We start from the raw sequence: 288,358 nt of genomic DNA, 5'->3' as shown, positions 1-288,358 counted from the left end.
GGGAAGTGTTTGTTGTGAAGGAATTTTTTTAAAGAACGGCCTCTTGTCCATCTCTGGACTCTCTTCAGAGATCTCGTTTTTTTTTTCTTTACATTTTGAGACATTAAAGCGACATGTCCGTGAAGTTTCAACCAATTCCGTATGAGTTTAAGGGCATAATTATTTCATAAAGTTCTTACAGCAGCTTGACACAGACCCTGATTTGATGATAAATGTGTTGTATGAAAGCTAATTGAACCTCAAATCCTAGAAAATCCATATAAATAGAGCACTTATGGTGCAGATATTATGAGAACATAATATCCTCAGTCTCATGGTGAATTTATGCTTTCCAGCGGGGCTGCACCATATTAGAAAACCTTGGACTGGTGATAATATTAGCAAATATTGGGGTGGAAAGACCAATACACAGATTTTACTCTTTCCTCTACATTTGTGTTTCCTATGCTCTGTGTCCTTTAGCATTTTGAGCACTCTGTCCAACTGGCTAAATATTACGTTGGAATGAAAAATGCATGTTCATAACACTTGGAATATGCCAGCCAATAATTACTGTACTCCACACAGATCTTTACCTGGTTGCAGTATTGCGATACCAGTATTGCCAGTATTGCGATGTCAAGCTATACTGCCAATTTACTGTGCAGACTAACTTGCCAGTCTATCAAGTGTGACACTTACATTTCGCCACATGTATATATATATATATATATATATATATATATATATATGTATATATACACCAAGATGTCTGTTTTTAATTTCTTCACTGTGTACTTCAATAATGACATAAAAACTTACATTCAACAGGTGGTGCCAAACACACAGCAGATGTAGCAAAACCTTGAGAGAGAAAAACAGTTTTGCTTGTTTTGGAGAAACAAGTCAGTTCACCCCTTTAACAATTCCTACACATCACAATTTAGGCCTTTCCAGCTTCCATTTCCTACCTGTTAGCAAACCATTTTATAGCCATGTAGCTTAAGCATCACATATAAGTTTATTTTTGGTTCGCTCTTAAATATGACAGTTCATGCGAACCCCTCAAATCTAACATTTTACATATTTTTATTACTGTTCATCCTTTATATTAAAAATCTCCTGTTCAATGTGACTTTTAGACCTGAAATTTCAACTCGGCCCCTTGGTTTCATTAAAAGAAACTCTTAAAACGTCCGCATACCAAAGCATTTTGGACAATTTTATGCCGACCTAAATGTAATAGAACTCCTTTTCGTATAAATTTAAATGAATACAGACCACTCCTTCCATCCAGCATCAATATGTGACCTCAAAAATGCATTCCTGGTAAGATAAACAGAAGATTTCCATAAACTGATTCGTAAACCTTGTAGATCCCCAGAAGAGTCGAAGCTGTTACTTTTGGCAAAATAGTGTATATAAATGTCCACTGATAGCTATGATAAAGTTTTACTTTCTTGCTTCTAATCTGTTATTCCACAGCATTTGTTGTGTGTACACACATTTTCAGCAGGTGGTGGTTTACCGTCACAGCTATCCCAAGTATGCCCAACCTTACATTTTGATGTTCCTTCAACAGGCACGGTATGTGGACGTAGGTACTTTCGGGGGTCTATTTTAGGAGGACCGCTGACACGTCTTTTAATGTGATTTACTTGATGGATGACCTGCTGTAAATGACCTGGCTTACAAATAAGTTTAACAAGAAGGGCACACCATGAGGACAGTCATCTCTCAAGGTTGGACATTAAAAAAAATACAGGTGAGTCAAAGTCACATTAAGATTTGATCAATATGGGGTCCAATATTTGCACCAAGTGTTAAGATTTCCAGGCTCTTTATTTATATAATGATGCAGAGAATAGCAAATATAAAGACCTTCCATATCAGTTTGTTTTTGTGAATAATTTTGAATGAGGTTTATTTTGAAGGTTCATACTCCTTAACTGACAGCAATGTTTTGCTTTTTATTGATTAGGACTATAAAGAATAAATCAACATTGTCAGTAGGGAATCGAGAGTTTCACTACTTTAGCAAAGTTTCATTGTTTACCCGTATTCGTTTTTAAATTGTGTCCTGCTGTGTGACTGAAGTCCATTATAAAAAGACTAATGACGGAACCAGGTGAGTCAAAGTCTAGGTCTGTTTTTTTTTTTTTTGTATACGCTTTGAATGGCATCTACTTTGGTGTTGCAGGCAATTCACAAAATGTAAGGGAGCTCCTTCAAAGGGTGTATGAGTCAAAGACATATTGATCACATTTCACTTTCTTTAGGGCTGGGAAGTGTAACATGATGGCGATGGTGGTGTTAAAGAGGGGAGGTGGCTCCGGCCTGGAGCAATTCATCACGCTCATCTTCCTGGAATCTTCAAAGATAACAAACCATCTGCTGCAGCCATTCATCAAGCGTAAAATGGAAAGGCGTGAAGCCTGGCCAACTCATCAGACCGGAGCTGGATGGCTAACGGGTGTTGCAGGAGTGTGGAAATGCCTCAGTAATAGGAAGCAGAGAAGGTTAGATGGGACTCGGTCGATGCCAACACGCCCGCTACCATACATGAGATTCATCCTCGGGGTTGGAGTGCAGATGTTTAGAGTAAGAAAATGCAAAATCTCACGGGCACCGTCCTCACTTGAAAGGCGAATTCAAGTCCTTTCGCTCGGCTCGTTTTGGACCCACGTTTGGCACAATCGCTCTTGATTTTTTTTTTTTTCTTCGTGTCTTTAAATCTTAGATCCGATATGAACACTAAGGAGAAAAAGTAGCTGTAAAAAGTGTGAAGCAGCACATGAGAGCAGAATGAAATAACAATGCTCTTCATTTGAACTCAGGAACTCAGACTTTCCAGGTTTCTAGTTGGGGAATTCAGTATGAGGCCCATCGGGAAAAAACCTAACTCCTATCTGGGGAGGTCAGGGAAATTATACAGGTCTTAACGTTAAAATCCACCATGACGGCGGCGAGCATTCAAACCGTGATTTCTGCTGTTGTCGCAGGCTGGTTTCGAGTTTTGAGGTTTTAAAAAGTTATGCTTTCAAGACAAACGCTTACGGTCGTTTTAAACAAACAGCATGAAAACCGTCAGAGTGGTTGGCGCATTTTTTTCCATATGGAGTACAGAGTGAATCGCTGCTTACCCCTCTCCCACCTGTTGCTGCACACAGTCAGTTGCTCCTATATAGGCTTGGAAAGCTGTGGAATAAAACTAAAGGAGCTCTACCCAAGCAGCTTTAACACTTCAGTTGGTAAGTAAATAACTAAATAACCAGCTATTTCAGTTTGCTACAAAGAGCAAAAGGGTGTTGAATTCTGCTCAAGCTAAATTTAGTATTTGTACTTTAGAAGTCAAAATAATAATACAAAAACAATTTAACATGTCTGTTTTTATTATTTAGTTGTTTTTGCACCAGTAGATGCTCTTGTTTTTCCTTCTCTGTATGTTGTCCATATTTTTGTTCGTATGCTGAAACTATAAAACTGGCACTTTGCTCAGTACAATATTACTTGGGTAATCTAACACAATCCAATACTAATCCACTGTAATAAATTATTTATTGGAACTTTTCTTTCTAAATGCCACAGCACTATCCAACGTCTCTCACTGAATAAGTTGTAATAGCCTTTTTCTATTAGCAAATTACAGTGCATTACATTGTTATCAGTTGTGTAAAATGTCCAAAACGAGGTAAAGATAGAAAATTCAATCCAAGATCAGTTTGCATGACTGAGGGTGCGACTTTAGAGATGAAAAATGCAATTTATGGACTGGTGAAGTTGTGGAATATATTTTGCAAGACACAGACTCGGATTTAACAGGACTTTTCAGAGGGAGCACACCAGCTAAAGTCAGTTGGTATTAATGAAAATAAAACCAGCAGGACTGTGCATTACAAAAGGATCGGTGAGACATATTAGATGTTTGCTTTGTGACAAATATCTGCTGTTGAAAACTATTTAGAAAAAGAAAAATGAGGATTACACTTTGTTTAAACTGTCAACATGTTTCATCATGACTTTAATGTCTCCTGAAGTTGTGAAACACTTCAAGGTAAAAGCCATAAAGCCAGTCCTTATGACTTTTTCGTGACTGTTTTGCAGCCGGCAAGGAAACCAAATAATTTCACCTTCACTTGGGAAATCGATGGCAGCCATCAAATAAAATAAAATAAAAAATCTCCTACTAAATTCATTTAACCACCTAAAATCTACTAAGTAACTTGTAATTAGTATGTGAATAACACGAGCCATAGAATAATCTGATACAGTACAGACCAAAAGTTTGGACACACCTTTTAATTCAATGAGTTTCCTTTATTCTCATGACTATTGACATTGTAGATTCACACTGAAGGCATCAAAACTATGAATAACACATGTGGAAATATGCACTAAACAAAAAAGTGTAAAACAACTGAAAATAGCCCTTATATTCTAGTTTCTTCAAAGTAGCAACCTTTTGCTGTGATTACTGCTTTGCACACACTCTGCATTTTCTTGATGAGCTTCAAGAGGTCGTCACCTGAAATGGTTTTCACTTCATAGGTGAGCCCTGTCAGGTTAATAAGTGGGATTTCTTGCCTTATAAACAGTCATGAGAATAAAGAAAACCCATTGAATTAGAAAGGTGTGTCCAAACTTTTGGTCTGTACTGTATATCCCAGAGGTAGTACCATTAAAAAAAAAATAATAATAATTTAGGACTCCGTTCCAATAAAAATGGCTAACATGCGTTGTTTTTCGGTGCAACCAGGTGTCCAAACAAACAGCACTGGCTCCTGTCGTTCTCCCAGCTGTTTTTATTGCCTCTATTGCTACCGAAAGACTGCAAACATTTATTTTTTTTTCTGTTGCCGTCAATGCTTGTCAAATGAGAGGCGTGAGTCAGGGTGAGCTTCTGCCAAATTTCTGTCAGCAGGAAGGGCTCCCAGCTCGTCGGCCCAACGGCGAGCATTGACAGACGGAAACCGCGCCACCTCCCTAACCTGTTCCATCATGCGGTAGGCGTGGCCACAGGAGATCCTCCCCGCTTGCCCTCCAGCCCGTCTGCTGCGCTTACACTTCAACTCACCGTGTCAGCTGAAGCGAAGGTATGCATTGTTGAGAGCAGGACTAAAATGGCAGTTGCTTTCCACATCTTTTCAACAGGTGTTTACATTGGTCACATCCTCGCCGCCGCTGAGATAAAGATGAAGTCATAAGCTTGTTGTTTCATTTGGGTTTTGTTTTTTTTTTTAGGGTTTTTTTTTTGTGTGTGTGTGTTTGACAGACAGGGGTGGAGAAAGGGGTTGTTTTCAACAGGCCTTTGCGAAAGAATATTTTCGAATAGAAGCGGTGGCCTAGAACAAACTGTTGTTCCACCGGAGGAATGTTTGTGCTGCAATCTGGGAAAGGTGACTACTGAAGGCCAGGCAGCATTTTGTGTGTTAAGACGTTAACAATTCATTTTATTCGGGAATTTGTTTGAAGGAGTTGCAGAATGTGCTAGTTTTTGTTTTTTTTAAAATTTTATTTGCAAATAAAAATCCAAGTCAACAGCTACATCTAGTTGGGAATATGTTGCCCGACCTTAGTTGTGGAAAGCTGTTATTTAGCCAAAAACCTTGACGCTACAAATGCAGAGAAAAGTTCCACTCCAGACAGATGAAAACATAAATGCACGCCACACTTTTTTGAATTTTATTGGTTACTAATTAGAAAAAACATATACAGTATATATATATATATATATATATGTATATACAGTACAGACCAAAAGTTTGGACACATCTTCTAATTCAATGGGTTTTCTTTATTTTCATGACTATTTATAAGGCAAGAAATCCCACTTATTAACCTGACAGGGCAGGTTGACCTATGAAGTGAAAACCATTTCAGGTGACTACCTCTTGAAGCTCATCAAGAAAATGCAGAGTGTGTGCAAAGCAGTAATCACAGCAAAAGGTTGCTACTTTGAAGAAACTAGAATATAAGGGGTATTTTCAGTTGTTTTACATTTTTCTGTTTAGTGCATATTTCCACATGTGTTATTCATAGTTTTGATGCCTTCAGTGTGAATCTACAATGTCAATAGTCATGAAAATAAAGGAAACTCATTGAATTAAAAGGTGTGTCCAAACTTTTGGTCTGTACTGTATATATCTGTTAATTTCTTCTTACTTTTACAGTTATTGGTCTCATGGGTCACATAAAATCCCAATAAAATACATTCAGCTTTAATGGACTTAACATCACGTTACGAATAAAAATGAGAACATTTCCGATCTCTGATTTATTTCCGAGCCCAGGAAATTTGAATCTGTGAAACCACACGTGACCTGTCATATTTCATGAGTTATGCCACATGGGCCCGGCGCTGCGGCATCCACAGAGTGGCTGAATCGGAACGGCCCCGCCAGCTTAAATCCAATTAGGGCTTCTAACACACTCAATAAAACTGCAGGCCAGAGGTGGAAAATTTAATTTATTTGAGGTAACTGGATACCCATTTACTGGTAACCCATGTGGCTTCCCCTTGTGGTGTGTGCTGTGTATGTTTACAAGCAATTCATTCAGAATCATTACATTATCTTGAGTGTATCATTAGCTGTGGAGAAATGGCAATTACTCGGAGCATTAACCGATGCCACAAAAGACTGTGTGTGTTTGCCAACCAGTGGGGAAAAAGTAACATTTCCACCTCGAATTGGAGCCACAAAAATTAGTGACTAAGACAAAGAAAGAAAAAAAAAACACAACTCAAATCCTCCAAACTCTCTCTTTAATCATTCCAAAGTAGGTACGCACAAGGCGAATGTACTTACAAATCCCGATTCTATAGGTTAAAGAACACAAGACTGGCATTCAGCTAAAGGAGAAGATTGAACAGAAATAAATCAAACTTTTTGTTCACCTTTTCCCCCCGACCTGACCCGCTCTCTCCCAGAACTTTGCAGCCGAGCTCATTAGCGGAGGCTTTAGGAATGCCTGTATGGCTGTGTGAAGTACAAAGGGGAGAAAAGGCTGATCCCTCCTTCTTTTTTTCCCTTTCCTGCGCTCCCTTGCTCCTGACAAAGTGCAGAGCCGCCGGTGAATAGAGGAGGCCAAGGCAGAGCTGAATGGAGCCGGAGGAGCGAGGCTCACTCATGCAGAGAGCTCCCAGCCCCTGTATACCTGCCCGGGAGAAAAGAGTGGCCAGCTGCTGCCGCTGAGTCTTTCTCCCCCCCCCTGACTTCAATAGAGAGACCTTATGAAAAGGAGCTCTGGAAAAAGGGGGCAGCTGAATACTACTGAGAGAAAGAGAGAGAGAGGAATGGGGGCTAGGGAGGGAACGGAAGGAAGAAAAAGGGAAGGTGAATGGGGGTGAGCTCGGAGATTGCATGAGGCCGTCATCTTGCCCCCAGCTGTGCGCTTGGACTCAGGCCACGGCAGAGGAGAAGAGCACCTCAGCTTAATCACTCGTAATGGAAATTAGCATGTTATAATGAAGCGGTCGACGGAGTCTATTATTTGGGTAGTTCAAAGGAAAAGATTGACTCTGGAGCAGAGGTATGCAGATGCTGGCCAAATCAGGCTTGGCAGGGGCCTCTTCAAAGCTCAAAGAGAATGCCTAAAGAGCTTTCGAATCCAGTGTTTGGTACAGTATGAAACCTCCGGACGTTAGTCTCTCACGTTTTATCCAGGCTGCATGAGTAAATTGTAGATGTGGAGCAACTTTAGGAATCTCTCTGCAGCTGCAGTCTTTCACTCCATCTCTCCAAACGTCACTTGTTAGGCAAAGTTTTCATACCGCCTAACGTTTTATTCATTTCCACACATCATAAGTGCAGTTTTCCATATAATTTTGAATAGACCAACACAAAGTAGTGCATCAGTTTGACATGGATACATGTATGGATTATGTTTTTTGTGGTGAGCATTAATGTGCACCCCCTAAACCTGTAAAGCAAGAGGGTACCATCACCATGTTTAACTGTGGAGAGAGAGTGTGTTGCCTTCACATCCCACATCATGAAGGTCCTGGAGAGACTACTGTTCCCCCACCTGAGTAAGCAGACAAGCACATATCAAAACCCCCTTAAATGCCTGTCGCCATAGAGTTAAAGACACCATCGTACACCTGCTTCAACAAACCTACTGTCATCTGGACAAAGCAGGCAGCACTGTGATTTCTCCAGTGCATTTAATACAATTCAGCCTGATCTGCTTTGTCAGAAACTCCAGAAGACTCAGTTGACTCAGTTGGAGGCCTCAACAATCATCTGGATCTATGATGACCTGACAAACAGACCATAGTTTGTAAGACTGAAGAACTGTGTGTCTAACCAGGTGGTTTGCAATACAGGAGCACTGCAGGGCACTGGACTCTCACCATTTCTTTTCATTCTGTACATTTCAAACTTCTCACACAAGACCGACGTCTGTCATCGCCAGAAATACTCCGATGACTCTGCAATTGATCAGAGATGGACAAGAGGCCGAGTCCAGAGAGCTGGTGGACTGCTCTGTGTCAGGGTGTGCAAACAATCATCTCAACTTGAATGTGAACAAGATAGAGGATGGTTGTAGATTTTAGGAGAAACGGGGTTAGATCAAACCCTATTTCCACCATGAGACAAGAAGTAGAGGTGGCTGAGGAATATAAATACACCTGTGTTCGTCTGGACAACAAACTGGACTGAGTGAAGCCATCAGAGGAGACTGTATTTCATAAGGAAGCTAAGATCCTTCAAGTTTTGCACAAAGACGTTGAATATCTTCTATAAGTCTGAGAGAGTCATTTATTCAGCCATCATCTGTTGGGGCAGCAGCTTCAGATCCAGGGACCTAAAAATGCTCATCAGCCTGATAAAGAAAGCGGGTTCTGATTCTGTTCTGGGGACGACTGTGGAACCTCCGGAGATGATGGCACAAAGAAGTTTTTTACATAAAATCAAGAAAATATGGACAACCCTCACCATCCTCTTCAAGAGACTGTCAGAAAAACAGACTATCTTCAGTCAGAGGCTTCTTCAAAATTGCTGTAATACAGACTGCTATAGGAGATGCTTTCTGCCCACAGCCATCACCATCTACAATAACTCTTTGTAGAACCTTGAATTAGTATGAATATCTACTTTCCCTTTGGGATCAATAAATCCTTTTTGAATTGAATTTAATTTGAATTCAGAGGACTGTCCTCTGTTGGCCCACAAAGTCTTTTTTTGTTCTTATCTCATCTCTGGACTTTACTGATGACCAGTAAAGGCTGCTTAGAAATATGTGTATTACTTTTTATTGGTCCATCACATATAATCCCAGTTAAATACTTTAAAGTTTCTGTCATTTTTTTCTTTCATTCATTCAGTTTGGCTTTTTTCCCCTGTATCCTATGGATTGTTGCTTCTGTGGATTCTACCTCCAGTTGTTTTTTGCTTCACGCTCCTCTCACAGTCCCCCAGGCCTCTGCTGTCACTAATGGGATAATGGTTGCCATGTTATGCACACTTAAAACCCACAGAGCAGTGCTGAGGGCTGTTTGTGTGTGACTTGTGTGGGTGTGTGTGTGAATGTCTATGTGGGTGCCTGCCTGTGTTCTCTGTCAGGCTGCGAAAGTTTTTTTTTTTTTTGAGGAATTACAGAAGAGATCCGCTTGAATCTACTTTTTGTAGAACATCTTTTTTTGTTGTTGTTTCTGGCCAAGAATGATTTATGAGTTATGAAAATTCAGTAATTTTGTGTTTTCTCCATCTTTCTCTCTTTTTTTTTTTGACCAGGAGCTGTGCGGATAGCGACAGAAAGACATGCATTTACTTCTTGTAAATGCTGAAAAGATTTCGCAAGTGCTGTTAATCTTACCTTAGGCCTGTTACTAACTTCCTTAGTAGCTTTTATTGGACTGTCGCGGTGGCATCAAGGCTGCAACGGACAGAGAGTTGAATTTAAAAAAGAAAAACAGCAACAACAAGAAAGAAAGAAGCTTTCTGAAGGAAGAAGAAAAGGAAAATTCATTGGAATGGTTTTCCTTTCTTTGCCTCTCTTCAGAATGGGAAATACGAGAGAACATCCCATTTCCCCGCTTGTCTAAACACACCCAGGTACTCCCACTTTTTAATCCTCTTTTTAAGACAGTTTGTTCATTTTGACACTCAGGATCCAGCAGCAAATTAAACCAATCACCGGTCGCTCCTGTATTATCAGAGGAAGAGAGATCCTCTTCAATAATGAGATGTGGACATCTGAGCACCAGGTTGTAAACTTTTATTCCACAGCTGAGGTCATTCAGCAGGTTGCATTTATTCGTCATTAGCTCATTACAGCGATAAATTGTCTTTTAACACTCTTCTGGATCCTTGCCGCAGCGACCGAGCGCCCGCTCATCAAACTGACTGGTTGAACTCCAGGCAGGATGAGATGGGCTGGCCGGGGTCAAACGCTGCCGGATGTTCCCTGTTTCTGCTTGTGCACACACACGCACACACACACACACGAGCACCTGTGCGCACGCACCCCTGTTCTGAATTTGTTGTGCTTATTTAGCATGCCTACCTAAGAGTGTTTGAAAGCAGGAGCGTGAAAACGTTTTCAACAGTTCCACATGTTCAACGCCGACCAGGGGCTGGTTTTCAGTCCGAACTGTCTGCGGCCGAGACGACACATCCTTTATGACCATAGTTAACATCAATGGTAGCTTACATACTGGTATCTTGGAAAAGCATTCGTACTCGTCGGACATTTTGCATTTTGTCTTGTCACAAGCAAACTTCACAGTGTTTAATGGGGAATTTTACGTGACGGACCAACACAAAGCTGTCCACACGTGGTTCCACAGAGAATTGTTTACGAGAAATGTACCTGCAAAGTTTGGTTTGCTCAGACTCAGAGATCATCTGCTGTGATCCATCAAAGCCACAGATTCCCAGTGGGATTTAGGTCAGAACTTTGACTGGGACGTCCTAACACAAGGGTCGAGCTTTGATCTGAACCATTCCACAGCTGCATTCATGCTGGGAATATGTTGCACAAAACTGGACTGTATTTATTAGGTGCTATATAAATCGAATTTATATAGCACATTTTCAGCAACAAGGCAATTCAAAGTGCTTCACATGAATTAGAAGGAAATACAACAAAACAACAAACCAAAGGAAAGAGCAAAGGAAGAAAAAAGAAAACAAAAAAGTACAACCCCATGTTTAAGAATAATTAGTTTGTGATTTATAAACTAGTAAGGGTTTCTTTGGATTTTTGTTCTGATAACGTTGATCTAAGGTAATGAGTAGTTTACCTAGATAAACTAATAGGAGTTTCTCTGGATTCCAAGTTTGTTCTAAGTCACATAATAGTTGACTTCTGAATGTAAATGGTCAAAATGAACTTTATTTAGGTGCGTCAAAGTGGACAGAAACACACCCCACTTGTCATTTTATTTTTGAAAATAAATATAAAAGGTGTCATATTGCTCCCACTTCACAATTGTGCACTAGCTGGTGCTGGCTTATCACATAACACTCAAATAAGGCAATTTACAAGAGCGTAACATGATACGTGTCTGACAAATGTTACCTACATTAGCTGAACAGAGTGATTAGTCAAACCTGTGTGTAGCTTCCAACTTAAACAGTGACTTCATCTGAGACCTCGCTTTAGAAATGCCTGTTCTCCTTAAAGCGTTAAAGCGTCCTTCTAATCTTGTATAAAGTTAACACGGTTTTGTTGATAATAGGACTCCAAGGTCAGCGTACCGTATTTTTTCTTTGTTCTGTCGATCAAGTCTACATGAACAAGCATTCTTGCCATTTTTTGTTTCTCCACCCGCCCTGCCTCTTATGCGTGTGTATACGTCTATGTCAACATGCGTACGCACACACACACACACACGCTGGCATGCGAATGGGCATTTGGTCCAAGTGTTATGGGCCCATTAGCAGGTGTGATTACATGTATACCGACAGCCTCTTCCTTTATCGTGTGGTTTTCATCTTCCTCGTCTCTCTTTTCGACCGCTGCGCTGACTGGAAAGGTCTATGATTGAGAAGATTGGGGAATATTCTGTCTGTTGAGCAAGAAACCTGAGCAGATTCAAGAATGTAAGGGGAGGAACAACTCACATAACACTTTATAGGCTCTAGTAATGTCCTAAACAGACGATAACAACCGCAGCAGCTCGCAGAGCTGAGTAAAGTTTATTACATTTACTCCAGTCTATACTTAGGCAGGGTGGGGAAAATGTCATTGGTGCTTCACATATTTCCATTTAACGTCTTTTTCTTTTACTTCCCCTACTTTACATACATATTAAATCCGTTTTATAACTCTAGTTTCCTCCTAACATAAAAGTTAGGCGTTTTGCATAATACGGCGAGCTCAAATAAAAAGCCTTTTTAATAAGAAAACTTGGTAGTGTGGGGCTGTTTTTGACTGCGTGTTTTACAACATTTCGAGGAGGACTGTGAGCATTTAGCGGCAGCGAGGCGATGATCGATTTCTTCAGGGTGCGTACAGTTCACCCAAATATCAGAGATTAAAAACATAACCCCTTTACAAATGTATTATAGCGAAATGCATAAAAGGCCTTCAAATAAATCTTTCTCTTATCACAGTAGCATAATATCAAACAAAAAAATTTCTTTTGAACAATCCATTTATTTTGATGACGTTTATTCAGTTCCACATTAAGAAATAATTGTCTTGCAGCAAAAAGGTTCAAATCCCAGGGTTGGGACTTCCTGCATGGAGTTTGTATGTTTGGTTAATGTGTCTCTGTGAATTGTGCTTATGTATGTGTGTGTGTGTGTATGTGGCTGTCTGTCCTGTGTGTTTCCATGATGACCTGTGATGTGTACCCCGCCCGGTGCCCAATGACCGCTGGAGAAGTTGGCAAAATGTTAGGTCCTTCAATTCATTACTGGCAGTGTAGTCTCGTTAATAAACATGCAAAAATATTGATATACTAAAATACTTTTCCACACAATAGTGGGCGTATTTTTGTCAGTCTATGTAGCTATGGTTACGTCCAGAAAATGCCGCATCGATGATTAAACGCTCTTATTAATACACCCAGGATACTGACTGGTTGGACAACACATACAGCTCTGGAAAAATTGAAGAGCCCACTGCACTGAAGCCCACTGAAAACCTCCTGGTTATTCCACCAAATATTGATTTCCGACCTCTTCCTGAGTTAACACATCAGTATTGTTGTTTCTAAAACAATATGAACTTGTTTTCTTTGCATTTGTTGAGGTCTGAAGGTGCTGCAACTCTTTTGTTGTTCTCACCATTTCTCATTTTCTGTAAATAAATACAAAATTGTTGCTTGGAATTTCAGGGACATATTGTCTGTAGTTCATAGAATAAATTAGCAATGTTCATTTTACTCAAACATATAGCTATAAAGAGCAAAATCAGAGAAACTGATCATTTTGCAGGGGCTTCTGAATTTTTTTCCAGAGCAGTACACATCAGCACATTCAGTACTCGCTTTATGCGTACATTGCAATTACTTCAAACAAAACCAGACGTAAAAAGTAAAATGTTAGGATTCAGTTCAATTTAATAATAATAAAAAAAACTTTATTAATCCCCAAAGAAAAATTAAATGTGGTTGTAACTCACATTACACAATATTCACTAAAGAGTCGTCGTAGAGGTTGGTGGCTGTGGGCAGGAAGGATCTCCTGTAACAATCTGCATTGCAGGAGATCTAAAAAAAGCCTCTGACTGAACACAATCTATCAGAGGAGATCTCTGACAGATCCGTAATTTTCTTGATTTTACGTAAGATCACCATAACCTGCAGTGGTTCCACAGTCGTCCCCGCAATAGTACTTTTATCACCTTTTGTTAGCCTTTTTAAGTCCCTGAGTCGGATACTCTCTTTGTTGTCCAGATTGGACTTGCCACAACAGACTTATAAAATAACTTTTATAAGGGTAGTTCCTTGCAAAAATATCTACGGCTTGAAATTTGTTACATTTTGTCATGTTTCAATCACTGTAGCATGATGCCATATCTTTTAACAACAAAAAAATATGTATATTTTTATGTATAAAATATACATATTTGTATATGTATATTTGTATTTGTATATGTATATGTATATTTTATACATATACAAATATGTATATTTTTTACCATCCTCCTATTAAGGCCAGCTTTCTGCATTGCAGGACGAGTTGTCCTGTCAACAGCATATATTTCGCCGGAAATTTCCTCTTCCTCGTCTAAATGCATTCAAGTATTTCAGTGGAATAAATTTCCAGTAAGGTTGGTGGTGTGGGGGGAAGCCAGCATCACTTCAACGGAGCTGACATAGAAACTTTCAGATTGCCTCGTTTCACTCATTTTAACTTTGGAAGAGTTTGCTTAAATCGGAATCGTATGACAAAAACAAAAGATGCTTTTGAAGTGCTTTGCTCGTCTGACATCAGAACGAGCGCGAGGGTTAATAACGCACTGGAATGTGGAAATGCAATTCAGCGGAAGACATTTTATTCTGCACCTGGAAGACGTTGCTTACACAACCTTCGCACCTGCATGCCCCAGACTTGCTTGGTGTGTTTGAAAGTCCTTGCGTGCGTGTGTGTGTGGGTGTGCGTGTGTGTGTGTGTGTAAGGCAAGGAAGAAAGCTGCAACTAAGAAAAGGAAGTTAACAGAATAAAGTTTGTAGAAGATACACAGTTGAAAGTCAGACGAGATTCCCTTGAGTTTTTAGTCAAAATATCTTATCATCATGTTTACAGATCAGTAATGCAAAAATTTGCTGCTATTGAGTTGTTGTGTTTTTACATTATTAAGCATAAAATACCTACCTTCTTCCCTGATCTGTGGTGCAGTGAAATACGTCAGGTTGGTGTAAACCAGTTGCTCTTTATGTGGTGGAATTTGGTTGCCCTAATGTGATCAAGTCTTTCCCAAAGCTCAGCTGTGCCGCAGCAAAAATGGGATATAAGCCATCATTACATCATTTATCTTTAAACACGTGCAGTTAGATGTAATTATCTCTATTGCGGAGCCCATCAAGACAGGACGGCAAAGTTCATCTGTGTCAGTGTGTGGGTGTGTGTGTGTGTGTGTGTGTGTGTGTGTGTGTGCGTGTGTCCATCTGCACATGTGCTGCTGAGCATGGAGACTGCTGGAAAATTGAGATGATAATGTTCCAACTATTTTTCTTGGGCTGAAATTGCAGCATTTTTTTTTTCTTCACTCAAACACACTCAACAGATGTTATGTGTGCTGCCTGTTTTTACAGCTTTCAAACAGTCTTAGCCCCCCTCTGATGATTCATCCTCTGCCTCGTCGTGTTCAGCTCTGCTCCAGAACTTCGTGCTTGTTATTAAACCGATCAACAGAATAGATTTGACTGGGTTATCTGCTGAGGGGACGATTAAATGCCTGTTCTAAAAAGGATACTCAACCAGTTGAAGGAGTTAGCCTTTGCAAAACCTTAAAAAAGGTTTGTGATATGTAAAGACTCATAACTAGCTCCAAATTTTTATATGTTTATAATATAGTTAGTTATAATATAGTAGTTCATTATTTCTTGCGCGGCCCGGTACCAATTGGTCCGCGGCCCGGTACCGGTCCGCGGCCCGGTGGTTGGGGACCACTGTGCTAAAGGAAGGAAGAAGCTATGCGGCTGTAGGTCGCCGTTACGGGATTAATGAAGCTTCCATTCGTTCCATAAAGAAGGAGGACAATAACATAAGGACGACAACAGCAATAAGTTTTAATAAGAATGCAAAAAGGGTTGCAACTGTCCGTAACAAGACCACGGTAAGGATGGAGTCTGCATTAGCTTTGTGGATTAATGACTGCAGAAAAAAAAAAAATCATTATTCTGGATACAAACGTTATCTGCACAAAAGCTAGAACACTGTACCAAACCTTTGCTGACAGCGACAGGGACAGGGAAGAGGAGGAGGATGCAGATTCCGGGCCATTATCAAGTGCTGTTCACGCAGCAAGGGCTGGTTTGAAAAATTTAAGAAACGCTTTGGACTTAAAAGTTTAGAAGAAAAAAAACGCTACAGAACGGAGTGAGGATGCAGCGACTCAGTCAGAAGAGCAGTGAAATACACGCGAGTCAGCATTTGTCCTACTGTACTTTGTATTTTTTTTTCATAATCATTTTTAATTTTCTCCCGTTCTAATCCAATGACTCGGGTGACGGTGCTGATCTCCGCAATTTGAAGCCTTCAGTTCGTATTGATGATTAAAATGATTATTTTACAGTACAGTAGTTATTTGTTAAAAAAAAAAAAAAAAAAAAACCCCAAAAAACCTTTATACAGTACTTTTATTTGTTAAACAAATGCTTGGGCCTTTAAAAAGGTTTTGTTCTTTGGTTTCAGTGTATTATGGAGTATTTCATTGTATAGTAATTGTAAAAAAAAAATAAAGGTTACTACTTCACGGATTTCGCCTTTCGCGGGTTCTTTTTGGAACGTGACCCGAGGGATCACTGTAATATGAAAAAAATCCATGAACAGAAAATCAAATGCTTCGCTGCGAGGACCCCTCCAGTCCACTAGCTGCCTCTGTCTTTGTTGTCTTATGTTCTTTTGCAGGGAGCAAGGCAGAAAGGTAATCAGGCTGATTGAGTTGCACCTGGGCTGGCGTTGAAAAGCTTCCTTCCAGCCAGTACCGGCCGGGATTTTTGTTTCCCCTGTGGACTTGTTGGAACAGACGGCTGTGTTTATTGTTCCAACCTCATTGCAGGTGTTAATTACTGACGACTGATTTCCACGTTTCCACATTTTAAATAATTTTGCAAAATCACATTTGTTTTCATGTTTGTGAAAACTGTTATTGCAGAATCAGAGTCAGGCTGTGACAAGGCGAATAACTTGGAAGTTGTGTTGAATCTGAATCTGTGAACCTTAAAAACGTAGCAGTACAGCTAATTAAACACATTTTTCTTATAGTCATATTAAATGAATTCATTTCAGTAACTCAATTCACCAAGTGAAACGTGTTATATAGATTAATTTACACACCAACTGATGATTTCAAGCTGCTGTTTTAAGTATGTTGTAAGTATGACCGTTTTCTATTTACACTGAATGAAAATGTAGAAAAAGTGGGTTTACTGAGTTATGTTTATGACCTTTTTAAAGTTATTTTAAAAAGATACTTTTAACTTGACAGACGAGCCTCATCAGAGCAGATATTCCAATTTATGAAATATGAACGCAATTCTAAACATGAACATACGAAGCATATTTTTAATAAAATATCTAGTCCTGTCAATTCTATGAAGCATGTCTTTTAAGTTGTGCTACTTTTCATACATTTGGTGTCTACTGGGATGACTGAAATGTTCTTCTGTGTCCGGATGTGGTACGTTATTTTTACCATGTCATCTTTTATTTCAATCCAGACTTAATGATCAGCTGGCTATTTAGTCCACAAAAGCTCCAACGCAGTCAAATACCTAGTAGCTGAAAAAAAATCTGAAAATAAAATTAGCTGTCTCAGCCTCTCTGAGGATCCAGCATGCTGAGGTAAGAAAACATTCATGAGTGCAGACAGCGCTTCTGCATAGCATAGCATGGAATTAAGAGTCTTTATTGTCGTGTCATCGCAGAGATGCTTGGGTAGGTTTTGGTCTTATTCCTTAGAATTATATGCGATATATATGTCATTGATGAGTTGCATACTTTTTGTCAAGATGTCGAAAAAAATCCATGGTTGCCTAATAGGGGATCAAACTTTGTAGACCACAGTAGCAGATGTCTAGGAAGGCTGTGTTAGTATATGAAGTTTGCATGGTATTAAGCTAAAAATTACAAGGCAATAGGTCATCACAATAAATGAATAAAATCCTAATTATTATAAAATATTTTCTGTGTGTCAGTTTTTTAAGGAATAATAAAAGAAAAAAGAAAAACTTATTTTTTTTTTTTTTTATGAAGATCGGGTTTATTGGATACATTTTTAGTCAAAGACTGAGTTTAATTCAGACGATGCGGGTCCTCATTTCACATTTTCGGTTCTGTGTTATGTTTGCTAAAATATTTCTGTTTCTTTTGTTCTGCTCTTCTCCAGACAAGGCCATAACTCATAACAAGCTGGCTGTTAAAGATTAAGATTAAAATATGGAAGTGTACCAAAGGCTTTAAAGAGGAGCTGCGGTGTCGCCATAAAAAAAAAAAAAAAAAGCCACACAGGTTGTTCAATAGACTTGAAGTGTGGAGGACAAAAATCAGATTGCAACAGAGTGAGCGAATTGCACAGGCTGAGTTCTTGAACAAAGCACCTCAGTCCGGAGCCGCTGGTTGCAGAGGCCCCGCGCAGCACAGGTGTTACCTCTGTCCTGAGAGACGAAAAAGAGAAAGAAAACAAAAACGTGACCCTGTGACATACAAACAAAAACAAGCCGTGAGCCGTGCACCGATGGTGGCCGCTGTTATCCTTCCGTCTTTTCGGCTACAAAGCAAACAGGGCGGCGTTATCGCTGGATGGAGTCAGAGCGAACACGGGATGTTGTGACGTGTGTGGTGAGTGAGTGGGATGTGATGTGGACATTCCTCATCCTGAGCCGACAGGGTTGTTTTTTAACCTCGCCGGGTGAGATGTTTTGAGTAACCAGGTCCCATCCCACCCCAGGCTCACCTGTTGAGCCCTGACAACCCAACAAATAGCTTTCATTGCTGCTTGCTTTGACCTCTGACCTCAGGGGCTTTGAGCTGCCCTGTAGAGAGGGGCCGTTTCAAACGCCTTCCTGGTTCAGTTCAGTAACATCTCCCCCCCCGACTCCCCACCCCGAAGCAGCTAAAGCGCTTAGCTGTTTAACACCTGTGGAGCTCCAACCTAAATTCTCTTATTGTCAACGAATCCTCTCAACCCGCACAGACATTTGTCACGGACACCTGAATGCAACAAAAAAAATTGCATTCGGTTTTGTGAGACTGAAAGAAGATACGGTCTTGGGACAGTTTCAGCATATTCAAATGAAAACAGAAATCAAACCCATTCATGTTGTGTCAGTATTTTTCTAACCAACGTCAACGCTTTTTTCACAGCACCAAATCTTAACATTTTAACAAAACAACTCATCTGAAGGGGCTGTATCGCTAACAGCTTTATAGAGACATGTTGAATTTACCTCAACCTGCTGCCTGCCAAAAAAACCCACACTCCACAGAACTCATCTCCGACGCTTTTAGTCACACATCCATCACTTTTTTCAGTTTTCTGCTTTAATAGGAGACGGTTGGATCACATCTGTTGTCACAGCAACGATTTAGAAGAAATTCCTGTCACTCGGCTGCGTTTCCATAGCGAAGCTTTGTCAATATTGTGTTGAAAATTTTGCGGCGTTTCCATTTAATAGAAAACGTAAATAAGATTCCCACGTGAATAATTTTGTTGATGACGATAAGTCATTAAAAGACGAGCTGTGCAATCATCCTCCTGGCATCTTCTTCGTCTTTTCCTCCAGCAGGGACATCCAGCGTTTTATCACATGACTCGTGAGACGTATAAAAGTGTTTCCATTGCAAGTTTTGTGAAATACATTTTTTTTTATTTGCTCGGGACTTACAACAAATGTCTGAAAATCCTGGAACTTGACTCCTTGTGCGACCAACATCAGTTGTTTTGACCTTCTTTTTTCTCCTGACATCAACGGTTCTACCATAGTCTGCTTTTCTTCATCCTTCTCTCGCTCTTTTCACCAGCTGACTCCAATAATGAGCGCATCAACAACCGTAACCCGGATGCGCTGCAATTGGCTCACTGATGTGTCTGTCGGATCTGTCTGACTGCGCCGCAGCAACAACTCGTGCAGTCTGCCATCACACTGTGTGACAGAGGTCACCGTCACAACGGGCTTCGACAGTGTCGAACAATTTCTTTATTTTTTGCACTGCAAAACCCCTTGGGCCTTAACAGAAGAACTGTATTTATTCTGAAATCAAATTACACACAGTTAGAGTCTCCTGACTAATTTGGTGACTTCTGGAGGCAAATTCTTACAAATCAAAAACCCTTGCAAAACCCCCCCCCCCAAAAAACTCCATGATAATTTAGATTCCAGTTCACCATCTTCATTTGCTCTATCGCATAAAATTACATAAAAATACATTAAAAATGTGCGGTTGTACTGTGACAAAATGCAATGACGTCCGAGATATATGAACACTTTGGCAAAGGGCTGCAAGCCAATGAAGAAAACAATGCTCTCTCAACTCCTCAAGGGCAATAAAACATCTTTCGACTCCTCTTTTAGGTTGAGTAACTCTACAGTGGAAACGTTGGCCCTGTGAGTCAAGCTTGCAGCATACCACTTAAAGCACGTAACGGCCCGTATCAAGCAGATTCAGATGCGCCGCAACGCCGCGATCCAAGACTGTACTGCCAAAATGCTCCGACAAACAATGGCAGCACCTGCCTGAAACCTGGGACTCGGTGGAGTGTAATGCCTTGGCTGGAGTTCGGATACAAGTGGGTGTGTGTGTGTGTGTGTTGGGGTGGGTGTGTGTGTGTGTGTGTGTGTCCTTTCAGGAGTAATCATGATGAAACAGGACCAGTATTAGGTCATCAGCTCCGCTGGCGTCTTTACAGCTGCTGGGCTCGGCTGTGCAGACATGTCCACATATGGAGGTTCTTGTGCTCTAAAAATATTTCACATTAACAGCTCTTTGTTGAAAGCTGAAAATTAAATTTGTTTTTTTTTTTTCTTTTCAGTTAAGATAGGCTGGATGTTTGTTAAGCTTTCAGTACCAAAGACTTGACTGATATGTCACTGGTGCAATGTACGAAACAGAGAAATCTGAGATCTCTGTTTCCATTTAGATTTTCTTTTCTAATTCTTGCCAGACACTTACTAAGGATGATGACACCGTTTACCGATTTAACACTTTCTTGACTTTTGGGATGGGCAGAATTTACCTTCTTTTAGTTACTATTGGGGGAGCAAATTACTGAGCTGAACTGTAGGTAAGCACGAATACTGCAGTTCCCACCTAACATATTAAATGCTTGATAAATACAGATTCATAGTTCATATCTGGTGCCAGAAAGAAAAGTAAAAGTTTAAAAGTTGTTTTGAGAGGCAAGCAACACATTAAGAATCTGTTTTTCACTTTCAAGACTGTCTGTGGCTGACATTTGAAAGAAAAATAAAATCCAGATTTTATTTAGACATAATGTAAACCAACCATGCTCTTTAGCATGTAAGTAAAAGACGGTGTGCTGCAGTTTGGGTGCTACTTACTAGACCACTGGTCAGACTGAGCTCTAGGTATCACCATGGAGACAGAAGTGCAGAAATGTGTGTGTAGCAGCCTTACTGTTTATGTGCAAACACGCTGGACAAGCGCATTCTGTATTTGAGAGGGACTATTTACTATATTTGTGATTGTATGAAGTAGCCAACACCAGTTGTTGTGTGCAGAGTCCCATTTCAAATGCTGAAGCTTGCGACTCCTGGTGCCGTACAATGAGTGTCATGCAGTCACTTATTGTATGTTAAATATTTTTTTATTTAATTGCCATGACTTTTCATTTTTACATTTTTACAGTTCAAGAGGATGGATGCTTTTTACAGGGACTGTACAATCTCCTTCCCTCTTACTGTGAACCAATATGCATTTATATACTTTTACCTTATTGTAAACTTTTTATACTTTCATTTCGCTCTTGCTTTTCTTTTGTTATTTTGTTTGTATCTCCTCTAACTCGTGCAGAGCACTTTGAATTGCTTTGTTGCTGAAAATGTTCGATATAAATAAAATTACCTCACCTCACCATACAAGCACCAATTGGCCAGACCTCTGTTCAGTCATGTCAGTCACTTTACAAAGGTTGAATATTTATACAGCCACCTATTTTAGGTTAAATAGTTTTATTTAATTGTGATTATTGGATAGAACTCAATTTTCACTTTGACATTTAAGGGGTTTTCTGACACTGTTTTTATTTAGTCAAAAAAAAAAAGTCTCATTTTGTTAATCGTCACTGATTTGTAAAATAAATAAACAGGGTAAAACATCCAAGGGGGTGAATATTTTTATAGGCAGTCACTATATAACACAGGACATATAATCACGTGCTCACTCATGCACAAGAACAACTTAGAGAAACTATTTAGCCTAACAGTCATGTTTTTGACTGTGGGAGGAAGACGGAGTACCAGGAACAAACCAACACGGAGAGAACGCGCAAACTCCACGCAGAAAGACCTCAGACTGGGATTTGAACCCAGAACCTCCTTGCTGCAAGACAACAGTGCTGCCACTAGTACTACTTCTATTATGATTACTAGAAGTAGTAGTAATGGTAGTACTATTGTTTGTAGTAGCTGTACTTTTCAACCCTTGAATGCAAACTTTGGTGTTTTTGACAAAAAAAAACATGTGATTGTAGCCGGTATTATTGAACATATTTCATGACATTTCATTCTTTAAGTTGCTCCTCTTATATTCATTTTGTCTGCCACAGTTACATGTCTGTTTGTACTTCGTCTCATCTGCTGAGTGGCTCATAATCCACATGCTCCCAAGGTAAAACAACACAGAAATACCCACATAAACCCCTCTGCCTCCCACCTCCCTAGCCCAGCGATCTTCACACGTCGTCAATCGGTGTCAGTCCCGCCGAAGCTGCTGGGGTGTGACTCTGTGCTGTGTTTAGCGGGTGAGTGAGTGGGGGTGTGCATGGAGGGGTGGGGGCACTGTGTATTTTGAGAGTGTATTGGGAGTACAGCAGGTCAATAAATATTTGATGACAGTGCCACCTCTCCTCAGCTCTAGAGCCCAAGCTGATGATCTCCTGACCTTCAGACACCCAGTGCCGGATGAATTATTGAGAGCGGAGCCGTCAGTCACGGGTGTCGGGCCAGCTCCGCGTGGAATAGAGAAGGACGGCTATCTGTGCTCAAATCTCGCTCAGATGACAATCGACACAACACCACCTGCTGATTGGACACTTTGTTCAAGAGGAAATGGAGAATCTGTACGCTCACAATGAGCTAATATTCGACTGAGAGTGCTCTGAAATGAATACACAGGCCAAACTGTATCAGACATGCAGATTTGGGAAACACTTGCGGTGCTTTGCATGCTCATACTTCTTGAACATGTTTGTGTTTTATGTTGCAACCACAAGCTTTCCGTTGTTTTTCTTTTTAAATAAAACCTTGAAAGCTGTGATGCGTGTTTTGTGTTCAGTCCCGTTTTCGTCCGACACTCCTAACTTAGAGTGTTTTCACACCTGATAGTCCGGGGGTGAAAATCGCAACATTTGTTTACATTTTCAGCTGCTGCAGTTCACTTTCACTCTGCACTGTATCATAAAAATACAAACCCGGGCGTGCCGTGGTGGCGTAGGGGTTGGCGCGACCCATATTTGGAGGCCTTGAGTCCTCGACACGGCCGTCGCGGGTTCGACTCCCGGACCCGACGACATTTGCCGCATGTCTTCCCCCCTCTCCTTCCCCATTTCCTGTCAGCCTACTGTCATATAAGGGACACTAGAGCCCACAAAAGACCCCCTGGAGGGGTAAAAAAAATAATACAAACCCTTTGGAAAAACCTGTTCCCCCCTCGCCTGTGGCAGCACTGCATCATGAACTACAGACGAAAACAACACAAAAACCTCTGAAGAAGACACTGAAGAAGAAGTTTCTCCCTCATGAAATGTTAACAAAAATGGAGTAGCGATTGATTTTAGCAGTTGCAGAATTTCTCTTTTGTCTTTGGTAAAAGACCAGGAGTCATTTCTCTCTTTAGCGCTAGACACACTGGTTTGTTTTGGTTGTATTTACCCAGAAGGCCTTGTGCTGTAGTTCCCTTCAACCTAGATTTGTGGGCAGACTAGAAGTCATATTTTTGGTCTGCATCAGAGTTTGATTGCGCATTCACACCTCACCAAATTAACCAGGCTTTCTAGACAAACGGATTACAATGTGATTAAAGTAGACTAAACAGGACTGGTGTGAATGTACCCTTTAAATCCAGTCCAACCAATTGCCCTTATAGGTATTTAACTAGCAAACAGAGTCGACCTGCGTGAGGTTTGATCTCACGCAAGGTTAGGTTATACAGCAATATTCCTAGCTTTAAGCATATCACAGTTATCCACAGCTCAGGTAGTACATCCTGTTAACATGCAAGCCAGCAGTCAAGCTCTTCACAAATCTGGCTTTAGTGGAAGAGTGACAAGAAGGCAGTTTTTGAAAGAAAACACTATGTCAATATGAAAGTTTCCCATTCGCCATATAACAAGAAAACTAAAACTGATTGCGTTGGCTGACATGCAAATGCTGTGTGGGAGAAGCTAACCACCAATAATCACACCATCCACATGGTGAAACGTGCAAGTGACATCGTCATTCTGGGGAGATACAGTGACAGGAACATTAACGCAATCTGACTGAAGTGATGCCTGTTTGCAATGTGACAAAATGTGAAAAGGTCCAAGGCTTTGCTTACAGAAAACGCTATATTTTGGGAGCCATGAAGAATTTGATTTATCTCCAAGACTTTCTACCAGTTGAGGCTTAGTCTACATCTTTATACAAATCATTCATAATTGTTTTAGATCAGGCCTGTGAAGAGCACTATGATATTGAACAAATTGTGAGACATTAGGCTTAGTTTGAATTTCAACACTCGGCCGTGGAAACGGACGCTCGGCTACCGTGTTTGTGCTAGCCAGGATGGATTAATCACAGATTGTGTGTCTGTGTGTTTGCAGAAGGGGACTTTACGCTGAGAAATTGCTTTTCATGCCTGTCTTCATCTTTCAGTATCTCTGCGTCATTGTGCATGAGTGTTTCCCGGCGCGGGCCTGTGTATGTGTATCTGTCAGCATTTCCTGAGGCCTGCGGTCCAGGAGGCTGCCTCGGCCCGGGGTAACCTTCTCGCATGAAGGGAGTTGCATATGATACTTCCTCAGGCTTCGGCCAAGCACCACTCAATCCCTCACCCAACACTCCAGTCTGATTTTTTTTAAAACAATTTTTCCATCCCCTGTATTGCTTTTCTGCTGTCCCACACCCACCTCGCTCAGACCCCCTTCCTCCTCCCTGAGCTGACCCTTTAGCTGCCTTACTCCACCCAAATCGGTGCTCCTTGTCCGGCAGCCCCCGGCAACAGCTGGGTTTGACATGCAGCGGATCTCTTTTGATTTGTTTGACTCTTTTCTTTGAAGAGAAGGCTATATATGTATATATATATATATAGAAAGAGAGAGAGAGTCTAATTTGTAGCTTAGACAATACAGCCTGGGTACATACAAAGCGGTTTTCAAACGCCCCCCCCCCCAAAAAGAAATCATAAAAGCGCACGTGAGGTCAGTGCGACCTCACCAGACTGCACACAGAGTAAAAAAACTCGTGGGCTCTAAATGACCCCCGTCTCTTAAGATCGCGGGAGGATTAAAGGAAAAAAGCTACCCAAAACACAGTCGCCCTGTGTGAAAAAATAATTGCCCCCTGAACCTAACTACATCAAGCCTTCACCTTTATATCATGGCGAAGAGGTTCTGACCCACTCTTCCTTGTTGAATTGTCTTAATTCAGGCATGATGGAGCAGCCTCAGTCACGAAGGACTTGTTTGATTTCTAGGTCTCTCCGAAATCTTTACTTAACTTTTTAACAATTCAGGACCAAAATCAGTAAAGCAGCCACACGCCATTTCCCTACCACCACCTCCATGTCTGTCAGTGTGATGTTCTTTAGTTGACATGTTTTATTGGCTTCACACAGATTTTTGTTTCATCAGTCAAAGTAGTTTGGGTGTTTTGAGAACTGCGAGATGGCTCTTTGTGTTCTTCTTGGCCGCCATTCGCTTAACCTTGAAACTTTCCCTTCAATGCCATCGTTGCCCACTTTCCTTCTTATTTTTGAGTAGAGGGACCTGTGGTGCTTTTGAGAGAAGAATATTAGTTGGTACCCCTAAAGAAACTCAAAATTTTATTAGAATCATGTTTTAAACTGAGCGATTTATGACTGTAAGGAGGTACTGATAGTCTTTTTAGGGGTGCCAACAATTCTGCAGATACCACTTTGTATCTGCAGAATTGTTGCTTTGTAAATAAGCAACTATTTTTTTTCTTTTCAGAATTGCTTTTTTTTTGTCACTCTTGCAGCATGCTGCCACCAGTATATTTCACTGGGTTGTGGTTGATGTGTGTTACTAGATTTCATATACTAAAAGCATGCAGATTAACATAAAATAATAGCATTTTTTTTTTTTTATTTGTTTTCTGGAGAAACGACGCTTCATTTCACTGAGCTGCAACATCTACCTGCATTGAATCCATGAAGCTTTCAATGACTCCTCTTTTACATTGTTCAAATAAGCGTCAAATGGGAGCAACGGGAACACGGTGACTCCCATCAGTCAGTCTTGTTTCTGGCTAACGTCTACGCTTTGTTGACAGGATTTTAATCACAAAGCGCAAGGGCAAGAGGAAGGCCTTGACGTTTTCCTGAATAGTTTAATACTCTCCATCGAGTCTGACCTCTCGAGTGCCTGATCGGTGGCCGTAAGTGACAGGCGACATTGTCGTTTTTCAAAGACGCTTGTCATATGGAAAGATGGGACTTGGCGTTTTTGATACGCGACAGATTTCCATTCTTTAATTTAAAATGAAAAGCTAAGGATGTTGCACTGACAACCATCATTTGGATAAGGCATCCTGATCCTAATGGACCATTCCTGGCTTTTCATGACAGTGTCGGTCATTTGTCATTCATGGTCCGACGTTGACGTTTGGAGAAAGAGCATCGCGCTAATATGATTTGTCCCTGGGAGGAGAAGCCCCCCCTCATTCAGACGGGATTTGGAACTTGCACAGCTTAGCAACTTTTACAGGCGTACACGCTGTAAACTCACGCAATCATGCAAACTCTTGTTTTCATCATAAAGATTTCATCACGACTCTCTTGCTGCATTGAGAACAAGTGAGCGCCAGGGCTTATTACACCCAGCAGAGACAGGCCTTGTGTGGGTGTGTGGGTTTTTTTTTTTTCTTCAGAGACAGTTGCTCTATTGCTGGCTTTGCTATCTCAGCTATGGGTGTCAGGGGAGGCATTTAACTCAGGCTTGGATTCTTATGGGCTTCCTGAGTCAAAAAACAGACCTTGCCAGGATTACTCCTCCACTTTATACTGCAATGGCTTTTCCAGTGACTGGACACTTGCAAACACTGGTGTTCTTTTTTTTTTTTTTTTTCATTGGAGTGAAGCTCCGACTGTTCCTTCACTGTCAGCACTTTTTCTTTTCTTTTTTTTTTTTTTTAGTACAATACCCCCACAAAAGCTCAAGTTCAACAATCTGTCTGCTTTCTAGATCTCTGGTGGAGCATCTGGCAGCGAAGGCCAAGGCATTTTTCATGCAGCTTTGCTATTGGCTGTAACCACAGTGTAACGTTTCAGTGGACGCCCAAAGTCTTGAGCTGCGCATTACTTTATGCACAAAATCAGCAAAAAATAATCGGCCTTATCATTTTACCACCATGAACACCCAACCGGTGAAATACAATCAAGTAAAACCACAGGTGCTGAATATAAACGATAGTCAGAATCCGACGTGTGTCCAGTTTCATAACCTGTAAGGATGACATATGGTGGGTATCGGTCTCTTTGGCAAATGAGCACCCCTTCTCCATTTCTTGCCTGATTGTCATCTCGATATTCCTCACTCTCTTACTGTCTCTTTAACACTTCTTCCTATCCATCACTTTTCCACTTTTCACCTTCGCTCTTACTCATCTGCTCTTGTCACTTAGATTTATTTCTTCTTTTCCATTTCTGTCCTCCCCTGAGATCTCCTTCCTGTTGCTATGTGGCTTGAGGATGCCTCCACAACCTAACTGGGTGTGTAATTTGGATTTAATGACAATCTATGGTTAATCTAATCTGTTTATCGGTCATGTTGATGCTGGAGTTGTGGTTCAACCCTATCTCAGAAGTAAGTGACCTCAAAACAAAGGCGCATAAAGAAGAACAACCATGGACTGATATATTATATTCATACCAATGGTCATATTTATAGACAACCAAGCCAATCTAACATGCCCTGTTAGCTTCTACAATCCCAATAGAGGCTCAAGCATGTCATAATGCTTTGCTTTTAACATATAAAATGCAGTCAATGGCATTGCATGTTTGATAAGCTGGTGATTTCCAATACTTTGTTCTTTAAACAATAACATTATACAAATAAAAGCATTATTATTATTATGTTTATGATTGATGATTATTATTATTATTAGTAGTACTAGAAGTAGTTGTATTATGCAGTACCTTGCAAAAGTACAAACACCTCTTGCACTTTTCACCTTTTGCCACACTAGAAGCACTGACTGTTGTGTAATTTATTGGTATTTATTCAGCTGGCCAACACAAAGAAGTTCATAATTCAGTAACACTTCATTTGAAGGGGTGTGCATAAGACATTAAATCTGACATAACGCCGGTCAGCAACATGAAGGCGTCTTCATGAATGCTTATGACTGTTGTCATAAAGTGTCATTTGGTAAATATCATTTAATGCAAAGTTGACAATGTCAACGAAATTTTGCTTTAAGAAATTCACTACTTACTGAATAATGCAAAGTCGCCACTTTTAATGGGCTTTTAATGCAACGTTTAGTTCAACATTACACTAAAAGTGTCATTTATTTACCAAATGCCACTTCATGACAACAGTCATGAACATTCAAGAAGACTCCTTTATGTTCATGACAGGTGTGTCATGTTTATGACATTATCATGTCAGTCTTATTCACCTCCCCTTCAAATAAAGCGTTACCTATAATTCTTAAGGTAAAAGTAAACACACACACATACAATTTATTTACCTAAAATTTTAAAAGTGTGTATTTGTATCTTGCCCTCTTTACTCTGATAACTCTGAATGAAACGCAGTATGCCAGCAGTCACCAGAAACCACTTGTGTGTAATTTCATTTCTGTCATCTGAGAGCCTTATAGGCTCCTGATTAAACAAATAGCATTATAATTACTAAAAGGAGCCAGAGTAGCAAACAGTGGATCCAGACTGTAGATGGCAGCTTGAGCAGAAACAAGTCAGATTTTGTGTGGCCACCAATGAAAATATGATGCAAAACTACCAGAAACACATCATCCGAGTCCACCTGTGTCGACTAGATCCAAGTCCATATTGTATGTTCAATAAATTGCACAATTGAATTCAATAAATATATTTCTAAAAAATTATACCCAGAACTTCTCTGTTCTGTTGTCTACCTTGTTGCTATAGAGCATTTTTTTTCCAAATAGTTGCTCAATTGCTTATTACTTTAGGATTTTGGAATAATCAATGCGATGAAAATATTGTCACACTGTACCTAGTTACACCTTATGGAGGAGGATCGAGAAAAGCTAGTTGAGACAGGAGAAATAACTGACCTCGTGTCACAAGTGTGAATCATAAGCCTTTCGCATTGAAATCTGCAACTCTGTTTCAAGTGCAATCTTGTGCAAATAAACACTGACAAAGAAAAACACGCTAACTTGTTTTCCCCCTTAAAAGGAGAACTAAAAGACGAGGCGTGGAAAACTTTGGCCGCTGTGCTGGTGAACTTTTCCCCAGTTTCACCTGGTTGCCACTGAGGACTTCTCATCCATGACAGGCCTACGGGATCCGGTGCTCAGCAGAGCGAACAATCCATATGGGCTGTGCTGCTGTTTGTATGCGTTTCAGGAGAGACAGCTGTCCAGCTCATCTTCCCCTGTTGCAGCCTGCCTCATTTATAATTAACCCAAATGACCAGGTGGCTATGTCCCTCTGTTCCTGCCAAGGCATGCTTTCCTCTGACCTCTGAACTTCTATCAGACATTCCTCTGCCCGTGTTCAACACTCGTGTCCTGCTCCGAACAGCACAGGAGCTGGTGAAGCATTAAAATGATACATGGCTTGGTATGCCTCACAGTAAGTAAAGTACTGAAAGCATAGTCGAACAGAGTCTGAGGTAAAGAAACTTTTGCTTGATCAAGAAAATCTGGAGAAAAAGCCTTAAAATTAGATTATATAGGTAAAAAACAAAAATTAAGAAAGAATATTTGTATTTAAAAGAATTATATTCTTTGAACTAGAAATTATAAAATACGGTCCATATCTTATGTATGTATATATAAAACCTTGTTAATGGACATTTAGCAGTGGGGGTTAGAGACCATAATCGTACCTAAAATCCAAGAATACTTGGAAATGTACAAACCTAGTTACAAAATGAAGCTGAAGAAACTCTCTAATAAAAAGGATAAATCACTGCTTCTTTTCTTACTTCAAAATCAGTCTCAAATATACAGTAGATACAAAATAAACTCTTTCAATGACATATAAGATCCCTACTTGTCCTGCTTCTGGACAAATTCACAGCAACGTCTTTGCTTTGATGACAAAGTTCTACCTATAGATGCACCGGCGCCTGCGTTCACACAAAGTTGCACAAACCTCCTTAAATCTTCGCCTTTTTACTGTTTTTTTGTTCATTTTACTGCATTCTCCCACACATATCAGCATGGATCCACATGAAAACATTGACATTCAAAATGTTACTGTTGTAGCAAGTGTTTCCGTCCGTGCATTTTGATGCATCGGTGTTCAGTCCTGCATCCGTTGATCTCACACATTCTCTGTGCCCTTCCTTCGTCGCCCTCATAATGGTGTGAAGGGGGTATCGAGGGCAGAGACCCAAGGTTAGCGAACGAGGCATATTCAGTTTCTGTTGTGTAACAGCAATACCTCCAGGTTTCCTGTGCACATGTTTTGTGTAATGGTCATGTCCCTGTGATTGGGTGGGCCATTAGAGGACATGAGACAAATGATACTCTGCCTGATTTCTGATTCCTGCTTCCTTTCGTCGCTGCTGCTTTGACTTAGAGCCGGACTTCAAAGCCGTCTCAGAAGCGCGAGTGTGAAGAGGCGGCTGCTGTTCAAACACCGGCTCTATGTTTGACTGAAGGATTAAAGCTGACTCTGACGTTTCTCGTGTCACCTTGCACTATTTCACAGCGAACTTCTTCCCGAGGTTGTTCATTTGGGGCCTCGCTAGAAAACGGCGAGGCATGACGCGGCAGAATGTGACCCCCGTGTCCCAACGCCTCGCTGGTCACATACACCTCTGTCCGAGTCTCGTTTTAAAGGCACACTAATCTCCCCATACCCATTTTACCAGTGTGCCTGCCCTACCCTGACCTCACCTCGCCTCTTTGGCACTCGCCAGGACATCCATCACACCACCTGCCACTTCGGCCTGCAGCCCGCATTCACCCAGAGCCCCTAAAAAGCATGCTAAAGGGTGAGCCACGTGTCCACAGAACCCTCTAAATGGGTGACAATACCACTGTCCTCACCCGTCTACATTAAGCACCAGTACAATCCAGTGGCTACTCCGAAAGGAGGGGAGGGCCAGGGCAGGCATTTAAAGGGTTGAAACAGGTGTGTGTTGGTTTTTCTTAGCAGCCCCCTTTGCTTTGTCCCAGTGAAGTATTAACAAACTAAGAGGCTGACTGTATTCAAGGCAAAATGCCTGAATGTCACGGGATGACATGGATGTGCAAAAAAAAAGAATCCTTGAATGTTTCCAAAACACACCGTGCATATTTTTTTTTAAGTGAGGGGAATTTGAAAGGTATGACATGTTCGATCGTCTCAAGTTAAGACATATTATAACTTTTCATTACAAATACAGCTGAAAGTCTTTCAGGACTTTAAAGGCCAAAACTTTGTGTTCTTCTTTGCAAAATGGATGTCCCATAGACAGACCCTCCCACCTGAGCCATTGATCTCTGCAGCTCTGTCACCGTTACCACGAGCCTTTTGATAGCTTTTTTTCATTATAGCTCTCATCAGTAGGCCTACCAGTTTAGGTCTTTCTTTCCGTTTCCAGATGGTAAATTGAGAGAGCTTTGTGAGATGTTCACAGCTTAAGGTATTGTTTTGTAACACAGACTTGTCTTGAACTTCTCTACAACGTTATCTCTGATCCATCTGCTGTGTTCCTTGGTCTTCATGATGCTGTTTTTTTCTGCTAATGCTCTTCAACAAACCTTCACAGAACAGCTGGATTGACACGCAGATTAAATTACATACAGATGGAACTCCGGTTAATTAGATTACCTCTGATGACAATTAGTTGGAATTGATTCTGTTTAAGGGAATCGGAACGAAGGCGGCTGAACACAAACACACACCATGCGTTTCTTTTCAGATTCGTGAAACAAACTGAAAATAGGGCTTGCACTACTTTGTGGTGCAAATCCTGGATGATGTCTGAATTCACCCAAATCATGAAGCTGAAATGTAGAATGACCTTTCCCTCACTAAATTGCGAGAAGGACTTTTGGGGCCTCCGTTGCGTCATTCGGTCACTGAATGCAACCTGAAGCAAGGGCTCAGCTCGGCAGACAGACCAGCCAACTTGAGCGGCACCTCCTGACACCTGCATCAAGGCATCTTTGTCCGTGAACCAGATATAGGTGCATGGGGAAGTGTCTTGGCATTGAGCACAACTAGGGCAGAGTGAAAGGGAGAGAAGCTGCTTTTGTCCTTGGGGGTCTGTAATGGACTGATAGCATCATGCTGACCTCCCTCCTTTTCCACCTGCTTCTTTTTCTTCTCTTTAGTCTGCTGGCTGCTAAAGGCCCCTTTTAGGGCTGCCGTTACTCTCTGGTTTTTGATAATCGGCAATTGTGTCCAAAGGAGAGGAGCAGCAGCTTGTATGCAATAATAGGAAAGACATTAAAGCCTTGTTCTGACTTCCTTATTCTGTTACCTTGTAGTAGGACTTTCATTTTGTCTCTTTTGACACAAGATTGACCCAATGGAAATTAAACCCCAAAGCTCCCAGGAGCACAAATACATATTCCTTGCGTCAAACCAAATGTCCTTTTCGCATCACAGAAGATGGAAATCCAGATCAGCCTGGTGTTGGACCTCCCATGGAGCAGATCGGGACCCTGTAGAGCCTGACAGCCAACTTCTCATCACGAGACATTCGCTTTGTGTCAAAATCTCTGTCGCAGCAACCCTGAATGAAAGAGACTGCGTTATCCGTGCCTCACCAGGCCATCTGACAATTCGTCCTACCAGCCCAGCGGTAACGCGATATGCCCTCCTCTGAAAGGGTCCCTCTAAAACTCTCTTCACCTCACTCACTTTTCGTCTCTGCGCCTTTTCTTCTCGGGCTTTTCTCCTCATGTTGTTTGTGGCGGGGACCTGCAAAGAGCAGCGAAGGTTGGCAGGGCAGGTGTCTGATTTTCATTAGAATTGCAAATTTGGGCGAGCAGACGCCCGATCAGATAAGAGGGAGAGCCGAGAACAAAGAGAGGGTGGAAGTAAGGAGAGGACAGCGTCGGGGTTTGAGTGTGTTTCCCCTGGGGGTAAAGCCCAGGCTTATCTAACTTCCCAACAAACCCTACAGATGGGACTTCTTTACCTCGTCCTTCTCAACTCCGAAAGTCTGAGAGCAACGGGTGAAAAACTTGACTTGGTGGGAACAATAAAGGTTTCAATGAACATCAAACGTATGTAGTAGAATCAAAAATGGTTTCTGTTGTGTGGACATAAAGAGCGTAGGCCTTAGGTTGCTACATTTTCACTAAAAATCAATGGTTTATTTCCATATAAAGAGTTAAAATTACAAACACTTTGCGAAAAGACAACCATTTTCTGAGTGTCAATGATCATATCAGAATAAGGATAGGGTTAGAGGTCGGGGGTCAGGGTTTCACCTGAAATTCACTCAGGGACAAAGACCATAATTTTTTAAAACATGTCCTGTGGTTTGACTGAGCTAATATTAAAGAATATGGCGATAACAACCATTGTTACATTTAAGGGAGAAAGAGGAAAGCTTTTCAGCCTGGGATGACATTCCCGACTGTGAAGGATTATGTCGTCTGGGGGTTCTGCAGCAGAAAAGACTGGTGCACTTCAAAACATAGACGCCATCATTCGGACATAACATTATGTGGAAAAGTTTAAACAACACCTTAGGATCTTAAAGCTTGGGCACAACTCAGTTTTTAAAGTGGACAACGGTGACTCAAGCATTTTTTTTTTTGCCACAAAGAGACAAGCAAAGTCAGTGTTTTGGAGTGGCCATCCCATGCCCATCAAAATCTTTGATAATCCTGACAAACCTAAAATAGCAAACCTTTAATCTGATTTGATGCCAAACAGTGAGAAAATATTTGCTTCTTTAAACTGTGTGCAACGACTTTCAAATTTGTTTCTGTCGACTGTGTATCAAGTGCTGTCATATCTGTCACAACAAATGTCTTTCTCCAAAAGGCAACAATAAACTGTGTTAGTACTTATGTGGGACCAACACAGGACACTGAAATGTGTATCAATACTTGTTTTAATCAAGCCTCATGACGCTTAACCTTAGGCCTTGATGGTTTTCGAATCTCTTTTCAGATATGTACGATTACTTCTGTGTTATTTATTTGCCTTTGTCCTTAGACTTTGGAGTCTTTTGATTTTTCAAATGTATTTATTCATATATACTGAATATATTTCAATATGCTTTTAGTTTGCTTCAATCTATTCACAATTGCTTGATGGGTAAGAATTTTAGGCAGTCATTTCTTCATCCGTGTTTTTGGATGTAATTTTGTGTTTGGTTGTTTTAGTCTATGTCCTTGAAGAAATAAACGGAAACTGAAACCTTTCTCATGAATCATAAATCCTGCCCTGAGACGATTTCTTTCAGTGTGATAGCGCCCCCTCCATCCATAGCAGATGCTAACACCTTGGCTGTGTAGCATCCAATCAGTGCCCACTTTTTATCTTTTGACTTGAGCAAAAGCATTGAGTAACAAGCATGTGAATATTTCACGACTTTGAGGGGTTTTTTTCTTGCATTCATCTGAAGTGTTGACACTCTGGAGGCTCTGCCAGTTACCTAGCAACATTTGTTTAAAACAGGCATCCATATTTGGCATGCAATGTTTACTATTTGCCTGTCACCTGACAGAGGACGCATCTGCTATCTGAACTAACTTTTTATGTTTTTTTTTAAAGCTCTAAAACTTTTACAGATACACCTGACACTGAAGAAATAACTATAACCTAGTTTTGACGACTCCATCCCAGCCAAAACAAAAGAGGGCCACATCCTGTCCAAGCCCCAGTCCTCCTCTGAGATTTTTTACACGTCCCCTCATCGGCACAACAAACCAGACAGGGGAGATCAAAGACCGTCTGGACTCACAAGCACTGTGTGGTGTGACGCTAAAGTGTGGAGTTGTCCACTTTATTCTGCTGAGATAAAACAGAAGCAAAAAGCTTTTTTTTTTCTCTCCCCAGAAGTGATTACCGGTGTTAACGATAGGAGATCAAAGTTAAGCTGGCAATGAGTTGAGCCCAAACTGAGGAAGATGACGCTGACGGTGAGGCTGTCGCTTTCTCCTGTCATAGGCTAATCTAATCAGCTGCTTTACATTAAAGACAGGCTGGAAGTGAGGCTGCTGAAGGTGCCAGAAGCCCACGGACTGTACAGAGAGCGGCACGTTGTTTTCACTAATATTCACTGACAGTAAAAACACAGCTGGGCCGGGAACTGTGAATTTCCCCTGCAGGATGTCAGGAAATAAAAAGTATTTTCCAAAAGCGCATGAAACCCCTTCTCCCCCCCAAAAAAAACAAACAACAAAAAAGAAAAGACGCTATTTCTGCTTGCTGAATATTTGGGTCACATCACAAACTGGCATCTGTAAAGCTTATGGTGGATGAGTGATGAGTGATGCACCATGACAGATCTCACCGCAGAATTCAAAGTATTGCTTGTAAGTCACAAGGAGTCCAGCTGTGCAAGTTGGAACCAGACTTCTGTAGTTGCACTTACAACCGGGCTTCTTCTCTTTGAAGGTGGTATCTGATTAGCAAAATGACAATGGTTTAGTAAGTTTAGAGAGAGTGGGGTTAATTGGTAGAACATGTTGTAATTCTGTCTAGTGATCAAGTTGCGTCTGTGTGGAATTTTGTCATTTTCCCTGGATTTTTCTATTTTTTTAAATTGTTGCTTTTTATTATTATTATTATTATTTGAATATTTTAAATACAGCTCTGGGAAAAATTAAGAGACCACTTAAAATGATCTGTGGCTCTGATTTTACTATTTATAGGTGTATATTTGTGTGAAATGGACATTGTTCTTTTATGAACTACTGACAACATGTCTCTGAAATTCCAAGCAAAAATTTAGTTTTTATTAGCAGAAAATGAGAAATGGTCAAAATGACCAAAAAGATGCAGCGCTTTCAGACCTCAAATAATGCAAAGAAAACGAGTTCATATTGATTTAGAAACAACAATACTGATGTTTTAACTCAGGAAGATTTTCAGGAATCAATATTTGGTGGAATAACCAGGAGGTTTTCAGTGGGGTTCAGTGCAGTGGGCTCTTAGTTTTTTCCAGAGTTGCATGATGTGCAGTTCTTTGGAAAAATTAAACTGTATTTAAATGTAAATGTACATAATAATGGAATGCATTGACCAGACCATATGGTGTTTATCTCCACTCAGTTCAACATAACCAGTGAAGACCTTTGATAATAAAATCAGGACACTCCAACCTACGTTTGTCCACTTCACAAAATGCATCTATTGTTGCTAAATTAACCCAAAATCCATGCAGTTTTCCCCCAATTGACTCAAATCTTTACTGCAGCCCTTTATGATAGAAGTAAACACTTGTGAGCAGGGCCGGCTCGAGCCACTTTGGTGCCCTTGGCAAGATTTTGCGTGGCATTCCCTCCAATTTGTTTCACCAAAACACAAATCATCTGTAAGAAGAAAACATTTAAAACATTCTGACCTGATCAGTTGAAGGATATGGCCATCTATTATTAGCTATTAGTTTTAAAAAGAATCGTTTTTTTACATTTTTTTTTTCCTTGCTCCTTTTTGTGGCACCCCAAGACCGCTGGCGCCCTTAGCGTTTGCATATACTGTCTATGCTATGGGCTGGCTCTCCCCTTAATGGAGGAATTTGACAGAAAAAATGCAAATCAAGTGGAAAAAAACAAGGACGACTTTAAAACGTTACGTGAACATCTAAAAGAGAAGTCCAATCAGATACCCCTATGTGATGTACCAAAACGAAACTGCCTATCTTCCTTCTATTTGGGTACATTTTAAATTGATGTACAACAGTACAGCAAAAAAATATTTTAAACTGATCAATGCCAGTCGTTCCACAGGTGACAGACCACATCGAAAATAAGTTTGAGTGACTTGCAGAAAAGACTGGCTAGCAAATAAATTCACAGGAAAGGCGTCCTTGTGGTAAATTAACTTCACTTTAAATATTTCCTCTCTGCGTTCTTACGCACGGCGGCTGCTTTTAGGCTAACTCTAAGCCTCGCTAACGGCTTCCGAGTTGCAGCCCGGATCGCTGAAAGAGTGGTCTTGTTTTCCTCCCCAGGAATTTCTTTTCCCGCTCTGTTCGTGTTGACGCATATCTGTTTGTGGTGAAGCAAAGGAGGGCGAGGTGAGAGGCAAGGAAACCACCATACCCCCTCCAGAGATGGACAAACCCCTATTATCCCCCCTCTTGTTCAACTCTCCTCTTCCCCCCTTTTCCTTCTCCAAGTGGGTGCTCATAATTGGACCTTTGTGCTGTGCGTGAATTCTTTGCCTGCACACACTTTCCCAGACTGTGTCCGGCCACCAAACAGATGGGCTCTGTATACAGAGGACGCACACACACATGCTCCCCACACGAAAAACATCCACACACACCGCACCGGTCCACGAGACATGTCACACACTCATGCCAGGCCCTCCTCACGCTCCTTTAATAGAAAGAGTAATGCAGACCAATAACAAATGAGGCATGAGGAGCCGCCGGACCTCGCAAGGACGCTTTGTGCATCTCAATCTGTGAGCAAAAATCTTCAATGTGTCTTAAATTGGGTTGTGTTTTTTTTTTTTTTGCTCCAACGAATGCATCATTTGTGGGAAAAGGGGGCGGAGAGGGAGAGGTATTAGGGAAAGGTTTTATTGTCCTGCCTCTCCTTAGCTTTGTTCACATTTTAGAGCATCGCGGTGGGTTGGTGGAAAGCAATATATCGCCAAGGCAACCAAAGCCCGCCGATTGTCTGTTAGTGCTTTAGAGCTTGCAGCTGCAAAGGCTCTCCTCTTGAAAGAATCTTGTTTTGACCATTGCCAGCGACGTCAAGGAGAGGCTGTTTGTGGCCAGAGTGGGAGTGTTGATGGGAACCTCCGACTTAACGCCTCAATTCCCAGCAAGCCTCATTCATCGTTTTCTGATGGAGGATTTTAACCTCACACAACAAAACGTAGACATTCTGTACTGTTAAATAATGAGAAATGATGTACAAAACGTATCTGTTTGTAAATGCAGACTTTGACAAGGCTTGAATTCTTATAACCTTATTCCTACATATCAATTCCCGGTCATGTGTTCGTGGTTCTCTCTGGGTACCCTGGGTTCTCCTCAAAGTCCAAAATTATGAGTGTTAGAGAAATTGATCTCTGTAATTCTTGTATTGTGTCTATGTGTTGCCCTGCAATGAACTGATGACCTACCGCTCCATTAAGGAAGGAAAGAAGCAACCGAAGAAGGAGGGAAGGAACCAATGAACATTCAACAATGGGGGCCTTGAATAAAGTGTGCAAACGAAAATGTTTCCCTTTATTTTCTGTTCCATATATGTCCAGATCTGAAATAAACCAAATTCTCCACTTTCATAAAATCTCCTAGATCGTGATCCGACCCCGTATAAAAAGTTAAAAACTGTCACAACACAATTTTGTTTTCGTATCAGAGCTACACGTTAAACTTAACTCCAGCTTTAGCTAGCTTAGTGACGAGAGCTAATGCTAAAGTCAAACTACGGCTATCAAGCTGAGCTTCTTCACCCTTGAGGAAGCCGCTAATAACGAACAGCAGGAAAAAGAAGAAATGTTAAAGTTTTAATCCAATTTCAGTTCCTTCTGAACATATAAATGAGCTTTAGAATTAGCTAAAATTGAAGCACATCTTAAAAATGAGTTCAGACTTAGCTAATGTGTTTAAAATAAGGTGTTAGCATAATTTCTCCTCGGAAGCACTGATTAAAATCTGATCTCTAATCAAATGACTTTACTTTTTTAAAATTGTTTTATCACGGCAGGATTCCGCCGAGTCCTCAAGTTATTTTTTTTGTCTATTGTAAGAAATCTCGAACGGCTTCAGAAGTTTTAAGAGCGGCACAAACAGGAGCAGGAGGCTTTAATAACTCAAAGCAAAAAACATGATGGATTCTGGTTGGAATTTCCTCCAAATCATGCTAGACGAAACGAACGTCAGCGGAAACATCTGGCGACAGTAAATGGGTCCAACAGGTGCAACGCAGGCGCATTTATCTGGTTGGGGAATCCAGTTTTTCTTTTTTTTAAATTCAACTGATCAGAATGCAACACTCGATCCACGATGTAGAGTTTAAAACTCACACGAATGAAGAAATGTTAATTAGAGAGACTGTTCTCCTGCTGGATAATTCCTCTGAAAGCAACCACTTTTTATTAGACACGACCAATTATATGTCTCATTTCCAGTTTTAGAAGGAAATGTTGAACAGGAGCAAACACTTGCAGTGAGAGAGAGAGGAGAATAAAAAGTTCTGTCGGGCTGCACAGATTGCGTAGTGAGGGGGAAATTAACAAAAGGAAAACTATTCAAGGGGAGAAATAACTGAACCGACACTTCACCCCGAAATGTTTGTTTTTCCCATTTTGGTGCTATTGACATAGCTGCTTCTTCTTTCCAGCCTGTCCTGTCCCTTCACAAACACACCCAGGTGCATGTTGGGAATGCAGCAGCCAGACACCTCTGCCAATGCAAGCCTTGGTTAGGGCAACGAGCCCAGAGGAATCAAAGATTCTTCAAGCTTTACCTCCAGGGAGTCAGTTGACTGCTTCACACTGTCCATCATGTGGGGAAGCTACAGTCCTTAACAGTCCTAGTTAAAGTTAAAGACAGGCTTGGGTTAGAGGACTATTCAACTAATCATTAACGTTAAATATCTTGGCCTACTTGCAAAATGCTCTGCGTTGTGCAAATCTAACAATTCTCATTACCCAGACCACATAATTTCCATTAAAACATTTTGGTGGCAGTGTCATGCTTTGGCATGTTTTCTTTTCTGCCAAAGAAAACATGCCTGGACGGCCTCCATGCATGGGGTGGACGGAGCTGAACACTTCTACCGGTCAGAGACTCCAACAAAGCAAGGCTCTCGGGGTACGACTGCTTTTGCAGGGCTCTGCACATGTTTTTTTCATCCAAGCTTGTTTCGCATATTTGTACATTGTGTTTTCATGCCGAGTTAATCGCTGTTGTTAGCTTGTGTTTTTGTGCCAGAGTTGTGGCGTGATATCTCACTGAAAGTCGGGGGGTTGTTGAGTCCGGGTGCTGGGTTCTACAGCTTTGAAGCACAGCTGGCCCTCGGTCTTTGTGCACAGTGGTGTGTGTTGGTTGTGCACGTGAAAGCGTAGATTTCCTGCTAAATGTATGCATCAGATTTTGTGAAGCTGTCCGCCTCTGAGGTAATGTAGAACAGCATCCCTCAGTTCTGATGTCTATGAATTAGAACATGCTGAAATATCTTTCCATCAGTAGACGATCTTTATCTCCGTCTCCAAAATAGAGACCACCGTGTTTCGGTAAATCCAAGATTACATTGCAGGAAAAAAATCCTCCTGGAACAGGCTGTGGACACCATGCAGTTTATACGCCAATCAGAAATTCTTCTGTGTGCCAAAGCACTTCAGAGTCTACTGTGAGGCCATCTGCCGGACAGCTGAGGCTTGGTTGAAACTGCGTGGCACAAGAAGACAGAAATGTTACACATATAAACCTTCAGCAGTGATATATATCGCTGCGGTGCCAATAAATGGACCTGCAGTCTCTGAAGATGAATTAATCTAAAGTTAGCTCCATCCATAACCTGCATAAAAATATAAATAAATCCCTGAACGTTTTGCTCGTACCTGCCAGAGAGATCTTTACCATTGTTCAAACTGGAACGAGAAGTCTGCGGAGATTTTATTGTAAGTTCAAGCCTTCACACTGAATTCAATTCAGTTCACCTGTTTAAATATTGCTGTAATATATGTAAAGACCAGTGAAACATTCAATATTTGTATGTGTTTGGTTTAAATTTTTACAAATATGTGAACATCCATTTAACTGTTTTCCAAAGAAGAAAAAAAAAGAATCAAAAGCACTTTATCTTTTTGTTTGTGCAAGCTTAGTTTGTCCTAAAAAATTATTGTTGTTCTTTTTTTTTTTCTACTCAATATAAACCAACACATTCATTCTTTGCAGGTCAAGCGTGTTATGAGGAAGCAGTGTGACGGAGCGAGCATACATGTGCATGCGTGTAAAGAATGGAATGAACAAACATACATACAGCCTCTTGCCTACTGTGTGAATATATCTGTGTGTGAATGCTTATGTATGTGTGCGTCTGTGTGCATCTGACACTCGAGCGTCAGCAGCTGGCGAACTGCTCTCACACACCAGGTGCAACCTGTGACTCCGGGCTCTGTATCAGCACATAGCGGCGCAACACGACACTCTGGAGCGCACGAGCAGCGACACTCACACGTAGACACTCACACGAAGCACGCGCACCGATTGAATGCACGCGCGCACAAACGAGGGAAAAAATATGCGCGGCAGATATGAAATGCAAAACACATAATTCACTAATTGTGTGAGAGCGTTTGGTTTTGAAGTGAGGGCCTGCGGGGCTTTGGAGATGAAGAAAGAGACACCCCCCCATTCCCCACCCGTTCGTGTCACGTGGTCCCTGTAGTTTTCATGACTGATGTGATCGGGACACACAAGTGGTAGAGACAGGCAATAAAAGGCATTTGGTTGCCATCTGTCTCTGCGGCCTCAGTGTCAAACAGTTGGCTGTCATGCTCATACCACAGACGCACAACCAGGATAACCATTAGTCCGTAAGCAGGCGCCCTTCTATAGACAAATGGTTGGGGATATCTATGGTCGTGTCTGTGGTGAGATAATGGCTGTAAGACTTTGACGTATGTGCGTGTGATACATAAGCTGAATGGAGCTGCAGCCAGGGGATCTTGGTCTTCTTTCGGGTCGGGTTTGTTAACGTGTCAGAGAATAACCGGGTGACTCTGGGGGGGATCACTCAGGGTAACGTGCTCAGCCTCTCTCTTTCCACAAGGGGGTGAGTCATGATGAATCTTTTTCCTTCAACGTGTTTCATGCACTTGTTATCCAATACTAGAAACAATACTGAAGATAGTTAACAATGGCGCAACACAGGACCTTCTTGCAGCAAGAAGGTCCTCTCTTGATGGAGTTTGCATATTCTCCCCATGCGTTCATGGGCTCTCTCTAGGTACCCCGACTTACCAGGTACCACAGTCCAAAAACATGACCGCTACGGCGGACTTGTTCAGGATGTACCTCACCTCTCGCCCAATGACTTCTGGAGACAGGCACCGGCTTCAGTTCTATGCTGTGTATGTGTTCTGTTTTTATCTTTTTTATGTTTTTATTTTCTGTGTTTTGTGCTTATTTTTATTGTAAATCATTTGTGGGGTTTAGACATATGAAAGGTGTGATGTAAATAGAGTCAGCTTACTCCCCAGTGACCCGATGTGGACAAAGCGGTGTAGACAATGGATGGACAGATGGATAGTTAGTGGCCTTTTCCACATTTTGTGACATTACCACTATAAACCTAAATGAATTTGTTTGGGATTTTAAGTGGTAGATCAACACAAACAAGTGCATCGTTTTGAAGTTGAAGGGAAACTTCACAGGGTTTTGAAAATTGTGCTATGCATTTGTTGATTAACCCCCTAAAGCTGATGCTTGTAAATACAATCCAATGCAACTAATTGTCTTCAGAAGTCCACTACTTAGTAAACAGGTTCAGTCGCTATGCACCTAAACTGACAGTCTGGACAAGGAGCACGTTGCTTGGGGAAAGTAGCCAAGGAGCCAATGGCAATTGGTTGTAGTGATCTCAACTCAATAAACTGAGTTCTTCCACTTTTACGGAAAAGTAGGAGAACCATTATTTAAAATGCACCACAAAATTAGTCCCAATCCAATCCACAGCTAAGAGATGGCCTCAATCAAACTCAACTTTCTGATTTTAGAAAATTCTGTCTGGCCACACATTACCCTGAACACGTAATACCCAAGGTAAAGCAGGCTAAGGCTTTGCTCTTCTTCAGCAGGGAGGTGGGAAGTTGTTCAGATTTGATAGGAAGATGGTTGGAGGTAAATACAGAGCAATCCTGGAAGACAATCTATTAGAGACTGCAAAAGACTTGATGTTGGGACTGAGAGACATTTTCCAGCTGGACACCAACCTTACTCATACCGCTGCAGCCATGATGGAATCGTTTACATCAAACCGTTTTACAATTGAGAATCATCGACAGGACTTGAAAATTGATGATGCTCTCCATGCAAACTGATTTGGCTTGAAAAACAATGGGCAAAAATGTATAAGACTTGCAACAAGAGGCAGTTCTACAAGCCAAGTTATTGACTCATGTAAGATGAATATGAATGTCTGCTACATTTCTGAGGTCTTCATTTGCAAAACATCTCGAAAACTACGGATTCCCTTTCTTGCACTTCACAATTGTGTGCTACTTTGTGTTGGTCTTTCACATAAAATCCCCCAAAACTGGAATAAATCTGTGTGAAAACATCAAGGGACGCGTATGCTTTTGCAAACCAGTGTTCCTTCCTTTTTGAATCACTTTTCCGTCATCCTGTGACTTTCTCTCTTCAGACCTGCCTCCATGTTTACAATCTTCCGATTTACCCCTGCACACGGTACATTCTGGTGCGTCCTTAACCTTTGACCGCCCATTAATCACTTCTGGACAAGGCATCAACTTATCCCAGTTGCTAGTTAACAGTAAGTACTTTATTGAAGCCCGATAATCTGCAGAATTAATCTTTTTCTTATGAGGAAAACAGAGCGGGCGATAGTAGCGGCGCTGACAGACACACCGAGGACAGAGTCACCACCGGCTCCCGACTTCCCAATCGTCTCGGGCTTCACATAAGCCATCCGCAGGGATTTGGAGGTTATTACTTTGTGTTCTCTGCTTCTTTGACTAGGGGTTCGTCTTTCCGAGCCGAGGTGAGGCAGGGGTGAGCGTGACGAGGAACGCCGTGTTTTACACACAGCCCTCACTGGTCCTGATGAGAACAATCTTTGCTGACAAACACCGGAGTGTGTGAGTCACCTCACATTTGGTAGGGAGAAGGCAAATGATGATGAGGAGGAGGAGGGGGGGGGGGGGGGGGGGGGGTAAATGAAATGCTAAAAAGGCAGCTACACCCCTTCCTGTCACCACCCCCCACAGAGAACACCTCACTGTGGGGCTTGTAGTGTTTGAACAGTGAAGGTCATGGGTGACACCTGTTTCCCGTCTCATCTCCCAACATCAAGTCGAGTCGTTGGGAAGGGTGGGGGGTCCCGACCCCCGCCACAGTGAAGCACAAAACCTCCTGTGTTCATTTCCTGCCTGGAGCAAGAAAGGGGGGGAAAAAACGGGGGGAGGATGAAACGGCCAAGGTTGTGTGTCCGAGTGGGAAAAGAATTTCCGAGGTGAAAGCAATGGCATGCATGCCTTTAAGGAAGAAAAACAACCAAATAATAATAACAAAGGAGTTTGCACACCTTTAAAGCCGTGATTGAGCAGTGCTGTGGTCAAAACAACTGATTCATGTTCGTCACTCTTGGAAGACGAGCATGAGAATCTGCCGCTCCCAGCACTCTGGAGTCTTCCCCTCAGCAGGTTTTGGTGCAAATACTGCAGAGACAGTTTGCCCTCTGGTGGACACAACCAAATTACACTTTAATATAATTTGAACCATCCATTTAAAATATATATTTTTTAAAAAGGCTGGCAATCAATGTCCATGACAAAGAACAACTGAAGAAAAAAAGAGGTGTATTTTTTATGTTTCTTTCCGGTTCGACAGCCTGAATGTTTTCTGTAATCGCATGCTTTTACTTTTATCAGTCGTAGCTCCAGCTGCAGGAATAAAATTCAGTCGATTAATTTCTAAAAAAGACCCGCGTACGGGGACGGCTTTTCAAAAGCTCAAAAATCATCTGCCTCCAGTCTCTTTATTAGCCCGCAGTTGCCCAGTTGACTTCCCCGCAGCTGAGGCGTGAAACTCCTCCATGTTTGGGCCCGGCCTTCCATAAGCCTTCCTTCACGCAACTGTGCTTGCAGCTGTGTCCAGAGCATGAACAAACCCAGCTGGTTCTCCTCTTTTAACCCCCTACCTCCTTGCCCTTCTCCTCCTCCTACAGCTCGCTTGCTTTTTCTCCCTCTTCTCTCTGTGGCTCCTCCCTTTTTCACCGCATGCCAAGCTACTCAAGTCTCTGAAGTTCTTGCCACTAAAGTTTGATAAGTCATTTCATTCTCTCAGTAGGTTTTCCACATGTGTGAACATGTAAGATTGTCCTCAAAGGCAAATAGTAGGATTTTTTTTTTTTTTTTTAGATAAAACAATTAGTGCTTAACTGGGAAGTGGAAGGAAAAGATTACACGGTTCTCACTTTTTGTTTTCCAAATAAAACGGAGAATTAAGGCATGCGTTTGTAATTTGCCCCTTGACTACAAGCCTTGTCGAACCACATGTTGCTGCTCTTAAAGTGACTTCTAACATCTTCACACATTCAAGAAACTTAATTATTATTATTTTTTTTTCCATTCTTACTGGCGAAACAGCTCAAGCTCAGTGAGATTGGGTTGGAGATCATCTGTGTACAGCAGTTATCACAGATTTTCACTTGGATTTAGCACTTTTACAACATGAATGTGGTTTAATGTGAACCATTCAGTTGTAGCTCAGACTGCGTGTTTAGAGTCGTTGTCCTCCTGGAATGGGAAACTCCACTCTGGTATTCTGCAGACTTTAAACAAGGTTTTTTGTTTTTTCCAGGTTCAAATTCTGTTTAGCTCAATTTATCTTTTCCATCAACTCTGATCAGTTTCCCAGTTCTTGGTCATGAACAACATGCCACCACCATATTTCACTGAGACAATAACATCCTACATGACTACTGAGTAAACAAGCATTTTTTTTTTTTACAACAGATATCTTTATGTCGACATTTGTTTACTGATTAGGTAACTTGAACTTTTGATGTTGGATTTCATTTAGGAAGACGAGAGTAAAGTGTAACGCATACAAAACTGACTGAGACGTGAAAGAACAGCTGAACAACATTGCAGTTTTTCCTGAAAACTGGACAGATTCCAGCAACATGATGCTGCCACCGCCATAAAGTCGGCATGATATGGCATTTATGGTTCTGTTAATGGCTCAAACAAGACTGCCTGTGGCTTTTTTTCCTACAACAAGGACTCTTATCTTACCACTCTTCTTTTCGGAGTACTAATGTTTTCTAATTACCGTAATCTCCTAAAACAGGACTTATACTGAGGTTAAATGAGTAATTAAGTAAAGCCTTTCAGATTTTTAACAATCAATCAAGTCGATTTGTGTAGCACCTTCCAGCGAAGAGGCAGTGCCAGGTGCGTTACATCATAAAAACCCCAAAATACAGAGTCATAGCACACAGAAAAATGCTAATTTTGTTTTGCTTTTCAAATTTTAATTAGAAAATACAAAAATAATAAAACCATGCATCCCTTCACTTCCATTTCACAGTTGTGCACCAGTGGATGTTGGTCTATTACACGAACCCGCAATGTAAAACATTGAAGTCTGATGTTCAAATGTGACAAAATGCGTAAGAGCTTTTTGTGTGTGGATACTAATGCAAGACACTGTGTCTATTGGATGTGCGCAGAGCTTTTGTTGCTCAAGTTCTCTCAAAATCAGTTCTGGGGAAACGAACACCAGGTGGCATCAGTGAGCTCAGATCAGCTGCTCACACCTACAGTCTCTGCCAGAGTTGTGTTGTGCTTAGCTGGTGGTTCGGACCTAAAAACCTGTTTAAGGGAATAAGATCATTTCCATAAAAGCTGAATTTGCTTAAATAAAACATATTCTGGGACTGAAGCTGCTCTTTTCCCCCCCTCAGAGTTCTGAGTTTCATAAAGTATATTCTGGAGTCAGAGTCACGCACAGTAAATGTAATCAAAGGGATCTCTGCATAAACACTGTAATCTAACTTTTTTTTTTTTTTTTTTTTCAAAATTTCTCCTCCCAGCAAATCCAGCTGTAGTCGGGGGGGGGGGGGGGGGGGGAGCGTGATGCAGCAGGAGCCAACAGCTGTCTGAGTCTGAGGAAATTATTCAGCCAGTCTGGCAACCCCACTTTCAGAGCAGATGGGGAGGTTGGCGAAGAAGGGATCACATTTAGCAACGTCACGCACAACTCCGGATTAAGTTTCGGCCAAATTCATGTTGTAGTATCTCTTAAGAAACACGATTACCTGCACTCACTCACTGTTCTCTACTTCTCTTCGCTCATTCCTCATCCACCCTGCAGTCAGACGTGTTGCTCGGGAAATTCTCGGGGAAAGCCTGAAGCGGGGCCTTCTCTCTAGATTTGGCTCACGGGAGGAGTAATGTGGATTTTTGCCAACAAAGGCCTCGTTTGACTTCCACTTTGTGGAGTCCCGGGTGACGGAGCGCCCGCATTTTACTCCCCGCCGAGTGGCGGCCAACTTAAGACGGAGAGACAGAGTATTAATCAGGCGTCTCTCTCCTCCTCCTCCTCCTCCTCCTCCTCCTTCGCCGCCACTCAGTCAGCGTCCCCTCCCTCTGGACGGTCCCACCGGTGGGGCATCTGCGGCCAAATCCTGGAAATGAGCCTTGAAAGTGTAATTAATGAGCGCAATGATGAGATAATTACACAGTGCAAAATTATTGATCAAGCCCGGCAAACTCCTGCGTCGTAAAAAAATGTCTGACCTGAGCAGCCCCCCTTACCTCATATTGGTGAGTTTCTGCAGCGGACTGCGTGTGGGGAATCTTTACCAGTTTACAGAAATGCACGTTGAAAAGATCCTCAGCAAATATTCATTTGTCGCTTATGGATTTACAGCATTTCGATGTTTGTCCTGTTGCCTCCACAAGCTTCATTATTTAGAATGTATTTGTTTTTTTTGTTGTTTTTTGTGTCATGCATTGACAGCCAAACCATGGAGAACGTGATTGGGACTTGGAAGGAAAAGGATTTTAAAAAATCTCTACAATTAGATATTTGGAAAAATGTATGTTGTATTCAGGCTCTGTTTACGCTGATACCTCTAAAGAAACTATAATATATTCTATCCGTGTGTAATTAAATCATAGTCGCTTATCAGTCTCATGAAATATACCACCATTTATCTTATTAGTCTCATATCAGTCAGTGTTTAATGCGAAGTCATCTGATTCCATATTTTACAGAAAGGAAAGAGATTCCTATATTACAAAAAAAAATATGGTTTTTAAAAATCACAGTTTTAACACAAAAATGAATGGCCATGTTGTCACAGAATTAATGATTAATCCATTAGGAGTAATAACTTTAGTACATTTTGATGATTAAGTTGGTAAATAAACAACATGCACCATAAAATCAAAGGGGATCTACTGGAGGGAATTGAGAATGAATGTTCAGAATAGCATTGAAGAACCAAAGACTTAACTTCACCAAATCTGTCACTAGCATCTCTAAAACTCAAACATAAGATTTCAGCCACTTCTTGTCATAGTTCGAAGTACTTGAGATAGTAATAAAGGACAGGTCTGGGGAATAAAATGAGAAATGAACTTGAACTGCGACACGTTTTGTCTATTTCTGGCCACCTTTGAACTGTCAACGTAAAACCAATAACAGGCTACCTTACTGTGGTTCGAAACCAAACTAATGTCTTCTCTCTCCATCGCACATGCTTTAAATGTCTCTGTGGTTTTCTCATTTGGACTTTGAACCCAAATTCTAAACATTACTAAGATTATTCTTCTGGGATAAAACCAGAGGGTTTTAATTCATTTCTTTTCATTTACTTTACTTTTCTTTACTTTCCTTTCAAAGGGGCAGTATTGTGTAAAAGTTACGTTTCGTTTTTAGCTTCCCATCATGTTATAATGTCATCACCTCATCAGAAACATACCTGTAGTGTTGCTTTGATTCTTTTGTGCACGTTTGAGAAATTCTTTATCTCCCATGGCAACCATTCAGCTGTGGAAAAACGCCTGGGTGGCCCTAGCCCCGCCTAAGAGGTGCAGCTCCTCCTCCAGCCTCACCCTGGCTGGCTAGTCATTCAGACCAGACTGGTGGAACTGTGCATCTGCTGAGCTCATCATACCAGCTGCTTCTCATTGCTGACGGGTTAATAGAAGAGAGATGTTGTGATGACTTCCTGAAGGCAGAGTGTCAGGAAAAGAGGCAGTTTTTGAAGAGACAGCGCCCCAATTTCAAGGCGATAAAGTAGGAAGTAAAATGTATTTTTAAGTCATATTTGACATACACAGCATTTTCATTGATTATGCCATAAAATGGCACTGCATGTCCGGAAAACACATAACACTGGCCCTTTTAAAGCTAACGAGGGCTGCGGGGCGACGGGGCAGCTGTAGCATGGGCGGCGGGGCTGACGGGTTTATTTGTGGAAAAGAACGGAGCGTGGAAAATGACGTGCCAGCCTGAATAGTTAAACAGCTTCAGAGCGTCAGCGATCCACCTGCCTGCAGATCAATAGGCGGCGTTCGGATCCAGCCATATGTGACTGTCTACGTCATCATCTCTTCGCAGGAAGCCGCTCAGACGTTAGGAAATGCTGCCACAGATCGCTTGAGAAAATGGACGTGTCAAATGGACGACTGTCCTTTCTTTCATCTTTCTTTCCTTTGCAGGACTAGCAGCAGGGTGTAATCTTGTTTGACCTGCCGAAGTTATGAGTTTTTTTTCTTTTTTGATCCAAACACAGAATCACATCTGATAATAATTCCATAACGCTCTCTTGCCTCTCCTGTTCGCTCGTCGGCTAACACCTAATGAATACTTGCACAGTCGCAAGACTTCTCGGGGCTCAATTTTCTATTCCATCTCCGAGTATTGAACATCAAATGCTGTGCTGAGGTCCTTGTGTGGGATTAAAGGGCTTGTTCGTTCCTAATGGGCCCTTGACCTTCGCGCCTGCCTGACAGGGGTGTGTGTGGGGGGGGTGCTGCACCGTTCTACCCTTTCTTTTTTTTTTTTTCATCTTTTTTCGCCGTGACGTCCGTCGCCCGGGCTCCCGTGATGCAAATTTCATGTCACAACATCAAACGGCGAGCTGATCAAAGGTCAGCCCTCCTTTCTGTAGGTGTTTGATATCAAATTTTCTATTTCATCTTCAGCTGTCAAGGGCTGTTAGGGCTGAAGAGCAAAGGATGGAGGGAGAGAGGAGAGAAGAGGTAGTCAAAGCTGGGGGAAGGGACACACACACACACACATACAAAGAAATGTGGGGGCGGGTGACCAGTTTTAAAAGAGCTTGTGTGATTTTTACATGCAGATATTTGCATCTCTTCCAAATCGATTTAGCCCTTCCGATTTCTATTCTCTAGATGTAATCTGAGTGGAGGCAGCATGAAGAAATTCCTCATTTTGATATTGCCAAATACATTCCAGGTTAGTTTATCTTCTTTGATGGGGTTTGTTTTTCTCACCTAGACCTCCGTAAGTCCTTGAAAATTGCAGCGGGAAAATAAAGGAAGTTAAAATCGATGCATCATTCAATTAATTAGGGTTGTGATTTGCTGAAGTGACTCAGGAAAAAAATTAAATGTTGGAATTAAGGATGCACCATCCAGATCTGTGACATGTAAGAAAATTCATGCAGTGCTTTGGTGCCCGCTATATTTTTTTGCGCACATTCTTATGTTTGCGCACTGTTGTTGTCGCTTTCATCCCAGAAAAAGGAGGAGCCACCAGCTAGGTTGTCCAAACCACAGCCAACTTATCATCTATTATCTCTCTCACAGACGGGCGAGCCACTAGACTGATCTGTGCTCTTGTCTAAATGAACCCAGAAGAGTTGCGTTAGATGAGCACGACTCACCAACAGCAACCTGGATCATCATTCACGCCGCAGCAGCACAGTTGCATCATCAGCTAACCATCCCCATTAAAAGACAAAAGAAACCCAAAGGCAAACCTGATGATTATATTAGCGGCTGGAAGGTGGAGAGGATCGTAAACCTGTAGATCAGAGGATCAGAGAATATCAGTGGACCAAAAACACAGTGCCATGGAAAAGTGGCACAAAGTGAACGACTCCAAATTTCTCACGGTGAAGCATGGTGTTGGCACCATCATCCTGTGGGTATAGTGTTCTGCAGTAGGGACTGGAACGCTAGTGAGTTGAGCTAAATATAGAGGAATCCTAGGAGAAAACCTAAAGAGGGTCTGAAAGTGACCAGAAGCTGGGGCCGCAGCGTCACCTTCCAGCAGGTGACCCTAAACACACAGTCCGGGGTTGACTTGCTTCTTTTTCACATTAATTCTTACAGTCACTCACAAAATCTGGACTGATAAAATTGTGTTTTGTCTTTCTTTCCAGTCAGAAATGACAACCAGTGTGTTGTACAGACTGACACGCTGTCAAATTGCCCAGGTTTTTCTTTAAAAACAATATTTTCTCTTTTTTTTGCAAGCATCAAGAGAACACCTTTTTGGTGTGTGCTGCAGGTCCATTCCTCGCCGATAGATGGCAATGTTGCACTTTCATGAAAAGCAACGTCCAATTAGCACTTTGGATGGATTCAGGCATTTCCAAATGTCTGCTTGTTGCAAGCGTTTTCTCCCAGTAATTGTTCAATTTAAGCCAATCAGAAAGGCATTTTTAGCTCATTTACTGGTATGTGAGAGCACAAATGAGGGAAATTCCGGAAGTTATGAAGGCTGGAGATTGGAGTTGGTGGGAAGCGACGGTTTGTGATCAGGGAGCTGAAAACGAGAGAGCCGCAACGGAGCTGCCACAGTAAATGAAGCTGTTGCTTTTGGTCTCATGTCTGATTATTGTGGATCACAAAATCACAATCAAAATTCAGAGTTATAGGTTTAGTCATGTCGGCTGCTGTTTTAAAACAGATGTAAACAAATAATAGCCGATTTATTGCCTGTGAAAACAACCAATTCATCTTGGATCCTCCTTTCCACACCTGCCTAAACTGATGGATAACCTGAGCGGTGTTGGTTCAGAGGGTCTTCATAACTTTGGCAAAAAGCCATAAAGAAGGGCAGTGTTTTTAAATAAAAGGTTTGTAAAATCGCAAGTGTTCTCGACTTTTTCCTGTTTTTGTGCTATATTTGCCTACAGCTCCTTCTGTAAAATGGCATAAATGGTAATTTTTAAAAATGTATATTTTTTACTTTTCTTTTTGGGATTAATCTGAGAACGAACTCTTCTTCTTCTTCTCATTCTTCCTCTTCGTCTTCTTTGTTTTCCACAAATTTTGAACCTACCACTGCGATTCGGACCGTTTTTTCATTGTCTGGTTGTAAAATGTTTTAATTTCACCATAAAACATTTACAGTATGTCATCATCATCACGATCGTTAGCCTTAGCTTTAACACCAGCCACCGCTGAAACAGTGCTGCACATCAGAGGCAAATAAGATAAAAGAAAGCATAAAAATAAAGCGACAACACTATAATTAATGTTTGTTTGTTTTTAAAATCACATCAAAACATAATAAAGCAACACAGTTCTACAGATAAACAAAGAAAATCAATACCAAGTCTCGGTTGGGTTAAAGTTTTCAGACGGGTTTTCAAAATGGACAGTGAAGGGGTCCGTCAAATGTGCAAAATATACATAATTGGTGACCATAGAATTTCAAAGCATATATATAGTTTTACAGGGTTATTTGGGTTTTGCAACTCTAGACATTTTTTTATTTAGTAGGGCAAAACGGCACAGTAGGTCCTAAAGGTCACTGTCCCCTGGCTTGGTCATCAGTGAGAAGCCAAATGAAGTTCTACTTAAGGCGTCATCAAAACCGTTGGGTCGGTTCTGTTCAAGGGGAACAGGAAATAATAGGAAAAATCTTCTTGAAGTGGTTGTCATGAAGAAGTTGAACCATTGGCTGCAGAGAGAGATTGGCATCATCGGGGTGGGGGCAACTGCTCTCCGCATGACAGAAATGAAAGCACGGCCATTATCTGCCGCCTCATGAATGGTGTTTGCTTATAATAGAGGATTTTAGTCGCCAAGAGAAAGTACGTTAATTGCCCACAAAGCCAACCCTAAACTTTTTCGTTTAAAGCTGTGAGGAGAAGGGAAAAAAAAAAGCGAGCGCTGACTGCTTTCCTTTGGCTCCTTTCCTTTGGCCCCCCACTCCTTCCTGAAGTCTTCCACCTGTAGCGAGGTTGTGAAAGAGCACAAGAGTGGAGCGAACGAGGTGGAACAGAATGAGAATGAAGCTGCAAAAAAAAAAAAAAATGGCTTGGGGGGGGGGAATGCAGAAAGAACATGGAAATCTGGACTTAGTTCCAAAATGACTCCAAACGGGATGAGCGAGGAGGACAACCAAAGAGCGAAATGAGTCACACTACCAGAGGACAGAGCGAACGGAGAGGTTTCCCCCACAGGATGTTTAAATCCTCCTCCTCCACCCCACTGATTATACTTTGTATCATGTGCGAGGACTGAACAACAACTGACTTTAGAGACTACATGTCTGCTGTGGATTTAAACAAAAAAGAAATCTTATTTAAAGAGATGCGACATAAAAAGTTGCGGCTCTTTTGTATCGACCTTAGCGTAAAAACTAAACCCTGACCCTTCTCTTCCTCATCTCACCCCCCCCCCCCCCCCCCCCCCCCCCCCCAAAATACTAAAATATTAACAAACTCCTATCAGCCACACCCATAAATCGTTGGTCAAGGCCAGTGGTCATAAACAGACATGTTCAGTCTTGCTGTTTCAAACTGCACTCGACCCAGTGACTCTTCGGCCTGAGCAGAATCTTTGCACCTCGGGTCAGTAACTTTGACCCACTGAGCAGCCTCATTAGTATTCTAGAAGGCAGACATCCAGCTTCTGTGTGGGGAAACGGAGGCCGGTGGTTTACTCGTAGAGTTAGATCCCACTTACTCCAAAGTACTCTGACACGGCTGCTGCAGAGCTCAGGGCGGAAAAGGTGAGAACTGTCGACTCCTGGAAGTAAAGAAAAGAAAACAAACTGCTTTGTAAAAGTGTTTGTACTGCGTGTTACAACCTAAAACTTCAACGTACTTAACTGGGATTTGCTCTGAGAGACCGAGGTAATGTTGTGCATAATTTTGAAGTGAAACAGGGAAACAAAGCAAGACTTGGTTCATTTTGTTGAACCAACGTTTGCTGCACTTACAGCTGGAAGCGGTTTGGAGTTTTGTCTGTACTGACTTTGCACAGGTAGGGACTGAATATTCTTCTTTTGGAAACAGCTCGAGCTCGGTCAGAATGGATGGGGAGCATCTCTGAGCATCAATGTTCATGTCTTCCCAAATGTTCTCGATTGAATTATGTCTAAACTTTGACTAGGCAATTCTAAAACATGAACTAAACTGTTAATTCTCAAGTTTTTTGCAACAGGTTGTTTCAGGACTACCCTGCAGCTCCATTTTTATCTTTGGATCAACTCTGACCAGCTGAATAAAAGTGTGTATGAGCATGATGCTGCCACCACCATGTTTCCCTAACTGTAGGCCTAAACATACCGGTAAGTGCCAAATTACAAAATAAATCAGTTTTTTTCTGGATATTCCAGCTTCTTCCCTGAGTCCAAAACGATGCATGGTATGTTGATTGGTCAGCTGGAACTGCTTTTAGGTGTGTGTGTGTGTGGGTGTGGGGGTGGGCGTGTGGGTGTGCGGGTGGGTGTGTGTGTGTGTGTGTGTGTGGGGGGGTGGGTGTGTGTGTGTGTGTGTGTGGGGGCGTGGGTGGGTGTGTGTGTGTGTGTGTGTGTGCGTGTGTCTGTGTGTGGTCGTCTGTCCTCTGTGTCTCTGTGATGGACAGATGACCTGTCCAGGCTTCACCCAACAGTAGAAAGTTTTTGTTTGGGGTGATTAAAAATGGCTGTATTCCATTTAGATTAAGCTTCAGTTTTACATACATTCTTTCCTAAAAGCAGTGTAATATTTTTGTTATGTGAATGCTACTTTATGATTTTTAGACTGCCTTATTCTGATGAGAATCTCTTTATATGTACTGTAGTCAGTCACACAGGAATCATTGGTGGCGCACTGCCTCCTGTCATTTCCACTGTAAATTATAAGCAGGGGTCCATGGTGGTTTAAAGCAGGCGTGTTCAAAGTATCAAAGTACAGTATGTCCTGGAGGCCTTTGCAGCCACTGGAGTAATGTAGTGTGGTTCCAGGTTTAAGGAATGGTGCAAATTTCAGCTCGGCAGATAAACACTTTTGTTAATTTCTCTCTTTTTAACTGATAGATGTTAGCTAGAACACAAAGTAGGTATAGGTTTTGTCATTTGGGCCACAAATAATACTCGCTGATCTATTTATTAAAGATAAAGTGTGCTCGAAATGTCATCCCAGCTCAGATGCAAGCACCAGAAATGAAGAAACAAACTTTATCTTTGTTAACATAACAGTGGGTCTTTTCCTCAGTACGTGGGTTAGCGGTGCGTTTGTCGACCTGGGTGAATCCCAGCTCTGTTGAGCAGCTGCAAAATCCATGTATACCTCAGGTCGGCCCTGAAGTGACAACAAACATTTTAAACAGAACCTCACTTAGAAAATCCTAAAAATTTGACTGATGAATGATTTAAAAATGTGACAGGAATCCAGCTTGGAAAAATTAACGATGAACAGTATCCAAACATGACAGTTTTATGTTCTACATTAAAATGTAGGCATATGTCAAGAGAAAGTCTCATAATATAACCAATACAGTATGTATACTGTACATAAATATACATATTTAAAACAAACAGCTTTGGGATAATTGTCTCAGTTAAGCAAACTTGCCCCTGCGGTTTGCATCTTGTTCGCTTAATTCGCCAACTCGGCCCAGAGGTTACGGGATTAAATGAGATAAACTCTGATAAATATTCCAAGAGCAGCGGCGGAGCTCCTCTATTCATCAGCCAGTAAAACCAGTGAATAATACATGGGCTCGCCCAGTCTATTCACAGTAAAGCAAGGGCACTTGTGTTAAAAAATAAAAATAAATAAATAAAATAAAACTAAAAAGTATTGCCCTTGTCTAACCGGTTGGGCCTCCCTCAGGCTGATTCCGACAGGTCTATTTGGAACAGTCTTGTTTGACCTCTCTCTGTGTCTTCCCTTGAAGCCATGTGTTCAGACGATCAATCACTTGATAATACACACACGCACACACACACATCCCGGTTCATTTTAAATGCATGTACACACACGCGCACACACACAAATTCCTCTTTTTCTTCCCTGTATCTGCGTGTCCTCGGGCCGGCCCATTCATCCTCTATTGTATTTGTGTCCCATCAAACGTGAACTCTGCAGCCTTAAAAACATGCACCAGTAAAGTGTGGTACAAGTATGTAAGCGAGTACCAATAAAAATAAAAAAAAAAGAAAAGAAAAAAGAAAGCCTCTTCATCACTTTCTGCCTTGGCTTCGTGTGGTCTTCCTCTCCTCAGCGGTGCGGCATTGATCACACTAGAATGACTCTGATTGCAGAGCAGCTCTCGGGGAGGAGATGAGATTCATGAATCCAAATGTTTCAGCGAGCGTCAGGTGGGGTAACACTGCAACCAGCCGGGGTCTGTTTCTTTTCTTTTTTTCTAGCTGAAAGGGTTGGATTGACACACAAGCAGAGTTTCGCTCACAGATCTTTAAGTGGGAAGAGGGAGAACTGGGCAGAAAAACGCCTAACCGTGGGGGGATACACAGAAACCTGGCCACCATCAGGGGGAATGGGGTCGGGGAGCGGGGGTGGGGGATCCGGTCTCATATTGTTCTGAATACCCTTCCCATAGACTGGTGCAGCAGGTATCGGTGGGATGATTAAGTGCTAAAGTTGCATTTTCTCCACTGAGCAGGCAGCCCCGAGGCCAGAAAAGGCTGCATGATTGCCTCTGTGTGCTACATCACATTGACATGATGGAGAATACTCTCCTGGGGCTTGAAATAATGTACGAGGAAAGTGGGTGAGAGGTGGGGAGGAAAAAGGGGGACAAAAAAAAAGAAGCCCATCCCATACCCCCTTTTTTTTCAGCCAGGTCCAAAAGAATTTTCTCCATGCGATGGGATTTGCTGATAGATCTCCCCATGTCACCACTTCGATGCTGATGACAGGCAGCTTTTTTTTTTTTTTTTCGCACGCCAGGACCCAACCGGAAGGGGAGCGGGGGAGTGCCTTAATCCGATTCTGCCGTTGGAGCCCCAGAGCTTCCTGCTGGGTGCACACACAGAACTACAGGACTGTGACCACAAGAGGACGATTTAGAGAGATAAAAAAACAAAACAAAAAAAAAAAGAATAAGTAGGTTGGTCAAAGTGGACTAAAAGCAGGAGAGTGCGTAATTTTCTCCCCTAACTAATTAGCAGGAGGCTATAAAAAGCCAAATTTTATAAAACTAAATCTATCAGGCAGACAAGTGGAACGAACAAGTCAGGCTCGCAGTGGGAGGCAGTACGGCGTTGTTTGTTTGTTTTTTTACCATATGAAGGGCAGATGGGGGTACAGTCACCCAGTGGCAGCCGACTCAAACTGCCCCCATTATTTATTCTGCATCAAAAGTAAATGGTGCTTGGCTTGTTGTGCAACGGATCAGCCCAGAAACAAATCTACACCCTGTCTATGCAGGACAAAAGCTAGAATGTTTTACTGACATATAGACACTTTGCTTTTTTTTTTAATGCCTTTTATGACTTTTTATTCCCCGTCGTCATTCGGCGTTGAGTAAAGGAGGACAACGGTTCAAAACACAATGGACACAGTATCAGGTACTATGACCCAGCTGAGAGGAACAAATCCAGCGGAGCTCACAGAATCAGGGGCAACAACTCAATCTGGTTCTCAAACTGGTTCACCCATTTCAAAATCACCAACAACTTCCTCTCATACCTTAAAAAAACAAGCATCGGTAGCTTAACTTCTGGGTTTCAGGAATAAGAAATACAACAAGGAGAAAATAAACGTTAGCTTTAGCTTTAGCTCACTGTCTGTATTTCACCAGACAGTGACATGCTAACAGTTGCCAGTTTGCGCTTCAGGAGACAGGCTCGACTTGCCGTACTGTTGCGGTTCAACTGAATTACTACTGTTTGATGTGTAAAAGTGTTTTTTATTTCAGAATGCTGGCTTTCTGCTTTGAGTTTTCACTTTCTCCCCGTGCTTGTGTGGGTTCTCTCCAGGTACTCCAGCTTCCTCCCACAACCAAAAAAAAAAAAAACAACCCCCGCCCCAAACAACCTCCCCCTGATTGTTAGCTAATAAATTGTCTTTAGGTATAAGTGCATGGTTCTCTGTCTTGTGTCTTTGTGTTGCCCTGTAGTTTAGTACTTAATCTGAATCTTTAGCACCATTAGCAGCATTTACAGCCCAACAACAGAGAGAGCCAAATGCTCATGACCAATCCAAAATTGGAGTTCAGATGACAAATAACTTATTTTTGCCCTGAATGCTGCACCATAAAGCTGTAAGTAAAAACTTGTTGCCAATACTATTATCTGTTCACTGAACGAAACCAGAAGACACTCTGCAGCTGGAGTCACATAAACCAGCATCCATCAGCTTGTGCCATAATTTGAGATGTTGCAGCTGGTTTGTTTTGAAATTAAGGTGCTTTTTTGGGGGGGAACCGCAGACCATCCACTCATCGGCTCTTCAGCGGGTGTGTGAGACAAAGAAAGCTGCGACAGAAGACCAGAAAACTGACTTTTTTTTTTTTTTTCTAAAAAGGAAAAAGAGTCACTGGCTCTGTATTTACCGCAGCCTCCTATAGTGAGCTTGTTAGTCTCCTTTAGAGCGGTGGGGTGGAGGAGTCCATTGCTTGCAAACATCTGCAGGCATCCTTCCACAACCCCCCAGAGCCATATAATAACCCATTACCTCCATCTCTGACAGAAACACACATTTGAACAACAATTACACCCACCCACCCTCTCATATTCCTCTTTCCGACTTGCTTCCACGTCTTTTATCGTGTTGCAATTTAACAGATGCAAAATCGCTGACAACACCAAGTATTTACATGCAATCAGCTACAGACAAACAAATGTAATTATTTCATGGAAAATTGACCGTTTTAACACTGAACTGTGAACACTCGTCGTCTTTTCCAAAGATATAACATCAGGAGAAATATACAGGATAAAAGCAAAGAGCAGCTCTAGTGTCTGAGGGTAAGCAGCCATGGAGTATGTCATCTGTTCCTATATGTTCTCCGGATGATGCACAGGGCTAAATGGGAAAAAAAAAATCCTTCTCTAATTTATTTGTTCGTGGGCTTTCAGTTCTACGGGATGAAATATTGTAAATGCGGCCAATGATAATAGAAATAAATCTCTCGCTCAACGTTCCATGGCAAGAAAATTCTGTGCTAAGATGAGAAGGGAAAAGTAGAAAGTGGAGATATCAGGTGATGGGTTTCATTGTTTCAAAAAGGGACATCGGGGGGGAATGGATAATCAGAAACCAGAGCTATCATCAAATAACAGCAGCCCCAGGAAGGCTTTTTTTTCTTTCTCCCTTCTTTGATTCGGCTGCAGCGTAGGCCCAATTTCACAGGCCACAGTGTGGCTGAATGGGGAGAAATTGGCAAAAAAATGTGAAATCGATCGCTAAGATTGCAGCTGTACTTTTATTTGTCTCTTCTTCTGTCATTTTACAGCGCTACGCAGTGTTAGAGCACATTTCAAGCCCACACAGTACTGATGATGGAACTCCAGAAAAAAAAAAAGGGTAGTACTTTCAGGTTCGAAGCAAGCTTTTTGCTGCATGTTGAAATGGTAGATAGATAATCTGAATCTAAACCGAAAGTCGACTGTGGATGGGTTTTGACTTTATGCTTTTATATGCATTTGGATATGCATTTTGTTCAGAATTTTAGCAAAACAAAAACTTTAAAAACATTGTTACACTGCCAGAGAAAAGTTTACTGATTAGCATAAACAGCAAACCTTTAAATCAAATATTAGTTCTGTTCTTTTTCTGGGGTTCAATAGTTATATGTCACACAATTTTCCAATTGGGCATCTGCAGCTAAAAGGAAGATCCCAAATTGCTAAGGAACAATTCAGGAAGCCATCATTATTATCCTGAATAAGAAACTTCAGGAAGGCCAGAATGAACTAATAATGAAGTACTCCAAAACCAGCATCTTCCACATTGACTTAACACTGTAGCTTCTAATATAGACAAGCCATTTGCCTCTAGAGGAAAGAAACTATGCCTATTGGGTCCATTTTCAGTGAACTGCTATTACAAACGAATGGCTCAAATCATCCTAAAAAGTCCAAAATCAATATTGCCACCTTCCTAAAATAAAAGCCTATGTAATTTTTTTTTTGCCTATTTAAAAAGTACAAATATTTTTTTTTTATTTTCCATTACATTCGAAGTTGACAATATACCTCCAATTTAATGGAAATATATTGACAACTTTCATTATTTTACGAAGTTGGCAATGTATTACTCGTACCAATGATGAGTATATGTACATTTCTCACTAGAATTGTATGCATTTACTAATTAGACATAAATCCTATACTTGCATATTCTGGCAGGTGTATAAGAATTATGTGCAAACAAAAACAGTACTGTAAAATATAGGTGTTTATTTGATAGTTACTCGAGGTGATGATGAAATTAGTTTGAAACATTTCATCATTTAAAATTCACATTATTTATTCATTCCTTGATTTGTACTTTTTTGACATGTCACACACGTTTAATTGTCATTTTGTATTTATTTTAAATAATGAAAAGAAACCATATTTCTTTTGTCTCCATTTGGATCGGTCCTGTCTTCACCACCCACCAGAATGGGGACTTTCCCAAGCAGTCTGCAGAACTTTTTTCATCAGCAATGTCTTCACATCAACCTGCGTCGAGTCTCTATGGTAACCGACCACTTCAGTCGCCGCTTGGGGTTTCATTTCAAACATTCGACCCGGCATCTCAGGACTTTCGCTAAAACGTATAAGGCCAGCGCGGTGAAACTATCACTGGAGTTTGAGTGTTCCTTGTTACATAGAGCTTTAAAAACTTAATATTCAGTGGACGCAGTTGGCGATGTGTTTGAACAATGCCATTGTCAGACAGGCCTTTGTAATTCTCCTACAAACCTATTAATGAATGAATTCTAATTACAAGCAAAAAGTGATTAAATAACAGTGCCTCAGCACCCGGGGATTACAGCGCAATCAAAGTGTTCAATAAACAGCAATTAGTCCATTTCTCTTGACAGCCTGTGGTTTGCAGGTGTTGCTGCATGAATGTGAAATGACCCACTGCAGCAAAGTCCCAACTCAGACAGACAATTCAAATAGTGATGAATTATCATCTCCCTCTGCCACAAGGAGCGTAGGATTGTTCCTGCAGGCTGCGTGGGAAGGAGAGCCCGAAGTGTGCAACCTAGATAATAGCATTAATTTTTAATGCAACAATCCAGTCTAACTTTGTTTGAAGATGGAGAAACTCTGACTAAAGTTCAGGAACCATAATTATTATCCTGAATAAGAAACTTATTTCTTAAGTTCTGTCAGAATTGACAGAACTTATCTTATGTTTTGTTTTTTAGAACAAATGCTGAATTGCTGGACTGGTGACCTGCGCAGGGTGCACACCACCTCTTGTCCGGCTGTGGATAGACGACAGTCCGTTTTTGACCCCTGTGTAGAAAAGGTAGACAATGTGGATGAATGAATGAATGAATGTGTCTGTAATCAGGATTTAAACAGGTTTGGGTTGCACCAAAAACATGTTAAGCAAAAGGTTTTTTATTTACCCACAAACAGTTGTGGGAATTTGCTAGGCAGACAAATTTAGGAGGACATTGTCATGAAACGTCACATTAAATGAGCATTTAGGTGAATATATTATTATATTTTAGAGCAAGAAAAACTGAAAATCTTACTGAGGAAATATAAATGAATTACAATTTGCCTTTCTATCGTTGCAACATGCAAACATCAGCTGCAGAAACAAATATGGACGAGCTTAACAAAGATAAGCAAGCAGATAGGATGCTTGCTTATGACCCACAGGGAAAAAACCCCAACAAAGTCTCTCCACTGAACACTTTTTAAAGAAACACTTTTTCCAGTTGAATTGTGAAACAACTGGAAACTTAGAATAAAGGTAAGGGGTGATTAAAGATGACTCAACTTCCTGGTATGGTCAAGCATTGAGTAAACAGTCAGACCACCAAGGCAAACATAGCTGTTGTTTGTGAGCAGGTTAGAACATAAAAATCCTCTTTTTTTTTTTTTTTACGACAGTATTTCTTTTTTGTGTCCACTGTCGGTATGAAACAAATGATTCACTGCAATTTGTTCACGCCACAGCCATATTGGTTGAGTTTGTTATGTAAAATCCAACTTTTTAAGTCTGAAATTCAAACTGAGTGGAAGTCCAAGGGGATTTTTCTGAGAAAGTGGTCAGAAATCTTCAGACTGCCGATGCTAAAATCTGAGCCTTTGCTCCCCCTACCATGCATCAACTAGCCTTAGGCACCCTGTGACCACTTCATTTTTGATACACTGACCACTGCAGAAGAGATACACCCCCAAAGTTCTACGGCCATCATAGCTTGGCTTTTGTAAAACACCCTGTCAAATCTTTGGCCTGTCTAATCTTCCTGCTCCGGACGATGTCAGGGACAAAAAGTTTAGTTGATATTTCCCACTCCTACTCACAGATTTCAAGAGGAAGATGTATTGCATTATTCCATTTGGTGCTCATAACGTTTTATCTGACAGGTACGACACACAAACGTAAAAGTAAATAAAACCGATATATTGTTTGCATGTTTGCATCAAATCACCCTGTGAATTCCCCAAAAACCCATCATGTGACGTTGCAATTGATCATTTTTCCTTTCTAAAAGACTTAATTAATTTTTTATATCAGTCATGATAGCTTATTAAGTGCAGAACTCTCAAAATGGAGCAAACACATTTCCTCTTTTCCTGGCCCTATTTCTTTACATTTGCTCCTTTCTGGTTTTAAAGGAACACGTGTGAACAATCTATTGATTTGTGGCTATTTAATTTTAAAACTATTCCGAACCAGATTATCGATCAACTAGCAGCAATTTAAGGTGCAAAGTTTGCTCTCTTACTTTGCTCGCACCTGTTAATGAGCATCAGCTCTGATTTGTAGCCTCGTGTGTAATTCCATCCCATTGAAAAACGTAGCCACCCACCATTAACTTTCCTCCCCCTTTGTACCAGACAAGCAGAATCTGATTGGCTGTCGCACGAGAGCCCGTCTCGTGATTGGCCGCTTCTTGTTTCCGTTGGTGCTATGTAAACTCCCTGACGTTTCTCGGTTTGCTCTGAGACAGACTGGGGGAGAATGGCTGCCAGTGGAGGTTAGCAAAGTCTTCATTGTTTTCTCCTCTGACCACATTGAAATAACGCTTTTTAAAGTCACAGCGTGCGTGTTTAGCAACTGACCGAGCACGGCCTGTTGGACGAGTTAAAAGTCGTGACACGTTGCGTGCTCGTCGGAGGAAGTCATGCCTCTTTATCACTACTCCAAACAGTTGTTTGTCATTTGCTTGGCTAAGTTGCTAGCGTTAGCTGTGTGGCTAACTTTCGGCCGGTTAGCTCGCTACCCACAGCTGATTGTGTAAACACTTGTTTGTGGCAAGAGACTGACGGTAGACAAATGCCATTCATTAATGATATCAGCGCAGTCATTTGGGTGACGTCGTGTTATGTAGCTTTATGGTTTTAAACGATGTGTATGCAGCTACTAAAAACACTTTTTGCCCCTTGTAGCTCGCAATTTTGTGTCAAAGAATGCTTGCTAACATTAGCTGTCTGCCTATGTGCTGCTAAAAGTTAAGCTTGCACGTCTTCCAACCTAAATGGCAGTATAGCTAATTATTTATAATGAACATATTGCGCTACTCCGTCCCAATTTTAAGTACTTCGGTACTCTTAGGGTTTGTTCTTACTCTTTTGTTTTTCGCTACTAAAACAGACGTCGGGCATTCGACATGTTAGCAAATTAGCTACCACCTGGCGAGACAGTAGTTTCTATTCATCCATTGCCAGCCTTTGTCCTGTCAAGAAGGAGATGGTGTTGCTTAACACGAGGTATGTGTTGAAAAGTACTTCAAGTCTCTCCAAGACGGCAAAGCTGCGGTTTAGACGTCGTGAGGCCAGTCATGCAGCTCCGACACATGTAATAATAGTTCATGTTGTAATTTAAGGTTCCTATTTTAGGGGAAACACCACAGAATTAACTTGGTTATAAACTTGTATATTAAGCACACGTCCCGATTTGAACCTCGACTCGGGAGTTGGAAACAAAACCTAAAATGAGTTTTACCACCCACAATTAGCCTTTAAAACGACTCAGAATAACTTCCAGTCCACTGACACTACAGCCATCGAACTTCATTGTCTCTATTTATTAGCATCTGACTGTAACGTTGAAAGAAGCTCTGAGCCCTCATGCTTTTCAGATGATATGAAAAAAGATTAACTTTTATGTATTCCTTTGTGTCTTAGCCAGAAATTGGAAAAACATTTAGGCGTATAAATTTGAGAAGTTCTTAAGGTCAACTAGTAGGAAGGCTCCCCAAAAAAATTATTGGAAAGAAATTGTGCTGAGAGTTGCAACGTGGTGTTTTAATTATTTCCACCCAGTCATTAAGCAATTACTTATATAGTTTGTATTTTTATTGCAGTGAGATTTTAATCAGGGGTGATGAATGGTGCTTCCAATACCTTATCTGACTAAATTGTTTTTGTGAACAGAATCGTCTCAAAATAGCTGATTTTGTCTCGCTTATAAGCAAAATAATCTTCTGTAGGCCAGATGATTAGCGGGGTTTAGTACAGTGTTTCTCAATTCCAGTCTTCACACCCTCCTGCTTGTTTCAGGTGTTCCCCTTCTGCCACACACCTGGATTGAATCTATGGGTGATTAACAGGCTTCTGCAGTACTTGATGACTGCAGAAGAGGTCATGCAATCATTTGGATCAGCTGTTCTGAAATACAGACACATCTAAAACATGCAGAGCAGGGGGGCCTGAGGAATAGAATTGAGAAGCACTGGTTTAGTAAGATGTGGAGGAGGTATGATGTGTTGCTCTTTTTAACTTTCAGTGACATTTTAATAGACTATTGGAACAGTGTTTTGGTTTCAAAACTACATAGATTTTTTGTGGTATCTTTTTAATTCAAACCCGTGGTATATCTTGACGCCTACACCCGACCCTTGCTGAAACACGAGTGTACAGACTTTTGCAGCACTTTTAAGTTTTTTTTTTTGTTGTATTTTTTTTATGCATTCACATATTCTTAAATGGAGATTTTCTATTCTTGGGCATTTTAATAATAATAAAAAAAACCCAAACATTTCTCATCTCACAGTTAAATTATTCAGTTTTCTGTTTTAGGTGTAAAAGTATAAATTCGGCTGAGTTATCTCAAAGATTTTCTAAGCAAGACGTAGTGGAGTGAGGGGAAGAAAGGAGATGCTGTTGAAACAGCGTTATAAATTTCCCATTTTTTTTCATGGCACTGATTTGTTGAGAGTTGGCCTTAATTTCTAATCTGGAAACCTAATCTGAGCAGGATTGGTTTCTAGCCTAACTTGTCACAGTTCCAAGTTAATTCCCCAGGTATTTTGTTTTTTAGTTGTCATTCCAAAAGGTGAAATAACTTTCTCTTTGTATCATTCTTTAGAGGTAGGCAAGCTGTTACAAGTACAAAATGGGACACCTCCAGCCACCAACTACAACGGGGTAGATGCTGTCCACGCTTGCAACATCCTTCAGCAGCTCAAAGCTTTGTACGATGAAGCACAACTCACAGATATTGTCGTAGAAGTGGACCACGGCAAGACTTTCTCGTGCCACCGGAATGTTCTTGCAGCCATCAGCCCATACTTTAGGTTGGAAATGATTTGACATGAAAAATACTTTTCAGTTTAAACAATTCTAGACATGAATTAGTACGCTTGATTTCATGTTTTTTTATTTCATGGTTTTTTGTTTTTTTTTTGTCTCATCTTTAGGTCCATGTTCACCAGCGGCCTTACAGAGAGCAGCCAGCGTGAAGTCAGAATTGTGGGCGTGGAATCTGAATCCATGCACCTTGTCCTTGACTATGCCTACACCTCCAGAGTCGTGCTCTCAGAGTCCAACGTCCAGGCTCTGTTCACGGCAGCCAGCATTTTCCAGATCCCTGCTCTGCAGGACCAGTGTGCCCAGTTTATGATCAGCCGACTTGACCCTCAAAACTGTATAGGCGTCTTCATGTTCGCAGATGCATATGGACATCAGGAGTTGAGGGAACGCTCGCAGGACTACATCCGCAAGAAGGTCAGTTGAACAATTTAGGATAATTTAAAGGGGGCCTGTTATGCAAAGTTAACTTTTGGCATGTTTTTATACTTCCATCTGGGTCTCAACTGATGTTAAAAATAACCCAAGCGTTGGAGAAAAAAAAAAAAAAAAATCCCACCCAGCTGTTTTTTGTTATTTTGGTGTCTGGAAAATGAGCCGCTTCAAAAAACTCTTTAATTGTTGAGTCAATTGACAGTCACTGTGCCTTCACCTAGCAACCCAAGCGGAGCGCCAGCATGTTTGATCAGCTGGTTTTACTGCTTCAAAAGACAAGTATTTTGTTGATGATCTGCTTTCCAGAATCGTTTGCTGCATTCTTGTTGGTTGTGTCGGAGGCTCTACTACTGCTTTTCAAAGATGTGCAGTTGTATAATTGTGCATCTGTTGGCAGCCAGTTTTACATGTGAATGTAAACATTAACTTGACATGGAAAGCAACAGCTCATTTGGATTTAAAGTGACAAGAGGCCTTGAAGCAGCTCATTCTGAAAGTAGATCAAAATAGGCAGAGCTGGCCAGACTAAAATCTGATTATCTAAGACTGATTTTGTGCAAGAAATGCAATTAACATGTTTTGTATGTTTTATCATACAAAACGTGTATGTTTTCTTGACCTGTTCAAGGAAGCATAATAGGTCACCTTTGTCCTGTAAAAGTCCTCCTTTGCAATCAGTGTGTTTTTGTGCAGGCCTAAACTTTTCATCTTTTGTGGTAGTTCCTGTGTGTTTCAAGGGAGCAAGAATTTCTCCAGATGACCAAGGAGCAGCTGGTCAGTATTCTAAACAGCGATGACTTAAATGTGGAGAAGGAAGAGCACGTCTACGAGAGCATCGTCCGCTGGCTTGAGCATGACCGACCTGGCCGTGAAGCCAACCTCGCCGAGGTGTTTTCCCAGTGCATCCGTCTGCCCTTGCTGGATGAGGCCTTTCTCAGTCGGATACCCGCCCCTTTCGCCTGCGCTCTGTCTCTCTCTAAAGACCCCGCTGAGGCAAAAGCTCGTCTCACCGGCACAAACGGCTGTCCACAGCGTCTGGGCATGACAGCCTCCGAGATGGTGATCTGCTTCGACGCGGCCCATAAACACTCAGGTAAGAAGCAGACGGTGCCTTGCCTGGACACGGCCACAGGACGGGTGTTCAAGCTCTGCAAGCCACCCAACGATCTCAGAGAGGTCGGCATCTTGGTGTCGCCGGAGAACGACATCTACATCGCCGGCGGCTACCGACCGAGCAACAGCGAGGTTTGCATCGACCATCGAGCGGAGAGTGACTTCTGGCAGTATGAGCACGCAGGAAACCGATGGCTTCCTCGTGCTCCTCTGCTGAGGGCGAGGATAGGATGCAGACTCGTGCACTGTTGCGGGAAACTTTACGCTCTAGGAGGCCGAGTTTACGAAGGGGACGGACGAAACGCGTTGAAGTCAGTGGAGTGTTACGATGCCAGAGACAACTGTTGGATGGCAGTCGGTCCAATGCCAGTTGCCATGGAGTTTCACAGTGCGGTGGAATATAAAGACCGGATCTACGTCCTCCAAGGTGAGTTTATACTCTTAAAGAAAAGTCTTGTGTCCATCGCTTTATAATCAAAATCTTTTTAAAATCTTTTTCAGGTGAATGTTTCTTCTGCTACGACCCCCGTAAGGACTATTGGAGCCATCTAGCCCCAATGAGCGTCCCTCGGAGTCAAGGTCTGGCTGCCTTGTATAAGAACTGCATCTACTACATTGCTGGAATTTGCAGGAACCACCAGCGCACCTTTACAGTGGAGGTCTATGACATAGAGAGCAACACATGGAGCCGAAAGAGAGATCTGCCCTTTGACCAAGCCACGAGCCCGTATATCAAGGCCATGCTGCTGCAGGGAAAGCTGCACCTGTTCGTACGTGCCACGCAGGTCATGGTGGAGGAGCATGTGTTTCGCACCAGCCGCAAGAACTCCCTTTACCAGTACGACGACGAGGCAGACACGTGGACCAAAGTCTATGAAACCCCCGACCGTCTTTGGGATTTAGGTCGCCATTTTGAATGTGCGGTGGCCAAACTTTACCCACAGTGTCTACAGAAAGTGCTTTGAGCTAAACTATGAACCGGATCTTATTGGGCGGTGCAGGGGAAGTGGTGTCGGTCCTGCCTGCCTTGTGCCTGGTGTTACCTTGGGTTTTACACCATGCAGATTGTTGTTTTTTTTTTCTGTTGAGTCTTAAGTTGTTCAAACTTTGATTTAACATGATCAAAATGGGGGTGGGTTTAAAGATTGCAGTATTTTTTTTTTTCTAGACAGCACCAACTACACACACTGAAGCATGTTTAACAAAACCCTACAACAAATCATAAGTGCAATTATCCTATTTTCACTTGTTGTTGAGCCATGTTTGTCTGTTTTGTTTGAAATTAAAAGTTATTGATTATTATAATTTTTTTTAATGTTTGGCATGCTAATGAGGGTGTTTGGATGACAAAATGCCATCTGGAGCTAAGGATGCTATGTGTCACCATAAAGTGAAAATCTCTATATATAAATAACTATATAAACTCTAAATTCATACGGGTAAGGAGAGTACCATAGCTCATTACTTGGTTGCTAACGCGGAGGCTTGTTTGTGTGTGCGTGTGGTTTTGTTTTTGCATTTGTCCATGCCTCTCTTCAGCTTATTTTTAAATTGGTTTTATTGTGAAGTGTGCTTGTGATTTACGTTATCCTAGTGTTTTAAAATGCAGAGGCATGTTTGATAGTTTTAGGCATGGGCTGGTACGATAATTCTAAATTTAAAAGACAAATGACTAAGAACTTAACTATTTAAAATGGATAAAACTTTTCCAACTACTTCAAAAATTAAATTCACTATTAGTTATAGCTGTTTATACCATGTTGACAGTCAGGGGTAGATGCATTAAACAAGTGCCCATTATATTTAGCAGTGGTTCACAACTTTGTGCAAATATTTAACATTTTTGTCATTCAACTATTCTTCAAATAACACAGGTTAGTCAGGCTATCTGCTCTGGTGGCAAGTTTTAAAACCCACATTTTTAATGTCAGTTTTCTATCAAACAAAGTCAACAGCTCCCCACGATACGCTTTGAATATTTTCTATTCAATGCTTCATCTAAAACAATCCAAGACTGGAGTTCAGTAATTCTTACCTTGGTGCATTTCGGTGCAATACACCAATGTGTGTTAAAGGCGCCAGTTGACGTGCATTTTGTGTTGAAGTGCACCAAGGTGTTCCCCTTTAGAGTGCTGGGTGGTGCTCCTTCTATTTCACACGAGTGTTCTCGCTTTTTGTAATGGGAAATCTCAAATGGATCAACTTGTCTTGTGGTTAAGCAGTAGGGAAAATCAAAATCCTTGTTCCAACCAGGATTGATGGTGCAGAGCAACAGGTGGGAGAAGAGTCTATGCTACACACATCTGTATGAAACTGGAATTTGTCAGACCTCTTGTTGAAAAGGACGTCCACTTGTATGAGAAATATCCCATAAAACGTTCCAGATCCTTGAATCCTTAGTAGTTCAAAGCCTTGGCGTTCTAATAACCGACCCATGCCTAGATTATTTTATGACCCCATCTTCCTTCACAAGCATCAGCATATAAAACCACATTGTATGGAACTAGATCTTTTGTTTGTTTTTTTTGGATACCAATCGAATGCGGCTCACACTTTTTGAGTTGGCATCCGTTGTGTCATATGCAAATATATTTTAACTTAAGTGAAGTCTTAGAGTATTCACTCTCCACATTGGAGATATAAGGACGGAGTCAAATCTTTGTGCTAACACTAAGTGGCAAGTTCCGACCAACTAACAGGTTTACCTCAGATTCATCGGACGTGGAGAAAAGGGACGTCTTCAGGACGTTTTGTCTTGACAGAACAGCCGTGTAAAAAGCTCTGCTTGGCATTCAGATGTTCGATTGGCTTTCGGCCTCGCGTTGTAATTTTCTAGAAGGTTGACAAAATGCCATTAAAAAAAAAAAGCATTTGAGGTCTTGTTATAGTCGTTGTGGACATTGAAACTAATTTTGTGGTAGCAATAAATCAAGGAACTGTGATTAGGCTTTATCTTGTATTACCTTAGTGCATTAATGTTTTTGTTTGCTTGTCTATGCTTGTGGGGTGGGGGAAATGGTAGTACTAGTACCGGTAATTGTTTGGCTGTTCCATGGGTGCAGACTTGGACTGATGTGTATTTTGGTGCATATTATGTGTGATGCCAATGTGCCTGTGGCTAAAAAAAAAAAAAAAAGAGGGGGGCATCCAAATCCACATCTCCTCACGAAGAACATTTGAAATGTCAGCTCAACATTGCACTGAATTACTATTCACTTCGGTTGTCCTTAACTGCAAACTTTACGATGTACCCTCAAACAAGACCTACTACGCAAGGGTCTGGAGTTTGTTCTAACAGCCATGAATCTTTTTTTTTTTTTTTTTACCACGCCGTCACTCGGGCACAAACTGTTGGTGCTGCTTTTTTAGACAATCTTGTGTAAAAAGAAAAAAAAAAACCCACAATCGACTTGTCCTCCCTGTCAAAGTGATTTGATTTTTTTTTTCCCCTCCAGTGCTCAGTTTTCTCATGTCATCGAAGCACTGCACGCGTTTGTTGTTGTTTTTTTTTGACATTACCAGAAAAGAGTGCCCCTCTATTTTCTAAAAGGTTTCAGTAAATATATAGAGATATAGCAATCAACAAGAAGGTTTACATGGAAATGAATCTTTTAACGAGTCACATTCAGCAAGAACTTTGAGGATATATTTACTTCTCTGAGAGAAGGTCCGCTGTTCGAAAGACACTGAGCTGATTTTAATCACACTGCTTGAACAATAACCTCCAAAAGACACTCCTTCACAAGTGATCTGTGTGGTCCGAGCCCCTCTAACGCGGCTCCAACATGGCCACTCGAGAACCAGGAACGGAGAACTCTCAGGATTTCTACTGATACACAGTACTGTATTTAATTTTGTTTTGTGATGTGTAATATACTGTACTATAGGTTTGCTGTACTTGCACAGTTTTCTAAACTTACGTTCAGTTTCTTTTATAACTTGAAAAAAAAAAAATAGATGTGATTTCCTTTTTCTCGTCTCAAGTGGCTGTTTTATTTTCTTTCCTTATGTGATGATCTAATTTGTTGTTGTAGTGTAATCCTCTTACGAGAAAAAAAAAACAAAAAAAAGATTACCTGCACGAGTGCTAAATTAGATTTCTTTTTGTCCTGCCCTGTAGTACATTAGCTTTTGTAACATCTTGCTCCATCTTTTGATTATTTTTAACACCAGTCTTGCCATAACAACAAGCTAAAACAAACCGCTCTCTGTGTCATAAGACGCTTTGTTCAGATCAGCTCTTCGTATTGTTCATTGGTGCTATTCCATTGTTTTAATTTCTTGTCCTTACTTTTACTTTAAAATATCTGTTTTGTTTTTTTTTCTTTGGGTTTCAGGTTATAATGGTTGTTGAGCTCAACTGTGAACTTCACATTGCACATAAATGAAAATAATAATAATAAAAAAAAATTTATTAAGATTGAAGTTTATTTGTTTTACATTTGACATGTGAGTCATGACTGATGGGTCTAGACAAGAGAGAAAGAGAGTCAGATGTGGGCCAGCTTCCCTCGGGTCCTCCACCAACAGCGGTAAGAAGAGAAAAGCCCCCGGGGGGTCAAACGGTGCAACATGTGACCAGGCGGCCAATGAAGAAGGCTGCGGCTCAAACTCGTGTCTGTCTTTCTCCGGGGCCCTCAGACGGTCTGCAGCCGCGCTCTGTGAAAGGTAAGGCAACAATTTCGCGGGGACAAAGTGCCAGGATTCACGCCACGCTTTGTTTTGAGGGTTTCGACAAACCGGCCCACGTGCGAACAATAACCCAACTCCGCGTGTTCCGAGTTTTTTTTTTTTTTTTTTTTTTGAGCTTTTGAAACTTACTCTTAGTGCTTTTCTGTTGTTGTTTTCCCTACTGAAAATACGCACCTCTTGTATTAACCGTATTGTCGCGTGTCTGTAGCGAAGTTGTTTTTAATCCGTGGCGTGAAGATGACGTAAAAAGCTGACGTTTTCTGTTAGGCTGCAAACAAAACAAAACTGTTGCGGCGAAGCTGTAACATTTTAAGGCGAAATTATCCTACAGCTTTTAAACAGAACCCACCATTAGATGTTTCAGTGCGTGAAATGTCGACGTTTTGTGACGTTACAACAATCCAGTCAACTTTGTTGGTACCTTTTTAGATTTTTTTTTTTCTCCAAGTGCGTCTGAAAAGTGTGGTGTGCACATGTTGGCACATGTATTCAACCCGTTACAGTTGCATTCAGAAGTCGCCTAGCTGGAGTCTTAACTTTGCTTAATTTAATGTCTGTGTACATGCAGCTGTTCTGTGAGGGCCTCACAGTTAGAAAATGTATTTGTTTATATTGTTGCGCATCAATAAAAGAAGACACAACAGATCAGATTAACATCCTTTTTCACTCTCCTTCTAAATGCGGGGACAGTTGACTGCAGTGTGCCGTTAGCTTTGCAACAGTCTGTCATACTGAGCATGCATGCGGTGACAGTGGAAAGGAGAACTCCCGTTAAACATTAATAATCCTCCAGTAGAAAGCGGCTCATTTGAGCTGCCATCTGATTGACGGGGTTGAACAGACGGCCTCACAAAGACCAAGGAACAAAGTAGGCGGGTCAGGAATAAACTTTTGAAGAAGTTCAAAGCAAGGGTTCAAGCCAGCATCCTAAAATGGAGAAAGCACAGCTGAACTGCAAGCAATGATACATGGTTGTTAGCTTAAGCACATTTTCAATTGTATCCTATTCTATCCTAGTGACAGATTCTTAGTTTTCTTATTTTTAAATTATTTTCTTTTAAAGGAAGGCCTTGTTTTAGCTCTATATAAATCACACGTGTTTGTTCTTTGACAACTTATTAATGTCGTCCACTCTGAACAGAAAGATGCCGCCTGCTCCGGCAGATGTGTCGGGTCCCAAGCCCGTGGACGGAGGCTGGGGCTGGATGGTGGTGCTCGGCGCCCATATTTCCATTGGGTTCGCATATTCCACCCCCAAAGCCCTGTCCATTTTCTTCAAGCCGATCAAAGAAGACTTGGGGGCCAGCTATAGTGAAATAGCATGGATTTCCTCCATCATGCTGGCTGTAATGTATGCAGGCGGTGAGTTTTTAGTATGTTGCCCTGTTCAAACTGAGAAATAATTACAGCTATCAGAATGCTCAATGGTCAGCAAACAAGTTTAAATGACTCAATCATGGAACATGAGCTATAATGAACTCCTAATCTTCTTAAACATATTTATACTGAGGTGAGGCAGCGTTAGGGGTTTTAAATACAACAGGATGGCAATTTTATGTAACATGATATAAAGCTGATGTCTGCGTAAGCACACACACACATTTCTGCAAAATGGTTTCTCAAGTTGATACACATAACACTGTTCTATGTCTCAACGGTTTCATTCAAAAATTAAACTTGTGCAAACGTTTACCATTTTCATTGTACAATAGTATGCTTTGTTATCAGCTGACGTTTACTTACAGAGCTTCAGTGAGCCCAAAATGGACATATGTGTCCTAAAAGCTGTGATCCATCACAAGGTCTGTAGTCTGCAGCTTTAAATCAGCATCTTTTACTCAATCAAATAGTGTGGAGTGGTTTAAGCAGCCAGTGTGTATACTGACCAGCTGTATACAGTATACAGGTTGTATACAGGAAGTCAAAACTACATCTGAGAGTCCAAATGTATCATGGTCACTGTAATTTTCGTTTTTTATAAGCAAAGTGTTACAACAATAGTTAGGATTCAGAAGTTTATATATATTGGTTTTTAGAAAACAGCTTATTGATGTGGCTCTGTCATGCCAATAAGTAAACTAAGGCTTCATTTTGGCTAAACCATAGAATCCAGCTAGCTAGCTAGCTTAAGTCGGCAAAAGGGCGAAGTCTCTTTATGTGAAAAAGTTAACTTAGAAAGATGTGACACTGTTATGATTTAGATAAAAAATAAAAGGACAGAATTGCTCTTTTTAACAGTGCAATTCCTTGTTAAGGGAGTTGCAGTTAAAATGTACAAACAGAAATGCATGAATGCCTAAGAAACAGCTGAAAATATTCAACAGTCTGTGGTGTGCATTTTCTGACCTAAACTATAGAAAATAAACCCCAACATGTCACATTAAAGCTTAAATTCTTCCTTGGAAAAAAAACAAAACATTTTTCTTCACAAGGAGAGCCACCAGTGTGTGGTTGTACAGTCAACTCATTCCTACAGACAGATAATGGATAAATTGGCTTCACATGAGTGGCTTTGCTCATTGACGTAGCTTTAGGGGGGCTGATGGGAGGAGTGTTGCCAGTGTGATTTAGTCACCTGACCCAAATTCAAAACTCATTAGGAATATGCCCTTTTTCTCATTTGTCTTATTCTACATTCAGGGAGACATTAATATTTTTTTTGTTTTTTTTTTTACTTTTAAATGACTTCTCTGATCCCAGAAGTTCTTTTCCCTCCGTCTCATTATACTGGCACTTGGCAAAGAGGTGATTTTGCGAACCCTTTACTGACGTGAAACAGGGAAAGTTTAGTCTGAGTTAATGTCAGCCGTTTAAAAAAAAGGGTTTAGTGCCTTTTTATGAAGTGGCTGTAAATGTCTGGCTTCAAGTGTTGGTGCCATGAGACCATTGTAGCCAATCCTCCTTCACATTGTTGGACCACTCTGTGGCTGCTCCCGTAAATTTACTACAGATGCCCTTTTTCCTCCACTGCTGTATATAACTTGTATATAAATACAAAACTATATTCATGAAGGCAAAAGCAGTTAGCTACAATGTTTGCTAATCATGTAGCAGATATATTTTTGTTCTTTGCGATTTTCTGTTTTTATATGTTGTTTTAATCAATTCATATCTTTGATCACATAGGTATTGTGTAGTAATCGCTCTCATTATTTGGTTTTACTTCTTTGGCATTATTTGTGTCGTGTCCCTCCTCTTCCCCATTTTGTCCTTTTCCATTTGTGTTCTTATAATTGTTACGGGTCGTCCAGTCTACTGCCGGAGCCAAATATAGGCTGTCGTGTTGTTAATTTAATAACTTCAAATGTGCAAGAAAGGAAATAAATACTTTATTTATTTTTTTTCTCTTTTCCCCTGGCTATCGAACAAATCCACCTGACACTACAGAGCAACCAGACCCACCAAGCTGCCAGGGCCGGGCACAAAAAATAAATGTGCATCTCGTTTCAATCTGTGGGGATTTGGGTCATGGGTAGATGACACAAAATATGACTAAATCAAAGTCTTGTGGAGGCTTCACATGAGCTCATCGGTGGCTGCTTTCAAGGTGACAGGAAAGCGGGGCATGTAATCTACCTGTGCTCAGCTCAGGGAGGCCCAAGCGGTGAAATATACCGCTCCGCCGTGGCTCAGGCACAGGACTTTATCATATTGTCCTTGGCGAGGCTTCAGCAATGTCACCCAGTGGAGGAGAGGGACAGTGGGATATATCAGAGGAAGGTTCAGCACACTGGGGCCTAACACCGGGTCCCCATGGGAGAGACATGACAGCCTCTTCAGAAAACCTCTGACTCAAGGAGTCGGAATGATAAACCTATAATGGAAATGGAAATGGTTGCAGAAAGAGAGATGGTCTGCTGGGACGCGGCGGCTGCACTGAGAATGATGAGCTATGTTTGACCCCTACTGGGCACCTCCTTAATGGTAAAAAAAAAAAAAAAAAAAAAACACAGGATAGATATTTTTTATGTACAGTAAATAGAGTTTGGAAAGATTCGTTTTGAATATCACATAGAGAGAATTTTCTTTTCAGTCTTTACTCGCCTACGGAAATGAACGGGGTCGTTTTAGGGAGGCATCTGGAATTTATTTGAGCTGTAATTTAAACATTATCAATCGATCAATGAATGAAGCTTTGCTTGTGCAGCACTTTCCTTTTCATACATTTAAATCTAACACAATGTGCTTTACGTAGTTTAAAAAAAGAATTCAATGATTATCAATCAATTTATTCAGTGTGACCTTAGACCTTAAAGCAGCTGCAGACTGCAGAGATTTTGTGATGTTTTATTCTTAGCTTAAACATTGCCTTTCGCTTTACTTGTATTTAGAACTACCTCTGGTGTCAGTTATCAATAAACTCATCAGTAAAATAATTTCTGTATTATTAATTGGAGCGATTAATCGTATTTTGGACACATTGCAAAATTTCTCACCAGACTACTTCTCGTAGTCATAAATTATTAAAATTAGAGCACGGGAAAAAGCTACAGCTGCAGTTTTTTTGTTTGTTGTTCAATTCTACGTAACAATTTGACTCCCTGTTTCATCAATTAACACAAGTTTGTAATGTGTTAAATACAAACATGTTTTATATTTTTCAAAACTAATAATGTTTTGCCAACGTTGTGCATTTTAGGACATCCTCACATATTAGGAAAAAAACGTCCTCAGGTGTCAGAACATTGACAAAAATCAATCAGACCTTTGACTAAATGGCATAAGAATAATAAAGTCTGAGCAAAAATGGCTTCAGACGTACAGGTCTTAAAAAAATGGCATCAGAATAAAAAATAAAAACAACAACCACTACAGGAGAGAGAAATCGGAAAACTTTTATTTTGATGCGTTTTCCTTTCTGAGATCTTTTCATCTGAAGCCGATTTTTTTTGCCAAGACCTTTCTTGTGTTTGTGACAAAATATGGTCGTTGTATTTTATCACAATGTTTTGTGGCGCCATTGTGATGGCAATAAAAGTGATGATAAGAAATATATATTTGCACCTTCATTGCAATTTTTTTTAGCCAACTATTTCTGCCAGAAAGCAAATTTCTGCTCTTGTAAGAAAACAGGCGTTTTAAACAGGCATCATCAGGCACCAGTTAGACGAAAAAGTAAGATTTCTATCACAAAACTGCACAGAATAACCAACCACATTTACCGGACTACAGAGCGCGCCTGATTAAAAGCCGCATTCTCTAATTTTAGAAAGAAAATCAATTTTGTACCGTACAAGCCACACCGGATTTAAAGCCGCAGGTGTCCCACATTGCAATGTGAGATATTTCAACAGAAAGATGTTACACGCGATGATTTTTTAAAACTTTTAATTTAATCCGTACGGCAACATAAACAAATATGTATTGCAAATGCTTTTTTTCAAGCAGTGCCTGCTACCTTTAAATATACGCAGCTGGAACCGCAACGCTTTCCAGGGCACAGGCCCCTCTCCACCGCTGCACCTGACCCACAAGAGCTCAACCACATCCCCAACGCGTCACGTCCTCCTCACTGGAGGAAATTGAAAAATGAAGAAAGCATTAAAGGATTACAAAAAAACAACGAAATGCCCCTGTTTGGATCACACTTTCTGGCTGTATACAACATGAACATATCAAGAATTTAATACTGCTGTTGAGACATTAACCGCTCATAACGTCACAACCAAATCTCACTTCAGCAACATGATTCAAATGACTAAAACAACTGGAACATGAGATGATCAGCTCAAGTTATTTCAGAAATCATCAGAAGACTTATCCATTTCAAAGCTTGGTGTTTCCATTATTTTGCCTTTAATCATCAATTTGTCAGTTAATCATCAATCTCACTGGAGCCTCCACCCAATGCAGCCATCTCAGAGCATGGCACCACTGGAAGTCTTCAATACTTATTTTAACTAATGTATTTCATTGTTTTTGAAAAAAATTTAATTTGATATTTATTTATTTTTTTGCCAATGACTCTTTCATAATTTTTCTTATTTTAAGAATTTTTAACTGATTTTAATTCTTTTCAATTTAATTATTTGTATAATAATTTTCATTTTAATTACTTTCTAATTACTGGTCAGTGGTTTTTATAGTATTTGCTAAATGGCTATGTGACAACAGACGAACCTGGGACATGTGAAAACAGGGGGCATTTTATAAACCTCATTATGATTTTTATCTGGATAAATCGTGTTCAGGATGCCGCAGCCTCTCCTGTCTGTTTTTCCTCACAGCAATTGAACAGTTGGGTCTGCAGAAAAGTATTAAGAAGCCATTCAACCACAAGCTTAAATAGGTCAAGAATGTTGCAATGTCATTTCTAACAATAAAACATCTTGAAAAGTGAATGCTGTTAAACAGTCTAGTATAAGAATGTGCATCTCTATTTTAACTGTTTTTCATTGGAGAATTAATTAATAAGTTGTGAAGGCCCTCGCACCGAACGTGGACGCGAGGGCCTGTGAAGGCCAGGGATCCTTCAAGGACTTGGCCTGTGAAGGCCCTCGCACCGAACGTGGACGCGAGGGCCTGTGAAGGCCAGGGATCCTTGAATGACCTGGCCTGTGAAGGCCCTCGCACCGCCACGTGGATGCGATGGCCTGTGAAGGCCAGGGATCCTTGAATGACCTGGCCTGTGAAGGCCCTCGCACCGCCACCTGGATGCGAAGGCATGTGAAGGCCCTGGCCTGTGAAGGCCCTCGCACCAGCACCTGTATGCGAGGGCCTGTGAAGTCGTGTAAAAGTAGTAGAAAAAGTTGAGTACCTTTCTACCGTTTCTACTCTCTGCTCCTTCCATGCGTTGCTCTAGGGTGTCCCTACGCTCTTTCAGGTCTCATACTGATGTTTCCAGTTTTGTTAGAGCCAAATTATAGACAGCGTTTCACCAGGAGACCTAGAGTGAGGAGCCCCGCCCCTTTCCCCCTTGCGCCTCAGACAGAGTTTGGGGAAAAAGATGGCGGTCGTTCTTCGTTCGCTAAAGCTGTTCTTGTTGACATGTTAGTAGTGTGAAGCTGGTGGAAACTGTCCCCGCTAAAATGTAAATTGACAAGTTCATTCGGTGCTGATTTCGTAATTACTTGCTAGACGTGTTTAGACGTTCGAGGGAAAAAGAGTGATTTTGTTTCATAATTACGGTTTGTAGCTATAACGGTCGTAAAACAGCCGTTATAGAAGTTTGCTACATGTATCTAAACTTCGATACACTCTCCGACCCAACCTTATTAAGATTTCGGTGGTATCCTGACGGGTTGTGTTATCTTTTGATAGGAAGTGTTAAAGTTACTCTGTTACATGTACCGGAAATCAGTTCTCATCAGTTTCAAACATTTATGATAGACGTTACCACTTTTCCCCTACTACCCTGTAATTGATTCTACTGTACTAGCTTAAGCTAGATCTAGTCCTCTAAATATGCCCATATTAAATTATAGAACTAATAATATGATTACATTTTTCAGAGTTATTACAATTCAAAGAAATTAGTAGCCTTACAATTTCACTGAACTTGAGGAATAGTTTTCTTTTTATGTAAATCTGTAAGATTTAAATCGATTGTTGAATTGTTTTGATTTGGCCCATGGATGCTGTCACAGCTGGTGGGGGCTGATGTTGTTTATTGAAGTAGATGGAATATGGTTGTTTTGGAGCAACGGAAGGACACATGGACATGAATGCACAAAGGAATGTTCAATGTATGATTGCATGATTTCATGATTTTGACAATTTGTAATAAAACAGACAGAGTTTGGGGAAGAAAACGGCGGTCGTTCTTCGTTCGCTAAAGCTGTTCTTGTTTACAGGCTTCCCACTCGGAAGAAAGGAGAAGAAGAGACAAAACAAAACAAACATCGATTGTTACAACTGTTTCAATACAGCTGAGACATGTAACATAGGTATAAAAAATATTTTTTCTGAGGTAACAGCCTGCGATGTCATCGATGACATCACGTCCGTCCCTGACTGTCACTGATGACATCAGACCGACAAAACGAACGTGATGTCATCGATGACATCGCAGGCTGTTACCTCAGAAGTGCTTGAATAAGACGACCACGTGGTAATGTGGTAAGGCCTGTGAAGGCCTGGGATCCTTCAAGGACCTGGCCCGTGAAGGCCCTTGCACCGAACGTGGACGCGAGGGCCTGTGAAGGCCAGGGATCCTTCAAGGACCTGGCTGTGAAGGCCCTCGCACCGAACGTGGACGCGAGGGCCTGTGAAGGCCAGGGATCCTTGAATGACCTGGCCTGCGAAGGCCCTCGCACCGAACGTGGACGCGAGGGCCTGTGAAGGCCAGCGATCCTTGAATGACCTTTTATGTCAAGGCCCTGGCCTGTGAAGGCCCTCGCACCAGCACCTGTATGTGAGGGCCTGTGAAGTCGTGTAAAAGTAGTAGAAAAAGTTGAGTACCTTTCTACCGTTTCTACTCTCTGCTCCTTCCATGCGTTGCTCTAGGGTGTCCCTACGCTCTTTCAGGTCTCATACTGATGTTTCCAGTTTTGTTAGAGCCAAATTATAGACAGCGTTTCACCAGGAGACCTAGAGTGAGGAGCCCCGCCCCTTTCCCCCTTGCGCCTCAGACAGAGTTTGGGGAAAAATATGGCGGTCGTTCTTCGTTCGCTAAAGCTGTTCTTGTTGACATGTTAGTAGTGTGAAGCTGGTGGAAACTGTCCCCGCTAAAATGTAAATTGACAAGTTCATTCGGTGCTGATTTCGTAATTACTTGCTAGACGTGTTTAGACGTTCGAGGGAAAAAGAGTGATTTTGTTTCATAATTACGGTTTGTAGCTATAACGGTCGTAAAACAGCCGTTATAGAAGTTTGCTACATGTATCTAAACTTCGATACACTCTCCGACCCAACCTTATTAAGATTTCGGTGGTATCCTGACGGGTTGTGTTATCTTTTGATAGGAAGTGTTAAAGTTACTCTGTTACATGTACCGGAAATCAGTTCTCATCAGTTTCAAACATTTATGATAGACGTTACCACTTTTCCCCTACTACCTTGTAATTGATTCTACTGTACTAGCTTAAGCTAGATCTAGTCCTCTAAATATGCCCATATTAAATTATAGAACTAATAATATGATTACATTTTTCAGAGTTATTACAATTCAAAGAAATTAGTAGCCTTACAATTTCACTGAACTTGAGGAATAGTTTTCTTTTTATGTAAATCTGTAAGATTTAAATCGATTGTTGAATTGTTTTGATTTGGCCCATGGATGCTATCACAGCTGGTGGGGGCTGATGTTGTTTATTGAAGTAGATGGAATATGGTTGTTTTGGAGCAACGGAAGGACACATGGACATGAATGCACAAAGGAATGTTCAATGTATGATTGCATGATTTCATGATTTTGACAATTTGTAATAAAACAGACAGAGTTTGGGGAAGAAAACGGCGGTCGTTCTTCGTTCGCTAAAGCTGTTCTTGTTTACAGGCTTCCCACTCGGAAGAAAGGAGAAGAAGAGACAAAACAAAACAAACATCGATTGTTACAACTGTTTCAATACAGCTGAGACATGTAACATAGGTATAAAAAATATTTTTTCTGAGGTAACAGCCTGCGATGTCATCGATGACATCACGTCCGTCCCTGACTGTCACTGATGACATCAGACCGACAAAACGAACGTGATGTCATCGATGACATCGCAGGCTGTTACCTCAGAAGTGCTTGAATAAGACGACCACGTGGTAATGTGGTAAGGCCTGTGAAGGCCTGGGATCCTTCAAGGACCTGGCCCGTGAAGGCCCTTGCACCGAACGTGGACGCGAGGGCCTGTGAAGGCCAGGGATCCTTCAAGGACCTGGCTGTGAAGGCCCTCGCACCGAACGTGGACGCGAGGGCCTGTGAAGGCCAGGGATCCTTGAATGACCTGGCCTGCGAAGGCCCTCGCACCGAACGTGGACGCGAGGGCCTGTGAAGGCCAGCGATCCTTGAATGACCTTTTATGTCAAGGCCCTGGCCTGTGAAGGCCCTCGCACCAGCACCTGTATGCGAGGGCCTGTGAAGTCGTGTAAAAGTAGTAGAAAAAGTTGAGTACCTTTCTACCGTTTCTACTCTCTGCTCCTTCCATGCGTTGCTCTAGGGTGTCCCTACGCTCTTTCAGGTCTCATACTGATGTTTCCAGTTTTGTTACAGCCAAATTATAGACAGCGTTTCACCAGGAGACCTAGAGTGAGGAGTTCACGCAGGACTTCGGCTACCGTTTCATTAGCTTCGTTAGCTTTTCTTCTCTAGCTAGCTGTATTGTTAGCCTGCTGCGCGGCTTTCTTCTCTTTGGGCGCTTTTTGATCAGTTTATTGTTTACCAACTGTGTTTCTTGTTGGCATCGTTTTCTTATTTGCTGTTTTTTTTAAGGGGATGTCCAGAAAATTATGTAATTTGTCAGTTAATCATCAATTTGTCAGTTAAGCAGACCAATCACTGCACCAACTTGCCTAATCATAAATATACTTCTCACAATATGTTTGATTCTCGTTGGTCCTCTGAATCTGGGATCTACAGAAACACGGTAAAGAATCTGTTTGACATTCTACAACACCAGGTGCTAGAGGTCACTGCTTTTGGATGTTGAAACAAAAAAAACAAACAATAGGTGCTACGCAAACAATGGCTCTGATCAAACTGAACCTAACTTCAGTGAAGGTTTGTGAAACACCAACATTTAAATCCATGAAAAACAAAACATTTAGGGACTCTGATCTGGAGTAGGTCAACTGAATGAACTATAAATCTAAAACATGCATTTTGTCAAAGGGATTTGATTCAGTGGAATATTTTGCTGCATATTTTTGGCTGAATCCCTTTAAGATGAATGTGCAGCTTGCCCTTATCGTAGAAGGTTGTAGAGTGACTGGCGGTGCAATATCACTCTTTCAGACAAGGTTAGAATGACGGAAAGGTTGACAGGATATGAAAGACTGTTCACTTGCTGATTGATCTCTAAACAAAGCGCTGTGCAATATCAGAGGGAAGTGGTAATGAGTCACCGGACTTTTTTTTTTTTCTTAGTGCATAGTAAAGGAGGTTTTCCACCATCTTAGTCTGAAGTTCTTTCACCCATGGTTTAGGTACATGAACATATTACCAACTTGTCTAGAAATGGATGAGGCAGCCTGATCCTTTTGAAGTGAACGTGGCAGGTTAATGTTCTGACATAGACGCTTTCTACAAACTTTTAGAGATGCAACTTATGGGGAAAAATAGCATTACAAAAAATATTTTGTTTGCTTTCAGAATTATCACCAGCTTTCTGCAGATGGTATAGTTCCAAATGCAGTCTATGGGACCAATGGGGAGTAAAACATGTTAGGAAAACGACAATGTGAAGACCATATATCTATTTCACTTCATTCACAATTCCACTTCATTTCATGTTGGCCTGTCACATAAAGTGTACTTTGGAATTTTGGGTTTTGACTTGGCAAAACGTGGAGACATTGCAAAGGAGTGTAATAAAAGACGAACCCAATTATTGTTTTCCCCTCCTCTTTTCCAGGTCCAGTGAGCAGTGTGTTGGTCCGTCGCTTTGGAAGTCGACCAGTGGTCATGATGGGCGGGCTGATGTGTGGGGTTTCTATGGTAACGGCCTCATTTGGGAGCTCCATCGTTTACCTCTACCTTTGCATTGGCATCATTGGAGGTAAAGTTCAGTTTTTTTGTTTTTCTTTTTGGTATCATAAATGTGATTATTTTTGGCTGCTTTTTGTAACACCTTAACTGCCTCAATGTTGTTGGGCAAGATTTATTTAACTTATTTTGAGACCCAAAACGCTTTCTCTTGCCGTTTTGCTAACTGTTCCTGTTCTCAATGGACTATTCGCTTGGAGGCAGAGGAATTTGCAGAGCTTTTTTTTTTTTTGTATTTGCTAAGAATTTCTTGATGCAGAGCTGCCTCCACCGATTTGGCCTCTGTGCCATTTGTTCCTGGGCTTTGGGCATCTGCCTCAGCTCCTGAGGTGCAGTTAGAGCGGCAAGAGAACCAGCGCCATGACAGTAATTAAGACAGAACTATCTCTGATCCCAGAGAGCATAGGCTTTAATCGGCCTCCGTCGCCTTCCTGCAGTCTCCAATCACGGGCGTCGCATGGGGGCCCTCCGCCACCCTACGAGGCTCATTACTCCGCCGAAGGCTCCTATGAAGCATTAATAGTCCCAGCAAGTGGCTAAGCTGTGTCCTGTGCCCAGGGGCACAGCTTTGTTCCCTTGAGCCCTTGCATAGTGACAATATGGCATCATTCAGCTTTATCTAGCCAAGGTAGCTAAATAGACAAGCATTTACTGCAAAAAACTTAAGACTCTTTCATTCCCCCCCTCTTACTCTAGCGTTCTTTCTTCCCGACAATAGTCGGTGCCTGCAAACATAATGGTGTTGGAAGTTGATTTCGAGTACCTTTGGTGGGAAACCGTCAGTGTTGGATGAAGTCCAAAATCAGATAAATGGCAACAAATGTTGTTCTTTACTTACTAATCATCCGTACCTCAAAGACCTTTTTTCCACTAGGTATAGGCTAGTATGAAATTCACAAAATATGTTGACCTTGAGTAATAATGCCTCTCACCCACAAAAATGTACATCATCATGTAATCATTTTTCAATAAAAAAGCAACTAGTTTTCCTGCTGCAGCTAAAATAATAATATACAAAAATAATGTGATTATTACAGTCAATAACAGTTTTTTTTTTTTTTTTAAGTGGAGCTTTATTTAAGCCAGGCTGAGACAGACGCCGTGTGCTGCTGCAATACTCAGTGATTTACACAGCAGGAAATAGTTCAGTACTTTTTGCTGCATCTCGTTAAAAGGACTTTAAACTGTGGAAAGGGGGAGGAAGAAGGAAAATGTTAGATGTTTTGAAACCGTAACTCTTCAAAACCTTCCTATACCTTGTTACCAGGTACCAACCAATGCCTACTTGCTACATATTTAACCATATGATTTTTATTTTTTCACAAAAATTCATCATCATATTAATTTAACTCTAATGTCAATTAGATCAACATCACCATTCTTGTTTTCCCTGTTATAGTTAATATCTTCTGCGTTGCATTGTTTAAAGTCCACAGCCTTAAGAAATAATACAAAGAGGGGTACTGTAAATAATTACATTTGGCTTACAGTTATTATTATTGAAGCTAAGCATCATTGTGAAGGCTTAGATGACGTCTCAGTATACCTGCTGTATCGACGCTATAAAACAGACACTCGCCTAAATTCTGCTGATAGTCTTGTATAAAAGATTTCTTTGTGATGTTGTGTGTAGTTAAAGCTGGCATCAAGGTAAACAGGCAACTTATACTGTTCTGAAAACTACTTGCAACAAGCTAAAAGCTAGCTTATTTAGCATTAGCATGTTTGTTTTCTTTCTGTATGTGAAAACAAAAACATATTTAAAATGAAAAAAAACTTACCTGTTTTATTCTAAAGTCATTTCTGCTTCCTTTTCATTGCCTCTTTCTCAGATCTTTGTATAGCGGAAACGGACATTGCTCCTGTAAATACATTTTTAAGAAACATACTACAAACTAAATATTATTAATACTGAATTTTACGAACTAAAACCAGACACTGTTTCCCTACTACATCAAAGTTGGTTTACGAAAAATAATGAGTTTGAGGAACGTACCTGTGAACTCAGACCAGAGCAGCAAATTGACGTTGGAAGGAGAAAATCTAGCGCTGCAACCATGTAGCCGTAGCTCTTCATCTTCCTTAAATTAAGGCGCTATTAAATTAATGTGTTCAGAGCAGAAGGTAGGAGAGTGAATGTATTACCCAGGCTACCTAATTTATTTCTACTTAAATGGAGAAATTATTTCTGAAATAATTCCAGCATTCTGTAATGAGATTTTAGCCGGCAAAACTAAAATGAGATGAAACCTAAATGAACACGGAGCACAATCAGTTCTGATTTAATTTAGGAAAGGGCTCTCTAGAGTTTAGCTTCAGCACAACTTTTCCTTCTTAAGCATTTTAAATGTGACTCTCTTTTATTTATTTATGTAAAAAAAAAATTTCCCCCCACACTCTTTCTTGCATACAGGCTGGGGACTCTGCTTTAACCTGAACGCGTCTCTCACCATCATCAGTAAATATTTCCTTGCCAAGCGACCGTTGGCCAACGGCCTTGCCATGGCCGGCAGTCCGGTGTTCCTCTGCTTCCTGGCCCCGCTCAACCAGTATCTCTTAGGACACTTTGGCTGGAGAGGAAGCCTGCTTATCCTCGGGGGTATGATGTTAAACTGCTGCGTTGCGGGGGCTGTAATGAGACCTGTCGCTCGGCACTCTGCGCCACCGAAGGAAGTGGACCAGCCAAACAACGCAAAGTCGAAAGGGAGCCGTCTGAAAAAAGTCAAGACCTTTGTGGATCTGTCGTTCTTCAAGGATCCGGGCTTTATTATTTACCTCGTTGGAAACGTGATGTTCATCTTTGGTGCCTACGCGCCCATCGTGTTTTTGTCGGCGTACGCAGTCAGCCAAGGCATAGAGGAGTACTCTGCCGCCTATCTGCTCTCCATCATGGGCTTCGTCGACATGTTTGTTCGGCCTCTCACGGGGCTGGTAGCCAACAGCAAGTGGGTCAGGCCGAGGATCCAGGCCCTCTTCAGCTTCGCCATGGTCTTCAATGGCACGTTCCACCTCCTCTGCCCCCTGATGAGGACCTACCCGCTGCTGGTGACCTACGCTGTGTTCTTCGGAGTGGGCTTTGGGATGGTTTTCGCACTGATATTTGAATGCCTCATGGACCTGATGGGAAACCAGCGCTTCCCCAGTGCTGTTGGACTGGTGACCATCATAGAGTGCTTCCCCATGCTCTTGGGACCTCCGGCTGCAGGTAACGTACCCTCAATGTGATTTGTCTGTGCTCCTTTGCATTCGTGCTGAAGCTCATCTCGCTATGTGTACAAATCTCACTCTTTGTCTCGGAATTGCACAACTAGGTCTGCTCTCAGATCGCTGCAGCCAAATATTGCAACATCGTAGACCAAAGAGCGAGTCAATAATGTAAAGTCAGATAAATCTATGTGGGCGTGTGATCGTTTGGAAGCAAGCTATTTCCAAAAATGCAATACCTAAGTGTTTAAACCTTAGGTATTGTTTAAAATGCTGTTTTTACTCTAAGAGAGAGATGAATTATTACTACTGAGCTGGGATTGTTTAGGTTTGCATGGAAGGCCCAGTTTGGTAAGGGTCTCATCGTTCTCCTTGTCCGCAAAGGTCGGCCGCTTGGACCTCACATTCAGCAAGTTTAACATCCTGCTTAGATATTTACTTTTTTATTTCTCCTTTGAGATTAACAAAATATTCAAAAACATTTGTAAGGTAACAGAATAAGGCAAACGTTCAGATGTTTTTGATGTAACCAAGGATAGTTCTTGACTTTGTTGCAGAATGTTCATTGTGCGCAATTTTTATTTTTACAGCGGTTCCATTATCCTCCGCTTAGATTGTTTTGTGTTTTGTTTTAGTGTAGTTAGAAATCCAGTGGTGCTCTCCTAGAACTCCACCGGTGTAGCGTTAGCAGCTAAATCTGTTGAAGAGACGCAAATACGTTCTCGGTCGTAATTATTATTTGCAAAGTATCAGTCCTCAGGAAACTAAGCGGCCATTCAGAAGATGCTCAGTTTGATGAAAATGGAAAGATGAGGGTTTTCGGCAGATAAACTTTCTCTCCGCTTTTCGCTAAAGTGAAAAGTTTTGACTGGGAGCGACCCCTTTCTGAGGGGCCCCTTTTAATGGGGCCAAATAAGTGCCTCCTTGCTTGTGTAACGTTCTCCTCCAGAGGGCACAATCGTTATGTATCCCGTATCTGCTTGTTACTGCTCCTCCGAACCTTCAGGTCAAGCCAATTAGGAGGAAGTGAGGTAAGTGAGGGTAATTAGCCTTTTGCGTTGGGTGTTTAATGATGCTCAGTTCAAACTCTCGTCATTAAAGTCCTGTACCTGGGCCATAATTAGGCAGCAAAGGCACTAAAAAAAGAGAAAGGGGTGACTATGCCAGATGGACATAATTACTGCTCAGCCAATCAAGGACTGTCTTAATGAGGGTGGTGGTCATCTGAGCACCGGCACCAGATGAGTGCTATCAATCAGATAATGCATTGAGAGGCAGAATGAAAAATGACCCCTCACGGTGCATACACAAATATTATGCCCATCATCATCGGCTGCAAAGCTGGAACGTGATGAGAGAAACCTTTTTAATGGTCCCTTCACCTTAAACTAAAACGCTCTCTTTCAATGTGATGGGTTCTGTAATGTGGTAGGTAGTTAGTTAGTTTATCTAAAAAGTTCATATAAAAGACTTGATTCTCTTTTTTAAGTAGCTCATCTATAGTGTGATATGTTAAAGCAAGATTCTTGCAAACGTCTCCATATTTAATTATTTTCCCTCGGTTTCTGCTTTGCGGTCTCTTTCAATTGAATTTCCAAAGTAGAAATACAAAAACGGATGAATATCCATGTTTGTCCATGGTGGACAGTGTTGGATTTTCCCATCTTTTTCCGTCACTACCTTTTCCACCTTTTGACGAAGGTAACCCAGCCTCTTTGGTTTCCGGAAATCTGGAGCTTTAAGTCTAATCTGAAGCACATTTGTCATTTTTCTGCAGACCCTTTCTGCGTATTTATGTTTCTGAGAATGGCCTTCGCTGCTGTCATCCAAATTGTCTTCCTAGAAAAGCAGGAGAGCCAGAAAGCGTTCAGCGGCTCTCTGTCAGCTCCAAAGCAGCTCCTCTCAAATTAGCCAAACTGGCTTTCTTTTCCTGTTTTGACTTTGAATTCGCATGTTTCTGCTCCAGGGTTGCTGGTGGACATCTTTGATGACTACAAGTACCTTTTCTTCATGTGCGGAGGAGTGATCACGACTGGTGGGCTCTTCCTCTTCGTCATGAACTTCTATAACTACAACAGGTTAGAGAAAGCGAATAGAGGAAAAGAAACGGCGCAGAACCAGAACACCGTGGAGAACCAGGAGCGGGCGAGCAGAGAGGCTCAGATGGAACTGATGGACTCTGAGGTGAAAGAGACGAACACGGCCCAACCAGAATACTCACAGTTGGGTAGTAACTAGCTACATTTACTCAATTACATTTACTTGAGTAACTTTTTTTGAAAAAAAAAAAAAAGAAACAATTTTAGGAGTACTTTTACTACGCTTCACTTTTTACTTTTACTTGAGTAATTTTATTGTGAAGTATCGTTACTCTTGAGTAAAATTTCTGGATCCTCTACCCACTGAATAAAAAAACAAACATGTTTTCACGAAAAGTTCACCAGACACACACACACCTGCAGTTTTTTGTTAAAGTTTCATAAGTATTTTTATCCAATGAATCTGACTTGGTAAAATTTTCTTTTGCCTTTTTTTTTTTTTTTATCTATATGAATGATGGTCATTTTCATCTTTAAAATACCCCCCCAAAAATCCACATATCTTTGTATTTTGATCCGTCTGAAAATATGATTTTCAAACATTAAATGATTGATCATGTAATCTGTTACACACAACTTGAGTAGAGTTTTTACCAAATACTTTTTTACTCTTCATTAACTGGACGGATACTTTTTACTTTTACTTGAGTAAGTATATTTTGCTGTAGTGCTGCTCTTTTGGGTACTCTGCCCACCTTTGGTAATACTGTATAGTTTAATTTATGCTTTATTGTCAGCAGCATTATCTCAAACTTTGGAGAAGTCAGTTCCTTTACTGTTAGTAAATAGTGTTTACCCTGCTTTCATGGAGACTCTGTATCTCCATTGCACCAACATGCCAGTTCTCTAACAGCGAGCTACGGAGGATTTGCTGAAGTCAAATTTATATCACCTTTGTGAAAAAGAAAAACTAAATATGCACTCTAAACAGCAGATTTTATTAAAAACTGCTTTTTTGAGATTTTACCCACCGATTAATTGAAAGGCTGCATTTTTTTCCCACATCTCCATGTTTTTCTGATCTTTACCCGTCTTTGCGACAGGATCCAGTCAGTTTCACTGTTTCTGTAGAATGTGTTCACACCCACTGACTGAGCCTGTTGCTAAGATACCTCAAGACGACAGCCGTATTTTGAGGGACATGATGGATTTTTGAAGTAAATAGAGGAGGTGTGATGTCAACAGATTTTACAATATTTTATGGTTTTATTTTCCTAGTTTAAGGGTTGTTTTTCTTCTCTGTCTGGAATATAAAGCCACATTTTGTTGTCCTGTTACATGTGAGGCGGTGAGAATGAATATGTTTCAAAAAAACACTGTTAGGCCTTTAAGACAATTCCCTAAATATTGGAGAAACATTTACATAATTCATAGAACTGTAAAAAATGAATTGAATTGAATGTCTTCCTTTTCAAATTCATTTGATCACGTTAATATTTTCTTGTCTAGGTCATATACTGTAGGATAAACGTTGTTTATTTCATATAAAAAAAGTAAATGTGAACTCAATGTGTTACATGTGTTGCAATCTAAGTGGCAACACCAACTTAAAACAGATAAACGCCTTCAGCTGGTTTTTGTTTGCAGAACCTCAAAAAAAGAGAAAAGGTATTAACTAAATTGTGCACTCATTAGAATTTATTCCCCAAATAAAATCATTTTATTTAACTTAAGTACTGTGCCATTTCAACTAATAATGTAAATTATGAAAAAAAAAACTAAGTAGTGGTGGCAGCGTCAACATGCTGTGCTAAAAGCTCAACGTCTTGCATTACCTGAGTAACATCCCAGTCCAGACAGAGTCCCTGCCCAACATGGCGGGTCACGTATCCGCAGCCTGACGCAGTGTTTCATTATTCCATGTTTATCAGTGTGTCCGATTTTTTCCCCCCTACTTTTACATTGTCTGTCGGTGCATCTCAGGTGTGGACCAAAGCGGGCTGAGCTAAGCTTTATGTGTGATTTTAAGGTTTATGTGAAATATTAGCAAATTTTAGCATTCATCTTTAAGTGTATTGCAAAATTAGTTGTGTGTGTGTGTTTTTTTATTATTATTTTTACAATTCCTCATAGAATTAAAAAGATTTATTAGAGCAATAAAAATGAATAGTTTCAGTGTATGCATCCTTTGGAAATGGTAAACACGAGTTAGCCAGTGACATTTTGCACATATGAAGGTGTTTTATGCTATTCGACAGGGAAATGTGTATTTAAAACATTCCTAAATCTACAATGCTGCAAAAAGTAAAGAAAAAAAAAAAGATTTTTAATGTTTTTGCTTTTTTTTGTCTCACCTAAATATTTTAGATCATCAAATAAGTTTGATTATCAGAGAGAGAGAAAAAAAACCTGTGTAAGTAATTAAAAGAAAAAATAAAATAAAAGCAATAATTTCACTGTTTTGAAAAGTGAAAGAAAGGGGAAGAAGAACAGCCGCACCGCTGGCCTCATTGGAAAAAGTAATTGCCCTCTAAACCCAACAACTGCTACTGGGCTTTTGTACCAGGTGGCAAAAGTCTTTTACATTGCTGCAGAAAAATTATTCTATGCAGACACGTTTTAATTTAGCAACAACAGAAGGTTTTTAAAATCTTTTAAGATCAGAACATCTCGGCTTAATGTGAGATCATTCGTGTTGCCAGACAGCTTCTATTTATGTGACTTCTTGATTCTCTAGGTCTGACCCATTGAAACAAGACTCAGCTTTCACACAGATGTGGTTAATTGCAGTTAATTCGTGATTGAAAAGTAGGGAGGTAAATACTTCCTTTCATGTGGCTGTGATGGTTTGGTGAACTTTTTTATTTTAGAAAAATAAAAACTGCATTTTCTCTGGTTATCTTTGTCTGCTGTTGAAATAGGTTTAATGATCTGAAATGAAGTTGGGCAAAACAACAAAAAAAAAGAAAATCTGTAAGGGTGCAAATACTTTTTGCAGCACTCTAGCTCCAGTGTTTCAGTCAAGATGGCAGCTTTTCTATTGTTTTAATGATTCCTAAAGACATTTTCATACATGTCCAGTTTTTGTATGAACGGTGTCCACTGTTAACCCTAATAAATCAGTTGTTTAAAACTCTACTCTTGATGCCCTTTCTGTTTCATAAACCCCATCGTTCACGAGCGGCTTCGGGATTTTGCCCCTACTCGCGTCTTGCGCCATCAGGGACGAACGAAAGCGTGCTGTCGCTCCGCGCGTTCGCCCGGCTCACCAAATGACACCGGGACGCGTGAGAAATGCCATCGGATCGAGACCCAGCGCCCGAGCTTCTCGGCGTTGGGCGACTCCGTCCAATTTTTCATGACAATTAGAAGGCTGGGGAACAAGTTTGGAAATGTCAGCAGCTTAAGGGTGTGAGCGCCTAATGAAGCGAGGCCCCCCACTTTCCAGGCGAGCGCTCGGAGCTGCATGCGGCTTCATACACATCAGCAAATCATTGGGCCAATAAATTAGACCGGCAGCAGTGGCAAACATATACAACGGTTTTTTTTTGTTTGGTTTTTTTTTTGTCTATTTTCTGTCCTTTTGTCGAGTACCGCACAAGGTCTTTGGACATGACAAGGTGGAAAGGTCCCCCTGAGACAAAGCTGCGGACGCCGTGGCGAGGGGTCTGTTTGTCATTATTATATTCCATCTCACCTCCTGTTTCCCCCCTCTGGCGCGCTGACCCTCCTCCTCTGCCGGCGCAGGGTTTGCTCTGTGACTGTTGTCCTCCCTGCTTAGAGATAAAAAAAACAAAAAAACAACTTGTGTCTGTCTAGAGGGCCGGGAAGAAGATCGGGTCAAAGAATGTAGAGCAACAGAAACATCAGCCGTTGTGAATAACAAACCGTAAGGTTGCCTGTTGCGGCGCTCGGCTGTGTAGAAATGTCAGTGCTGCTGCAGAGGTGTGAAGGTCGGCTCTGATGGCCACAAGTCGCAGGAAATTCCCATCCTAGATTACTTCTCAGGAGGAAAGGACAAAACCTTCCATTTGTAAGCAAACCGTAGAATGCTGAGGTAAAGTACATCTCTGTAAAAAATTAAGAGACTACTTAAAATGATCAGTTTATCTGATTTCACACTTATGTTTGAGTAAAAGGGACATTGTTCTTTTATTTTTTGTACTACTGACAAAATGTTTCTGAAATTCCCAGGAGAAATTTAGTATTTATTTGCATGAAATGAGAAATGGACAAAATAATGAAAAAGATGCAGCGCTTTCAGACCTCAAGTAATGCAAAGAAAAACAAGTTCATGTTCATTTAGAAACAACAACAATAATGTTTTAACTCAGGAAGAGTTCAGAAATCAATATTTGGTGGAATAACCAGGAGGTTTTCAATGGGGTTCAGTGCAGTGGGCTCTATGTTGCAATGTGAAAGACCAACACAAAGTTGTATAAATAGACATTTGGAAAGTGTGGCTTGCATATGAATTCAGCCCCCATAATTTTGTGATGACATGTCATGTATCTCTAGAATAACAGGCACTAGAAGTCTCTTAATGGGAATAGACAGTAGCCAATCAGAGGACGCTACAGTAGCCGAACGATGCCGACTTCCATACCGCCACCATTTTCTACACGTTTTTGTAACAAGAGATTTTAAAGAGTTGCGTAAACTAGATTTGCAAGTTTTGCATTTTACAGCGCTGAACATATTGTTAGATGACAAAATAAAATGTTTCATATTTTGAAGTCCGTAATGTTCCAAAATGAATGCTTGAGGGAATTATGTTTAGTTGTTATAATGTTTTTTGAGATACATTTCATTAGGTGTTAATGTTTTAATTTCTTTCTGTTCGTACAGATTTTCAATAAGTAGACACTGGATTGGCAGTTTAAAACCTTACTGAGATAATTATCTAAGTTGTTCAATGAAAACAAATATATACTGCTCAAAAAAATAAAGGGAACACTTTAAGTGTTAAACACCTGTTTAAGTGTTCCCTTTATTTTTTTGAGCAGTGTTTAATTTTTGCTAAAACACCCAGCTCTATTAATATGTATTTGTTCTTATTTGTCCATAAGTCTGTTCAATCAATCAATCAGTCTACAATATATGATAATAAAAAAAAACCTGGTCACATGAGACCAAAATTCAAATATGTAGACTACCTGCAAACCACTGTTTGGTAGAAACGTAACATCACACATGACCCTGAACACACCTTGAATTATTATGATGATGGCAGCATGATTCTGTGTGGTAGGTCTTTTTTTTCTCCAATAGCTAATGAGCAAAATATTGATAAATCCTGGAAGAAACCTGTTGGAGGCAAAGACGTGAGACTGAGGTCTGTCGCATTCAATCCTAGTAAACTACGTTGAAGTTTGTGGTTGTAAAGTGACAAACTATGAACAAGCCCTTTAGCGGACGCCATTGCAAGATTTGATTTACCTCCAAAAATGACAAAAGCACGGCCGAGTGAGATCAGTGGCTGAATCAAAGCGTGCATCTCTCGAGGAGAGAGGGAGTCTCTACCTCGCCTCTTGACGAGGACTGGAATTAAAATGTAACAACATTTACTAACCATGACCGACAGGTCTCAGTTTACTGTCGTCTCCCGTTTGAAGAAGTTCCTACACTGGGAGAAGGTGTCCGCAATTGGTTATCACTCTTCATAAAAGCATCCCGCCTGCCAACCTCTCACAAGCTCTCACAACACGCCGCCTAAAGTAGCAGAGAGAGCAGAGACCGGCGTCTGGATGTTGATTATCAGCCCCTTCCCCTGACCTTTAGGTCTGTGTGAATCTGAGCTCTGCTGTTTACAACAGGAGGTAGTGGTGGCGGAGGCTGGGTGGGGGGTCTGACCTGATGAATCTGAAGTGGTCTTACGCAAGCGAAGAGCTGGAGACAAGTAAAAGAGGAAAGAATGCGGTCCCAGAGGGCTCATAGAGCACCGGCATCTATCAGCAGAAGAAATTGAAGGGGACGTTTCAGAGCGGCAGAGATTAGATAGAGCTGCAGAGTTGCAACCCTTACTTTGCCAAACGCAACGCTTTCCTTGCAGGAGTGACATCAGGCAAACAGAGGACAGTAAAAGCAGGGAGACGTCTGCATGCACCCAGAAAGTATTTCTGTAGTCATTGAGCAGCCAACAGAGTTTAGAAAGGGAGACGTGGTGGGACTCGGTCATTTGTTCAGTGAATGTTCATCCTGAGATAATGTTGCCGATCAGCACCTTGTTTGATCTGGTGTCATAATTGGCTTGCAAAGAAGATCTTTGCAAAGCGCCATTTATTGTGTCACGTGCCGTTACAGTCGTGTGAAAACAGTGTAACCCCTCGTGTCTTTCCAACGTATTTGGACATTTGGACGTTCAACGTCAAATACCACTACAGTGAAAATCAAACATTGTAAACAAACCACAAAAAATACCTTTTTAAAAATCTTCTGTAAAAAATGTTAACGAATTTTCAATCTCTGTTGAGGAAACCTCAATCTTTATTCTTACTCAAAATGGCTGAAATAACAGACATGCTTGTAACATCAGATGAGCGTAATGAGAACATCATTGTTTAGCGTGCTGCTGACTGTTAACGTGAGCACCATGGTAAGTCTGGTAAAGGAATTAAAGGAGGTCTTTACAAGAATTTGAAATCTCTATGGAAAATAATTAAGGTAAAGAGCTTTCAAAACATCTGCCAAGAGTCCCAGGCCAGGCCATGAAAGCAAGTTTACCCTAAAAGCAGAACCACAGGATGCTAAAAGAAGCCTCCACACCCCTGATGGAACCTGCAGCAGGCCGAAAGTGCAAGCCTGTGATAATGTTTGGACAGATGAGTCTCAAATTACATTGTGTGGACATCAGAACAGAGGACATGTTTGCCATAAACTAATTGTTAAGGAATCAAACTTTACGCCCACTGTGAAGTACAGAGTGTGGCTTTGCTGCAGCAGGACCTGGCTAGTTTATCATCAATGAATCCACCTTGACTTCAACTATGTGTCAGAGGATGGAGGAGGGAAATATGAGACCGTCTGGAAAGACTTAAAGTGTTAACAGAACTAAACTCTACAACGTGACAATGACCCCAAACAGACCAGCAAACCCATGAAGAGCTTTCTAAGAAACAAGAAATGGAAAGTCCTGGGTGTACGTCGTGGGATGACTTGAGACGGATAAGATATATATATATTTTTAACTTTTTTATGACCGTACATTCTTATGACTTGTTTGGTTACCAAAATGCAACTAATTTACAATAGCCTCCCTAACGGCAATGCTATCGTCTTTGCATATTATTGTTATACTGTTGATCCAGAAAGTGTTTATTCCAAATTTTAAACACAAGACAGAGTTATTCCAAAAATGGATCCAATTCATTCCCCTCCCCCTCAAAGCCACGACTCCCTCAAAGACAAAGTAAAGAAAAAACTGAAACAGAAATAGGAAAACAGCGTGACCGCATTTATGCTCAGACCACACATGGTTTCACATCTTTTACTCTCCCTTCATTGGTCATCAGTACATTTTGAAGTACAAGATGACCCCTAACCTTTGAAGCCTTGCATGGTGGAGCTCCCACTTCACGTCCAGTGTCCAGCAAAGCCTCATTTCAAGACAGCAGATGATTAATCTTTAGAAGCAGTGCTATACAACGCTTTAACTGTTTCCATTTGTTGTCTAGACACTGTTCATGGATTACCAAGTAGCAAAAGATGTTTTTTTTAGAGCAGGTTTTTAGCTAAACATGGGTCTTACTGCTCTTATCTGCTTCACTCTGTGTGTAGTTCATGCATTGTACTTGTATTACGCTGTGCGCTGCCCTTAATTCCATGTTTGCCGAGGACAGATTTTTCATTCAAAGATTAGACATGACTGTCTGTCTGGTTCCAGTCTGACAAGAAAGACGAACGCCATGTGAGCAAAGGAACTGATGCAAATGAAATACCAGAATGGAGAGAAAAAGGGTTAGACAAAGTAAAAAAAAAAAGGGGACTTTCACTGCACAGGGAGACATAACAACCCCTTCCATCCATCATCCGTGTCTTTGTCCTGACCACTGAGTAGGGGAGGTAATGAAAGTAATTTAACGTACATCTATAATTAATATGCTCTCTTTGGGCGGCGTGCTTCGGACGAACAGGTGATGGAGTGTGTTTATTATGAGTGTGTGAGGGAGCCGGCATGACGGGGCACCGGGCCGTCGACGGGGTAATTCAGTAAGCATCAGTCCTGCAGCGCCGAGGTCAGATTGGTGCAGCCATGTAGGGCGCCACTGCGTGCGCTCCTCTAGGGGCCGCATGGAAAGTGGGTTTCTGTTCTTTCTCAATTTTTTTTTCTTTTCCTCCTCCTCTCTGAGTCTCCTGAAGAGGCACAGCACGTACCAGTGCCCCGGGCCAGTGTTCTGCTTCCATGTGTCCCCCGCTTTCTCACTTTCTTCCTCTCCTTTCTCTTACCTTGCGGTCCACGGCTCCCTCCCCGCTCGCACATATTCCCCCGGTCGGTTTGGTAAACCTCATCTCTGGCTGTCTGTCTGACTCCACCACCTTTCTCTTTATGTCTCCTAATATTCCCCTCCCCCCTCCAAGAAAACCCTGAGAGTGCACTTCAGGAATTTCTTTTTGTTTTTGAAAAAGAGCAGGAGCCTTTGCGCAAACACAGTTCAAACCGGAGTGCCCTCAGTGCTGTCTCCTTTTGAAACTCCCTGCTCTTTGAATACCATCCGTTTGAAGAGAATGCCCTCTGCATTTCATTTTACACAGCCAGTCAAGTGTGCTCTCAGGCTTTTCCTGAACTTATAACCACGTGCGCACACACACACACACACACACGCCCACCCCCACAGTCACATTAGGCTCACACAGGAACAAATCCAGACATATTTGCATTCACACCCTTAGAACGTTGACTTATAGTGGTGCAAAGTGTAGTTCTCTTTCACTTTTAAGCTCCTTCATTTGGTTTCTCTGTTCTCCCTCTAAGGCTGTAAGCTGGTCGCCATCCAGCGAGAGTCTAATTCAGGTTAAACTGCCTCTGTGCAGGTTTCATCATCTTGTTTTTGCTTTTACTAAAGCAATTATCTGGCTTAATTCTTATGACTTTCTTTCAACAATGACTTTCTTCTTGCCACTCATCCATAAAAGCCGAACGCAGTTCCCTCCTACTACTTGTCTTGTAGACAGTTTCTCTCACCTGAGCTTTGGATGTTTGCAGCTCCTTTCAAACAACACGAGCCTCTTCACTTCTTGAAGTTTAGGTGGACGGCAATGTCTTGATAGGTTTGCGTTTGTGTCGGACCATTTGTATTTACGGCAGTTTAATAGAGTATTGTGAAATGTTCAAGCTTGGGAACTACTTTTATAAGTTAGCCCTACTTTAAACTTCTCCATATTTTTACTCCTGACCTAGCCTGGCTGCTGCTTTCCAGCAAAAACAACAAGAAGTTGTGAACGGTGACGTCGATTTTTTGCAATTGTAGTCTTGCTGTAGTTTGACAATAGCAGTGGAGGAAGCGAACGAAGCCGTTCAGTCCGTGTTGGTCACGCTTCCAAACATTTAATTAACATTAACAGCCATCGGCACTTCTCTCTTAGTGTAGGAGGGTGGTAATTTACAGCAAAGGCCATTTCTGCTAAGTTTCATAGTGTCGAACTGGCACATTACATATACGTCAGCGATTGGGTAAAATTTAAATCTTCAACAGAGTCCAACGCCTCCAGCAAGTAGTTGTTTCACAATAGTCGAGGGTCCAGAAACTCTGTACGAATCAAAGCAAAGAAGAAGGGACAGGTTTTTACCAGGCTGCGACATACCTGCTTCATGATGCTGTCTGTTCACTAATGTTCTCCAACAAACCTCTGAACGCTCCACATCTTTGTAGTTTTTTTTTGTAACATTAAATTAAATGCAGGTGGATTTAGTTGACCACTCAGGGGACTCCAGAAAGTTGTTGATTAAAGAGCAAAAGTCCACAATTTAAGGTAAATTCATCCCACAGATCTGCATAAAAAATTGGAAATCCACGTACGATTGCTCTTGCACTTATGCACAACTTGTTCTATTCCTAAAACTGTGATTGTAACATGACACAGCACTGCTGAAGCCTTTGTTTGTACAACAATGTAGTCATGTTCTTATGTAAACACAATAGAAATCACTGAGTTAATTAGCTTCAGCAATATGTCACTTGCATAAGAATAGTGGTTTGTTTTTAGCTGAAATGAGTAGCTGAATTAGAGCAGGGATTATCATTTAAGGAATAATCACAGAAACAATGTCTGTGAACACCTATTAATACTTTTTCATTGCTTAAGACTATATAGAATAAAATTGAAAGTAAACCCAACAATTTTCACTGTGCAACTTACGACTTCAATGCCATGCTGGACATGTCGACCAGCTCACTTTCAGCAAACAGAAACTCATTTTCAGCATGAGGCAGCGTGATCGGTAGCATCCCTTCTTCATCGCCGCTTGTGTTTAATTCTTCAACAGCAGATGTGCAAGCGGGGTCACCAAGTGTGTGGATTCACGTGTGACTTTTAATGGGCAGCATATGGAGTCCGTAAGTGATGAGCGGCACTCAGCCGGTGACAGGTGCTGAGTCATCTGCTGCACTGACCCCTGCCTCACAACGGACTAAATCGGAGGACACCTTCATTCTGGGGGCTCCGACCCGAACAGACTCCCACGTCAACACAAAGCCGCCTCGGTGACGGTTTGACAGCGCCCTCACAGCTGGGACTGCGACTCTCCGAACATGCTGAAAATAGGGCTTGTTGTTGCACAAGTGGTGTTTTCATTTTTAGTTCTTTTGCGGCGTTCCGGGCGATTGCAGCGAGACGCACGGTTCTGCCGGGACTCCAACTCGTTTTATGATTTTTAGCTGGTGTTACAAAGCAGGCGATAAAACCTGCTTAATGAGCTTCAGAGTTATGAACTGAATCTTGCTGAATGTGTGACAAAACTCAGAGTGAAGGTTGGCAAAAGGGAGGCCAGTTGGAGAGTCTTGTCACTTGTAAATCAAACAACAAATCAATATTTCAAACACATGAAGGTGCCACTGAAAACCTTGATGCCCTCTGTGCACGGTAATTGATGTGTAAAGACGTGTTGAACATATGGGTACTAAATCAGTAACAGTGCTATTGTGTCTTTGGTATAGACCCTCATTTACTCTGATAACCCGCAGTCTTCAGATGTGTTAAGTTGCTGGAAACGTACTCCAAGATGCACACTGAAGATGACATAAAAACTACAAAATTAAATGTAGCTGTAATAAAACACATCCTACACTTTTCAAATTTTTATGTATTTTCCTTCCACTTTACAATCATACACTACTGCTTTGTTGGCCTATCGTGTAAAATCCGAAAATGAATATGTTGAACTGTGTCTTGTTGTAATGTGACAAAAAATAAAATAACAAATAAAAAATACTGCTCCTGGATTCAGGCTGCACAGCGGCACAGTTGGTAGAGCTGTTGTCTTGCAGCAAGACTGTCCTGGGTTCGATTCCCGGCTGGGGTCTTTCTGCACGAAGTTTGCATGTTCTCCCTGTGCATGGTGGGTTCTCTCTGGGTACTCCGGCTTCCTCCCACAGTCTGTTAGATCCCTAGGTGTGTGTGTGCATGACTGTCTGTCCTGTCTGCATCTGTATCCAGGGTGTATTCCGCCTCTTGCCTGAAATATTAGCTGGAGATAGGCACCAGCACCCCTCCCACTAGGGACAAGGGTGTACCAAAAAAAGATGGATGCTCCTGGATTCAATAATCCAAAGTGTTTAACATAGCATCAAAACTTAAAGCTAAACTGTTCATCTATTTAATTCAAGAGGACAGAGCATAAGCACAAAATCCATCAAAATACACCGATCCAGGTCCTTGAGTGGCTTCATGTAGAAGAGAAATACAGCTAAACAGTTTAGCTCTGATTTAGTTAAATTGCTAATTGTAGCTTAGATGCTATCATTAGCATGAGGGCTATCACTAGAATGTTGACCTTCAGTAACATACTGCTTACAGCATGGAAACGGTGAAAGGTAGAATTAGCCAAAAAAAAACAAAGGTTGGCTAAAATAAAGTCTCCAGTGTGTGGGCTATCACTACTACGTTGGTACACATTGATTTACTTTTTCCTGCACGTCAAACTTACATTAACATACAAATGAGCTAAAATGCTAATGTTAGCTTAAATGACTCCGCTAAGCTGCTTCCATATCAATCAATAAAAACAGTAAAATTATCAGAATGCATGTATCTGTTATTTCAGTCAATGTCTATTTTCTGCTCAAGATTATTTTTTAAAGTTTTTAGGTCATCACCTTCCAACACTTGCCTCCCACTGCCCCAGTGTTTCATTTTATTTAAAATAAGCGGAGGCAGTTTGGAGCCCAGAAAATGCGGTTAGACTCTATGAAAACTGGCGCCTGCAATAAGGTCGCATGGGAGGTGTTTAATTAGTGGGCCACAGCCGTCTCTGCGGTGGAACTTTTCATTACCGCAATATGTCACAGGGTGCATCAGCTACGCACACACACACACGCATATTTATGTAGGCATGTACAGACATGAAAACACATCAGATCTGCTCAGTGGGAGCGCGTCACAATGGGGGAAAATACAGAATTTATGAGGAGATTTTTTTGTCTGCGAAATTGAGAATGAGAAACAGAAAGTCAATATGGTCACAACGGGAACAGAAGAAATCAGCAGGAAGGAGGCGGCAAAGAAAAAGGGATGAAGGAACCGAGCGAGAGGTACGTCGAAAGGACAAAGTGAAAGCAACAGAGCCAAAAAGATGGCCACCGGGGCGAGGCTCCACGCCGCACCGTCCGTCCGTCATCCAGCAGACCATTTCTCTCATTACCAAATTGCTGTTTTAGGTGCTTCGCCAGCTCGTTTCTGGGCTACTTTGGCTAGCCGAAATGAGTGGCATCTGTTCAGGCCTGACTGTGTGTGCACCACCATGCCAGTTGGATGTATCACTTAACTGGAGGCGTGGGGCGCCAAGGCCGGTTACTCCAGCCAACCCCGTCAATGGTCACACTGCTACACGTACATGCCAGCGCGCCATTAACAGAGGGGGAGGAGGGCTGTATGACGTTCAAATGGTATCTAAAAGCTCCGCGTTGGATCTTTTGTGTAATTTCTGTGCAGCTGATCAAACCCATTAAACTAAGTGAGAGATTCGATGGCGTGCAAATTTGGGTGGATTCGTCACGATCCCTCGTTTGTCTGGGAGGTAAGCTCAAGGTTAGCTTTGGGTCGTCACATCAAACGCCCCTGCTCTATTTGGCTCTTGCTGCAATTGTTTTGATGGGCATGGCACCACAGCTAGCCACAGGTGTTACCCAGCAGGTACACATGTCCTTGCAAAGATGATCATATCCTTCACATCGTGACATTACCACCACAAACATGAGTTTAGTAATGCTTCTAGTGGGATTTTATGTGGATGACCGACCCACGTGATTGATAGCTGTTCAATTCATCATGGAAATAGCACGGAAAAACTGCGGGTCGAGATGTGGACATCCTTCTGAATGGACAAGGAAGAGCTTTCTAGCTCTTGAGGAGCTCCACAGATCTACAGCTCAGGTAGAAAAATCTCTTGTTGAAGCAAAACCATGAGATGTTCAGTTTGCAGTTTACCAAAGAGCATAAACACACATCAAACACCTAAAAGGATGTCCTCTGTTCTCTACTGTATTACAGAAGACTACATCCCACTCTGCCCTAAACGGTAACACACGGTGACGGCAACATCATGGTGTGGGGAGGCTTATCTTCAGCAGGAACAGAGACGCTGATTGGAGTTAGAGGTAAGACGGGTGGAGCCAAATGCAGGACAATCCAGAAAGAAGACATTTGAGAATCTATAAGGCTCATAGAACTGAGGAGGAAAGTTCACCTTCTAGCAGAACAAGTACACACACAGCCAGAGTAACAGATTAAAGTACGTGTCAAAGTCCAGAAGTAATTCTAGCTAAGAATCTGCTGCAAGACTAAGAGAACGATGAACTCCAGTCGCTCTTGAGATATTTTGTGAAAATAATGGGCAACATGTATAAGGTTGAGAGAGAAGTATCTTAAAGATCACGAAGGACTTTTAGCTGTAGAGGTTGCAAACCGTGGTGCTATTGCAGAGGTCAGCGACCAAAGCACCACTTTGACCTCTGTTGCTGCAAAAGAAAATATGAACCAAATTCAATGTTTTATTTTGAAAGTCAAACTAAGATATATTTCTATTTTTAAATTGCACAACAAAACTGATTAGCTAACTTTTACAAAGGTAAAAAAAAAAACCTCTTTATTTTGTATACAGTGAACCCTCGCTATAACGCGGTTCACCTTTCACCTCCTCGCTGCTTCGCAGAGTTTTTTGTGCAGTTTTTTTTCACAGTGCATTGTGTTCTGCATCCTGATTGGCTCAACAGTCTCCGCGCTTCTTCTCTACCTGTGTGCCAATAACGTTACGGTATTTAAATATACAGCTTAGCAAATTTTGGCAAATATTTTTGCCCAGAAGAAAAAAGAGCAACAACAACTACCGATAACTATGTTCTTCTCTCGAAAAAACACACCTGCACCACAGGCTTCAGGAGAGAAAGCCACTAGAGAGCGGAGTCGGGCCGCAGCGTCACAGTCAGAGGAACAGTGAAATACGAGAGTCATAATTTCTCCCACTGTACTTCGTATCGATGATTATTTTACTGTAGTTATTTGTAACAAAGCCTTCTATTTGTTTAAAAAATGCTTGGGCCTGAAAACAGGTTTTGTTCTTTGGTTCAATGTAAAGTATTTAATTATGCTGTATAATAATTGTAAAAAAATAAAGGTAACTACTTCACGGATTTCGCCTATCACGGGTTCTCTTCGGAACGCAACCCCCGCGAAAAACCAGGGTTCACTGTACTGGGGCCAGCTGAGTGAGTCTTCTCCATAAATGCATTAACTAAAGATAGTTAGTCCACCTAGAAATATAGATGGGATAGTTCATAATTTCCAGCTATTAAAAAAAACAACTTTTAAAAGCCTTGCACCATTGTCAGTATTTTATGCAGATGTTGTATAATACATACAGAAGAACTCCTGAAACCACTTTATAATCAAACAACATTTTGAGTCACAGTGAAGGGGCCAAAAAGTGACATGCGGCTCTGAGGCTCCATGTTTCAGATCCCTGTTCCATAAAATGCTGACACGCTGAAAAGAGACATGCATACTTTTGCAATGTACTCTCACTTTTTAAATACTATAAACTCCATGCCAATATTTCTTTTTCTCCTGAACACTCCTGGAAAACGGAGCCGCAGTCTCAGTGATGGCCACCATCTAACACACTTACCAGACATCGGAGGGTGTGTGTTGAGAGACAGAAAATGAATAGACCGGTTTAAATGGGTGCGATTTCCTTATCTGTGCATCTAATTTCCAAGCTCACTAAAAGTGTGGCTGCATCATTAACAGGGCCGTCACCTTTTTCCCTGTGTCTTTGTGCTAAACTGTTTTCTGCATTGTGTGTGGCCCACATTGGAGCGGGTGATGGATTACATTTTTATAAGAGCAATGTAGAACCTGAACCAGTAATTGGCACAACTCCACACCCTCTGCTCCTCAGTGTGTTTGATCTATGGTCCTGGTTGCTCATAAAGTTGATGACTTAAAGAAAGCAATTTTAAAACTGTTGCTGGCGACCTAAAATTGCAAACTCAGGAGGGAAATCTCTGCCAGCAGAGGTCAGTGTTGCTCCACTGATGGAGTCAGAGCCAAGCTGGCTTCTCTCTCTCTCCTCTTGTCAGTCATCCCAGCTTCATTTTCTCCTTTTAGTTTCTCATTCGGTTCTCTCACTCCCACTTTCCTCCCCATTCATCTTACTCCGCGCATCATGCTGTTGGAGTACCGGGAGCATTATATGATAATCGCAGTGTGGCGTACACATCTCCCGGCCTCGAACGCGGCGTACAGGCTCACGGGGGAACAGCTGTGTGCTGTAATTGCATTTGACTACACTTAATCTAATAGTTTTGGGGGGGGAACAATGGGACATAAAAGGCGTGTTAAAAATCAGGGAAACCCAATGAGCAGCCTCATAATGGAGTCGCGCGTGAGAGATATTAAGAGGATATCGACTCAGATTAAGACGCGCGCGCGCACACAAACTCAAATGGGGGGGGGGCAGGGATTCAAATTCCTCTATCAAAAGGAAAGCGGCCGCATTCTTTCATCGACCGGTCCGGTGTGTTGGTGTCAACGTTTGGACTTGATTACCGCTGACACGCAGGGCTCAGGCTGCAACACAAGGCTGGTAATGGCCGCAACGCATTGTGCATATCAAATATAGCGTGAATCCTACCGGAGTAATTAATATCGCACTGTGGTGATGAGTTTCCGGGCATAAACGGCCCAATCGGATTTGCACGCCTTGCACTGCGGTAATTAAGACGGAGCATCGGGGGTGCGAGGGGAAAAAAAGAAGAGAGAAAGAAAAAAAAAAACGTTTTGGTGAATTCTCTCTGTGTATCTCTTCGTCTCCCTCCGAGTCACAGTCCTCTTGAAGATTCTGCCCAGAAAATATGGTGTTGACATTTTGCTTTTTTTTTTTTTTTTTTTTTGCACCGAGAAAACACAAGGTGGGGGGTAATTTTGCAGCTCCCAACACAGGCCACGCCGAGTTTACCTCTCACAGTTGTACTTTAGTCTTCCTTTAGAGGGGAAACGAGGCCTTTGGCTTTGGCTTCACACGTCCTAGTTTTTAGTTGTGTTCAGAACCTTTGGCATGCTGGGCCACCCCCTCTACGGGAGAGCTATTTTCCTTTTTCTTCTACACCTCTGGTCTGGGTTGTATCTCCCATGTGCAAAATAGGCCCCAAATCTCAGGGTATTTCTCAACAATCATCTCATCAGAAAGCCGCTTTGAGATCACTCGGTCGTCATGGGGCAGATATTGACCTTGCGATGAGAAAACGCCACCACACCCTGCTATTTTCAGCCCATCTGGCACAGATGTGTGATCGTCGGGTCGCCATTTCGCTCCAGTCGTGGCGTGGCTGTGTGATGGGTTCAGCCGGAGTAAAGTTCGAGTCGTGCGAGACCAGTCTCCTTCTGGAAGACAGAAATTCATTTGAGATGTCATGCGGAGAGAAATCCCTTTGATTTGTCTCACCTTTACACTCTTATCTAATCCAGTTAGAAAGACGCCAATAACTAGGTGTCTCATATTACATCCAGCTCATCAAAGTATGACACCGAGTTGAGATGGGATTGATTTGGAGAAAGCTAAGAAGCATACAAAAATAAATAAAATCACCCATCACTGACTGCTCTGTAAAAAAAAATTGTAATCAGTGTGGAATAATTCAATCCAAGTCAGAGCAGTCTATAAAGAATGTTCTGAATTATCATTGCCCCCTTACAGATTTCTGATCTGTGTTTTTCTTTTTTACTTTTTTTGGTCACACTAGCAGCTTTCAGATCATTGAACAAATTTCAATCTCTGGCAAAGATAGAGTAAATTAAAAAGGCAAGTTTTAACCCCTGATTCCATTGATAAGGGAGTAAATGCTGCTCAACTCTTCCTGATCCGTCCACAACAACTGCAGTGAAGCGTCACTTAATACAACTCACTGGCGATGATTTTGGCCCACACTTCTTTGGGCACAGCTGCTTTAACACAGCCACGTTGGAGGGCGTTTGAACAGCACCAGCCCATGTAAGGTTGTCTCACATCAAACATCGACTAGGCCACTTCATAGAGGTAGAATTGCTGATGTGCTTGACGATCACCGTCTTACTGTATAAAGTTGACATGACACGGCCACCACCATGTTTGACTGCTGGTGTTGTACTTTTTCCTGAACGCACACCCTCCAAAAAGGTTCCAGTATTTGATATGATCAAGTGTACTCCAGACCAACTGTGGCATCTGTAATTTACTAACAATAAGTTTCAAATGACATGCTAATTGTCATGTCATTTAGGGGCCAACGGTTACCTAGTCCCGGTGTTCTCAAATCATTCTTTTTTTGTAGGCCTGTCAACCTAAACTGCTGTCACAACAAAGATTTTCAGTGTAGTTGAAGCTACTTTTATACTTTTGTAACCAGACGCAGATGTTTGTAGAAAAGTGAATAAACGCCAACAGACGTCAGACACACAGATTTCTGGAACATTTTTGAAGCACCTGCTAGACATGGCAGCAATCAGGAATGTACCATTTTAAGTGCAGCTACATAAAAAAAACCAACCTGATATAAAATCCAGAAGTACCATGGAGGAAAACATTTCCAGTTTGAGATGCTTTCAATTTCTAAAATCAGCTAAGCTACCTGTTAGCTTGCTACCAATCTCAGGATTTACTCTCGTTTGGTACAAAATAAATCTAAGATATCTCTTTAACATTGTGACATTTGACTGTTACAAGGTCCTCTTATACTTTAATAATACTTTATAGGATTTTTTTTTATTAATCAAGTTAAGCGCTGACCCTTTGGTTATATATATGCACTGTTAAAAAAAAAAAAAAAAAAATCCACTTCTGTGCCGGGCACCTCTGCGTGCCCCTGATGTCCTAGAGCCACAATTTGCGTGCATCATTCCCCTGCATTAATCCCCCTCCAAAGCAATATTTAAAACTCAAATAAAATATTATTCACCACCAGCGAGCGTGGTGTGTGTTTGAGTGTGTGAGCGCTCGCCTAGATTTCCCATGGCGGGTATCGTTGTGCGCCAGGAGGTGGGCCGACGCACGCTTTGTCCTTCCATCCTACCTCTCCTCCCTGCAGCGGAGATGACTGATTTGAGGATGTGGTGGCTCTTCCCTCACACCATGTCATTTCCAGGCCAGAAAGCCCCGGGGGATCCTTCTCGACGTTCACAACCCGCCACCCCCCGCTCCCCTTACCCCTTCAGAGCCCTCCAGGCCTGTGACACGCATAACACATTGGCTCTGTCACCAACACAGCTTATTTTAGAGCAGCCTCCTTGGCTGCTGGGGCGAGGGGAGGGGAACCTTAACTTTATGTAAATCATATTAATAAATTTGTGGGAGTTAGGTGAGGAGGGGGTTTGCACTGAGGATTTAAGCGCCAGAAGGTGAGCGGGACAGTGACAGTAAGTCAGCAGATGAAGGAGGAAGAGGAAGAGGGGAGGGATGGCTCACAGCACGGCCCAGTAACTGCAGCTACAAATACAGAGTAAAAGAGGGTCAGCATAAAAGTCACTCGCAGTAACCTGCAGGTGGAGTTTGTTATGATTTTTGCAGGTGAAACGAGTAAATTGAAGCCAACAGGAGAGACGCACCATGATGGGGTTGGCAGCAGACAAAGGTACGCTGATGTGCTGCAAAACAGGGGAAATAGTGTCATGTCCCCACCGCCCCCCCCCCCCCCCCCCAGCCTAAATGGAAAAATACCACTTCAGACCGCACTACTCTAATCGCACGAGTGGCGCAAGTGAGCCAGGGTAATTTCTCAACACACCTGTGTGCGTGTGCGCACGTTCGCATGATCCCAATTATCCGTTAATAGGAATGCTTTCAGTCAGCCATAAAGAAAGAAAGAACGAAAAAAACAACAAGAAACAGAGAAAACAGCAGTGTTTCTATTTGTTCAATCGAGCCCCCACCGCTGGCGGCTAATGGGCCTTTCCGCTGAGCTCATTTTCTCTGTTTCATCTAACACCTGCTTCCCTGTCAGAGATGGAGAGAGCATGAGAACCGTCTCTCTGCTCAGGGTCAAAATATGGCTCCAGCAGTCTCAGAGCTTTCTTTTCATTTTCCTTGATTAAGAGAAACACAGCAAGTAATCCGTAGGTCTTCTTTTTTTTTTTTTACTTTCGTATGAAGGAAAGGACAATTTAGAGATGAGGAGATGAAAAAGTTAGCAGCTACTTACTCTTAGCTGAACATCCTTTATATAAGCAGTGGTGAACTTACAGGTCCTTCCATATATATTAAAAAGGTATTTCGGTAAAGAGTGTGAAACGCCTTAAAACAATATTTTTTATTTAGTTTGGCTGTGATAACCCTTCAAGGTTATTAGCCTTTATCAGGCTCTTAAAAGGTTTGGAACAGTGGCAGGCCCACAGTATCACACATCCTCCACCATACTTTACAGTGGGCATGATATATATATATATATATATATATAGGAAAATTGTCTGGGTATGCTACTGCCTGATTAAAAAAAAAAAGTTCTTTTTTTTAGTCAGGCTTTCTGCATGAACTTCTCCCAACATCATTTGGTTGGATAAGTTTTATTTAGATTTCTATGACTTACCGTGTTCTTCATTTTGGTATAAGAATTATAACTCCCAAAAAGAATAATAACTATCAATTTATACTGACAAAAAGTTTGATTTTTAACTTAAAGAAAATAAAATGTTACTCTTTCTTATCATTTTGACTGCTGACAACATGAGGAGTTACACTGTCCTGCTTGACCAGAAAATATTGACTTAAAGATTTTAATTATTAAAATGTTCATACAAAAGGTTTTTTTAATTATTTATTCAATTATAATCATGACAATTATTCATTCTGAACTTTGCTCATTTATTGGTCACCAGTAATATATTGGTATAACAGTACAACTCAAAGAATACACTTAATTTTAGAGTGTTGTCCCCTTCTATATATCAATAGTTCCAATACATTCCCAAAACTCAACAGTCTTTTTTTTATTATTGAATAAAATGTTATCTCTCCTGCATATTTAAGCATCTCTTGCCTCTCTTCAGTCAGTCCAGTAGATAAATGCACACTCACGCTCCCAAGTGTGCGGCTGTTAATTACAGGCAGCCTCTGGCGGGACCGGAGTGACGGTCGCTGGGATCCTCTCGCACCCAGAGGGTCACCGTCGCGGCTCCCTCGCAGTTTACTCACAACCACACACGAATACTGATCGGATCTGTGCAGGCCAGAGCCACGGCCGCGGAGAGAAAGTGGAGCCGCCAACACAATTAATTAACCCCTGCCGCCTTCATGATGCTGATTTTCCTCTGACAGCTGTAACTGGACATCTATTTTTTTTTTTTAATACCCGGATGTGGCTGCAAAAACTCGCATCCTGTCATATTTTTTCATTACTTACAGAAAAGTAGCAGACACTAAGTTGAGTTGAATTGCTTCTTGGCACGTTATGTCGGGTTAAACTTTGTTTCTCCGCCACAAAGCAGAGCAACAGAAGCGCGTTCAGTCTCCTAGCAGCGGCGTGCGTCGACGCAGCCCATGTGTTGATTACAAGGACCAGCACGCATACATATGTTTCCTGTCAGTCTGCACCAACAACAAGCAGGCTGGTGGTAACATGCTTTACTAATCAGTCCAACAGCAAATGCTACCCAGGGACGCGAGCAGAACGCCGTAATTCGGCGCCATCTTGTCAGCGTGACGGCGTCAGCTGAATTAGAAACATGACAAGCGCCTCAGGCAGGCTCGTGCCCGTGGTGACACAATGTTAGCATGCTAGTAATCAGTGTTAAAGTGCTGCGACTTTCGCTTTACCGTTTGTCTTCTTAAGTGTTAGATAAATAGTCTATTTAGCGGACAGGAAAACAAAACAAACCAATTTAAAAAAAGTGAAAAATTGAGACTTTATTGCTGGGTTTCAGTCACGTGACCCGGATGACGCGCGAAATTCAGATGGAGGGCCTGAAGGGGATTTCTCCGGTTCAAAACAAAGCAAACTTGAGTACGATAATGCCCTAAATAGGCTGGAACAGACGAGGCATCTCGAAAAAATATGCGTATATTTAGGATATGATCGTATTAACTCAGTAAAAAAGACTTCTCTTATAATCTTGAGGATTTACGGGGCATCGAGGCGATCCACGTAACTAACTGGAGCTGCAGACTTCATACTATACCACAAGCCAGAAGAAAGCTTTCAAAAGCCTGGAGAATACAATCATTTAGTTTCAAGTTGGGTCAAGCATTTAGGATCAAAAGAAGCATTAAATGGCTGTCGACTTGTTTCTGGTGAGTAGTGAATTGTGCTATTTTAAGTAGTCTATGATAAACAATGCTATGGCTAACAACAAACTAACCCATGTTATTTCTATGAGCTTGGATCTCATGGTAAATAATTTATTTATATATAGATTTATTATATATACAGTACAGACCAAAAGTTTGGACACACCTTCTAATTCAACGGGTTTTCTTTATTTTCATGACTATTTATAAGGCAAGAAATCCCTCTTATTAACCTAACAGGGCACACCTATGAAGTGAAAACCATTTCAGGTGACTACCTCTTGAAGCTCATCAAGAAAATGCAGAGTGTGTGCAAAGCAGTAATCACAGCAAAAGGTTGCTACTTTGAAGAACCTAGAATATAAGGGCTATTTTCAGTTGTTTTACACTTTTTTGTTTAGTGCATATTTCCACATGTGTTATTCATAGTTTTGATGCCTTCAGTGTGAATCTACAATGTCAATAGTCATGAAAATAAACTCATTGAATTAAAAGGTGTGTCCAAACTTTTGGTCTGTACTGTATATATATACCTTTATTAAATATAACCTAGGTAGGTTATATTTAATTCAGTTAACTTTTTTTTTTTTTAGCACGAAAATCCCACTGAATAAACATATCTTCTGTCCGGGACTCGGCACTGAGCTAGCTGCTAACAACGTTAGCACTCTGAGGACAATCAAGCTAGGGCATAAAAATATATCTTACCCTACATATGAATGCTTGTCTTTTTAAGTAACTGTCCAATAAAACATCTGAAAATACAATTTAAACGATGCGATCGTTGCCTGTTAGAAAGTGGCGCTGCAAACTCTTTGGCATTGTTAGTTTCCGCACTGCCTGTTTTAAGCTGTAGATTGTTGATCCACTTTTCTCCTCTTTTTTTTTGATACGTATTTTAAAATTAACTCCCTCATGACCAACTGCCTTCGAAACACGAAAATAACGTTTATCTTTGTTTTTATTAGAACGGTCGGAACAACCGTACAGGACACAGACTTTAGGCATTTTGATGCTGGATCAACAGAAACAAATGGGCTGCATTTACTTCTGGCCCTCCATCTGCATTGGGTGCTGTTGGCGCTATGTCATATGAAACCCAGCAATTGAAGTCAAAGGCAGTGACGTAAAACAGTTTTGAACAACGGAAGCTATAAATATTTGACTTGTACAGCTCCTGTCCCACAGGATGAAAGAACAACAACAATTTTATGTGATACATTAATACAAAGCGGCATAAAATTGTAACTTGGAAGGAAGATGAAATGTACAAAATCATTACACATCTAGTCAGTCCTTTGCATAACCACTTTTAGTTGGAATCACAGATTTTTGGGGTGAATCTACCAACCATTGAAACGTCTTTTCTTAGCTCAGGCTCAGCCGGATCTCCTCCGAACAAAGTCTGGCCACATAATTTTAAATTAGATTTAAGTTTGAAATTTAACAATCTAAAATATAAGTTTTCACTGTTTTGGTCACAAATTAGCAAATGTGTGCTCTGAAAATTCTCTGCAGGAGTTAAACGAAACAATAAAAGTGATGCAAGTTAGATATTACAAGATAGTCAGGTGAAGAGTCAGCACAGACATGTCCTCAGTAGGTTTACTTTTTTCCCCATTGCTCAGGATATTGTTTTTATAACCTAGTTCTGAATTTAATCTTCTCCAAATCTTTATTCCAGACCTGTCTGGAATAAAGATTTGCGTGTAAAGTTTAGAGTTGGGGTATCCCATTTTAAATCCATTTATGAGGAACTCTGTGTGTTCGGTTGAAGACTGAAGGATGTGGGCGCGTTAGCTTAGCTTCTTTTTATGTTCCATTTCACGCAAAGCCTTTTAAAATAATCATAAGTGATGATATGTGGGAACAGAGAGAAGCTTTGGCTCTGTGTGTAAAAGTTCGGAGTCTCAGCGGCGTGAAGCTGGAGGAGCAGAGCGTTCGATCATCTTCATCCTGTCAGCGCAAAGACAAAGAGCTGCCTCCGAGCAAGAAGAGCTGGTCATAGGTGAGTCGCACGTACACACAGATACAGAGGCAGAGCAATGTGGTGTAACTACCACACACACACGCATACACACCCCCACACACAAAGGTGCACCTTTAGCCGATAGAGAAGAGGCTTGCTCGCAGAGTGGTTGACTCTCGTGCCCTTGGCTTGATCTTCAGGTCGCTGTTACAGCGACGCAGCAGCTACATATGAGATCCCGCACTAATAACCACACACTAGCCTTATAGCATGCCGCAAATACACACACACACACACACACACCTGCTCTCACAGTGTCCCATTCTTTTGTGAACCTTTGTTGTGCCTGTGACCCCCCACCTAGGGACTCCTGCTGTCCTGTCACACCACACCGAGATCAACCCGAGTCTCCTGCTGGGCAGCCAGGAGGTGCTGACTGGAGTTAGGGCCTTGGTTTTAGTTCATGTTGCATGGGAGTAAAAACCTACAAGCTTCACACAGATTATTACTTTTTAATAGTTTTTGTAATGCATATTCTTCAAGTTACCTCTTTTTTTTTGTTTTGTTTTTCTGTAGATAGTTGCTGTTTTTCAGGTGAACAAATTGTGTCCTTCCAGGTGAGACCATGGAAGCATTATTCATAAAGTGGTTGCTGTAGGTCATGGAGTCATCAGATGCCATTGGGCAACAAGAATGACCAAAAAAACAACTTCACCACATGAGATTATCTTCTCCAACTTTGAGAACAAAAATGAACAACATGGCCTCTTTAGTTTTATTATGAGAACAGTTATTTTTTAGTGTTGCTAAACACTTTATAATGTTGATTCTTACCATTAATATTAGGTAGAGAACATATAATAGTGTTATACCTATTTTTGAGATCAGAAATTAAAGGCAGTCAGTGGGGGATGTGCAGACACTCGTTGAGAGTCTGCAAGCTTTAATATTTTGTGAATGCAAAAAATAAACTCTAGCACTCAAATATGGATTAAATGTATTTATTTAGTTATTTTTACAAAGATCTAAACCAAATCAAACAAACCACTTGATGGTTTTTTTTTCAAAGCAATCAGATTTTATTCTGCTCAGTTGTTAGGAGGGCAGAGGAAGTCTATCAGCTGTATGATGGGCAGCTCTGTTTGCAAATCACAGTCAGGAATGACAGTAAAATCAACCTTAAGTAGAAGGCCTTTTGAGACCATCAGTCACAGATGAGCTTTTCACTGAAAAGTTAGCAGATTCCACTCAGGAACAGAGAGGCTGCTAGCTGCCAATGTTTATTAGCAGGTCAAAGGATGTACCACAAACTTTAGATATATATATTTTTAGAATTTAGCATCACAGCCAAGGTTTACTACTTTGAGGAATATTTAGTATTTCCTAACTTTTCAGTTTGGTTCTGTTTTTGTTCATATCCTCTGCTTTTACAAAAGATTTGTTTTTTGGGGGGGGGGGGGGGGGTTCATGCTGTCAGTCAGCATGGATGCCGGGATCTGCCGATCCTGACCCATCTGGAGGTTTGCGTTGGTTGATACGAATGCAGATTCTATCCTGCATGACTTCCTCCACCTTCTTTTCCAAACGCAGGAATTGGAAATAGATCTCATACTTGTAAAAACACAGAAACACGCCCTGGTTCATATTTGTATTCCTGTATGCATTAAGTTCACCTCTGTATTCGAAACATACGTGTAAGGAAGCCATGTCCCTGCACAGTAGCAATTGACCTCTCCTCACTCCTTGCTTACATGGATTGGTAATTCCTGGCCAAAGAGGAGCCTTTCCAGAGCCAAGGGGACCTGCTCTCTGCACTCTCCTCCTGTTCCTGCTTTGATTTCCAATATGTCCTCACCATTACCACAGACAGATGCAGAGGAAACATTTCCTCAACTGACTTTGCTAGCAAGGCTCCAGGGTCCCCAAGGCTGATAGGGGGCAGAAATTGGAGAATAATGTAATAGAATATTTAATTGGACTCTGATTGTGGGACACCGGGAAGTCTGCTGCGGTAATGTGTCCATACCGGCTTTAAAGGGACATTTGATTGATCTTTCTTGCTCTTGTTTTTAAATTTTCATCCATCTGTAGATTATGACTCAATCAAATGTGGTTCCACAAATCCACAAAATCTCTCATGAACTGTGAAAACAAAGTCAATCTGATCATTTAAAGTGTCAGAATCTAACTGTTTTGAGTCATTAAACTGCAGTTCCTCTTCAGTTCATGTGGGCTACAGGGGGGGAAAAACACTTTTTTTTGTTTTTGCATAAGAATTGTTAACATCTGTGCTGGTCTCACAAATGGTCTATGGCAGGGGTTCAAAAAACTTTCCAACTTGTGACCCAGAAAATAAAACAGTCAGCTAAAAATTATAAAATGACAACACTAAGAACAATCAATGGCCAAAGCTTTTATTTATTTTAAATAAGTTTTTTTAATATAATATAATGTATATGCTTTCTCATTGCCGTTTTAGGTACTTACAAATTTGCTGGGAACTACTGGTCTATGGGACAAAGTTTAAAGCAGTCAAACCTTTCTTGTAATTGTTCAGCAGATTTTTTATGGTTTCCACTGGTACTTGTCTTTGGTGAGGAACGCAAGTTTTTGAGGTTGGAAGTCCTCCTTCCCTTCAGACTAACGTTTAGCTCCCCGTCAGATTGTCTTTTGGATTCAAATCGGGACTCCAGCTGAACCTCTCCAAAATGTTAATATCCCTTCTAGTTTTGAAGAGATGTACCATGAAAAGATTACTTCCAAACTAATTCCTTCCAAGTTACGAATAATTTAACATTTAGCTGTGTGCTACAAGCCCCATTTTCACTGTTAGCTTAACTCATAAACTGCTTTGGGGGAAAATGATTAAGTTAGTTAACCCCCATGTTAGTGTGACGACTCGAGGTTAACTTGCAGAAACATTTATAAACATGGAAACATTAATTTCAAGCAGCTTAGGTTTTGTAAACAGGCACCCACATGGACACATTGGTATAGGCTTAGGCGTCATCAAAACACAGGACTGTTTATGCAGCGGCTGGTTGTTTTCTTTGACACGTCATAGAGCCATAGAGAATAGGCTGATATGAAATAACCCCAGCAGACATGGATATATTAAAGTGTTTAATCAAGTAAATACTCCCATGACACTATGAATAACTAAGCAATAAAAGTTTTTTTTAACCTTAGGCCTCCACACTGAGCTGAGCTGTATCAAAAAAGAAACGCACTCTCTCAAGAAAAGGAAGTTTAGACGATTGGAGCCACGGTGAAGGGAAAACGTTCAGTCTAGATAAAAATTTATTTTTTGGGTAAAGTTAAGCTATTGTACACCCATCCACTTCATTGTTAATGCTAATTACTAGCTATAGGATCCTAATTACTTGGAGCAGCTGTGCCATGACTTTTGTGATCTCTTGAGAATAAAGACAATTGTTCAGGTGAAGGAGCCGAATTTCCCCCACTTTCCCATCATCTGCTACCTCCGCAGAAACAGATGCCCAAAAAAACCCCATCTCTCAGCAAGAGTAGACGCAGCCAATCACTCCTCTTCAAGCTAACCCAAAGGTGTAGTCCAGCTCCTCGGTGGGTAACCGGTAATTGCCAAGTGCAACTTTGCGCACATGGTAAGACGCCAGGGGACAGAGTGATAGACTGAAACTTGAGATGAGGGAAGACTTGAGGGGAAACGAGGGATGTTTCAGTGGAACAGACGGACTGGCTCAGAGATAGTGTGGCCGAGAAAAACGTGATGACTCATGTGAGAGTCGCGGTAGGACGCTCCTGACTCTGTTGTCAGCTCGCCGTCGCTCGCTGAGTTTGGCATCCTCTCCTTCTAAATATTCTCTCAAATCTGCAGTCCTGAGTTACCGTGGTGATCCGGCGTTATGCTGCCTCAGCAGTGCGGTGCCCCGGAGTGAAGAACAATGATGCAGTTTGGAGGGTTTAAAATTTCACACCCATACTGAGGGAAAGAATGGCAAATTGGGCATTTTGGACAAGGTGCTAATTGAGGAGAAGACGCACCATCTGCTTAGGTTTTCCAAGGTGAGCAATCATCCAGGGAGCTGGGGGCGGGGCTTCGAGCTAAGCATCGCCATTCTCCCCACTTGCACAAAAGGGAGCCATTCTTAAATGGGACTCCAGATATACCTTTAATCTGCCTTAATGGTGTTTGAATGAACAAACTAGTATTTGATGTCTGTGCGGCTGGACTACACTATAGCCTGTTTTCACCGCATGCTCTTAAAATATCATTTGTTTCGAAAACAGATCCAACAGGAAGGAGACCTATTCAATACAGGAGTGCACATCATTCAACTGACATCTTAAGATTTCCCAAAAGATTTCTTGTTTCGACTTAATGACTGTCATTAGTATAGCTCATGATGAATAACATTCAGTCCAGCAGTTCATAAAGTAAAAACTGCAACATTATTCGTTGTTCACAGATGTCGCATATAAGGCATTCTGGAACAAAAGGAACAATCAAATGGAATCAAATCCGACTGTCACGTAGTGAACAGTCGGATGTTATTAGACAACAGGAAGTAGTAGGAGGATGTAGTTTTGTTTTTGTTTTTTTTCTGACAATGTGCAGCTGGCTCTACCAGAGCTCTCACAGCATCAAACAGTTCATAAAATGTTGTATGTCATTCCAACATGTTGAATCCATAGCTCTTCTGTAAAATCACCGACTACAATTTCCCCAAATATAAAAGGTTTGTCCCTCCTATTGTAGTACATGACCTGCATGGTGTACTACAATTGCTGCGATGTTCTACCAAACACTTCTTTCCTAACAATAAAGAATCTTGGAAAAATATCCAAAGTTATTTAATATTTCATTCAGCTATTCGCAGGTTTTTGTAAAGCATCTAAACTAATTGAAAGAAGATACAGCTTGAGAAGGTAAAATACTTGAGAACAACGCTATGTGACATGGCGTCTGCAAAGTAGCCAATCCAGGGGCCGCATTTATTTTCCTTGGCAACTATTGGCTGAACCCATAAAACAAGAAATAAGAAAGACTGTAGATGTTATCTTCTGCGGTAGTGCTAAGATGACTTTCACTGTGCATATTAATGCACATGAACTTATTTCTGGTGTGAACTATTAAAATAGGCAGTTTTAAGTGTTTTTAGAGGGGTCTCAAGTATTTACCGATTTTAACTATTCTCGTGGGTGGCTGTGGTCCCTAACTTCTGTACATCAAAAAATCTGGCAAGACTGTGAGGAAAAGAAATCATAAAGTGGTGAAAACTTTGAGCTTGAGCGTGCCATCTTTTCAGAAAGTTTGAAGTGAAACTTCCAGCGTTTCCAGTGGGTTTTTACAACTGACCTTTTTCTACGCAAAAGCAATGAATGTCAGAAATGCACAGTAACCAACAGAAAGAAGCAAGCAAAAACGTACAGTGTGTAGATGTACAGTAAGTCCAGATGAATTACCTGCTACATTTTTGGTTGGTTAGACGCAATATGTACATAATTGCAGGTACAAGTATGTAAATGTTTTATATCTTCCAAATCAGATGAAAATTTATATTTTCATCTGTTTTGAGAGGGTCTATGTCTTAATCAGGGGGCCACCCCTCACCTTCCCTCCCTATTGTTAGCACCTTGAGCTTGGGTAGTCTAGGCAGGAAGACCAAACCAGAGGTTCTGCACTGGACAACTTTGGGGCCAATTTCATAATAAGTCTGGTGATCTGCGCTGTCAGTTCCGCTGTTTGGGGGGGAATCAGAGCTGCAGACTACACCTCCAGTCATCAATCACCTGCCCTAATCCACCGTATGAGCCAGTCTGCCCAGGCTGCAGGCCAGAGGATTCATCAGAGGGGACAATGCCTGACATCCAGAAAAATGAGCACAACCCTCCACATGCCAGGACAAATTGGTGAGCAATGTCACAGACATGCTTAGCACAAGAGGCCTCCATTCAAAAGGGATTAAAGGGATAGAAAATGTACACCCCGAGCAGCATCCGATTCTATTTTGGTTTAAAATTCTGACAGTCGGTCCCGAAAGGTGCCACGGCGGTTCCTGCAGGAAGTTTTCTGCAGTCATTCTGCACACATTCAGGAGTGTGTGCACCTGTCTTTGACTGCCTCTCTCTCCTCTCACATAAAGTGCTCATCCAAGTTGAGCAAATGAAGGGGAGAGTCATCAATCCGAAAATGATTTATGCGCCTTTTTGTCCACCGTGACACCTGGAGCACATCTGCTCCGCTGGGACCGCGGCAGATACGCTACCTGCTTCTGGGATCTGTGCACCTCCAAACCCTTTCTCTCCCCCCTCCTGAGGTTTTAGGTAAGAGATCAGTCCCTGCAGCCAGCACCTCCTCCCCTACTCAAAAAAAAAACACCCCAGGGTAACGCAGTCTGGGCCCACCTTGGAGCTAAGCACATTAGGCGGGGAGGATATTTATGATGTGGAAATGGCCTGCTATTTATTCAGCGTACACAGAATGTGGAGATGATTCATGGCTGTCTTTCAGACCTCACAAATCTATTCAACTCATGTCTTCATTCTCCGTTTTATTCTCTACTTAGTCTGCGAGAAGTTCCCTTATGCTTACTTTTAACTATCCCCGATCCACTTAAAATTCTCTATTTTCTTTCTGTGATGGAGTCATTTTAATGTGACTAAGTCGAAAGTTATACAGAGATTTCTAAATCTCTGTATAACTCTCTTCGCACAACTGGAAGTGTTTTTTAATTGTGACTTGGAGGGAAAAACAATGGCATGATTTTATTGAATCGAATTTGAAGACTTTAACTAGGCCATTTTAACAGCAATATTTTTCTTCCGGTAGCTCCATCCATCTTCTGAAATACCGGGAAATACCATCACGTTTGCCTGCAGATTTTTGTTGGTTCATAACCAAAATCTGCTGAATTCGGTTGTCGTAACATGACAGCATTCAAGCAAAGTTCAGAGGGTATGAATACTTTTTTTTTTAAAACAAGGCACTGATACTGGGGGATATGTAGGTTTATCCAGGCAACAGTAAGCCTGACAGGAGTCATAGATAAGCACAAAGCAGCAGAGCAGAGAAGAAGTCAACTCTGAATAAAGTCGGTCCCTAGAGATCTTTTCTGAGCGCAGCAGTGAAATTAGAAAGTAATTTTAGGTCAGTCATCACAGTTAATGAAATCCCACTGGAGCATTTTGGAGTGAATGTTCAGCAGATTACCTGAACAAGTAAGAATGTGCAGTTAAAAGACACAGTTTACTAAATAAACTATGTTTACATTCCATTAATTTTCAAGCTTTTTCTTCTCCATAGCTATATTTTTTTTGCTCAAATTTTGGTTTGAATCTTTTGACTGCATACCAAAGATGCATAAATGTTTTGACTGTGTGCTACCTTTGCGTGGAAAAAAGTTGCTAGGTGTCAATTTAGTACTACAACATGAATCATTTTGCATTATAAATCATTTGTTGGATGCCAGTCAAAGAGAGAAAAGGAAGTCTGACTTTGCTTGAGGGAAAAAAGATTAAAGCCTCGTCATCTGTTGTGATGTCTACATTCGCTGTTTTTCAGGAAGCTAAAGCTCCCTCCTAGCAGTGTAATAGTTTATATTTTTAGCACAATCACATCGGGGTGTCAAAGATATAAAAAGAATTAAAAAAAATAAAATAAAACAATAACAGATGGAAATACAATGCAAAAGCCGAAGTCCCCAGGATACACGCTACACCTTTAATGAATCGATATCTCCGATACCATATCATGGCATCTGTGACCACTTTGGAGAGCATTTTCTAGTGAGGGTGACTACACACACAAACACACACACACCCACCCCCCTACGCACACACACACCACGTTTGCGCGGCTATCTTTGTGGGGACTTTCCATTGACTTCCATTCATTTCTACAACCTAACCTTACCCTTACCCCTATCCTAACCAAAACTCAATTACACCTTAGTCCTAAATCTGACCCCTGACCCACAAACAGCATTTGCCCTTGTGGGGACCAGGCTTTGGTCCCCACAAGGAGCAGTGGGTCCCCACAACGTAGTATGTGTCAGGAAAATGGTCCCCACAAGGTATTACAAACAAACGCACACACACACATGCACGTGTTAAAAAGAAAGACTCCTGTGGGGGGCTCTGGCTTGTGTGAGCGTATGTAGCCCTGGGGAAGCAGGCTGAGGTTTTGTGGCGTCTTTGTGCCGGGGTTAACCTTGGCTCAGGGCTAAACACACAGGGAATGTTCTGAGAGGACCTTCAGCCATCAGCAGCGGCTTTTCATATACTTGCAGCACTCCTGTGGGAGCACCGCCACAAACACGACTATTGATCCGCTGTCACACTCGTACAGACTCCTCCTTTCACTGTTTCTCTTTTCTCTTACCCCATTTGGTTCTCTCGTTCTCTTTTTCCCTGTCTCTGTGTGTGTGTGTGTGTGTGTGTGTGTGTGGGGGGGGGGGGGGGGTGCATGTGTGTGTGTGTGTGTGTGTGTGTGTATGTGGCTCGTGGTGACAAAATGGTGGATAGTGAAAGTCTGCGACAGCCACAAGTCTTGACAGAAGCTAAGCTCAATTTACCTGTGATTACATTAAAGACGATGCTGGACAGGCGAATCCTGAAAACATCATCAAAAACTTGATTTTAGCAGTTTAATTCAAAAAGCAGAAAATATATCATATAGATTCATCACACACAAGGTGATACATTTTGTGTGGTCTTCTGCTTATTTTGATGACCAAAGATTACAATTAATAAAACCCAAGTTCCTTGGTTTGTTAAAATATGACAAAAGAGCAACAGAAAAAGCATTGTCAAAACATGGGATAGCTGGTATATTTTTGCTTATTTTAAATGTACACAGTTCTTTAAATGTCCTGTGAGTAAACAAATTTGCCCATTTATGCATAACAACTGGAACTTTCAATATCTAGCATTAAAATAATAAAATTTTGTTTATTAAAAGAGTGCCCCTCAGATTAATTTCACTCCCTGTTACCGCGTTAGTGAAATTACCGTAATAACCCGATATTGGCTGAAAAGCGCAAAGTCTCTCCTTTCAGAAACCATTGGAATTTTTCAGATAGCGCAAAGTGTGGCGGAACTACGGTAGCCTACTGCAAATATGAGTGGATCGCTGGTTCTTTTTTCGGTCTGGAGGGATTAAGCAGATATTGGTGCTTTTGTCATTGTGGCCAAGTGTTAGTAAATGAAATCTACAGAAGGAAGCATGTGGGGCTTTAAGGTTTTCTGGTAGACACTTGCACTGACTAAAACACAGAGGATCAACACCAGCAGATGAACAATCCTGAATCATCACTGAATGGAAGCTTCTCACTGGATATCAAGCAACTTCTGTTGAAATGAAATATCATATTTACTCTACTCTGGAAACAGGTCTTTGTGGACCTCTAATCCACAGTCCAGTTCTTTTGCTCTTTTGTCCAGGTGTCTCTTGTTCATATCTGAGCTAACACAAGGAAAGCTCCGCACCTTCTGAAGTTATTAAGCCATTAAATGTGCTTTGCTTCCCATCTTCACAAGACTGAAGTTATCCATGTTGATGATCCTCCTTTTTTTTCTTCCACTCAATGTTCCTTTAATATGCTTGGATGCCACACTGTAAACAAACAGCTTCTTTGTCAATGCCTATTTCAGACTTACTTGTGGATAGAGTCCATGACTGTCTGTTGTGTATGTTTTAATAAATCTTTGCATACTAAACTAGTTAAATTTTTTTTTTTTTTACATTTTGATTAGTTTGTGGAGATGCACCTGCGCTTCGAGAAAATCTTGCAGAAAAATCAGCAGCAGAGAGTGATTACGCAGTCCAACTGCCACGTCTCCGTATGTGGCTGATAGTTCTGCTGTGAACCGCAAAGGAATTATTTCATTAAATGAACAGTGTAATTGCATGCTAAAGCAAAGCTAACCTCAGTGATTTTTCTAGGCTTAATTTCCATATTAACGCCCCTTTATTGCTTTTACTAGCAATAAACAGCCCCTCGGAGAGAGGTAATAACTGCTGGGCCGTAACGCTGCTAAATCATGCATTTAAAGCGGTACATAGTGCGCGCGAACACTTCGCACTCCGGCTGGACTAGAAAACTCCACATGCTCGGGTAAATCAATGGAACATTGTCCTCTCTTGTTAAAGCCGGATGCATGAGAAGAAAAAGCTCATCTTCCTTCCAAATTACATCCTTTCCCCCCAAATTTGCCACCGACGACGGATCCGTGTTGTTTTTGATTACAGAGATGGAGGAAAACAGGAAGCTTGTCATGCTCTCTACAGGAATGATAGGATACTCTGTCAAGCAGCTCTCAAGGTGTCTAAATCCTTCTCCTCAGCCGCACTCCTGCCCGTACGGGCCGTAACTAGCTGCGATGAGTCCCGACAGGCCGTCATCGCCACAGAGGACTGGTGGAATACTAATTAGCGTGCCACCACTTGAATTATTCATGCATCTTAATTAGGGGAGAGATTTCCCATTAGGGTTTTGGATGTGACTGAACAGTTTGGCTCCATTTTTTGTGAGAGAGAGAGAGAGAGAGAGAGAGTCGGCCGTGGATGTAAACAGATTGTGCGCGAATGCAAACACTACTGAGCGTACCTGTGCGCAAAGAAATAAAAATCAAGCGCCTCTTTAATGCAAACTGAATACTCACTGGCCAGCAAAGCGCAGAGGAAGAAAACGGCGACATACAGTAGTTACGCGGTATTCATCCCAAATTGCTTACAAAAAACCAACCCAACTTTTCTCTTTGGATTGCACAAATAATACCAACTGCTTCCCTGAAAAGCTGCACAGAAAACACACACATGCCGCAACCCGTCTGCAAGGTTCACGTATTAACTAATGTGCCGCGGCTCGTCGTAGCAACCGGCGCGTGATGCCTCCTCTCCGTGTTTTATGCCGAGGCACGACGCGCTGGCCGGCCCAGGACCCAGGCCACATCCATCTGCTGCAGTTTAGCAGGGGAAATTAGGCACTCAATGTAGCATATTTGTTTAAGTAATTGGAAAGTAATTAATAACCTGAAAATATAATAATGTGCTCGGCAGCGGCCCTTCATCTGCGAAGCACCGAGGGGGGGAGAGAAGTCTGCTGCCGAGTGCGCAGGTGTCTCGTCAGCACATTACGGCGCTGCAGCTTTAAGCGTGTCTTGGAGTGAGATGAATAGGAATGACTTTAGAAGAGGGGATGAGGAGAAATTAAATGTTGATTCATAGGCGGGGCACTGACACGGTGCTCCACGGGACGCCACATAGCGGGGCGTTTATCGGCTCCAGACGCTCCAGCTCTGGCTCGCAGAAACACTCAGCGAGGATGGCAGTGAAACAGGAAGCCCCAGGATTAGGCCAACATTAAACCTCGCCTCTGTTTTTTTCATAAATATTTGATGAAATGTCACCTGTTCTGGTGAGGAAGCGCAGGAGGGGAATGTGTTGAGCTCAGGGCTCAGTTTTGCACAAACACACTCGCTGTGTATGTGTTGTCGTTTTTTTTATTGTAATAAGTTTCGCAATGCAGCTTGTGTAAAATGTCTCTATTCATCAGTTGAGTCTTGATGCAACTTTGTGTTATAAGAAAAAAAGCTTTCTGCCTAACTTTACATCCTGTGGGGGCTCGTCCGGTGTTTCACACCTTGGTTTCTGTGGGCTAGTGATGATTTCCTCTCTTGTGGGAGAGGAACGGTTCTTATGGTTAGTCCCATTAATAAAAGTGGACTTTCTTAGCTTCCAATTTATCATCAAAAGCAATCTAAAGTTGTGTGTATAAGAAATTGCTAATGTGCAAACATACATGGTATCAAATGTTTGAATATAAAGTATTTCTGTCATCTTACATATCATTAAGCAGAGTGCTAACAAAAGTAATTTTAAAATAGAAAAACCTCTAATGTCTATGCAGGTTGTTTGCTGAATACATGATTTGAGTCTTGTGTAATGAACACTCTTCCTGTGTATTATCAACATAATTTCATTGTGTTTCCTGCAGTCAGTCATTACCTCTCCTTTTCAGTGTGTCGTCTCTGCAGCAGCTGTTCCCTCTAGCATCACAACAGGAAAGAAACAGCTTCGGTTTCAGGACCAGCTCTGACCCGTTCACTGTAAAGATCCATTTCATTCCCCACTGACGCACCACTGAGGAGACAAAAAGGGTTAAAGCACACAACCCACATATCGAGGCCTCAGTCCTTAACATGGCCGTCACCGATTCCTGACTCGTTGACCTTTGCCGCATGTCTTCCCCCTCTCTTATAATCCACTTTCCTGTCACTTCACTTTCACTTTCAAATAAAGGCCACGAGAGCAGAAAGAAAAGTAAAAAAAAGAGAAAAATGAAAGGACATAAAAGAGAAGTGAATATGAATTAAAGATGAGTTATGACGTGCTAACTACCCTGAGACGTAGACATTGTAAAGTGTTTTTCATTCACATGGAAAGTACCCCTGGTCCCTTGCCTTGAGGTTTGGCAGTGTCTCCTTTCTGTCCTCTTTACCTCCAGCTGGTCTCAACAGATAGTTTTTCACACTGGGCCTGGTTCTGCTGGAGGGTTCTTCTTGTTAGCAGCCAGTCATTCCTTTTCTCTTGCCATATGGCTGCTCAGGATGAGGAATTGTGGCAAAAACATTGACTTTAAGCGATTGTTTGGGCATCCTTAGATACAAAAAAAAAATGTTCACCTCAACGTGATTGTATTTTGTAACTGAAGTTGTTTGCCTCTAAAAGTCCCCTGAGGTGATATTTGTTTGGGAATTGGTCCGATAAATAGAACGAATTGAATACAACTTACATGTTTTAATCAGTAAAGTCAGGCATAAAAGTTAAAACTTGTACTTGTAGCATAGCACAGGAAGACGGAAGCTGTGAGAAACACGTACACAGGGGTGATTGACAGTGCAAAGACCCTCCTCCTCGCACTGATTGGTTGCTTCTGATATAAGCAGATGACCACAATTTATTCACAGATAATATTTCTTATACTATACTGTCACAACAGTCTTAAGAGAAAGGTAAAAAACTTTAAAAAAAAATAAATGTTACATTATGTATTGTTAATATGAATGTTGAACAATAACCCAGATAAACCATGTATCCATCGTCTAAAACCGCCTAGGCTTGCAGGGTCGCGGGGATTCTGGATGCTGGCCACTCGGACCAAGTTCCCTGGTATGAAAGCACAGAAAACAACCGTCCAATTTCTTTCTTCCTAATATTCCTAACAAACTCCATCCCTTTTCCATGTCATGTCCTGAAAAGTTCAGAATGGCCTGTCCTCACTCTTTCTCTTTCAGAAAGACCTGTGTGCCCCAAACACACAGAGACACAGAATCTACTCCCTATGAGACCACCCAAGCAGCTGCTCTCTGTGTAGTGTGTGTGTTGGCGGGGGGCACTTCAGGCATTATCGAACTCTGCCACAGAGTCTGTCATGTGTCCTCGAAAGTGTGAGTGAAGGGCGATGGATCCAGGTGGAGCGAGCCAGGAGGGATCTCCCAGCTCGCCGTCGCCACTTTGTTGCTCCACCAAGACGGCAAGTTGACAGCTGTTTCTCTGCTTGAAAGAGTTGTTTGGAAAATTCTTGTTTCCGCTCTCTCTGCTGACGCTCTGTGAAGTGACTCATGAAGAACAGTAGGTGATGCAGTCATGTTAATCCACTGGCGTGTACGCAGGAATAAACTCTGCCAGGAACTTTTAGTACAGTGGGAGCTGTTACCATCTTGTTTTGAGTTTCAGTTGCTTTTATAAAGACATTTTTGCCACTGTTGAAGTTGCTTTTACCCAAGTCTTGTTTTAAATTATTATTATATGGAAAAATGTAATTCTAATAAATACACTCTCATTTCATTCACATAGATTTGGTATTTTGTATCTGGTTTATGGGCAGACACTTTCTACCAAAACAAACAAAACAAGGAAATTCATCATATTTGCAGGGTAAATATTTTCCAAACCAGCTCAGTTCATCCCCATATGCAATTCTAACTAGTAATTTGTAACTTTGGTCAAAATAGTCAAAAGCAGCTCACAAAATGTACTTGCTAGATTGACCAACAAGGCTAACAACGTGTTAAACTTGACACCTGCTGCTAAAGAAGGCATCTTCTGTACAAATCTACTCAAATAACTAAACATTTCTGCATTTAAAAACGTGATAAATCACAAAAATAAGGCAAAAATTTTATCCACCATAAAAGTTGTAAAGATATTTAAACTGATAAAATAAAATTACATTGAAAAAGGTTTTTTTTTTCCCCATCATGAGTGAATGTTTGGAGTGAACGTTCAAACAACGTCGGATCGTAATCCGATCGTAACCGACGTTTGGCGAACACCAGATCCGATCATTCGCCATGCAACTTTCTAACTACGTTCGGTGGACGCAGCCTAAATATTTGCTTGCTACCTGGGTTTTGTCATCAGAAAAGCTGATTCTGATCCTGTACATCTAAAGAGACAGCTTTTTTTTTTTTTTAGGGCCAAGCTCTTTGAAGATATTAGTAATAGCTGATGATGATGAATCTGTAGGCAGAAAGGATCTCTGGTATCAGTCTTTTTTTTTAACGCATCTACCCAGTGCTGACTCTGGGTTTGATTTGATGCAAAGTGAAATCCAGCGCTGTTTTTCACAGGATAATTGATGGCAGCAGTATGTCTACAAACATGGAGACTTTATTATTAAGCCTCCCTGAGGCTGTGCTCCAGCATCCCGCTCTACAAGCACGGCAAGCCGAGGCTTGAGTTATACTGGGAAACTACAGCATGAGCACGGGTGAGTTTGTGTTTACGTCGACCTTGATGACTCCACGGCTTTATGTGCTTCCACACATTGATGATCCACTGCAAACATTCAAAAGGAAAATACACTGCCATGTTTTTCTGCCTTCTGACCTTGCTCTGCTCACCGGAGCTCATTACGGAGGAGGGTGGGTGGCAGTGGAACGGGTGGCAGGGAAAATCAGACATGACCCTCAGATTTCTGGAGCCGACATGAAAGCACCGCGCTATCAGGAGAGAGGAAGGGGCGGGGGGAGGCAGAGCTGTCCACAGCCTCAAACGGGGAACATACTGGTTTGCATAATTTAAGGTTAATGAGGAAACAACCGCTGATTAATCTCACTCGTTTTATCACAGTTGGATTTGCTCTAACAGAGTGATTTTTGTTAATATTAATCACCAAATAAAGTGTTTTAACAACAGGAAAATTCAACTTTTTATTTACTGAATTTAAAATATTTTGATTATCTCTCTTTTTGATTTGTTATTTACCTGGACAACTTCTTCATTTTTTTTTATATACTGGATATGACTGATGTTGTTAAGACAGGAAATAAGTACCACGGTATTTAACATGTGACATTTAAACACAGAGAAATTTTATAGTCTTTTAAACATACTATGAGTTGTAAAGGTATAAAAGTGTCTGAACAGAATGAAAGAGTGAACACTTTTCATCAAATACTCAGTACTTTAACTTCCTTTCTGTCTATTATATGTGAATCAATAACTTGATTAGATTAGGTAAGGCCAGATGACATGGCAATGACGGCCTCGAAATAGTTTTTGTCAACTATGACAGTGTGTTGCATTTAAACCCACACAATGAACTGATTATGTCTAAAAATAATTGCACAATCGCTGCAGTGATACAAAGTATGCTCTTTCAGTTGTTTGGTAAAATGGGAGCCTTGACATGTGGGCATCAGAATAACAATGCTGGTCGAAACCAAAACAGAAACCACAATGTCCAAACTGAATGTTACCAGAATAACTGTTTTAAATTACAGTTTCTGTCGTAAGTGGTTGTTTCTACCCAAACAGCCTCGTTACAGAGTTCTGCTAAATCCCACTGTTTGGTGCTGGTTTGTTAAAGCTTCATGAACTCAAATTGTCAGGACTTTTTCCTTGGCTGAACATCTTGCCAGGCACCGAGGCCTGATTTCAGTCTTCTGTCGGATCGCTTCTGCTGTGTTCCTGGTTCACTTTTAACTTTCGCACTTTCTATGTTGCTTGTCGATTTCAGACCTGGAAGTGAAAGCAATTATTGTAAACAATAGCTGAGTGAGAAAAGTTGAGGTGGGGAAAAAAAAAGGATGGGGTGTAATTGTCTATGTCGTAAAAGCAAATGATTAAAGTCACATAAAGGAGCAGCCAATAGAACTGTTTGTGTAACACTTATTACATGACCTGGCGATTCAAAAGCTCCTATAAGGCATGCAGGTATTCTGTGCTTTACATGTAGTTTGACAAACAGCACAAACCTGATGTGTGGGGACATAATTTGTGCCAAAACACACAGTACCTTGACTTTTAATGAGTGCTGTGGAGGCAGAGGCAGCCTTTGGCCTCCTATCTCTCAGTTATCCTCACAGAGGTAATTGAGCAGAGGGACACATCGTTCTCTTCTCCCACAGCCACATCCCCCTCGCCCTCCACCCGCCTCCCCACCCCATGCCTAATCACACCGCTATTTGCATGGAGAGCACTAAGAATCAGCCTCAATATCGCCGCACTGCCTTGAAAGATGAGTTTTTAATCTGCGAGAGGAGATGAGTTTCTGACCCGCACCTGTTTGTTTCCACAGTTTCTTTTTCCTGTCGTACCAAAGTGACCCGCGGGTAAATTTGCGGAGGCAGGATAGCCGCTCGCCTCCCTAAGTACTGTCATTGTGCATTTATTAATATCCCCATATCTGACATGGCGGAGAAAATGGTTCTTGGCGATAAAGGGCACTTGTCTTGGTGGGTGAGACCGTCTAACAGGCAATCAGCTGGGCTGACAGCGAGTGTCAGCCGGTGTGTGTGTGTGCGTGTGTGTGTGGATGTGGATGTGTTTGTGCAAGCTGCGAAGAGGGCTGCAGTCTTTCGGAGAAGGGTGGGTTTTTATTCTTCTCCCATTGCCCTCTATTGACCCACGTAATGGAGAATTGCACAAGGGGAAGTGTTTGAAACATTCCTTGGATGTAGGTAATGTGTTCATCTGGAGGAGTGGGCCATTTTTCATCCATCTATAACCTAACATATACTGTTGGTTTTGTTTTATATGTAAAAATGCCGACACGTCTACCTCTTAGAAGTCTTGAACGATTAACAATGCTCTGCTAATGTTGAGGGAAGAGCCTCAGATGAGTAAAGAGAGCGTCTCAATCTCTGCAAGGAAGTGGCTTCAGTAAGACACGTTGGAGAGAATTGGATTTCCAGGGTCCGAGTGGGAAACTTTAGGTGGAATGAGGGGACAATGTGTTTCCACTAAACTAAAATAATGTGATTTCTTTAGAACTTCTTAGATCTCTAAATATCTAATGAAGCAATGTTGTGTTTCTGTTGTGGATGACAAAGTGTATTTCTTTTAGATGACACTTAAGACTTTACCGTATGGTTTGCAACACAACATCCAGATACAGGTTTTATAGCAGACCCACTGGTTTGTCATCTCGGTATAAGCTAGCAGCTATTAGTTCACTATAGGTAATACCACAGACGACCCAGGCACACCAAGTGGCACAGCCACTGAGTTCAAGGAGACAACACTGGTCTGCTGGTAACAAACGATGAAGAATTCAAGTATGTTTGCATGAAAAATGAAGCAAAGTATGATCAGTAACATGGTGGATGTGATGTAAAAAGACATGTAGTTTTCATTGTTACACATTGAAAGTGTATTTTTTTAAAAAATCTTTGTTTTACCTTGATGCTGGCAACTGGCCAGAAAAATAGGAAAAGTGGGGGATGACCAAGCTGTGTTAAATTAAATTAATGTTCATAAACCAACCTGCCTCCTAATGAATCGAGATGAAAATGATCTATGAATCCCGTGAACCAGCCATGGCATTAATGTCCTTTCTGGGTGCAAATTAAACTCTGCTCCTCAACTTCGTTAGAGTCATTCTTTTAACGCAGCACTGAGTGACTCTGGGTCAGAGGTGCTGCTGCTCCATCTGTTTCAAAAATATCACTTTAAAACGACGGATATTTTACTTTAACACTGCTACATTTTGACCATGGCGACATCCGGGAGAAAGCATCTGGTTAGTTGAGGCAAGTGCAACAGTTCACAGTTTAATGAGTCTTCAGATAAAACATTTGCGTTATATTGTGCATAAATTAATGTACAGATGGTTCAAAAAGGTTGTGACTGAAATCTACTCCAACTACTCAAAATCTGAGCCAGCGTAAACAGGAGAACTGCAGCAGGGAGCCGAGAGGTTAGCCAAAGTTTACAAGTCGTTGATGTATTCAGCCTCTGCATATGTTGAGTTATGATTTACATATTCAGGGCCGAGCTCTGTACGCTGGCTTTTTGGTTTACTTGCTTTGTAAAAGCAATTCGCTCGCGTCACTCAGTACAAACAGAACTTCAAGCATATTTATCTGCACAAACAGCTCGTCCCATCTTCCCACAGAGGATAAACACAGCACGCGCGCAGAACGGCATCACTTTGATGTTTGTATGCGGATAGAGACACACACACATCCGTACAGGTAAAAAGAAACACACACAGCACACCTACTTCAATTACCCACAGCTCCTGCATCCTTCAGCGGGCATCCCAACAGCCGTGCTAAACTTCATCATCTTGTTTACTGTGTTCGTTTTGGAGGGAATTTCAGCCTTCATCTCGCCATTACTGCTCGGCTTTTACACCGCTGCCAAAAAATCACAGGCGACAGGCCACTTTTCCTTCACCCCCCGGCCGTTCACCGCAAAACCCTCCGCGTCGGCGCATGCGTCAGTCATTTCCGGGGCCGCGCGGCAGGCCCAGCAAAGCACGCGCGGTCACGCACAGACATGTGCAGGTCTCATTTATTCATCCGGAGTGTGAGGCGACAGCAGCGGAGAAAGAGGCGTTGGAAGGAAAGCGTTATCGCTATTAACTGTCAAAGTCACCTTCACCCCGAGGCGCAACCTGCTCCGTTCATCCGGGACTAAAACATGATGCATGAAGCGCGTGCATCCAGAGGCCATCAAGTGCAAGTTCCTCCTAGTTAAAAAAAACAAAAACAAACTGGGAATACTTTTAGGCTTGGCTTAAAACGTTCATTCTTTTGTAAAGTTTATAAGCTCATGCTGTCTTTGTAATTATGTTTCTACAGGTTTAGGCGGCTGGAGAACACACTCAGTCCCTCAGTCTGCCTCTTCCTCCTACTACTCTCCAGTTATGAAATGTCTGCAGTTATTGCTGTTTTATCTTTGCTCGTTTTTATGTTACAATCAAAATTGACCATAAAATCGCACAAATTGCGTTTTTCGCTAAAAGGTTTTTGCGTGTGGATGAAGTTTTTCCAGCCGTATCACAATTTGTGTGTTTAGCTATAAGGCAGTGGAAACACTTCTTTCGCATCACGAGTCACTTCAGTTTGTGAACAGCAGCAACGCGCTTATTTGTAGGTATTAGCCTCCTCGGACAATGCGCAGCCGGCTCCACTAGAGGGCGCACAGCCTCAAAAGTTGAGTTTGTCTTTCAAAAGTAGCTGCATCCAAAGCTCTTCTGTAAAATAGCCGACTAAAGTTTCCCAAAAAGCGCAGCTTACGTAGACACTCCCATGTATAAGTATCTAGCCATCTATTAATGTCTCTGTCATTTTACACTAATCTGTGTGAAATAAATGTATAAATATATAAAACATAAATGAAATAAAAAATAATGTGTTCATTGTTGGAAATGCAACAATAGCTTGTATGATTTTTTATCTATTAAACAATCTACTGGGATAATTAATTCTAGTTTAGGAGCGGGTACTGACGGATAAAAAAAAGAAAGAGGATTTATATTACCTAACAGAAAATAACCAGTGTGTCCGAGGCTGCAGATTATGTCATAATACATTGAGAATGTATGTAATTGAATGTTATCATATGGAACAGATAATTGTTTGTTTTGTGCCGTGAGATGAGTTTTTCTCTTTTTTTTTTTAAATTGAAGGGACCGCAGGTGGACACATCTTCACCACACCAGCAACAAAATCATCTCCATAACTCTTGTTTTTTCCTCACCAAACCAGGCTGTGTTTGGCCTTCAGCGTACGTCTCAGCCACTTTATTTCTTGTACCTGGACGGCTTCAAAGCACAACGTCACGACATGCTGAAACATCTGAACTGAGGGTGTCAGCTGAAAACCTGCCGGGTGCTCCAGAATACCTCGGGAGCCTAATTACCAAGCAACTGGAGGCAGATTTCTCTCGCCCCAGCTTCTGTTTAAATGAAGGGGCCCCCCCTTTGCCTCTGGAGGTCACACCAAACAAAGTTTGTATCTCAGGGAGTGGATCTCTTTTCTCACGGCGAAAGCTAGGAGGATGACACAGAGAGCCAGGAAGGTGGAAATAATATGGGAGGCAAATAATGGAAGAAGAGAAAGAGAAACAAGTGATACGAGAATAAGAAGTACAAAGACCAAAGCTCAGTTTTCTCAAAAAACATCAGTCAAATCTCCCTTTTAAATTCTTGGACTGCAAGAATGTAAAAATATACAGTGTGTGTACATAGATCTAAAGAAGAAGAAAAAAAAAGAGTAAGATTCATGATGTGTTTGACTTATTGTAACTTTTTAAACCATCGCCTGTACGCTCAGTTTCTCCCATTACAGACAGGATATATATATATATATATATATATATATATATATATATATAGAGGCAGCGCCGCAACAGGCTGAACTGTGTCAACCTGTCGGGGATTTTACTCCCCATCTCCTATTTGTTGCTTTGTCTCCATAAAACAACACCAATAAAAGGCTCTGAAGGTGAGACGATAACAGCAGCTAAGATTAGACCAAACCTTTACTCAAATGTTAAACTGGAAAGGACAAGATGTCGGCGATAGAGTGAAACGAAACTCAAGGAACTTTGTATTGTTTTACTACTTGTAGCGCCTGAACTTTTTCCACATTTTGCTGCGATAAACAAACAAACACTTTAGAGCAGGGGTGTCCAAACTTTTTGCAAAGCAGGCCAGATTTGATAAAGTGAAGATGCCCGGGGGCCAATAGTTTGTTCGGACATTTTTTAACTACAAAAGTTTCATGCAAATACATACACTGTTATAAAACAATTTTCATTGTCACAATTATCTCAATTTTTCAAATGACAAAATAACCAAATAATAATAATAAGGCAGATGAGAACAACTCTAAAAACCCAAATTCTGCCTTTCATTCATATCTGGAGAGTCAGATAACATTAAACAAACTGTATGAAATACCTTAAATTTACATGAGTTTAAAAATATCTTTGCCTCAAGAACATTTTAAACAGGAGTTATAAGTAATGCAAAGTTGTCTGTTATTAAATCTTAAAACAAGTTAATTTTGCTCTTGTCATTTACAATATCTTTCAGAAATAGATAGTTTGTATCACATCTACAGGTTCATAACATCAACAGTAATAACCAAATCTCACTCAAGAGTTTAATAAAAAATAAGTGCCATAAATCCAGGTGCATAAATGTTCTTTTGGCTCTTCACTGTTGATAGTGACAGATGTTACCGTTCAAAATACTCAATTTCATGTCCTCAACTCTCAGTGCCACACTGTTACGTGCCAGGCAAACATTCGCAAATTCTTGCTTCTTCTCAGGGCAAATGTTCTCCACCATTTTCATAACACAGTCTTTGATAAATGTACCTCCAGTAAAAGGTTTGCCATGTTTAGCTATTAACATGGCCACTTCATAGCTTGCTTTGGTGGTATTTTCTTTTGACTCACAGGCCCGCGTGAAGAATCGCTGTTGTGATGCCAGTGCAGCTTGGAGCTGCGTCCGTTTTTCAGCACGGTCACTCCCTGTTAGCTTGTTGTATGCGTTAGCATGTTTAGTCTGGTAGTGTCTCTTTACGTTGAAATCCTTAAACAAGGCAACCGTCTCATTACAAATTAGACAAGCCTTGATTTTCAGTGAAAATCAAGGCAATTGAAAATCAATTGTCAAGAGAGCCGCCGCTCTCTTGAAAGCGGCGGCTCTCACTGTCAACTTGTTTTCTTTGCAGTGGCAGAAATGAGTGGAGAGGGGTTCGCTGCACGAAGGCAGACTGATAGTATTAAAGTGGTGCTGCCACCATTTGGTGAAAGGAGGAATTACAGTTTCAAGTTTTATGATTTATTTATTCTGTTTGACAGTGCAGGCGGGCCATAAATAATACATTATAAGACCGAAGCTGCGGGCCATATGAAATCTGACCGCGGGCCGTGATTGGCCCTCGGGCCGGACTTTGGACATGCCTGCTTTAGAGTGTATAATTAAGATTTTATTTGCTAGACTAACACAGAGTGGTGCACAGTTGTCAAGCTAACCTGTAAGAGTTTACCTTGGAAGGTAAGAGGTTTTCTTCCGGTGTTTCCCAGTATATTAGCCAGGCCTCTATAAAAGCCAGAATGTTGCGTTGCATGTCTACCGCTCCAAAAGCAGGAAGTAAGCTATGGCGCAGGAAGTAAGCTATGGCGCAGGTCATTCCGGTTAAATCCAACCAAAACAAACGGTGGTGTCTAATAAAGGCTTGTGGTGTTTTGCCAAAAACAAATGAGAAATCCTAAAACCGCTCAAATCTGACACCACTACGTTTTTGTTCACATTTTGTGAAGAAGGGAGTTATTGTGGTCTTCTTCTGAGGTGTTTGGTGTCGTTTCCTTAAGTGGTTCTTGGCACAGCGCCACCGCAGGCGAGGAGGGGAATAGGTTTTTCAAAGCGTTTGGATAATTTGACAGTGCATTGTGAAAGCGAACAGCTGAAAATGTAACAAATGTTGCAGTTTTGGTCCCCAATCGAACTGAGTCTGCCGGGTTATCTTTATTAGCGACTAGACTTTATTTCGTAGGAAACACTAATGTTTCACATGATTTTCAAAGTTGTTTTCCCAATGAACTACGCTCAAGTTTGAGGCCATAGCGTGACAAAATGTGAACAAACTTTTAGCCGTGAATGCTTTTGAAAGGCAAATATGTCTGTAGTTTTAAATCCAGCCAACACATTTCATTCTGACCCTTAATGTAGCACAGAATCGACCACCTGAGCGCTGGGTCCAGCTCCTTATCAGTCCTCTGCCTGGTCAACAGACACACCGGCGGAAAATTGTAAATATTGAGCCTTGTCCCTGAAAGATGTAGCACAATAGCCCGAGGCAATCCATCCCACTATTACTTTTTTTTATTTTTTATGAACTAATATGTTCATAGTTGTTGCTTCCAAATGACTCAATAAACATCCAATACTTCCTCGCAGACGGCCTTGACCCCGCCATGCGGAAGTGTGTTTCTCGCTGGCACCGGTTCCCCCAACGAGCCTAAACGCCGAAAGCGGCTTCGCAAAAGTGGCAATTACCGCTCTAACATCAATTCAGACGCACATAAAAAAAAACCAACAACTACTAGTGTATTGAGATAGCACAATTACAGGGACAAATAAAGTGAGCTACCAAAAAAAGAAAAAAAAAAAAAAAGAAAACTCCCGCAGAATAATAATTCAGCTTTAATTAAAGGAGCAGCCCATGCAAATGGGTCATTTAAGACACCGGCCCTGTCCCCTCACCTCCCGAGTTAAAAGCAGGGGGCTGCACGCTGGAAGTCTTTAGCCTGACCTCCACAGCTTCTCTTTCCCCCCCTCATCTATATTTATATGAAGGAGCGGCACTAATTTTGCTCAGTAAATCAGTGTGCACGTTTCGTTCTGACCTCCAGCTCGACACTGAATTAAACAATATCAGTTGGCCCCCCGAGCAGGCCCGCTCTTTAACAAGCCTTAAATTCCTCCGTCCAATCCATCAGCGGGGATATTTCTGACACACGCAGGGAAGAGCATGAAATAAGGCAATTATTGAACCCTTCAGCCCCATTTCTACGGATTGGTTGGCTGGCTGGCGGCGCGGAGATACACAGATTTCTTTGCTCTCCAGATGATTCCCTGTGATAGAAATGCTAAATAAAAAATAAAAAAACACAATACCTCGCGAATAAAAATAAGCTCAGAGTCATTATCCCGTTAACGCACATCGCCTCTGGCCGTGGGGGGGAACGCGGATGTGGAGCAAGTGCGCGAAAAAGTCACCAGAGGGCGTCTTTTTTGGAGTCTCCTTGACTTTGCTGAGTGAAACAACACAAGCCGCCGCAGTTTGAGAGTTCCAGTTTGAAACAGAGACGGACTTCTCTCCCAGCGCTCCTCTCTGGTGAACACAGTGGGGGCTCGGTCTGTGTGTGCGGGTGTGTGTGTGTGTGTGTCTTTCGTGGAGGTGGCAGTCGATCCTGTGAGCCTGGGCGTCCTCTCAGATTGCCTGACAGATAATCCATCACACAGTCAGTGTGTCTGACAGGAAGAGGTCTCAGTCAACTCTCTGTCTCACACAACCGCCCTATAAAGGACAGTCGCCTCCCTTCAGTCCTCTCTGGGGACGCCGCCGCACTCAGGCTTCATTAGAGGGGAATGAAGGCCGGAGATCTGGGGAGATTAAAGTGTGTTTGTGAACTCCAAACTGGAAGCAGGGGTGGGAATGAGAGAGAAAACATAGAGACAGTGTAATAAATGCCAACGACGACTGTTGTCTTATGGTTTTCTTGTCTAGTTTTTCTTTATCGTAACGGAAAAGCTTGTTCTGATATTTTGGAAAACAAAACAACAACAACAAAAAAAATCCACACAGAAGTTCCATCTGTTGAATTGTGGATGAAGGAAATGGGAAGTGCTCTCGCATCTGGAAAGAATCCTGTTCTCATTTGAAAACGAACTAAAAATGATACAGTAAGCCTGAAGCAGCTTTGATTTGATCCTTGGTGAAAAGGGAGGACTTTCCGTAGAACCGTGTTCTTGTTCGTTTGTGTCACTTTTGCTTGGTTTTATGCTGCCTTCATCATTTTTTATGGCTAAATTTGAAGGAGAGAACAAAATTGTATGGTTGTCGGTGCTTTGTTTCCCTCAGTAAAACTGGACAAGAACACCCAGACACAGACCTCTGGAGGTAAATACAGAGAATTGGAAACATTTTTATCACATTGCAACCACAACGAGCTTTAATGTTTTTTTTATTTTTTTTTTCCTGATCTTATGTGTAAGAAGCATCGCAGAGTGGCTCTCGGTTCTGAAGTGGAAGGAAAATGACACAGATAAATAAAAATCTGAACCCAATCAGATAAACACCAACAGAGACCATGTGAGCTTTGGAGGAGATGCAGATTTCCACAGCTCAGGTGGGAAAAACCTGGACAGGCATTAGTCGTCAATATATCTGACATAAAACATGGCAGCCATTGCTAAAATAGCAGCATGAGAGTCTTGTTAAGCGATTTGGACACACATTGAACTCTTTAGGCTGTGTGCAAAACGCTACATATTTTGTCTATATAGTAGAATTCATTTGTTGGCTCTTTAGCACAATATATTGAACAGGTGCATGAATATCATAACATGGTTGTAATTACCTTTTTTTTTTTCTTTTTACATATAACTATTGAGTCTGTAGGTAATTTATTTTATCTTCCTGCTCCTTTTCAAACAGAAACGCAGTGGTAAAGAAATAATTTTGTTCTTGATTATGTAAGCACATGTTTTCTCTGTCCTTCTGATTGTTTGTTTTTAAAAACCTGTTTGAAATAAATGACATAATTAAAATCAAATCATCCCAACAGAAAACATGGCGCTGTGGGCATACCTTTCTCTACTACTGATAGAAAAATTGGTTAGAGTTGATGGAAAAAGTCAGTTGAGACTAAATACAAGCCAATCGTGGAAGAGAAAGCTGCTGGGAGATTAATAATTACAGCTAGAAATGGATCAGAAAAGTATTGACTGGAGGTGACAAAATGAAAACGATGCTTTATCAGAATTCTCTTTGTGAAAACAAACAGTAAACCAGATTTCATTTTCCTTCCACTTCACGGTGGAATGATCTATTTCTGATGACCTAAAAACCCAATAAGCACATGGAGGTTGGAAAATATGGGAAACACTTTAAGAGGTTGGACTTTTAAAGGGTTCTACTAAGAAAAACTGCAAACTGCTGAGAAATAATTGAACCATATTGCAATGTTGTCCTTTCTAAATATATGTTTTTTTTATCTCTAGAGACTATAATTGAAGATGCATTCCTACAGGTTCTGTTCCCCAGAGTTTAATGTGGTTAAATGAGTTTTGGTTTGAAATTTGAGAGCCAGTAAACAATAAAAGAGCGTCAATATTCATAGGGAAGCAGCTTCTGTATCCTGAAAGGCCACTCAGAGAGGAAGAAGCCATTACTCCAAAAACAGCAGAAAAACCCAGATTACAGTTTGAAAACAAACCCAGCGACAAAAAAATGAATAAATCGATATTCTTGGAGACACGGTGTCGTCAGATTTAATGAAAATTTTACCTCAAACACCAATGGGTCTTTCAAATGATAACATTGTTGACCCCCCCCCCAAAAAAAACAACAAATAAGTCAGTGTTTTGGAGAGGCCATTCACAGTAAATGTGTGGGCAGAGAATCAAAAGACGCTTGGCAAACAAGCTGGCCTTACAAACCTGGGATGGAACCAAAATCTGCCAAACTATTGAGAGACGCTTGTATTATTTTGCAAATGGATAACATGTTGGCAATCCTAGCTGACCTTGATCAGTAGGTTTTTGACTTAATGTCAGAAGGTGGAAAAATAAAGTTAAAGTGTCATTTTAGAGTAAATTTTATAGCAAATATGTGCTGTTAGCTGCGTAAAAGCTCTAACCTGATGACCGTCAGGTCCACACATCAGCCAGAAACCGCTCTGAGTCGCATTTCGTTATCGCCCGGTCCCGTTCCGCCCATTAGAAAGCGACACGCGGACAAGAGGATGACGCCAGAGGACTCATTCATTCTCGTACGTGCTGAGAAATCTTTCCAAACATTTGTTGCCTTGCTGGCACATCGTCTCACTCGCTGACCTTCTGGACACGTAATTGGACGCCTGTGTGTGAAAAATGCCTGAAAATCTGGAGCAAGCGCTGCAGAAATCTGTTCCTGAAGCATTTCACAAACAGGCCAAGAGGAGACAGAAACACATAACTTTTTAAAACAAATGATGCCAAACTTATTGAAAGAAAGTTTATTTTACAGTAGTACTTATGAGGTGGACGTGGAATAATATTGATTTTGGGGTTGATTTGGGCATCAATAAGCTGGTGTAAGACTGATTTTAAGTTTACTTACTGAGCACTCCGGGTTTTTATTTGAAATCACCTGCTATGTGAAAGACGTCCTGGGTCTGATGGGTTGTTTTCCACCGAGCCGTGTATTTCTGCAGATGGCTGTTGGACGGCAGGAAGAAAGCAGAGCAGGCAAACGTTTTCACAGATTGTCCGATGCTATTCTGTTGTTAAACGGTGACAGTTTTAACAAACACCTAAAAAACAAATAGTTTACAAAAGTCACACGCTGCAGCTTTAAAAATGTACTTTTATTGGCGTGCTTCATTCTGAACTCTGGTCATTTTATAAATATTTCTTCTGCGAAGCCTTCTGCCCGTCTGATGCGATAAAGTGGAAATACCAAACAAGCAACCTATTGTGTTGCACTCGGGTTGCAATTTTTTTTTCCTCCCCATGAAATCAGTGTGTATAAACTGGTATCGATTCTCTCTTCACGCAGACAGACAAATGTATTCACTGCGATGTGCCGCTTTATTCTCAGCTTGAATAAAACTCCCAAAACTGCACTTTAGCTTCACATCACGATGCTCATTTACCTCTGGGTCATTAATAACAACCTGAATGTAGCTTTAAAAGTGACCTCCTAGATAAATATGCATATGCTGATATCCATAGTTCGTCTTTTTGCCAAGCCTGTTAAAGACTCGCATCACATTGAGTTAAAATAACATGAACAAATCTCGGATTGTATTTATTTTATAGTGGTCGTTAGTTTGACCAATTTCACAACCTGGGGTCCGCTCTCCTCAAATTCAAGGATGGATTGTTCAAAAAACTTTCACAGTGAGATTATTCTGCAGTAAAAAGAATACATTTTGTATTTATTAAGGTTTTTTGCACATTTCTTTCCCCCCTTTTTTTTATCAGGGATGCCAATAACCATCTGCACCTTAAAGCACTACAGATAAATGATGAAGGATGCTCTGTCTGTCCTGGAGTCAACAGAGTCTGAACTCAAGGACAAAACGCTGGAGCTCTTTTCTCAAACAGACACTTCGACCAGATTCTGCAAACACGTTTTTTTTTCTTTATAAATAGGCAAAAAAAAATAGTAGAGTCAGTAGTAATAATATGTTTCCTCCCCAACGTTTCTGTCTGCTGGCTGTTTTACACAGAGGGGTCAACCTCCAAAAACACACAAGTCACTTTGAAATATCTGTTTTTAATCTCTTAGATTATGTACACAACTTTCAACCTTTGTTTTAGTTGTTAATATACATTCATGATTTTATAAAATGATACATTTCCCCCATTGTAGTTTCAGCATTTCACAAAAAAAACAAAAACAAATATGTTTAGAGATGATCGAGCTGTAATGTCAGCATCCAAACCTTTCATCCTTCAATCCTCAGGCACAAATATATGGAATTAACACACTTTAAACATAAGACAACCGAGACACATGTAAGGCGCTGTATCTAACCTGAGCCTTGAAGGGAACAGTTTGCACCAAACGTCTTGCCGCCTTTAGCTTACGTTACATTGGAAGAGTTCACAGTTTTTCTTGTGCTTAAGAAGTACAAAAATGTCTTCCTTTCCCTACAAAAATGAACATAAACACCATAATATCCAGAGAGATGCGTCTCTTTCCACTAGAAAATGGAATGTAATGAAATGAAAGTGATAAACGTCAATCCATTTTCTGTCGGAGGTTCTGGAAACTCCTAAGATGTCTCCTAAAGAAACGGTGGGAATTTTCTCCAATCAAGATAAAACGATGGTTAAAGTAATTAAAAGCAGTCAATTTGTTGCATTTAGAAAAAAACAAATAGCATGACTGTAAAATAATTTGAAAACGTATTCCATACGAATATGGAAGCGAGAACTCTTTTTAAAAATAAAAAGTGATGTTGATGAGAGAAAATGGAGGTTTGTGGATAGAAAAGGCCGCTGGTGATGACGGAAGCCACGGGGGAGGAAAGTGTGAAGATGTTGGCAGAAGCTCTCATTTCCTGATGGCGGCCACTGCTTTCTTGGCGGCGTCATCCAGGTTGTCGGCTGCTGTGATGGGCAGGCCGCTCTCGGTCAGGATCCTCTTAGCTTCGTGAACGTTGGTGCCTGACAGAGAGAGAAAAAAGCAAAACCCAAATAAAAGAGGCATCATGGGAAATTACTCAGACAAACGGCTCTGAACAGAGAACCTGAAGGTTTCAAAAAGTCAAATTCAAGACTTTTTAAGACCTAATTAATGCTACCCTGAATGAAAATTAAAACTGAATAAAATATATAGATATGGAGGATGTTTGGGAGATCCTGCTATAGTACAATAGCATAAATTGTGAACTTTCTGGGGTCTGCTTGTGCTTCTCACTGCATATGACTCTCTACAGCCTTAACCCCCATAGTGCCTAGCTTAAGAGTATTTCTTTTTTCTTTTTTGGGCAAACAATGCATCTAGCCTCATATGGGTTGACGAAAAATGAAAGCCGTCCAGTCAACTGGGGATAAATTTGCTCTTACCCATGATAGATGCAAAAAGCTATCTAGCTAACAGGGGTATAATAGCAGCTAGCTACCAGTAGCCTCAGCCACCTCGAGTCATGACGCAGTGAAGATGTCTGTGTGCAACTTAATATTTTGCCTGACAGAAAACTAAATACACAAGATCAAATAGTCTTGAAACAACAAAACTTAAGACTTTGATGAACAAATTTAAGGCCGGCTTACATTTTCTAAGAGGGATTTAAGACATTTTAAGACCTTAGTTTAGATGGAGGAAATTCTGCTTAACAAGAATTTCATTCTTGTTAAGCAGACACGCTGCTTAACAAGGTTTGACCCGATCTGACATCTGGAGTTTAAAAGATAAACAGAGGAAGAGCTCCTCAGAAGGAATCACTCCACGGGCCAATGATAGGACATTCAGATCCCAGAGCAGTGTTACGGTAATGTGTGTGTGTGTGTGTGGATGCTCCCCTGGCTGCGCCGAGGTCAGGGAGAGCAGGTGCTGGGTGACACGCAGCTGATCACAGCCTTCGGTGAACCTGAAAGAAAAAGCCCAGAAACCTCCTGGAGCGATGCGGGGTAATCCCCGAGCCACTGCGACACGGTGGCTGGGCCGCACGCTGCTCAGCCAAACGCGAACCTGACAGCGGAGTCACAACACAGAGTGGGGAGGAGAGGCGAGAGGGAGGGGATGGTAAAAAGAGCGCAACGGAGCAAAAGGTCAAACGAAGCAGTGATGCCCCAGTGACTGCTGTAGGAGGCGGGAAGATCCAGCTGTTTGCTTGGCATTTACTGAGTCTACACACAATGGGAAAAAAAACTAAACTTCTATTTACATAATGAGTCTCATCTGATCAACAGCTCTTTACTCAATCAGCTGATCTCCTGTTGTAACAAACAAGGACGACTCTCTTCCAGGAAGGGTTGAGATTATCCTCCAATCAGAATCTCCGTCTGTTCATAGGCAAGATGGTGAATCCTGACTTTTCCTTGTGCAAATTGTCAAAGTGAGGTTCAGTGGAGCAGTAGGACGTTGCTCATTTAAGTAATTTGGAGATTTCTATGTTTATCAGCAGGAAACTATCATAAACAATTTGTTGGCAGTAAATCGGTTCACGTAAACGGTGCCTTCCGCAGGGATTTACACTTCTCAAGCTTTTAGGAGAGGAAAGAACTCGGAGTCCTAAACTGAACTTTTTGGGTGACGCGCAAAATAATGTCTGTTCCAAAAAAGGGGTTTCCAAGCGTTTCCATTTTTTCCCACGGCGCTCCAAAAGGCATTAGCTTCTGTTCAGGGTCCGCATTTAGTAAACACACAGACAATGCTACCAAATATGTAAAATAAAAAATGTAACCTTTAGAATGTTTTTTCCCCTGGATTTCATTCACTATTCAGTAATAATTTCATTCGTTTACCATAAATGCTGCCTGATGTTTCCTGGTTTTAGCTCTTAGGGTTTTTACCCACCTGATAAATTTGACAATCAGCCAATCAGAAAGATGAGCAATGGACATTTCAATTAATTACTTTAACATATTTATCACAATAATCATTGATAAACAAATTAGATTTTAAGATTTTAAAAAAAAAACACTTAATAGATTAATTTTTTTATTTATTTTGGATTCCACCCCCCATATTTTCCCTCCAATCCTTCTGAATCCCCACCAGCGCCCCCTAGTGGCCCTGGCCCCAACTTTGAAAAACACCAATATGAACACATCATTTCCACAGTGAAACACGGTGGTGGCAGTATCATGCAGGTGGGAAGGCTGTTCGTTAAATCAAAGCATCATCACGTGTTATAATGGTCCAGCAGTGGGATTGGTTTTCACAATGTAACAGAGTGACCCTATGACAGTAAACTAATTCATCTGCTTAATAGCACAAGAAAAAAAAGTATTTTTTGTGTAATTTTCACATTCATTTGTCACTTAATTTACCAGATCAATACCCGATTAACTGATCTCCTTGCAGCTTAAGCCGCCCTGGTTTTGGTCAGACCTACGGAGGAGGTTAGTGCTAGCTCAGACGCTCCCAGCTTGACCTCGGCTCCCCCGCCCCCTGGCTGGCGTGTAATTAAAACGGCGCGGTACGTGAATTCTCCGGAGGCCCGGCCACCCTGATCAATAGACCTTTCATGAGGAATTCTATTACCAGCGCCACTTAGCGCCTAATATTTCACCTCTTTTGTCCAGGCGTACAAGTCACTCCATACACATTTTCCGCGAGCTCACACTCCAAAACAATCAATTCGGCGATGTGATTAATTAGAACGCTAGCAGGAAGAGACCTTGTTCTGACACGCGAGCGGGGGATAGGGTGTCTCGAGTCGTTTTCTCGTCAAGCGGCGGACGGTGTGCCGGCCGGGTGTACTCGCGTCTCAATTGCTGACGCTGTCGCTCACGCCCACACCCCCCCCCCCCCCCCCCCCACACACACACACACGGAAAGAGAGAGAGAGAGGAACACTGCAGAGCTGCTCGCTTTACATTCAGGAGACTGACCAATGAGCTGCTCTAGGATTGATGGATCTATGATGCTCTGCTGTCAGATTTATCTGCCAGATGATTAATTCAACAAGCTTAAAAACAACAGTGGACAAAAAACACAAGCGGAGAAGCTGTCACTGCAAATACATTATATAGGAGCTTTCCTTAAAAAAAAAAAAGACAAATAAGAAAAGAGAAAGAGTGAAATAATTTAAACATTTTTCCACTCCCTCCCCCCTCCCCCCCAAACCGTAAATATTTATGAGCAGCAGTGGCGCGTGCCACATTGTTCCGACGATGCAGCTGCGCTACCTGTGCTACCCGTGTAAAGTGTGAAGGCAGGCAGGGAGTGACACATCTGCGGGGGAGAGGCGGAAAAGTCATGCATTTATGTGCCGCGTTTTGCTGCACGTGTGTGCGTGACGGCTGATTGCAGTTCCGCTGCGAGCGGTAGGGAGCACTGATGGCTCACAGCGGCGGCGGCGGCTGCGAAGCCGGAGCCCCGCTGGATGGGAGCGAGTGACCGAGTGGAGGAGGAGAGGAGGCAGTGGAGGGGGATCCATGTTTATTCATGCGAGTTCTCACCTGCAGCCACTAGGTGCTGCCAGAGGACTACTCACAGGCTGGAGAGGATGCAGCACGCTGAGCATTATGCCTGTGTTCATGGATGTAGATTTCAAAAAATTACAAAGTCATTGACAAGTTTATTTACTTAATACTTAATACTGTTTCAAAAAGTTGACATTTATTTGGATGATTTTGGGCCAGAGCTCATAAAAAAACAAAAAAATTATTTTCTTAGAAAGATAAAAATAATATATAAGATATTTTATTTATTTATTTTTTTAAGTCTTTTCGTTTGGTGTGGTTTGCTTTCACGTTTCACTTTTTCGCAAGCGGACTATAATTTGAGAATCATCATTGCTCCCATCTGACAGAAGTGACAGGAGGGGGAAATATCACAGACCTGGAAAAAAAAAAAACATGGAAGTCCTGCTTGCTGGATTTGAGCTGTTGCTACAACTGCAATAGTTTTCTGATTGTATATAGCAGCTCATTAAACGCAGGTTTCGCAGTGGGATATTTCTAATTTTGGAACGGCATCGGCAAAAGCTGCTGCAAGCTGAACGAGACGAGATGCTCTGTGCCTCCTGACCCACAATGTGCCGCCAGCAGCACCGCTAAGCAGAAAACGGGCGGATCGGCTGCGACTCCGGTACAATCAGTACGTGCAGCAGTGGCATTAGCAACACAGAAGGGATTATTTTTACTATAATGTTCGGCAAAGTCCAAAAACAGAGTAGATTTCCTGTAGCTGGTTTGCATTGGGACCGGTTTGAATTCACACCAGAGTTTGTTTGGAAGCGTACCGGGACCGCCTTAAAAGGTGGGTCTCGGTCCGGCTGTTTGGACAGAACCAGGGTGAAAAACATCAGCCTACTGAAAAGCATGGCAACGTACTACACAGTTAAAGTACTTTTTACAATATAATGAGAGCCTTCAGCTCGTCCGCAATGTTTGTGCATCTGTCTCTCATCTTCCTCTTAACAATACCTGGGATCGATGCCTACTGCAGGATATCGCCAGGCTACCAAGTGCAGTAATGTCGTGGTTATCGAGCCATCTTCTGGTATCTTTGGGAGTATCGGCAGGTTACAAACCCTGCTAGAATATGAAATCACGATCTCCCTAATGCTTGTCAGCAGCTCTGAAATGTCCTGGCGGTTCTCTGTGGAGACTTTGGACTAGATGAAACCGAATGATGCGGCTCCTCAGACCTTTACTGGGTATTTTAGCAAAATGAATGCGACAGTTGTAGCCTATAACCTGGATATGTCAGTGTATGGTTGCTCTTGAACAACCGACTGCTGCTGCAGTGGACACCTTATGAATCTCCCACATACTCACGAATGGACTTTGCTTTACGTGCTGCCTGTCACTTGTGCACCTTTTTTCAACCACACTTTTTCCTTTGACTGAACTTTCCATTAATATGTTAGGATACACCAAAATGGTCACATCATTTCTGATTGGACTTAGTGTTGATTACCTAATTTTGGGTTTCCCAAAGCAATAATCAAACTTAGCAAAAATAAAAGCTTGAAATACATAACGCTGGATGCATCGGCATAAAATGGGAGTTATACTTTTTTAATCCATAACTCATCGTTATTGATAAAATTAACTGAGATCCACCTCTACCTGCTAATATAAATCGGAATACTCAAATTCCAATGCTAAAGGAACTTAATTTAGAACATTAAACCACTTCAATTCAAAGCTACAACCGTGTATTTTTTAAACCCTTCAGACTCTGATTTATAAATTATTGAGTCAGAGTGATATGAGCCGGCAACAAACCAAGCCAGATCTGCAGTTAGTATTTAGCTGTGTGACATTCTGCCACTTCACAACACGTTTCCTTTGGAGCTCTCCTCCAATTAGAAAGTTCACTTGCGACAATTGAGAGAATGTCACTTTAATCCATGAGTTAATTACGGGCCAACTTTTAAAGAGCATAATAAGGCCAGGGACTGTGCCAGTTTCTGCACAGGAGAACTTCAATTGATGCCACCGAACATAAAACTGTGACTAACTCCGTCTTAGCACGCCGACATCTGTTGGGAAAACTCACCTCTGACAAGTATGAAAAAATATAAAGTTGGGTCAGTTTCATAAATGTATCTGAAGTGCATTGGTGTAGACAGAAAAGCAAGTTGAGATCATTTCTTTTCTTTGGTTTTTGTGAGGATGTTGGCAGTAGAAACAAGGAACACTTAGTAGGTCTACATCATCTTCCGGTTAATCCGTTCTCAATCAAATTAATGGCTTAATCCAAGTCTGTGACTCTCAAAAGGTGGTGCAAGGACCACTGGTGGGGAAAAAATAGCAAAAGCGGACAACAGTGAACCATCAAGTGCTGGTGGCTCCTTAGTGCTGGTGGGTCCTTATGTTGTGTTCAATTTACCTTTGAATTCAGAGCTTCGGTCTCTGGATAACATTAAACCCAACTAAACCGAGATCCTTTTGGTCAACATTTCCTCATGCATTCTTTGCGCCATTTCAGACATTCGGATTTTTAAATTATACCTCTTTCATCCGATATTATCTCTAACCCACTGTCTAGTGTATTTACATTTTCTAAATATTTTTTTTAACAGCTAGCTTTTGCTAAAACTTATTTTTTCATAGAAATGCATGGGGAAGCTTTGAGATCATTGTGCTCTTTGAAGAATAACTACCTGATCATTCCTTTCAGCAAGAAACGCCATTTAAATCTGTCAAAAGGTTATATTTTTATTTTTGCTCATGGTTAAACTTCTTTAGCACATTTCTAGTAAAACTGCTTTAACGTGTCTCCTTGTTTTAGCTTCAGCTTACAGAAATCATGTGTCATTTACAGAGAAAATACAATTCTTCAAGTGAATTTTCTCTGCAACCAGGCTAACTGCTAAACTAGCTTCTGGGAGCTAGTTCGCATGTAGCTACATGTCCTGTAGCCACAGTGAAAAATTAGATGAGAAACATGAAATTTCCAGTCCCTGCAAATCTTTTCCACAGGAGCTATAACCATTTACATGCATGGCAGCCATGTTGGATTTTAAGGTCAGGGCTGGTTAGAAAAATCCCAAATTTCTGTTTTGTAATTTTAACTGTGTGGAACTTTTTCCCCCCCAATTTTGAACTCAAAACCCCCCCACTTCCAAGAGACAAAAAAGTTAGCAGATAATAAAAAATAGTTGGAAAATTATGTCTTTTTTTTCTGCTCTATGATGTAAAACAGTAAACCAAAAAAGTCCAAGTCAGGTTGTACAATTTTTTAAAATGTCTGTAGCATTACTTGGAAATCTTTCGGTTGACTGGAGTGGCGCTTCAGACGAACATTTGACATCAACAATGGCTTGGTCAAGTTACTCAACTTCATAAAACATGCCCATCATGTTAGAAAGAATAAACACTTAAAAAATATTAACAATTAAATAATAACCAACAGAGCCCCAACAGTCTAGCACTGAGACAGTAGCTGTTCCCATACTTGCTGACCTCTAATCTTTATGCAAAAAAGAAAGTTCCTTCATATCAGAGTTACATTCTTCGACTCTGAATATGATTGCTGTATCTCATAATGTTTCAGCACCAAGCAGTTAGCGTATTCCCTTTACGTTCCAGGATGAAGAACCCCCTCCGCCCTCATGTGTCCAACATCAAATGCCTCTCATTTGAAGGCAGAGCAGGGGGATCCTCAGTGCTGCAGCAGCTCCTTCCTTTGAAGTGCTAGCCAGCCATTAATTTAAGTTTTCATGTCTTTTAAACAGTCTAGACCGCTGTTTAAGAAAGAAGTAGCGCAGCTAAGTCGACCGGATTTAAACCACATATTTGACACTGGCAGTTTAATCTCCGGGATCATGTTTTTGGCGAACTCTAAAAAGCCTAATGTGTCAGCCAGAAGCAGCAGCAGCGAGAAGCAGCAGAAAGAAAAAAAAAAGTATTTAAGACGCACAGGATTTATTCCGATAATCTAAATGCAGAAAGCCGCATTTGCCGAATCTGTTGGTACACTCTGTGCAGAACGGCCATTTAAAGAATAATGGCTCGGATTCTACCGAAGGTCCCGTTTTAACCTTATTAGGATCCAAAATCGCTTCTTAAATAAACAAGGCGACACCTTTAAGCTAAAATCAAACCTCTGCTCTCCGACAGCCTCCTACAGAACAGCTCAGTCAGTCAATAGGTTGGAGAACACAGTCACTCTTTCCCCTGGACCCTGAGGACTACTTAAAGGGAAAATTGTCTCTTCAAATCGCAGCAGACAGTCTGCTCACAGTGCAATGAGTCCATTTTCTTGCTGTAGCCAAAGAGGGCAGTACTGCACTTTCTCAAGGAGCTCCTCCTATTTATGCCTCCAATATTTTTCACCACACATGTGTAAATATTTTCAGTTTTTTTTTTCCTTGAGCTGAATCTGTTAGACGACTATAAAATGGCGAGATTACAGTCATTCTCCCCCCCCCACAAACTTTAATACATCCCTAATGGCACCCTGACCACATGGCACCTCTCCTCTACATCTGGGAATACATAACTCTCCGCCTGTGCAATCAGGCGCCGTCTTTTAAAAAGAGCCTTTCCAATTAAAAGTGCGCCCGTTAATCCATTCTGATCCCGTTGAAGAGCGCCAGGCCGTCCTCGCCGCCCGGCATCTGACCGAGCGAGCTGAGCTGATTGATTCTGAACCAATCCTCTCTGCAACACTGAAGCCCACGATGTAATGACCCACGACTAAAGCCTGGATTAGGCCCAGGCCAGGAGAGCACTGGTTGGGAGCGTCAGACGGAGCTGACCTTCTGCCACGTTTGCGAGTCAGGCTGAATTACGCAGCCCTAATATGAGAAATGTTTCAACTTACTGAGAGGCAATTTTAATTGCTAATTTGGTTACTTCGACTGCAGCCAAACGTGGCACTAGTGGGCCCTTCCTCTCTGGTAACAATTTAAATGAACTGGATGTTTCGACCGTGTGCTTAATCAGCGGCGCAGCCGGTTTTAAAACACACGGAGGAATGTTCCAGCAGAGCTTCTTTACCCTCCGTTTGGCTTTAAAGTGCGACTGTGGCTCTGTGGGTAGAGTAGTCGTCTTGTGATCGGAAGGCTGCAGGTTCGATTCCAGCTTCCTCCTGCCACATGCCGATGTGCCCCTGGGCAAGGCACCGATCTGCATATCGGTGTATAAACGTGTGAGCGTTTGAATTGGGTGAATGTGACTCTAGTGTGAAGCGCTTTGAGTGGTCAAAATGATTGGGAAAAGTACTATATAAGTTCAATCCGTTTACCATTTAAAGTCAAAACGAACTTGTGATTTTATTTCATTATGCTACATCTAAGTTACTTTACAGACAAACGTGACTGAAATCAATGTTGACACTTTGTTTTCTTCTGAAAATGTGTGCATTGACCGTCGTGCTCCAGCTAGCTGTCCATTCCCAGCTACTGCGCCTCCGCACACAGCCAGGTCACGGGAGCAGGTCAAAAGCCTTGAGCTAGAAACTGTATATTAAATGCTAATAAATACACATCCTTCACTTTGTGCTCTGGACACACAACTAAGTAGGATCTTGACAATTAAGGTAAGCAGTAACTGGCCCCATGTCGGTGAGAGCCACAGCTTCCCACACACAGTGGACTGAGTGGCATTAGCATACGCAGGTGAAAGGTGAGCCAATCAGTGCTGCGTCAACTGCTACTCTGACTGCCGCTAATGAAACGCGGAGCAGAATGTGATGTGTGTGAAAAATGCATTGCTATTCTAACAGCGACGACGGGCCGCAATGAGGGCGTCATATACACAACAATGGCTCCAAAGTTTTGTATTCATTTACACAATGAAGCGCCATAAGAATCCCATTTGTAGTTGGTCTTAAGCCAGGTAGGGACACAGCAAACATGTGGAGCAAACATGTGGTTTACATGTTGTTTACTGTTTTGTTGTTGTCTACTGTTTACTGTTGGAATGAACACACCATTCCAACAGCGAGACATGGTGGGGCATCGTCAGAAAAGAAACAGAAAATCTGATTACAGAGTATGTGAAGCTAGATGCACGTGCTAGAATGGCCAAGTCAAAGTCCACACCGAAATTCAACTGCGAATCTGTGGCAAAACTTGAAAATTGATGTTAGCAGAGACACTACGGCAAATCTGAGCTGGAGCCGTTTTGCGAACAAAGCACATCAATCTCCAGATGTGCAAAACTGATAAGGTTCAATAGGAGGCTGAATAGAAATGAACACCAAACATTTCAGTTTGTAAGCAGCGTTTCATTTCCTGTCACTTCACAGTTATGCACTATTCTGTGTTTGTCTATCGTAAAATCCCAATCAAACAGACAGAAATGCGTAGCTGTAATGGGACATAATGGAAATATGTTCAAGGGGCATCAGTATGTTTTGCAAATCACTCTGGACTGTGAATCAGAACTTCCTGAACAATTCATCTGTTTGCATGGCAGATCTTAAAGACGGTCAAAACCTGAGACATAGAGAACAGGAGGCTGTTGGATTTCTTTTTTGTTTTCTAAGACGCCATCATTTCCAATTCATATAAAATTTCTATTACGGTGAAGTGCTTTTAATATTGGCTGGTGGGAAATCAATGCGGTGTAAACCGTATTCTGTAGGAGCACGAGGAAAAACGTTGGCGTGTCAGTGCACGAGATACTGTTTTACCTTCGAGCCTGACCACCAGCGGGACCTTGAGCTCCAGCTCTCGACAGGCTTTGGTGATGCCGTTGGCAATGATGGCACAGTTGACAATACCTCCAAAGATGTTGACCAAGATGGCTTCGACCTGTGAAAAGATAAGGTATTTTAGCGTGGAAGCCGGCGACGCAGGGTTTTTGCAAGTTAATGCACAACATATGAACTAACTGAGGATGACGAGAGCGTTTGGATTTAATAAAACAGTTTTTGGCCAATGTACAGGAAAAAAAGGGACTGTTGAAGAAAAAAAACAGACTGCATGGATGGTCAAGTTGCCTGAAGAAAACCATTAAAAAGCAGAAGAGCACAGAAACAAGCTAAAAACAATCAGAAGTAATTTGGGGTGATGAGATCAAAAGTTATGTTTATGGCCACAATCATCAACGCTGGATTGGTAGAGCAGTCAACAAAGCCTATTATGGAAAGCATCTTCCTAGTATGAAATGGCGGTGGATCATTGCTGATGCTGGTGTTTTGGAGATGTAGACATTTTGGTTGAAAATTTGCACTATTCAGATATAAAGCTGAGCACATGATTGGATGTTCTAGCATGAAAATGATCCAAAACAAAAAAAAACCAGGTTGAGCCGTCATTGGCTACAGCAGAAATAGTGAAGGTTCTAGAAAGGTCACCTCAGTATCACTGATCTACTTTTGGGGAGATGTCAAACATGCGACGGCGCCTACGCACACAGCCAGGTCACGGGAGCAGGTCAAAAGCCTTGAGCTAGAACTGTATATTAAATGATAATAAATACACACCCTTCACTTTGTGCTCTGGACACACAACTAAGTAGGATCTTGACAATTAAGATAAGCAGTAACTGGCCCCATGTCGGTGAGAGCCACAGCTTCCCACACACAGTGGACTGAGTGGCATTAGCATACGCAGGTGAAAGGTGAGCCAATCAGTGCTGCGTCAACTGCTACTGTCACTGCCGCTAATGAAAACTGCAACACAATGCAGTGTGTTAAACATCCACTGCTATTCTAACCGCGATGATGGGTTGCCATGGCGGATGAAACAAGCACTGGTTACACAACAATGGCTCCAAAGATTTATATAAGTAAAAAAAAAGAAATCATACACAAATTTACATTAAAAATTAAGTGCAACCAGTTAAATTCAGAAGTCCCCTTGGTAGTCATTAGTCCACCTGTGTGTACTTTAGTTTCAATCTACATCATTTAGAGTTTTTTTTTTTTTAGGTGAACAGTGGTGAGCAAACAGGATGATGAAGTCAAAGAAGGCACCACAAAGGCCAAGGATACCTTGGAGTTTAAAGCAGGAATGGGTTAAAAAAATATAGAAAATTGTTTGACCTATCTTCTGAAAACAGAAAGGGTGTGAGACATCTACAAACCTAGCAGGACAGTTTCTCTGGCTAAGAAGAATGGCACATTTTACAATGTAGGACAATGAAGTACCTCCTCAGCAATGTCAGAGGAGGCTACACATGATACTGAGAACCTAGTGTAATTAATAGTTTGATCAAACTTTGTATGGCCTACCACTGAAGGTGTTTAATTTAAGACTTTTAAAGATCCTGCCTCAAAATTAGAGAAAATGTAGGACGAATACACCCAATAACGATGTGAAATGTAGCTGTCAAAACCACATCACCACAAATATAAGATAAACCCATAATTCAGAATTCTAGAAGTTGATTTCATTTTTGTTGCCAACCATGACATGGATACGGTAGGACAAAACTTTTGAATTTCAAATAGCAAGTCGTGCTAAATGATCTCGCCATCTGCCGTGTGTTTACTTTAGCCGTCTTTGGTGTTCTTATGGTGAAGGGATCTTAAAGTTTCTCATGAAGTGAGCAGCTGAGACTGATATCACAAGCAGACAAACACAAGCAGCCGGAGTGTGTACGTGTGCGATTACACTAACAATCTAGCACTTTGTAATTACCCTGGCTAGCTCAGTGGAAAAGTAGACTTAGAGCACACAGGATTAATCCTCCGTGTTTGTTTATAATCACTGCTAATCTGTTAGCGCCGATTTGGCTGAGCAGCTTGTGGGGGTGTGCGCCCGTGTGCCTGCCTGTTGTGAATGTGTATGTTTCCAGCATGCGGTAATGATGTTTACGGGGGGAGAAGATCAAGGACTTGGATTGCTATCAGAGCGACAGCCGTGGCATTGTCCTCGACATGCTATCCAAATGAGCATCTTCTTATGAGACAGCGGAGGATGGCACAAGACCCAGAGAGAGCTCAGAGAGTAACTCTGAGGTGGGGAAGCACCAAAAAGATTCGCACTACTGTCTGAGGAAGCTGTTAGTGCTTAATTTTTTTTTATGACTGAATTTCTAGTGCGCAGATGCAACCAGGCATGAATAAAAACAGGGGTGAAAAGGCAGGTTAATGGCAGCCTTGAATCACAAACATGACTCAGATGTTTCGATGCACAATGAAGAAATTCTGAGAAAATAGTTTGAAATAATAGACTAAATAAAAGCAAAGAATTGCACATTTTTGCACCATATTTTTGACAACATCTGAACCAAAAAGTAAGGCGTACGAATTTATGGAAAATAACCTAATCACTCACAAGTTCTCACCTTGTCTTTTAATTTACTGAAGCATCTAAGTCTCATATTCCCTGCGATTTGATTTCTTTGGAGTTCAAAATGCTGAAGATAAATCCATGAGTTCAAGATATCAGTCTTCTCTGACTTCAAAGCAAGTAATATTTTCAGAGTCCAAGTCAAATCCCTAAAGACTGAAATTAGCATTCTCCCTTCGTTTGCTTATAATCTAGACTTCTCAAAACACAGAACTGCTTAAGGTTATGAATCGCAAAAACACTTTTGCAGTTTACCTACAAGCCATGCAGGGCACACAGCAAACATGCGGAAGAAGGTGCTGTGTGTAGACGAGATTATAAATGACCATTTAGATACTCATTCAAAAAAAGTGTTTTGAACACCTTGAAACATGGTGGTGGCAGGATCATACTTTGAGGATGTTTGGCGAGAGTTAAATACAGGGCAATGCCGGTAGAAACCAAAATCCTAAACTCATGCCTGGTACCAACTTGGTACCAGGCATGAGTATGACTGGTACTGTGCCAAAGTTCAGACCTACAAACAATTGAAAAATCAGTGATAAAACAACACAATATTTGACACACTTTTTAGATTTCTGTTCATCAAAACATATAGAAACCAGATTATTTTCTCCCAATTTGCAAACTTATGTTCTACTGTGTTTATGTTTATCACCTAAAATCATATTGACACATAAAATCTTGTGGTTACAACAAATAGTTGAGTGTACATAACTGACTTCTAACTTAACCACCTGAAGTAAAAGTGCATTTTCCCAAACTACATGTTCATGTAGTTTCTCTTCACCCTGTACACCACTGACTTCCAGTACAACTCTGAGTCATGTCACCTACAGAAGTTTTCTGATGACTCAGCGGTTGTCGGGTGTATAGGGGATGGAGGGGAGGGGGAGTACAGGACACTGGTGGACGGCTTTGTGGAGTGGTCTGACCAGAATCACCTGAGGCTCAACATTAGTAAGACCAGAGAGTCTTACTAATTGACTTCAGATTGACTTCAGAAGGAAGAAGATACCTTCACGGCCACTAAAGGTCAAAGGGGAAGTGGTGGAGGAGGTGGAGGATTACAAATACCTGGGAGTTGTAATCGGCAACAGACTGGACTGGGCATCTAACACTGACGCTGTGTGCAAGAAGGGGATGAGCAGACTCTATTTTTTAAGGAAGCTGAGATCCTTCAATGTGTGCAGCAAGATGTTGGAGACCTTTTATCACAGTGTTGTTGCCGATGCCATCTTCTTTGCTGCTGTGTGTTGGGGAAGCAGCATCAGAGCCAGCGACTCTAATAGACTAGACAAAATCATCAGGAAAGCTGGTTCTCTACTGGGACTAAGGCTGGAGTCCCTGGAAACTGTGGTGGAGAGGAGGACACTGAAGAAGGTTCTGTCTATTATGGACAATAAACAGCACCGTCTCCACCACATAGTGGACAGACAGCGGAGCACCTTCTCACATAGACTGCTCCAGCTCCGCTGTCGTAGGGACAGATACAGGAAATCCTTCCTGCCACATGCCATCTCACTGTACAATAAAAGCTAAATCATTGTTCTGCACTAATCAGTCCAAATTTGCACAACTGCACTGTGACACACTTGCTGTACATATATTTACATATACATACTGTTTCTGCATTTTTGAATCTTTGCAAGGACTGCTCTAAGCTGCTTTTTAGATTGACAGCATGTTATATTTTATTTTTATTTTGTCTACAATTGCTACTCAGTGGTGGTTGTTGTGTGTCTTGTCTCTATGCTGCTGTAACTGCAAAATAATTTCCCTGCTGGGATGAATAAAGTAATTCTATTCTATTCTATTCTATTCTATTCTATTCTATTCATGAAACTGTGATAACAAATGTCGGCGGTGTTTCTTCCACAAATGCACAGAATTAAACAATTTAACAGACCATCCAATTTGCAGGCTTTTCATGAATGAATCTTTGGGAAAAAAAGGACAAATGTTCATTTTCTAGATATGACACAATATGGGATATAACTTTAAAAAAAATACATAAAGCACACAACATTACATAGACCTGGGCCATTACAAGCTTCCCCACTAGGGGGCAATAGAGATTTAGACACCATATGCAGCCAAATGAGGAGTAGTTCTATTCTCACCATATCTACAGCCCATTTTTCAACTCTGTCTCTATTGGGAAGCACCATATTTCTTCCATTCATGCGTCTCCCATTGACAACAATGTATATTAATGACACATAGGACATGATTTATGCTTCTTGGCACAAACGTAAATGCAGTCTATAGAAATATGGATGTAGGGAAGAGCAAGTTGTACTTTGCTGTAAGTTTGTTTTATTTGTCCACCCGGTCTTCGGTTTACAAGAAGGTACAAGCCAAGGAACATTATTCTCCCTGCGGAGAGAGAGAGACGTCTACAAAGAAGCGGATATTTGATTAGAAAAAATGGTCTCCCACTTGCGCCTAGTCCAAGAAGAGATGCAACACAACACAAGCTTGCATTTATAATCTTTTGTGTATATCCATTTAGCTCCACAAGTGTTATATGGGGGTTAAAATGATTCAATAATAAGATGGTCAAGACAATAGGAGGCAAATTTAGAGCCAATTTCTCATCTCCCGCAATCAAAATCTCACTTTTCTCTCTTCCATGTGGGTTCTCTATGCCTCTGAAATCCAGCTTCAAGGTATGAAACAGGACTGCACACTTCAATCCACCAGAAAAACCTTCCAAATCCCACTCTAGCGCATTTTACCTCCCCGTTACAGAAGAACAGTCTTTTCCTTAAAGGCGTTCATTTAAGGTGAGCTAAGCTGGCAGCAGGGAAGGTTCCTTTCATCAGAGCTCGGCATAAAGGCATCAGGTACAGTATAATGTGCCAGCTCGCTCTTTTTCAGCGGATCTTTGTGCTTTCTTTCACTCGCAGAATGAGCTCCTGCTTTTTTTTTTTTTTTACCTGGGTTCCAGTGAAATGATTCAAATTTTGCGAAATTAGATCACCGCTGCTGGCGTTCCAATGGCATGCCAAGGTTTCTTTCGCGTCGAGTAAGAAAAAAAAAGGGCCTTCACCAGAGAAACAAGCTTTTCTGCCTGCTTTTATACGCCCCACTAAGTGGATTTAGGCCAAGAAAGAAATGTAGCCCAAACAATTTGACATGCTCATGTGAATCTGCCCTCCTGCCTGGGCGCTTTCGTGAGACGTGTCTTGCGATGCACCTTGTGTTAGTCTCATCTCATAACTGAACATAAGCTGCCGCCTGCATTGTCTCAAATGTGCATTGGAAAGTAACACTGTACGGTAAGGAAGGTCTTTATAAAATTGATGCTGCGAGCAGCAAACAGGTTTTTGCTTTTCTCCTCCAGATTTCTACTCAAGGGACAATACACACATTGTCTCTTTCTACAAGGCTCCTTCACGAGTTCCTGTGTTCCTGAATTATCACGAAAATACACATTTTCATGCCCGTATTCCTGTTAAGTGTCGCTAATCTCTCTGCAGGAGAGACAAGGAAAAGCGCCCTGCTCTCTTTGTTAGCAGGGAGCTGATAGGAGGAGGAAAAGGCAGCACTGAAGATGGGTGTGTGTGTGTCTCTCTGTGGCCTATTAAGGACTATTGTTCTGTCTTATCTGCTGGAGACAGCCTGTACAGTCGCCGCCTGCTTTGGCAGGCCTTGTTTATTTCTCTATGATCTGCCGCGGGTCCAATGCTCAGCCCAGGGGGCAGAGGTTAACATGCAAGCTTTCCAATCCGTTAATTACAGGTTTTGGTTTGAAAAGACAGGTGTGGGTTTGTGAACAGGTTTTAAAGGGCACGTGTGCTAGAGGTATTAATATTTTTGAGACCTCTGAATTAGGATGCGAGTGATATGTTAGACTGTGAAGGATTAGAAGGTGTTGCCAATTGGTCAAAAAAGAGATATATCTTATCTATGATCTGTCGTCTTTACTTTTATTTTTCTTCTTCTTGTTTAGCTCCGTAAACTAGTTTGTTGCAACAGTGCAAATGGCCTCTATGTAGTTATTTAGTTTATAATTAAAGTTACTGCGCTAAGTAAGAAAGGCTTAAACCAAGTGCACTTCAAATCTTACACTCACAGCCAACTTTATAAAACATTACACTTTGCTAGCACCGCATAATTCTTGGAGGATAGACAACATTCACACAGTAGGTAAATGTGACTAAATCCCCATTTCTTCAGTATTTGGTCTGAATGGCCCAATTCCAGTCTTTCAACTAAAAACCATCCGACTTGTGCCACTTCCATATGTGGTACTAAATTGGATATGTATCTGGTAGTTTTCAAAATGTCTGCAGCCTGATCGGTGAAGTTGCATTTTCTACAAAATCAGAGATGAGTGTTCTGTCGAGACAGTTTTAAGGAGAGACGCTGACAAGTTAAGTCAAAAGTATTTCTTGGCATTCTGAAATTTTGAAAGATGTCACTCCTGGTTCCGACGGCACATCCACACTTCTCTACAGAAGTTGCAGTTAATGGGCCACAAAAGGCCACTGCTGTTAGTACTGCTTTCATTTTCTAAGCTTCCTTCATTGTATTATGATCTCAAGACAATAAAGCAGTTTAGAAAATACTCAGACAAGTGTCCGCTGCCAGTGATTCCAATAACCATACCAAGTTTAAGTCACTTAAATCTCCTTTTTTTTACCCATCCCACCGCTGGCTTTGACTTCAGCAGGTTGTCATGACAACATGTAGATGCCGATTGCACAAAGTCAGTGAACTGATTGTCTGATTTGCTATTTGTTTTGACAACTCCAGAAGGTGTACCCGATAAAGAGGTCAGCAAGTGTATATGTAGATGAACAAAGACACCAAAACTTAAAAAAGCAATAAAAACAACTACCTATGGTGACTGGAAACAAAATACAGCTCAGCCACAACCTGTTTAATTCATTAAAACAATGTCCACTTTGAACTGGCTCTTCATTTTGGCAGTAGAGCAGCCAATTTGTCTATTGTGCAAGAGTGCCAATAAAGCGATGCTCTCAATGAAAGACAGATCTATAAATGGGAATCTAATTCGGTGAGCCTCGGTTCTGTCACAACAAGAAGGTTTTTTGCCAGATCAAATCTATTCTTATTGAGGCTACAAATCAAGAAAAAGAGAGTGATGTAAAGACAAGACGAGGGAACAGAGGGTGTTGAAGTCAAAGAGTGAGGTGAAGTGAAACAGATGGAAGAAGAGAGATGGTGAAGAAAAGCAACGAAGTGATGGGAAGTGGTGCAGCCATTGCCTTCCATTGAAGGCTAGGATTGGTCTGCCAAAGGAGGATAAGAGGGAAATAATTATCCGGCCTGTTGAAGCATGACAGTCCCTTCTCGGGACTGCAGAGAGACAGACTGTGCGTTGTGTCAAAGATTGGCCTTGTCACTGGCAGCGGACACTTTTGACAAACAGTCGTGTCTGAAGTTTCACTATAAGATATTTTTTAAAAATCCACAAACCGGTACCTGGTTAGCTGTCTAACTGATGCAGGGTGGACACACAGGAATTACATGTTTATCATTTCAAAATGTCATAATATTTTAGCAGTTTTTGAACATCTGAACTGCTTAAATACAAGAATTTCCTTTTTGTTGCTGAGTTAAACAACTCAAAGCTGACACTGGCTTTTGGGTTTCAGGGAATGCTACAGGGTGATTGTGCTGTTTTGTGCCATTTGTACTAACTTATGCCAGCTCTGTTTGATGTTCAGTAGTCCGTTTTTGACAAAACAAATGTTAAAGAATTAGTTTTTAGCTGACGCGCTTATTGAAGAGGAAAAACACAATTTGTTTAGTGTTTGACTTGCCGATAACTGATTTTCCCCTTGTCTTGTTCCCAGCATAATCATATAGGAGAGATATATTTTAATGCCTAACCCTGTCTAAATAAACACTTAAGACTTCAAAACCTCATCACCAAAGATAAATAATTAAAATACCAGAAGAATCATGCAAAAGGCTCGTCAGCAGTTATCAGAAGGGTTTGATTGGAAACAAAAATAAGCTTACTGTGAATATGCCACTTTTCAAATAAAATGTAAATAAAAAGGTTATTCCAAATCAAGTACTCCTTTGTTGTTTTATCTTTTGCATATACCTTTCTCATTCACTATCAGAAAAAAAACTTCTTTGTTGAATAAAAATTATTTTAATGCTCATCTAAACCTTTTGCCCAACTAAGTCGTTGGCAGAAACCTTTATAAATCAATAACAATCAATGAACATGCTCACCTGTATCCAAATCTTTGAGTACTCACATATTTGCCTGAGCTCTCACTCACATTTAAACCCACCTGCTCTTTGATTTCCTGTTTTTTATCCCCCGTTAAGTCAATAGAAACCCAATCAGGTGCAACAATGGTTTTCTTCCTGCCATAAGAGCTCGTACGGTATGGGGTGAAAAAAAGGGGAGATGGATTGAGAAAGGGTGACGTCTGGTAGATCAGGGAATAGATCCTGGAGATGGCCTTTACTTTAAAATGTGAGGGGAGAAAACTAGTGAGGTTAAAGGCTGTGACATTTTCATCACGGCTGTGTTTAACCAGCCATACTAACCTTCTTATCTGGAAAAAAAAGAAAAGAAAAGAAGAATAAGGCGGCCTTTCTTAACTTCTATTGAGTCGGGCATTGCCCATCGGGGCTTAGCAGGAGTCAAGCTAAGCCTTAGCATGCGGGACAAAAGTTGAGCACAATGTTTCACTTTGCTTAACAAGCCTTTAGAAGCAAGAGATAATCAAGCTGAACTATTTTGCACAGGTGGGAGGGGCTAGGACTGACGCTCCAAAACAACAACAACAACAAAAAATAAATAAATAAAATCAACTGCAAAATTAGCAGCAGGGTACATGTTGTAATTTCATAGCCACTAATAATTATAATTTGGGTTATAATGGCAGGTTTGGAGCAAATGGGATCAGATCTGTTCCAGTCCGAGCCATTTGGTGTTGACAGTCGAGAGATAAAAAAATCTCGCAGCATGTGGTGTTTAATGTTTGTAATCATTCGCCTTCTGATTCACTAACTGCCAGGCTTCCCTATTAAAATCATTCTAAACATGTTTGACAGGTGGGAGAGGCAAAAAATAATGCTAATTAGAGTAAATAAAAACTGTTACGTGGCAAGCAAACAAAAAAATAATAATGCTCCAATGCGTCCTGACTGAAAGGATTTATTTACATCGTTTCTGTTTTCCCCTTTTTCTCTCCAAAGGTAATTCTTTAATTTCTTTTCCTTTAAAAATGAAGGACAAACAAGCAAGAGCCGTCTGACTGATCTCGCTTTCTTTTCAGCGCTCTGTTGCAACGGTATGCAATCACTCGAGAATCGTCAGGTTGCTTCACGACTGCGTTCATCACTGTATTTACTTTCAGTTGACACGCGATGCTTTTGTCAAGACAAGAAACAGAAAATAGGTCGTTACTCTTTGTGTGAGGTGAATGGTGCAGAACTCATCTAGTGGAAAAAGTACTTTCTTTATTCCTTTTGTTTTCTATCCAAATAAACCTAGTCCTTGTCAAGCTGCAGTCTCCTGTAACTAACAAAGCCTGTGATAACTTGTTCCACATTTTCACTCCATGCATAATTTAATCAAACTCTTGAACCCTCTCCTTGTTGGGTAGCAGAGAAAATGTGTAGTTTTGTTCCATAAAAATAAAGCTGTCACACCAAATGGTAACATTTCTCCTCCGGAGAAACAAAACAAGTAAAAAGAAAAAAAAAACACAATGTAGTTTATAAAAAATTTCTTTTACAGACACTCTAAAACAAAGTCTTGTGTTGTTCAACAAAAGCTTGTTTCAGTCTCAACCTCTCACTCTCACCTGGTGCACAAGTAGCCACATACTTACATTTATTAACAATAACCATTACGCTGTTAGAGATTTCCATTTCGGAGATTAAATGTCTTTCTCACCAATCTTCAGACGTCTGATATGCAGGACAGCTGTGCTGCGCCACAGATCGGGTCAAACGCTACGTTACAGCACAGGTCACTGCACGGCCTTCGAAGAAACAATCTAAATGTATCCAGTTATACAACATAAAAATATTCATCCAAGGTGTAATGACTTTTTCATTTAAGAATCTCACACTTTTCTAAACTCAGATTTCTACAGTTCACAGTTCTTTGTACTTTTATTTAGTCTATCCATCAACTCATCCATTGTCTTCCTCTAATCCAAATTCAGTGACGCGCTCAACAGGTAATAGGAACCATTGTTTCTTTACGTAGACTTGCAGAAATCCTGCTTATTCTGGGCACTGGCAGGATTGCAAGGGGAAGTGATGGAGAAGAATGTATGGGAAACTTCAGGGTCTCACTTTTACTTTTCACAGATTACATAGTTCTGTTGCCATCCAATGGCCATGACCTCCATTATGCACTTGAGCGACTCGCAGCCAAGTGTGAGGCGGCCGGCATGAGAGTCAGTTCCTCAGACTCTGAGGGGAAAAGGTGTAATGTTCCTTCCAGGTCGAAGGTCAACATTTGCTTCAAGCAGAGGCGTTTTGAAACAGTGTCGCAGTTAAAGACTTTCCTCATATTGTGCAGCTCTAATCCAAACGCAAAAATCTGTTCATCTTTTTGTTTCGATGGGCAAAACTGGGTATTTGTGAAAATACACTGCCTGGCCAAAAAAAAAGTCGCCACCAAAAAATGGTCACACTCTCTAATATTTTGTTGGACCGCCTTTAGCTTTGATTACAGCCCGCATTCGCTGTGGCATTCTTTCAATAAGCTTCTGCAGTGTCACAAGATTTATTTCCATCCAGTGTTGCATTAATCTTTCACCAAGATCTTGTATTGATGATGGGAGAGTCTGACCACTGCACAAAGCCTTCTCCAGCACATCCCAAAGATTCTCAATGGGGTTAAGGTCTGGACTCTGTGGTGGCCAAACCATGTGTGAAAAAGATGTCTCATGCTCCCTGAACCACTCTTTCACAATGTGAGCCCGATGAATCCTGGCATTGTCATCTTGGAATATGCCCGTTCCATTTGGGAAGACAAAGTCCATTGATGGAATAACCTGGTCATCCAGTATATTCAGGTAGTCAGCTGAACTCATTCTTTGGGCACACAATGTTGCTGAACCTAGACCTGACCAACTGCAGTAACCCCAGATCATAGCACTGCCCCCACAGGCTTGTACAGTAGGCACTAGGCATGATGGGTGCATCACTTCACCTGCCTCTCTTCTTACCCTGATGCGCCCATCACTCTGGAACAGGGTAAATCTGGACTCATCAGACCACATGACCCTCTTCCATTCCTCCAGAGTCCAATCTTTATGCTCCCTAGCAAACTGAAGCCTTTTTTTCTGGTTAGCCTTACTGATTAGAGGTTTTCTTACGGCTACACAGCTGTTCAATCCCAACCCCTTGAGTTCCCTTCACACTGTGCATGTGGAAATGCTTTTGCGTTCACAATTAAACATACTCCTGAGTTCTGCTGTTGTTTTTCTTCGATTTGATTTGACCAAACGTTTAAGTAATCGCCGATCATGATCATTCAGGATTTTTTTCCGACCACATTTCTTCCTGGAAGACGATGGTTCCCCACCATCCTTCCAGTTTTTAATGATGCGTTGGACAGTTCTTAACCCAATTCTAGTAGTTTCTGCAATCTCCTTAGATGTTTTCTCTGCTTGATGCATGCCAATGATTTGACCCTTCTTAAACAGACTAACGTCTTTTCCACGACCACAGGATGTGTCTTTTGCCATGGTTGTTTAAGAAATGAGGAGTTACTCATTGCATCAGCTGGGGTTAAATAACTTGTTGCCAGCTGAAAGATAATCGCCTATGCAGTACTTATCCAATAGGAGGCTTGTACCTATTTGCTTAGTTAAATCCAGGTGGTGACTTTTTTTTTGGCCAGGCAGTGTATATTTAATGAAACCTTCTTTCTTCCAACCGTTTTGCTCAAAGTCTTCAAAGGTAGAGGACTATTCTCATCAAAATGTACAAGGCTACAGCTGTTTCTACAGCTTCCGCGTCGCTTTTGCACTGGAGTTGTTATATGAATCTGAAGCCTCTGAAAGTCAGCTCTGCAAGACATGCTTTGCTACGCTGCACATCGTTTGTAATGGAGATACAAAACAGCTGCGCATGTTGTCATTTTTGGAGGCACAGGATCAATTTGATGTTGAAAGGCTTCATGGAGTTGTTAGCATACCCCGATAGGCTCGGATAGTCACTGAAGCAGGTGCTGAGCATAAAGCCGAGATGGCGAGAACGGCTACTGGAGAATTTCAAAAGCCCACATTGAGGCGGGTGTTTAGTACCCAAATACATCTGCAGTTATTGTCCCGAGAAGAACTGTCTTTTAATCTAGAAAGCAAAGTGTTCATAACAATAGGGTTGATCTGATTTTAGAACTACTTAATATGGAAACTTCTTTCAAAATAGAGAAAGAAACCAACTAAATAAAAAAGCCAAAACTGTGGCCCCCTATATAGACTAAACACTAAGTGTGCTTAAATATTATGTTATCAATCAAATAAATGCAGTTTTTACCTGTTTGCTGCCAAATTATATCAATCAGTCCCTCCAGTTTCTTGAGAATTATCGTGGAAATTCACACAAAATCAACAGGTTTTTTTTTGCACCAACAATTGGGAGTTTATTGCAGATTTTTCTCAAAAACTGTTAAAATTTCTTACTTGTGCTAAAACAGCTGCCTCAGTCTTGGATGATGTCAGATTATAGCCCATGATCTATACAGCGAGTAATAAAAAGTCGCATTTACCGTCGTAAATAAGCGCAAATATTTCCAAATTAGTCCCACAAACACGAAATCCTGGAGGAACTGAAAAGATGTTCAGTAACATTATTTAATTTTCAGAATTCAGTGACATTTCAACAGCTTTTGAACAGGTTTTTATCAATGCATTCTGGCCCAACCGGCCCTTTACAAACAGTCATGATCTTGATTCGGCCCAAAACAAAAATGAGTTTGACACCCGGCGTGATCTTAATCAAATATATCCAGGTTTTCATCGTTTCTTATTCAAATTTAATAAAACTTTTAGAGAAGCACGACACATCAAAGTCCACAGGAAAGAGAGAGACGCCACACACGATGCAGAGAGAGGACGGGAGAGCCGCCTCTGTAGTGAACAGGGGGTTTGTCAGATATCAGTGAGGGATGTACAACTCCCCTCCTGCTGCTCACCTCGGGGTATCACAATCTCCCTGAACCCCTTCTATGTACTTACACTCACCAACACACACGCCAACTGACAGGCACACACTCACAAACCATTTTGTGAATGGTTCAGCTGAACTGAACTCAACAATTGGAGCCAACGTAGGGCAAGCATATTATTCATTCCTGGAGGGAGTCGTGTCATTACTGACAGGCAGACATAAATATTCCTGAACCCCTTCACCAAGGGTTAATAGCTGTCCATCAGACAGCAGTGACACACTCAGGGCTGTGTGTGCCCAGTGAGAACACACACAGTATGGGTACGTTCAATGGTATACCAAGGTTATTTGTTAAGATTGGGGAAAAAACCCTTGGAGGAATGAAAGAAGGGATAGAAGACGATGGTTAATATCAGTTTAGCATGTTTAAAAGAAAAAGAAACATACCATCCACACACCTAATGCTACATATAGAAAGATCTTCTCGCCCACTTCACATGACGTCTGAGTTAAGAGTTTCAACATTGTTTCTGTGTAGTCTCTTAGGCTGCTTCGCTCAGAGCAAGAATTATTTCATTAGACTGAAGGAATGCACGACAGTCGGGGAATAGCATACCTAATCACCTCAGAGACCCGGTACAACAAACCAGCAGCTGAATATAAAAGTGGCAACATTTCCCACTTTGTTCCTAATGCTGCACGGCCAATCAAAATTAATTTATTTTAATGTATGCACACAGAAGGTCAATTATCCAAATGATTCCAGTTCAGATTGCACCTGATCTTGGGAGCCAATGAGCCATGGAAAGGGCAGATGGGTGATCTTTGCAAGGCAAATCATCACCCCAACTCTTTTTATTTTGTGTGTGTCACCTCTGTACTATTTACATGTCCAAAATGCGTGGACCGTTTGCTCACCTTTAGTGAAAGGCATTCCAATAATAAATAAATAACTTAACATTTAACTTGCGCAGAAGAAGCGAGGCCAGAGACCAAGATGAAAATTTCCATACAAGATATGAAGCTCAGCTGTTTATCTTAAAGTCTGAGAAGTAAAAGAAAAATCTGAATTTCACAAAGGAAGTGAGTATGGTAAATACAACCATACATTAACATCACACAACACACTTCATTATTGACTTAAACATTATGTTTCATTGTGTATTATTTATCTTTACAGTGTTTCAGTCTGTTGAGGTTCATTCATAGATCCTCATCATTCTAAGTTTAACCAGCCAATGTCTTTTTTTTTTTACATATTTGTTAAAACTATTACTTTGTCCTGACAGTATAATATGTGACAGAAAATCTGTAGATGTTTTTATTCATCATAATCAACCCACTGCTTTACTAATGGTTGGAACGACACTCATTGACTGGTGACGGATTTGTTAGTCACAGTTTGCCTTGGCGTTCCACAAAGTTCACTGCTCGGGACAATCAACTTTATGCTTTCATTTCCATGTGCTGAAGCCATTATATAGCATGGGATGAGCTTTCATTGTCATGCTAATGATACCTAGCTACCTTTAGTGACAAACGTGAAGGCCTGACTCTATAAAATAGATTAAAAACATGTCTTTAGGATATAAAGTTCCATATGTTTAAATTTGCAGCAGCAAATTCAATTTGGCCACTGAATGCTTTAAACCACACCATATAATTAATTGGTTTCTCTGGAAGGCAGTACTCTAGCTCTAAATACAAGTGTTTTATTTTTGACAATCTAAAACAAGTTTCTAAAACTGTTTCCTGAGGCTGTGGGATGGCACACAGTTGGAAAAGATCAATGTTAAATCATCAATGTAATGACAGACAGCAATTAACCCACATTTTTCATATAATTTTAAAATGCATCTCTGTACTTATAAGAAGGCGATAGGATCCATGCTACAGTCATATACAGCCATATTCCAAAAATTTGAATATTATTGAAAAGTTAATTTATTTTAGCAACTCAATTCATTAAGTGAAACACTTTACAGGGTTTTTCCCAGTGTATTATAAGCCTGGCGGGCCGCCATGCTTTTTTTGTGCCCCCACCAGGCTTAGCATTGCCTATTTATTTAAGTTTTTTTTTTTATGTTTGCATTTTTTAAGACTTCATAGTTGCCGTTCAGACACTAATCTTCCAATCACACATAATTCTCAAGTGATATTTTAAAATTTCCTGTCAACTTTAAACATTTTGTAACTCAAAAACACGACGACTGCCGAGCACCCCAGCCACCAGGCTTAGCAAGTTTACTGGGGGAAACCTTGCTTTATATAAATTAATTACACAAAAACTGATGTTTTCCAACATTTTATTAATTGCTTAGAGCTAATAAAAGCACAACAATTGAGATTGGAATATTAAATCAGATTAAGAAAAAAGAAATTATACAGAAATGTTAGCATATCTTTAATACCGGTTTGAAGGCTGTAATTTTCAAAAGGTGCTTTTAATCTGAGAAGCGAGCCCCATCAGAACGCTCATAGTCTGATGTAAGGTTATTGACTGCATTTCAGATAAAGCATCTCGGGCAGTGAGAGTTCATCAACTTGACTAATTATATTCCCGTGAGACCAAAGAGCATCAATTCAGGCGCCGAATAATCAACCTGCCAAATATTGCATCAGCACAAACTGATCTAGTAGCAATAACTGCGACGTCATGCGTTGTCTTTTAGAAACAACTTGTCTGAGAGTGATGGTGACTTATAATACTTTATTATTCGAATGGAATGGCATTACGTTTAGTCTAAATACTGATTTTTTTAAAAGCATGAGTTGAGAAGGATTGACGAAAGAAAATGTCTTTGCAAAAATGTGCCAATTTCAAAGTGCAGTTTGGACCTCACTCTCTTCACGATACGGTAAGTGGCACTGTTACAGCAATTTTCATCTGAATACGTTTCATTCAGGCTTGCAGCAACATAGTGCAACAGTTTCCTCAGAATACATGAAAAGCTGAAGTTACTGAGTGACTCCTTTAAACTGTGAGACAAGGCAATGGTAGCCAACATGAAAAGACCAGATAGGTAAAAAAAAAAAAAAAACCGACACAATAAACAGCTCATACAGAGCAGCACAGTACATAAAAATGTTTGGACTGGTAATAGTAGATGAAAAGAGTGGGCAGCTGTTGTCAGTGTTACAAGTGAAGAGAGAGGGGCCAAGGAAAGTTCCTACAAGATCGATGATTTGTTTCTTAGCCTCCCCAGAGATCAATTTATTGTCTTTATGTGCAATTCAGAACTCAACTGAACAGAAAGTATTCACCCTCCACTTTGGTTCATCAGCCTTCAACTACTCCCCATGTGGTTCCTAACGGGTCCGCAGAACTGAGCTTTAAATTTACACAAACAGACGAACCTGTTCACAACAGATGGGAGCAATTAAAGTTTGATTACATATGGATCCGAAAACTGATGGGACTTCTTATTGACTGCCACTTGTCCTGCTGGTTTCTTTCTGAACTAAGAGGAAAAAAAATCAGCAATAATAATAATAATAAAAAAATAATAATAAGCTAATCTCAAGTTTCATTAAAGCGAAAAGAAGAATTTATTTTATAGAGGATCTCTTGGACGTCTCACAGGAAAAGGGAATCAACCGGTCGCTCCCGGCTGACTTTTGATAGAGCTGAAGAGCAGAGAACAGCATATTAATTAGCCCTTACGGGTTTCCTCAGGCATTAGAGGGATCAAAGAAAGCAATAAAAGTCTCAGGAGAAACTGAAGAGGCCGACCGGCTCTCAGATCGATAGAGGTCACAACTACAGGCTTTCTCTATATCACGACGGCCAAGTAAGCTCAACAAATAATGTGACTTTTGAACTCTAACAGAAGGTGATTCAATTGACTTGAGGTGTCAGACCAATGTATGGGTTGCTTTACTTAGAAATGCAATCCTTCAAGCGTGGATCCACACAACCTGGTGCACATCTCCTAACATTTCCCTGTAAAACTCAGAAACTAGAACCTGTTGTTCCAAAGTGCTTACCCAGTGCTGTTAAAAAGTGATGCAACATAATGGCAAACCTTCTGTAAACAAATCAGTTTGTATTCTCACAAAAGAAGAAAATTGAAACTTTTTTTCCACCAACATTTTAACAGCATTTTTCAGTCAAATGAAAATGCATCAGCTCTTTTTTGCTCTTTTTTTTAGCTTCCATGTTACAATGTAACTGAGATAATATATTTACAAATGCAAAAGTATCCACCTTTCTATAACAAATTCAGCAAACACTAAATTTGTCATAGAAACGATTTATTAAAGTGCATTTGATTTAGATACTTGGTTAACACATTAGAGACAATGCTGTAGTTGATTCCAGTCATGAAATAAAGCAATTTGTTAGAGATCTGGGGGGTATTTGTATTTTCCTGGCACATGGTGCCATTTTGTAGCACAATCGGGCAAACATGTTGCCTTCAATTGTTTTGAAAATGCTCTATGTGTCAAAAACTTAAAACAAATTTGACTTTACCTGAAGCTCCAACACAGAGATCCAGGTAAGAAGCAGCAAATTGTATGAGCAAGCGTTGGGATAACCCTAAAAAGATTCTCAAAGGGAGATTCAAGGATTTCCCTAACATGCATGAGTGACTCAAAGCAACACTCTGGGTATGTGTTTGATGAAAGGATAACATTATAACATGACGTAAAAATAAAAAAACAACAATTTTACATCATACCCCCTTTTAAAAGCCTATTTGCGAAGCAACTGGTCAGGCTCAATTAAACGGAGTGATGCTAGAAGCCTTGCTGATTACATTTATGTAAGATTATTATTTTGTGAAACTGATCAACCATAATCACTAATACTCTACTTATGCATTAAAGACATTAGAAAAGGTTCTGAACTTTTCATCAGTTTAATGTTTTGTGTGGGAACAAATTATATTTCATAAAATAATTATGAAGATCAAACAAAAACCCCAAACATACTCCTTCAGCAAAAACATAACTGCAAACAGCCCAACATCCAACACAGAGATGTGCTCTCCACATTCCTGAGTTCACAGAAACATAATTATTACCCAGTAGATTAACTTACAACACCTTTAAATACATGATGAACGGGGAACCTAAATTGTGTGATGATGGAATGATTCTGCTAATTGGACCATGTGGAGGTTTGAAATTACTTTATTAACATTTGTTGACGGGTTATTGAAACCAGATGCATTTCTTCTGTATTCATATTCTGAAGCATGCGGTGCACATAGCAGTGGCATGGCGGCACAGCCAGGTAAGACACACAAGCTGCCGATAAATCAGTTTGGAGGCTGCCAACACAAGCGCCCTCTAGTGGACGACACGCAATGTATTTTAGGTTAACTGTGTTCCAGTAAAAGAGTTGTCGTATCTTCAGGGGACGCAGTTAGTGAGTTTAAAACTCTTGTCCATCAGCAGTGGTCACACTTCTGCTAATTAGCTAGGGCGCTAATAGCAGAGCTAATTTTTTTGTTTGACGAATCAAGCTTTTTGCTTTAAAAACATTTTTTCTCACTTAGTTTCCCCTAAATAAATGTTTCTAGTTAAATTCGAGAGCACAACTTTACTTGGCAGTTTTTTTGAATAAAGTTCGACATTTGTGTTGAAGCCTTGGTTATTGGCTGTTAAAAATCCGCCAGGTAGTCAAACGTTTTTGTTCATGCTATTATTTCAAAGTGGGTGAAGACTGTTTATTCTTCACTCTTGTTCATTGCCATCTAACTAATTTTATGAGATTAAATTAGTTATCTTTTTTTGTTGTTGTTTTCCTTACCAACCACTGAAACAACCGTTGAAGTGTCTGAATGATATTCTACATCCAAAATTACTTTTACTATGCTTTATAGAGGCTTTATAAACAACATGGCTCTTATTTCTGTTTGAGCCTCAGGACTAATCTTACATAATTAATATAGTTTCCTTTTTCTTTTGTTTCCACCTTCCCACATGTTTGCACTAGTACTTATCTTAAGCCTTTTTCCTGGTAGCAGGTATGGGTGCTCAAACTTGGGACAAGAATCTGGATAAAATACAGTTTGCGGGGACAAAAAATGAACTGCAGAGCCGCGGCAGAGAAGCATGAGTGAAGGTTCTGTTGAGGCACTGTACAGACAGCAAAATGAGATACTGCAGAAGATGAGTGGAGAGGGAGGGAAGTTCTGGATGGATGTGTAAAATGGGTGGAAGAGTGTAGTGGGGGTTTGTCCTAGCAGTGATTACATTGTCCATCAGGTCGCAGGACGGCCTGCATCAGCCCACAGGATTGATGTTTGACAGAATAATTAGAAAACTGTCTCAGGCTGTAATCACTGGAGCTCATCTTGCAGAAGACGACTTCCATTCCCTCGCCGCCACACACGCAAACACACCCGTCAACACGCGCACACGCAAGTGGGAGCCATCTGTGGTTGACTGGGTGTACGGGACGGCGGCTTGATAGAGTGGTAGGATGGGAGTGCTCCAGTTTATTCTTAACGAGCTGAAAGACTTTATGTGCAGAGGTGGGGACAGCAGAGGCGCGCGGCACCTCACACGCTGGTTTACCGAGGGCGGGAGGAGTGGGGGACGCGCTGCTGATTTTAAAGGTGCGCCATAACTATTTATGGAGCGAGGGTAGAAAAATGAATTGAGTGGAGTTTTATCGCCGTGGCTGGCAGAACCCGCACATATGCTAACCCTCCCTTCGTTTGACTCGATTAGTTCAGAGCTGCCGTTTCAGTGCTGCATCTATCAGTGCAGATACTTGACACCGTCCAGACCAGCAGGGAGGAAATGTCTCTGCAGGCTTTTATGTATTGCTGCCAACCAACGAGCTTTACATTTTGAAGACGCAGCACACCATGGAAATGTAAAATATTTGTTCTAAAACTTTGAAATGTTCTTGCCTAAATCAACATTCGTCAAAAAACAAAAAAGAGGTGGGGATTTTTCTTTCTTTCTTTCATTTTTTTGCAAATGTCACTTTTGGCAGGAGTAGCCCAAATCTGAAGTGATTTGAGCTATTTTGCTCGAATAATATCTTTGTAAATTACTAAATTCATGTAAACTTTAGATATTTACTCACTTATGACTGTTGTCATGACGTGTCTTTCGGTAAATAATGACACTTTTAATGCAAAGTTGCTTTCTACGTTGCATTAAAAGTCAATTAAAAGTGTCAACTTTGCATTAAAGTGTCATTACTTACCAAATAATGCAAATTTGCACCTTTTATTGACTTTTAATGCAACTTTTAAAGTGACTTTACATTAAAAGTGTCATTATTTACTGAGTCATAAACATTCATAAAGACTCCTCCATGTTCATGACAGGTGTTATGTCAGTCATATGCACACCCCTTCAAATAAAGTGTTACCATAGTGTAAGCATACAGGAAGATCAGATTTAAAAATTCAGATGTTACCAAAGATTAGCAGGTCAGAAATTTCTTAATGTCACGTCAAACATACCAACTTACACAATCTGTCGAGATAGGGAGGTCTTGAAAAAATTATAATTTGTCGTCAGACTAAGTTACGGCAAAGCATACGCTCAACAGACACTCATTAGATACACTGATTCAATTGTTTATTACAGAAAGGAAATACTGCAGAGCTAAACACATGGCAGCTTCTTAATATATTCAGACATCTAGACGTTTTAAAGATGACTTGCTGAAATGTAAGCCAAATGTCAGAATGGTTAATAAATGGACTTTGAGTGACTTTGAACAAGGTTCAGTTGTTGATACCTGGCAGGACGGTCTGACTATTCCAGAAAGTGCTGATATAATGGGATTTTCAAGCACAATTATTTATCAGGTTTACAGCGAATGGCCTGACACAGAGAAAAGTAATCAGAATGTGCGACTGGAAACACCTTGTTTATGTCAGAGGAAGACAGGCAGACCGGCTCAAGATGATGAAAAGACAACCGTAGCTCAAAAGAGCAGATTTTACAATAAAGGTGTACAGAATACAATCTTTGAACACACAACGCGTCAAACTTCAAGTCAGAACCTAAAACTAAAGCCAAAAACACACACCAGCAGCCAATGCTGCCAGCTCAGAGCAAGAAATCGGGACTACATTTCACACTGGCTCACTAAAACTGGACAGAAATACATTGGAACATCTCCACCGGGCCAAATAAGTGACAAGTTTGGTTTAGGGATACGAGATATGACGATCTTAGGTTGTCAACGATTAGATAGTGTTGACAAGCCGCTAAAACAAAGAGTCTGAGAGTCTCTTAATTATTATTTATTCTTTATTTATACATGTCTTAAAGGCATATTCCATGCATCACAGTTTTTTGCTCTTGTACTTTTGACATAAGAAACCTAATGTAGCCTAGATGACTGGTTCATTAGTTTTAATGACTGTGGTAGGCAGTAGTACAGTACAGTTAGCTGCAAATTGATTTACCATTAAAACTATATTTAGTGCATTTTATAATCATCCAGCAATCATCTTTGTGTCACAGCAGCCATGAGCAGAAGGCAATCAAAGTAAAGCATGATTATTAAAACTATCACATAGCATCCAGTGTTTAATGTTGCTGTACTTTGGACTGCATAATTGTGCAAGAAAGGCAATTTGAGTAAGTTTTTTTACTCACTAATTCTAGAAAAATGTCCAACAGCAACCCTCTCCTACATCTGCTACGAGCGTCATAGAGACTAATGTTGAGTTAGCGAACATTTAGTTAGCCACTCAACTCATTCACAGTATTTGAATTCTAGCAGCGCAGCAAGGATCTGCCACAAAACGTCCTTCTCCTAAATATTGATGTGTTATCTTCTTTTCCCTTTATGATTTTAGTCGTGATTATGTTTAGATTCAAGTGTTTATTAGAAACACCTTAAGTTGGGCTACGGTTGTCTTTGAATACATATTGTATTAACTTGTACATTTGAGTGGTGTACATATCATTCTATTAGCATACGTTTGTTGCTATGGTTTGTCAGTGTAGTTTTTTCTCTTTCTGCAGATATCGGAGCAGACTTGGGTTGTTGACTTGTATTCTCTCAATGCTTCTTCAATCTACTCCTATCTTCTTCTTTCCCTTTTCAACCTTTTCCATTTCTTTTATCCATTATTTTAAATCTTGGTGTCTATGACATTTTGTATAAACAAAAAGAAATTCCTAAATAATGTTTTATTTATATATCAAGTAGAGCGTCATGACGTGCTTATAGTGAGAGTAAATGTTTCGGGCCTGATCTTGGCACTCGGATAACAATCTTGAGCATCACACTGCCGGATAAGACATGTCTAAATAACAAAAAATAAAAACTAAGACAAAGGTATCCCAATTTGTAGGGGATACCTTGCACAAAGGTGCAAGGGAAACCTTTGCATCCCAATCTATCACCCCAATTACAGCTGCCACACTAACCCTACCCCTAAGCCAGAACTGGGTGTAAACAACATGTAAGCATGGTCAAACCCTGCATTATATAGTGAAGCACTTTTAATTATTCCCTCTTGCCACAACATACATTACAACCTTCTGAACTCCCTGAAGGTTCCACAAAAGGGTCATATGCTGTTGTTGGGGGGAAAAAAAAGATAGACATTGAGTCTAAATGTAAGTTGCAAGTGATCTCAATAAAAAGCCTTAAGTTGCTGCAGACAGTGGTCTGCAGCATGTTTTAAAACCAATCAGGAAAGGAAACAATATCCCTTCAAAAGGTCTGAGTCAAACATCAAAGAATGTTTTAATAAAATCATAGCCAACTCATCCTGAGCTACAATATTGTAGGTTAATCCCATGAAATTGTAGCTCCCCTATTGCCCTCAGGTCAAGCTACACTGATGCTTCTATGAAAAGCATCATATTTCCTGTGTACATCCTTCAGATCCTCCAGAGTACCACCTGAATGTCATCATTATCTTTTAATCAAATCAAACTCTATCAAAGAGAACAGAGAACATACAAAATAAGGGACTGGAGTGTGTACTGGAAAAGAAACTTGAGCTTCTTTAACAAAGCCATCCACCAGGATCCATTAAGAATCCATTAGGAGCAGAGAACATTGGGTACACTTGTCCACATTTTGATCCACACAAATATCCAGCAGCCGCTTCCCTTTATGAAGGATTTTGTGACATTTTAGAGCACTGATATGGTGCGTTTTAATGATTACAATAAATCAGAGCAAAAGGCCTTTGAGTTCGTCGCCTTGGCAACAAAAACGTCTATAAATCGAATGGCCTACCGCCCGTAGACTCGGAAGAATGGAGCAAGCATGTCAGGTTCAGAAAATGTGAGGATATTTGTTTTATTTTTACATCGGTCTGAAAGAGTCCATATCCAAACGCACCATAGGAAACGAAAAGAAAATGAAACTACAACAAGAGCCAAGACGAAAATGAACACTTGATTTGGTGGCAGATGCTGTTGTGTGGATCATTTGAAATTTTAGTGCGCTCCATCAGTAACAGAAAAACTACTTTCTGTGCCTTTAGAGGACATCTCAGTTTCCCCACAGCGCAAATCTCCTGTCCATCTGTATCTTCTTTTGGCAGCAGCAGCAGCTGATGGTGACTGAGATAATAGCGCAGCGGAGCCGTGTTTTACATTGCCTCAGCTGCTTGGTGAACAAGGCAGGCTGCTGTAGCAACAATCATGTAAGCCCAGATAGAAAACGAGGGATTTAGCCGCGTCATGCAATCTGACAACACGGGTTTTTCTACCAGCTGCCACTTATGATGAATGTAGTGATGCTAATGAGTGAGTAAAGAACAGGGTTATTATGGATTTTCCTCTGAAATGTTCTAGATTTTTTTAAACATTCTGGATATTTAAGTACAAAACTCCAATCTAGATGGAAAAAAACAAACAAACAATAGGAAGAATTTTGGCTCAATTTGCAAATATGGGAAAACGCGATTTCGCTGCAAATTCTTCAATGTCTAGACAAACGTAGAAGACCTCAATTTCAAATTCAACCAAGCATAAATTAGAAAAAGCCACTAAAAAGAAAACACACATCGGGAGCCCCGCACAGCATCTCATCGATTCAGGTGTATGAACCGGCTCCTTTAACAAACACTGGACATGTAATGCTTTAAGAGTTTACTGGTGTCTCAGTTTTTGGACCGTTATTATTATTTATTATTATGAAAATGTATCAGCTATTTTTTGCTCTATTTTTAGCTTATTATTATTATTATGGCTTACAGCTAATACAAGCTAAAAATCTGAATATTGTATTGTAGAAATGATAAAAAATTTCTACCATGTACTGCAATGCACATGCACTCCATTCCTGCTCGAGGCTTTTTTTTTTTTTACACAACTAAAATCCCAGATTTAAGTTTTTCAGAAAATTAGAGTACTTCATAAAATACATAAAACTTAGAGTGCAGAAATGTGGACCTGTGCGTCCAGTTACTGTGCAATAGACGTACTCAATGTTTGACTGTATATACTTTTGCATCAGTGATCAATGCAGCGTGGCATGAGGAGGATCAGCCTGTGGGTCTGCTGAGGTGTGAAGAATAGACAGATTGCCTTCAGAAGAAGCCTTTGGGGCATCTGTTGGCTCTGCTGTCTCTTCTTCCTCTTGACAACGCTCCACAGATTCTTTGTGCGGTTCAAGCTAGGTTATTTTACTGACAATCAAGCACAGTAACACGACAGTCATTAAAGCAGGCACTGATACATTAGGCAGTGTAGGCAGATGCAAAGTCCTTCTTCAAATCAAAATCAGCAAAGGGAAGCAACTGCATCCTCTAACTCTCATGGAAAACTCCTGCTTTGACTTTGGGCTTGATGAAGCCACGTTGACCAATGGCAGCAGGTGACATGGCTCCTCAAATTATCACCGACTCTGGAAGCTTCACACAGTACCTTAATGACCTGCCCTCCAAGTGTGTCGGACTGTGTGACCCGTATTTCTAAAGAAAATGCGAAGTTTACATTAGTCCAGATAGGACGCTCCAGACGCCTCTGGCTCAAGAGGGGAAGAACTGAAATCAAAGGCAATAAACAGAAATATTGTTACTCAAGTTATGAAATTAAACCTCATTGGTTCACTTTAAGTACAGACTTAAAATAACTTTAGATTTGAATGATGTGCTGTAATGAAATACAAGTGTACATTGACTGGGTTACTCTTCACTAGATTCAGCTTCTTTAATTCAACAGTTTATGATTTGTGATGTATTGTGTTTGTTTACAAAGATTTAAAACAAATGGAGGGTCAGAGCTTTGTTTGGTGTGTGAATCAGAGTCAATTAAAGTGTGGAGCTCCTGTTTAAAGATGGATTCATTCATAGCTAAAGACTAAAAAGTAGTGAAGTGGGCATCTTATTTTGTAAAACTGACTCAAAAGCCAACAGAACCGATGCGCTAGTCAAAAGTTGAGATGTTGCAAACAGAACATAAAGGGCATCGACCACAAATAAATCAGTGGAAAAATTATGTTATTTTTCAGAAAACTTATAAAATTTTATATTTTAGACAATGGAGTAATAAAGGAAAATGTCTGGTAACTCAGACATTTTCCATATCTAGACTCTTAAAAAAAAAAATAAAGACAATTCCTGATTTTTTTCAATACATTTTCCAATAACAAATCCAGGCAAAAGACGCAGCCGTACACGCTTCACACTGCAGCTATATGTGTAATGCCAACATCAGACTGTTTTCTGGAGGCATAATGCGTGTGTGTTTTCACACGAACGTCATCTATTCTGACCGGCAGCGTAAAAACACAACGCAAGAGCCGATCTCTCAGGAGATTTGACAGGAGGGCGTTTCATGTGAGCCTCATTGTCTTTCCATTACAGCCGATAATAAAGAACTGCGCGGATCAGACAAGAGGCTCGTATCAAATCGGGCCTGGAAAAGCCAATTATAGTGACAATAATCTCTCGCTGTACCGCTGCAGGCATGTCTCGCTATACAAAGCAACAAATACCTGAAACAAGACAGACTGGGAGGGAAGCTGTTGAGATGAGAGAAGACAATTAAAGAGATACTGTGCGGAGAACAGCTAATTAGGCCTCACAGCTGGCAGAAAGATTTCATATTTCAACGGCACAGCTTTGGGATTTTGACAACTTGCTGGAATATTTAGAAATGTCTGGGCATTCAAGAGAAAAATGTACCTGTACTCATCTTGAATGAATCAAGCGTTTATGTGTCTCTGCAACTTTGCATCAGGGCGTGAAACAGCTCCATTTACGTTGGTAAAAGCAACAGAAAATGCACTTTTTTCTTAAACAGTGAACAGATAGTTAATCTTCTTACCCCCAGCACAAATATGTGGTGATACTATGGCATTGCTGTACAAGTATTTCTTGGGAATGTGCTTACAGTGTCTAACACGTCAGCTAATGATGCAAGACGCACTTTGAGCAAGTATCGCCAAACAGATACCAGGGTAAGGCTTTGGTACGCCGCTAACAGCCCTTACTTTTACGGAGCTAATTAATTTACATTAGAAAGCAATTAAACTGTGATGCAATCATTAAAAAACAAATTTAGAAGACCATCAAACCCATTAACAGCCAAGTAGCAAAGAAAAAGGGCTGCGTTTTGTTGTGTCAGTGAATGGCTCAGGGAGCACAAATGGCCTCATCACTTGAATCGCTGAGTGGCCTCACATAAGACAAGACGACACATGAAACAAGAGAGTTCGTGACAGTTGGAGGGTTTTCCTCCCAACCAGTTTCAGTACAAGAACTAGGCCAGTTTCTAACTGGTTCTATAAAGGAATCTTTATAAAACTCTAAATGTCTGCCTCAGTAAACGTTTGACCCTGCCTGCCTTTTAGTCAGAACGTTTGCAAATGGGCAGAGGAAAGAGAAAAAGTTTAACCACACCAATTATTCTACTCAGTATCAGCAAATGGATGCTATGCTTCCTTTCCTAGTCATATTTTAGAGTGCATTCACATCAGCCCTGTTTGGTCCACTTTAATTGAACTCTAGTTTGTTTGCCTAGAAAGTTTGGTTCATATGGGGAGGTGTGAGTGTGCAATCAAACTCCAACGCAATGGTCTCAATGGTCCGCCAACAAACCTAGTTATTGGTTAGGCTGAAGTGAACTTTGGTGCGGTTTTGAATACCAAGCAAACCAGAGGAAGTGCATTATAATGCAGGGCATTCTGGGTAAATAAAAACAAAACTAACTTGTGAATCGAGAGCTAATGGGAAAATGTTCTGTGATCTTTTGCCAAAGACAAACGAGAAATCCTACCACCGCTAAAATCTGACAACACTCCTTTTTGCTTCCCTTTCATGAGGGAGGAAGTTGAGCTCAGTAGCCAATACAGAAGTCTTTTCAAATGGTTTGGGTTGTTTGACACAAAGCAGTGTGAAAGCGATCCGCACCAGCTGAAAATGTAACAAATGTTGCAATTTCGTTGCCTAATCTTACCAAGTCTACCCTACATCGCTTTGCAATGCGAAGCAGCTCATCTCTGTGTAACCTCCTTTTCCATTGGTACCCGGTACCAACTGGTCCAGCAAACAGCTGGTGCTGAGACTGCAGCTGTTTCAGTGCCAAATGACAGCCAGATCCAGAGCTTTTGGTGATTGAAACACAAAGAACTGGTGTCAATTTAATACTGGAAGAGGATTCTTTGGGAAACAAAATACCCTGTAAAACTTTTGGTTTTATTTTATTTTTTTACAAAACCAGCCCAGTAATCGCTACTTCTGATAATATTTTGAAAATCTAAAGATAATAAATGAGAATCGATGACAGAGGAAGGTGTGTGGATGGACAGACGTCTAAGTGTTATGTCCATTTAGTCCTCGACAAAAAGTTGCTCTGCCACATGCAGATCCCCTCTGTCTGCAGCTTTCAAAGGCCGTATTGGTGCCCTCCCCCCGTCCGGCCTCTACCCGACCATCAAAGTGTGAACCAGGTGCCGTGATGAAAAAATGCTCCTGGCAGCAATAAGAGAACAAGGAGCGCACTGCTCAATTAGCCTGAGCTCCAATCCTAGATCCTCTATTGATTTCAAGAGAATGAGGAATGGCAGACAGGGGAAAGCTCAATCAGACATAACCATGGGACTTGTCTCTCTCCATTTCTGACTGTACATGTGTGTGTGGGTGTGCAGGCGTGTGTTTGTGTGTGTGTAGGGTTATGTGAAAATCAAATGGGGACAAGTTGATGCCAAGACAAGGTGATGAGGTGGGGTGAATACATCAGCAATCTATGCCCTTTATTCAAACATAATGGTTAAGTAATAACTCTGTTGACTGACGAGGCAGCAAAAAAAGCCAGAAGTGTTTAAAAGCATTCTGTGCCCTTCTAATGCAGATCAAATGGAGAAGAAGATGGACAAGGCATTAGTTCCCAAAAGGGCAAATCAACCCGACAGGTCGGCTACATCTCTACCCATTTCCATCTCTTCTTTAAATTAACCTTCGGCAAAGAGTGCAGACTCACAGTGCTTGTCCTTCACGTTCCGGTTGAACCCTCCCAGAATGGTGAAAATTGGACATTATTGCTTTGATTCCCGAACATTAATCACAATCAATTGGCAAGAGCAGCTCTCCATCAATCTTACATTTTATTATTATGCATTTTTGAGAAGAACATTGGAAGTTCTCACGTAGTAATCATCATACTCCGGACCGACCATCATTCTTTCTTTATGTCGATGAAACGCGCTCAGAAGTTACTGACATGAATGTAAAATGAAGGGCGCTGATAGAAAATATTTATAAAGATAACTCCATTAAGATATTTATACCAACAAGGCAATAGTTTATAATTTATACCCGTTCTACAAAGTGACTCATTGTGTTTTTGTACTTATTAGAGTGCTGAAGTCAGAGCTGACACATCCTCACAATGCTGCATTTCCCCGTACTGCAGCTCACCACCAGTGTATTCAACACCATTTCTCAAAATTGATAAATTATGCAAAAATACAGATACTTCCACACTAGATTAAGCATAAAATATCAGAGGTTGGAGGAAAATAAGTTTACTCCCAGAAAAATCAAATTAAACTGTTTATACATCATATCTATATATCTACATATACAACTATATCCATCTACAGAGATCTGTATATTAGTTATTTTACACTAGCTTTGATCATATGCCCAAGATAAGCTGAATTATTTAATGCTGCTGACTGCTTTAGATATTTCCTTTTTAAATTTGCGCATATCAATCTTTTCCTCTTTCCTCATGAACCCTGCCAAGCTCCAGATGCTCTGAAGCCACCGCCATGTTGCTCTGTCGGGATGGAGACGAGTAATTATAAATCAGGATAAAAGGGAATGCTTTGAAGTAAATACATTGCACTAAACTAAATGCTTTTTTATTAATCATTGTGTTTTTGTAGGAAAATTGCAGTATCGCAAAGTACGGGCAGGAGTGTTTCCCTTAACTTTTTGATGTGTGTAAACAAAACAAACCTCTAATCATGCCCGTACTCATGATGGATCAATCAGTAGACGTGCGCTTCGGTAAAGCGGCACAGCTTGGGACATAAACTTCTACCCTTCCAGTCTCGAAGGCTGGAATGTAAAACCTTGAAACCTGCAGAAAGAAACAAACAAATTTCTGCATCTGAAATGGAAAAAAAAAAAAAGTGCACAGAGTAAACTGGGATGTAGAATTTTATGACGCTCGAACTGAAAAAGTTTCATGGACTAACAGAGAGTTAGCATTATTACGGGACTGGCTTAAAACACAACACTAATCTTAAAATGTACAGTGGTGGACGACAATGCGCACAATGCCAACCCTATAACGGTCACTATTAGATTTTACTGCCCTGTAAGCAAATCTGCCAGAAAAACCATTATGAGACGTACAGCCTTCCTCCTCCCGTAATGGCAAACCAATACAATGACCAACACGGCACATAATTGAAAAGAAAAAAAAAAAAAAAAGAGAAATACAGCAACCAGAGCTACTGCTCCCCGAGAACACACAAACTGTCTGCTTGTCAAAAGCAATGTTCACTTCTCTTGTAGCCTGGCCTCAATATGGCAGCCCCAGTGTGTCGGCTGGACTAAGTATGCGTCCCCGAAAGGCTGCTCCCCTATTTAGTACTTGTGTTATATTCCGCACGCCGAGAATGAACTCCATTATCGGGGTAGTTTGCTTTCTTCTCTTTCTCGCTTGTACTGCTTGTATTTATTACACGTGGGAGCAGCATCTCCCACAGGCCCGCGGCTCCAGACAGAGAGGTGATTTCACTCGGCTCCAAAATAAAACGGCTTAGGACTTTTACATCACATGCGAGTCTTGTGATTAAAAGTCGATGCAGGTCCCAGGTGGGCCGCATGTGCATACGAGCGGCGGCGACACGAGCCTACATGTCTTTGTGGTGAAAGTAAGAGGGCCGTGTGATTTCCAGTAGAACAATGTGCTTTAAAGCATCAGGGAAATAGCTTTTTAGCACATAGTTGTTTTATTTCTTCCTTCGTTTCTTCAAGGACAAGTCGGCGTTGTTGTTGTTCAGAACAACGTTCGCAGCCCAACTTGCTCAGAGTGGAGCTTCTTCCGTCCCGCAACACCTTGGAACATCGTAGCACGTCAGATGCGGGCTCCGACGTCGGAGGCAGCGGGATAAGTTCCTGCAGGATTCAGCTAGCAGCCGTGAAACTAAGAGTAGCTCCTTGTTTTTGTGCGTAACAGGACCGAGCAAGATGCAAGGCTACAGGGATAGAAAAGGAGAGGGACAAGGAGGGAGAGAAGTTCAGAGAGGAGAAGAGTTCGAAATAGACAACGTAAAAAAACCCAACAAAAAGCAGGAGACAGAATGATGAGAGCACTAATGGGGGCATTTTGACACTCCACGGTATAAATGTGCAGTCACGTCCCACTAAATAACTAGTGGCAAATGTCATCTATATAAAAAAAAATTCTGTAGAAAGGTAATCTTAGGAAAACAGTAAGAATCTGGCCCTGTGGACAGGATGATGGGATCTGGAGTGTCACCGTGAGGAGGAAAGCGGTTAAAGATGGACCACAAGGTAAGGCAAAGCAAAGCTACTGAGATGGAAAGAAGTTAAATTGTGTGCCATTTTGTTTCAGGGCCACAGGGGATAGAGAACTGTGGGAGGCACCTTTTAAAGTTACACATAGTGAAGGAAAAAATAATAAAAACAAACAAAAAAAAATGTTTAAATTTATGATGACTGTAATGGAGTTCATCACAATGTGACATGCGGGCTGAAAAATGTACATACACTTCAACTGATATTTGGTTAAATGTTCAGCAAAACGCAGAGAAACTATCCACCAGTTGTACCAACATGTCTGAAGATTTGTCTTACTACAAGCTTGGGTCGAGGTTTGACATATTCTCAAAGTGTAATGTTAGCCTGCTTGATCCATTAGGAACAAAAAAAGCTACTTAGGGATCACTGTCCTCTTAGAAAACCCAATTTTGTTAAGCATGAAAACAATTAATTTTAGGTGAAGAGAAAGAATGTGATGCTCCTTCATTAGGAAATAAATCCCTACCACCTGATGCTGAATAGTTTGTACAGTTAGTTTTAGTTTAAAACCTTCGTCTTGACTCCTCCAAACATTTTTCTTGACATTGTGGCCTAACAACTCAATCATTGTCTTCTCTCATCGTAAGACCTTACTCTAGAAGACAACTGGCTTATCCGTGTGGACGGAGACAGATTCTTACAGCGCTTTAGTGTGATTTTAGAGAAATCCCTTCTTTCTTAGTCACAATCCTCTCAGTCCACGCTATAGTCTACAATCTACCGAGCCTTTGTTTCATTGGAGAGAAAGAGAGAGAGACAGTTTGGGTCAGATGTTTAAAGTGGAGAACAATAACACAAGTCATGCTTTTAAAACTAGTTTTAGGATGTTCCAAGTTGGTTTTTTTAGTAAGTTTATATTAAGGTACTAGAATGTATAACCATTTCAACCTGGATAAAGCACGATGGAAAACATAATTAAAACCATCATGAGATTCATACCAATGATGAGTGTATCAGAACCTTTCAAAAATAAAAAAAACAGAAGCGAATCGCCACAGTAGAACAAAGCTAAAGTGGCAGTCGCATCCGTCCAACTTATTCTTGCTGCCGAAGATTGATTATACAAAATTCGACATGACAGAGACAGCTCAGGTGAAACCGTTTGTTTTGATGTGAGTAAACTGTATTTAAGTAACTTTGCAGCTGAAATTGTTTCATTCTTTCATTATGTAGCAACATGAAACCTTCAGCAGTAACAACTCCACACGATAACATATTTTCACAATGATCTCAACGTACCGTATTGAATAACGCCGGGTCAATTTGCCGGTTTTAATGTTCTTTGAAAACAACACATTTAACTTGCCTTTTGATTTGTCTGTATCTACTTGGTGTCGTCATCGCTCCTTTTTCTCAAATTTGTTTTTGCGGAAGCACTGAAGAGCAGCTGTGGGAGGCTGAGCTTTCCCAACAAAACACGCAACGAAAACGTGCCCCAGACTCTGCTGCCGACGTCAGCAGAACTAACCGTTCTGAACGGCTTCGTCTTCATAAGGCGTTCCCTCCTGTTGCAGAATGCTTCTGCCTCAGAAAGATGACGTTTTTGATGATCGTGAACAGAAAACGAGTTTAAAGGGGAAGAAACGAACGCTGCGGTTTAGCCCCTCTGCTTCACAATCGTGATTTTTTTCAATGCCGTGGCGATAAAAGATGAGAATTGAAGTTTATTCTTACATTACTTTAAATAATGTATCAGTTACATTATCACTGTGGACTAAACAGCAGAATGGCTGATATGGGGGGTGAACTGAAGGAATTCCATCATATACTGTAGCCCACAGAAATTACAACAACAACAACACAAAAAAAACAGCCCTAGGCCTCGAGAACAACATAAATGTCAAGCTGGACAAAAGAAATCCATCTGCCACTTCCTCTATGGCACAGGCACGAGGCAATAACAAGGTCATTTGGCTGTTGGTATAGCTTTGCTGCTCCTGCTCTGTGCCTACAGGTGATCTGAGAAAAACCCCAATAAATTCAGCTATTCTGTCAACAAACTGTTTGAGACGCGGATATGAAGAAAGTGCAGCTATTTATTTCAGCATGGAAAATAAATACGTCTTCGCATAAAAAGGCTGGGGGGGCCTCAAGTCAAACAAAGCTGAATGGTCTGGTGGAGGCAACCAAGCCGCATAAAACTTCACAAATTTAAAGCAAGAACTTTGCTTCCGGTCATTTTATTTTCTCCTTTTCCTCGGTTTCATTACATTTTGGAGTTTATTTCCTGTGCATGTAGCGTCACAAAAGTATCTCCACTATGTACGCGAGTTTCCTTTCCCATTTACTTTTTTTGAAAAAATGAATCTTTACGGTAATAGATGCTTAAAGGGAGGATATTAAGGAGGTGAACTGAGAGAGAAAAAGAAGGCGTTGTCATCTCCTGCCTCATCTTTGTTATGCAGCTGCAGACGCTAATATTACTTCCACTCCTCTCAGCACAATGACCCAGAGACATCAAAGCAGCATCTGACAGCCAGGGAAAAGAGACAGAAAGAGGCAGAGACACACACAGAGAAACACACACACACACAAAACCAAAGTGTGACGGAGAGACAGTGGCTGACAAAGACGACAGATACCAAAATATCAGCTTTTTTGTGTGATGGTCACCACACTTGGGCTTTATTGCAGGCCAATTCCTTGTTCATATGGGTTCTATGATTTAAATGGGGCATAAATCGATTGAATCTCGCTGTGACTGGAACGTCACAGAGGCCGATAACAAGAATGAGCGAGACATTAATGGTTATCCTTATAGAAGGCACCCAATTCTTTATCTTCTTCTGTAACAAACTAATACTACGCGCCATCAATGACGTTCACCAAAATATTAATAATAGACAAATACTAAGTTTCTACAATACTTTTATCCGAGATATACTGAATAAAACTAATATAAATGAAAAATTCAGGAGAGAACTGTGGTAAGAGCAGCTGAGACACTATCCATTAAATGTTATGACGTTTATTAATTAAGGAAACTTTGTACACAAGTCTTGATTGCTATTAGCTGGAAAGGGACTGAAAAAGACGACAAGGTAAATTATCAACCAATCAGACAAAAACATGGAGTAAACATTGTTGCAAATGTCCTAGACCTTAAGCAAACTCCTCTTTATCGTCAGTAGGAACAAAATGTTTGATATTTTCAGTCTGTTGATGCATTTATCAAGTTGGATATATCCTTAAAAACAAATTAAAGGCGGTTTTCGAGTTTTGGCTTTCCTAACAATGTTAACCTCGCTGCTGGATGTAGGACGCTCTAGTAGGGACAAAAATACCTTCATTACCAGCGAAATCATCACATTATCCGATAAAAACAAAAAATAAAATTGTTATAGTAGTTTCGGGACTTTTCCCCAGATCCTATTTTTGTACTTTTTGTGGTATCCACTATGCTTGTGACGAAGTCAGTTCTGCAAATTTTCTAATGGAAGAAAATGATCAATTGATTGAACTCTATTGCTCATATGATTTAGTCACAAGACTTTTATTAATGAATGCTGTACAATGTTAAGTAGTCTGATGAGGAGCTTAAATGCCCCCTGGGTGTTTTGAAGTGGTGCAAGAAGTAAGTGAGGTAAATAGCACAAAGTGAAATACGAGTAGACAGCATGTAATACTGAGGAAATGTAATGCAGCATTAATTAGTTGCATACAATACATTGCTAGAAGTATTGAGTCACCCGTTCAAATTAACAAATTGATCCAGTTACCTTGTATATTCAATCCAGCACCCTGCTTCTACACATAAATACAACTACAAAGTCGGTCTTCTAACACCTGCAAACCATATCTAGGGTTAGAGAAACAGGAAACTCATTCATACATTTATCAAAGTTTTTTTTATAGTCAAACTGATTACTAAAAGACACTGTTGCAGACATATGATCCAGAAAGCAGACCCATCCATACATTTTCTAACACCCTTGTGCCTAGTGGGGTCAGGAGGTGCTGGTGCCTATCTCCAGCTAACGCTCCGGACAAAAGGTGGGGTTCACCCTGGACATGTCGCCAGTCTGTCGCAGGGCAACACAGAGACAGACGGGACAAACAACCATGCACACACACACTCACACCTAGGGAAAATTTGGAGAGATCAATTAACCTGAAGCCGAAGTACCCAGAGAAAACCCACGCATGCACAGGGAGAACATGCAAACTCCAAGCAGAAAGACCCCGGGCTGGGAATCGAACCCAGGACCTTCTTGCTGCAAGGAAACAGTGCTACCAACTACGCTACTGTGCTTTAGTAAAAATATGTCATATTAAAGTCCATCAATCCCTAAATAAAATATCTTTGAGAATGGGATGCCGTGTGTGTGTGTAAAGGCGGAGAGTCAGTATTAGAGAACAACTTGGCGAATATCAGGTACAAAGTGTCTCAATAGTGAAATGTCTAATAAATCTGATATATAAGTTTAAGAGTTGAGGGCACTTTAAAATAAACTGTCATTCGTAATTCGATCACTAGGTGATAAAGCGACTTCATTGACTCTTCAAACCTCTATTTGTTGAGTTCGCCAAATCCACGGTGCGATTTAAACATCTATTTTTAAGTAAAACAAAAAGTAAAAAAGAAAGAAAGGGAGCAAAAAATAAATGCAAATGAGCAGCTTGCTCAAATTATGAAATGATTAACATTCCCAGTGCAGATCAGAGCAGGTTTCCCAGCTACCCGGGTTGAAATGCTAATGGGCCTCCAACTCTCTTTAATGTCAATCCTGTTCGACTTTTCTCCTCCAGGAAGGGAGGAGCTTCTTGTTGCTATTTCCGTCCGCAGCAGCAGGAGGGACAGACAGGAGGCTTATTTCCCAATCTGCATTTGGGGAGACGGCCCAGGACACGATGAGACGGAGGAACAGGAGGGTAGGCCCTCTCGTCCATGGGGGAAGTTTCTTTCCTTTTCCCGCTTTTTCTATCATTTTCTCTCCGCAAATATCCAACCTATTTTTAAAAGCTCATTACAATAATCACGACCCTCCATATGGGGAGGGAGTGACGAGTGAGACCCTGTCTTTCCTGTTGATTGCATGTCGTTTTCAAACCACCGTATTCTTGTTGCTCCATTATTGAGTTTTAAATTAGAAGGGCAAATCGATGAAAGAGCAGAAATGTGATTTGACAGGCAATAAGGGCTGATTAGAGAAGTATTTTTTTTAAAAAAGAATTCACACAGTTAAATATGTACTAGCTTTAGTTGAAATTATACTTTAAAGCAATAAGAAAGTACAGAATATGTTTTTATGAGAATGTGCACCGTTTCTGCATTTTTAGGAATCCATAATATATCCTTAGAGTAATGTTAGCAAAATATACATGAAAATAATGAAGAAAATCGGACTGTGGTAAACTTGATGTGATCATCGTGAAATTTACGTCTCTACTCTGAGAACCGGTGGCTGGTTCCCAGGCATTCCCATAGTGTTTAATGTTGCTCGAAATTGCAGAAATAGATCAATACGGCCCCTTTACGAATCAATGTTCAAAGTGCCCTTAAAAGATACGCCTCCATTTCACCTAATTGTTGGGAATTATAACTTATCTTAGAAATCTGGGATTGAAACGGTGTACAAACTTATGATGTTATTTTTTAAAAAAAGACAGGGAGGGGAAGATCTTAGTTCTACTTTTTCTAAAAATTTACCATTTTAGTTTTGACCACAGTAGAGTGTGCGTAAAAATGGACAGTTGACAAGTGGAGGCTAAAGGACAGAACCGCAGCAGGTCCATAAGCATTTAAATAAGGTCTTACAGATACAGGAAAAAACAAGTCAACTATTCTAAATTAAACAGCAAAAACATAACATGGTATTCTTCCCTAATAAAGGAATGAATTTGAATTAAAAAGAAGGATTTTTCCTGAACTTTCAGGATGAGAGATGCAACAAACGATACGTTTATTTTGAGTCTTCCTAAGAGGTTCCAATAACCGAGTCTGGGACAGAACTTGCTTTTTTTTTTTAAATTATTTTGGACATCTGCTTAGTACTCAGAGATACAAAGGCACCCAATTCATACCAAACTGGGCTTTCATTATTTGAAACACCTGTGAAGTTCTCCGTTTGCAAATTGTTCTTTTGCTCGGGTATAAACTCAAAGACCTTTATCGCAGCTAAACATGGTAAAGGGATTCTGAGACCGCATTTCGACACTTGCGCACGAGGTGAAAACAACAGCAAACAAGCTATCGCAGCTCGTAATTAGAGTGAAACACATACGCTGTCGAGTCAAAGAAGTGTTTGTTATTGCTGGAAGGTGGTTTTTAAAAGCTGGACTGATTACCAGCTCATTTAAGTCTGTATTCCACACGTCAAAGGGCCGCCGGAGCCGCCGACTCCAAAGGCAACCGCAGATCAGTGCTGGGATACGGGGGGTGACAGCAGTGAGGGAATTAGTGATGTGATAACTGTCAACACACAATCAGCTGTGCGGTATAGTTACAACGCTCACACTGTTTAGACTGGACTTATTAGATTTCTGAACATAGAGTCGAATCGGTTGCAAAACAGCCCAAGCTGTCACTCACTTAGACTCTCAGAAGCGCGCTTCTGATTGACTGTGCTTCTTTTATTTTTATTTTTTGATAGGCGCATGTTGATGGCTATTGAAACAAGCCTTTGACATCCAAACATGCAGCTGAGAATGGAGTTCATCCGCTCTCAGCAACCAAAATGATGAAATATGACGACACAAAAGCCTGTTCAAACTCTGTGAAGCATGGACAAACGAGAAGCCCCACTAATGAGCTCTATCGTCTGAGCATGACGGCAATAGCCAGCCAAAAACAAAAAAACTCACTTTTTGACAAGAAACATGACTTATACAATAGTAACAGGTCGTCAAGCTGAATTTCTTTAATGTTTGAGGCGACGATGTAAGGAAGCGGATTCACTGATAGGCTTGATTCATGTGGTGAAGCTGTGAGAGAGAAAGAGAAGCAAACCACTTTTGTTGACAGTTAGCTTTTACCTTTGGGTCAGCAGTCAGCAGCTTAAAAGCCTCATACACCTGCCTCTCTTTGACACCGCCCCCGAGGTCCAGGAAATTAGCCGGCTTTCCTCCATGGAGGTCAATGATGTCACATGTTGCCATGGCCAGACCGGCTCCGTTCACTGAAAGAAAAAAAACAAAATTATATATATATATAAAGCATAGCAAGACATCAGCAGAAGTAAACAGGTACTGAACACCTCAATAACTTTCTCTGTAAATATTAGACTTGGAATTCAACTCAAGCACTCAAATCAATATAAATTAGTCCATAAATTGAGATATGGGTAATCGATTGAAATCTGTCAGTGCAAATAATAATTATATCAACTACTTTAGTCCTATTTGTTGACCTACAAAGGTTTCTCAACAGCAAAGTAAAATAACTCAGGATCTTCTAAACCTTAGAAGGTGGAAAAATATACTAGTGACAGCAGCTACAGAGACTCAGAATCTAATATTGAAGACATTTATATGTATGATCTGAAAATAGAAAGAACATAATTTCATCACAGACCATCTTCAACCAGGTGCTTCCTACATAATTTCTCTATAAAGATGTGTAAAAATTACCACTACAGTAATACATTCATTTGTCATGGCCTCTTCCACTCACTGCACAAGACTCCACTACTGGACAAAACTCATATTTAGTAGCCCAGTGAATGTTTTTGATGTCATAGCACACATCATGATTAATGATGAAATGGCGTCGTTCATAGTTCTTCAAAAAAAATAAATAAATAGTGGGGCTGTCTTGACATTGATCCCAAACACAGAGGCAAAGAACTGAAGATAGTTGAGAAAAGAAGCGGTCATCAGAACCTTTGATGACACATGATGTGGAAGAATTGGTCAAAATTACATCTAAGCAATGAACGTGACTAGATCACTCAGACAAGTGACATCTGGAAAGTGTCATAAATTTTTTTTTAAATAATATTTATTAAATACATTTCAGAGCATGTGTGTAATTTATTTCTCTATCTTTTTCACACAAAAGTTAAAAACTCAGTTGTGTTGATTTCCTTACAGGTGTGACATACTTGGATTGTTTCAGAAATCAAGCTTGAAATTCATGCCTTACTAGTGATACATTTAGTGAAAAAAAGAGTTAACATTTCCAATTGAATGAGACTCAGCTGTATTTTTTATTTTTTTATAACGGACTGCCATAGTTTATCTAACTGTCTGTACAACCACCCTGCTGGGTTGTGCAGGGGCCAGTGGCACAAGAATGTCTCACCTCATTTGGTTTAGACAAGCTGAAATTGCGTCCTGGCAAGCTCCCCCTCTGACTGAGGTCTCAGTAAAAGGGAAATTTGCTTCAACAGCTGTCACTTTGGTGCCTTACGGAGCTCTCAAGGAAGCTGCGGGGTCTTAAAAGCTGTTGTTACTTTAAGAGAGTGGAAGCAGGGGATGCAGAATTGGGGGGGAGGTGAGCGGGTGTGACGAGGGTGTTAACACACATTAATGTGTTTAGGAGGCTACGGGGTAAGGAGCGAGAGCACCTGTTAGTGCTGCTGTACACTGTAAAAGCTTTGATTTATGACAAGAGAGGAGGCCTTTAATGAGAATGCTAACAATCTGGCTCACTGGAGACTTTCTGGGCGGATTATGGCTAATTAAAATCCATTGGTTATGGCAGCGTTCGTTTCTGGAGTCTTCAGAAAGCTGCTTGTAACGTAAACGAGAGCTACAGCGGCTTCCTTCACTTTCCCCTCCTCACAGTTTTTGCTGTAAGACAGTCAAAGCTATTAGCCAGGAGGTGTCCACCTACGGACAGTGACTCATTTATTTGTTGGTGTTTGTGTGTCGGGGTGAACGCGGTTCTGTGACAGGACTCTGTCCTCCTACCAAAGCAGGCAATGTTTCCGTCCATTCCGATGTATTTAAGATCCCACTTGGCTGCCTCCATCTCCGTGGCGTCGCTCTCCGTCATGTCATCCATGGCGAACACATCTTTCTGACGGAACTCGGCGTTGTCGTCAAAGTTGATCTTGGCATCGAAGCAGACCACTAGGAAGACAGGTGGGCAAAAAAGACAGGACGGTGAAGGCGGAGTTAGGAATGGAGTCGGCAAGAAAAACACAAACTGGGAAATGGTAAAGAGAAAAGGCAAAGAAGGTTGAGGAACTGGACAAGAAAAATGGAAACTAATTATGATTTTTAAAAACATTAGATGATTGAGCAAAGGGAACCACGGTCGTGGTTATTTCAAAGTTTCACTCATTAATTTATGTGCTTGTTATGCTGATAGACGTATAAATGGAAAAAAATTAATGCTTTTAAACTAATTTAAAACTAAACAACAAGGCCTACATGTAACCACAGTATACATAGTTTTATATTTAGATGGCATACCCGCACAGATTTGGAGCGTTTACGTGGGATGCCGTCAAACTGTGTGGAAATGTGAACAAAACGCACTCTGGTCGTCTGCTGAAGTCTGTATTCCGGCGTAAAAAGCGGAAACTGTTATCAAACTTCATATGGCTTTAATTTTAAAAAATATACACACTTTCATAAAACCACCTAAAATAAATAAATATTACATCGTTCTGTCTATTTTGTGTCAGGTAGGTTTCATTCCCCAACTATTATGTTGCTAGTCAGCATCATTTCATAGTTTAAAACTTTTAGGTGAGTACTTTTGTGCGTACGTTTTTGGTGAGTTCCTGCTGCCGCATGTTTAGATGTTACAGAGAATTTTCCCACATCTCATGAAGACCTAGAGAACAGAGCTAATGACCAGCTTAGTTAAATAGTGTGTGCTGAAATGGGAAAACATTAAAACACGTGCAGAAAAGTGGACCCTCGGGAATATGGATGATACTCCCTGATCCGTTAGGTTCTTCCCTTGCACGCTATTTTTGAGCATATCGTGCTGCTTGAAATTCCAGGATTCACTCTAATGATGGTTGCCACAAATACATTTTATAATTTGTGTTTGATTTATTTACTTAAACATGTACTTAAAATTGAGCTCAATTCCAGTTCCTTAAAGGATCTTTGAGGTTCTTTGACAGAAAACTCAATAATAATTTGGATAATTAAAGCAGGGCAGATGCTCATATCCAATCAATGGTATTTATTCAAAATTTTAGAAGACTGATTGAAATACTTTGAGTTTGTTCCTTACCAGACAGATATGCTAGTAGTAAGAGTATGTTAGCTTGCGTATAGCTAGCATAAAATAAAAAAGTAATATTTCCTTTACAGCTCTTTTAATTTTTTACAAGTTACAAAATATCTAGACCTATAATCAAAATCTTAAGGTTTTAATAAATCTATATAATTTTTTATTATGCAACTACACTGTAGGCTACAGATAAATACAACACAAACAAGCTATAGAAAAGAAAGAAAAATACTGAAGTATGATTGTTTCAAACAATACATTTTAGTTTTGAAATATACATGAATAAAATCAATTGAACAGTTATGGTTTTAAATATGTTTACATTTTTAAAAATGGATATACTTTTCTTTAAGACATAGTAAATGGCTACATGCAAAGACTGAGATGTATATGCTTAAATATTGACCTTCCAGCACACAGAACAGAAATATTTTATATTTAAATATTTAATATTTATTCATATTTTTTAAAATGAAGTGCACTTTAACACAAATCTGATTTTAGCCTGCAACATTAAAGATGCAAGTAATCTTGCTGCAATGTCTTGACAGAACACATCACATTATATCTGTTCAGTGTTGGAGACAATAAAAACTGATCTTATGTACCTTTTTTCCTTTCTTTCTTTGAAAGAATGTTAAAAAAAAAAAAACAAGTTCGGCACAAGTTTAACAAAAATCAGTGTTGCAAGGTCGGACGTGATTTGTTGTGACGGCAAAATGTCGTTGTCAGATGAATGATGAGGACCTGAAATAAACCCGTTAACCTGAATTTGAGTCACATTGTGTAGATTTTTACTGTGGGAACAAGTTACAAAATGATGTAAATTATTTCAACATGTAGATTAAATTTGGTAAATTTGCAAGCTATAAAAGAGTAAGAGCTTGCATGAAATTTAAGGATGGTAGTTGCAATAAAATGTTACTGTACCACCGCTGGATACTTTAAATACACCAGAGAAGTGAATAAAAATACTCTAATAGAAGCAGTTTTAGGACCTAATATGGCACAACTCCAGGACGTCTGTTTTTAATCAACTTTTTTTGGGGGTCAGCTAACACACAACAGGAGAATCAGACAGTCTAGGATTTATTTTAAACTGATGCAGAAACCGTCACCCTGAGAGTGTCACGGCTCTCTTATGCTAACATAAACACCATAAAGCTATTTCACAGACACCTTAACTGTGACAGTCACAAAGAGAAGGTCTGAATTAGACCTAAACTCACAAGCCCAAAGATACGCGCACACACCTCCAAATACAAGCCAGTTAATGGGAACAGGGGAGAAAGAAGATTCAAATAAAATCAAGGAGCATCAAAACAACACATAAATATTTTAATGCAGTTGCTGTTATAATGGAGACAGCGACAATAAGCCTTAATCCTGGTCAGGACTTCTCACGGGAACCCTAAAAGGCAGTGCATGTACTAAGAATGAAGCACATGAGCCACTGAAAGCTGCTCTGATCAGAAAATAACCTTCTATCTAAATGTTCCCAAACACAAAAGGGTTCAAGGGCAGAAGACAAAGCTAAATGCCAAGCTACGGGTCTTCCTTATCCTTTAATGTTGCTCGTAAAGATGGCCTGAGTTTTTCTTCCTACGTAATATTTTATGAAAATTGCACAATACCAATTTAATGTAGTACTTCGCCAACGTCAGCAGCATTAGCGGCTAGCAGTTTGATTAAAGCAAACCGTGCAGGGCTAGTGTGAATGCAGTGTAGTGCAGTGCTCATAGCTAAAACACGCTGAACATCATCGAGTCGTTTTCCTTTTCTGCCAGATGCTTTGTGCATCATTTCAATAGTTGTTTCTGTGGATTAAAGCGGTAAGAGGCTAAAGCGAGCTGTTAAAAAGAGAACCTATTTTAGGGGTTTTGTAACCTTTAATTTCAATTTGTCCTAATCTCCCTTTCATGTGTAAGGAATAAGGAAGATTCCTGGAGCCTCCTCCTTTATTACTCACTCAAGTGACTAAACTCTTGATAATTACTGAGGTCTTAATGGGGTTTATGGAGTCTGGCCCAGAACATCCATACGTACCAATAATAAATTGGCTTTGGGTTTTAGAAACATAGGAAAATATATCAGAGAAAAATGTAAATTATTTCTAATAGTAACTTAAAAGAACTCTTCTGATGTCTGTTACTAATCTAAATGTAGCTCCAGGCGTTTTCAGGACCTGGAATTACCCTGATTCCCTTTTCCCAGAAACATATCTAATTGATAGATTTCATTTTTATTTGTTTGACTGTTTTCTGAATCATACTGAGACTGTGGTACGCCAGGGAAGTATGAGAGGCTGCTTTTTTTTGTTACTTCTGGATGAGCTTAAAAATCACTATCAGAATTGAAGCAGCAGCATGGTGTGAAAATACAGAGCTCTGCTCCCTGAAGCCATCTGTATTTTGAAGCAGATAAAGTCATGTTGACAAGTGGCTGATGTCAGTGTGCTGCAATTAGAGCACACTTCACATTCTGCAACGCGTTCAGGCCTGAGACGATAGCATCTTTGCAACTCGCTGTGTTCTTTCACTTTATTTTATTTTATTTTACTAAAATAAATACAATTCTGGAAATTATTAACATGGAAAAGAAAAATTAAATGCAAAAGACGCACGAACAGTGAGCCGTTTTACTGTGAAACACGGTACCTTGTCCTTCGGGAGTCTCTCCGAGCGGATTGACTTCAACTTGAGTGGCGTCGACTTTCAGGAACAGATCATAGAGCCTCTTAATCTGATCCGCTGCCTGCAAAGTCCACAGACGACAATAATTACCTGATGGTTTGACTCGGAGCACTCAGCCCCCACCGAGGCCACTCGGCTTCTGCACACAAGCTGCGTGAAAACAGGGCAAATCGGCTCCCAACATCGCCCCCGTTAGAGCCCGTTCTACATCGAGGCGTACATGTGGGCAATAATTAATTTTCTATCATTAAAGACCAGCTAGGCAAGAAATCAAGGACAAATCAACACACTTCGATTGTTTGTTGTTTTTGTTTTACATATATAGGATTATGGCAACATCTCTGCAGCTGCAACATATTGTAGCTTGTAATTTAATGTCTTGGATTTTTAAGTCCAAACAGCACCTTGCAAAAACCTGATTAAACTTTGTTACAAACATAAACTTTTATTTTTTGGTAGGACTTTATGTGACAGTCTAATACATAGAAGTGTATCATTCTGTAGTAGGGCAGGGTGAAACATAGGTTTATGTTTTGCTTTTTTTTTGCAAATAAAAGTCTGAGAAGTGCGGAGTGCTTTTTTTCTTATAAGCCAGTCCTGCTTTAAACGTCTCCAAAGCTTCATCTCTGCTATTCTGCTAACGTTGTTTGTTTTCTCTAAGAAACTGTGCAGACTTCACAGACGTACTGTGAGATAAATGACATTAAATTTACTAACCAGCTGACTTTTAGTAAAGTGACTGCCTTTATTGTAATTTTGGGGCATCCGGAACAAAAAGAAAACATGCATACCACACTTCTAACATTTTCATTTGTGAATAAAATCTTGAACTGTGTGTCACTTTACTTCCACTTTAAAATTACACACTATTCAACCGCATTTCAAGTCCATATAAAATACACAAAAGTCTGTGGCTGTGATGTGAAAAGATGTATGTGACATGACTGAACCTTTCTTTAAACTGCTTGAGTACGGCAATCAAAAGCAAAACTGATTCCACAGCTAAAGTCCACAATTTTGTCCTTATACAAACTGCAGAAGACTTTTTCTATTCCTGTCTTTAAAAAAAAAAAACAGCCCTGGCATGCACTGAACATCTCTTCTGTCCTCAAATAGCTTATTGGAAGCAGAAAAGTTTTTGAAGTTTTTTATTTTATCGGAATGAAAGAGTCTGACAGCCGACTCGGAGGCAGCCAGGGCAAAAGCAAACTAACAATGCAGACATTTACCCAATCCTTTTCTATTTTCCCTCGTGCCTGTTCAAAATCAATGCCCTTTCAACACCCTGCAAATGGAAAAGATCACAAATAATGGGAGGAGTGGATTGGAGGGTAAAAGAGGGCATACGGGGGTATTGCACAATCAAAAGCAAACATGTATTCAACTCTAGTTTGTCTAACTTATATGTGCTTCATGTGTTGTAGTTGTTGGCTTAATCAGATTTTTTTTGCCCCTTTAAAAAGCAAACAAATTACTGACCTGATGCCAAAAGACAAAGAGAGTTTCAAATCAACTCGTCCGGGCGCTCGTTCTCATTTGGACTGCGAGGCCTGGGCTCGTCTTCCCTCATTTAATGGGCAGATGAAGGTGAATGAAGGTGAATTTTAAAAGTTGGGGTTGAAAAGAAAACAAACCTTCTTGTTTCACAGACCAGATGTTACAGAGGGAGGATGTCCAGCTAACCGCAAGGTCCCAAAATGCACTGATCCCAAAATCACTGTGTGGCTGGTTCTGTCATTAGTGATGTCGGCTCCCCGAATCTATTTCTGTGTCCTGACTTACTACCAGCTACAACCATCTAACACCTGGCAGGTGAGTCCGTTGTAATGACCCTTCAACGTGTTGCCCGTGGGAAACTAATAACAGAAGAAGGACGGCGTGTTTGCAAATGCAAACCCGTCCCGTCTGTATGCACACATGAATTGCAAAATCTGTCTGGCGCCTCTTAGCATTGTAGCTTTAAAGCCTTCGGTGGGCTCATTACCTGTCTTTGCAGAGGTCCTTTGAAACCCAAATTAGCTGCCATGCGAAGCGCCTGGTCGTCTTGCACGCCTTTATATATATCTATGACTTCCTGGAGGAACAGCACAGCACAAGAAGGAGAAGAGACATGAAACAACTGAAGAAAGAGAGAGAGGAAGAGGGGAGAAAAGCACCAAAACAAAAACAGAGCCATCCTATCGTATATATAGAAAGGGAACTTGTGTCTGTCCTCTTTCTCTACATGGCAGATATCAAAGATGTTTCCTGGTTCAGTTGAGAGGATGGTCAGTAAGTCTCCGCTTTTATAAAACCATAATGTTGACATATGGGTTAGTAGGTGGCATTTTACCTGTTTTGCCGCATTGATAATTCGATGCTTAACTTGTTTTCCAGATGAAAACAAGCTAAACATTGTGTGGGCTAAACTTATAAAGATGTGATTCCCCTGTTTTGTAAATGTGTCATTTTGCTTCAAACATCAATTTTAAGTATTAATTTCTCCCATCACACAAACTGGAAACTGCAGCGACCAACAAAGTCTCGCTTGCGGTCGTCATTCCATTGAGATCATCGTTGTAACGGTTAGCGTAACTCTTATTTTGTCAGTGAAAACCCATATTTGTCCAATACTACTCGCATATTATCCGATTCCACCATTATTAGCGTTTTCCAGATAATCCTTGTGTAGTGTAATCTCCCTGGAAACCCAAGCATCCATATTGCTAAACTATATCCGGACACCGTACACTGTTGTGTGATCAACCTAATGTTTACTGTCTGCGTTATGGGAAGCACTCGCTTGTGTGACATGTAGATGTGGTGTTTAAATCAAATGAATTGGATGTCTGCTCCTGGAAACGGCCCTGGAAAGGGTAATGAGGGGTAGAGAGAACCAAGACAGTAACAACTGAGCAAAGGATCATTAAGACGGTAATAAATGGAAGAAAGACGTCATGAACAGGAAAAGGAAAGGAAGGAGCAGAACATCCAACCTGGGCCATCAATAAGGGAGAGTGCAACCATTCATTACCTTTTTAAAACAAGAAGTAGACTGACGAGACGTAACTGAATTATTTTGTTGACTTTTAAGAAAATTTATATTAAAAGAAGAGTGGAAAGGTGGTGTGTAGACGGAGGTATCACCAGGCAAACCCAAAGTTATTTTACTGTGTTGTCTCCTCTAGACTCTTAGCTCACAACTTAATTTTTATACTGACACTGGAATAAATGATATTATGTGACCAGATATTCCAGATGAAGCAAAGTCCAAAAGGAACAAAACGAGAATTTTGCTGTAACTTATTCTGAAACTGTTTTCATGGGGTTTGATGTGGAGGACCAGTGCTGCCAACTCACACTCCTGGCATTTTTATTCGCTTGTATTTATAAAATACAGGCGATTTATCATTAACAAATGATGAATTTTGTTAATAATAATTTTTTGTTGATTAAATTATTGGGGGCAGGGGGTCATTTGGAAAAATTGACATCAAAATTTTAGATGTCGTCACCTTCTCGTGGTACTGACTGGGTACAGCCTCTCAGGACCATACTTTAAAAAAAATCAGAAATTCTTTAACTTCATTTTCCAGTGTGTTTTTCTCATTTGCTTATTTGTTAATTTACACTATACAAAGCCATCTACTTTGTACGTAGGAATACAGTGGAAAGGTACATTTTTTTAGCACTAAAATAAATGCCTTTCGGTCCCGTTTCAGTCGTACGTACACACAAATATGTGAAATACAAATGAAAAATCAGATTTTTGGAGATCTCAGTTAATTAGTTTCAGACAAAAGAGTGAAATTAAAAGAAAAGTTCCGTTTATTTTTGTCCAGACCCTATAAAGGCTTTGGCATGTCGCCGTGCAATCAGAGACCTTTGTAATGCTTCTACAACTTGGAGGTAGTTTGTGCTCCGCCAAAGTTATTATACATAATTAAGACAGGCTCCTCATTGCAGACAGAGCTTAACATTGGATACTTAAAAACAGACTGAAAGGAAAGCTGCAGGTTAAGAACAATCCAGCACGTTCAGTGAAGGTACAGATCTGATGTGGAAAACCAAGAGCACAAACCGGAGGGTTCTGAAGCCATAAAGAGGCACATCTGAAAATACAGCCAGAGAAAAATGGTGATCAAAGATCTTTTACTTGACTGTTAAATGGTAATTATGAGCGCAACCAAGAGTTGCTGAATGTTTGCTATCATCCCGGCACTTCTCTAATCAGGCCATTAAAGTAGAGTTAAAGTAGGACAGAAAAGCTTTGAATGGAGCGAAGCTTTAAAAATCAACAGCATGTTCGTCCAAAGCTTACTACCAAAAAAAAAAAAGCACATGAAACACCTGGCTTCAGCTAGCTAATGTTTGGACCTAAAAGCAACTCTAAAAAGAAAAATAAATTACTCAAAGCTGTAACCCGATGCTCATCATCCAGCTTAATTTAGTTTAAATATGTCCGCCAAGAAAAAAAAAAAACATGGTGAAAACAACTTAATCTCGTGCCAAGCTCATGAAACATTTTTAATCCCTTTAAAAATAATAATAATAAAAAAAAAACATTCATACCAAAAATAATCTTTGTCTGAAAACACTCCATCGGAGATGTAGAGCCAAAGCTTTACAATGCACTGACCTCTGACCTTGGAAGTTGCATGAGTATATGTGACAAGATGAAGGCATATGTGGTGCTTAAAGTTGTCCATCTGTTAACAGTGGCAGGGACTTGCCAAATAGCTCCCATTGAAGATTAATGAGAAGCAATAGAAAGCATAAACAGCCTTTTAATGTGTCTCCGTTTGTTTAAATTGAGGCCCAACATGCTGCTGTAGAGACACAAGAATCAACCGGATGAGCACGAAATCCCTCTTTAAATTTTAGCTCGGTAACTTGGCCCAACTTCAAATCGAAATAAAACGCTAAATGCTCACTAGTTTTCCCAAAGGAACAATCTTGTTAAGCGTCAGTGGATGCTTTTGTAAAACACTCAAGCAACAACTACTTCTAATCCTGCAAAAAAATTTAGACTTCCTGTCAATATCTCCGTATTTCAGACCAGAAGTAACGTACCTTAAAGATGAGCTCTGGGGTGGCGGCGGCCACCTCTTCGATGTCCATCCCTCCCTGGGGGCTTCCCACCATTACTGGACCATTACAGGCCCGGTCCATTAGGATGGCAAAATACGTCTCTCTGCTTATATCCAGAGCCTCAGCGACCATCACCTGGACATGAAGAGGAAAACGTGAAGTGGCAGACAGAGCAGTGTGGCGTCATGTTTTTATCCTCTACACAATATACCAGAACGTCATTGAGATGTTATTTTATTTCAACAGCTTGGTAAAAAACTTTAACTTCTTTTTTTTTCTTATTTCCTTGTAAGTTGTGAGAATAAGCCACAAAAGGTCAGTGCTACAGAAGCTGGCTGTTCACAGAGTGCTGCACCTGAGCATATTCATGAAGGTTCAGTGGAAGGAAAAAATAAAACAAAGCTCATTCAAGAGTTCTTCAAGATTCACCACACACAGCCATATCCTACAGCTGTAGCCCTGTAGGATATGGTCTACTGCTGTGACAGATTGTACAACATCAGGTGTGACTGTTCACAGAGTGTTCTATCAAACTATGTTAAAATATGGTTATGAAGAAAATCCCAATCAAGAAAGAGTGGGCATGGACTGGTATGTCTGCAACTTCAGCTTCCGAGTTCCACAGGCTGATTGCTTCCACACCACACTTCTTCCTTCCACTCAATTTTCTATTAATATGTATGGGAAAAGGCACTCTGTCACAGTCAGATTAGAAAGCAACGATCTTTTATGCCTTGTTGAAGATGTCAGTGACTGTCTGCCAACATGTCTGTAATAATTTTTTTTTTGTCCATTCTGTAATATCATAAAATAATTAGAAGCTGAATTTTTGTTGTTTTATTACCTGAAAAACATAATTACCAGAACTAAGCATTTATATTCATAAAATCTTTATTTTTTGTTCTATTTATTCTTACTCTTATTTGAGATGCAGATGCTAATTAGAAGAATGCCCACTTTAAGTGACTTTACAATTGGATTTTTCTATCTTTTACTGAGAAACGTTTTCTCATTGTTTACCAAACAAACTAGACAACACAAGTAAGTAGGTAGGTTCCACATGCTAACACGCGTTATGAGTCGGACCTTTCAAGAAACATTGCACAAATCAAGGAGCAAACAGATAAAAACTAAGAGAAGGAAAGAGGGCATTTGGGAGGGAAAAAGCAAACAGGACACCATCCGTTCTGTTGCGGTTAAGGAGGAGTGGGTTTTCTTGGTACGATGTCTGCTTGAACAAGGATATTTCCTTCCACTTCTCACCCGTGTGAATGAGAATGGACAGCTCTCTCTAAACTTCATGTTAAAAGACTTGGCCCTCCATTTCCTTGTCCAAACGCTGCCATCCCCAGTCACTGAAACAAGTCTCTGGAGTTCATTCTCATTTCAGTCTCTGCTCACAAACCAAACACATGTTTTCACCCCGGTCCTCCTCCGATCGCTGTTTCCCTGATAAGTCTGATTTTGTGTCATCCTGTGGTGTTCCTCACCCGACACCTACACTCCCCTCCCTCCCTGCCTTGTCATCCATCAATCAGTGTCATGATGTCGGCAAATCGAATGCAGAGGTACTGGGCCCTGTATTCAGGTGGGTGTGAGTTCAACACAAGAATAGCAACAACAATAACCATCAGAAAGGTGTTGTTTTAAGCAAAACTACTGCTCTTGTAGGAAGATTCATCTTGTCTGATTTTCTGCACTGTAAGCAATACGGTGGATGTCCAGACAAAAAGACAACTCTACTCTAGCTCAACTAATTAAAAAAAAACAAAATAGATCGTTTGCCGTTCCTTTGAGACAACTGAACTCAAAGTTGTTTGAGTGACTTTAGCCGAGGCTAACTGGATCCCACCTGTAAACTCTGCAGCAGGAATGAGGAAGAGTAGTGGTGAAGAAGGATGATGAGGGGAAAGGAGAAAGAAGAGGAGTGCAGGAGCCACACACACTAAGCAAAAACTGAGAGGGCTTCATCACCTGGAAATGTCTGCTGTGAGGAGGTACTGCATGCAGCGAACGAGCAGGAAAAATAAAAAATAAAAGTCATATTCCAGCTTGTTAGTGGCACATAGTAACAGTTGTTTACCAAACACTTTAAATTCACACTGGGCCTGGCTCAATTTATGCAACAAGCCTGAACACCAGGCAGCACAAACCCGCAGTAAACAACAGCGGACAGCTACTGCTTATATGCAGGAGAGGGAACTCGGAGCCAGACATTCATTTTACAGAGCAGCATTACTGGACTCGGAGAAACGAGGTCAAGAAAAAAAAACACACACACACACACACAAAAAAACAACATAATGAAAACATTAAGAAAGAGAAAAGTGGATTTTTCTTCCTCCTTTAGCTCACCGTTTTCACTTTCACTCCATCTTTGGGCGTCTGCTTGGTAATCAGGTTGAAGCCGAGCATCCTTTTAGCCAGCTCGCCAACAACTGCGGGGCTGAAAGTGGAGAGACGGCGCTTAAAACAACATCCATCACCATAATGGCCGCTTTTTACGACTTCCTAATAGCATTGCACATATTCTTCCTCACTCTGGGGATTACTACATCATACGCTGCCTCGCCGAGGTGTTTATGCTCCTTCAGTTTTCACAGTTTGTCAAGTTTGCGACCAGGGCCGCGCGACATGTCACGACTACATCATCGCTGCGACGTCGGGTGCGCTTAATCCTTCTAACAACAATCTAGTCCAAGCGTAATGAGTTTGCACCTCGTCCCCTCAGGGGGTCTCCTTGGAGTAGACGCTCAAACCTGACACAGCTGCTGAAGATCACCAAGTTGGAAACTCACACAACCAACGCAGCGGTGGAGGGGGGGGCAGGAATTGTCGATTTATTGCTAGTGATGTCGCCATAGTAGTGTTTTCTGATTTTGTGCAGGACGAGCTACAACTACATAATTTTTTTCCCCCCGTGAAAACGTTATTTTTAATCAACACAAAGCGGTGCCTTATTGTAAAGTGGAAAAAAGGATGGTTTTAAAAAAAGAATGTGAAAGACATCTGTTCAGCTTATGCTAACTACTCAGTCCAACGCTCCTAAGAACAGTGTAAACTGCATAACAGAGGAGCATTGCTGTGCTGACGTTCTTAAAGAGACAGAGGCCCAATATCAATGCGTCAAACTGCGAGTTGTGTTTGATATATACAGCATTCTTATAACAACTTAAAGTAACGTCGATGCTAAATTGTGCTACAAAACGGCACTGTGTGCATGGAAAGCACGTACTAACACCGGCCCTTTAAGAAAAGTGACTACTTCTTGAGGGCTCTGATACAGATGGTTGTAAATGAGCTTCTCCTTATTCTCTCTGACTAAAAGCTCCCAGCAAACCAGAGCTGCTTCTGTAAGCCTGCTCTGGTTTAGTAAGAGAATACAAATGAAGCTGGAGGTCGGGGGGGGGATGCATTCATTCTTTGATAAATGGCGGCGGTGTGAACCGTGCTCTCATGTCACTGTCTTGGGACGATGATCTTCAGTGTGTCTCACTTAAGAAAAAAAAACAACAACTTTTAGGAAGATTTTAAACTGCAAGGTAAGGTGCTGCTGATGCACGCCTGCGACAAATGTCATGAATCACCTTTTTTTTTTTCTATTTTTGCCTTTAAGGCCACAGTAAGTGGTAGCAACAATTGGTAAAAAGGAGACACTTCTTCAGGTGCTGGGAGAAAATAGGGGAAAAGAGACGCTTTTTAAAGTCGCAGCTTAGATTTCTGAAAGAAAGAAAATGCAGATTTTTGCTCAGGCCGTCACTGGAGGAGCACATTCAGCACACTTGGTGGTGCAAAGTGTTACAGCTAACCTTTAAGCTGCTTTTTTCACCATTTAATTAAAAGGAGTTCCTCCCCCAAAAAAATACAGAGTAAGGGAAGAGAAATATTTGCAGCAAAAGAAATCCTGACAGTGTCTTTGTGCTTAAGTACCATCTTCAGAAAGCCCACCCTAAAAGCTGCTGCCACTGGGGAAAATAACATGAATCTATCTCTTACAGTTATTCTCAGTTTTGAAAAACACATAAGGGAACACTTACTCCTTAGTTAAGTGCACTCCCCCTTTGAGGCCACTGTCGAACACACCCTTGCCTCTCCCACCAGCCAGAATCTGAGCTTTCAGGACTATTTCCTTGGCATCTGAAACAGGAGACAGAGAACATATTAAGGAGGGGGAAAAAAATAAAAACTCAGGAGAAGTTAGACAGATCACTTAAGATATGGGTTTATCCCCTCAGACAACACCTTGAGCCGGTAACTTATTTGTCTGTAGGATTGAAAAGGGAAGCGAGGTGGAAAACAGAGGGGTGTAAAGAAGACAAGAGAAGAATACAGATTATGAGAGAGTAAAAAGTTTGCACTCCTGTTCAGAACTCTCCATCATAGCTACGGCATGTTAATGCGATTACAAATATCGCCGGAGGTGTTGAGTTCAAGGCACGTGAAGCTAAAATTAACAAAACATTTTCAAAACTACCGTTGATAGATCAGAAACACTAATGTAGATGTTTGGCTTTTTGTTCAATCTGCAACAGCAAAAACACAGAAAAGCAGTCACCCTGTAAGGAAATCATTTTACTTAGATTAGAATATTATTGTGGTTGTAGGACATTAAGCGTAAAATGAAAAGCAGCGTCATTTTAAAAAAACTGTTGCAGACTGATGCCTTGAACGGCATATTTTTATCATATTTCGGAGGCAGAAAATCTAAATATCTTTGCAGTATGAAACATGTATGGATGCAAGGCAGCTCTTTCTGATCTTAATTTTGTGACTGTAGTAGTAAGCACTGCTAATTTATTTAAGTCTTTTTAAAATGTTTGCATTTTTTAAGACTTTTTAGTTGGTGTTCAGGTATCTTCAATCTTTCAATAACACATAATTATCAAGTGACATTTTCTAATTTCCTGTCAACTTTAAATATTTTTAACTCAAAACACGACTGGCTGCTGGATGAGTGACTGCCCTGGCACCCAACCACCAGGCTTAGCAAGGTTTTTCTGGGAAACCCTTTAGTGTAACATTTTTTTTTTTTTTTAAACACAAGTTGCCAAAATGAGAAAAAGATAGTTTCTTGGTAAAGGTAGTAGTTTTCAACACAACAGAAAATGAAAAAATGACAAAATTATTAACTTCTAAGCCTATCTACCACACTTTTATCTCCATTTTATATAAGGCAATGTAATTTTATTTATATAGCACATTTCCAGCAACAAAGCAGTTTAAAGTACTTTACATAAATTAGAAAGAAATACAACAAAACAACAAAGCAAAGGAAAGGGCAAAATATAAAAAGAAAACAAAAAAGGATTAAACTACATATTGGTTCTCCATGTTTAAGAAGTATAAACTAGTAGGGGTTTTATCTGGATTCTTGTTCTGATAAAACTAGATGGTACTTTCTAAGTTTGTTCTAGATTTGTAAACTAACAGGAGTTTCTGCAGGTCTTGAGTTTAATGCTAAATGTTGATTCTAGAGAAACAAGTAGTTTCTCTAGAAAAACTAACAGGAGTTTCTCTGGATTCTAAGTTTGTTCAAATTCCTGCTCTGGGTTGAGTGAAGTATATGAACTAGATGCTCCTGTTCTGGGTTGCTAAATAAGTAAAAGTTCTCCACAATTATAAGGCAGAAGGACTTCAAACAAAAGCTAAATCAAAGAGGAAAATGTATTCATGTGTTTACTGCGTGAAGTCAAAAAAATATATACATATATTTTGAGTCTGATGTATTTATTGAACTGGGGAAAAAATCAGCGTCTGACCCGGTCATCACCAGTCAGAACTGATCAAGAGGAAACGAGCCGACTGCAAACACTGGTGAGTAGTGGAGTAGAACAACATCTAAAGGGCATGACAACTAGATTTATTTAAATATTTCCTGTCACAGTGAAGACTGTCTGGCAAACTGCTGTCAGGATGTGACTGTGTCTGGTGAAAGAGATTACAAGATATTATTACAAGCCCTAGAGAGGAAGATGGAGGCTTTATGCTCAATCCCCGTAACTATCTGTTCTTGAAACTATTGTTTTGACATAAGAACAGAGATTCCTGAGTTACCCTGTGTTTGGTAGAGTCGACCAATTAAGATGCAAATCAAGGCGAGACTGGCCAACAACAATCAGCTACAATAATGTTGAAGGAGACTCCAATATTTTTGAAATAATTTGCATGGTAGCATTTTGGATGGCTGATCGAAAAAGTGACCGACTTGACATGATTGACAGTAGCAGGCTAAAGAAGAGTCGCCAATGATGCTACAGTTAGCATCTGCTTCAAAACTTCCAAGCAGTGGGAAACTACACATCTGTTGAACAGTTTTTAATACATTTGGACTGTATTTGATCCTCTCTAGCTGAAAAATGTAAAGATACAGTAAACTGAACACATGTCATTTGAAAAAGTTTGCCAAGTGAAATGAGTAATTTCAGTACTTCTGTGTCATCTTACCAAAAGAACTGAATCAGCCTTCGGGACTGTCCATGGCCACAGCAGCTAGATCAGGCAGTCTGTTTCTAGATAATATTTTGAAGGAACAGTTCATTATCATCTTCCAGCAAGGCGAAGTGGTACCTTTGCAATAAGTTAAGTCATGAAATATACTTGCTCAGATATATTGCTGAAGACTGGCTGTGCACAGTGTCATTGAATGGTCCAGTATAGTTCCAGTGAAAGGAACTCTCATTGCTGCAGCATGCCAGCACATTTTGGACGGTTTCAATGCCTACAGCTTTATGGGACCAGTTTGGGGATTGTCCGTTCCTGTGTCATCATTATGGTGAACCAGTGCAAAATGCAGAGCACTAAAGTTCTAGGTGCAGAAGAACTTGATTGGGTCCTAACCCTTAAATCATAACCCTGACCCAAAGATAGAAAGGTATTCTGCCAATCAACCAAAGGTGTTGTATCCCAAAGTTAAAATACTTTTGGGATGAATTAGCACATCAGTGTCTGACTTCACAAAACTCCTTCTAGATAATTACCAGAAACAAAATCCTGAACCTTGTGGGAAGCTTTCCCAGAGGCCGACAGACTCCGGACTTCAGGCTTCAAGTCCCAGAAGACTTAAAACAGTCAACATCAAATTAAACTCTAAGGATTCAGAAGAGGATGTCAGTCAAGTTTCACTGTGTGAAAGCAGACTAGTTAAATATGGCCTAAATTTTTCTACAACTCCAGATTCTTTAAAACACTGTTTATTATATGTGAACCTTTACTATGGTTCTAAAACCAAAGTGGGTTTCTTTAGTTTTCCCAAAAATGTTGATCAATTTTCTTTTTTTTCTTTTTTTTTGTCATTAACCCCTTAACAGGCGGTATCCCATCCATGGGACAAAGCTAGTTTGTTTGAATACTTTGCCTTTTTCGCCGCCAGTTAAGGGGTTAACTGATTCTTGTATATCGTCTTGTCTTTTTATCTGGATGGTTGATTGGTTGACACTTTACTGTTCATTTTAATCATCATGAGAATCCAACTATATGTAGAAAAAATTTGTAGTAATTAAAGCAATAATAGCTCTTTGTTGTAGAGTTTTCCCTTTTTAGAGGGCTTCTGCTTTTAACATGACTACCTGCATAACAACAACCATATTAGGGGTTAATTTGGTGCAAGAACAGTGTCTTTGGATAGAAAGGAGGGAAAAAAACAACTTATCAAATGTTGGATGGTTTCACATGTCCTTGTCCTCATTAAATAACCAGCATGGCTTCATTTTGCTGTGACACACATGAAGAGGAGTCTCCCTCAGCCCACTTTAGACCTCCGTAGACAATCATCTTCTTTTGCATTTGGACCAAGGACTCCTGATAAAAGATGGTATCTAACTAAGTAATGATTATTCGGATGAGAGGGGGAAGGAATCAACCACTGTCAGACGAATCCCATCAGTGTGAAAAGAGCAGAAGAGGGACGATCTATTGCAGTGAGAAAGACACCTTGACCTTGTTGGTTGGAAAGAAAAAAAACACACACACACACCCACACACACACACACAAGCTGCTTCAATGACTTTGCGCTGGGGAAAAAAAAATGAAAAAATTGGCACAGCGAAAACTGTCTAGGAGCTGAGAAGCCAAGAGAGCCGAAAAATGCTGTCTGAGCTCAGAGCTGCTGTAGTTTGAAAAGAAACCAGAGAAAATAGTCTCTGACAGGGCGACGGGGATTAAACCAACACTGTATAAGTAAGGCCTGCTCTGTGTGGAGAGCTAAGGGAGAGAAAGAGAGACGGGTGGGAGAATAAAGGTGCATTCATATGCAAAGGCCTTTGAAAGGAGTTATAAATGAATAAATATGTTAGTAAAAAAAACTGCTACTATGCAAAAAATTAAAGAGTTCAAAGCAAGATGAGGAAGAGTGTCCTGCGGGCATGAGGAGAAGACGGGGACAGCGCAGAGGAAATGACTTCTGCTATAACAGAAAAGAGAAAAAAAAAAGGATACAAGCGGCAGAACAAAGATATTTAGGCCAACAGGGAGACCGCGTTGTTGGGGATGTGAAGGGAAGGTAAAAGATCCGACACGCTGACACAGATGCTCAAAACAGCAAGCTGAGATTGTAAAGCAGAGATATGCGGAATATATTATTCCACTATGTAACGTGTAAAGAGAGGTAATGGGGTGAGAACGAGGCAGGTGTTCACTCCTGCTGCACAAGTGTTTGACGGCAAACCTGCTTATTACGTGGCAAATCAGCAATTATAAATGGGTGCTGGAGAAGCAATCTGTGTGATAACTCAGACGCTTGCGCAAGCATTCACACCCCTTCAACCTTTTCACATTAGTACCGTAGCCGTATGAAGGGTGCGTGGAAGGCTACCTCAGCCTTGTTTGGATGTATCATCTTCATGAAGAATACAGACAGCAAAAGATCAAAACGCTAAGGGATGCCACATGCTAGCTACGCCAACACCACATTTCCTCTAATTCCTGTAATTCATGTAAAGCATTTTGAACCTCCTTGTCGCTGAAAAGGTGCTATATAAACAAAATTACCTTACAAGCTAACACTACAAGCTAACACTGTAACATGGGGTTTGAGGTAAAGTTTGCAACTGTGAAGTAGCCTAGTAAACCTCATGGATGACATAAACTAAGGATGTCAGTTTATATATTCGGTTCACAGACAGTAAAATGACAGTCTTCTGTTTGAGCTCCCTAAGCGAGATGAACTTCCTAAGAGCAAAGCCTCCGACCAGGCAGCTCTCCGTTATACTGAGGCAGTGGTAACATTTATCAACAGAAAATGGTAAGGCAAATAGAAGTATATGGTGGCTAATTAAGCAATGATGAAACAACTGCATGACTAAATACAGTACATTTCAATAATTAACACTTATACTAAGTGATGTCTGCTCTTGTCATGCCAAAGGAGGAAGTGACACTTTTAAATTACAGAGGTTTCAAAAGAAGGGCTGAATTGTCTCCTACTTCCTGTTTTTTCTCCTATTAGAGAAAAAGCATTGTCGTACTGTAATTGATTGGGTTTTGTTCTCCTACTTTAGAAAGAAACCTGTTCCTTTTTAAAAAAAATTGTCATGGCATTGACAACGGTATCAGATATTTTTAATATTGGGACTGCCCTACATTAAATGAGATATTAGAAAAAAACTGCATACAAAAACAGATCACACTTTTAAATTTTCATCTATTTTCTTTTAAAACTATGTATTCCTATCCTTCCACTTCAGAATAATGCCTTACTTTATGTTGAAAAGTACATCAAAATTTGTGGTTGTAACACAAAAAAATTTAAGCAAAAGTTCTGTTGCAGAACCGGAAGAATTTCTCTGCTTAAGAAACGGCACGCTTTGTGGAAATGCATGGAGAAGATAATGATGTCCTCAAAGATCACAGTGAACATGGGGCATGGTAAAGAGCAAGGTGACCATTAGCTGCTCCTGCTGATGCTGCTGTGACAGACAAGAGCTGGCCTCTAACGTTGAGGCCGAGGTTGGTCCATAATGAGCGTGGAGCAAAGTGTGGGGTGGATGGAAAAAAGAAGCAGCACTATGTTAAAAAAAAAAAATCACAAAGATGTTCGGCTTTTATGTTCGACTCAGATGGCGCAAAGTACGAGAGCAGAGAAGGTCACATGGTTGGATTTAATCAGCAAAGACACCAGCGAGAGCTGTTGGAGAGTCGGCGCTCAGGGTGTTCATGCAGCGGAAACATGCAGTATTAAATCCGTAAACATCGAGGTCAGCCTAATGAAGGGTGACGCCGACGTGTGTTCCATCAGACGACAATAAAATGCGCGTTCAGTCTGAGGTGCTTCCATGAACGCGCGCCTCCATTACCGAGCGCAAGGCGAAGACAAGCCGGATAAATGAACAATTTCACTTGATGCAGCTGCTATAATTACAAATACCTCCTACAGAAAGGGCTCCGGTTATTAACAAAGTTAGAATCTTTTTTTTCCTTCTTCTTCTTCTTCTTCTTCTCGGGGGTGTAAGGGAAGGGATCTTGCATAATCAGTTCTCCACTTCCATTTGGATCATGCGAGGGCCCACTGTGAAGATGTAGAACAAGATTTTCATCTCCATTTATTTTCTGTTTCTTAGGGACACAGGGGAGGAGATTAAACATCGCACAACATCTCCAATCACATCACATGCGTTCTGAGTAATGCGACCATCATCCTCGGGCCTTACTCATTTCCCCGTAATGAGTGCAAATCAACTCGCAGCCCGCTCGCCTGTGACAGCAGCTGGCAGAGAGGATGCTACTTCGATACGAAGTCTCTCTTTTCACCCTGTTCATTTAGCGCGCAGCTAGAAAAGACCGATTCTCTTGGCCCACCCTCCTCTCTTTCCGAGGGGGCCCAATGGCGGCTAGCACCGCGGCTAGCTTTGGAATGATATTTAATTAAGCCGTGGAGGCTGTGCCACGAGGGAGATGCTGGCTGGTAGGGGAAAAGTTTAGGCAGAGGGCCAATCCAGAGACGGTAAGATCTGTCCTCCATCTGCAACGGAGGAAGGAAAAGATGAGGGTGGGCTCTTCACTAGTATGTGTGTTGTAGAAGAAGTAGAAAACTGGGAGATATCAGAGGACTTTTTGGGAGAAAGGCGGAAAAGTGTGAAAATTGCCTTAGATCAAAGATACTTTATTTATCCCAAAGAAAAAATCCATTTAGTTGCAACTCAAATCATCCTCAAAAAGTTACTGTGGGCAAGAAGAATCTCTGGCAGTTTTCAATGAATATGAAGGGGCATCTGAAGACTGTTGTTGTATGACATGCTAACATCTCAATATCCGGGCACCTGAGGCAATATTCTGTAGTAATGTGTCTTGGATGACATGTTCATCAGTTGTTGGAGCGATGCTAATCCACCTCATTTGCTGTTGCCGCTCTCCTTTAAAGCTCCATCTGGCCATTTAGTCAGAATGTCAGCAGGAAGACATCAGAGTTGAAGATATGATCCTTACAGATTGTGATCGATTGAAAAGACGGTTTGAACTTCCTTTTTCTCTCTCTGCATCCATGAAGCCTCCTTTTAAACTCCTCTGGGATTGGGGGCCATAGTTCATTTATTTTGTCCGCTATTCAGGTAATAATCAGCTCCCAGTTTTAAAAACACATCATGTAAACTGTCCGAAATTAAAGTGGTAAGACAAAAAAATCCTTTCACATGCAATACCTCAGCCAAAATATTTATGAATAAAAGCTTGCGTAAAAGAACAAATCAGAACGACTCTGACATGCTGGCACCATGAGCGGCTCATGTCTGGAATCTAGAAAACAATCTACAGACAAATTAGTTAGCATTATTACAATTAATTGAAATAATTCCCAATTTCTCACAGGATTCAAATTAAAACAGACTAACGTACACGTGTAACCTGAACATACCATACCCATAATGAAATATGATGCTCGCAGTATCATGCTATGGGGTTACTTTTAACAAATAAATATGATTTCTTTTCAAAAATTGTTTGTTTATTATACATAAAATATGCCAAAACAGTAGGGGCAGACATACATTGAATTATTCCTTCAATGGATCCTTATAAATCCATATAATCTCAACAACACTCAAACCAGAGACACCGTCAGCAGTTTGTTCAGGAAGAGTGATTCAAATACAGATTGGTATCTTTTCTGTCCATTTTTATTGTCATTACATGAAATAACTCAGCGAATGAAAAAGCAGAGTCTGAATTGCGCTAAATTGTGAACAAACAAATAGGGTGCCGTTAAACTTTTGTCAGCTTCAAGTTCTTTCAGGGGAACTCTGTTTTATTTGTTTACTGTGGAAGGGCACATGCAGGCTAAAGGGAGCAGTAGCTTTGCGTTCCTCTTTCATTCCATTTTAAATTGCTTTCATTTACTGCCAAATGGCATCTCTTTAAATAACTTCAATTACGATGTCAAAATGGACGATTAGGTTCAGGCTTACTGTCAAATTGCAATGGGGCTTTTTAGTGATGCACTAATAGAAGAAAAATGAAACCCATAACGGTAAAAGGCACCAAAGGCGATGGAGGATATTAACAACCTAAAAAAAGGTGACAACCTGGGGCTCATTTAATTATGTGAGCTAACAACTGTACGTCTGCATGGTTTTCTGTTTTATATATATTAGAGGGTCAACGCAGGTCAACAATTACTTGTGTAAATGTAATCAGTGTAATAGCATTGCCAACACATTGTATTTTAATTACACTTAAGTACGGTTAAACCCAGAGCGCAGAATAGGTCAAGATTAATTATAAAGCAGCCTGTGTGACGGTTTATATTTAAACACAGTTGTGAAGTTGCTTCTACCTCGCTCAAACATGGCTTTTTAGAAACCTTTACCATTTCAAACGTTACCAGACTGTAAAAAGGTCAGACAAGCATATTTCTCTATCCATGCAGTGAGCGGAAAGGAAAATAAAATCAAACAGGTTTGCATATAAGGAGCTCTGGGTTTGAGGGAAAGTACATTTGTTGCTTGTATGGTTGAGGTGAAAGGTCAGCCAGAGTTGCTGCTGTTGTGCAAGTAAGATCAGGACTGAGGACATCATAACGGGCTTAAAAAAAATTATTTCAACACCAAAAACACCAAAGACAGCTATTTGTCCTGCCATGACTAAAAGTTATCATTACCATTTCCATAGCACTGTCTCGTCTAGGTAAATCTACAAGCCATTTGTCTGTCTCTGTATCAACTGTAACAATGCCGTCTGAGCGCTACTCAAAAGCGAAAGAATACCAGTGTCCCAGACGGACAGTGACACCTTTATGTGACACCTCCTGCACTCCCTGCCTGCATGACAGCTGAGTCCTCATTAGGGGAGAAGTCCACCTGCATTTCAGACACAGAAGGCACCTCTAATGACAACCCAAGGTGGCCTAGGTCTCAGACAGAGCGAGCCGCAGTTCAAAACCCATGACGGAGAGACTGTCAACGCGACGCAACCGGAGGGGGTGACAGTAACGATGATAGCGTTGTGGATGATGGGTGCTAAATGACCACACGGCGATATCTGCAGGGACATTCATTTGCTTTGAGGGAGACGCACGCGTCTGTCACGGGCGGCATCGCGAGACGCTTAACTGCGGGAAACGGCAGCTATGGACAAACCCACCGCAGTAAACGAGCTGCTCGTTTTTCAATATTGACCGAACAAATTTCCATTAGTTCAGCATGAACAATGGAAGAAAAAAAATATATACATTTAAAAAAACCACCAACATCTGCTGCAACATTCTGCTGATGCATCAAAGGGCAGAAGGACTACTTGCAATGCAACTTCCATGGATGAGTAATGAAGTGAGCCTAATGGCTGGAGCTTCTTAGAACAAAGCAAAAGGTGCTTGTACATGTTATGCTCCTATTTGTAATTCTGTGCTTTCCTCAACTTCTGATTTCAACTTGAGAGAAACGGCCAGAGGTGCATTTCTACAACAACTGTACGATTATATCTTTTTTAAAAAAAGACATAACACACTCATACGTTGAGACTTTCCAGTACATCATTTTATCCAAAGATTCTTTTGTGAAGCAGAAAACTCTTACATGGGAATCAGCATCTGGATCTTTGATCTCAGAGCAGTAAGGGTTGAATTCGACATCCAGGATAATGGTTAAAAACAAACATTGTCACAAAGATGGCCGCTATGATACATAATGGGCTGGATGAGCGACTTTTGACATTCCCAACGCTGGTTTTGTAACATTTTCATCCAGTATAACAGAGGTTTTCTCTGCAAAATATAACTGACATGCATAAGAATCTGAGATAAGAGATGAGTATTGTTCCACCAACAAGGGGTTCCACCATTGAGCCAAAATATGACTCTGATGAGGCACAAGCCAAGATGAATCCAAACGTTGATGTTGGGTCTGAAGCAAACAGAGCCAAAGATAACGATCCTCCTAAGAAATTGAGGCCATTTCAAAACTGTCTACAGTAGACCCCTGGCACTCACAAGGGTTATGGTGGGATGGCTGCCCACAAATAGCTAAAGTCCACAAATACTTGTGACCTACTCTAAAAATGCTCATTATTGCCCATTTTAATTGTTCAAACACCAAATATACCTTAGTACACACAGTGGAAACCGCCTCAAAACTTCCACATTAGATAATATCTACAGTTTTCTGTACTTTTTCTATTGGGGGCACAGCCAATCAGTGTTAAAAAAAAGAAAATGTCGCTCCTGGATTGGTCACTTTGCAAACACCAGCATTACGTCTTGGTGTTTCAGCTTCCCAAGCTGCATTTTCAGAATATTTTCGATACTCTCCAAGAAAATATCTGAGAATGTGTGGGAGGACATGGTATAGTTACTCTTCTCTTATACATTATCCATCTGATTCATCTCCATGCATGTCCTCCACACATTCTTTTAGTTTGGTGTCTTTGTCTTGGTTTATTTCTTCTTAGCTGACAGAAGTTGCACCCAGTGTGGCATTTTACTTCTTCTGTGCTTGATGAGTTATGACTTCAGAGACAATATTCCTCACACCTTGGTTGTAACGAGTATTTTTTGAGCTACTAATGCCATTCGGTCATGTAGAATCAGCCTCCCTATTCGTCCACACAAGTGCCTCTATGTATGCTTTCCCATTTTTCAACCAATCATTGGAAACCAGCGAGAAGCAGGAAAATCTCTGGAGGTCAGCAGTTCTTTAAATACTCAAACCAGCCCATCTGGAACCAGCAACCATGTCACATTCAAGTCCATCTGCCCGGGGATCATTTGCGGGAAATATGGAGGATGATGCAGCAATTTTGTGCATCGAGGCAGAATAAACAGTTGGTAATTGAAAATCTATAAAGAAATAAATCTGGTCATTCCAGTCTGCCCTGGTCCTCCTTATGACCAGCCTCCAGGCATTGTTATTGGCAAATTATCCAGAAATCTGTGCTCTGTCCTCGACATTCAACTCAGGGGTTTTGCTGCAATAGAATAGCTAATAAATACCATGCAAAGACCAACGGGAATAAAAAATATCAAGAAATCACAAATAATTGTACTCTGAACATGGAGTTATCACCAATTCAAGCAAAGTACAGAGAACGTGCATTTTGTTTTACATAAGGACAAACTATACAGTTAAATTTTGATAAAGTCATCCTTTAATTTAACTGTTTACTTTTATATTTTGGAGTGACTCAGCCAGTCCTGATTTGAATCTGATAGAGAAGTAGTGGAGGGAGGCAAAGATTAGGGTTTTGGCAATGAGGCTTTCAACCTCAAAGACTTGGTCAGTCATCAAAAACAACAATTATAAAGGTTTGGTTGCTGTAAAAACATAAATTTTCCATAAATTGTTAGTAATTTTATTTGTTCTAATTTGTTCCTTATCCCACATGCAAAGCATAGATCCTATATTTAGAAACAAGCTTCTTGGTAAAAGGAAAATCACTAAAAATCCAAATCTGTCCGGTGTATGAATAATGTTGTGCGTACCTGCATATTGCACAGGTTTAATTAATTTTAATGCAAAGTCTGACCTGTAGGGATAAACACTGACGTATTGCCATTATGTAGTGACCATAACAAGTGACACCAACAAAAGAGAACACGTCTAAAACTACTAGCATATAAGAATCAGCTTAATACGACAAAGGGGATGAGTGAGGAATAATTCAACGTCTTAGCCACAACATGAATAGGTTAGGATGTGTAATGAGGAGGTGGAAACACTAAGCAGCTTACACAAATCAGCTCTTTGAGAGACAGCCTGCTTTACCCAGCAAAGCCCATTTACATCCAGTAAGACAATTTCAGACCCGTTGAACTTCGCTTACCAGGGTAGACCTAAACACTTGCTCATGTAAGGGATAACTAAGCCAGGTAGAGTTCAGCCTAAGATGTCTGTCGATGGGCCTATCTTTTTGTCTGATCTTTGTGTGAAGAAGTCTATGTAGCACATGTTTTTATCAGCTGCAAACCCTGGAAGAGATTTCTGCTCTGCCTGGTAGGTCGGCGAGGCGGCCTTTTGTAACACACTGTTTCCACCCTTCTGTTACCCTCACTGTGTGCTACGAGTACGATCTTGGCAGGCGGTGCGTGAAGAAAAACTGCTGCCCAACATCAGTCTTTCAGTGTGACAGGCCGGCCCTACGGAGAGATGAGAGTATTTCCGTCCATCAGCAGGGGCCTTGCAGCAAGTAGGAAGGTGAGAGTCGTGTGCCGCACACTCAATCTAACCCACTGCACTTGTTCATTAATCTCCTGCAATGTGATCCAAGTGGCAAATGGGTACTATGTTCATTTTATAAAAGAGACAGCCATAGGTATGTGGTGCTAACCAACACAGAGAAGGATAGGGTGATTAGGGTTCCTACACATTTAAAGTTACTCCAGCTCTACTATGAATTTAAAAGAATATACTTCTAGTGACAGACAGACAGTGATGACAGACAGTCTGATAGATAAATTGATAGATAAATGGACAGACTGTTGGATGGAGCAGATGGACAGGTAGTTGGACGGCCGGATGGATGACAGTTCAAACAAGAGACAGAGAGAGAGGGATAAAACGACAGACAGTTGCATGATTGACGATATATGGTACTTTGCAATGTATGTGAAATATTTTAATTACATTTCATACTTTTCTACACTGCGCAGGAACCCAAAGTCATCTCCTTTACTCCACAGAAGAGTAGAAGATACAACTGACTGTATTTAGGAAACAATGGATGTGAAATGGGGGTAAGTGGAGAAGATATGATGTTTTTACAAAGAGTGGTACCAAAGTCAATGAAAAGGGAAAGGCGGGATGTGTGGATAAGACACACATTTCAGTTCATTTCTTGAACTAAAATCAATTCAAGAGAAAGTTATTACCATATACATGTTCCAAACTTTGGCTACGTAAACAGAGGCGAGATTTTTAATGTCAGTAAATTTGTCAATTGAATTTCTTATAGAGTGCGCACAACAATGTGGGTTAAAGTCAGATTGCAAGGAAGTGCTAGTACAGTTTGAACTGAACATCATTCAACCTCTCTCATCGCTAATGGTGTTTTCCAAGGAGGGCCAAGTGTTTACTCTGGAAATAGTAGAGCTCGCAATCATAACCACTTAGAAGAATTGAATGGCTGGCACCGAACACAAAAAAAAGAGCAGCAGCAATTCAAATGCAATCTCTTATATTCCACAAAAGATGAATAATCCTTTGAAGCTTATATACTTGTTTTGCTTGATGTAGGACCAGTTGCTTTGATAAATGAGCAGCTGCCTGAATGTCCTTTGTCCAGCAGACCAGCGAGATGAAGGACCTCCATAAGTCCTAGCTGGTTACAAATACACACAAACGTAACTTATAAGAGAGGCGGCTATTGGAGCTACTTCAGACGAAAGCAGAAACTAAAGTTCAGCTAGCGCTATTCAACGCTAACTGCTACTGTCAGCACTTTTCACCAGAGACTGTCTTATTTTCTGAAGGGGGGAGATGAAAGTGGCCTTACAAGGCACTTGAAATGTTGGAGAGCACAAGGAGGCTCCAGTGGGCACAGTGTGCATGAGATGGGAGGGGATATACAGCGATGGTTGCTCTGGCTACGTTCTGTGCTTTAACCATGTTTGACAGTAACACTTGTTTGTTGCTATCTGAAATAGAAGTGGGCCACAAGCGCGGATAGCATGCACAATCCTGCCATGACTGAATTTCTTCTCCTCTTTAATCGCACTAGATTAGCTCCAACATGTGTGACTGTTGACCTGGGTCAGCAAACAAAAATAATAAAAAACAGCAGAGTATATGAAAACAAAAAATCTCCAAAAACCACAGTCTGATCTGACAATGGCGTTAAAAAACAAGGAGAAAAATCACTTGTGCGCTGCTTATTCACAGATCTCTTTGAAACGGGTTGGCCTTAATAAAACATGCTATTGAAAATTATGCTGATGAAAGCTCCATCACTGGGCAAGTACTGAGAAGTGTCTAAAAAACTGGGCCATGAATAAAGCTAAAGAGCGAGACTCATCTCAATCATTAAATCTGATTTTTCAGGAGTTCCATGGGAATTATTACGACTGCATCCACAAACACACAAAGACTTTTAACAACACATTAAAAAATAATGCATTATCTAATCTTATTTATGAATATAAATAAACACATTCAGACACATTATGCAAAATTTATTACATGAAAAGAAAGAAGGGTATAAAGAGGCAAGAAATTAATAAAGTACACAATGAAGGAGTGAAGATAAAAAAAACAGGAGAAATTAAGGTAGGACATGAGGACATAAGACAAGGAAAGCAGGAAGAAAGGAGGTATGATGCAGTGAAAGAATGACAGGGTTACAAAGGAGGGATGGATTCAATGAAAGGAGAGAATGATTGTACACTGAAGGACTACAATTTTTTTCTTTTTCATTTTGAGGTATTTTTAATCAATTTGCATTTACTACAGAGCAGCAAATTAATATTATTATGTATGCTTCATTTTCATTTGGCTTCGAGGTTAATTTAGCTATAGAGACAATAGCGTAAAGCTGTTGCTATGGTAACACAGGGACTCTTACAGTCTCATATTAGCTGGTTATCTGTAGTGTTATTTGCTCGGGTAGCTAGCCTGTGGTCCACTGCTTGAAACAAATGCTACTCATAGCTTCCAAACTACTTTTAATTATTTTAATTAGCTTAATGAGAGTGATGGATCACACTCTAAATGTACAGCAGTGATCAAAAGCTAGTAGAAACTCGCAGCCAGAGAAAACTTAAAATCCTCCATAAAAGCAAATTAACTTGTTTTCTTTTTATATTGAGACTCACTTTACAAATTGCAGTCGCGTCACAAAACAAAACCCAACAAATCAATACACAGAGTAGGGAAAAGCCCAACCGAAATGTTCTCCGCTTTCTGACATTTGGCTCAATCTGTAGCATTTGAGAGCCTGAGCAGATCCACGAGTAAATGTCTTATTCCCTCACAGTAACAGAACATCCTGAATTTGCAATACTACCTCAAAGAGTCTGCTCGTGTCAAGGTAGCTTGCAATTATTCAGCATGCCGACATATCAAATTAACTATCCTTCTAATAAGCACACATGAGATTAGACAGTCATGCATAAAAACTGTTTACACTGAATATTCATGGCAGAGCAAAATAAATGAAAATGTTTCCTTCTTGTGATATCCGTCACTCTGGCAGAGAAACTTCGGGGGCAGAAGATCTGGAGCAGAAGCCAACTGAGGTAGATGAGGAATTTGAAAACGATGTTAATGTAAACGAGCCAAAAAAGCGCAGCAGCAACATTAATATATAACAGCTTCGGCACAGTTCGTCGAAAAAAGGACAAGAAGATTAGCAACAGCAAAAGAACACGATTCTCCCCACCCCTATTTCATTAGATAGGAGGCGAACATTTGCGCAGGTAGATGTTGCCCACATTCATCATACAGCGCCAGCATACAGCTAAGATAAGCCAGCAAAAAAAGCCACAAATCCCTCCATCACCATTTTGTCAATGAATGATTTCAAAGGAGGCAGCAGATATGGGAGACGTAAAGAGGTCTGTAGCAAGAAGACGGAGGGAAAATGAGGTTTTGATTCAGAATTCAGGCTGGAAATCCATCAAGATTTGCTCAACAGATGCATCTGTCAAGCAGGTGGCGACGCACTAAGTGGCTGCAGCAGGCTGCAGGTATGCGAGCGCAGATGCAAGTTCATTTGCGTGCATGTGCAAGAACCTGAATCGAATGTAAGCAGAAGGTTCTTTTTCATCTGTAAAAGTGTTCTAGATGTCTAAAACACCTCTATATTTGAATAAGGTGTTTCAAAATCAAACCATCAACATAAAGACTTTGTGTTTTTTAAAAGTGTACATCATACAGACGTCGTGTATCCAACGACGTACAATACGTCTTTAGATACACCTTGATGCTGCTGGGTTATGGAGCGCCCTTGGCCAATTCTGGTACACAATCAATAATGTTAATTCTAACTGACCTAAAACAAAGATTTAGGTCTGATTTCACTTCGGAGAGTGACAAAAAATATATATGCATTCAGTGTATGTAAACTTCTGGTTTCAACTACATGTAAAACCTTAGAGCTGAGAGAAAGCTCCTACTTTTAAAAATGGTTTCCCCTGTTTTTATTTAAGAGAATGTTTGCTCAGTTCTTCTTATGGCCATTGTTAAAAAAACAAAGCAACTTTAATAGAAATAAAAATATGTTTACATCCACATCAGAGCCCTCTAGACAGCATAATGGATACCGGTCATAACTCGGCATGGTAAAAATCACAGTTATTTAAAGCATCATATGAAGTACAAGCAACTAATGTTAAATTCAAGCATACGTATATATTTTAAAGGATAGGGAAAATCATTAATAAAATAAGCATATTGCTTGTTACATAATTGAAGCTACAATAATAAAAATGTCTAACCTAATATTTGGAGGTTGCTGGCTACTAAACCATGGTCAGTGATGGAAAGTTTTCCACTAAAAAGCACATTGCGCAGTACAGTAAGCATTGTGCTAAATCTTAAACCCAAGGGCCGATGTAGATGCAAGAGTCACAAGGTCATATTCTGAATCTAGCTACCGCCAAACAGCACCAGCCATTTGTGTGAATCAAATTTTTTTAAAAATACTAGAAAAAATATTTCTGTAACCATAGCGATCCACTGCAGCTTGCTGAGAGCTGAGGGTGGAAAAAAGCTCAAAGAAAGTTAGCTTCCTTCAATATAATATTACCTTTGACCAAAAGGCACCTCACACATTAGGGTCAAAGTGGCTGAACAGTCTTCATTTGTATTCAGGCTCTGAAAGAGACGCTCGAAAACAAGAGGAAGTCTCTCGCTCTCTCTTTCTGTCTGAGACTTTGCTTTCAGACAGGCAAAGAGACATCCGAGGATTATGGGCTGTGCTGCATGCGGCCCAGCCAAAAATACAACAAATACGCTTCCAAACTGTTCAGCGACTAAAACCCTGCATCCACCAAGAACAGGGAAATATTTGGCTTTCAGAACTGCAGTCTGCGCTCTCCTCGGTCTGAAAACGGAGTGTTGTGAGAAGAAAATGGGATGCTGGTGCCGCTGATGCAATGCAGCAGAACTTTAATTCTTCTCTCGTTTGTTGCTGGCAGCTAAATGTTGTAGTAACTAAAATATTGTGAGTCATATAAGCCAAATAGTGATTTGAGGAAGTCTACAGGTATGGAAAAAGAGCAAACATGTTTTCACAAAACAGAACATGATCGGATTATTTCTGTACAGCTATGAGTTAGACGTTAGTCTTGTGAAGTGCCTGGAAATGATAGCTAGTGTGAATTGCTTCTGTAATTACAAACTGACTGATTGAATTTCCCACTAAATTGGATATGAAGCTGGTTGAAGGGCTGATGTGTAATTGACTTTAAAAAAACGAACAAACACCAAATGACCCGGTGTGGTTTTACTAAACCAAAGAACCAAGTCCTTTTGTCACATCATTCGACTTTACTCTAGCTCTGTGGTGCCCGAACTTTTTGCTCTGAGGGCCAAAAATTGTAAAATTGAGAGAACTTGCGGGTTACAAAACTAAAGCATCCAAGCCAGCTTTGACTAAAAGCTGCTGGATGTTTGTAGTTCTACTTACTACATAGTTAAAAGCAATGCAAAAACCAGGCGGATGAATAAGAAATCTGTGTTGTACCAAGAACTTCTTTGTCTTGTTTTAAGATTTAATTTTGTCTGTTGAGTTTTTAACTTGTCTGATGGTGGAAGCACACAGAATCATTCAAAAGGCCACAAACGGCCACATTTTGGACACCCCTGCTCTGGCTCATGTTTGATCCTCCTTCTGTTGCATTTGGAGCTTCTGCAGAGGATCACAGGAACGTTTTTATTCAAACAACAGTTGGTGATTTCAAAAGCTCTTTACAGTGCAGAGCAGCATGTGATCTATGAGCTTCACCTCTCCCACCTGTTTCTGTGTACTGCTGGTGAGCTGACGGAAAGAAGGCTGAAAGAAAGACAAATGACGCCATCTTGAAAATATTTCCTGCGTGTAGAAAATACAGAAATCCAAGTGTAGAAACTAACAGGGACACCAACTATTTTTTTTTAAGCTTTGAAGCTGCTTATGTGTTAAACAGCTGACCAGGGGAGCACACACTACTTAACCAGCTAGTATTATTTTGTTAGTGATAGTGATAGAAAAGTCTGTCGCCTAACAAAGTGATAGAGGAGTGTTATATAAAATCAACTTTTCGAGCTTGCTATCATGTTACAATGTTTTTCCCTCATCAAAAACATCCCTGGAGTGTTGCTTTGATTCTGTCATGGATGTTTGAATTAATATTTGTGTTGTATTGTCTTATCAGCGGCGTCAAACTCCAGGCCTCAAGGGCCGCTGTCCTGCAGTTTTTAGATGTGCCACAGGTACAAAACACTGGAATGAAATGGCTTAATTACCTCCATCTTGTGTAGATCAGTTCTCCAGAGCCTTAATGACCTAATTATTCTATTCAGGTGGTGCAGCAGAGGCACATATAAAAGTTGCAGGGCAGCGGCCCTCCAGGACTGGAGTTTGACACCTGTGTCTTAAATGATCCAGGTTAAAGCTACATGACACTTTAAAATGTGATCAGAAATATCGCTGTTTGTTTCTGATGAATCCGGATCTCTGCTCTATTCTTGCAAAGCGTTGATACTCCCGCTGAACCGATCGATGTGAAAAGAAGAAAAAAACGGAAGTGGAAGAACGAGGTTCTTCTCTGCTCAGAAACTACTTCAACCTCTGACATCCAAGGCTGGACACACTTGTTTCATTAACATCTGGGACCTGAAGCCCAAGCAGGAGGTGCTTGGTTCATCCCTACGTTCAGTATAACGTTTACTCTAAAAAAAAAAAAAAAAAAAACCCGGACAAATGTCTGTCCATCACATTAGGCTGACATCAAAACGATGCAAACTGAAACAATGTTTTCATCGTGAGACGTTTTCTAGCCTGAGCAGTACTCAATCAGGGTAGGTAAGTGTGCTGATAACACAGCAATGTAACAGAAAAAGACATATTTTAAATATCTTTCCTCTGAGGAAAAGTTTGGGTCATATCATCTTGTAGACGGACCACTTCGGCTACACACACACATACACCCCCACAGGAAAGATTAAAAGCTTGAAGTGCGAGACGGGTGGATGTGGGTCATTGATTTTGGACGGACAGCGCTGGTTAGTTTGCCACTCTTGCAGCGTCCTGGCGGAGAGCGAATTACAAAATCTTCAGACTTTCTGATAACTCCCCGAAGGATTCACCCAGTGTGGCGCCGCCGAAATCAAAACCCTTCTTTCCATGAGCCATTAGCTGGGCGCGCATCACCCATCTGCCACACTGCAAACCTCCCTCCTAGACATGCCATTCAAGTTAAAAGGGAAATCAATGATCCATGTCGGACTCTGTTTGTTTAAAGTTTTGATAGAAAACTCAGGGCTCTTTCAGGTTTTTTTTAGAAAGGGTAACAGAAAGCATCGATCTCTGACTTCTTGAAGACCAGAGAAATGTTTCTGTGCGATACAATTTAACCACCTTAACCGCTTTATGGTTAAGAGAGAGTTTAAAAGAAATAAAAAACTGGAGAATATTGTTTGGTGAGCCTAAAGGAAGAGATGAATCCCATTCATCTATGTGTCTTCATGCTTGGCTAGCTCACTGTGGTGTGTGCACAAGAAGCCAGAAGCTGACGGCAGGACGCCGGCACCGACCATAAATCTGCTTTGAGTTGCTCCGAGTCGGCTCAGATACCCCCAAACAGACGCATCTCATGCATGGAGAAAAGCCTCATGTCCTCCACAGGGTGAAGTCGGTAAACGGAGCTTCAAAAAGGTCTGGCTTCATGCCCCGTCTTCCCCCCCGGGAGTCCGGGTCTGCCATTCTCGCTTCGTTTGTTGGCCCAACTGATCTTAACTGAAAAGGTTATCAATCTCTCGCTTTCTTCCCCCCCTCCTCCTCTCTGATGCATCTTTGAGCGACCCAACACGGCCCAAGAGGAACTGTTCACAGACGCAGTGCGAGCGTGAGGAAGTGAAGCATCTGTGGATGCTCATTTGCACGCTTTATTAGCAAGCCAGCTGTAGTCACGGGTTGCAGAAGTGCAAGGAAGTTGCAGAGGCACGCCAGGCGAACCAAGGCGCATTATTGGACAAGGTAACTGACACTGAAAACATTTACTCTCACACATGTTTTTTCCCCACAGCTTGGCAGGGAATTGTCAACAATTCCTTATTTTAAGCAGTTCCGACTCCAGCGTGCCAATTAAGACCTGATGATGAGCTGTTCAACAAGTCTCATGTTTTTTCTTTTTTTTTTTTTTGGAGATTAACATGTCTTACAAGCAAAGGTTCGAGCTCAAAGCGGCTGAGCTCAGAATGCAGTAACAATAAAGTTCAACAATGCAAAAAAAATAATAATCCCAGACAATTCAGACTCAATTCAAGCAACAATTCCTTACAGAGTTTTCAAACTTTTTTTTTTACAAATAAAATCTAAAACGCGCATTGTATTTTTGCATTCAGTACAACCCACTGCCTTAAGAAGTCGCATCATTAATAAATAGAGTCCACCTTAGTGTAAATTAATCTCAGTATGTGTGTCGGTTACTGGTGTGAAATTGTGGAATGAATTGAATGATGATTTCAAATTCTGTCCTTTCTTGGTGAGCTTTAAAAGAGCCTTAAAATGTAAAATGATAAAATCTTACTTTGTTATGTAGATGTATATATACATATATATGTATTGTGAAGATATATTGGTAGGCTGCTAAGTATATAAATAGGGTAGGCAAGTATAAGCTTTGGCTTCAGCCTATTTCGTTTTTAGTAAATTATGGGTTTGTTTATTGTTATTTTTTGTTTCCTGTGTTTAATGTTGACAATTTACCAAAATAAAGTGAGCTGATTGATTGATTGAATATATATCCAGTTGATCTATGAAAGGCTGAAGTGTTTCTTAGAACATTAGTGGAGAAACAGGATCATGGAAACCAAAGGAACAGATTGGGGATAAAGACGTGGTAAAGCTTAAAGCAGATTTAGGTTGCAGAACAATATCCTGACATTCAACAAATCAATCATTGTCGGGCAATCATGCAAATATAGAAGGCTGGCCGAGGATAGCATCCTTCAGTAAAGCACCCAATAGACCTCGAATGCCTGTGGAGGAGCTGCAGACACTCGTCGATCAGGCAACCATTGCTTGTGTGTCCCATAAATTTGGACTGTATGGAGCAGTGGCAAGACGAAAGCCAAGGGGAAACAATGCAGGTGTTTTCACAGATACAATTACAATGAGGAGCAAAGTTGCCACATTTGTTACATTTTCAGCTGGTGTGGTTCACTTTCACACTGTATTTTGTCAAACAACTCAAACTCTTTAAAAAATCTGTTCCCTTCCTCGCCTGTGGAGGCGCTGTATCAAGAACCACTGAAGGAAATGACATAAAAGCCTCTGAAAAAGACACTGGGCAAAACTTTAGCGGTTGTAGGATTTCTCATTCATCTTTGGCAATAGACCATGGGCCATTTCTCCCGCTCATGTATTTGTTTTGGTTATATTTACCCAGAATGCCTTGTACTGTAGTCTACCTCCTACTATGCCGGTCCGTTTGCATATATGCCTTTGAACCACACCAGAGTTCACTGCAACTGAACCAAGACCTAGGTTTGTAGACGAACCAGAGTTTTCTGTTTTGGTCTGGATCAGAGTTTCAGTATGCATTCACACCTCCCCAAATGAACCGGACTTTGTAGGCAAATGAACTGAAGTTCAATTAAAGCGGACTAAAATTGGCTGGTTTATACACACTTGCAGTTTGGCATGAGCCATGTTGGGAACACAACAAATCAATGGAAAAAAGTGCCAGATGAGACTAAAGTAGATTTTTTTTGGTCTATAACCACAATTCTTTGTGTGGTAGAATAGGAACACTGCACATAAATTTGAACACAATATCTCCATCCTGAAACATTACCGTGTCAAAATGGACCAGTCAAAGGCCAGATGTAGATCCAACAACGAATCTGTGGGAACATCTGAAAATCGCTGTTCAAGATGATCTCCATCTGCCCATGTCTCGCTTGGCTTGTATTAAGCTGTCTGCTCTCTAGTAACTCATCTGTCTTGAGTTTTCTCTCTCTCTCTCTCTCTTTCTCTATCCCTGCAGCAATATAAGCTGTCAGGAAAATATATATAATCCTTATGGTATTCAGTTTATCTTTTTCTGCATCACAACCAGAACCACTGAAGTCAGAACCCCAGGAATCCTGTGCGGAAATCATAGTGGCACCTCGCTGGCTGAAAACCAATCTGGATACGGTTCCAAAAAAGCGGTTTCTGTATTTAGAAACTAACGCTGAATAAAATCTAAGGGCAGGAACATACGCTGTTTGTGTCAGAAGCAAAGTAGAAAAGGGAAAGTAAAGAAACGGAGAAGAACGCAGTGTGTGGGTGCATACAAATGGATGCTAAACCCTCTTTGTTTGTGCAAGTGCAACGCATTGTTGCAGACTTGTAGAACAAGTAGAATTTCAGCTCCTTCCGCACACAGCTCTGTCCAAGTGTATGAAGGCAACAAACGGCAAATAATAACAGCAAGAAGACAAATAGTAATCATAAAATACGCATGCAAAGCGTGAGAAACTCAATGCGAGAGGTTGTGCAACAAATTAGGGCGGATGAAGCGCTGCGATGAAAAGCAGAGCGGGCACAGTCGCTAAGGTCAAAACACCCTGGCTCATGCATAGAAATAAACAGCACAAAAGATGCGATTAGACCTGATAAAACTTCAGACCTTATTAAACACAGCCATCTGCACGTCGGGTAGCAAAAAGAACAACGCTGAACGATAAACAGCACTACTGTATTCTGCAGCGCAGTTTCGTCTTTGATATTAATAAGTCGGGATTGGTATTAAATAAATAAAGAGCGGGTTTATCTCTCAGTAAATACGGGAGGCTACAATTAGAAAAAAACATATATATATAGTATATATATATATATTTATATATATATGTACCAGGTCACAAGGAAATAAACAGCCACCAATTTTTAAAAAAACTTTTAAAAAATGTAGATTTTTTTCAGATGATTTTTGTCAAGACCTTATCTCACCACCATGAACTATGTTCAATATTTTGTACATTTTATTGACTAAAGGGTACAATTTTGATCAAAGTTAAACCTGTGGTTTTGAAGAAATCCATGAATCTATTGGTTTTGAAGAAAAATTACCAAATGATAGGGAAGCAGAAGTTTCCAAATGGAGCACAACAGCTTTCCGCTAAAAACAACCAATAGGAAGTACTTCAGTCATGATAACGCATAAATGTTCTTTTTTTTTTTTTCCTAAGGACGGACCGGGAGCAATTTTAAATGTTTTCATGCTTTTATCTGGGAAAACGAGGTGGTAACACTAGAAAGATTGAGCTAACTCTAAGTAGAAGGTGTTGTTGGGATTAAATAGTTCTGTGTTTTCCTCTTTCTCTTCTAGCTACTCGTATGGATGCTCGTATATACACACATATATACGTATGTACACTCTTTAGGGCATAGCTTAGATAGAGGCCAACAAAAGGAATTAGAAACTGTTGTTAGGGGCCATTTTGCCGTGTGGCCCCTTAAGGAAAACATAGTGAGGAACCAGTGATGCATTTCGGTCTTAATAAATGGAACTGATGAATTCAACTCACTGACTCTTTCTGAACCTCAGACATTACGAACCAAATTAGCGAGAGGATATTATTCTCCAACAGTGTTCAGAGACATGGCCAAGTTAAGGAAGGCTGAAACTCGACACCCGCCGCTGAACAAGGCAAATAAGTTGAATTGTCAAAACTGGGCCAGGAAATATCTGAAGACAAACTGTTTTATAGGTTTTATGAACCGATGAGAAAAGAGTGACTTACATGACACCTATTAAGGTAAAAATCTGCGTCTTTCTAGAAGAGCTTAATTTTTAATTAAGACAATCCTCCGCCACAAGCAACAAAGTGCTCCATTTCACGGCTGAAGGTCTTAAACATAAAATAATAATGACAGGTCATGCTTTCTCACCTGGCCCTGTTGAGAACTTGTGAGAGATTTTTACAGAGAAGGAAAACAGTTCTGCTCTCTTAACAGTGTGTGGTTGTCACACAGGCCGTCAACACATCCAGGAACTAACAGACTCCATGAATGGAGGGACTTTGCTTAGTACAGTGGTGCCCAAAGTCGGTCCGGGAGGGCCGACATCCTGCATGTTTTAGTTCTCTCCCTGGTTTAACGCACCTGGATCCAATGATGGCTCAGTAGAAGGCCTAAGAAGAGCATTGTACTGCTGAAAAGGTTGTAGTTCAGGGAGAGAACTAAAAGAAGCAGGATGAAGGCCCCCGACTTTGGGCACCACTGGCTTAGTAAATAAGGATTGGTCACTGAATTTGTTAGAAATGATTAATTGTACATTTTGAGTCATTATAACCACTTGAATGAATAAAAATCAACAAAAGAAATTTAAATTTTTTATTTAATTTTGCACATCCTAATTGCTTCACCATAACTGTGCACACCCAGATATTCTTTAATAAAGTCCCATGTACTTTCTTAAATACTCACTTCTGAGGTTTTTTGATATTTTTTATTGGTTCAGAGGACTCCAGCTGTTCAGTTCAATAAGAATCTTTAAAAATAAAACTTTGCCTCATAATTGTGCGCGCAGTGTACTGTTTTGGCATAATCTACTCACTGAGTCTTTTTGCCGCCTCTTGCGCCTCAGACGCTGTGTCGGCCACGTAGAAGCGTTGGACCGCCACGCCGCTGTCCTGCATCAGCTTCTTGCTCTGGTACTCCTGTAGGTTCAGCCATCTCCTGGGGGTCAGCCAGCTGCACTGGAAGGACGAACAAGACAGCGGGAGAATAAGTTCGCTTCGTGGGAAAACGGCTAACATGGGACACAAATATTTTCCAGGACTTAAAGCACGACTAGCGATAAGATTCCCAACTGTTGGGTTGTTTCTCGTTATGCACCACCAAACCAAGTTCTGCACCTGAATTACAGCTAAGGAGCCGTTTGCTGCACCAGCAGACATTGGCCCTGTCAGCTCCAGCTGTTGCTGCTATTAAAAAGAAATTGGCTTTGTAATAGGAAGGAGAAACATGGGCTGCTTTAGAGATAAAATCCCCCTGCACCAGCTCACAGTGCTAAGCGCACAGGCAGAAGTGCAAGTCGGCAAGCAGCCAATTGTGCATGCACGCAAATGATACCAGAGAGGGAATAAAAAAAAACTTTAGGGAATCATTAGAAAGGGAGAAGTTTGTTAAATTAAAAGCAAAGCAAGGATTTCGATGTAAACTAGGCTTTCGTGTGTAAATGATGCTTCAGGTGTTTGTGTTTTCTTACCAATCAAACATCAAACTAACATCAGATGTGGAATATATCCAATATAATTGACTCAGTCTGATCTGTGTTGTGTCAGGTTTGCTTATTTTTAACTTTATTATCCTTTAAATAATAAATCTGAAATAAAACACAATAAAAAACATTTAGCACAAAATAGAAGATTATGATGTGCTGCTCCACAAGGTTTTACAGTCAATACAAATATATACTTTCTGAAATAAATAAGAGAAAATAAAGACTGCTCTAACACATCACAGCCACAGTGGTGGCCCCATCATGCTTTGGGGTTGAATGGACTTATGACATGTTCTAAATACCAGTCAACTTTGGTCCAAATCAGGAGAAACAGAAGGTAAAGGCAGATTTTGTTTTTCTGTTGTGGTGATGACACCAGTAATACTATACTAACTAGGAATACCAACATATGTCTTATTTGATATCATTATCAAATAAGACAATGATAAGTGGTTTAGCGTAAACTCAAAAACCCTCAACCAATGTCTAACACAGTGGTGGCAGCGTCATGGTATGGGGCTACTTTTGATCAGTACTATGATCAGTTCCAGCTACCAAGTAATTGTAGCCCCCAAGATAGAGAAAACTGAAAATGGAAAATGAATGGTGGCAATATCATGGCATAGGGTTGTTTTTTTACCCAGTAACAACTGGATTCACTGGCAGCACAAAAGCATAATTCAAAGCAGAAGACAGAATATTAATATTGAATTTCAGAGCCAAAAGTATGTTACAGTATTACTGTTTCAATTCAATTTAATTTAAAAATATTTGTTATGTTGTTATGTTATACAACTTTAATTAAAGACAGCGAGGATCTCCTGCAGTGGTCTGAATCACAGCGGTTCTGAAGAAGCCTCTGATTGAAGACACTCTACAGTTTTTAAATGGCATTGAACATGAAGAGGATGCTCAGGGTTGTCCATAATTTGTTTTACATTGTCAAAATATAGTCAACTCAATGCTATGCTATACACACAGAGAACCATTAAAAGCAAAGTTAAATAAGGCAGAATATTTAATATAAAATCTTCTTAAAATTCAGCACAAATATAACCAAAATAAAATCTTATTTCTGCCTGTAACACAATGACTTGAATATATTCTGTCAAAAAAAACAAACTTTGCCACGAATTATAAATTTTTTCAGAAAAAAAGTAAAGCTGTGTTATCATGCATATCTTAATTCATGTTAAAATATTCACACAAAGCTAGACTAGGTTAAAATGTTTGTCTGAGTAAATTTGAAATGTACGTGCAAGAAAACAAATTGCTGCCGGAAACGTCTTCACTGTGAATTAAAACCAGAAGACGAATTGAGCGGAAACGAAGGCAAAGGAGCTGCTAAATAAAAACTGAAAGACTCCTCATAAATTAGAGACCAAACAAAGTAAATGCTAAGGAGTTTGTGCCCATATTAGTAAGACAGTTTTATTGGTTTTATTATTTTTTTAGAATAAAATATGACGAAAATAAAAATTGCTTTGTAACAGCAGCATTCATAAGGATCCAGGATAAGGACACAAGGAAGGGAAAACTGGAGTTTGCCAGAATTTGTCATCTATTGACATAAAGTAAGGATACAAGTATTGCCAATAAACATATGATTAATTTAATCATTTATTCTGAATCATGCATTGAACAGCCATATAGGATTAACCAAACCCACAACACTACACATACAGACAGGAAACAATATAGCTTGCCCCAGATGTGTGTTTCTAAAGCCCCATTCGACTGCAATAAATGGCAACATTAGAAGTCAGGACCAGAAAGGCATTGATGGCCAAAGAGTGTGTGAAAGAGAAAAAGTGTAAAATTTATGCTCCTAAATAGCACCAGGGCTCACACTTTCACAGTGACGTGTATTGGAACAATAATGTACCGTGTGACCAGCTCCTGACCCCACAGTTCCTAAAGCAGAAGGACAAACCTTGAAAGCGTGAAACAAAAATCTATAAAAGGCAGCTCTATGTTGTTCTTTTTTTTTTTTTACCAACACTATAACACATCCAGGACATTCAAAAGGTGCCTCCAAATAAAGCATTGTTGCATATTGCTGAAAGACAAACATGCCAACAGTAAAGCACACTGGTGGTAGCATCATGCTTTGGGATTTCTTTACGTTGACTTAACTTGGGCTTCTTGTTCAAGTGAAAGGAATTACAAAAGTTTCCAAATGTAATTAAAGAAAGAAACCGTCTTCACAGCTGGGATTTCTTAGAACTAAAATGACCCCATCCATACATCCAAATTACAATAAACGCATTGATTTCAACAGACTTCTTTTAGCATTTTGGAGTATCACCGCTAGTGCCGAATTTGAAGATTGCTTAGGCATTCTGTGCTCATTTGGAAGCACAAAATTGAAAATGTCAAAGTCCAAACGTCCAGCACAGAGGGGAGATTTGCAGCCTAGAGTGGCTGGAGAGAGGAACTTGAGGTTGAGAGAGGAGAGGTGGATCGCTCCCGTTCACTGCTGGGTCTGTGGCACGCTAGCAGCACGAAATTCTAAGAAAAGTCCAGAGTAGAGAACTCTACATTTTTCTGAGACAAATATGTGGCTTATGCTAGTTTGCAAGCTGAACATCTTGTTTATTACGTCTAATTTGCATCTTGCCTTTTTTTTTTTTACGACATTTCAAGAGTCCACTTAAGATTTTCTATGACAATTAGATGGAAACATTAGACTCAAAACATAAAAGGTCAATGCATACTAAATTTGTTCTTACTCCTCAGGCTGCAGGGACAGAATGACCATTTCGTTCATGTAGTCTTGGTTTGGGAAATCATGCTTGTTCTTGGCTCATTTCTGGGCAGAACCTTTTTTCTTGTGTGATGTCTGATGAAAAACCTTCTATTTCTGAAAAATGAAGCGGGTCTGCTGAAGTTAGAAAGATGTATAAAGATTTTCGAGGAGTTCTTTATGTTCCTGCTAGAGAGAACTTTATTCTAGCAGCCTTGGGTAAAAGAACAAATTTCTCTATTTTTGCAGATTGTGCACTGGTCTTAAGCCAGTGCACACTCACTTGATGGACATAATAGATCTTTTTAGTTTTTCACTAGTACATATGTGTCAAAAATGGTGAATGTTTCAGAAGGACTTGACAGACATTTTAATACAGTTTTATATCTATTGTAACACAGTTTTGGTCCACTCTGCATAGACTTAATGGAGAGAAGAAGATATGCTATGTAAACACAGAACGCACCATGAAATTTTATATCTATTATTTAAGCAAATATTTAGCATGGTGGAGCTACTCTGTATGGGTGCGGGTTTCTAGAGCAGTCACACTCCGTTCAACAGGCTGTGTCTTACTGGCAGCAAAATGTATATTCATGAAACTTGGAATATATTAGCCAACATTTATTGCATTTTGAAAGATCCTTTTTGTTATTAGCATTAAACACAAACAGAGATTATGATGCGATGCAACACACAATGCTAGAAAACTGTTTTGAAATGATCAAATAGTTAGCTATTAGTGCTGTCGTCCCATCATACGGGGGAGGAGGAACATGTCAGCATGTTCCATGAAACTTGGAAGCTAAAAATGAGTCAAAATTTTTACAAAACAAGGAATAAAAATGAGAAAACTCTGAAGACTGCAGAACTGAGCCTGTCAAACTTATACAGATCAAGGGGCTACAAAGAGCAGGTGGTTTACCAGCAGCCAATAAATGATGAGTAGAACAGGGCGACTGTGGCTCTTTGGTAGAGTAGTCGTCTTGCGATCGGAAGGTTGTAAGTTCGATTCCAGCTTTCTCCTGCCACATGTTGATGTGCCTCTGGGCAAGGCACTTAACCCCAAATTGCGTATCGTATATTGTGTATATTGTGAGTGCGACTGGGTGAATGTGACTCTAGTGCAAAGTGCTTTGAGCGCTCTATAAGTACAGTGAGAAACTACTGTATGCTGGAGGCGTAGACTCTGTTGAAGTTTTAAATAGGTTGCCATTTACAAAGCAGCCAATCCAGAACGGCCAGTTATTTTGACACTGATTGGTCACGCTGCGGTAGTCTTAGGACAGTTTCCAGTTAACGCATATATAAAGGTATATTTAATGTTTAAACTATTAAAATAGGCACCTATAAGCATTTTTAGAGAGGATACAAAGTATTTGTGGCTTTTAGCCATTTGTGGGCGCCTGTCGTCCCCAACACCCGTGAGTAGTGGAGGTCCGCTGTAGACTGGTTAAATGTCATCCCCACTGTTGGATTATGTTGGAGGACAGCTGTATGGTGTGTGTGAGGGTCTAGGTGAAAAAGGAGACAGTAACATATGAACAGCGCATAAACCATCTGGAAGTCCATTTATAATCCTTAATTTTTCTGGATAGCCAAAAACATAAATGCAATACAAGTGGTGCTGGTAACACAAGCAAACAAAGCTTTGTGATTCACTGAATTACATCCATCTCTGAATTTAGCATCAGAACTCACCTATAAAAGAAAATGTAACGTCATTGAAGTACAGGTTACTGATAAATTTCCCAAACTGCAGTCCTCGTCTTTCATGTCACACAGCACTCTGGGCAGGAACGCCCCACAAAGATAAGCTTTAACTAGTTATTGCTGGAATAGCTTTACATTTTTTTCAAGAAAACTACCCACGTACTCCGTATTGGTGATAATACGCACCCAGAAGTACAAAACACAAATGGATCAAGGCTCGAAAATGTCACGAGAAAAGGCCCACCAGGTCAGACTTTAATTCTTTATTGACCCAAACAACAGATCAACCAAATCCATTTGCTGGCTAGAGGCATGACGGTAATATGAAGGAGGTCTCAAGTCCCAGCAGAAGAGAAGAAACAGAAAAGAAAAAAAAAATCCATTCTCATACACCACAAAATTCATCACATACAGACACACATCTCTGAAAAATTAAAATCCTTTTTTGTCTGGTGCCTTCCATGACTTTCCTTGGAAGGAACCCCCTTTAACCAATCTAGGGTCATCATAATAGCCATTCAGGACAACCTCAGTGGACAAATAATCAAGTCAGATTTTGTATTTATTCTGAGTCATCATTTCTGAATGTGCAACCCAGAGACCAGTCATGTCAGTGCTAAACTGGATTAGCATGGTTTCTGCACTCCAACACTCCTGAGAGGCTTTCCAGAGACTTCATTAGAGCCAAAATGGCTCATTCTTTAAAAGAACAGTGCATGCTGATATGCGCTGGTCTCATCTTCTGCATAAAAGAATACGTGAGGGGGTTCTGCAGGTCAAGTCTTCATGCTCATCTGTTAAAATATACTATCCACAAGCTTCACTTATTACTCTCTGTTTTAGAAGTTTATGTAGACCTTTGCTACTAAAGCCCCCGATGAACATTCTTAGAGTATAATGATGACAGGGCTTTTCTGAAGCATCATGAATGGGTTTAAAGGCTCACCAGGAGGTTAACTGTAGAACTGTAGGGAAACACCGAAATATGCAAATATAAATAAAAAAAAGAAAGAGAAAAAATCTGTTAATGAATTTGGACAAAATGGTCCTGCCTATATTTTTACTGCCTGTCATTTATTTCAACTACTTCCACTTAAGGGGAATATGTTCCCACAGTCAGAACAAGCCGAGTTGCAGAACAGGATTTCCCTGTTTTGCAGACTACAGTCATTTTTCTGCTGTCAGGTTCCCACAGGGCCTTCGCTCCTACAACATCCACTCCCAACCTCCCAACGTTTGTAACTCACCATCCATTACGTTTTTTGGTTTAGGCTTACAGACAGAAATGCAGCAAGTATAACTTTGACAGTAAATAAGAAATAATGAAAAATGTCTTTTGTCTATTCTGGTTAGCATGCGATACATACTTTTTAAGTGATTGCTCCACAGTCGTGTTTAAAAGTACAAGGCAAAATAATATATAGATAGATTCAGTCCAGCATGTAGAATAAAAATAACAGATGCATTACAGCTCCAACCCGTTTTCTTTGAGGTCGGACCTGCCAATTGTGATCAGTGGGAAGAGACTTTTTTTTTTTTTTTTTTTTAGCAGCGACATAAAAGGCTCAATTACTTGGGCAGCTTTAATTTGCAAAAGTGGGCTGTTATAGTGATTGTGGGTCACCGGCAACAATGCTCTGTTCTATTTTTTTTTTTTTTTTAGAGAGTGGGGCTCTGTGTCTGGAAGTATGCAGGCGAAATTGGTTTGTGAATCTTTATTCTCTGGCTGGAGAGCGAGGGAGCAAAAAATTTTGGACAAGTAAAGTGATTCAATACCATTAAGGCTCTTGCTGAAGGCAGTTTTTCTGCCTGCGAGTAGCTAGCCTCACCAACAAAGATTAAGGAGGAATCTGATGCAGCAGCTTTCAGTTCAGTTAACCCAGTCATGTGGTGCTGCGCATGCTGCTTTTGTTGTGCAGGACTTTTAACTTTATGGCAAGAAATTAATTTGTTTTTTCTTTTTTTAAATAAATAAAGTCGTGGGTAAATGGGGTTTAAAGAGTCACAAGTGTTGCGGACTATTGTGAATGCCTCATACTAAATGCCGTGAGTCACAGCAAGCTCCGACATTCAAGCTGAGATAGTAAAATTATAAAAAGGTCAAAACACTGCACTACTCATTGTAAAGACTAAAAAAACAATTATCTATCTGCTAAGCAATAGCACAGAGGTTTTCACCTATCACGCTGTTAAGTCAAATTAGGAAAACGGGGTGAGTCAACATGCATCTGCTGCATAAATTGCTAAGGCTCTGTCCTCAATGCAAAACCAACTCAGCCGAAGATAGAAAAGGTCAGACAGACGAAAAAATAATCTCTGAACATGTGAATTTATTCTGGGAAATATTGCTTTCGTAGTATGTGCTAAAGCAATTAAATGAATTATTTTAAGAAATAATGTATCTGTTGAATACAGATGAATTCCCTGCATTGTTTCGAAGCGTTTTCCAGGTCACAGTTATACACTCAAAAGTTACTCCAAATGGAAATTTCCAGCATGCCAAGCATATTTCTGAGCTCCTGCATATAAATTTAGTGTTATTAATTTCAAATAATTTCAGAATGGCCAAAGTTTATCTGCGGAACGATGAACAAATGCTTCAATTTAAGGATGGATGGACTGAATATTCAAGAACCTGATGGACTGACAGATAATAAACGACTGATTTATGGACAGACGGACTTTAAGTGTTTATTATATTGATCTTGGACCAGGAACAAAACGATAAGTCATTTTATTTTTTCCATACATTTGTTTATATGGAACACTGTAATATTAAATTCTTAGATTATTGCCGAGGGGAGGGGCATGGCGTAGTGGTGAAACAGGAAGTTCAAGTACGAAGGATCTCCGTACTTGATGCAGTCACCTGGGGTTCCATCTGATTCAGAAAAGGCCTTCAGAGAATTGAGAGGACAAACTATTTTTTACATCCAAAGTCTTCTAGCAAGAAAAACTAAAATGTGTCTTAAACTCTACCGTGAGTAGATGATTTTTAAGCTATTTTACCTTGATTTCTCAGGCACGGTTTTAAGAGTAAAGTTGTTTATAATACATTAAGCAAAACTTGTACTATTACCAGCTCCACATCAAACTAGAACCCTAATGCTCGAGCTCCTCCAACACCCCAAAAACGTGTGAGCAAAGTTAAAAAACAAAATGTGAGGCAGACATCCTAAAATAACTGCTTATTGTAGAGGTCAGGTGGGCTTGAGGTGACCCCTCAGGCACTGAGAGTTACCTGGGGCAAGACACAAGAGAATGGAAAATAAACCTAGGGCACTGGATGTACCGAATCCAAAGACAGGTCTTTTTAAAGACGGGATCCTGTAAACTGCAATACAGGAGGAATGTCTGTAAATGTAGCCAGAAATGAACCTGAACTGAAGCAGGCGGAACAATCGTGTTCCCATACGAACCCATAATAACGCATTATGGGCTCATAGGGGAACACGATTTAAAATTTTAAAAAAGAAAACAATTTTAAAGAAAAACAAAACAATACTGTAAGCTATCTTGACTTTCTTCTATTTTTTTGTTTTTTAGTTTAAAACAGATAACTTGCATCACATTATTTTGGCAGTTCTGTCAGGTTTAAGCAGACATTCACCTGCATAATGCAGGTAGTCCAAGAAATTTGAAAAGCTAGAAACAAGTTAAAACAGACAAACCAGATATTCTGAAGATCGTAAATGTCCTGCTAAAAGTTACCTTCTTTAGCACTGAGTAAAGGACATAAATCTAGTCAAGACATCTCCTTCTGCATGTAGTGAAAAACAAAAAAGATTGAGCTCAGTAAGCAGTCAACTGGTCATTTACAGCGAATTGAGTTATTTGAAATGAAATGAAAGTTTTGAGATGTTTTGCAAAGAAATAAATGTTCTGTCCTTTTTTTTTTTTTTAATGTGTGCAAATGTAAATGAACAGTATGGGACCTACCATGACGTAAACTCTGTCCTTTACAACAACAAATTTAAAAGAAATAGACCGAGAACAATAATCGTCCTTCATCATTTATGGAAAGACTCCATCAAGCAATTCTGAACAAATTTACTTGACATCACAGTCACCTACCCCAAAACCTTTAAATGCGCATTATGACTGAAACGATTTATCAGATTAATCGTGATGAATTGATTATTGAAATAACTAATTTAGAAGTAGATTAATCGCTAACTGGAGACTAGAGACTCAAAAGAAGGCGACCTGGTCGACCTGTCGTCTTTTATAGTTCTGTTGCTGCTCTGAAAATCCTAACTGGTCAGAATATAGAAACACCAAGACACTAAAATTGACTGCAGTCACAGCACCATTCATTTCTCTTTAAACAATCTCTTCCACTGCTGTATTTTTTTTTTTAATGAAGTACATTTAAAACACTCTTCCATAAGTACTTTTTAACAATCACTGCATCCTGCTTAAAAACGTTGTCGTTCAAAACCAGCCATCTCTGTAGTTGTAACAAATGTAATTATCTATAATTAAGACGACCCTAAGAGTGGAATGTTCTAAAGCTGGGAAAACAAAAAAAACACTCTTTTATCAGACTGGTCACAATTTTTGCTTGAGCTTTTCTCGAATCTGTTTAATGCTGATAGATGGGAAAGTCATGATACTGCTGAGGCCTAAAATGGAGAGGAATTATCTGAGTGCTACACGTCTCCCCTGGCAGAAAACAGTAAGTGGTGGATGACAGAGTGGCAGCGAAGCAGGCAGCTGGCCGGCTCCCCCCTGAGACATTGTCTCTACAGTAATTATCATCATCGGCACTCCAGAGACGACACTACACAGCCCCACTACCTACACACTGCTCTACTTACCCTCATAAGCACAAAAAAAAGAGACTTATAAAGAAGAAGAAGAAGAAAAAGGTACGCATGATGCACTGTACATAATAACACGATGTTGTGAGCTGAGGGCCTGAGATGGGATAAAGTATTCACAGCAAACTCTTTTACACACAAAAGCACTTAAAGATCGCTCTGATGAATGCATCCGAGGGAGCAGAAGTGGGACACACTGGCAAGGGAGGCATGGAGTGGTGACAAAGACAAATAACTGGCTCTATCAAGTTATTGAGGTGAGAGGAAAACCGCATTGATGTTTCACCGCATGTGAAAACAAATCAGAAAAAGTTTGGGTTTTAGACCATAGTGATCTGGGTTATAATTTTTGGAAATTTTGTATTAGTTGCTTTGATTAGCAGTTGAAGACATTGGTGGTTTTCACAAGGTGTGTGTGGAAGCTTATGTTTACTTTTGTTTTAAATAGGGCGATAAATATCAAACATTTGGGGAAAAAAAACAAAAAACTGTGAGGTTATGGCCAAATGTTTCATTTCTATCCAGAGCTTACTGGTAGTCTGGAGTCAAATACAAAAATACAACAAAAATCAAAGGTCAAAACAATTAAACGGTTGTGCAGATTTAGATTTAAAGCAACCTTTCATTTTTCCCAGCACGTTTCTTCTTACTAGAGGTAATGTATGTGTTTTAAAGTTCGGCTTCTGACTTGAATCCAAACTACAGGGAACCTGTGAAGGAAACAAAAGATTAGGTGATGGCAAGGAGGCCTTCCAACCTCAAAAACTTAAAGCTCATTAGCAAAGATTATTAGTCAGAATATAATCAAGATCTGATTGGTGTAATATTAAGAAATATTTTCCATCGTTTACTGAGACAGGTCTAAATACTTTTACATGTTTAATTGTAAATAAACTTCAGCTAAATTATGTTTTCTATAGTGATGCTATGGGAAAAAATTCATTGTTTTATCTTTTGAGAATATTAATTCCTCCCAGAGTCAAACGTCTTGGTTGAATGAAAATTATTCTAAATCTAAAGCTGCCAGGGGTATGAATATTTATGGGCTTGACTGTAAAAATGTATATATATTTTCAAGCTATAAAAAGGACTATAAAATCTATAGAGGTACAAGTTTAAGCGGCATCATGTTGACAGTTACGGTTTTCCAGAAACCAAGTCTTAAGATGTTCGCCTGAAGAAGGAGAAAAACAGGAGTTCACGAAAGGTTCTTGGATTATATTCGGGCTCGGGGATAAAAATAGCTCGATAAAAAGCACCTGTCAGAAATGATATAATACGGTCATATCTGGTGCCTGCTCTGGTTACATTATCTGAGTTCTTCTTAATGAATTCTTGAAGCAGAGGTGAAGCTTGACTGGGAAATATTCTGTGGACCAGAACAGAATCTGCGTTTTCCCCGATTCAACTGTTTGTGTTTTTAAGTATCTGACAGTGAAGATGCAATTACTCTTAACATATTTTTAGAGCTAGTGAGCGATTCTCAGCTCTGCTTCCTTTCCTGCATGTCAAAGCACTATTTTTTTTATTCTAATTTTGTCCTAGATGAAAAGTATGATTCAATCCAGTTTAATAACTAATTTAGAAATAGGTTAATGGTTAACTGGAGACTAACGATTCCAGTTAGTCTCCAGAGGCTAACTGGAATCTAAAAGAGGCTTAAGTAAGCCAGGTATGTCAGTGAAATCTGGTGGCTGAGAGTTACAAAAGTATTCCTGAGACGGATAAAAACAGCACAATCAACATCTGCACCCAACTTTGCTTTTGTGTTTTCCAGGAAGAAGCAGGCAGCCTTTGGAGTCGTATTCTCAAAAGGCAAATTGAATTTGGTTTAAGCTATGTGGGCTGTTGTCCTGACTGAGTAGTTTGGATGTTTTTATAGAAATGTTGCCTCATACAGGAATGTTCAATTGTGTTGTTGAGTCTTCTTTTTTTTTTTAAAGCTCTCTAAGCTTCACTGTATGTTTGTAGACATCCTTATCTCCAGCAAATCTTTGTTTTTTTGTCCAAACAGTAATACGTTTAGAGCTAAATTTGCAATTTGATGCTAAAGCCTATAGCAACCCTATAGCAAACTTCAAATTAGTAAGAGGACAGGGAAGATAAATTCACATTACAGAAATGTAATTTTCACAAGCAAGCTTGCAGAATAAGTCTTGATTGAAAGGACTTGTACATCATAGACGATATACTGTATATATATATATATATATATATATATATATATATATAGTAACATTAGTTTTTTGTTGTTTCTTCCTTAAATTCTGTGAAGTTGCATATAATGCCAGAAGCAAACATCCTACTCACTTTGAAATCAGCGATCTAGTCTTCCATTTCCGTTTTTTTAACAAAGTTTCTAATTTTCTGAAAACAGCTAACCCACATTATTTTTAATTGCAGTCAATCACGTTTAAGCGCGTTGGCGTCCGGGGTTATTCAAGGCAAACAGCCGAGGGAATGAAAGATAAATAGGGCTGAATGATGTTGCGGGGGGGGGGATGTGGAAAACTGTTTTCATTTTCTTGGAAATCTGTTTGATTGATGGCTCAAATTATAATTTAAAAACGGCAGCCACAATCAGCAACCAAAAATAATTAAACTTGTTTTGAATTAAATTATTAAAACCGGCACATAAAGTCTGCAAAAAGAGTTAAGAATAATAATAAGCTTGAAACTCGTCTCACAGCTCCTGAGAAAGACGCAGTAGCAGATGCATCCGAGGACCACGTCCTCTTTGCAGATGTACTGACGTACTAGAGGCACTGAAGGACAAAGTCATGGTATGTGGTGCTACTCTCCAAACACTTCCCTGGCTGCACCATATGGTATTCAGCACAGCATCGTGCAATATCAGGACTTCTTCTCCTCCTAAGAGGTTTGAAATTGCGCGTTGTCGTGTTTTGGTAGAGAGCGGGAAGCACAATGTCAAACTGCACTACGCCGTGAGAAGTGTCATCACGGCAAAGGCGATGTCTGATGTTGGCACTTCGCAAAGTCACGCCGCTACTTTGTCGTTTGCCCTTCTCTTAAACTTACGGAGTCAATATCCTCGGGCTAATTTAAAGCGGTTGTCTTTATCATTCGGAGAGAGGGGAACAATGTCGAAAAAAAGTGGCCATCTGACACGGAAGGTCTGCCTCCTTCGGAAATTTATTAGAGCCGTAATTTACATGAGAAGGTCAAAAAGCAGGCAATCACCCCTGATCCGGTCCATAAACAGCAGCCAGTCGATGCTACGCCGCTTGTCAGTCAATCACTCAAAAACTCAAGGACTTGTAAGCAGTGGTCGAAAAGTGTAATTAGTTTCATAAAAGTGAAGTAAAGCAAGATTGCACAACAATAACTAAAGAGGAAGAAGTACTAAGCTCAATTTTATTTATCAAATATGTAACGAAGGACCACAGTATTTACTTTTTATGAGAACTCAAAAAAATCTTCTAAAAAAAAATTAGGACATATTGGGATGTCCTAAACCAATCCCAAAGGTTCCTGATGGTGTCCATTTTTAATTATATAGTATTGGCTGCATTGATTTGACCATTTCTGTTGAATGATTTTATGTAAAGAAGCACAGATCAGGATCTTTTAGACCGATTTTACAAATTCAGATTGTGTAATGTTTCACATCTTGGCCTGGTTTTTCCGTAAGAGCTATAATAAAACTAGTAGTTCTGGTTCAACCCCGACCTGGTCCATGTCAGACGTCTTTGGCACAGTATTGTCTGTAACAAACGTACAAACCTGCCGGTTTTGCTGGGCGTTAAATTGTCCCAGAAATGATTGTGTTGAACGATAATATTGTTGTTTTGAGCCCATTTTCAACCAATATAATGAAAATTGGAACAATAATGCAAGTCCACACTCTCAAAAATTAATAAACTAATTTCTAAAGAACATTTAGTGGAACTAAAGGACATTTAAATATCCAAAAATAAACCAAAAAGGAGATAAAACGGTTTTATGAAGTCTCCATAAGAAAACTTGCCCTTCAAAGTATATGAATCATTTGACTCGGACAGGGAAAACAGGCAATCATGCTAGATAGGATTTTTGTTGAGAGAAAAAAAAGTGTATATTTACAGCAGGTGTCAAATGTTTGCAGCATTTTTCAAGATGGCAGCTTTTCAATGAGATGAAACAGCAGTATATCTTTAGTGATTAAGCGAATTGTCTTAGTGTGCAACATATTGCACTGGCCTTTTTAAATTTTGTCGATTAAACACGTCAGTGATTGTGGACATTCGTTGCTATCGCATCCCGTGAATTGAGTTCACCCCGAGTGGCGGAAATCTGACGCTTTTCGCTGTCGTCTGTTGCTTCCTTGTCGAGACCATTAAGGAAACAAGAAGGGCAGGAGTAACTCAACGCACCAGAGTCAAGTTTTTTGTTATCCAGTCAGAGAGAGAGAAAGAGGCAGGACAAAAACAAACAAGCAAGCAACTAAAAATCAACCTCATTTTAATTTATCATGATTAATTGATTTATTCGCAACAGGCCTACATCCAACATGTCCTCTTAGAGAAATATTTTCATTTATCTGGTTTTACATAATCAATGCAAAAACTGGGAGAGTTTAAAATCCACTCTTTTGGGAGATGTTGACACCAGCACTACAGCTGACCCTGGTTCTTTCTGATCATAACAGCATGATCAGGCACCTCAAGTTAAGTGAATTTACTTATTGCACAGAGTATTGACACTTCTTCGCTTCTAGTAACTCTAAGAGGATCAAAAGCTAAAAAAAACATTAGCTGGCTAATTAGCATGTGCCTCAGTAGTCTCTTCTTAGCTTGCCAATAGTACTTTCATAAAAAGCTTTACCGTAACAGATGTAATGTTATGTTCTTTAGTTCTTTAGTCTCCAGGCCTTGACATTAAAAACTGAACTTCCTGGGGTTTAGTAGGGTAGAAACTCAAACAGGTAAAGGACTAGCAAACGTTGAGTGATTCTACCCATAAAATCTCAAATTTGGAACTTTCTTTTTAAACGCATAAAGAAGATGCACATCAGGCTATTTATAAACAAGGTACAAACCTGTTCTATGAAAGAGGCAACCATCTTGAAGTTCAAAAATGGACGGAGCTTTTTATTGGGGAGGAAAACCTCTTTTGCCATCCGTTATAGAAATATTTGGGGTCAAACTGGCTATTTTCATGTTGTATAGAAAACGGATCCACTGTTAATATGTTAAATACTAAAGGACTCCATAACTAGTGACAAAAACAGGTAGAGGTGCATGATGCTTGGACTGAGCCCCAGCTCATTTCTGTTATGATCTCCTAAATTTTTGCTCCTCATTCTATTGTGTTGCTCACTCAAATGTTAAATAAATCGTTATTGTTGTGCTTGGCACTGACAACGCCTTCAAGGGTTACAACCACACCTTTAGTCCGCAGGGGTGGGCAATCCTGGTCCTCGAGGGCCGGTGTCCTGCAACTCTTAGATGTCTCCCTGGTCCAACACACCTGAATCCAACAGCTGAATCACCTCCTAAGTGCAGTCAAGTTCTCCAGAGTCCTGCTAACGACCTCATTATTTGACTCAGGTGTGTTGAAGTAGAGATGCATCTAAAAGTTGCAGGACACCGGCCCTCGAGGACCAGGAGTGCCCACCCCTGGTCCAAAGGAAAATATAAGAACAGCAGAGCTGGCAGCTGAAACAATTACACAATTTGCATCTCTTTGTCTGTTTTACAACAAGTACAAATCTGCTGCCAGGGCTGGTTAATAATGGGCCTGTCTGAACAAAAGCCCTTGCTTTCACCTATATTAACCTTTGCAGTTTGTTCTAAATTGCTAATCTAACTCATTGGTCAGGCCCTAAAAAAAAAGGAGGGAGGAGAAAAAAAAAGTCCCATTTCATGAAGCAGAATTCAGAGACGTCTGCCGAGGTTAAAATCCTAATTACTCGTCATGGCCAAACTGTAACCCTTTGAAATGACACTACCCAATTAGTGACGACGAATGGCTGCAGAGTTAATTAACCAGAATGCTTCTTATGAGAGCAATATCAAATGTCTAAGAAATTAACAGATTGCCAGTTCAACAATTCAATGTAATTGATTTGTTCCCCTTTTTCAGGTTATGAACTCGTCTCTTTTCCCTATCCATTTAGCTAACCATCTAGGAAGGATTGAAATGGGAACTCTTAGAGTCCACTTCTGCGAGCGCAGGCTGAATCACAGGCGGCAGTCCTCGCAGCGGCAATCAGAATCATTGCTGTACTGATTGCGGTGGAATGTTCCTCAGTTAATGAGGTGGCACTCTGCCACTTTGCAGCATCTCGTAAATACAGACCATTTTGCAATTAGGCGAGCACGCAGTTGTAAGTGAGCTGTCATAGAGGTGACCGTGACATATGATAAAAGCAAATAAACAAGGCAAAGAGGCACAGATTTTCTGCCTAAACATGCTTGTGAAATATTTAAAGCCAGACATGTAGCAATAAACAAAACAAAAAAACACACAAATGATTCATCCCCCTTCTCTAATTAAGTTTATCAGTCTTACAGAAAAAAGAAAAAGAAAACACTGCGGATAACAACAGAATTGAATCTGTTGAATTAATGGCAATGACCAGTCTGATCACTGCTATTAAAGCTGCATCTTCAGAACCAGGGCATTTATTCTTAAATCACAGAACGCATGTGTAAGAAAGAAACGTCGCAGTGACGGTTTAGTGGTTTGCTCAAGGACACGCTGACAAAAGGTTGCCAAGTTTCCTCTGTCTTTGCCTTCTAAGTTAAAGGTCATGCCCGGAGCATCGTAGTGTACCGAGAGATTTGACATCTGCCGGGTAAAGAGCTGGGGATAGAACAAGAGCAGAGATAGAGGCGAGAGCAGCAGAGCATGGCTCCGGGATTTAGATCAACCAGATTTGCATCGTTGGCAGGTCTTTGGGTAAGGCAGGCATAATCTCTTGCAGACAGGCTTAAGAAAGGAAAACCTGACTGTTGAGTCTCTATAGATATGGATTTTAGCAATTAGCATAGCTAATAAGAGAAAGCGTGTAAACAGTTGTATTGAAGAGTGTCAAGTGAATAAGGGAGATAAGAGGTGGTAAGGACAAGGTTTTGCAGGAATCGGAACTGTGTCAAAGTTCAGCCGTCTATGTACAACTTAGGTAAGTGTACAAACACTGCTGTGTAAAAAGGCTGTTCATGCTTAAAACCCTCCAGTGTGGCTGAATTAAAACTATTTAGCAAAAATGCTTGGGCAAAAATTGCTTCTGAGGAAAGTAAAGACTCATTGCCTGTAATTGCCACCAATGATGAGGTTACAGTGCCAGTTTCTATGGTACACATTTGTAGGTTGATTTAGGTAGCTTTTTTCCCCTTAAAAATTAACACATATTTAAACTGATTTTAATATTTACTTGTTGTCTTTGACACCAATGTTTTTTGATGACCAGAAATTATGAAGGTTGGAGGGCAACTACTTTTTCACAGCACTGAATTTTCATATGCACAATTAGCAAAACTGTATTATATGTTGTGATAAAAATCCCAATTATGTAAAATTGCTGATGTCCTGCAGCTCCTAACCCATAAACGTGGCTCTCTTTAGTAATTGCCATATCTAGAATGTAGAAAAGTGATTTAAATTCAGTCTGAAATGATGGTCCACAAGGGCAACACATGAGAAACATAGGAAAAATATACACATACACCACTGAAGGTCTTTAAGAGAGACTGACTGACAAAGCATGTAATGTGGGAATAAGGGAGGAAACTGAAGTACTCAGCCTGGTAAAAACCAGGCTCTTCTTCTACGCTTTACTTCATTCAGAGGGTCTGAACCTTCATCTATTGAGAAACAATTGCTTGCTGGAGATGTGAACATTTTACCCAATCGCTAACTTTTGCCAGAGAAGTATGCAATGCGCCAGTTTGACGCTATGCTGCTTACCAGAAATTGCCTGCACTGTGAACAGCCATTCTCAACTGTGAATAGACAAGTGCCCAGTCGAACAAAACAGCTGTTAATGTTAACTCAATATCTGGAAGCATTGCTAAAACTACAACTATAGCAGACTACAATTCTACAGCAGCACGGAAACTTGGAAATATCGAGATCAATGGGAGAAATCCCAGACAGAGTACTAAATGGAGATGAGAATCGATCAGAGTTGTGTAGGAAGGCAATAGCCAGGGTATAAAGTACCATACATAGCATGAAGATAACATGCTATATAGATTCTCATACCGTCCCTGTGTGGTTTGAAATCAACTAAAATTCAAGAATTTCTAACAGATTTGGATGAACATCTACTTCTATACAGCACTTTTCCACACACGCCGGAATTAGATTAAACAGCAGATGGCCTAACATCAGGCCACTAAAACAGTAAGTGGTTAAACACCTAGCGTAAGTAGAGTTAAATGACTTCTCAATCTAAATCATGTTTTTCCCTTTGCTCCTAAACCAGAATAAGAGTAGAAGTTCTGCAGGTAGTACAGCCATATTCACTAACTGCATTCCTCATTTCGGAAGCTGGTTACAGTACCTAATGACTGCAGCCAGTCTAAATAATTGAGAGAGCCAAAGCACCACATCAGCTACAGAAACGGCTATTAACCTTGGAGAGTGATATTCAAATCCAGTAAGAGCTAACTACGGCCTCCAGTGTCCCTTGCGGGGCGGAAATGTAAATGTGTTCGAGCTGAAACAGATGGGGAAACCGGCCGCCGTTTGAAGTTCCAGCTAAAGAAGTTGTTGCGAGCAGAGGGCTCTCCACCCCCTCGATGAAATATTCAGGGCTAAGTCCCCCGAGCTGCCTCTTTTCCCCGTGCACCCCCGTCAGACCGGGCTGGACTTCGACGCCGCTGGATTATTAGCAGACATGAACACCTTACATAAAGTAAAAACTATAAATATTTACATAGTCCCAGCTGCGCGGGGAACAGGGAAAAACAGCTTGAGGTTTGTCTCACCCAGCACCGAAGAATTGGGGAGGTTTGATTGATGAGTTTGGAGAAAGACAACAACATCTCACCACTCCTTTAAGAGTACTCTGCAGCCTAACTGTTTGGATACTGACGTGTTCTAGGCATTGCTGTTTACAAATCATCACAAATTGAATTTCTCAGTTGAGTTGACATACTGTCAGAGCTGATTTGATTCTATTGTGGTGATACCTGGCTGCCAATCATTTGCGGCTGCGACACTGTGCTGTGGACCAAAGAGAAATCCTCAGCATTACCGTTATCACCTTCCCCATGAGAGAGAGATAGAGATAAAAAGAGAGAAAGAGAGAGAGAGAGAGAGAGAGAGAGAGTAAGAGATGTGGAAAAAAGAGAAACTGGGGAAAGAGACGGAGACAAAAGGACTTCCTTTCTTTTCAGGAGACAAGCAGTTACAAAAAGGTGGCAGAAGTGAGATTAAAAGTTTTGCGAGAGTTACTTTTGAGCCGCATCTTGCTGCAAAAGGATGTGGTTTTAAATGTCAGATATTCAAACTTGTCCATAGCATGGTGATAAGCATGGGCATACATACATCTATCCAGTTTCCATAACTGCTTTCTCTTTGTGTGGAGTTGGGGCCTTATCTTCAGAGTGAGAGGCAGGGTACAATTTGGAGGGTTCGCCAGTCCATCACAGGACAACACAGAGACATCTGGACACAATCACAGCTAAAGGTAATTTAGAATCTGAGGACAACCTAATATTTAGTTGGAACTAGATATATGTTTCTTCTTTTTGCTAGGTGAAAAAAATATATATTTTAGCTCAAAACCAGAATAATGCCACATTTTTATGAGGTTTTATTAGTTTCTTTAAATTTAAAAGTTTACGGTACATATATTGTCTTTGTCTTTAGCATTTGCATTTGTTAGCAGGCTAAATTCACAAAGATAATGCAGTACTTTAATTTCACAATAGAGAAAGCCATAGTTTCAGTAAGTAGGTATATAAAAAAAATATTAGTATTGATATCAGTTCTTGGTCAAATGAGTTTTAGCATGTCAGCATATGGGATATCAGCCAAAAATCCAATATCGTGCATCCCTAGTTTGCTGTAATTCTGGCCCATTGCTAGTGACAGAACTGATGTAACAGCATGTTTTATCGAGTCAAGACAGAAATCGTTATCCCCTCCATTTCGCTTTTATTCAGAAGTATGTCTTCTGAGAGAGAAGCCTTGAGCTGCAGCTTCTTCTAGACAACAGCAGTCACTGGATAACTCTGCCACCCGACAAAAATAGTTTAGCAATACACGAGTAGCAACTGGAGTGGCTCAATTTCCACATAATAGCTGAAGTCAGGCTCCCTTATCAGTTTTTTAGTTGTTTGTTTTAACAAAGGTTTTAAAATTTGTATGAAATTTGTTGAGGCTGAGTTTCAAGATGGAGCATGACCACAAAACAAATCCAAGGATGAAGCTGCGAGTGCACACATAAGGGTAATGCGTCATACGCCACAGATTCATGAAGAGTAATAAGTTGCAGTTTTTTTAAAGCAAGAGCCAGTATGAGATTCTAATGGAACAATAACCTTAAGTTAAAACAGCAGGGTTCATAGAATTATGTAAATTATCTAACATATAAATCAATTGTGAAAACACAACAGCTTTTTAAAAACCAGAGTGAAAATTACTCATCCTGCTGCCAACATAATATACGCATTGTTTATTTAAGTTGTAATAATTATTTATCACATGTATATTATTTTTGCCACATAGACATAAATTAAACATATATTCCATATATCCTATGGAAGTGGTAGCGCGCTTGTTTTTGAGGACAAACAAGGTTAGAGTTTATAGGAAGATGGATGGAGCTAGATGCAGCTGACCTCCTGTGTTGACCGAGGTTAGGGACCAGAGTTGGCCACAATAGATAAAATCCACAAATACTTGAGATCCTCTCTAAAACCGTTTGCAACTTTCCATTTTAATAATTTAATCACCAAATATACATTTATACACGCAGTGGAAACTGTGTTAGCAGCACTATCACAGAAGCTAACGTCTACAGTTTTCCTTATCTCCACTCCTGGTAGTGCAGCCAATCAGTGCCAAGATTGGTGCCTCTGGATTGGCTGCTTTACAAATGCCAGCCAATAGCCTGTCAAGTAGCATTGCGTCAACGTATTTCTGCTTCCCAAGCAGCATTTACTTTTGAATATTTTAGATATGCTCTACAAAACAATCCACAAAAAGTCAAATTTATCAAGAATTATTCAGCGTTATTCACAAAAAAGTCTGGAAATACATGAAAATCAACATCATCAAGAGCTCTACACCACAACTAGATATTGTAAACATAGGGAAATTAAGTACAAGTCATATATATAACAATATATATATATATATATATATATATATATATAGTAAAATATTAAGAGCCCACTGCACTGAACCCCATTGAAATCCTCTTGGTTATTCCACCAAATATTGATTTCTGAACTCTTCCCAAGTTAAAAGATTAGTATTGTTGTTTCTAAATCAATATTAACTTGTTTCCTTTGCATTATTTGAGATCTGAAAGCACTGCATCTTTTTTGTTATTTTGACCATTTCTCATTTCCTGTAAGTAAATAAACAATTTTTTGCTTGGAATTTCGGAGACATGTTGTCAGTAGTTCATAAAATAAAAGAACAATGTTCATTTTACTCAAACATATACATTTTAAGTTTTCATTTAAAACTTGAAGATGAAAACTTAAAATTTTCATTTTCAAAATAAAAATTGTCACTATATATATATATATATATTGAGGAGTAATCATAATAATATTTCCTGCCCCACAGGCTGAACGAGATGCAACCGTTGCCTCTTCAAGGTGCTGCGCTGTTTTCTTAATAATGCAACAGACCCATTGCGAGTTACATTCATGAGCCAGCATCAGGGGCAGCGTGAGAGCTGAATCAACACCTGCGTGTAAGGGATATCCTGGCACAGTGAGAGCCACTGCACCACACAACCACCTCCTTCTCGCTCTTCTGATTCAGCAACAGCAGCATGCTGTTTGTAAGAACACACCCTGGGACAGCTCAGAGCGCTGTGTTTGGCAAGCAGGAAGGAGCAGAGGCAGTCAAGAAGGGCACGAGAGGAGATATTCCAGGAGCCACAACAACACGGGATTTTTCTTTTCAATTTGAAAATAAATGCTTTGCCTGCATATATATTTGTGGGCAAAATTAATAATAATTGCCTACCATTTCATTAAAAATAAACGTAACATTTGATTCTTCTTAGAGGGGAAAAAGTAGTGCTTCGCTGTATTGTCTTGAAGACTTCTGCACTGACTCAGACACACTAACGATGTAAAACAAACAAGATATGGGCAGGTCATTCAGTTTTAATTCTGCCATAGCATTTCAGCAGTTTAAAGTATTTTTATGAAGATAGAAAAACAGGACTGGAGCAGTTTTCTCCAGCTGTATGGAGCATGAAGTAAGAGTGCTGCCGATTTCCAACCTAACTGCACTGTCAGTCCGTTGGCTGTGGGGGGAAAAAAGCAGTTACAATATTTTTCCGTCACTTAAAGGAAACTCAAATCTGGAAATATGTACAGCCACAAACAACACTTCCTTAGCAGTCAGCCGGCAGATGAGCCAGGAAGATGTGACGTGGAGGTGTGGACTGGGAGGAGTTTTCCTCCTTAACAGACAACAAGACATTACAGAGGTGACCTGACAGAGTTTATGTAATGATTCGCTTACAAAGTAAATGTGCAGTTATCCACATTAAAGGTCTCAGACACACACACAACTTGGAATTTGCCTGATTCTGGACATTGATTTACTTTGTCCATTACTTAAGGTCAAAATTTGGGCCAATATTAACAACGACGGCTGTGGCCAAAAACCGCTACACTTAACGTAACCATTTAGCATTGAAAAAAAAAAAAAAAAAAAAAAAGACAACCACACTGCGCCAGATAAACACCTTAAAATCCTGCGTTGCGTCACTACCACATGAACAAACAAATACCACATGTCCAACTCTCTCTCCTTCAGAAACACGAGCAAGAAATAAACACTGTTTTTCGATATCGGCTCAGATTTACTAATAAACCGATTTGTTAAAGAAAATTACTAAAATTGGCTGATATTGATGTTAACTTCAGACATTTTCTTTATATATAAGAATCCAAACATGGTTGTAGAGCACAGGTGTCAAACTCCAGTCCTCGAGGGCCGCTGTCCTGCAGTTTTTAGATGTGCCACAAGTACAAAACACTGGAATGAAATGGCTTAATTACCTCCTCCTTGTGTAGATCAGTTCTCCAGAGCCTTAATGACCTAATTATTCTATTCAGGTGTGGTGCAGCAGAGGCACATCTAAAAGTTGCAGGACACCGGCCCTTGAGGACTGGAGTTCGACACCCCTGTTGTAGAGGGTATCTGCCACTCTCGCCCAGCCAATAAATCACTGGAAAATGCCTCTTATCTACCCATTGCAGGATTTTCTCTGCAACTGATAAATGCGCCACATGCTTTTTTTCGTGGCATGAAAAAAAGCAAAAAGATACATTTCTATAACTCTGCTGTTGGTATAATTTTGCGTATTATGTTGTACGAAGCACTTGGAAAAAATACAGCTGATTAAAAATAAATAAATGTTAAACAACATGATTGTACATGGACCAATTAAGAGAGATGAACGTCTTAAATTTTTCTAACACCATTACACTGTGATATATGAAGTGAAACTCATAATACCATGCCATGTCTACTATAGATGAAATGAGAAACTGCAGCAGGAAAAGTTAAACTTGGAGAGGTTTGTAGCTGAAAATTCTGATACTTTTAGCCCTCTAATCTAAACTTATAGAAAACAGTAGAAATACAACTTTGTTCTCTAGTGTTTCTTTGCAAGTCAATAGACTGCAGCTAGTTTGTTGCTCTGTTCAGCAGTGTTGACAGCATTAGAGTGATTTAGGCCTATCTGCTTCCTGCCCTTTTACAGACGGAAGACCAAAGGTAACCTTTGTACTCCAGGTTTATCTGAAATGAGGTTATAGTCCACCACTCTGACCTTTGTTCTAGAAGCAGGGTGCAGGTACACTTTGTATCTTCAGCTCAATTTAAAAGCTCTAGTCATGTTCCATGTGTACTGCCTCTACTCAAAATAAAAGGTCTAAGTTAATTGGATGGAATTTTCAAAGCATTTAAGATGCTAATCTAGTCTTACACACGCCTACAATTTTCAAACTTTCGGGGACGGACGAGTTACTCAGACTTTCTTCAGACAAGCTCGAGTTAAATAACTATGATACTGTCAAGCGGTACAGTACTTGTAACAGGACATGTATAATTACAGTAATTACAGGAGTCTGCAGGGAAAAAGAGAGCCTTTACTGTCTGTCACTCTGCTGAAGAGGCATAACCCCGCAAACCACGTTCCCTACACGCCACGCACAACCTGCGGGAGCACAGACCCGCGCCGTCACAAGCACAAGCCGCACTGCTACCTGTAGCTGGTCCAGCAGGACGCGCTTTGTCGCAGTTGTCCTCAGTCCTCTAACTGCAGCCTGGGAAGCCATGGAAGCCGCCATGTTGACACGCAATACCGGAGACAGGAGTGACGTCGAAACCACGTGTGCGTCAACAAGGAGCCGTTCATAGGGCAACCGGAAGATGTGGGCGGGGCTTCAAGCAGAGAGAACCTATGGAGGGAACCGCTTTCACGCAGGTCTGACGTGACAACACTGGTAAATACTGCCAATGTAAGCTTAGGTATTTGAAATGTGCACGCTGTGGTGTAGTGGGTTATATCCACTACACTACTAAAGTGATGAAAAGTGAGAGTATTTTGTCTAGTATAGTTTGCTTTTTGCTTAGTCCTAATGTTGTCACTTTTGTTAGTCATTTGAGTAAGCAAATGCTGGCAATATCGCTAATAGTTTGCTTTGGAAAAGAAAAATTGATATACAGTCATTTTCAATATGTTAAATATTATATAATATATATAATGTAATATGTTATACATTATCCTGAAAAGTCCATTATATAGAGACTATAAATGAGGGTTTCACATAAACAACTAATGATTAAAATATTACATTTACCAATTAAAAATGTTGGGGGGGGTTTAAAGCAGAAATGTGGGCTTAATAAAAAGTAAGTTTAAAATCTGCTTAAAAGTTGTAATTTTTCCAAATGACACATTATTGAACAGAGGTTAATTTCAAAAGATTATGGAAAAAGCTCAATATTGCTTATATAAACCCAAATTCCTCCCCGAAAAAGAAGCAGAAAATGTGTGAGGGCAAAGCGCAAACCCTCAAACTTGACTCAGTCCCATCAGGAGGAATGAGTCAGAATTCCAGCAAGATTTTGTTTCTAGACGTTTTGAGAAAAAACATTTAACAAAGAAAATCTGTCTTTTATTATTCTGGTATTTAGCAGAGAGACAGCTTTGGCACTTTTTTTAGTCTGATTTCATCCCCGACAGCAATACAATACAAATAATGTGTCCTTTTATGCTGCGTATGCAAACATCCACAAAAGAAATGTATAAACATTGATTATGAAGACAAGGTTCATGTATTTATCACATTTCTAAACATAAAATACAAAACGGCAAAATGTTGCTATTTTACCACATTGTATTTGAGGTAGGCGACCTTTATTTTGTCTCTGCAGCAATAAAATAGAATATTTCTGCATCTATAACGATTTTGAAACATCCAAAGCGTCCATTTTCATCACTGACGTTCATTTACATAAAGTAAATAGGTACTGAAAGGGCCCCGTCATGGATGTTGGTGCTCTGGAGCCGCTCCGGCTCCGTCCGGCGTGTGACCTTGTGTTCAGGACAAACAATCACTGCGCTCAGCTGAAAGGTGTTTGGTAGGGAGTCGAGTTGGAGAGCGTGGGATGTGTGAGGCGATCTTGTCTGAATAGCTAAATAGCCCACTCACATAGTCCTCCAGAGCCCTCATTACATGCCGCATCTTGAAAGGGCAGAGAGGGCAAAGCGATCATAAAGAGCAGTGATTATGACAGAGAGAGAGAGAGAGAGATACTTGCCCAGAAACCATCAGTGTCAGCAGGCTACAGAGGACGAGATGGAGGGGAGGAGACGATGATGAACAGCTACATCCAGGAGATCTGTCTCTGAGCCTCTTCATGATCAAACAACAAAGCCCAGATGATAAAACCTTAGGAAAGTTCGACAACGTGCGCAGATGGGAGCCAGTCTAACAGCAGGCGGGAGAGAATTTGTTTGTTTGATCTTCTTACTCTCGACTCTCCTCTTTTAGGGCGAGTGCATTTTGACACTTGGTGATCCATATTCCGTGAGAGGAAAAAAGAAAATTCTTTTGGCTGCAAGCCTGTTTAACATAATCACTGTACGAGCACAAATGAAGTGAAAAGTGCTGCTGTGGCATAATATTTCAGCATGTTAACAAATCCTGTTGAATGCATAAACTGCTCGGTGTGCCAGTGAAGAGTAGCAGGCTCTGCATAAGAATAAAGCGAGTCTCTGAGCTGAAGCCAAAGCGATTCGCCAGCCAAGGGTTTATTTCAGAATCTCAAGAGTTTTTGTTCCTCTGTTCTGCTTCACTTTACTCATATGTACAGACTCATTCAATAAATAAGAAAATTATTGAAAAGTTCATTTGTTTCAGGAACTCTTATCACCAAGTGAAACTCATTATATAGATTAGCTACACACGGTTGGATGTTTGAAGGCCTTTATTTGTGTTAATTCTGGTGATTTTCAATTTACAGTTATTACTTACAGACATTTAATATTAGAATATTACATCAAACTATTAAAAACAGCATAAAGTATGTTTAATACCTGCTTAAAGATTGTCAGACAAATAAGCTTCACCCAAATGCATAATTCTAATTTATTGAATATGACTATATCTGTGATACTCTATATTTATTGATATATAACGGCAAAAAAAAAAGTCTTCATACCCGTTTGGCATGTTGTGACTATCAATTCTAACCCATTAGGAATTAAGGAGGTTGACCAACACAAAGTTGTGCAGAACATAAAGTGAAATGATGCATAAAATATTTTTGCTATCACAAATATGACGCACATGGCATGCATTTCTAATTAATTTGAATGTAATTAGTGCACTAACTTTTCAAACCATCAATAGCCACAAATCTTTTCATCATCGTTGCAGATCTATAGACAAACTTTTGGCCATTCATCTTGGAGAAACGGCTCAAACTCAAATATTTGAAGCTTATAGGACAATGTTTTATTGTCCAATGTGAATTACATAATTTTAAATCTTCAGATATAAAAGAGGCAACAAACCTCTCTATAATGTTGTTGATTCGTCTGCTGTGTTTCTTGGTCTTCATGATTTGCCTTACTCACTAACTTTGTCTACCAAGCCTCTGAGGCCTTCACAGATCAGCTGGATTTGTACCGAGATGAAACTACACTCTGGATTTCATCCATCCATCCATCCATCCATCTTCTTCCGCTTATCCGAGGTCGGGTCGCGGGGGTAGCAGCTTCAGAAGGGAGGCCCAGACTTCCCTCTCCCCAGCCACTTCTTCTAGCTCCTCCGGGGGAATCCCGAGGCGTTCCCAGGCCAGCCGAGAGACATAGTCCCTCCAGCGTGTCCTGGGTCTTCCCCGGGGCCTCCTCCCGGTGGGACGTGCCCGGAACACCTCACCAGGGAGGCGTCCAGGAGGCATCCTGACCAGATGCCCGAGCCACCTCAACTGGCTCCTCTCGATGTGAAGGAGCAGCGGCTCTACTCTGAGTCCCTCCCGGATGACTGAGCTTCTCACCCTATCTCTAAGGGAGAGCCCAGCCACCCTACGGAGAAAACCCATTTCGGCCGCTTGTATCCGCGATCTCGTTCTTTCGGTCATGACCCAAAGCTCATGACCATAGATGAGGGTGGGAACGTAGATCGACCGGTAAATCGAGAGCTTCGCTTTTTGGCTCAGCTCTCTCTTCACCACGACGGACCGGTACAGCGCCCGCTTGACAGCAGACGCTGCGCCAATCCGCCTGTCGATCTCCCACTCCCTTCTTCCCCCATTCGTGAACAAGATCCCGAGATACTTAAACTCCTCCACTTGGGGCAGGACACCCCCCCTGACCCGGAGAAGGCACTCTACCCTTTAAAATCCACTCTGGATTTTATTAGGTGTATTGGTGGTAGAGGGGGCAGAATACTGTCATGATTTGTGGTGAAGAGGTGGTGAGGAAGACGCTGTGGACCCAGGTTAGAATGAAGAAATTGATGATTTAATGATAATCCAGATACACAAAGTCCAAAATCCAGGCAGCACATAATGAACGGAAGGCTAAGGCTCAAAACTGGTAGCAACTGGAAACAAAGGACATCTAACAGACTTGATACAAACACTAGACAGTCTAGACAGTCTGTGTTTGGGTCCTTGTCCAGATTAGACAAGGACCCAACGAGGAACAAGGAACACAGGTGGGATTAAATACGCAGAGGGTAAACAGGGAAACGAGACACAACTGGGAACAATCAACACACAGAAACAACCAAATCCTTACAAATGCACTCTTCAAATTTTTATTTATATAAAAGATTTCAAAACAGGATGAAGACCTCTTAGGTTCCAGGAAAGTCTGATATAACCTCAAATCACAGACTTCTCCAGGTTTCAACCACAACAATCTTAAAAATTACCCAAAATAACAATCAAGTTCTGTCCAGATCTGAAAGCCTTATAGAAATCCTAAAGAACTACTTCCTCTGATTGCCTCGCTTGAATAATACTTCTTTTTTATTATTAAAATATCTATAAAGAAAGTAGAGGCTGACTCAGATTCCAGCATAGCACATTGTTTTAAGCAAATGAGCAAAGTGCCACAGAGCTATATATTGTTCTGGCTTGTACAGAACAATATAGCATCTTTTTCATGCCTGGTTGCATCGTGACTGCTTAGCCAATCGCAGCCGTTCTCAGGTGGCCCCTGCTGAATACAACAGCATACATCCACTAACTCCCACTTGTCCTATCTTGTCCTCCACTCGCTCCTCTCTCCAAAGGAACATGAGCTAAAGTGGTGGCAGAGCAACTAATTTGCGGTTTCCTGCCAATAATCCACTGCGAGTCCCAGGCAAAGCCGCAAGTCATCAAAGCAGCAGAGAATAAGAGCCACTGATCCCTGCAGACTGTGTGGCGAACTCCGCCTCCTCGCTCTCACCTTCACAGCAGCAGGAGGCTTGGCTAACAGCTCACAGGACTCACAGCTTGGCGCTTATAGACTGCAGTGTTGATGGCTGTACCATCGCTCTCTGTCACTTTTTCTTTTCTTTTTTTTCTTCTTTTTTTAACTTTAATTCTAATTGTAGGTTCTTCTAGTTTCTTTGCTGTGTCCTCATTGCTGGTTCCCCTCCCTTTGTGTGGGAGGTTTTGCTTTCCTTGGCTCGCCTGTTAGCCACACACCCCGTTTATGAGCTCAGCGGAAACTCCTGTACAGAACCTCCTGACCGTAGGAACCCCATCAAATGTCACTGAGAGAAGGAAATTAAGGTTTGGCCCGTCTCATTAAGAGAACTGACTGGACAGCGGAGAAGGTCACCGTACAGAGAGGAATTCACAAGTTTTCTATGCGCACCAGTGGGTCTATTTTATTCAGCCTGGACTGATATTTCATGTTCTAAAAAGAGCAGAAGGGGCCAAACAGCGGCTTTCCAGGTTTTGACCTCTGTGAATATATGCACATATAATGCACGGGCCACAGGAACTAAAGCAAAAGGTCAAAACGATGAAAGTACATGCAGCGCATGCAAGATTGAGGGCACATCCACGCGTGCATGTGAAAGCAAAATGAATTCAGACAAGAGGTACCAATCATGTTTGGTCTGCCGATGCAGAGGCCGTTTCAGGCATGATGTTAGTAAAAATTACTTTTAATTAAAATAAATGTAATGCTTGCCAATGGAAAACAGGACAAGTAACAGGAACAAACATGGATCTAAGGAAATGAAAAATTTAACATAACACAACTGTTAACAAAAAAAGGTAGGATGTAGAATAAGCATGAATAATAATACGAGCACAGGAAAAAAAACCCCACCTACGATAGTGACAAAAGGTACTTCTTCACATTTTTATCTGCGTCTCGGTCCGATAAGGAATAGATCTCAAGTCTATTTTGTTTGGATTTTCGGTGAAAATGTCATGAGTGAGACAGGAAGTGAGCCAAAGTGGTGAAGTAAAACACATCCAGTGGGGAATAAAATGATTTTTTTCTTCTACTTCACAATAATCATTACTGTGTGCTGGCTTGTCCCCATGAAATCCCACTAATATGCACGGAGGCTTGCAACATGTCCAAATAGTAAAAAAAAAAAGTTTAGGAGGCATGGGTGTTTCTGCATTAACTGCGTGTTTGCACATAGATTTACAGGGCTTTTGCTAACCGACAAAAGTCCTATATTTCTGTCTAAAGTAACAGAAAATGAATGGAGGGGATGAGGAATTACAGCACTTTACTGCTGAGTCAACAAGCAAAGAAATGTAGCAGCTTACAGAGACAGAAAGCAGACAGCATGACAAGGAAATTGAAATGGGCGAGAAAGACACCAGCACCAAGAGCAGAGAGAGATCGGACAGGAGGAGGAACGTGAAGGTGGGAGGGAGGGAAGGAGGGAAGAAGGGTCATTGCCACCCTGCGCTCAGCACATCTTCTGCTTTGACAGACGGCAAACATTATCAGTCATCATTTTTCCGTGCTAGCCCTTTAAATTGACAATGTCATCACCATGCATATGCATAAGCCTAGAATATCTCTTTATCTTTTTTCTCCTATTACTTTCCAGAGGGTTTGTGCAGGGCATAAACCTAATTTTTAACCAGAAGGGCGAGGCATTACCTCAATGTAACTTTCACTTTTCCATCCTAAAATCCATACCGGCAAGAGAACAGAAAATTGCTTGAGCTTTGCTTGTGTCTGCTCTGAATGTCAGTGGTTGAGATCGAATCAATACGATGACAGAAGCTGCCACATCTTCGCTATCTCTCTCCTCCCAGATGCCTGTCAGCCACGCTCAGCTGGAGGCCTTCCATTAATGTGCTGTGGAATAACACGACGAGTCCCATGCTTGGAGACAGACGCATCAAACGGAGCTTGTGAAGTACCGGGTGTACGACCGTGTGATGTTTCTTCAGGTTTTTGCAGCAGTTTCCCCCAGATGGAAATTGCCATCTCGGATCAAAGGAGGCATGATATAATAACATGATATCACATGAAAGGAGCTTTTAATGGAGGCGACTGATCTGTTAATCACGCATGCGTGTGAGTTGAACTCACTACGGTTGGCCCCTTGGAAGCTCCTGCAAAGCCGCAACACCATGCAGATCTTGAGCTTTAAGGGGGCTTTGGCACACTGCAGCAGGAGAGGGGTTTAGAGGCTTTCTTGTGTTCTCGCAAAGGAAAACAAATGCTGACACACTCTCAACTTCAACAGGATGAGCATAGGTGACATCTGAAATGTTGGCTTCAATCGTGGATTTTACTTTTTTCCTTTCTCCAGGCTTCCGTATCACACAGCATGGCTCATTGCACAGGCGAGGACTGAATTGATAACGCGGAAACCCACAGACACACACACCCCTACACGCACCCGCACAAGCCCCCTCTACACATGAATGCAAACAGTCTGAGGCGTCATGGCAAAGCTGGGAAAAGGGGATGGGAGAGTGCTTAGATGTGCATATGAGGGTAAGAGGAGCTGCATTCCTTCACAAGCCTCTCAGTCCATGCTGCGCGCCACCTCGGTCACCAAAGGAGAACCGGGTCAGGCTTTAAAAGTCTCAGCCGCTCCTATCCCGCCTTTCATTTTTTTCCTCCCCGCAACAAACCCCTGACACCTCAACACCTCTCCGCCTGCGAACCTACAGGTGCTGCGAGACGCTTCTTATCTCAGTCCCTCTGAAGGCCGTTTCTTCAAGTAGCCGGCCTGGGTCAGCCTCTGAATCTGCAGCATGTAAAGCAAACACGATAGCTGCCCATTAGGCTCAGGGCGTGCGCTGGCATGCCAGGTGTTATTTTAGAGTGCATTCTTGACACTATTTGCGGATGTTCGCTCACAAGTGTGAAAAATGCATGCGGCCAGAATGGTGGGAAAATGTCAATAGAGAAATCAAAGCAATCAGGATGCTACCGAAGGGGATATTGGTGTGATAAATCATGTTCCTCCTGACGAAGGTCACAGAGGTGGAGGAAAAGAAGAGGCAGAAATAGCAGGGGCATAAATGGCGAGGCGCAGTGCGCTCAGCTGCAGGCCGTGGGGACTGGCTCGAAGATACACTTTATTCAAGGGTGTGATTCAGAGTGTGACTCTTGATGCAAAGTCATTTGTGACACGATGACCTTCGGAGGGCCCCCCCATCTACTCCATGTGTTATTTCTTTGATTTAAGCCTTATGTTACTGTCACTTTCTCTTGGGAGAGGATGACAGATGCACCCGTGGGCCTCAGATTAGCTCAATAGAACATTATTGCCCATATCAGAAAAGCTCCCATACACTGCAAGATCGCTGATGGATGATAGTTGCCGAAATGGTTTTTCCAGCGCAAAATGACATCCAAATGCATTTTTCGGTCGCGAGAATGTTTCCCGTTGTTGCTCTTTCTGCACACTGACACACAATGATTCAACTTCTTGGTTTTCATCTCGTAGCACTGCTGAGAAAAGCAGCTGCTTATTTACCATAACTCCATTTCCCATCGCCAGCTGAACCATTACCTAAATTATGGATTGACCTCAAGCTGATGCAAATGTCTCCTTCATAGCTTATACCTCCAGTTCCCGCTTCCAAGATAAACAACTATCCCTCCAGAAGTTTACAGCAGGAATGGTAAGGTTGTCCGTGTGGATATAGGTGGAAGGGGGAACAAGGAGGAGGGCGCTCTCTACGGCTCCAGTAACCTTGTTTTTGTTTGAGGCACCTCCACTATCCTAAGCCCACATCAAGTGAGGGAACCTCAAGGGACCCTACACTAATTAACCTTGTGGAAATACCCTCAGTAGATGGAGGCTGGGACCGGAATAATGAGGAAGGCTTCACCAGGCCAATAGCGAGAAGATTAAAACATCCAACTTTAAAGTAGCTTTTTGACACAAAGCCAATATTTGCTTTCGCTGGTTTGCATTGTGGTGGGACAGGGCTGAATGCTAAGCGACACCTGTAAGGTAGCCTCTTGTGAAGCTCGGCCGTTAAACACGTTTTTATATCTTTAAAGTTGCTCAAGATCATCGCAAACAAATGCACAATGCTTCTCAAAAGTGGACACAGCCCTGTACATATTCATATCTGCTGAAACGATCATAGATAGTTTCCAGCCTTTTTCACCTTGGATGAGACACGTGCTATCAGGAAATTCATGTTCGCCCACTCCAAAATGCAGGCGTTTTCCAACCCTAACAAACCGTGAGAACATTTAGTGTCCGATTTGCTGTCAGATTTTGTTCTGGACCCCCGTTAGTCCATTCCAAAACTCGCAACCCCAGAATATAACACTGTCACCTCTGTGTTTCACAGTGGCCAACACCAAGGTTTGCTCTTTGTTTTAATGCCAAACATGCTTTTTGAAATTTTGGCCCAAACATTCTAGCTTGTTCCTTCAGACCATCAAGCCAAACAACTTCTACAAGTGTTTGAGCCAGGCTTATATGGCCTTTACAACCATCGTCTAGTCATATGGAGGATTCAGCAAGTTATTATCAGTAGTAGTACAGCACAACTAGTACTTGCCAGAAAATTTTGTAGCTCTTTCAGTGATGCTTTCGACCTCCTGGCCCTTTGTATCACCAGATGAATTGTGAAGTTCTGCAATGGCCACATCAGCGTCGCGAGGTCTGACATAAAGTTTCTGAGGTCACCTAAAGGTGACCGTGGAAAAAAGATGTTTTCACAATACTATTGATTTGAAAGGCCTCTGTGGGAGTGGGCAGATGTTACCTAGTGGAGATGTTCTCACTTCTATCTAAGAAGTCTTAATGCTGACATTAAAACAAACAGTAGTTTATCAAAGTATTAGTTTAAGGTTATGCGCAGATATGCAAGCAGCTTATTGCACCTTTTTCATTTTCTAATAATGTGACATTAAAGGTGGATTTATAAAAGAAAAATGGTGACTGTTCTGAGTGAATCACATATTCCATCACAAATTAGCATTCGCTTAGCGGTGGCAGTTTCCCTATGTGCAACACTCAGAATAATGCAAATTACTTTCGTAACACTGAAACGAAGCTACAGTGACAACATCACTCTGAAACATTAGGAGAAAAAGCATAAAAGCTGACGCATGGCTTTGTCACAGACTTAGACGACATAATGAGAAGGCTCATTTCTGCAGCTTGAGAAATTATACACACTTCCCGATCTCAGTTAACTCACGTCTACGTTTGCACCCCAAATGAATATGTGGACCTGATTTTGGTAATACGCTAAATCTACACTTTTCAGACTAAATACAACCTGACTGCAGCCTTAATGGGAACCAGAGTTTAGCTTCCAGCTGCACAACGAATCAAATCCCAATCTTCATTGCAATTTCAGGGTTTGCAATATTACAGCCACAAAGGCCGCTTGATTACACTAGGATGTTGTATTTCAAGTAGCATGCATTCACACTCTGTATGCCAATAACATTTAGTGTAGTTTCCATCTAGTTCACATCTCTTACATCTACTTTTAACCAAAAGATGCAAAGTGGGAACACAATTAACTGTCGTGTTTTAAACTTTTTGGCCATCAGAACAAATTCAAAGCTTTGCATTGTATCTGAATGTGAAAGCAACAAAGAGTGGGAATAGCATATCTACGGCCACACCTACAGGGCAACTTTGGTTCATTAATTCTCTTGGCCTGCATGTCTGGACTGTGGAGGGGAAGTCATTCTAAACAGACAAACATGTTTTCACAAACAAGGACACAAGCAGAGAAATGTACTGCAGCAACTTTAACGAAGCCCACAGCACAATGCTGGGTGCTAAAACAAGGTTACAATCACCTCCAGAGACCAACTACAGTCCATGTGGTTATCATTTCAAACTTCAATAGGACTGTTTTTTTAATACTAGAAACTGATAGAAGAAGAGGAAAAAGAATTATTTTTTTTCCCTTCAAACACATTAGGCGTGTCAAAAATCATTTTCATTTTGAGCCACAATAAAAATCTGAATGCTCTTAAGTGGGCGGTTGTGCCAGAATGTATTGATAAAACCCATCAAACTGTTAAAATATTAATAAACAGCTGTTTGTTTCAGCCTTCAATAAGTGTTTCTTAAAATTAAATAATACTGAACTTCTTTCCACACTGATCAGTCTCTCCAGAATTTGGCAATTGTTTTTTTGTTTTTTTTTGCACTCAAAATTACAGATTTTTTGGTGCTAATTTAGAAATGTTTGCAAAGATTTTTTTTACAATATTGACGCTAATGTACGATGTCAAAAGTGACTTTTTATTACTCGCGTAGTAAGTATTTCGCCCTTAAATCTGACAGTGAGACGTTGGCACTCATGTTGGTGAAAGGATTCAAGTTGAAACTGCATTTTTTTTAAAAGCTTGGATTGAAATACCGTTTATGTTTTGAGGTCAAACAAATGTTGTCACATTTGTATTTGTTCTCTATTGTGGTGATTACCATGACATGGAGTGATGCACTGCTATTAGCTATGAAACTATATTAGACCAGATGCTTTTCATGTAATTTTACTCTTCCTTCATGAGGCATCTCGCTGAACCTTAAATATAGGTCTGTACAGTATGTAAATGCACTTTTGCATAAATCAGAGTTCTTGGCTCTGTTTGGACCTGGACATGAGTCATTTTTCATTCTGCATATCTTAACCGTACAGATGAATGCAGAATAAAGGAGACAAAATATGTCCCTTTAAGATTTAAGACATGTCAGCCTGAACATGCCAGGAAGAGCTCGAAGCTTTGATTGGTTTTCTCCGGGCTTCCTTGGGATTTCTGCAAAAGACCAGGTTATAAAAACACATGCGAAGGTGAAAGTGACTCTGTTTCACCATCAGCTCTATCACACTGCTTTTTCACAATGTAATCTGACTTAGCCTTTATCTTTTCCTTAGTTTCCCTCGCTGCTGTGAGTTTTACACTATCTGCAAAACACACCGGAACAATGTTTGGACGATTGCCACATCCTGATTTTGTATCTCTTTGCTAAACTTTACAGCAGAATCAGAAGTTTTTGCACTTCCACTCAAGAGAAAACCCACAGAAATTTAAAATATCTCAGACAAGCACTTTAAGACTTCAAAAGAAAAAGGACACAGCACATTTGAATATCTTATATAACTTTCTCCCCGTGTCGTATTCTTTTCTCCTCTTTTTTTTTTTCAACTCAAACCCTTGAGAAAAGCAATGTGGCACCTGAAAGGTGACTTACATTTTCACTCTTTAATAAAAGTTTTAAGTGGGGGGAGGCTGTTGGGTCGAGGATGAAAAGCCGTGCAAATGATCACCTCTTACCCCGTCATTGATCTGGATGTAATTCATTGTGTTATGGCGGCATTGTGAGATCCTGGAGCAATTGTGTCGGAGCAACTTTGCAAGGTAGAGCAGCGCGACAGCACGGCGCGCGCTCCGAGACCTTCTGGGCTTCATGCATAATGCTCTTTGTGTTTCCTGGAAACGATGGACGGGTGACAGCAAGGACTGAGTCCCTTCCAGAATCCCAAATGGATTATGTTCAGTTTCTCCCCGTTTCTCTACTGAGTTCTCCCTCCTCCGCCCCCCTCACTTTTATGCGATTTGCTGGAAACAGGCAGCATCACTGATGTGGCCCTTTCTTGTGTGTGGCATGAGAACAAAGCAGCTGTGCTTCCTTAGGATGCTCTTCCCGTCGTTCACCCGCCCTGCCCTTTTGCTGTTTGTCTTCCCCTTATTTTCTCCAATCTGTCCCTCTACCTTGCTTTTATCTCTTGGTTTTAATGATTTCTTTAGTAAAGGATATCTGACCGGTGTCTTAAGTGTCACATCAAAAGAGCTTTTCAAGTCAACCCCTTCTATCGCAGCCCCCCCGACGATGACGAGCGGAGAATAGCTATTTCTCGCTTTGTGTTCACGTCTTTGCGAGCGTCGCGATAATTGGCTCTGCAGTCGCGCGGCACGTCGTTAAGCGAAATTAAATAAACTCGACACATGTAGGCTGACTTCCGCATTCGTTAGAAAATCCTGCTTCTCATTACAGGGGTCACAAAATATTCCCAAATTCCATTATGCACAGTTTCATTGCATAACGTCATATTGCCCATTAGCCCGTTGCTCCCCGCATTTATAGCCCCATGAATTATGAATCACTTCCCTTTCATCACAGCTGGAACTCTCTCCCTGATGTGCAAATTACTCTGAGGAAAACAATTAGATCCCAAGTAAAGATGCTCCACTTTAACCCAGACTCCAAACCATCAAATAGTTTTATGTGTCAAAACTACAACGCTAGTAAACTCTGTACAGTCCATTTGGAAACTTCCCCCACCCCTGCACGCTAAGATGTGTATTTGGGCTGTAGTTCATGTTGTGGACTTATTTACATTAATCTCACTTACGTCTTTAGGTTTAGTGGTACTTTTTTTGTGCTGAATTAACTTAAAAGTTACAAAATTTTAACTTAGAGAAACTTTTTACTTTGACTTTACTTGAAACATTCAAGTTCAATGCCGTGTTCGTATCTCGTCTGACTCCATGATGAAAGCTTCACCAGGGACAGATCCTGCACTGACTGGGGCGCAGGGGTTCAAACAACACACACAAGGAAGCCTTAGTCCCGGACGTCGCAGGTTCAATTCCCGGCCTGCTGGCCTTTACTACATGTCTTCCCGCTCTTTCATTACCCACTTTCCTGTTTAATGACTCTCAAATAAAGGCTGTCTGAGTCATAAAAAAAACTTAAATAAAAGAGCCTTTACTAAATGATTTGAGTGGGACTGACTTAAATTTGTCAAGTTTATCCAACTTAATAAATTAAGTTGGATAAATTTAATTGAGCTGCTTGTTACCAATTGAAGCAATTCAATTAAGTTGGTTGAAATATTTTCTTTTTTCAAGGTGGAACGTTTTCATATTTTTTCACACCAGAATCGTACTTGTGGTTCTCAAATATTTTTAGAAATGCAAATCTTAAAAGTGTGGTGTGCATCAATATATCAGCCTCCTGGTGCAACCACATTTAGTTGTAAAGTTACACTCACAAGTGTTTAGGGGCATGGCTAGACCTTTTTTTTTTTTTTTTTTTGCAAATCTAGAGACTGAAAACTCTGCCAAATCATTGTTCAAGCTCTACCAGGTCAGATGAGAAGCATCAATACTCAAGTTTTGCACTTTTTTTTCCTTTTCATTTTTCCATCTTCTTCAAGACTTTAACTGGGTCATTCTAACATGAAACTGCATTGATTCTAAACTTAACAATGTAGCTATGACTCAATCTCCTGGAGGAAGGGGAAACTCTGCCCCTGTATCAAATCTTTTGCAACTTCTTTACAATGACCAGATTTCCTGTCCCTGCTGGAGAAAAGTGCCCCCCTGGATGATTGAAAAAGTCACATTTTGGTGTCATCTCACCAGAAAGCCTCGCTCCACATGGTTGCTTTGTCCCTAGCATGGTAGGAAACCGCAAATGGGACTTCTTAATTCTTTCTCTCAACAATGGGTTTAATCCTGCCTTTCTCTCATAAAGGTCAAACTCAAGGAGTTGTCTTGTCAAAGTAATCTCCCAGACGAGCTGTAAACACTGCAAAAACACACTCATGCAAAAGCACTAGATCCACTGGCAGATTTCTTTCACGTAAAACAGGGAAAACGTCTTGTTATAAATAAATAATAATTACCTAATGATTTTTAAAAAATCTCAATTATTAACTTAAAACAAACTTAAGCATCTTGCTGAGACGTTACTTTAAAGTTAGTTTTATCTTATTTCAAGTGCACTAAGATATTTGCACCATAAACGACACTGTAAAACATTTGAGCCACTTTTAATTGTGTCTGCTATCTTCTACTTTTTAAGTGAAATAAATTTAACGATTTTAGATTTTGGACCTAAGTTTGTGAAAGATAAACTTACGTTGTGTAAGTTGTGTTAACGTTTTTTTGTTTTTTTTTTAAATTGTTAGAACTACAAGAGTTGAATAAACGGGAGTTTTCAGTTTAGCACTTAAAAAAAATTAAAGAAGAAAAAGACAGGAGTGGGAACTATTTCCAGTAAAGCTGTTGCCTTGCAGCAAGAAGGTCCTGCGTTTGCCCGGGGTCTTTCTGCACGGAGTTTGCATGTTCTCCCTGTGCATGGTGGGTTCCTCCCACAGCCCAAAAACATGACTATCAGGTTAATTGGTCTCTCCAAATTCTCCCTAGGTGTGTGTGTGTGTGCATGGTTGTTTGTCCTGTCTGTTTCTGGGTTGCCCTGCGACAGACTGGCGACCTGTCCAGGGTGTACCCTGTCTCTCTCCCAGAACGTTAGCTGGAGATAGGCACCAGCACCTCCCGCTCTCTAAGGGAATAGGGTGTACAGCAGGGGTCTCAAACTCCAGGCCTCGAGGGCCTCAGTCCTGCAGTTTTTAGATGTGCCACAGGTACAAAACACTGGAATGAAATGGGTTAATGACCTCCTCCTTGTGTAGATCAGTTTTCCAGAGCCTTAATGACCTAATTATTCTGTTCAGGTGTGCTGCAGCTGAGGCACATCTAAAAGTTGCAGGACTGTGGCCCTCGAGGACTGGAGTTTGAGACCCCTGGTGTACAGAAAGTAGATGGATGGATTTGAACTATTTCCCAGAATGCTTAGCAGCATCCTGAGATGGAAATGCGTTACACTGATCTGACTCTTGTGTTTTATTAAGACAAATGTTCATTTTAATGCAATTCTCAGTTTGCGAAGGTTGAGGATAATGTCCTGTTCACACTAAATGTTTTTGAGCAGAATTTATTGTAATGTTCAATAAAATTCATTATCAATCAGAAATGTTGTTCATTCAGTTTGAAACAAGAATTTAAATGATAAAATTATAAAGTAAAATAAGAAGTTATTTTAACTTGATATTGTGAGTGAAAATAATAAAGAAATGTGTGCTCTTTAACTAAGACGGGAAGTTTTTTTCTTGCATATGGTGAAATAATAAAATAAATAAAAAGTTAAAACTCACAAAACAAAGTTAATGAAGAAAAAAAAAACAATGTCTAGTCAACTTGTCTCTTGTTGTTAAAAGAACTTCATGAACTTTAATTTCTGAGTTAAAACCAACACAATTTTCTTGTTGACTCAAATTTCATTTTCAAGGCAGCAGGTGTACTTTCATTTTCAAATTAAACCGCCTTCAAATGTTTTACAGTGTAGACAAAAATACTTGGTAGGATTGTGGATTCTTGCAGTGAATCTCTGCAGCTCCTCCAGAGTGAACATCTGGAGGTGTTTTGGACAATATTGGTAGATTTACAAATGTCTTTCTGTCGATTGAACAGTGTTCTGTAAAATGTTCAGACCTTGGGATATTGAAGCCCTGCTGTGATTACTGTGGTTAAATTACAAACAGGCAGAGTCTATTTACTTATATGAGGTCATTTATTAAGCAGGTTGTTGCATTGGATTTTATTTAATGAGGAGCACAAAAGCTTGCTAGACTAGTTTTATTTATTATTATTTGAACCATATATATTTTTCCTCCCCTTTCATAATTAAGCGCTATTATTTATTGGTCTGTCACATAAAATCTCCCCCCTTTTCCCCCCCCTCAAAAAGAAATATTAGCAATTTATCCACTGGCTAACTGGACCCTTTTTGAAAGGTGGTGTTATAACAAAAAGTCAACTGAGAATTCAAGACAGCTCCGGCTTTTAAAAGTCTGTTTGTTTGCTCTGTCACTGACAGTAAGTTGGAGTGAATAGATTGCCGCCGTCCCTAACGTGCCCTTATAGGGGGCCCCGAGGGCAGAAGACGTATTAACAATAGATGTATGCTCACAGCACTGGCCCCATTGGCGCAATTTCTCAAAGCCTGAGACTCCCTGTAGTGCTTTATAATGCTCGGTGATATCCAGGTCAGCCACTGGCTGCCTTCACACCCCGCACAGAAGATTAGTGGAACATAAATCAGAAAAGTGGGGAAAGGAAAAAGGGCCCCAGGCGCAATGCACAGGTAATTATGAACTCAAATGGGCTCTCTTTTCAATAAAATCATGAAATATGATCTGGTTTCATGATAGCTGAAAGCTGCTTACAAGAACATTAATATGAAGCGTTCCCAGAAGTTCTGGCGCAGGGACGAGACGGGCTCCGAATCAAACGATTAAGCTTTCAGATTTGTTGGTAAGAGTGGCATGCAAGCGTAATGACAGATGTGGAAACTTTTACGTATTAAAAATGGATTGATTGGATCTGGTGTGAAAACTCGCATTTATACTGTGGATCCTATAGATACCCTTAAGCTAATATTTAATATTTGTCATGAAGTGCGGGTGGTGAGAGTGGTGAGGCAGATGCAGCGGACCCAGGTATGATGAATTATGATGTTTAATATGAAAATAACTTAGTCCAAAACAACGAGCAGCAGGCACATGGAAACACTGACGACACAGAAGCTAACATTGACGAAACATTGACGAGGACCCGACGAGGAACAAGGAACACAGGTGGAGTTAAATACACGGGAGCGTAATCACAGAAACGAGACACACCTGGGAACAATCAAGGGGAGGACAGGACAACGAAGAGACTAAGGACACAGAAAACTCTAAATAAACACAGATCCTGACAGTACCCCCCCCTCAAGGGCGGCTACCAGACGCCCAAAAAACAAAAACACAACAAGGGTGGGCGGAGGGGCGCTGGACGGGGGGCCAGAGTTCAGAAAAAACAACCCACCGTCGTGGGCGGAAACACAGGGAGGGCCAAGAGTCCAGAAACAAACAAAAAACTACCCACAGGGTGGGCGGAGGCAAAGGAGGCGGGGACCACGGAGGTGGTCTGGCGGTCGTCCGCGGCGGCGGGAACCACGGAGGCGGTCCGGCGGTCGTCCGCGGCGCTGGAGGCGGGAACCACGGAGGCGGTCCGGCGGCCGTCCGCGGCGCTGGAGGCGGGAACCACGGAGGCGGGAACCACGGAGGCGGGAACCACGGAGGCGGGAACCACGGGGGCAGTCCGGCGGCCGTCCGCGGCGCTGGAGGCGGGAACCACGGAGGCGGTCCGGCGGCCGTCCGCGGCGCTGGAGGCGGGAACCACGGAGGCGGTCCGGCGGCCGTCCGCGGCGCTGGAGGCGGGAACCACGGAGGCGGTCCGGCGGTCGTCCGCGGCGCTGGAGGCGGGAACCACGGAGGCGGTCCGGCGGCCGTCCGCGGCGCTGGAGGCGGGAACCACGGAGGCGGGAACCACGGAGGCGGGAACCACGGAGGCGGGAACCACGGGGGCAGTCCGGCGGCCGTCCGCGGCGCTGGAGGCGGGAACCACGGAGGCGGTCCGGCGGCCGTCCGCGGCGCTGGAGGCGGGAACCACGGAGGCGGTCCGGCGGCCGTCCGCGGCGCTGGAGGCGGGAACCACGGAGGCGGTCCGGCGGCCGTCCGCGGCGCTGGAGGCGGGAACCCCGGAGGCGGTCCGGCGGCCGTCCCCGGCGCTGGAGGTGGCGATGAGTCCCGGGGGCCGCCCACAGACGGCGACGACGAGCCCCCCGAGGCAGGGTCTCTGGTGGAGCACAGGGGGTCTCGGTCGGAGCACAAGGGGTCTCGGTCGGAACGCTGGCGGTCTCGGTCTCGGTCGGAACGCTGGGGGTCTCGGTCTCGGGTGGAACGCTGGAGGTCAGGGTCTCGGGTGGAACGCTGGAGGTCAGGGTCTCGGGTGGAACGCTGGAGGTCAGGGTCTCGGGTGGAACGCTGGAGGTCAGGGTCTCGGGTGGAACGCTGGAGGTCAGGGTCTCGGGTGGAACGCTGGAGGTCAGGGTCTCGGGTGGAACGCTGGAGGTCAGGGTCTCGGGTGGAACGCTGGAGGTCAGGGTCTCGGGTGGAACGCTGGAGGTCAGGGTCTCAGGAGGAACGCTGGAGGTCTCAGGAGGAACGCAGGGGGTCTCAGGAGGAACGCAGGGGGTCTCAGGAGGAACGCAGGGAGTCTCGGTAGGAACACAGGGAGTCTCGGTAGGAACACAGGGAGTCTCGGTAGGAACACAGGGAGTCTCGGTAGGAACACAGGGAGTCTCGGTAGGAACACAGGGAGTCTCGGTAGGAACACAGGGAGTCTCAGTCTCAGGTGCGCCGGCTGGAACGCCGGCTGATTCGGCCTCGGGTGCGCCGGCTGGAACGCCGGCTGATTCGGCCTCGGGTGCGCCGGCTGGAAAGCCGGCAGAAACGGCCTCGGGTGCGCCGGCTGGAACGCCGGCAGAAACGGCCTCGGGTGCGCCGGCTGGAACGCCGGCAGAAACGGCCTCGGGTGCGCCGGCTGGAACGCCGGCAGAAACGGCCTCGGGTGCGCCGGCTGGAACGCCGGCTGATTCGGCCTGGGGTGCGCCGGCTGGAACGCCGGCTGATTCGGCCTCCGGTGCGCCGGCAGGAACGCCGGCTGAAACGGCCTCCGGTGCGCCGGCTGGAACGCCGGCTGGAACGGCCTCCGGTGCGCCGGCTGGAACGCCGGCTGGAACGGCCTCCGGTGCGCCGGCTGGAACGCCGGCTGGAACGGCCTCCGGTGCGCCGGCTGGAACGCCGGCTGGAACGGCCTCCGGTGCGCCGGCTGGAACGCCGGCTGGAACGGCCTCCGGTGCGCCGGCTGGAACGCCGGCTGATTCGGCCTCGGGTGCGCCGGCTGCACCGGTTGGGTGTGCTGGTCCCGGAGCTGGAGCTGGATCTGGGCTGGCGGAGAAACTGTGCGGATTGGGAGGCAGAGGGTTACCTCTCAGCACGGCAGCCGCCGTCAGGCACTCCCTCTCTGCCTCCTGTTGCAACTCCGCCAGCCCCAGATGCGGAAGTCGCGGGATCCATTCGTCCAGCAGGAGGACCAGGCGTGTGGACGTATTCAGCCGCCGTCGGGCTGAATACGGACTTGCCAACACCGCCAAATAGTCCTCGATCGCCCTCCATAATCCCTCTGGGTCCATAAGGAAAGTGAGCCTCACCGTTCAGTTTGGTCGGGTCCTTCTGTCATGAAGTGCGGGTGGTGAGAGTGGTGAGGCAGATGCAGCGGACCCAGGTATGATGAATTATGATGTTTAATATGAAAATAACTTAGTCCAAAACAACGAGCAGCAGGCACATGGAAACACTGACGACACAGAAGCTAACATTGACGAAACATTGACGAGGACCCGACGAGGAACAAGGAACACAGGTGGAGTTAAATACACGGGAGGGTAATCACAGAAACGAGACACACCTGGGAACAATCAAGGGGAGGACAGGACAACGAAGAGACTAAGGACACAGAAAACTCTAAATAAACACAGATCCTGACAATATTACAGTTTTGAGGCCAAACTGACAGCTATTTGGAACTGCTCATATTTCCATTCATCTTGATAAAAACCCAGGCCCATCTGAAGAAATGTGAACCCAGAGCATGATCCTGCCACTATACTGTGTTTCGCTGTAGGCTTTTATTTTTTATTCTACTTATATCTTTTTTTGAAATAGGTCCTAAATCTTCAACATGTTTTCCCAGAAAGTGTTTTGGGAGATTTTAACCAGTCTTGAATGCACTTTTTGGAAGAAAATACAATCTTGAATCTGTTCTTATTTATAAACAGAGAGTTACAGACATTGTTAGTGCATAAAACATGACCAGTACTTGCTGGAAATTCCTACAGATCCATCATTGTTGCTTTTTTGGCATTGACGAGGTTTATTTTATAATAATAACCCATGATAGAAATCAGTAACAGACGATAAGAAGCGATAAAACTGGACATATTGCGGGTAAAACCTCCGTCCATCTATGGACATTCGAAACTAATTGAAAACAGGGAGAAATGGATGCACGACAACAAGCAGGCTCTTTCAGCCGTCATCCAGGTACAAAGGCGCTTCATGGATCAAAGTACAATATTGTTCCACCTCCAGTTTCTGATTGCTTGCATTTCAAAGATGATCAGCGAATACAGCCAAGAGCTCACCCGCCTCCTCGGGGTTGGTCGTGTCCAGCATCATTCGACGGCTGCTTAAGTTGACTTCTTCTCTCAACACTCAGCCCCAAGACAACAAACCAGGTTGAACTCGCTGTTGCACTTAGACGGTGAATCACCCCTGTCACGGACGAAGGGAGTCATAACCATAAAGTCCAAATGTAAAAAAAGTGTCATGCGGCAGCTGAAATATGAGGGAGGGATATATAAGTCGGAGTGTGTTGGACCAAAACCTTTTGTTCCAAGCAACCTGAAAATACACCGTGCTGGTTTGATTAATGAAGGGGAGAATCACAGCGAATTCAGGATAGTCGGGGGAGTAGGTCAGTTTTAATAACACCAGAAAGCCAGAAAATGCAGACCCTGATTAAAAGCGTAATAAATAAATTTATAAGTACAGGCACACTTCCAAATAAGCGTCCTTCGTATTTACGGAACCGAACACTTATTATGCACATGGCTTCTTAGCATAAAGGACCGCAGATAAGCAAAACTAATAGAAGAAAAGATTAATTGTACGTGAAGGTACCCCAGAAACCAGATTTCTGTGTCATCTAATGTTCATCTGCGCTACAACATTAAAACGGATTTATCAGTGAGATGAACATTCCCACTTCCAGATGAGTGCCTTGCAGAAATGTTTGTAACAAGCCACAGTTTCAGTTGTGGAAAAGGTTAAAGCAGGGTGTTAAGATTCTAAAAGCGGCCGTGAACATCTCACATTGCACTGTTTCATTATTTAAAAAATGGCAAAAAAAAAAGATATGGCTCCCCACCCAACTTGATAGGCCAGGCAGGGAAAGAGAGCATTGATCAAAGAGGAAATTGTTAGACCCACAGAGATCCACAGCATAGTAAAATGTAAAATAATTATTTAATGGAGGTGAGGATTTGACACATAACTGTGCTGAAATTAGATGTAATACTGGGACAGTTTTAGGCATGATCTTTCACGCCCTTTTTTCATAATTTCACTGAGAATCTTTGTCAAAGTCAGAGATGATCTCCAACAACTTTACAAAAAGTAACAGAAAAAGGTTTCAGTCAAGCCTGGTAAAGACACACCAAAAAAAAAAAAAAAAGGACAGATTGAAAAGCAACAATAACAACAAAAAAAATGGTTCTAGAAAGTTTCCAGATTTCTAGTTGTAAACTCAACCCAGAACAGGAATCAAACCTAGAACAAAGAGATCCAGAGAAACTCCTTTTAGTTTGTACAGAGAAAATCCTGGCGTACCTATTCTTATTCTGCCTAGCAACCCAGAACAGGAGCATCTAGTTTATATACTTCACTCAACCCAGAACAGGAAATAGAACAAACTTACAATCCAGAGAAACTCCTAATACTTTTATCTAGAGAAACTAAACTAGATCAACATAGTTTTATGCCTCACTAATCTTACCAAACATGGAGAACCAAAATGTAATTTATACTTTTTTTTATTTTATCTCATTCCTTTGGTTTATTGTTTTGTTTGTATTTCCTTCTACTTTATGTAAAGCACTTTGAACTGCCTTGTTGCTGAAAATGTGCTATATAAATAAAATTACCTTACCTTGCCTTACCTACATTAAAAAAAAGTAATAATACTAATTTCTGGCCACTTTACAAATAAGCACTACTTTGTGTCTGTTTAAATGCATTGAAATTTGCGGCTGCGACACGACAAAACTCGAAAAGCATGATGGTCGCTATGTTAGACAGAGACCTGGTCAAACTTTAGCGCCTCCATTAAGTGAGCACATCCCCTTCTGTCAGGAATCATTTTTGTACGTGTTCGAAGAGGTGTGATTTGAATGCTGGGGGTCAGAGAGCTGCTCGGCTGGACCTCAGCTTGGTGTAACTTGGAAAGGCTTCAGTCGGCCGACCAAACCACTTCACGCTGGACAAGCAGATACCTGCTGTCTGGGTTCTGTGAGCTGAGTGTTGACCTACAAAAACAACAGAAGAAGGAAGAGAGGAAGAAAATATGAGCGGCCTCAGAGAGTGAAGCGTGAGCTTGCTGGGACCTGCTCGGATCGCGAAATTAATGTTTCTGAATCTCAATGATGAGAGCCAGTTAGCAGGAAAACAACCAAACGCGGCGTCCCTCCCGCTGATCTAATGAAACACCAGCCGATGTCAAACCTGAAAACATCTCATCACCGGAAGATGGCTCATCAAAACAAGTTCAGTCTTGTCTCTGCCTTCACTTCTGTACTATAGCGACTGGTGTTTGGTGGATTCTATAAAATCACACCGGCGAAACGAAGTATGCTGAGAATCCAGCAATATCAGTGAAATAATTTAAAGAAAACAATTGCTTTTAGTGCTCTTGAGCTAAACCACATGTGCCTGTTGCTGTTATTGTTAAAGCTCGAACCTTTCATTGGCTTAATAGACATAAAGAAAAAAAACATTAATTCTCTGTTTCACGCTGGCATAAAACCAGTGGCTGCATGCTTTGGGAAATTGAAAAGAGTAGCTTTAGACACTGAAAGGTGGTCATTTTATAGATGTCTTTTCTTTAACGGTGCATGATTGTCAGCCATGGACCTTATCCTTTAAGAAAAAAAAAAAACTACATCCATCTCTTTGAAGATTTTTCAGAGCCCAGTGTACCGTCTCCATCTCGGTTTCCTCCGTGACGTGGGGACAGACGGGTGCTGATGTTCGCTCGCTGAATTCCATCAGACACCTTTCCAGATCCGCTCCGTCCGTCTCTCTGCTACAGCACTGCTCTGATTAGGTCACTAAATTGGATTCCGGTTCCTTGCTATCATATTTTTCTTCTATCTTTTTTGTTTATTATTTTTTTGTGAGTGTTTATGCAGTCCGTGAGTTTCTCCTCCTGATGCTCATGCTTCACCTCTCACTGTGTCTTCCTCAGATTTGCTCCTTTTTGTGCACCTTCAAAGTCAGCTTTTGTTACTGAACCGCATACGGCACAGAGGACTGATAATGTGATGACACAAAGCATTTCTTGCTATTGTATGATAATGATGATTTTTTTTTTTTTTTTTTGCTTCTTCTAGCAAATGCAGTGATAGCAGTAGAGAAAGTAACACAGTGTACTACATAATGCTGATCAATACCTCTTTCCTTTATTTGTACAAATCCCTTTATTGTTTATGGGGCTCCACGAATATGATTTATTTATTCCGAAAAGATGATAAAAAGTGAAAATAGAAAAGAAATGAATAATAATAGGACAAATCGTCATGCAATTTTACACAATATGTTTGAAAAGGAGCAGGTAGAAGATAAAAGATGTTTTCGTTTCCTGCCTCTCTCGTACACACCAACAATCATTTAAGTTTCCCCCACACCAGATGAAGCCTTACAGTATTTCCACATTAAATGGCGCTAAAAATTCTCATCATTGACTGTGCAATTATTTTCACATTATTAACATCAGCAATTGCAGAAATGTACTAACATGCTGATATACAAAAACTCTTTTTGGTTGTTCTTACACATTGTTTTTTTTTTTCTCTTTTAGACATTCTTCTCCTGTTATAAAACATTTTTTGAATCTTGTCTTACCCTTGGTAAAGATTTGTGTCAAATGTTACAAAATAAATCATATCAATTGAGTATGTTTAACTGAACTCGATGAAATTCAGAATTGGGAAGGGGAGCAAGGTAAGGCTGAGTGCTAGAACAAAAACAGAGAATTGAAGGGAAATAGAAATAAATATTGAATCTAACAGAACAAATCAAAAAATCACCAGCAATAATAACTGAGCTAACACAGGAAGTTGCAAGATATAATGAAACAATGAAGCAATCAAAACAGAAAGGAGCAGAAGCAAAGGTCCAAAACAACTCTGTGTCGCAACATTTGGTTATATTTTTCTAAGAGCTGCAAATAAAAGCAGAGGGTGCTGCATCCGATAAAATCTTATAAATGAATCTTTCGGATCACATTCTTTAGGAAGGCTTTCTGGAGACCATGAACTCAACAGCAGCAGCAGCCCACACAATGATTTATTTTTAATCTTCAGTTAAGTGCTTCTAATGTGTTTCTTTGTACTTGAGCATTCATAATTTAGAACAATATTGCGGTTCGATGATTCTATTTCAGGCACAGTTTCTAACATATGGCGATTGCCAGCACCATATCAAACACTACTGTAAACATTGGCCCCCCGCTATCAGATAGCTCCTTCTCCCACGAATGGCCTTTCTAAAAATAAATGTACTAATAAATTGGAAAATGGCACAGTCACTATAATAACGTGTAACGGAGGTATAATGAAAACATCCCTCTCTCGTAAACACCCACAGCGTCCCACCATCTGAAAGCTCCAGCTTTCATGAGGCTAAATTTATCACTTCGTGCTTTTTTATTTCGCCTAAACTCGCCCGCCCTCCCACACACATAATGCTTTATTAGACCTGGATTTTTTCCCCCCTTTTTTTCAGGACAGCTGCCAGTCCGCAGCCCACCGCTTGAAGAGGCAGGGTGAAAGATGCCATTGTTTGTTTCGAAGAGGAAGAGCCTGAAGCTAGATGATGAGCGGGGTCAGCAGCTGAGCAAGCCAAGCGTGCTGTCATGCCCTCATAGAAGTGAAACAGGGCAGTTCTTCACATTATGTTAATATTTCATTTCACGTTAACACATACAAAATGTGCTTGTTGTGATTAATGAATTAATTCTAGTAAAGATAACACGATTTTGTCACATGTTAACCTAACGAAACAATTTTGTTTTGTGTGAACGCAACAAAATTTAGTTAAGTGAATTAGCACACCGATACCTCTCTTGGCCTTAAGGGGGCAGTAATGCAACAATAAAACTGCACTAAAAGAAAAACCAGTTTGAACAAAATCTTCTGGAGATGTGGTTTTTAATTCCGTATTTAGGTTTCTTAGAAAAACAGGTCTAATAGGGAGATTATAGGGATTAGACATCTGGTTCATACTCCAGTCCAGAAGGTGGCGGTAATGCACCTGAAAGTTGTTTGCCAACCGCCATAAAACAAAAAAGAAGAAGAAGAAGAAGAAGAACCAGTTTGAACCGGATTAGTCTGGACGTTCATCCGAAGACCACAGTCGTGAGCCCGACACTTTCCCAGTTTGAAGTCCCTTTCACCGTGAATTTACGTTGCCAATTATCTCAAAAATATTATCAGGTAAGGATTTTTTTCTATCAGTTTGCTGTTATCGATGTTTATTGATTATGTACGTTAAAAATATGCGGGAGGAGAGGTGGCTGCAGAGGCGTGTGCGTTTGTTTCTAATACCTTGTGGGGACCATTTTCCTGACAGATACTACGGTGTGGGGACACACTGCTCCTTGAAGCGCTGTTTTTGGGTCAGGGGTCAGATTTAAGACTAAGGTGTGAATTGAGTTTCGGTTAGGGTAAAGTTAACAGTAAGGTTTAGGCTGTAGAAATGAAAGGAAGTAAATGGTCTATCTGGATGTTGCTTTTGCGAGAGGGTTTGCCTGTACCATAATTTATATTATTCCACTATGAAGGCTAATTTTCGTAGAATGCTTCGCCAATGTGTCAAGTGTAAAAGCCACAGCGCTTGGTCGGCTCAAGGGGAACGTTTAAAAGCGCGACAGCTCAGCCTTAATACTGACAGAAAAACACCAGCAAATGCAAAGAAGCCTACATAATCTTTGGTTTTACTGTGAATGTAAATTATATGTCCTTTTCATCTCTTCTGATAATCTGAGTTATAACTTCTATACAGTTTTGAAAAGAAAGTAGCTGATGAAATTGACAAGTAGACAGTTTCTACAGTTTTAACAAGTTTTACTGTATTTGGTCTAAAAATCCACATCCAGGTGAATCATTATCACATTTTCTCTTTTGAGAATCACATAGAATCTTAAATCAGTCTTGATTTAAGATTCTGATAAATGTACTTCTATTCTTATCCTATTTGCTAAGTGATTGTAGTTATGATCATAGGATTGTGTGCTCTACTCAACTGGTTCTCCTCTCTCCACAGAGGCATACTGAAGTTCTGACAGAGTGACCGTCAGGTTCTTGGTCACCTTCCTGACTGTTATCCCCGATCGCTCAGTTCAGACAGACAGCAGCTCAAGACAAGTGAGGTAGGTCCAACAGCGCTCCCCAAAGTCAGAAGAAAACTGAAACCCACAGCCCAGAAATAGGGGTTGAACGACTTAATATTTTTTAAGGTCAACTACAAACACCGGCTGATACTGATGATCGCATGTGCTGTGGTGCTTTTGGAACATCACAAACCAAACTTATTGTGAAAGGATCCCGTTTGGTCACTGTTGAATTCAGCGATACCTCCTGCTCACAGGCGGTATTGCTGTGAGCCCGAGGTAACTTCCTGAAGTTACGCCTGGTGTGGACATGTTCCCACCAACTTTGGCCTGACGGGGACAGTTCCTACCAATATTATCTGCACCTTTTTTTTCTTTATGTGCCGGCATCTATTTGCGTACAGTAACTCAGCAGCAGCTGCACTCTGTATTCAAAGCATTAACAGCCAGGAAATGCTTTTTAAAATTCCTTTGTAAAATGGAAATGGCAATTCCGCTCAGTGATCTAGTGGATTGGACATCACGTGACTTACTGTATTTATTTCTTTGTATTGAGTCAGGAATATCGGTGGTTGGGAAAATTACTCAATCAAGCAAAGAATCTGAAAAAGGAATGCAAAGTCTTAATTAATTGTCAACACAACGAGAGCAAGATAACAAGGTCCAAAGGGATCACATTTCACAGGTCAGTAAAAGGCTTTAATTAAAAGTATATAAAGAAAGTGGGGAGTAGGTTAGCTATGCTAGCTGAACTTTTATCACCTTAACATGTACTCTTGCTGTGTAGTTTGGAGTATTTTGGTTCAGTTAATGCAAAAATAAGGCGACCCACATACATTTGCTGACAGATAATCAGGAGTGCAGGTGTTTAAGTTAGCTAATCAACCACCGCTAGTGTTCAGGCGATCACTTCCTAATGATCGCAAAATGAAAATTCAAAAACAAAAATCTGCAACGGACCAAATTGTTCTGTTTGGTGTTTTTATGTACTTTTTTGTGTGGGAATTGTTTTTGTGGTTTTTTAGTGTTAATTCCTGATGCACTTGACCGTAATCTTTGCTCTGCGCTCCCGGGGCTGTTTATTGGTTGCCATGGCAATGAGTCTGCGTGTGCATGAGAAAAAAAATAATAGTCACCCGTTTTTCTTCATTTTTCCCCTGTACAAATTGCATCCTTTGTTCGTAGAATGTGGCAATATTCAGAGCAATCAACAAATAGGATGACATATTTTAAAAACTTAGGAGTCAAAGTTTGTTCAATTTTAAACCATAGCTACGAAAGCAACAAGTAAAAGTAAGTATGCAGAGAGAATATATATTTTACATATCCAAGCATCAGCATCTCAGCTTTAAGCCACATTTTACACACATTTTGGTACACAGAACTTCACAGAACAAAGTGGAGTTGTAGCAAATAATTGTTGCAATGTTTATCAGTGCAGTCATCATCACATGATTATATAATACAAATGTTAATAGAAAAGTAGGAGTTTTTCCAAGTATTTTCATTTTCCATAATAAACATTCTCAATGAAATGTGTTATTGTATGAGTAAATTTTTATGTTACACCACGAGAAGTAAAAGCAGCACCGTGTTTGACGTGAGGTTCTGTTTTAGCTAAGAGGCAAACTGAAAATCTCCTCGGTGACCAAAAACATATTCAGATTTAGAAGAACACAAGTCGATAATCAGCACAAGACGGGTGGACCAAATCTAATCTGTTGACTGGAATCCGAGCCGCCGGCTCCAAGGACCTCCTTGACTATAAAGTTCTTCTATTGATTTGCTTTGGGAAAGAAAAATCCATTTCTGGATTTCATAGATGGTGGCATGAGTGCAGAGCTTCTTTCCAGTGGCTGACATGTTACCAGAAAGCATCCAGCTCTGTGTGAGCTATGCTCTGCATTAGCAGCAAGATATAGAATATATAGTCTAGAGCTTCAAAATTTTTTATTTATTCCTCCGAAGAGTTTTTGCAGCGCTAGTGGCTCGTATTTTTTGCAACAGTAGGCAGACAGGAAAGAGGGCAAGACATGCGGCAAAGGTCGCCGGGACCGGGAGTCGAACCCACGACGTCCGCGTCGAGTACTAATTCCTCCAAACGTGGGGCGTGCTAACAACCTGCGCCACCACAGCTTCGAAATTGTAATACATTTATTTGACTTAGTTCTATTTAATTTTGTCTCAACAGTCTCAGCTTGTAACTCTTTTGCATATTTTAGCGTTTGTAGGGAATGTGACATTCAGAAAAAACCCTGAAAGGGGAGACGTTGCTCTTTATATATCAATATAAATCAGGTTATTACGATAATTTCACCCCGCCATAGCAGGGAGTGAAATTAATCTGAGGGGTGCTCTTTTAAGAGACAGTAAATTGTGAAAATAACTGTTATATATTGAAAGTTCCGGTTGTTATGGATAAATGGGCAAATATATTTACTCACATGACATTTAAAGAACTGCGTACAATTAAAACAAGCAAAAATATCGAGGCGCAGGTTTTAAATTTTAGGGGTTAATATTGATGAAAAACTACTAGTTTCATTGGCAGATTATTTAACTTATAACAAGACATTTTTTCCCATGTTGTAATATAATTTATCTGCCAATGGAAGTAGTACTTTTTCATCAATATTTAGCAATTATTTACTTAGAACAAGCTTGCTGAAAAATTACTTTCAAGTTAGTTTTGTACTAAGATATTTGCACTAGAAACTAGGCCAAAAACATTTCGTAAGATTTTGTTTTTTGCAGTGCGATTAATTGATTCTCTGTCTCCATAGCTTTCATGGCTCCCTTCTTCGCTGTACATACCTCCTAACGGTCAGTAGTTGTAGACCCTGCAGCTCCTTCCCCTCAGTACATTTTCCACTCTCGACAGACCCTCCTTCCCCAGAGAGTGACACTCGCTCTCGTCGGTTGGAGTGTGAGCGAGTCCAGAAGACACTCCTCACACAGCAGTAAAGAAGGTTATTCACCGGGGCCAAAGAGACTAGTGGCTCACCTTTACTTGACCCGGCGTGGGCTGAGTTGCTCTCAGCAGGCAGTGGCCGAGTGGCTGCCGCTCTAAAAAGAAATACTCATTGTCACAGCGGAGCCACAGAGAACCCCACAGCGGGACACAGTCAACACCGGAGACAGAGACGACAGACCGGTCCTCTCTGGGCTTTCGAAACGGGGCCGGGTTTATGACAGGTGACGGTTTGTTGTATATGAACAATGACCATAGAACTGCTGCTGTGTAAATACTGAAAAATAAGTGCGTTTACCGTTTGAATTGGCCTTTTCACTGCCGCTTTAAGGGCAGACAGATTCACAGCGTGCAACCGGCTAAATAAAACGTCCCAATCTTGTCTGCCGATCAAAGCCACTTAGACTATGTTTTATAATAAACATGCATCTTTGTTGATGCGTTTCTGTATGCCGTGTGAATGCCCTTTTTTGACTTTCAAAAGAGAGCGCTTCAGGCAACGGTAATTCATGCCAGAGAAGGGAAAAAAAATAGAGGCTTTTCATGCAGGAAGAAGTGCTGTGACTCAGACCCTGCTCCTGCTTTTCCCCTGCTTGTCACAGTCACAGAAGCTTTCTAACTGGAGCTTATATCACTGTTTCTTCATTCTGTAGTGCCTGCCTTCATTAATGGAACTGATCACAAATGATCTGAGAAGTGATTGTACAAGATGTTTGACTTCAGGCTTTTAATGAATCAGTTTTTGTCTTTGTCTTAGTCATTTGCTTTTTTGTATTTTCTGCAGGAGTTTGCTTCAGACAGTTTGCGGTACATTTGAATTAAAACTACACTCATTGGCACATAAATGCAAGAGGAACATGGAAATACTTGCAACCTTGAGCATATTTACCATCCTGCCCACTCTGTCTCTGCACAACCTTGTCCATCTTTGTATTAACAGCTAGATGCTGCAAATTCAGAGATGCACTAAAATCTTTTCTGTCTTTATTGTATGTGGAAAATTACAATCTCAAACCACAATGCATGTTATCGGGATTTTTTGTTATCGACTAGTAAGTACAGCATAACCATTAAGTGGAAAGAAAATGCTGCGTTGTTTACCGCATTATTTTCCCAACTGAAAATCTAAAAGGATCTTGCAAGAGCTAGGTTCTAAAAGAAGAGTTAAAGTATCGGCCATCTCACAGATGATTGTTTACTCCATCTTAAAATAATGGCAATGACCAAATTGTTTAAGAATCCACAGCTCAAGTGGGAAAGACGGCTTCAGGACACTGCCACTAAAAACCTGGGCTTTTTGGAACAACTATATTAAGAATGCAACTGAAATCATTATTTTTGGCCAAATGCAACCCATGGCATTCCTGCACCAGAAGAAGCCAAACACAGTAAATCCAGTGGCTCAAAATTATAATTATGAAAATTTTGAACTAATGAAAGAAGTTGCATCCCAACAGACTTTTCTATATTAGTTGCAGTCAATGCTCCACAAAAGGCCACCGCTATTATTTGTGTTTTCTTTTTCTTAGCTTCCTTTGTCTTGTTATGATCTTGTGACAAAACTCTTGGTTCCCATTGCTCAATAACTGTAAATGTGATCATAAACGACTTCCTCCATCATTATTTCCTTAAACAGTGCACTACTGTGTGACGTCAATGTTCGTCTGCGCATAAGGTTCGCTCTGGGGTCGTAAACAGTTCACACAGAAGTCTGATTAGGGTCGTGTGAACAACCCTGGAAAAAACAATCAGATTTGAAATCAAACACCTGCTGTGTGACCGTAGTAAAGAAGTCCCATAAGCTAACGCTGCAAATTGCCGTCAAAATGCCAATGAAGAGAATAGTGGCAGTGTCAAGCTCAATGATGCTTTTTTTGCCGTAGGAATAGAGTAGCTGAGAAGATAAATGGAGTTGACCAAAGGATGATCCTGGAACAGAACTGGTTCAATGCTGTGAAAGATTTGGAGCTCAGGTTCCCATCTGAGCAGAACGCTAAGCAGATTTGAGCCAAATTTACAATAGCAGTCAGGGGCGCTGCCAGGAATCTTGGGCCCCATGGCAAAAAATTAAATTGGGCCCCCCTTTCGCAGCTGCTGTTACAGTTTCTTAAGTCTATCTGACCCATGAAAAGCGCCACAATTTTAAAGGCTTGCAACTGCCTTGCTTTCTTTGGTTCAATTCTGATGCTAGCACAATATTCACTGCTAGTGAATTTTACATGAAACAGCCCACATCAAATAGGTTGCTTAATTTATTTTTTATTATTAGTGTTAGCTTATTGAAATGTCTCCCCCCACCAGCAACAGTCACAGGCAATGTGCAAAATATACATGAAGCAATCCAGACTTCTAAAAAAATGTTATGTTGTTGCATTTCGTTCAAGCTGCAGAATATAACTTTAATAAAAAATATGTTTTTTCATATTTGTTAAAGCTGTCACCATGTCATGACAGTTTGCTATGAAACAGATAATCTGTGAAAAGATCAATCTTCTCCACCTCCTCCCAGAGCTGCTACTGCTGGCTAAGGAAAAGCATCGTTTTGACCAAAAACAACCAATCAGAACCAGGAGGACAGTCTTAGCGCTGTCAATCAACCTCATTCACTCACTTCTAGAGGGGCTAATGGAAGATTTTATAAAGATTGTTTGAATTTCGGAGTAATAAATGCATAGTTTTTGTTGTGTAATTGTAAAGAGAGTAGAGAGACAGGAAAAATCCCTGGAATGATGCTAACTAGATTGTCACTGGGACAGAGGGGAGGGATTATGCTGGTATTGGGGTTAGAGCTGCTGCTGACTGACTCGTCTGTTAAGTGTGATAAGAGATACAGGGACATGTTAAATATATGAATATGATGTTAAATTATTTCCTTCATTCATTAAATGCTAGTGAAATGGAGGCAAACAGCAGTCTGTAGCTAAGCTAAATATGTAAATGGTTGATAATCTCAGTCTACTCACCTCTCTTGGAGAAAAACTAAGCTATTAATTGACACGCTTGTCTTTTTCTCTCTCTCCCTCTTTGAAAACCTGACAATTATTTTTCTAGGCAGCACAGTAACTGCCACAGTCGCTCTTGTCTTCACTGTCTAATGCTGAACACAGTCAAGTGCGCTAAGCAGGAACGAACCATTTCAGGCAGACACAGGGGGTTCAGTGAAAATATAGATGTGTGATTTTTGGTCTGGGAGGGGGTAACATTAAATTTTTACTGATAAAACTATTTTTAAAACACTATGTGACTAATTTTGTAATTGACAGGGCCCCCAATT

General features: G+C 40.9%; 3 protein-coding genes across 4 annotated transcripts; 2 read left to right on the top strand and 1 right to left on the bottom strand.

Annotated features, from left to right (window-relative positions):
- Positions 1-63,433: 63,433 nt before the first annotated feature.
- kbtbd8 (kelch repeat and BTB (POZ) domain containing 8) lies at positions 63,434-71,976 on the top strand. The gene is made up of 5 exons (XM_032550192.1): positions 63,434-63,449; positions 65,783-65,990; positions 66,114-66,420; positions 67,159-67,978; positions 68,053-71,976. The coding sequence occupies exons 1-5, from the start codon at positions 63,434-63,436 to the stop codon at positions 68,514-68,516; spliced, it is 1,815 nt and encodes a 604-aa protein (XP_032406083.1). The 3' UTR covers positions 68,517-71,976.
- A 79-nt stretch (positions 71,977-72,055) lies between these two features.
- LOC116711258 (monocarboxylate transporter 2-like) lies at positions 72,056-92,256 on the top strand. 2 transcript variants are annotated; one of them, XM_032550667.1, is made up of 5 exons: positions 72,056-72,219; positions 73,385-73,605; positions 83,745-83,888; positions 86,289-87,080; positions 89,046-92,256. In XM_032550667.1, the coding sequence occupies exons 2-5, from the start codon at positions 73,389-73,391 to the stop codon at positions 89,315-89,317; spliced, it is 1,425 nt and encodes a 474-aa protein (XP_032406558.1). In that variant the 5' UTR covers positions 72,056-72,219; positions 73,385-73,388; the 3' UTR covers positions 89,318-92,256. The 2 variants fall into 2 exon arrangements, with proteins under 2 accessions (XP_032406558.1, XP_032406557.1); XM_032550666.1 differs by lacking the exon at positions 72,056-72,219 and having other exon boundaries at positions 73,365-73,605.
- A 49,059-nt stretch (positions 92,257-141,315) lies between these two features.
- On the bottom strand, positions 141,316-255,598 carry suclg2 (succinate-CoA ligase GDP-forming subunit beta). Its single transcript, XM_032549731.1, has 11 exons — positions 255,475-255,598; positions 231,101-231,242; positions 205,979-206,078; positions 204,297-204,387; positions 201,924-202,076; positions 198,856-198,945; positions 196,836-196,932; positions 192,894-193,055; positions 191,016-191,158; positions 152,334-152,454; positions 141,316-142,231 (listed from the first exon to the last, which is right to left on the bottom strand). Exons 1-11 carry the CDS (start codon positions 255,556-255,558, stop codon positions 142,119-142,121), a joined length of 1,296 nt encoding a protein of 431 aa, XP_032405622.1. The 5' UTR covers positions 255,559-255,598; the 3' UTR covers positions 141,316-142,118.
- Between the last annotated feature and the right edge of the window lie 32,760 nt (positions 255,599-288,358).

Source organism: Xiphophorus hellerii, chromosome 20 (genome assembly GCF_003331165.1).
Source record: "Xiphophorus hellerii strain 12219 chromosome 20, Xiphophorus_hellerii-4.1, whole genome shotgun sequence".
NCBI classification, from domain to species: domain Eukaryota; kingdom Metazoa; phylum Chordata; class Actinopteri; order Cyprinodontiformes; family Poeciliidae; genus Xiphophorus; species Xiphophorus hellerii.
This window is presented reverse-complemented; position numbering and strand designations above follow the sequence as displayed.

Coding starts and splice junctions, on each gene's coding strand:
- kbtbd8 (XM_032550192.1), top strand. Junction 65,991..66,113: donor GCCATCAGCCCATACTTTAG/GTTGGAAATGAT, acceptor TCTCATCTTTAG/GTCCATGTTCACCAGCGGCC. Junction 67,979..68,052: donor CCGGATCTACGTCCTCCAAG/GTGAGTTTATAC, acceptor AATCTTTTTCAG/GTGAATGTTTCTTCTGCTAC.
- LOC116711258 (XM_032550666.1), top strand. CDS start 73,365: ATGTCGTCCACTCTGAACAGAAAGATGCCGCCTGCTCCGGCAGATGTG. Junction 73,606..83,744: donor GGCTGTAATGTATGCAGGCG/GTGAGTTTTTAG, acceptor CCTCTTTTCCAG/GTCCAGTGAGCAGTGTGTTG. Junction 87,081..89,045: donor CTTGGGACCTCCGGCTGCAG/GTAACGTACCCT, acceptor TTTCTGCTCCAG/GGTTGCTGGTGGACATCTTT.
- suclg2 (XM_032549731.1), bottom strand. CDS start 255,558: ATGGCGGCTTCCATGGCTTCCCAGGCTGCAGTTAGAGGACTGAGGACA. Junction 206,079..231,100: donor AGAGGCGGCAAAAAGACTCA/GTGAGTAGATTA, acceptor CTCCTGTTTCAG/ATGCCAAGGAAATAGTCCTG. Junction 198,946..201,923: donor CCCCAGAGCTCATCTTTAAG/GTACGTTACTTC, acceptor CTGTTCCTCCAG/GAAGTCATAGATATATATAA.